The sequence below is a fragment of the Eumetopias jubatus genome, unplaced genomic scaffold, assembly GCF_037043125.1.
Source record: "Eumetopias jubatus isolate StellerSeaLion01/CBP00866 unplaced genomic scaffold, mEumJub1_p1.0 scaffold_1, whole genome shotgun sequence".
Lineage (NCBI taxonomy): Eukaryota > Metazoa > Chordata > Mammalia > Carnivora > Otariidae > Eumetopias > Eumetopias jubatus.
In genome coordinates, this window is record NW_028274807.1 from 161,521,878 (window position 1) to 161,734,433 (window position 212,556).

Consider the following 212,556-nt stretch of genomic DNA (forward strand, 5'->3'; position numbering starts at 1 on the left):
TATAATATCTTTGTCTAGTTTTGGCATTTGGGTAATGCTGGCCTCAGAATGAGTTAGGGAGTATACTCTCTGCTTCTATCTTCTGGAAGAGATTGTAGAAAATTGGAAGAATTTCTTCCTTAAATGTTTGATAGAATTAACCAGTGAACCTATCTGGGCCTGGTGCTTTCTCTTTGGGACGGTTATTGATTATTGATATAGTTTCTTTAATAGATGCAGGCCTATTCATATTTCTTCTTGTGCGAGTTTTGGCAGATTGTGTCATTCAAGGAATTGATCCATTTCATCTAGATTATCAGATTTGAGGGCTTAGAGTTAGTAATAATATTCATTTATTATCCATATAATGTTCATTTATAGTGATATCTCCTCATTCATTTCTGTTATTAGCAATGTGTATCTTCTCCCTCTTTTTCTCAATTAGCCTGATGAGAGGCTTATTGAGTCTATCGATCTTTTCAAAAAATCAGCTTTTTAGTTTGTTTTTCTCTACTGTTTTTCTATTTCTAATTTCATTGATTTTTGCTCTAATTTTTAAAAATTATTTCTTTTCTTCTGCTTACTTTGTATTAAATTTGCTCTTCTTTTTCTAGTTTCCTAAGGTAGAAGCTTAGATTTTTGATTTTAGATCTGCTTTTCCAATATATGCATCTGATGCTATAAACTTCCCTTTAACCACTGCATCCCACAAATTTTGATAGATTGTATTTCATTTTCATTTAGTTCAAAGTATTTTTAAGTCTCCCTTGAGATTTATTCTTTCACCTGTGTGTTATTTAGGAGTGTGTTGTTTAACTTCCACATATTCTGGGATTTTCCACCTATTTCTGTTGATTGATTTCTAGTTTAATTTTATTTTGGTCTGAGAGCATACAGAATATGTTGAAATTTGTGAGGGTATGTTTTATGACCCAGAATGTGGTCTATCTTGGTGAATATTCCATGTGAGCTTGAAAAAAAAATGTATGTTCTGCAATTGCTAGATGAAGTCGTCTATAGATGCAAATTCAATCCATTTGGTTGATGGTACTGCTGAGTTCACCTATGTTCTTACTGATTTTCTTCCTGCTGGATCTGTCTATTTCTGTTAGAGGGGAGTTGAAGTCTCCAAATATAATAGTGGATTCATCTATTTCAACTCACAGTTCTACTGGTTTTTGCCTTATATATTTTGACACTGTTGTCAGGTGCATACACATTAAGGATTGTTATATCTTCCTCAAGAAATGACCTTTTATCATGTAGTGCCTCTCTTTGTCCCTCAAAATTTTTCCTTGCTCTGAAGTCTGCTCTATCTGAAATTAATATAGACTCTGATAAAACCCCAATAGGTTAGGCTTTGGTAAAATAGTTTCTCTTAAGGGCAGGCCTTGTTAAGGAAAACAGAATGTTCTGGCATATTTCAAAATGATTACTTCCCTTCCCACTGTGAGGAGCATGAGGGTTTTTTCCCTCTGCTTTTCACTGTGAGGACCTTGTAGAGCTTTAGAAGGTAAAACTCACAAAGGTGTGGGACCCCACCCCCCCATGACTGGGTCCCCCTAGGGTTTTTAACTCTATATACTTGTCCACACTGAGCCTCCACCAATTTGTTGATTACAGTTCAGCTTGTCCTATTCTGGTACTGCTTCCTGAGAAGGTGGGTTCTTCTTTGGCAAGTTGTGATTCTCGCATTCACCAGTCTGTCTTTCCAATTTCGGGGAGGGCCGTTTGTCCTGCAACCTCACTTCTCTCGTGGATCTAAGAGGAGTTGTTGAATTTTCAGCTTGTTCACCTTTTTACTTGTCATTGGATGCACTGGTGACTTCCAAGCTCCTTACATGCTGGACTGGAAACTGGGCATATTGGGCACCTGGGTGGCTCAGTTGGTTAAGCGACTGCCTTCGGCTCAGGTCATGATCCTGGAGTTTGGGATCAAGTCCCACATCGGGCTCCCTGCTCAGCAGGGAGTCTGCTTCTCCCTCTGACCCTCCTCCCTCTCATGCTCTCTGTCTCTCATTCTCTCTCTCGCAAATAAATAAAATCTTAAAAAAAAAAAAAGAAAGAAACTGGGCACATTGTTGCTCAGCCACAGACTACATCTCCCAGCCTCCCTTGCAGCTAGGCATGGCCAGTGGGTTGTGAGTAGAAGCCTTGTGAGCCAGAATGCCTTTCCTTCCCTTTCCCTCTCCTCCTTCCTGTGGGTTGGAAGGCAGATGCAGTGCTGATGAATTGGCTTCCACTGTGCAAGGGAGGATATGACTCCAGGGAATGCCGAAGCAACAAAGTGGAATGGATCCCTGGATCCCTGGGTGACCACATAGAGCAGAGCTGTTCTGCCAACCGGGACCACTGACCTCTGGACTCTTACAGCAGGGACATTAAGTTATATCTTATTTGACCCAGAGTATTTTGGGGTCTCTTTATCAAGGCAGTTTAACCTGTACCATAACTAGTCCAGACCCCAAACCCTTAGCGAGCCCAGAGCTTCCTAGCCAGAGACAGCTGGCTGTGGTAGAAAACTGCAAGAGATGTGGGCAGAAAACAGGCCCCTCTCCAGGCTTGGATGCTGATTTGCTGTGTGATGCTGGGTATTCCCATATCCTAATCTACCTCAACTTGCTTCCAATGAGATGAGGGGCCTACAAGTATGGTGATGAACCACTGATGGTTGAACAGTTGCTAAGAAAAGATTTTAGTTAGGGAAATCTTGAGGATGAAGCTTAGTGTAGTTGTAACCTACAGGAGCCCTCTTTGCCTGTCTGAAGATTCCAGGTGCCTAGAGCTGGAGGAACTCCAGGAATATCTCTTCTGGTCCCTCTTATTTTTTATTAACATACAGTGAAGTTGGCTTTTTTTGAGGGGAGTTTCCAGGTTTATGAATCTTTTTCTATTTTCATTAAAAATTTTAAAAAAATTTATTTTTTTGAGTGAGAGAGAGAGAGAGAGCAGGTGGAGAGGGGCAGAGGGAGAGAGAATCTCAAGCAGACTCCCCGCTGAGTGTGGAGCTCTATGTGGGGCTCCATCCCACGACCCTGAAATCATGACCCGAGTGGAATTCAAGAGTCGGATGCTCAACCAGCTGAGCCACCCAGGTGCCCCATAGGTCTATGAATCTTTTTTTTTTTTTAAACTTATTTGAGCGATAGTGAGAGAGAGAGAGAGAGAGAGAGAGAGAGAGCATAGAGGGAGAAGGAGAAGCAGACTCCTCACTGAGCAGGGAGTCCTGATGCAGGGCTCGATCCCAGGACCCTGGGATCACAACCTGAGCCAAAGGCAGTCGTTTAACCGACTGAGCCACCCAGGCGCCCCTCTATGAATCTTAACACATGTGTAGATTCCCATGACTGACACCATGGTCAGGATATGGAACAGCTGACCCTTCTTACTGGGCAGGGACACAGGTGGGCCTCACCTGGGTCATGCAGTCATTAGCAGCACAGCCAGAGGAGGAGGGCCTGGTGGGCTCAGGCTGAGCTGAGAGGAGCAAGCTGGGGCAGCCCTCTCTGCTCAGACCAGCCTCCTCAGTGCCCAGCCCTGTCCACTGGCCCATGAGGAGTCCTGGGGACCTTCTCAAAAAAGTCTGGCCCATCTGACAGGACCAAGGGTAGCGTGGCCCCTCTGGAATGGCCACTGGCCTTGGTCTCTTTCATTCCATTCCCAGAGGAACCATAGGGAGACTGGGTAGGGGCCTGTGTCACTCTATTCAGGAGCATGCAGTGGCTCCCTGATGCCTCCTGCCCCCATCCAAGCTGCTGAGTGTTTGAGGCCAGACAAGTCAGGAATGCCAGTCAGGTATTGTCTGTCCCCAGTCCCTGCTGCCCTGCCCTGGAGTGCCCACTGCTCCCAGACTCCCCACTGGGTACCCCATGATCCCCTTCTGTGTCCCCTAGCTCTGGTTCCAGGCTCCTAGTGCCCCCTTCCTCCTACAGTCCTGCAGCTGCCTCTTCTTCACTCCCCTCCATGAGGCAGCTCAGAATCCTCCAATGGCTCCCAATTGCCTGTGGGAGCAAGTCCCAGATCCTCGTCTGCCATCGAGTCCCTCCATGACCTGCTGCTGTCCCTCCAGGCACCTGCCCTCATCCCTTCAGTTCCCCTCTGTGGTGCATCCATCCTCCTTGGCTCAGATGAACTCCTCTTGGCTGGACTCTTGCAAATATTTTACCTTGATTTGGCACTGATTTCACCCATGTCACACTATTTGCCAGTGTATCTTTCTCTCCTACGAGATGTTAAGGTAGGTGAGACCAGGCAGCTTATCTTAGTCCTTCCTGTGACCCCATGAAATCCAGTACCCACTTTATGCTTGGGAAAGAGGTGTCCCAGGTACTGTACTAATGGGGGCTCTTTCTGGCACCACACTTTGCTCTTGCTGTTTCCTCACATTAAATGCCCTTCCCTCCTCTCTCTCTCTAAATTCTACCACTCTTCTAGAGCTAGTTCAAGGGCAGCTTCCATCCAGAAGTTTGCAGTAATCACCCCCGCCTTGGGTTCCCCCAGCCCTGCCTGGTCTTCAACACTTCTGGGGGTGTGGGAATTCCCCAGTGGGCCAGGTGTGGCCTGGAGGTTGGGTACAGCAGTGAGAAGAAGGGGACAGTGCTGGGAGGGGAAAAGACCCCAGAAGACCACGGAAGGGATTCTGGGCTGGGCTGTGTGAGAAAGTGGGCAGGGGAGGCAACAGCAGGTATGGGCTGATCCAGCAGCCCGGGGGTTGAATGTGAACTGAATGTGCAGCAGGAATGCAGGGGCTGCTGGGAGGAAGTCAAGGAAAGGATGTTTGCCAGGCTCTGTTGTGGGAGGCTCTGGGATTGAGCCCAGTCTCAGGAGCAGTCAGGGTCTCCAGGGTTCTAAGGATGTGATGGTGGTTGCGCTAGCCATGGAAGCTCATCTGATGGTGGTCAGGCTGGTTATGGAACCTGGTCTGGTGGTGGTCAGGGTAATCTGGAGGCTGGTCTGATGGAGGTCAGGCTGACCAAGGTGCCCATAGGCTGGGCCAGTGACCTCAGCAGGGGATGAGGAGGGGGTTGGTGAGTGCAGGAGCTGTGGAGGCTGGTGCAGAGAGCTCTCTCCGCAGGAGTTCACAGCCAGCCAAAGCTTGGTGCAGGGCATCCAGGATGGCCGAGGGTCCAGATATCCCCTCTGGAAGGAAAGAATGGACAGTGAGGGCAGTTCAGTTTGCTCACTGTGGCCCACATAGCCACTCTGCCCCCTTTCTGGGGCCCTCCCCAGTCCTGCCCAGCTACCTCCTCTTGTCTCTCTCTCTCATTGAGGACACCAGAGAAGGTGTTTCTGACCTCCCTCTCAATTCCAGGGACCATTCAGGGCACTCGACCTACCTGAGCCTTGCCCAGCAATGCCCTGTGAGGCCAGAGAGCAAAGGCTCATCACCAGTTGGTTGCCCCATTAGCCTGTGAGGCCCTTTGAGGAGAAAGCTTGGTCTGGCTCCTCTTGATTTCACCAGCCACAATCTGGCACTGATGAAATCCTACTGCCCTCAACTTTGTCTGAACAATGGGGGCCATGTAACTTAGTGCTTAAGGGAGAGACCCAAGGCTCTGGTTACAGCTGGCACTTGGCCTTTCTCTGCTTCAGTCTCTCCATCTGTGGAATGGGTACAATCACAGATCCTTCTCCAGTGGGCTGTTGTCATGACTCAGGGGGTTAAAACCACATGAGGCACCTCCACAGAGCCTGGCCCACACTCAGCCCAGGGTCTGAACTGACAGCAGAGAACCTTGCCTACCTCCCTTGGGGGTTTGACCACACTGGCTTCTGCTTAGCTCTTCTCCCTGGGACATTGAATAGCATTTTTAACTTTCTGAAGCCTGTTCCTGACTGCACTTTGCGGGTGGTCAGGGCAGTCATGACAGTGGCATTTTGCAATCAAGGCACTCAGGACAGAGAGTGCTGGGCAGGCTGCTCTCCAGATGCTTTCCAGGCTCTAAAAGATGGAGGAGTTCTCCTACCGTGTGTGGGGTCCTTGCAAGCATCCAGTGTGTTCAGCAAAATCTTCCCCAGGGCTCTTTTCGATATGTTCTTAAAAAGAAATGGAGACAGGGCTGGACTGTACTGTGGCCGCCACGTCCCCGTTCAGCAGGTGGGACTTGGTGGCCCCTAAAGGCTTCTTCTGTAAGGCTCTCTGGGGGCACACAGAGTTATTACCTCCCATCCCTTCCTGGGCCCCTACTCTTAGCCTGGCCGCACTGCTTGGTGGTCTTCCCAAAGACTTTTGGTGGGTGGATAGTGTGGGGTGCAGCATCCTTTCCACCAAAGATCACATATTTATGGATTACCATTTATGTGCCAAAGTAGAAGTTGGCACTTGGGAAATAAACATGAATAAGAGCATTTTTATGCATTAGCTCATTTAATCTTTGCAACAACTGATATTATTAGGCTCAGTTTAACCAGCGAAGAAAAGCAGTGCTGAGAAAGAATGAGAAATTTGCCTAAAGCCACCCAGTTAGGAGGTGGAAGAACCAGCTTTTACCCCCAGGTTGCATGGCCTGGAGTTGTGGTGGTAACCACCACCTTTGCTATCTGCTGGCACTGGCTGCCACTCTGCCATTCTCTCAGGCTGTGCTGCCCTGGCTTTGGCCTTGGTAGTTCTGTGTCCTAGGCAGTCTGGTGCATAGGCAAGAGCCCACTTAAAACCCAGGCAACCTGGGTTCAAATCCTACTTCCACCTTATAGGAGCTGTAATCCTAAGTTAATGGTTGCTCAAAAAAATATTCTTTTAATGGTTTGCTGATGTTATTTAGGAACACAATTTACTTCTGTGTTCTGATATTTTATTATTTACCTTGCCAAGAAGTTACAATAATTTGCCTCTGGATTCTCTTGGGTATTCTATGTAGATGATATATAATCACTGATAGCTTTGTGTCTTCCTGTCTAATCCTTTTCTTTCTTTTTCTTGTCTTACTGCATTGGCTAGAACCTCTAGTTGGCATACATTGATGACATGCATGCTTGTCTTGATTCTCACTTTAGAAGCATTCCTTCTAACATTTCACCAGTAAGTGTGAGGTTTGTGAGAGGTAGTTGGCTGAGACTCCTTACCTGGTAAAGGAAGGTCCTTACTGTTCTTAATTTGCTGAAGGGTTTTATGATAAAAGGAGGCTGACTGACTTTTTTATATCTATTGAGATAAATATATGGTTTTTGTCCTTTAATCTGCAATGTGGCATATGATGTTAATAGATTTTTTTTTATCTTGATTTATCTTCGGATTACTGGGATTGAATCCAAGTTGGTCGTGTTGCATTTCTTTAAACACTGCTGGATTTGGTTTGCTAATATCTTATTTAATATTTTGTATCCATGTTTCAATGTGACATTAGCTTATAATTTTCCTTTCTTATATTTATCCTTCTCTGGTTTTGAAATCAAAGTTATATCAGCTTTATAAAATGAATAATAGCACCTTGGGCAGGACAGAGAAGGCTTTCCTTCTTTTTAATTAACTTCCCTGAGCCTCCTTTTCTGCATCTAGAAAGTGGAGTTGACACCTGCCTAATGTGAGGAGAGCTCCGAGCCAGGTGCCTGATGCAGGCCAGTGCTCCCTCCTGAGAGCCCCTCCCCTTGCCTGGGTGTGCCAGTGCCCATGAGCCTACCAGGTCCCGGAGCCTCTGCAGGAGCTGCAGCACGTCTACCAGCTTCTCCTCCAGCAGGGACAGCCGCACCCTCTCTGTCTCCACCATCTGCAGCTCCAGCCTCAGGTGCTCATTCTCTTCCACCTTCTGCTGTAGCTCTGCCTGCGGGGACCAATGGGGACTCAGCACCCACCCTGCTGCCCTCTGCCCAGCACTCACTGCGCCATCTCCAGGCAGGGCCCATGACTTGCCTTGACCCTTTCATAGAGGTCATCTCATCTGACACCCACCCCCCCCCCCCGGCCTGCCAGGTGACTGGGCAGGTAAAGTCCCCCATCTTCCAGTGCTGGCACCAAGGCCCAGAGAGGCTGCATGTGTGGCCTAAGGTCACACAGCGAATTGCGTTAATGTACGAATATGCATATTTTGTTTTCTAGTTGAGGACTCCATTTTCCCTTCTCCATCCATCTGCTTTCTTTTCTTTTTAATACATTTTTTGGGGGGTTGCAAGCAAGAGAAACCTATCTGGCTAGTTAAACACAGAATTCACTGGCAGGCTCTGGGTCATTCCCAGAACAGAATGGCAGCTGGAGAAACTCAGGGATGGGGCAGCAATGGGGATTGAGATGGTAGGACAGTCTCAAGCCACCTGTCCAGGGGTCAGAGCTAAGGACACTCTGCAGACACTCTCCCACTTCCCTCAAGATGGAGAGCCCCAGGAGGGGGCCCAATTGGGCCAGCGTGAGTCATGACCCACCCTTGGCCAGGGGAGCACTGAGACCGTGAGTCCTACCAGGATACCCACCACGGGGCAGATGCCAGGCAGTCACAAAGCATCACATGGCTACTTGCCTTCTAAAGCAGGGATGCTGGGAGTAAGGCAGTCCCTATTCTTGGCATCGATGGAGGGAAAGAGGAGCAGCTGAAGGTGGACACTCTGGGCCTTGGGCAGGACAGAGAAGGCATGGTGCCAGTGCCCACTGCAGATGGGACTGGAAGGGGGGCTTGGGGACACCACTCACGTGCCTCAGTAACTCCTCTAACCCCCCACTTCCTTGGAATTCACTTAGAAAAGGGGTGATGGCCATGCCCTTTGGAACCACATCAGACCACAGATATGTCAAAAACAGTATGGATTTAGAATTTCAGGTGTATAAATAGAAAACTATCTTAGATCAAAACCATAGTTTTCAAAAGCGCAGTGGGCTAGGGCTTATTGAAATGGTAACTCTCAATAGCACTCCGCATTTGATTATTGTGCAATGGAGTCGAGAGATGAGAAAAACATGCAAAGTGGTCTTATTGAAACGGGGACACCCCGCTATTGGTGCTGCCTTCCAGCTCCCTCCCATTACCCTCAGTAACCTTCCTGGGGAGAAGTGTCCTTCCTCCCCCTTGTCTGACTTTGATGGAGTTGCTAATCCCTAAACCCTGCCTGCCTACCACAGGGATTGGCTCAGGGACAGGCACAGGACCGAGGCTGGGCCAGTTGGGAGTTCTTCCAACTGGATGTAATATATTGGGCTCTTATCCCCCTGGGCTTTCTTAGGTGGGGCAATGGGAGCCTAGAGCTGTCTGTGGTCTTGCCTTTCCTTTCATCACCACATGGAGGAAGCCCTTCTGAAGTAGGGGGAATGAGGCCAGCATCCGAGAAACCCAGAGCAGATAGAGGTAGGTGGAGACAATCTCATCTGAGCCACTGGATCCAGCTGTTCCTGAAGCTCATCTCCTTGGCTGTTCTTCTGAAGCTGTTCTTGCCGGCTCCATATTCTAATAAATACCTGTTTATAATTCCGTTAACTTGCAACCCAAATATTCTTCATTAAATCTAAATCAAAGCAAGTCGCATCTCCTCTCTGAGTCTTGGTTTGCTCATCTGTGAACAAGGGCCCAGGACTTGGCTGACATGCCTCGAGGGTTCTTCCAGCTATGAGAGAGACTCTAGCATTGGTCCAGACCTCGACCTCTGGGGCTCAGCTGACCTCCTCCCCAGGTGTCCCCAGGGCCTTCCTACGGCAGCTGTGGGTCCCCAGCTGCTCCACCAGCATGGCGATGTGGGCCTCCAGCTGTCCCAGGGTGCAGGCATGGTCACCACTGCCAAAGTGGCTGAAGTAAGTCATGAGCGTCTTGGCTGTCTGGTCATCACACCTGCAGCAAAGGAGAGCACCAGCACTGTGGAGCGGCTCTGCAGAGTCTGCTTCAGCCTCACAAGGTGGGTGTTGCCACTGAGTCTGTCTCCTGAAAGTTAAGCCAGGCCATGGCAGCCCCTGCTCAGTACCCTCCCATGGCTCCCTGTCTTACTCCAAGGAAAAGCCAAAGGCCTCCCGCAATCTGCCCCTGCGATCTCTCTGACCTCCCTCCCATTCCTCTTCACTCACTGTGCTCCAGCCCCAGTAGCCCCCTCACTGCCCCTCCAACATGCCTCAGGGCCTTTGCACTTGCTGTTCCCTCTTCCTGGAATGCACTTCCTTCGTGTCCTTCAGGTCTTTGCTCACATGGCACCTTCTTAGAGTGGCCTTCCCAGCATCTCCCTTCACCCCCCTGTCCCCTTCCCCTGCTTCACCTTTCTTCCTCACACTTGTCACCACTCACTAGAATAGGAGCTCCAGGAGGTGGGGGTGCTGTCTTGCTTACTGCTGTTCTCTCAGTGCCTCCAGGCACATAGTAGGTGCTTATTAAATGCTTGTTGACTTAAGGATCGGTGATAACAATAACCCGGGAAAATTGACAGCACTGTACAATATAATGAAAGTCAATGCCACCCCCCCGACGGTGAACCTACGGGGATCAGGCACCTGTTAGGCATCTTATAGCCTCGTTAGCAAGTCTTCAGAAAACCTCTGGTAGACAAGTGTTACTGGCCCATCTTAGAGACGAGAAGGCTGAGGGTCAGAGAAGTCAGGCGACTTGTCTGAGGTGCCCCAGGCATCTGGGTCTTTCTTCCCTCCAGGGTGGTCGTGAGGATTAAATAAGCCAGGGTGTCAGCTGGAGGGGGCCCTGTAAGCGCTGTTTCTCGCAGGAGCAATGGGGCAAGGAAGGGTCTGATACGTCCTGGAGTAACACTAGAGCTTTGGGCCATGTCTTGGCATAGCGGCCCGGGGAGTGGGAGGAAACCAATGGGAATTAAAGCTCCCCACTAGGGGTGACTTTGTCAGTCACATTATCCCTGCACATGCTGGGGGGCTATCTTCTCACTTCCCTCCCGTGGGCTAGGGGCCAGAGTGTCCAGGGAGCTGGGGGTGACCCAGCCTGGATTTGAATCAGGTCCCCAAGGCCAAGCTCTGGGAAGGGGCTCTGGGCCTCCAGCACTGATCCCAGCCCCGCGCCCTGCCCCCGCCGTCCAGCGCACATACCCACTTCTGCAGCTGGAGAGGCTTGCCAGCAACGTCTTGACCTCTGCCAGTGACCTCTGCTCTTCCTGCCACTTCTCCTCACCCTCCTCTTCTTCATCGGAGGCGGCCTGGCCCTCCACTGAGCGGAACAGCTGCCCGTCCACTGCCGGAGAAGCACGGGATGCCGGCACCAGGGCCAAAGGGAGGGAACCAGGCAGCCCTCCCCAGGGGGACATGCGGTGGGCCCCGCAGAGGGGACAGGCTCTGGCACCATCACCCCTTTTTCCAGATAGCTGCTCTCCCACACTCCCCGTCCCTGCAAGGTGAGGCCACCGAGGCTGCTGGGTCCTCTCCCCAGTGCCTGGCCCAGACTGGCCAACTGGAGCCCCTCCCTGGGCCCCTGGGAACAAAAAGCCCTTTCTCTTCTCTGCTTTCCAAGACTACACAACTAGCCAGGGCCTGTCTGTGCTCTCAGAGGGTCGTATTATTTCCATTTTAGGATATGACAGTCCCAGCCAGGGGAGCCACAGGGCAGGGGTCGGGGCTCTGCAGGGCATGGGCACCAGGTTGAACAGATTTTCAGCTCTCAGGGAGCTGCATGCCTCTCCTGCAAGGGAAGGGTTGTCACGCGTGTGACTCTGTGTGTTCCCCAACGTGGCCATGTCTGGTTGGGGTACTCTGGTCTGGTTGCGCATTGGAAACCCCTGGGGGCTGGCCGCCCAGCGTCGGCCTCCGTCTCGGGTGTGTGTGTGTGGGGGGCAGCCCCTTACCATCTCTTCAGAGGAAGCCCTCCCTCTCCTCCCCGCTCCACCCCAGCCCAGGGCACACGCGAGTCCAGCCTGGCCAGGCAGAGTGCACACAGCCTGGCCACATGACGAGTTCAGCCACGGCGGGGGACCCAGCGTGAGCCAAAGAAAGCCAGGCCAAAATCGGAGTCAAACTTCCAGGGAAGAGAAGAGCCGCCATTCCTCTGGCCTGGGAGTTGGAGGGTGTGGGTCTGCAGCTCGTGGGGGCTGTCTGGTCAGTCTGAGGGGAGCACCTTCTGCACAAGGCAGCAAGAGATGAAGTTCCATGACACCCTGGCTGTGTCTGAAGCCTACGTGGACTTTTTCATTAATTCGAGCCAGTCTGACAGTGACAATGGCCTGATCCTCACGGACAGATAGTGTTCTGAGCAACAAAGCTGTGTCTTCCTCCCCTGCAGAGGGAGAGGAGAATCATAAGCAGCAGAGCTGGGGTGGGCCTGGGCCTCTGCATTTTTAAAAGGCTCCTGGGTGATCCTGACCACCTGGTAGGTTTGGGAACCACTGACTCAGGTCTCCTGACTTGGGACACCCATCTCTCCAGCCTGACTGTCCCAGCTGGGTGGGCTCAGGGCCCTTCTGTTTTGTTCAGTAGAAACTGTCCCAGACCAAACAGAACCAGGGGTGAGGGGACTGGTCCCTGACTTTTTGGTTGTGTGAATTGCATTCCCAGTATTGACCATTTGTTTTTCACCCTGGCAGTTTCCTGACGCTGTGTGTGTACACGTGTGTGTATGTACATGTATGTGTGTGGCATCATTGTCGTCACGGTCATTAATACTGTCCTGGTGCCCCAGGCAGGGGCAGGCGAGGAGCTCTGAAAAGGAACGGGAAGGATGGTGCCCAGCAGCCCCCACACCTGCCCATGACTGAGCCTGGGGAGCACTGGGCACCCCTCAGCCAGCGTTGCTCCTCTTTCCACATGACAGTTCCACACCCACCAGGCCCCGATTCTTGAGCCGATGGGCCTCTCTGAGGTCTTCTTGAGGGGTGTCCATCCAGTCCCTGCTTACACACCTCTGATGATGGGGTGCTCACTCCACCTCAGTTCCGTGGGCACCCAACCCTTCCCTGCGTGGGACCCACACTGAGCTGGAACCTATCCCTGGGAACCGCCTTCTCCCACCGGGTGTCTGTACTCCCTGGCCTGAGGACGGAGCCCTTGTTACTCGGGAAGGCCCGCCTCAGCACACAGCGGGAGTGGGGTTCTGTTTGGAGGCTGGATGGCAGCATCGGTGTGGACAGCTGGGGGAATGGGGCCTGGCACAGCCGGCCAATCGTGAGCCTGGCAGCAGCCTGAGTGTGGCAGGGACAAACCTTCGTCCAGGGGTCCGCTCCTGGAACCGCTGTCTGACTGCCAGGCGCCCTCTGGAGGGCTGTCTGGGCTTCTGGTCCCACTGTCTGCAGGGTCACCACTCTTGGCTTCTGGCTCTGGGCTGGCTTGTGACGAGATTGGGGGCTGGGTGCCCTCTGACCTGTGGGCAGGGGAGAAGACACAGGTGTTGAGAGGGAGGAGGGGGCTCGGCCGGCTTCCTGCAGGAGAGTGTGGGATGTGGGCCCACTCTCTTCCACTGCTTACTCTGCACAGGTAAGCTGTGTAGGATGTGCCCGAAGAAGACCCTGGATTGTCTCTGCGGTTGACCCTACTGACTCCCTACCCAGCGGCCAGAATGTTAAAGCCAAGCTTCCATGACAGACACTCACTCTCTCAGCACCTCTTGTAGCGAAGGCACCGGCTGTAACCCAATTTTAGGCGATGAGACTAAAGGCAAAATCTGAGGAGCTCTGGAATGGATTTGTATCCCTTATAAAGAGAAGATTGGGAAAGGAAATGTCCTTCCTTCCTGGCTTTGGACATTAGCATGTGGATATGATGTTTGCAGCTATGGCAGCCATCTTGTGACCAAGAGGAAATGCCTGAGAGAATTGTAGAGTAGTTAAACAAGAGCCCTGACATCTTTCAGCTGCTGAGTTAACTAGTCTTGGAGTTACCCACCTCTGGGCTTCTTATTATGGGTGAGCTTTTTTTAAAAAAGTCTTAATTGTTTCAGTTACTTTTAACTGCATTAAAATCGAAAGTATCTCTCCTCTTTGGGCTTTGGAGGACCTACTTCAGCCTCATCAATCAATTTTCTTGATAATATAAGGTCCTCACTTTTTGAATATTCATTTTCCATGTCACCGCAGTTACAAGGTCAAGGAAAACATGAGCACGAATCTATCATAACATGAAGATATTCACTAATGAACTACTGCTTGTTAAAACCGGTCCTTCCCTTCTCCCTCATTGTACACCAACATCTGTCTCTCCTCTCTTCAGGAACTGTCATTCCTCATCTCTCTCTGACTATCAGACATAACAACCCAGTGCAAAGGGTCTGTAAAATAAAATGCACATCCTGGAAAAGGAGAGGCTTTGGGATATCAGCGAAGGGAATAGTGGAGAACCGTGGGATTCGAGCAGAACCGCTGACTGTGGGGATGTGGCGGAGCCGGACCAGTCTCCACCTGAATAAGACAAAACCAACAGGATTACGAAGGGCCAGGAGCACCAAAAGAGGACTTGGAGGACTGGGAAAAGCCCTTAGAGAAACTAACAAAAGTTTCAAATATTTTTGCAAAAGGGACCCTCCTCATGATTAAGCTGCAAAAAATAAGAAAACATGAAGTTAAGGATGCACCATTGTATTTTCATGCAGTTTTGCTGGAAAAAAATTATTCCAAAAGGAATATGATCAACCCAGAAACAGTCTATGTCTAAGAATAAGTGCGCTGTGCTGCAGTCACGAAGATTACTTTAAAAAATGAGTGAAAAATGAAAATGAAAATTACCATGTGATCTGGCAAAATGCCTCTGGGTATATACCCAAAAGATTTGAAAGCAGAGACTCAAGCAGATGTTTACACCCGTGTTTGAAGCAGCATTATTCACAAGAGCCAAAAGGCACAAGCAACCCAAGTGTCCACTGATGGATGAATGGAGAGAGTGTGGTCTCTACACACAATGGAATATTATCCAGTCTTAAAAAGGGAGAAAATTCTGACACACGCTACAACATGGATGAAACTTGAGAACATTATGCTCAGTGACATAAACCAGTCACAAAAGGACAAACACTGTACGAGGTCTCTAGAGCAGTCAAATTCCCGGAGATAGTAGGACGGTGGCCGCCAGGGGCTGGGGGAGGCGGGAGTGGGGAGTTAGTGTTTACTGGGGACGAAGTTTCCGTTTGGGAAGATGAAAAGTTTCTGTGGATGGATGGTGGGGCTGGTCGCACAACAGTGTGAATGTGCTTAGTGCCCCTGAACTGCACACTAAAAAAATAGCTAAAATGGTAACTTTTATGTTATGTATAAATTTTACAATTAAAAAGAAAAAAGAATGAGTAGTTGAAAACATGACCTGGATTTATTAATGAAATAGTACAATAAACTCACTTTCATACAGTTTGGTTTTATTTTTCAAGTTAAAGCCTCAGTCAAATCTGACACATGTTACTCTCTTTGGTCCTATTTTATGCAGATTCATTTCAGTGGATTTCCCAGGACCAGATATTACTGGAAAACAAGGACCCTTCCGCTCAGTTCAGGAGTCGCTATTTGGAGTCACCGGCCAGTCTTCGCCCACACAGACTACTGTAAAGGTAGAAGCCGTACAACACGGTGGATGAAACAGGATCCTTGGTTCCAACCCCAGCCTTACCAATGAGGAACTGAGAGTGGGACTTGGCCCCCATTTTGCAGGTGGGCCACTGGAGCCAATGACCTCGGAGGTCCTCCCGTCTCTGCTTGGGTTCTCTTGATCAGGCCTCTGTGAGTATTCAGAGGAGCCAGCTTGGCCAGGATTGGTGTTGGCCGCATGCATGTCAGGGAAACCAAGTTGCTGTTCCAGAGGGATTGGGACACGGGGACGAGGCACTGCAGCGGGTCCTAGCACGGGTTTGTCCGGTGGATTCAGTGTCCCAAAGACTGCTGAGCCGAGCAAGAGGGGATCTGCAGGAGAGCACTCGGCGGGGGCATCGGCCACCTGTGGCCACCCAGCACCTCCCCTCCCCATGGGTAACAGCGCCCCCAACTGCCACCCAGGTACTTCACCGGCTCACCTACCCCTATGAAAAGCAGCGCATCTGCTCAGAGGAGGGCGGGACACATGGCCCCTCCCCACACTAATTAGCATGATCCCGCCCCTGGCCACCGTGATTCACTGAGGCCTGCACAGGTAGCCAATGAGACGCACCGACGCGCTTGTTCCCTGCGTGGCGAGGTGTGAGGATGAGGTGGGGAGCTGTGACAGTCATTGGTGACTCCCAGGAGACCGCTTAGAGATGCTGGGGGCTACAGACAGAGCCTAAAGAAGGCAATAGAAACGAGGTCCTTGATAACATTATTTGAGTTCTGGATCAGACTCTGCCTGAAGCCAGGGCGAACCCCGAACTTTTGTGTTTTCTGAGCCAGTAACTGACTGATTAAGTCTTGCACTCAAGCTCCTCTAATGCAAACTGGGAATGGAGATATGGTTTGGCAGCCGGCAATGTTAAAACCCCATGGGTGGGTATTCTTGTTTAAGCGTGAAACCATGTGAGGTTTCCAGAGGCTTGGGCCACAGCCTGAAGAAGAAAAGACACAACGGTATAGGGCCACGGTATAGGGTGGAGGCAAGTAGCCTTTATATGGCCCCAGAGAGTGGTGCTTGATCAGGATGAGGGGGAAGCAAAGGTGAGACTTGGAGAATCATAAGGAGGCAGTTTTAGCTCACTGTGAGGGAAAACTTTCTCAAAGGGATTGCTGACCAAGAATGGAATGGGCTGTCTTGTGGAGGTAATGAGCTTCATGGCAGAGGAGGTATGTAAGGAGGTAAGGACTGCAATGGCTGGAATTTTTTTTTTTAAAGATTTTATTTATTTATTTGAGAGACAGAGAGAATGAGAGAGAAAGCACATGAGATGGGGGGAGGGTCAGAGGGAGAAGCAGACTCCCTGCTGAGCAGGGAGCCCGATGCGGGACTCGATCCAGGGACTCCAGGATCATGACCTGAGCCGAAGGCAGTCGCTTAACCAACTGAGCCACCCAGGCGCCCTGGAATTTTTTTTTTTTAAAGATTTTATTTATTTATCAGAAGGAGAGAGAGAGAGTGAGTGAGCAGAAGCAGGGGGAGTGGCAGGCAGAGGGAGAAGCAGGCTCCCTGCTGAGCAAGGAGCCCGACATGGGGCTTGATCCCAGGACGCCGGGATCATGACCTAAGCCGAAGGCAGACGCTTAACTGACTGAGCCACCCAGGCATCCCCAATGGCTGGAATTTTGAATAGAGTTGGAGGTTGAACTCGACAATATCTACATCTTCCCAATATGAGATGTCGCTTCCCCCCCAACCTCCCACTAAATTATTTAAGGGCTTCAACAAGCAAAATGAGATGGAGGGGATAGCCCTTATTTAGAAGTTTCCTAGCATAGGCTAGCTCTGGCACACTGGTCCCTACACTTCCCACAGCCCCACAGCCACTGGAGTCTTAGAAGCCCTGCTCCAAGTGCAACCTTCTGCATTAACAACAACTAAATCTTTCACAGAGCGCGTAGTAGGTGCCAGGCACTGCTCTCAGTGCTTTAAACATTTTCCTCACAACGATGAGGTCGGTAGGTACTGCCATTATCCCCGTTTTGCAGATGAGGGAATGGAAGCATAGAGGGCCCGAGCAATCTGTTCAAGCCACACAACTCAGGTCTGGAGGAGCTGGGATTCCCACTCAGGCCATTGGCTCCAGGCCCACACCTCAGTGGCCCTGCCGGGTGGGAGGGAAGCTTGGAAGACTAGGTCTGGAATGACCCAGCCCAGCTGCCGTTCTCATTAGGTGACTACGGGTCACATGCAATGAAATCAGGAAGAGGAAGCTACTGAGAAGAGTGTGGAGAGTGGGACAGATGAGGACACACTTCGGAATTTTCCAAGAAATAAAATGTGGCTGCAGAGAAACAGAGTTTCCCTAGGGAGACGGAGGGTGTGCTACTCTTATCTAGTAATTGGTATTTAACTGAGTCTGTCATTACCCTGCTGATTCAATCTGTAGGATCATTCACATAATCACATAAATGTGCTGTAATATCTCCACCTTAAAATAAAAAACAAAAACCGACCAAACAAAATAACCCTCCCTACCATATGGCTTCCCCCAGCTACCACCCCTTTCTCTGTCTACTGTAGAGCAGAGCTTCCTGAAGAGTTGCCTCTGCTGTTCCGAACTCAGCTTGTCACCCATCACTGCTGTGCTGCTAGAGCCAATGGCTGCTTCTCAGTGCTCATCTCGTTTGGCCAGTGACATGAAGACTACATTTCACAGGGCACACTTCACAGGGCACACTTCACAGGGCACATTTCACAGTGCACACTTCACAGGGCACACATCACAGGGCACACTTCACAGGGCACATTTCATAGTATATATTTCACAGGGCACATTTCATAGTGCACATTTCATAGTATCTATTTCACAGGGCACACATCACAGTGCACACTTCACAGTGCACATTTCATAGTATATATTTCACAGGGCACATTTCATAGTGCACATTTCATAGTATCTATTTCACAGGGCACACATCACAGGGCACACTTCACAGGGCACACATCACAGTGCACACTTCACAGGGCACATTTCATAGTATATATTTCACAGGGCACACTTCACAGTGCACACTTTACAGGGCACACTTCACAGTACACACTTCACAGGGCACACTTCACAGGGCACATTTCATAGTATATATTTCACAGGGCACACTTCACAGGGCACACTTCACAGTACACATTTCACAGTGCACATTTCATAGTATATATTTCACAGTGCACACTTCACAGGGCACATTTCATAGTATATATTTCACAGTGCACATTTCATAGTATATATTTCACAGGGCACATTTCATAGTGCACATTTCATAGTATATATTTCACAGGGCACACTTCACAGTGTACATTTCATAGTATATATTTCACAGGGCACACTTCACAGTGTACATTTCATAGTATATATTTCCCAGGGCACACTTCACAGTGCACATTTCATAGTATATATTTCCCAGGGCACACTTCACAGTGTACATTTCATAGTATATATTTCACAGGGCACACTTCACAGGGCACACTTCATAGAGCACATTTCATGAACACTACTACACAGAAAGCAATGAACTCTACATGACTCCCTCACCTGGTCACTTTCTTCCCGTGGCTTCCAGGAGACAGCTCCTCCCTCCCTGGCACGTCTCCTTGTCTACTTTGCCAGTTCCTCCTCCTCACCCCTCATCCCTACCCCTCTATGTTGGCTGCTGTGCCCTCAGACTCCACCTGAGAACTTCTTTATATCCATTCATTCTATAAAGGGTCTCAGCCAGTGCTGTGGCCTTTCGCACTGATGACTTCTAAATGTATCTCCAGCTCTGGCCTCTGGGGTCCAGTTTTCCGACAACCTTACCCAGGCTGCCCTGGCATCTCCACCTGGGTGTCCCGCAGGCATTGCAGATGCCTCGTGGTGTCCTTGTCCCTCTCTGTCTGCTTCTCCTGCTTCCCCTCAGTGAAAAGCGCCATCGCCCACCGGGCCACCCGAAGCGGAGGTCATACCTGAGGACAGAGAGTCGGACCCTTCACTCAGTGCCCAGGCCAGGGGTGCTGCAGGGAGGCTGCTCAGCAAGGGGCCATCGTATCATGCTGTTTTGTGGCCACTCCCTTGCCTGGGTTTGTGCAGGTGGGGACAGAAGCGGGAAGGAGGAGGAGGGGAGAGGAGCGCAGCCCCTGCCCTCAGGGGACCTCGAGGTGACAGGGAGCCCAGAGCCTTCACTCTTCAGGGCCACACCCACCGGACTCAGGGCCAGACCCTCACCTAGACAAGGAGGGTGCTGGGTCTGCAGAGCAGGGAAGATGTCCTAGAGGACTTGGGGACTTGGAGTTGAGTAGAATGAAAGAGGCTCGAGTGGAAAGGCAGCAGGTGCGTTTGGGGACGGATGGGGGCCAGCGGGGCTAGAGAAGAGGACTTACAGCAGATCAGAAGGGGCTGATCAGACCCTGACCGGGCACCCCAACTTTGGGCTGGGCGTTATGTGTGCTGTTTTGGGTACTGCTCATCCCCTGGATTTATGAGACTGATACCCCTCAGAGGAAGAAAAGGTTAAGTCACAGAGGTGGTTGGGGGCCAGCAGGGATCTGGACCTAAGTGCATCCCTCCAAAGCCTGGTCTTGTTCTCTTGCCCCATCCCTTATGTCACCAGGCCTTGGAAAATCCCACATATTATAGATGGTGGAAGCCTGTGGAGCTTTGCAGGTATTAGGTTGAACCATATGGAATTACTGGGTTTTGCTGCTTTTGACCCGCAAAAGGGCAATTTAAAATGGTTCGATCTGATAGGACACGTTTTTATAATGTTTCTTGATTGACTGGCTGCAAATCTGTCACTTCAGTAGTGAGTAAGTATCCTGGGTTGTGAAAGGCTTTGTTAGGATTTTCTGGGCCTAAGGGCGGCCTGGCTGGCTTAGTCAGTGGAACATGTGACTCTTGGTCTTGGGGCTGTGAGTTTGAGCCCCATGTTGGATGTAGAGATTACTTAGAAATAAAAATCTTTTTAAAAAATAAAAAGAGAAAAAGATTTTCTGGGCCTAGAAATCTGACAGCCATCCACCCTAGGACTGGACCATGTGGCCCAGTGGCTTAAGTAGGGTTTCCCACAAGAATGGGTCCCTGAGGTTGGCTCTGGGGAGGAGATGGAACTGCCTGGGGACAGGGCAGAGTGTCACCTTGGCCTTGCTGAATGATCTGGGGGCTACGGCCCCTCGTGACCTGCAGGTCCAGCCTCCTTAAAAACGCCAGCTCCAAGGTCACAGAGCTGGTGCTGCATCGTGTTATACCTCTCCTCTCCCCCACTCCTGGGCCATCAGCACTTGCTGTCACGGTCATTTTTGGAAGACAGCTCTGACCCTGCTCCAAAGCCCTCTGTGGCTTCCCAGGGCCAACCAGAGAAGTCCAGATCCCCTGATATTCCAGCCCCTCCAGGGAAGAGTTTCTGAAGTTGCAAAGCAAAGATCCCAAGGAAGAAAGAAGACATTTTGCTCAGGAGGGCCCCCTGGGGGGAGAGGCGTCCCTCTGCTCCCTTCTCACCCCCAGTCCCCTCTGTACTGCCAAAGGGAGCAGAGGTGAGCTCTGGCCCTGTCTCTCTTCCCTTCAAAATGCTCTCAGTGGACATTCGAAAGAACTCCAATGTCCTAACACAACACTGAGGGTCCTCCAAGAGCTGACCCAACCCTCCAGCCTCATTGCTGGTGATGACCCCTGGGCACAGCACAGCCAGACCCACTGGACCTCCTGTGTGTCACCCTTGGGCCCCTCGCATGTGACAAGCACAGCTAACACCTAAATGGCCTTTCCTGTGTGCCAGACACTGTACTGTTCTGGGCAATTTTGTGCTAACTCATCTACCCTCCCCAGCAACTCTAAGAAGGGATGATTCTTCTTGCTGCCATTCTACAGATGAGGAAACTGAGGTGCAGAGAACCAGAGTAATTTGCCCAAGATCACACAGATTCCTCCATCTTCAATGTGCACCCCCAGTCTAGCAAGCTCTGTCTGGAAAATCCTACTGGCCCTTTGCTCTCCCCTCTCCAGTGCAAATGCCACTTCCTCTCAGAACTCCCCTGTCTCTTGATTGGACTCCCAGAGCTCACATGCTCCCAGGTGTCCTGTTAGGATCTGTGTCCCTCATCAGACTGGGATTTCCTGTGGGCATACAGCACAGGGACAGAGGGGCCCAGTAAAAGTTGGTTGAATGGATCAATGAATGAAACCACTGGCAGTAGTGGGGGTGAGGAAGAAGAAGGGCAGGTCAGGCTCTGACAAATCCAGAGCCTGGATGGGGATCCCAGGTTCCCCCAACACCTTCTACTCTCAGACTGTTCCCGAAAGGACAGAGAGAAGAGCATTCACTTTGAAGCCACAAGATCCCGGTGGCGTCTCAGCTCCAAAGCTTCCCAGCTCCCATCAGCTTTTCCTGTGGATCAGGGGCTAACCTCCCTGCCCACCTCACTGAGGGGCGGGCCCTCAAAGTGGGAGGATGCCGTAGAGTTTCCTAAACTGCAGACATTTGTGGTCACCGACCCTATTGCTTACTAATACAGATTTCCTTTAATAGGAAACATTATTACCAGTAGTGAAAAGCCAGTGTCTTGTCATACATAGAAAGTAACCAGGAAAGTACATAAAACAACAAAACAAAGTGAGTCATTTCTAGCTAGGCCTTCTTTTCTGTCTGCTCCCAACCTCGACGCTGTTCTTTCTTCCTTAAAATGGGAAGATTTGCCAGTTCCAAACCAGGACTGAGAAGGCCCAGCATCCTTGCTCCATGTCTCCCTGGCCTGTGAGCCTTCCTGCACCTCTGTGCCACTCTCCTTTGGGAGCCATGGAGGAATTGGGGGGAGGGGGCTCCTGGGACTGCAGAGGTGCCTGTCACTCAGCAGGCATTGGAGAAGGACCTCCCTCTCAGCTCCAGGCAGTTCCGGGGAGAAAGGTGGGCCCTGGAGGCTGCCCACTGTCCCCTTACGCCCTCACGCCCAGACAGACCTGAGTCCTTGTGTGCGGTTGGGCGTTGCCTCCAGCTGGCCACATCTGTGCACTGCCCGGAGCCTGGGGTGAACCTCTAATGTCTCCCTCCTGTCAGAGGCTGACGGCCACATCTGGCCAGCAGCCCAGCTTACACAATCTGACAAAGGCCAGATGTTGCTCTTCCTCCCTTCCTCCAGTTCTGTAGCTCCTGGCCCTTGGCTTCCAGGTCTCCAACAGCCAGACCCCCCCCTTCTTGGGATCTGTGACACAGAGAGGGGTCTGGGGAGTGGCCAAAGCTGGGTTGCGCCCCACAGGACTGTGGCTTTGCAGTGTGACCCCCCGCAAGCCTTCATTTCATTCCCCCACTCACTCATCAGTAAACACAGAGGGGTCTTGGGTCCCATGAAGATGAAACAAAATAGCCAGTTGATAAGGAATGCCCGTGTCCACTGGCCTTCATTATGCTGTGTCCCAGTGGGTCTGCATATCTACCTATCCAACTACCTGCGCATCTATTCACCTAGCCGGCCGGCCGGCCATCCATCCATCCATCCATCCATCTGTTTGAATACATTTTCTTAGCCCTTATCTCACAACAGAGTTTTATAATATATATTTCAGTATGTCTGCTAACCATGGGGAGCTCCTGCCTTCACCAGCATTCAGGGCCATTTGAGATGGCGCTCAGATGAACAGGTACGTGTGCGTGTTTTAAAACAGCTAAGCATTTATTTTTAACACGTATTAAAAAACAATTAGCAAGCACACCAAACAGTTTTAGTTTTACCTGTATGACAGCGATATACCCTTCTTTTATTTTTGTTTTTTATTTTTTAAAGATTTGATTCATTTATTTGAGAGAGAGGGAGAGGGAGAAGCAGGCTCCCCACTGAGCAGGGAGCTGGACATGGGGCTCGATCCCAGGACTCTGAGATCACGACCTGAGCCAAAGGGAGACGTTTAACCGACTGAGCCACCCAGGTGCCCTGATATATCATTCTTTTAAATAAATTTATTTAAGTAAAAAGAGTGAGATGATTTAAGGAAAAATGTTAATCAAATAATAATAATACGGATGCTGTGCAGATACGGTAAAAAATGACACAGACCCTAGGAGAATGTCTGCAGCTTGGCAAACCCTCAGACACCAGCACACAGTGAGCTCCGGGTGCTTCGAGAGCTATGCTCTTACCACCTCCGCCACTCATTTTGCTCCCCACTGGAGAGGACCCCCAACTCTAAGTACGGGCACCCTCTTTTTATAATGGATATTTTGGAATGTCCCTGTGTGATCCCAAAATGAGCTGGATAAATAATATGCCCAATCTTCACAAATATTTTGAAACAATTAATGTGATGCTCTAACACGTGCGGAGGAGACAGGATGGTTGTGATCTAAAGGAAAGAGGGATTTTATGATATATATTTCAATATGTAAATATTCAGACACAATGACATTTTTAGATACTTAAACTTACTTTTAATGGCTAAGATTTTTTTTTTAAATTGAAGTATAATTGACATGCAATGTTATAGTAGTTTCAGGTGTCCAACATGGTGATTATACATTACGCTCTGCTCAGCCACAGTGTAGCGGGCGTCTGTCACCACACAACCCTGTCACAGTGCCGCTGACTATATTCCCTCTGCTGTGCCATTCATCCGCTTGACTCACTCATTCCATAACTGGAAGCCTGTATCTCCCGCTGCCCTTCACCCATTTTGCCCATCCCCCCACCCCTTCCCCTCTGGCAACTATCAGTTTGTCCTCTGTATTTATGGGCCTGTTTCTGCTTTTGTTGTTGTTGTTGTTAAAATGGCCAAGTTTGAGTTTGAGACTAGTAAGGTAATATTCAATTGCATATTGTTGACATTCTTTTCCTATATTTGACATTCTGAAATAAGGGCTAAGAAAATATATTCAGATGGCTAGATGGCTAGATAGGCGAATGGATGGGCGGATAGATGGATAGATATGTAGAATCCCTGGGACACAGCATAATGAACGTCAGTGGACACAGGCAATTCCTTATCAGCTGGTTAAGTGTTGTCAGCATCTATGATGTGGCTCTGAAATGATGAGCAACTCTTGGAAAATTCCAAAGTATAACCTTCCCACTACTCACACAGCATTGCATTCTTGGAAAATCCATTGTACATTAAAGCTATGCAAAAAAATTATATTTCATAGGTAAAGCAGAGTTAGATTCTAGTCTTAGATCATTGTAGTGAAAGCAAGTTTTTCACACAATGAATGTACATGGACATCTGGAAGTTGTGGGGGTACAGGGCAGTCCTGGGTTACACAGGACCCGTGGAGAGGCTTGTATCCCAAGTGTCAGGAACATTGTCCCCCTAGTCATTGAGACAAACACTCCCTCCACACAAGTTCCCAGAACGTCCCTGGGGGAGATGTTGCTTCCAGAGACATGCCCTGTTGTAGACGCTGTCCCTGATCCTCTGTTCTAGCTTCATGTCCCACTGGCTAAGGCAGCCTCCACCCAAACCTAGCTTTAGGCTGCCTCGGGGGGTGGGGGTGGGGGTGGGGGAGGACTGTGAGGTGCCCAGCCGATGGATTTGGACTTTGAAGCTGCCAGGGCAGCCACCTGGGCCACGCCCATGCCCTGGGGAGGCACCCAGGGTTTGTATCTGCCGGTGCCCACTGGCCTGCAACCATCCTTGTCTCCTCCGCACGTGGCCTCTGGGCTCGGAGAGCCACCAGGATTGGGGATTGGCTTGTACCCGTTTACTCCTGGGCCAGCCTCTCAATCAAGGGGTGCCCTCCTCAAGTCCCTTCCCCTCACTGAGACTCAGCCTCCCCAGCTTTTACATGGGGACATCGCCCCTGCTCATGGACGAGAGTTGGGGCTAAGTGAAGGATTCATGTGCCTGGCACACGGTAGGCACACAACTCTTGTTAGTTCCCATCGTCTGTTCACAACTGCCTCCTTCTCCAAGTCATTTTGTTTTCCAAAAACCTCAAATAAATGCTTGAGTGCAGGGATAGTCCCACAGTTTCTTAATCTGATCTGTGCCGTTGAATATGACAGCCACTAGTCACACTGGGCTCCTGAAATTTAAATTAATTGTAGTGAAATAAAACTAAAGATTCACTTCCTCAGCCATGCTAGCCACATGTCAAGTGCTCAGTAGCCACGTGTGGCTTACAGCTACCATATTGGACAGTGCAGAGGTAGGCCACTTCCATCATCACAGAAAGTTCTGTTGGACAGCTCTGAGATTATGCTAAAAGGGGAAGTAAGAGTTCATAGTCATTTTGTCTGGAACTATAATTCTCACTTGTAAGCCACCTATTCAATTCACTATTTATGTTCGTGCAGTGACAATTCTGCTTAAGTTGCAATTATCTGAATCTAGAACTTGACTCAGCTGCAGCATAAACACAAAATATATCACGAGTGAGGTTTCTGCCATAATCCCAGTACATCCCTCTCTACTTAAGAGAAAACTTAAGCTGGGTCCCTGTCTATACCACCTGAAGGGGTGGATTCTCAATAAAGACCTAAATGTGAAGGGCAGAATTAAAATAGAACATACAGCAGGATGAATAGCCTTGAAACCTAGGGGTAGGGGGACAGCTCAAATCAAAACTCAAAAGCAAAATCACAAGGCCCAAAGCATTTGGTGAGCTGTATTACATCAAAGAAGACATGGGAGGCAGCTGGTGTATCTTGGCTAAATTCTGTCTAAGCCTCCCACAACCCAGCAATTCCTCCCCGGGGTATATTTTCTGGGGGAAGTTTCCACACCCGTCTGCAAGGTGGCATGGCGGAGGATGCTCATCAGTGTCATGTGCAGATGCAGGAGCTGGGCGGCAGCTCTGGGGTTGGGTGGGTGTCTGCCTCTGGGATTGGTTGGGAAACTCACCAGAAGGAGAAGCAGAGGACAGACGTGCACATAACCAGTGCCCCTGAAACACGCAGCACTGAGCGAAGATTGCAAGAAACAGAGTGAGGCATAGAACGCAGTGCCATTATGGAAAGAGAACAGAGACACAAAACCACACATTTTGCAAGGACACAGCAACAAGAAGATATGCAGAACTCATACGAGAACAGTTGTCTGTAGCTCAGATAGGGAAAGGGGAAGAAAACGGGGAAAAAATCCATTCCTATCCCTGCTCCAATCCAAGTCTCCCACTCAGGATATGTAAGTTTCCAAATGTCGGAATAAATGTTCACCAGTGACCAGCACATTATCATTTCACATAGGGGCCGGCAAACTTTTCCCGAAGAGGGCCACGTAGTGAATATTTCGGGCTTAGCAGCCCATGTGGTCACTGTTGCAATGACTCAGTGCTGCCTCTCTAGAGCGAAAGCAGCTACAGATAATACAGAGAGGAATGAAAGTGGCTGTGTTCCAATAAAACTTGATTTACGGGTACTGAAATTGGAAGTTCATGAAATTCTTCTGTGTCAGGAATATTGTTCCTTTTTGAGTTTTCCTGACCATTTTAAAAGGTTAAAATCATAGTTTCTATCAGATACAAAAATAGGCCTGGGGCTAGATTTGGCCCGTGGGCCATAGTTTGCGAACCCCTGATTTAACTAACTTTTGTCCGCAGTGGATAGAATTTCGTCCAGGGAAAACATGTTTAATCAGTGTGGTCAACTGAGGTCTCACCTTTGCTCCTAAGGCCAGCCAGCCAGCACCTTCTGGATTTGCTAAGGGCACTGAATGAGGATATGGAGCAAAGCAACCATCTGGCAGGGGCCAGAAAGCCACACGGAGTAGAGTGCAGCATGCCTATCTGGGTCAGCAGGAGGGAGGGATGTTGTTTATAGCTGATACGCTAAGGAGGTGGGTGGCTAACAGTCTGTGGGATGCACGTTCACACACAGGTGCAGGCTCACGTGAGCTCACTGGTGGCGTCTAGATGGCATGGGGCATGAGCTGCGGGTGGCAGGAGGGCACCCCAGCAGCCTGTTCCCGGACTGGCTGGGTCTGCCCTGCCTTGCTTTTGGCCCGAGTCTGGCCCTTCAACCTGCCCGTTGACTGTGCTGACCCCTGACACCCTCCCAAAGAATTCCCTTCCTGCTTCAGTGAGCCGGTGTTATTTCCTGTTGTTTGTGACGTGGATCCCTGGCTGGTATGGCCTTGAGCAACTCGTGTCACCCTTCTAAACTTTACCTTCCTTTCCAAAAAAAAATGTCTTACTGTGGTACGCACCATGGTTACTGCAGGGTGGACAGAATTTCTAGGAATGACTCAAAGTTCCACACCCTAATTCCTGCAGTTCGTGAAGGGGGGGAGGTGTCACTCCCGTGATGGTGTTATGTTATATGGTACAGCTGATCTCAAGGGGGTTATTGTTCCCACCTAGTCACATGAGTCCCTTTAAAAACAGAGAGCTCTAGGGGCACCTGGGTGGCTCAGTCAGTTAAACGTCTGCCGTTGGCTCAGGTCATGATCCCAGAGTCCTGGGATCGAGTCCCACATTGGGCTCCCTGCTCAGCTTCTCAGCTTCTCCCTCTCCCTCTGTCCCACCCCCTGCTCAGGCTCTCTATGTCTCTTTCCCAAAGAAAGAAAGAAAGAATCTTAAAAAACATAAAAATAAATAAAAACAGAGAGCTCTCTTGGCTGGCACAAGAAAGGTCGTCAGGGAGATCTGAAGCATGAGAAGGACTGGGGTCCTTGCTGGCTGGAAGGTGAATGGGGCCATGTGAAGTGGAGTGTGGAGAGTGACCCCAGGGCCTGACAGCCAGCAAGGAAATGGGGATCTCAGTCCTACAACCGAAAGGAACCTAATTCTGCCAATGCCTGAGTTTGGAAACACACCCCAGAGCCTCTATACCTGGCCAATGACACCTTGATTTCAGCCTCGTGAGAGCCTAGGGAGAACCAAGCCAAGCCTTCCTGGACTTCTGGCCTACACAGTGTGAGATCATAAGTGGGTGTTGTTTTAAGCCACTAAGTTTGTGGTAAGTTGTTATAGTTGCATAGAAACCAAACACAACTGCACAAACAGACACACCCATCTGCCTTGATGGCACACACAACCTCAATTATTCTTTCAAGCATAGAGTGGCCATGTGCTTCTAGAGAAGAGATCTGATTGGTCTGTGCTGATCATGATGATTCCTTCCCTTTACCAAGGATTGGTTTAGGGATAGGCATGTGACGTGCTTCTGGCCAACGAGAGGGGAGGGGAAGTCTTCCAGGAGGATCTCTGGGAAAAGGGAAGTCCAAGAAGGAAGTTATGTTTCTGTCTGTGGATGTGGCAGTGATAACTGAGGCCATGGCAGCCAAATTATGACCATGAGGGGCATTTGCTGACAGGCCAAGATGACAAACTGAGGAAGACAGTGTGGGAAGATGAAGAACTGTATCCTCGCATGGGCACCTGGGTGGCTCAGTTGGTAAAGCCTCTGACTCTGGATTTTGGCTCATGAGGTCATGACCTCAGGGTCCTAAGATTGAGCGCTGCATCAGGCTCTGAGCTCAGCAGGGAGTCTGCTTGAGATTCTCTCCCTCTCCCTCTGCCCTTCCCCACCACTCTCTCTCTCTCGAATAAATAAATCTTAAAAAGAAAAAAAAAAGAAAAGAACATCACTGAGCTGCAAAGAAACTGTTTTCCCCTGGACTTCTCATGCATGATCATCAGTGTCCTTAAGATTTAAGCTGTTTGGAGTTGGGTTTTCTTTTTTTTTTTTTTTTAAGATTTTATTTATTTATTTGAGAGAGAGCACAAGAGGTGGGGAGGGGCAGAGGGAGAAACAGACTCCCCACTGAGCAAGGACCCCCATGTGGGGCTTGATCCCAGGACCTTGAGATCATGACCTGAGCCGAAGGCAGACGCTTAACCAACTGAGTCACCCAGGCGCCCCTGGACTTGGGTTTTCTGTTTCCTGCAGCCTAAAGAGTTATTACTGAAAATGGCTCACAGTGCTGCTTGGGGGTTAAATGAGGTTGTGTATGGGAAGTCCTTAGCACAGTGCCTCATGCCCAGCAGGTGCTCAGAAATGCTGGCCTGTGTCCTTAGTGCTGCTCCCCTCTGCCTCAGCCCTGGGGTGAGTCACTGTTCAGCTGGAGAAGTGGGGCCGGTGGGGAATATTGATCTGTGTCTTTGTCTGTAGGTATAGCCTTGTCTCAAGACCTTTATAGAAAGGAAGTGGCTTCTATGATTGGGGGGCTGGCTCAGCCAGGGTGAAATCCATAGGAGGGGGAGGTCACAGGCAGGCTGGGCACAGGCAGAACCCCTTCTCTTTTTCAGGGGAGTCCTCAGTCTTGTTTTAAAGGCCTTTCAAATGACAAAATCGGGCCCCCCAGATTATCCAGGATTCTCTCCCTTACTGCAAGTCAGTTGATTATGGACTTAGATAACATTGGCCAAATGCCTTCACAGCAAGTGTAGATTCATGTTTGGACAACTTGAAGCTGTCACCAAGCGACACACTGAGGTGACACATTAGAAGACCATCACCATTTCTCCCCACACACACACCTCCCCCCAAGCCCCCCGGCTCAGCATTTTCTAGAATGGATGGAAAGTGTCACTTGCGTTTGCTTCTCTTTCTGCTTTCAGCCGCCCAATCCACTCAGGCACTCTGTGAGCTTTGGGAAGCTGCAGGACAGACAGGACACCCAGAGCCTGGCCAGGGCCCGCTGAGAGGTGGCGGCTGCCAGGCAGCGGGCCAGGCCCCGGAGCCCGCCCCAGAGGACCTGGGGGCTTGTACACCATGCTTCCTTTGCCGCATGGCATTTCCTGAGTGAAGCCTCGCAGGAAAAGGAGACTAGCATGTGAAAACAAGAGAACAACAGTAGGAAGAAGAGCTTGAGAGGGGGCTGCGGAGGGTGAGCTGAAAATAAATCATCAAGAGGGGAGTGTGGGCCAGTCCTCAGGGGCCTCCAGGCCTGGGCAGTGCTCTCCATGGCCCCTCATCTCTGGCTCCCACCTGCCTTTACTGGGGTGGGGCACAGGTGCAAGGGGACCCATTGGGGTCTCAGTGCTGCTGCTGAGTGGTCTCCAGAAGCATCTGCCAGCCTGGCTGCTAGTTTCATTCTGTGACTCATCGGACAGATGCATTACTGAGCCTGTTGCTGCACTGGGTGCGAGAGACACTGCACTTAGCAGCAGAATAGCCCTTGACCTCATGGAATTTACGTTCCCCTGGGGGACGCAGACATGAATGAAGTCGTCACAAAAATACATTAAGGATGGAAAAGGCCAGGGGCTCTGAGAGATGGCAGGGGTGCAGACTGGATGGGGCTGGGTCCTCTGAAAAAGTGAGCCCTGGCGGAGGAGACTGGCAGTATGGACGTGAGTTAGGTGGGGCAGGCCCGACAGCGGGCAGGAACTGAAGGCCAGAGGAGCAGTGGGTCGCTGTGGCCAGAGTGGTGTGCACAGCGGGCAGAGTGGAAGACGCCGGGGCCGGATCCGTGGGCTGCGGCCAGATCACTCAGGGCCACGACGATATCTGTGAAGAGGCCAATGTTTATTCTAAGGGCAACAGGAAGCTACGAGGTTAGACGTGGGTTTAGAAAAGCTCCCTCCCACCCCCGGCCACTTTGTGGCCAGTGCACTGGTGGGGAGCTAGGGACAGCCATCACATCTGGGCTGGTGCTGGTGCCCAGCGGGTGGCGGGGGCAGCTGGAGGGGGGCAGGCAGGTTGGAGACTTGGCAGGGACTCAGAGGGGTTGGCTCTGAGATCCCAGCTCAAATGTTACCTCCTCAAGGAAGGCTCCTGCTGTGGACTGAATCCATATGGAGTCCTCACCCCCCCAGCACCTCAGAAAGTGACTGTATTTGGAGACAGGATCTTTACAAAGGTGATCAGGTTCAAATGAGGTCACTGGGGTGGCCCTAATTCAATCTGACTCGTGTCTTCCTAGGAAGAAGACATTCATTAGGACACAGACGCACAGCAGGAGGACTACGTGAGGACACAGGCAGCGGACAGGCATCTGCACTCCCAGGAGAGAGGCCGGAACGCAGTCTTCCACAGAGCCTCCAGAAGGATCCACCCCTCCTGACCCTGGCTCTGGGACTTCCGGCCTCGTGAACTGTGAGACAATCCATGTCTCTTTAAGCCAGCCAGCCCGTGGTATTCATCATGCAGCCAGGCTGACTGATACACTTAGTGCCACAATCAAGCAGCCTCCCCCACCTCGTCCATCCTTCATTGCTCCTGTTTACTGCCACCCATTGGTTGACTGTCTCCCCCAGCCAGGAGGTCAGTCCCATGAGGGCAGCAGAGACTTTGCCTTGGTCATGGTGGCCAGCATAGCATCAGCGCTCTCTGGGCATGCAACAAAATTTGGGTGAATGAAGAAAAGTCAGTAGTTGTTTCTGACAGAAATTGTGAAGAGACCAAGTGAAGAATCTCTGCTCCCACCCCTACTGGGTCTCTCACTGCTGTTGGCCCCAAGCTTCTCCAAGTCACCTCAGTCCTCTCAGGAGGAGTGTCCCCTCCATCCCTCATTCAGAGCAGACAATGGGAAACCGCACATGTTTCTGATGGTCCATGCACCTGCCGGTCAGGAGGAAACCCTCATCTTTCTGGGCTTGGCCCTCTGCTGGGCTCAGTGGCAGCAGGGACAGAAAAGCGGGGTACTGGGTGCCATCACTGCCCACAAGAAGCTCCCAGTCTACGGAGAGTCCACCCTCCTCCCTTACGCCATGTGACACAGGCCTGGTCAATCACAGAAATTGGTCCAGAGTAGTTACACGACCCCCACCTGGGCCAATCAGCACATTCCTTGTCCCTGGTGTCAATGATTGATTCAAGGATGGGCATAATCATATCAGGATAATCAAAGCTAATCTAAGGATTTTGTTGGAACTACTGGAAAAGAAAAGCTCTTTCTCTTGGGGATGATTGGGAGGATGGGAACTCATCCAGTGTTGGCAGCTGTCTGCTCCCATATAGGAAGAATGTCTGAATGTGAAGCCAACTAGAGGAAAGCAGAGATAAGAGATAGAGAGATTCCATGTGTCATTGTTTGGGCTCCTAGATCCAGCCATGCCTGAAGCCATACTCTCAAGCTTATGAGTAGATAATGCCCCCCCTTAAAGATTTATTTACTTATTTTGAGAAAGAGGTGAGAGGGGGAGGGGGAGAGGGAGGAAGAATCTCCAGCAGATTCCCCACAGAGCGCAGAGCCTGACACAGGGCTCTATCTCAGGACCCTGACTGAGATCATGACCTGAGCTGAAACCAAGAGTCAGATGCTCAACTGACTGAGCCACCCAGACGCACCAATGCTCCCCCACTTTAAAATTTAAGGCAGTTTGGGTTTAGCTTCAGTCATTAGCAACAAGTTCCCAATATAATACAGATCTCCCTCTACCTTGAAAAAAGCATGCATTTATTTCTCACCATTTCCCCTATACAAGAGCACCTTGATTATCTATACCCCAGGTCATCCCATCAGAACATTCTGGAGACCATGTGCCCACTCCCTCACGTGCTCCAGGGTTTCTCTGGCTTGGGTCTCAGGCAGAAGCCATCTCTACCACCCAAAACTCGAGGCCAGCCAATGTCAGAATCCTGGCTCTGGAGCAGCAAGGCATGGCAGGCCTCCACCCAGGCACTGGCCCCTTCTTCCAGTGTTTCCAGCACATTCTTATGTGGATGGGACCACCCTAGATGAGGGGAACCATCCACATGTACCAGGGCCTCTGACTCTCTGGAACATCACTACACTACACTACACAACAAACTTCCAAAAAATTTCCAACATCTGGCTCCGAGGTCCAAACATCCGCTTTTTTGTTTCCCCTTTGCTTGATGCCATGTTACAGCCTTTATACTTCTTTGGATTTTTGCTTCCAGAAAGGAAATTCATGGGCTGGACGTCTACTGGTTTTGTCTGACCTGTGTCCTTCTTTCCTCTCTTGGCAACAGCCCCCTTGTCGCTTTGAGGAGCGGCCCCGCCTCCATCTCTCCCAGACTGCAGGGTGGCGGTGTGCTCCGGCCCTGGCCAGATGGAGTATGCCAGCACCCTGGCCTCAGGCATCCCAGTGCTGGAGCTGTCACCCAGGTTGGGTCAGCCACGCTCTTCCCTGCGACTTTATGCACAGGTGCTGGAAAGCAGTAGGTTGGGTCACCGAATTTGAAAAGTGATGAATCTGGGGTCACTGGAGCCCTATTCCCCACCATGTGGAGCACGAGTGAGGAAAGCCAAGTGGGGACAAGCAGAGATATAGGATGCATGGAATGTGCCGGTGGCATGGGGCTTTCAGCCTGCTCCAGAGTGTGGAGCAGACACATGAATGCTCCTCACAGGTGAGAAGGCCCCCCCACACAAGAGGGCCAAACCCTGACAATGACATCCGTGAGTGCTAAGTATGTGCCAGGCACGATGTGAAGTGCTTTTTAGATCCTGTTTAATTCTTACCTCATGATCTAGGCACTAAAATTAACCCATTTTCCAGATGAGGAAACTAAGGCACAAACAGGTCAAATCAGAGTTTCCCAAGAAGTGTCAAGGCACCAAAGAAAAGAGACAGCATATCGAGGTAAGTGGACAAGGTGGGTCATGGCCAAAGGCAACTGGTCTGGCACCTCAGGCTGCCCTGGGTCCTATGTGGCTGGCTCTGACCTGGGGACCCTGGTCCACTTGGAACCCATCCGCATGCCTCAGGCCACCCACCCGGCGTGGAACTGGACAAGCCGGGACTTGAAAGCTGGGGATCTCAGAGCCCAGCCCCTAATCTAACCACAGAGACATGGGAACTTAAGCTTGTTCCAAACCACCCAAGGGAAGCAGCACAGACAGCCTTAGGCTCCGGTACTCTTGAGGGCTGTGCCCTCTCCTACTGGGTGACCTTGGGCAGATCACTGCCCCTCTGTGGGCTCCAACTTCCTCTCTGAAGGACACATCTGCAGCATGCGTTAGTTGGTACAGTCCAGATCCCTCTCCCTGGTAGGGGCACAAAGCCCCAGACCCTGGGCTGTCAGCCAAAAGTGTGGGCTCACCTCTGTTCTCAGAGAAATCCAGCTGGGGGCATGCATTTGAATGAAGGTAGACTTCCCTGGGAGATACTATTGATCAAAGAACGCCACAGTTCCTCTGCCTTGCTGTCTCCATTCTTGGGGCTGAAAAGGCCTCCCCCATTCTCCGGGCCCTTCTGCCTCTCTGTGACCCCGCTCTGGCCATGATGTTCACATAGACATCCACTAGTGGTTTCTGGGCAGGTTTCACTTTCTGGATAGAAAAGAACAAGATGTCCCCCTTCCTTCTGCCTTCAATAGGGTTGTGGAGGCCACATGTCTGAAGGAACACTGTGAAGACTCACGAGAGCCACTCCCGGACTTCTAGGCGAGGAGAGGGCAAGGAACCCCAATGTATTCAAACCACTGTTAGGTGAGTTCTCGGCAGCTTGCAGCTGAAAACATCCCTAACTGACAAATGCACCACTAGGGACAACTTCCTGGCTGCCCGCAGAATGGCATCCTTACACAGGTGTGGTGTGACGGCCCACCTGCAATGCCGGGCCAGAGTCTATCACCTGTGGACGATGTGGCAAGAGGCGTCAGGGAGGTAGTACGATTTTGTACCTGGAGCTTGAATCTAGATCCAGGTGGTGTAGCTTGCTAAGGACGGCTTTGCAAACTCTGGCTGCAATTTCAGGGGGATGTAGCTTGGGGAGAAAAGTTTCGGTGACCCCCCCTCCACCCCTGCCACCGACTCAAGGCTTCATGCGCTCTGGCAGGACCCCGACCAGTCCGGAGAATCCACACTCACGGGACACTGCCCAGCCACCTCGGGCTGTGCCCGGTGGTATCCTTTGCTGAGATGGGCTCCTTTGAGTTTGTCACTGTAAACGCAACCCATGTAAAATTCATGAGGCAGAATGCTCATGTCCTCTGACCTCTGAGCTCTCCATCTATTCCATGCTTTTCTAGCATGTCCACCATTATACTGGAGTGCCGTGTTAATACCCAATGTTAACACAGATGTGAAATTCAGATGTGTGTGCTCTACCCAGTTCCCTAACCCACTGTGAGGTGAGAATATCAAGACTTATTCTGGGTCCTCTTGCTGGCTCCTCTACCCAGAGGCAAGTCCTCCTTGCCAGTGCAACAACCGTATCTGGCTCTAAAGTCTGTTTCAGCCCGCAAATCCTAAGGTTCCATCCTTGCAGAAGGCTCTGTCTTGGAATAGAGAACAGCAGGCCCGAGGCTCCCCCCAGCTCCTGGCAAGGCCTCCAGGTATGGGGCTGCTGGTCTATCCCTTCTCAGGTGCTGGGGGTCAGGCCCTGCGTCTTCTCTCTCTGGGCCCAGATACAGCCTCCTCACCTGCCTCCTTGCCTCTAGTCGTCCCTCCTGCCTGATCTGTCCTCCACACGCAGCCAGAGGGGTCTCCGTGAAGCTCAAATCTGATTACTTTTCTCCTTGCATAGCCCTTCTCTGTCTCCCTTGTTACCTGGGGTAAAGGCCTCATGTTCAGCCTGGTGCTCAGATCCTTCGCCACCCCCTGCCTGCCTTCCAGCTTCCGCTCCTGCCACTTTCCACTTCAAACCCTCCACCACAGTAAGTCTTTCTGTTCCCAGGAGGCACCAGGGCCCTTCACATCTCTAAGCCCTTGTATTCACCGCAACCTGCATTTGCAATGCCTGAGAAAACTCCTACTCACCCTTCAACACCCAGCTCGGATGATGGCATTCCCCTAAGAGATGTCCTGACCCCGAGCCAGTCATTTATGCCTCCTCTGTGCTTGTCTACACTCTGCAACTTTGTTAGTGTCCTGTCTACAATCGGCTGAGACTGTCCATTGTTTGCTGGGGGGGTCTCCAGAGACAGAAGGCTCTCTAGGGGCCGGACTCTGTGAATAGTAACGATACCAACCACCACCACCGTTAGCGTTCATGAGGGATCAATAATAATAATTTCCAATATTTATTAAGCATTTTCTCAGTGCTAAGCACTATTCTAGGTGCTTTATATGTATTAGCATTCTGAATCTTTAAATACCCTAGGAAGTGGATAGTAGTAATAATATTTTTCCTCACCCCCATTTTACAGATGAGGAAACCAAAGCTCACAAAATGAGAGTAACTTGCTGCAGGTCACACTCCCGGAGCTGTACTTCCAGCTACTGCACCCCACCGTCTCTCCATGTCTCACTGGATATTCACCCCAGACCCAGAAGAACAGAACCCCATGCCTACTTTGTGAATGAGGAGACGGGGGCTCACGGAGAGAAAGGGAAGGGCTCAAAGCCCCACAGGAACTATGTGGAAAAACTGGGATTCAAACCCAGGTAAGGCTGGGCCTCCTGAGCCTGGGCCTCGACCCGCCACGCCCATCTCCATGGTCGGGGCGGGGGGGGGGGGTCCCAGGCCAGAGCGTGCAGCCGGTGCCTGGCCAGCACTGCCCCTTTGTGAGCCCCGGGTATGGTCCCTGAGAGAAAGGCCTCAGTTCCCACCAGCGGCCACCCACACACCTGCTTCCAAGACTAATGGAATCCGTGGCCAGACGCCTCCCAGCTCCAGATGGTGCTCCATGCCCCACTGCCCCGCCTCTGCCTGTCTGCTTCCCTCCCTCCCCTGACCTGCTGACTTTGCCCCCCCTTCCCCAAGGTCAGACTGCGCTGCTGCAATAGGGCAGAAGAAAGGAGGTGTCCCTCCGATGGCCTCATCTTTGTGTCCCCTCCATGGTGGCCTCCTTGGTGGCCGGCCAAATGAGCTGTCCTCCTACCCGCTCCCCCCCCCCCCCACCAAGCCTTTTCATCTTCTATCCCAGACAACAAAGCCACGGAGGCCAGGCGGAGGCCCCTCCTCCCTGCTCCAGCTGAGCTTGGTTTTTCAGTCTCCTTTTATGTGAATTTGAGCCCAGCCCCTGCCCAGGGGTATTGGCCTCAGGCTGCCTGCCCAGGTGTCCTGAAGGCCCAGCTGCCCCTCAGGGCAAAGCCAAGGCAGGCGCAGCAGGCAAATGGCTGAGACACCAGGGGCTTCAAGAGAAGGTGGAGATGCCCACAAACCCCCAGTCCCCGAGTCAAGGGCAGGTCCTCCAGGAGCACCACTCCTCTTGAAGCAGGATCTGTCCACTAGGCCACTCACTCAGGGCTCACCTTGTGCTGGAGTTCCATATGCCCACACCCTCCTCACCAAGACAGGTTTGGGGTCAGTGTCCACCTGCATGTTCAAGGGTCCATTCATTCGCCATCTTGTGAGCCCGGGGCTGGGTGCTGGCCTAAAGAAATGCCAACACGGGCTACCTTGGCGAGGGTGCAGAGTACCCCTAGCCACCCCAAGGCATTCAGCAACCTGGAAAAGCCAACTTTGAGACAAGCTTGTTCTGTGTCTAACCAGGCTTCCTCCTGGGGCCTCCACCATCCAGGGAGGCTCCAGCTGCCACAGGTGGCCTGTTTTTTGAGACAAGAAAAGGGATTTGGGCCACAAGCTCCAGAGAGAGGCAAAGGTGGGGGGCGTGTGTTGTTTAACACACATGGGCTATGCTCCTCCTTGATTCTCCTGTGAAGAGCTCAGTCCTAGAGTTTGATGGGGCTGGCTGTGGCTCCAGCAGGGAGTATGTGACCAAGGTTTCACCAATCAGAATATCAAATCGTCTTCACCCCCCTGATGTGTTCAGGGATGAACATGTGTCCAAGTTGGTTCAATAATTTCCAGTTCCAGGAATTCAGTGGGATGGCTCAGATGAGAGATGATCTTTCTACTGGACTTGAAGCTTTGAAGAGGTAAGCACCCCAAAGGCTACCAGGGGAGAGAACTTGCCTGAGAGCAAAGCAGAGCTTCTATATTCTGGTGACATTGTTTGAGTACCTGGATCCAGCCATGCCTGAAGCTGGCTGGCTACCCTTTCCAGGAGACACTTTCTTTTTTAACCCAAGTCAGTTAGAGGCAGGCTTTCAGGCACTCATCTAAGAGAGATGGCTAATAGAAAGAAAGAGAAAACAGAGAAGAGAAAGGTGGAGAGTGACTGGGTATAATTTGGGAGAAGTAACAGTAAAACACCCTTGTTAAATGTGGGGTCAAATGACATCTCATGAATCATGATGTCAAATATTCATATAAAACTATCATTGTAATGTAATCTGTACACTCCCCCCACCCTAAATCATCAGTAAGGTCTACTGTGCTCAAAAATATGTTGGGAGGAGAGACTATTTTGTGGGATTGGAAGAAGAATCTGAGTCTCTCCTCTGAGATGTGGTGTGACCAGCTGTGGGAAGTGAGAGCTTAGAGGCTGTGATGGAACAGGTAATCCTTCCTGGCTGATTGGGCTGGGTAGGTGAGCCCCTGGGTTTTGGCCTGAAGAGCGCTTTGGTTCCTGGAATACTTCTATATGATCTGGGACTCCCACAGCTGGGGCCCCTCTGCACCCAGCACATTTGTGTCCTAACATGCATGTTCATGACCTGCTCCCCTCAGGCCCCAGAAGAGCTTCTGAGGGCAATGGACACGTCTGTGCCATTCCTGGTTACCCGAGGCATCCACTTTCTCCATAGAAGCTGCATAGGAAATGTGGAACTAATAAGTGAGCATCCCCAATTGCTTAAATATTTACTCTCCATTCTCTTAGGTTCCTGGCCAGGATGGTGCATTGAGGTGCTAGGGGAGGTTCCCTTTCCGTGAACAAATACATAGAAGTACTGGATAAAATATAACCATTTAAAAGAATACAGAGCCAAGGGGTGCCTGGGCGGCTCAGCTGGTTAAGCATCTGCCTTCGGCTCAGGTCATGATCCCGGGGTCCTGGGATCGAGCCCCACATCGGGCTCCCTGCTCAGCAGGGAGTCTGCTTCTCCCTCTCCCGTTCCCCCTGTTTGTGCTCTCTCCTCTTACTCTCTTGCTTTCTCTCTCTCAAATAAATAAATAAAATCTTAAAAAAAAAAAAAAAAAAGAATGCAGAGGCAAGGTCAAGAACAAGGAGAGATCAGATCTCCAGCTTGCATGGGATGCAGAAGATGGACCTGAAATTCCCACAGAGGGGTCGGGACTGGGGTTCTAATGCCCAATGGGGAGAGCTACTGAAGGCCTCGCCTGATGAGTTCATACAAGGAGGCTCCTGCATGAAGCTAGGGGCCCTCCAGGGGCTGTCTCATCCAGGAGCAAAGGTGAGAAGAACCCTACTTACTGGCCTTGGGATGGTGTCCCCAGATATGGAGCTCAATTTCTCTCGACCTGTGCAGTTATGAAACTTCAAGCCAAGAAATGAAATTAGAAACTGGCCCAGAATCAGGCCCTGGTGGGACAGTTCTGGACGCAACTCCACAACCTTGGTGATGGGTGGATTCTCCAGGATCATGGCTTCTGCCAAAGAGGGGCTCACTGTCAACTATCACAATAGCACACCGAGAACTTGTCATTATCACAGCAAGAGCAGAGATAAAACACCAGGGAAAGCTCAGATGTTGTGGCAATCCCAAAGAGACTGGAAAAGAAGGATGTTTAAACGAGAAAGAGATGAAGGACTGGAGAGAACCCACAACACAAGGACTGAGCGGGATGGGAACGAATGTGCAGTTTTGAAAAAGAAATACATGGAAGTCCAGATGGTTACATGGATGTCATTTTAGGGCAACAGCAGAGAAGAGGAAAGGACATTTATTCAGAGTTGGGAGACTCACCAGGTGCTGAAACAGCCAAGTGTTGGTTAGGAGATCACCCCCATGGCTCTATTTCCTCATTTGAAAAAAGGTGGCATAATACCAGCCTCCAAGCGTTATGAGAAGATCAGAGTGGGTCATTTTCTGTGACAGCCCTGGAAAAGTGTGAGTCGGGTCATGCATGCTAACCAAATGGCTTCAAGGTGTCATTCCCAGGAGGGATTTCAGTCATTGCACTGTTTCCCCCCCCCCCCAGAGATACATCTGCAGAACACCTGGAGGCAGTCGAGAGTGACGTCACTTAAGAGGGGTGCTGGGGCTCTAGTCTTTGGGGTATGGTGCTCCTTCCATCCCCCAGCACCTCTACACTGCAGGCCCAATGGGTCTGGCCACGGAGGGAGGAGGTTCAGCTTAACAAGCAGGGGACATCTGAGTTCCAGCCCCCCTGCAGGCTATGAAAGGTCCTGCAGGTGTTTGGGGCGGGGCAGGGGGGTGGGGGGAGTCCAGGAGGACCTGTGCACGTTGCCAGGCTGGCCTGGGGTATGTGGCTTTGGGCTGTTCGGGCTGGGGTTTGGATCCTAGCTTGTCACTTGCTGTGCCACACCAGCAAGATGCTTCCTCTCTGGCCTCGGTCTTCTCATCTGTGAAGTGTAGATGATAATTAATACCTTTCTCTTAGGCCAGTTGAGGGGCTCATTTGAGCGAATGTGGGGCAAGTGTCCGGCATCACGCCTGGTACACAGGTGATGCTCAATGCATGTCCTTGGCAGTCCTATGCCCTCCCCTTTCCTTTCTTCAAAGGAGGAGAGCTTTGGGGCAAGTCAGCCCACAGACTCTGCCCATAGAAAGCAGGCAGAGGAGAGGTCGGCCTCCTGGGGCTGGGCATGGGTTAGGGGGCATGTTTGTATAGGGACAGGAAAACAAGCAGCAGAGCCATCTCCTAATCACCATGACCTCCACACCATGTCACTCGTTCTCTGGCCCTCAGTTTTCTCATTCACTCGACATCTCCTTGGAGACTGCAATAACTGCTCCTCTTTCTCCTCACCAAGAGAACCCAATTGTGTTTGGGGCATCAATATGGCCAGATCCTCCTGCAGATAGGAACAGCCATGTGACACGGTTCTGGCCCAGGAGATGGAGGTGCAAATTGTGATGGGGCGTAGGGGTATCTCTCCCTGAACACAAAGGCAAAGCCCACTTGAAGAAAATCTTCCCCACCCTCAACCTTGCCCGTCCTCGTCATGCCTGAATGGCAGACACGAGGCCTGCAGGTATGGCAGCCGTCTGGTAACTGTGCGTCAACAACAAAGGCTAAGGTGGAAAAAAAGAAAGGACACAGGCTGTGGGGGCAGGCCGACCTTACTCTTCCACTTCCTGGCTGTGTGGCCTCGGGTGTGTGACTTCACTTCTCAGAGCCTCACTTCCCACCGTCTGTCAAATGGGGATAATACCTCTACCTTGCACAGTTCTTGTGAGGATTAAATGGTGCCATGGATACAAATCCACCTTTTCTACTGTAAAGGGCAATCCAGATGTTCGTAGTGGCTCTTACATCATGCTATAGAGGACAGTTACTTTAGGGGAAAACAAAGAAGAGACCCTTTATTTCTCCTCTTGGAGAAGGCTCCAAGGCTGGACACGGGCCCCAAGCCAGCCAGCCCAGCCCTTGAGCCGATCAGCTATGCAAACAGGAAGTGGCTATCCAAACATTTGGAGCCGCAGGAGGCTGGCCCAGAATGGGCCTCTTCATGGAGGCCTCTCTCCACATTGTGCCTTCTCATCGCCCAGCCGTGAGCACCTCCAAAGTCAAGGAGGCGGTCCCCGCTCTCAGGGGCTGCGTTCAAAGCCTCCCCTTCTGGTTGCCCTGCCCACCAGCCTGGGCCAGGCCGCCTTCCTTTTCAGCTGGAGGAAGGCAACAGCCCCTCTGGGAGCTCCCCACCGTCTCTTGCTCTTCCCTCTCCTCCCACCTCTTTGTCACAACTGTAGCCAGGGTAATTTTTTTTGAAATGCAAATCAGTTCTTGTCACCCTCTTGCCAAAAACTTCTGTGTTCTCTTTGAGGGAAGGATTGAGGTTCCTGACAACCTGATGGCCCGGCCTCTGCCTGCCTCTCCAGTTTTCCTCCTCCAGCCAGCCTGGCCTCCTTTCGGTTTCTGGGATGTGCCACGGTCCCTGCTGTCTCAGGGCTTTGTCTGCAGTGGTCCCATTTTCTAGAACACTCTCACCTTCTCCCCTCCTCCTCTCCCTGGCCCGTCTTGCCACGTAACCACCTATTCTCAGCTCTCAGCCCAAGTGTCACTCAGGGTCTGGCTGAGGCTGCAGCAAGCATGACGAAGGTCCTGCTCTGCCCCCATCGCTTTCATCCAGCCTGTTGCCATTCATCTAGTCACATGCTGGTCTTACACGCTCAGTAGGGGCTACTCAGGGCAGGGATTTCGGGTTGCCGTGTTCCCAGTCACATCCCTGCTACCTGGCACGGCCTCTGTATGGAGCCGGTGCCCAGTAAATGTGGCAGTCAGGCAGGCAGGCGTGCTTTGTGATTCAAAACAGAGATGGAGCTGTTTACTGCGCACCTACTGTGTGCCAGGTGGGACCTCGCGGCCTCTTCACAGCTGTCCTGGCAGGCAGGGACTAGAGTCCCTGTGTTCTACCAAAAGGGGAAACAGAAGCTCCAAGAGGGGCAGTGACTTGCCCAAGGTCACACATCTGGCAGAGGCCCTGCTAGGATTTGACACTCCGTCCCACGCCCAGCTTCCTGCCTGGTGGAGCTAGCACCAGGGATCATTGCACATCTGTTTCCTCATCTGCAGAATGGGGATGAGGCGGGACCTACCTCACAGGGCTGTTGTGAGGATTCAGTCGGTTAGGCCACTCAAGAGCTTCGCTCAGAGCCTGGCACACATTAGGCGCTCAGTGACGGTGAGCTATCATCGCCATGGTTATCGTGTTGGTCAGAGAACAAATAAAAATAACTACATCCTCTTGGGACCCACGAAAGGGCCAGTGGAAGGTCTCTGTGGGTGAACAGGCACATGAATGGATGGGTGGGTGGAGAGCAAGCGAATGAGGGGATGAATGACTGAAGACATGGAAGAACAGCCGAGCCAACGGAGGGATGCACGCACGAACGTGTGAACGAACAGAGAAACACGAGAACGAGTGTATGTGCGGGGAGGTATGCACACCTGAGGTCTGGGAGACCCGGGGCTGACTTGGGGCACCCGGGCCGCATCCCGCCCCCCGCCCGGCTCACCTGTAGCGCCGCAGCTCGCCCTCCAGCCGCCGCACCCAGCGCTGCAGGCCGGGCACCTGTCGCGCCAGCGCCTCGAGCTCGCGCACGCGGCCCAGGCTGCGCAGCACCGCCTCCCGGGCCTCCTCGGCGCGCCGCCGCACCTCGGCCTGGCCCTGGCGCAGCCGCCCCGCGCGGGCCTCGGCTACCGCCAGAGCGCCCCGCGCCTGCCGCAGCTCCCGCGCCGCCGCCTCGGGCCCGTCGCGCCCCGACTCCTGCGCGCCCGCCTGGCTCTTCCAGAGGCCGACCTGCGGGGACAGGGCCGCGGCGACCGCGGTGAGCGCCTCGCGTCGGCCACCGGCCACGACCGCGGCCACCGTGCCCGCGCCCTCCCCCCGCCCCGAAGCTCCCACGGCGCACGTTTATTGCGCGCCCTGCCTACTGCTCCCAGGCTGGTCTGAACTCGTTTAATCCTCGCAACAACCCAAATGAGGCAGGAGCTCTAATTATCCCCTTTTTCCTGGGTTAGGGAAACTGAGCCACAGTGCCCAGTATTCCCATCTTTGCGCGGTACCAATAATTCCCGAACTTCACGACTCTTCTCTTCTTCTATGACTCCTCCGATCCCTAGACTCGAGGAACAATCTAAGCGTCTCAAAAAGGCGTTTCTGGACCTCCCTGTGTCTGGTCAATAGACTCTTCTTGAGGGTGGGGTTTTTGTCTGTCTTGTTTACCGCTGTGTCTCTGACGCCTTAACCAGGTCTGGCACACAGTAAGTGCTCAATATATACCTGGAGAATGAATGATCCTGGAACATCTTGCTCCGCACCCTGGGAGCCATTTCCCACTCCCACCCTTTGCTTCTCTTGTACTCCTAGGCCGCTAGCCCTTGCCTGTCCATAGCTGTGACCTCTGAAAGTGGCCCCCTGCCACCCCTCCGCATACACAGCCTGCCCTCTGCCGCTCAGGGCTGGTGACTGGGCAATGGGCAGAGTGGGGCTAATGCAAGTCAGCTCCCTCCTGATCTATGGTCCCTTGGGGCAGAGGCTCTTCTCTTCCTCCTCCCACCCCCATCGCCCTTGGCTGAGCACAGTGCTGAGCACAGTGCTGAAGTGTTTGTTGACTGAATCCCAGATGCTTGGGCTGGGTCCATATCTCACTCAGTGCTTCCTTCTCAACATCCCAGAGGTATGGCCCCGAACGGGTTCGGTGGCCAGTGACTGCCCGATGAACAGTGACACTATCTATTTAGCACCTGGGCCCTGGCCCTGAGGGAGGCCCATAAATACTTGCTGAATGACCCATAGAGCTGCCAGTCTACCCATTAGGCAGGAAGCTCCTTAAGGGTGGGGGCAGGGCCTTTTTCACCCCTTATCTCCTAAACCACCCTTCACCCCCCAGCCTGGCACCACAGAGAACTCAAGATGCCTGTTGAATGACTGAATGTGCCAGACGGCCCAGGTTTCCTGGGAGAGTTCAACTACCGGGTTAGAAGAGGCAAGACGACATAGTGAGGGTGGGGGGACGGCGTGGGATGGTGATCCGGGTGGGACAGGGGTTTTAGAGGTGGAATGGGTGGGGGGGGGCTGGAGTGGGTTGAATGCAATGGGGGTGGGATAGGGGGAGGACGCAAGTGAGCCGAAGTGGGGTGGGGCTGCCCTCTCTTCCCCCTTCCACTTCCTCAGCAGGTCCCGGGCTGCTCAAACGACCCCCGCCCGCCTCCAGTCACGCCGCCCGCCTCCAGTCACGCCGCCCCCCTCCCTCCGCGCCGGCGCGCACCTGCAGCGCTAGACAGCGCGCGTCGCTGCTCTGCAGCGCGGCCCGCAGGTCCTCCACCAGCTCGCGCAGGCTGCTGTTCTCCTCCTCCAACCGCGCCAGGCGCTCGCCGTCCCGGCCGCCCTCGGGGCCGCCGTCCGGGGCGGACGTGCGGGGCGGGCGGCGGCGGCGGCGCGGGCGGCGCAGGCGGATCTGCGTCTCGATGTGCTCGCTGAGAGCGCCGCGGGGCAGCCGGGGCCCCGCGCGGGTGCCGAAGTAGCCGCAGAGGCGCGCGTGGAACTGGCGGAAGGTGAGCTCGGGCGGCTCCGCGCGCAGCGCCAGGCGCGCCTCCTCTTCGGCATCCGCGTCCCTGTCGGTGGCCACCCCAGCGGCCGCGTCCCCGGCGGTCGCATCCCCCGGATTCGTGTCTCGGGCGGCCGCATCCCCGGAGGCCTCCCCGGCGGCGGCCCCCTCGGCGCGCAGCCCCAGCACGGCGCAGAGAGCGCGGAAGTCAGCGCGGGGCAGGCGGCCGGCGCCGCGGCAGTCCAGGTGATGGAAGACCTCTTGCAGGTACTGGTCCAGGCCGGTGGCCAGCACCACGATCTCGTTCTCCACGCCGCGGTCCAGCCCGTAGTGGTGCGCTAGGGCGCTCAGCAGCCACTGGGTGCGCCGCGCGGGTCGCCGGTACGGGTCACCCACCGCGCCCTCCATGCCGGCCTCCCGGAGGCCCGGGCCGCTCGCCTGCATCGCTGCGGCGCGTCTCTCCTCGGGTCCCTCCGCCCCGCCACTTCCAGGGGCGGCCCCAGAGTTCTTCGAAAGGAGGGGCTTAGCGGCCGCGGTCTGGTTGGAGCGGCGCGGAGGGCCGTGTCCAGCAGCTGCTCTGGCTTGGCCGGGCGTCTGTGTTTACTCGGGTTCGTTTGGAGGAGGCTGGGGTAGGGGGCCTGGTCCCTCTCTGTCTTGCTTCTCCGGGTGACCCCCGCTCTCTTCTCCCCTCATCACTCCAGGGGCGTCCCTGGCGTCTCCTTTTCCCTTCCCACTCCCGGCTCTGTGGGCTTTCAACTCCGGCACCCTCTGTCCCACCCACCGTGAGCTGAGAGTTGGCCCCGGGACCAGCGCGAGGCATGGGCGCAGGATAGGAAGCCGGGGAGAGAGGGAGGGTAGCTGCCTGGTCTTGTTGCTGGGGGTGTGTCCCCCAAGCCCACGTGTCATTCCACCCCTTCTCCAGAAAGTCTTCCGAGGGTAGCCCCGCGAGCTGGCTCTATCCGCCCTCTCTCCACGCAGGTGCGGAGAAGCCCCCTCCCCCTATATTCAGATACAGGGTTCCCAAACTCACGTGCCGCTCCACCATAGATGGTGCAGAGGCTCACGTGGTAACTAGAGCAGAGAGACAGGGTTGGAGAAGTAAGTGGACTGCTTTAGGGACATCCCGCTGGTAAGAAGTCGATCTGAGATGGACCCTCGTTCTCTAAGCTGTGTGTGTGTTTGATGGGGAGTTGGGAGGCGGGGATAGAAAAGTGGTTTCTAGCCCTCACCTTTGTGCCTGCGGATGCTGAGTTGGCGGTGCGATCTGAGTTCCGTCTCTGAGCTGGGGTTATGCTAACAGGGTTGTTGGGCCAACATTTTCTCTGGTGCCTTACAACGCATTTCTGGAAGGTGAAAGAAGATCTACCTTCTCAGGGGGAGACTTAGGCTGTTTTTCCTTTCTCTTTCACGAGATGTCATGCACCTGTTACCTGCACTGGGACCCGCTATCCAGCCACGTTGGAACAAGAGGCAGACTTTATTCAACTGTCCTTGGCTGTAAGATGGGCAGAATCTGGCTTTCTGTATAACTCTAGGAATTTAAATGCTAAATCTGAGGGGCGCCTGGGTGGCTCAGTTGGTTAAGCGACGGCCTTCGGCTCAGGTCATGATCCTGGAGTCCCTGGATCGAGTCCCTCATTGGGCTCCCTGCTCGGTGGGGAGTCTGCTTCACCCTCTGACCCTATCCCATCTCATGTGCTCTCTCTCTCTCTCATTCTCTCTCTCAAATAAATAAATAAAATCTTAAAAAAAAATAAATCCTGGAATTTGAAAAGGCACTAAAATTCTGTCTCCTGGGCTGCAGTATCCCAGAATCAGCACTTTTTGGGGGCAAATCCCTACTCATTCTTGAAGATTTAGCCCAAGGGATGGAGTTAGATGCTTCTCCCCAGCCATTTTGGACATAATTTTTTTTTTTAAATTATAAAAGTAATAGCATTTTGACAAAAAGTTTTTTTTATCAATTCCACTTCTTGAGCGCCTGGGTGGCTCAGTCGTTAGGCATCTGCCTTCGGCTTAGGTCATGATCCCAGGGTCCTGGGATTGAGCCCCGCATCGGGCTCCCTGCTCGGTGGGAAGCCTGCTTCTCCCTCTCGCACTCCCCCTGCTTGTGTTCCCTCTCTCGCTATCTCTGTCTCTGTCAAATAAATAAAATCTTCAAAACAAAACAAAACAAAACAAATTCCACTTCTTGGCTCCTGCCTTAGAAAAAGACACGTGCACAGGATGTTCACTGTATCATTGTTTATAGTATTGAGAAACTAGAGACAATCTGGTACTCATCAGCGCATCAGCCATGATGAATCACCAAAAAGGGTGAGTGAAATAAGCAAGTTGCGGCCTCTTATGTACAATGTTATGATTTCCATAACAATAACAAAACCACACCAAATGGTATTAAATATTTTCTATAAGGACATGTGTATGTAACTGCATAGAAAAAGATGGAAGTAGGGGCTCCTGGGTGGCTCAGTTGGTTAAGCCTCTGATTTGGCTCAGGTCATGATCTCAGGGTTCTGGGATCAAGTCCCACGTGGGGCTCCTTGCTCAGCGGGGAGTCTGCTTCTCCCTCTCCCTCCCCCCCATGTTCTCTCTCAAATAAATAAATAAAATCTTTAAAAAAATTAAAATAGAAAAAGATGGAAGGAGTCAAAACTGATGCAGTGCTTATTTCTGGGGAGCAAAGATGTTTTAGCCTTTGCTGTAACATTTCCCTTTTTGCCAAGACGATTTCTTTCTTTCTTTTGGGGAGGACACACCTTATTTGCCATTTACATACCATAAAATCCACCCACTGAAGGGTGTAAATAAGTGCTTTTATTTTTATTTTTTAAAAAAATTTATTTATTTATTTGACAGAGAGACACGGCGAGAGAGGGAACACAGCAGGGGGAGTGGGAGAGGGAGAAGCAGGCTTCCCGCCAAAAATAAATGCTTTTAGTACATTTGTAGAGTCTAGAGCCATCACAATCTAACTTCATAACATTCTCATCACTCATTTCCCAAAACCCTTGTACTGGTTAGCTCATTTTCTCCTTCACCTTCCACCCCCCCCACCTCCTGCACTAGACAACCACCATTTCCTGTTTCTATAGATTTGTCTATTCTGGACATTTCATATGAATGGAATCATACCGTATGTGACTGATTCCTTTTTGAAAACATGAACAGTCATGTTTTCAAGGTTCACCCACACTGTGGCATGTACCAGTATATCCTTCCTTTTTCTGGCACAGTAATATTCCATTGTGTGGCTAGACCATGTTTTTTGCTTCCCTGTTCATTGGTTGATGGACATTTGGGTTGTTCCCACCTTTTGGCTGTTCTAAATAGCGCTGCTGTGAACATTCATGTGCAAGTTTTTGCGTGGACATGTTTTCATTTGTCTTGTGTGTAGACCCAGGGGTGAGGCCTCTGCTTGGACGGTAGTTTTATGTTTAATTTGTGAGGAACTGCCAAACTGTTTTTCATGATGGCTGTACCATTTACCTTCCTAAAAGCCATGTTTTCGGGGGTTTCCTGACAGGTTAAGTAACACGGATGTTCTCAGTCCTCCATCTCACCACACGGGGCCCCAGGCCTTCCTCAGCAAGTTCCTGCCATCTTCCATTCCTCTCTGTGTTCACACCCTGCATCCAGTCTGTCAGGCTCTACCCTCACCACACATCCCGAATCCCGCTTCCTCGCCCCACTCCATGGGTACCACACAGAGCCAGCCCCCCAGCATCTCTCACCTGTATGCTTGCAGCAGGCTCCCCCGAGAACTGCCTGTGGACTCCTACAGTCTGTTCTCCAAGCCAGAGGATCCCCTTCTCTCTGCTCAGGAACCCCTACAGGGACTTAAGGCAAAGTGCTCACATTCCCCCTAGCCTCCCCCTCATCTCCTGCCATTGCCCTTCCCCCCTGACCTCCTTGCTGTTCTTCTAACTCACTTCAGGGTATTTGCAGCTGCTTCCCCCAGATGTTTACCTCCTCAGGCCATCACCTCCTCAGTGAGGCCTTTGGTGACCCTGAAGGCACTCTGCACCTCTGACAGACTCTGTCTCCCTGTGTTAAACTGTCAGTCAGCCATGAGGGTAGCAAAACACGTCTGTTCCCCTGGAACCGTGTCACTGAAAGGAGACAATCAGCCTCTAACTTCCTTCTCAGCTGCCTCCCTGGTTGCCCTCGGGAATGGTGGTGTGTATTGCCTTCCACATATTTTCTTTGCCTGTAGATGATATGTATATCTTTTATTTGTATTATTTATTATGTATATTTTTTCAAGGCAGCTATTACGCCGTGTTGCTGTTGATCTGTGGGCCTCACATGAGGTCTGAGCTTCAGGAAGCCAGGAACCTGGTGTCCCTCGTCCCAGCAGGGGCCTGGCACAGTGTAGGCACTGATAATGTCGGTTCGTATGAACACACATTTGTAGCAGTGAACGCACTGCATCATATGGGAAGACTGCCTCTGGTCGGCCTTGATGGGATTTGCTGTCCTTTGATCCAGCGATGTTGGAATCAGGGAGACTCCAGACGTTGGTAGTTGATTGGATCCCCAGCTGGACTGCAGAAGCTTCTAGGCCTGGAGCCCCATGGCCTGTGGGTTTGCCTTGTACATTTAGGACAGGACTCTGGAACTCGGCTCTGGACCTCTGAGTTGCATCTGTGCAGTTGAATCTGACTTGATTTCATGTTAGTGCTGAGAGCAGGCAATGAAGCAAGACTGCTGTGCTCCCCCCTGCCCCTGGCACTGCAGTGGGGGGCTGCTTTTGGCGAGGGAATCCTTTGAACAGTAACGTTCCTGGGCCAGTCAACATTGAAAAGAAAGCCTTTAAATATCTGGCCATGGAGCGGTGCCTGGGCCTCCGCCCCCCGCAGCTCAGCGGGGGCCAGGGAAGTCAGGGTTGATAATGGTGCACTGTCAGGCCTGTCTGTCTGCGGGGCAGTGTTACTAGGCGCCTCTGAAATCATTCCCGTCGGACCCACAAGGTTTTTGTTGAAGGTTTGAAGTGAGCAAACTCAGAGGTCTCCTGGGCTCTTTTGTCTGAGCTGGGGGATGGGTGTGTGTCTGCGTGGGGGAGCAGAGGCCCTGGCAAAGAGATGATTTTCTGAAGTCAGTTCACTATTGTTTGAGCCATTTCAAAAAGTATATTGTTTAAAGTGTCTTTAAACATCCCAGAAAAAATGCTTGTTAGCACAAATCACCACCAGAAGAGGGGATCCCAGATACTCTTAATGTATTTGTTTTGAGGCGTTTTCCATGCATTTGGGCATGAAAGAACTTCCCTGGGGTGGTTGTTACACGACTGTATACATCTGTCAAAGCCCTTAAAAAGGGTGAATTTTACAGGATGTGAACTGTAGCTCATTAAACTCAACATAAAGAAACACGGTTGAAATGCTGTTGCTGGGATCTTTGCACATCGACCATACTTCCCAAACAGCCTTGCCATCATTAATACTCCTTTGCAAATGTTCTCAAGCACCACTCATGTTCCCTCTCACGACTGAGCTGTGAGGTTCTCCATCGTCATCCCCCAGCGTTGCTCATCAAGGTGGTTTGCAGTTTTTCTCCATTAAAACCCTGTGAACTGTTGACTCTGTGTCCCGAGTGATTTACTACAGCGCCGGGGAGTTGGAACATTTTATGCGCTCTTGATACTGTCAAACCGTTTTTCAGAAAGCTTTTGTCATTCTGTGCAGCCCCCTGGAGTGTCTGGGAATGTCTGTGAGCCATCATTTTTAGTGACAAAGCTTTTATATTTTCAGGAGTCTTGGTTAGTAGATTTGCTTAGTGTTCAGACACCAAATTTTACTTCTACTAAAAATCGGACTGAATTAGGCAAAGATTTCTTAGATACAACACAAAGTGAATGGTCCAAAAATGAAAAAAAAATCAGTAAATTGGACCTCATCAAAATTCAAAACTTTTGCACTTCAAACAGTGGTGGTAAGGACGCCATTAAGAAAGAGAAAGGACAGGCAGGAGACCAGGAGAAAATATTTGCAAAACATAGATCCCATAAAGGACTTGTATTCAGACTCTACAAACAACTCCTGCAACTCAAGAAGAAGAACAACCCCATCAAAAAGGGGGCAAAAGACAGGAACAGACATTTTACCAAAGAGGATATATGGATGGCCAATAAGTCCATGAAAAGATCTCAGTATCATTAGTCATTAGGGAACTACAAAGTGAAACCACAGTGGAATCCTATTTCATACTCATGAGAATTCATAATTAGTTAGACTGACAATAAATGGTTTCTGGAGGGTGTGGAGAGATAGGAACGTTCATACTATGATGGCGGGAACGTGAAACGATGCAGCCACTTTGGTAAAAACAGTTTGGCAGTTTCCCAAAAAGAGAAAGCATGCAACTGCTGATGTGGAAATACTGGGGTTCGGGAGCGAATGGTCAGGAAAGAATTCTTGAGACATCTTTGGTGCAAAAAGGTGGTTTTATTAAAGCTCGGGGACAGGACCCAATGGCAGGAAGAGCTGCAACGGGGTCATGAGGAGCGGCCCATTATATACTTTCAAGTTGGGAGGGGGTTAGGGATAGCATAAGTCTCTAAGGAATTTTGGAAATAAGGTTTCCAGGACCTTGAGGGGCTAGCTGTTGGTAGGAAAAGGTCATTTATTACTGTCTAGTAAAACATTAGTCATGAGACCCTTCAGATATTTATCAGTGTGCCGTATGCTTGGGGGGTGATTGCCAACAGGTATCTTGGTTGGGGGAGGTAGAAATAAAGGAAGTTTCCAAAGGAATTTTTTAAATCTTTTTTAAAAATTAATATATATTGTATTATTTGTTTCAGGGGTACAGGTCTGTGATTCATCAGTCTTACACAACACCCAGCGCTCACCACAGCACATACCCTCCCCAGTGCCCATCACCCAGCCACCCCATCCCTCCCACCCCCCTCCCATCCCCAACCCTCGGTTGGTTTCCTATGATTAAGAGTCTCTTATGGTTTGTCTACCTCTCTGGTTTCAACTTGTTTCATTTTTTTCCTCTCTTCCTCTATGATCCTCTGTCTTGTTTCTCAAATTCCACATATCAGTGAGATCATACGATAATTGTCTTTCTCTGACTTATTTCGCTTAGCATAATACCCTCTAGTTCCACCCATGTCGTTGCAAATGGCAAGATTTCATTTTTTTGGTGGCTGCATTATATTTCATTGTGTGTATATATATATGTATATATATACACACACCACATCTTTATCCATTCATCTGTTGATGGACATCTGGGCTCTTTCCATAGTTTGGCTATTGTGGACATTGCTGCTATAAACATTGGGGTGCAGGTACCCCTTCGGATCACTACATTTTTATCTTTGTATCTACTATCCCTAGTAGTGCAATTGTTGGGTCATAGGGTAGCTCTACTTTCATTTTTTTAAAGATTTTATTTATTTACTTAATTGACAGAGAGAGAGAGAGACAGCAAGAGAGGGAACACAAGCAGGGGGAGGGTCAGAGGGAGAAGCAGGCTCCCTGCCAAGCAGGGAGCCCGATGCGGGGCTCGATCCCAGGACCCTGAGATCATGACCTGAGCTGAAGGCAGTTGCTTAACCAACTGAGCCACCCAGGCACCCCCTCTATTTTCAATTTTTTGAGGCATCTCCATACCGTTTTCCAGAGTGGCTGCACCAGTTTGCATGCCCACCAACAGTGTAGGAGGGTTCCCCTTTCTCCGCATCCTCGCCAACATCTGTTGTTTCCTGAGTTGTTAATTTTAACCATTCTGACCAGTGTGAGGTGGTATCTCATTGTGGTTTTGATTTGTATTTCCCTGATGCCAAGTGATGTTGAGCATTTTTTCATGTGTCTTTTGGCCATTTAGATGTCTTCTTTGTAGAAATGTCTGTTCATGTCTTCTGCCCATTTCTTGATTGGACTATTTGTTCCTCGGGTGTTGAATTTGGTAAGTTCTTTATGGATTTTGGATACTAGCCCTTTATGTGATAGGTCATTTGCAAATGTCTCCTCCCATTCTGTTGGTTGTCTTTTGGTTTTGTTGACTGCCAAAGGAATTTTTATATGTAAAACGAGAATTACAGGATCCTGGAGGTCTGGCCGATGTTAAGCTAAGGTTGCCTTTTGCCTCTAGCCAAGTATTAACAAGGAGGCAGTTGAGTTCCTAGAGGAAGGTCACTCTGCCTGTCTCAAGGACTTGTCAATGGGCTGTAAGTAGTAAGGGAATTTAATTCTTTTTCTTTTGCCTTTGTTCCCCACATCACTACCACATCACCCAACTATTTTACTCCAAGTGTCTACCCAAGAGAAATGGACACATCTGTCCACACAGAGAACTTTCATGGGTGTGTTCATGACAGCATTTTTCATAAATGTCTAAATGTTCAACCTCAATGTCTATTAACTGATGATCGGATGGAAAAAATGTAGTATATCGCACGATGGACCGTTATTCAGCCACAAAAAGGAATGAAGTATTGATTAATGCTACAGCGTGAATGAACTTAAAAAACATTCTGCTAAGCGAAAGAAGCCAGTCACAAAGCCGAGCCATGTATCATATGGCTCCATCTATACGAAATGTCCAGAAAGGTCACATTTTTTGAGATAGAAAGTAAATTAGTGGTGGCCTGGGCCTGGGGCTCAGAACAGAGATTAATCGTAAATGTGCGTGAAGGGTCTTATTAGGGAGATGAAAATGTTCTAACACTTATTTATGGTGATGATTTCATCACTTGGTAAAATTACTTAAAATCATTGAATTCTATACTTGAAACGGGTGAATTTTATGATAGAAAATATACCTCAACAGAGCTATTAAAAAGGGGGGCTAGAGATGGCAAGGAGAAGGTGGGTATAGCTGTTCCCCAAATATGCACCCAACTGCCGGAGGCTTGGGAGAACTCCAGAAAGCCCTCTGGGTGCCCATGGGAGCTCTGGGGTTTCTCTACCCTGAGAGGACAAAGGACGCAGTGAATGAATGCCTTCAAATTGCTCCCATCCAAGGGATGCCTCTCGGCACTGTGGCTTTGCCCTTCTTCCTATCCAGATGTGGAGTTAGTTCCTCATCCCCTTGAGTCTTGGCTGGTCCTTGTGACTTGCTCTGGTTAACGGATATGGCCGAAGTGACGCTGTGCCATTTTAAGCCTAGGTCTCAAGAGACCTTGTAGCTTGCACCTTTGCTTTCTTGGACCCCTGCCCTGAGAATGCCTTCTGAGGGAGGTAGTCCAGCCTGGTGGAGCATGAGGGGCCACATGGGGGGAAGAGGGGGAATTGAGGTCCCCCAGCCAAGGTCACCAACCGCCAGACATGTGAGGCCATCTTGGACCTTCCAGCCCTATTGATACAGATGATACAGCCCAGTGAGTGAGCCCCGGCCCCACCAGTGAAGAACCACCCAGCTGATCCAGAGAACTGTCACAAATAAAGGGCTGTTGTTTTATGCCATTAAGTTTTGGGATGCTTTCTTATGCAGCAATAGGCAACTGGGACACACACTTTGACTTTGCCTGTCCCGAAGCCATCTTTGTTGCGGTGAGGTTGTGGACCCACCTCTCACACCTGAGTACCAGGCGGCACACCTTTGCCCTCACTCCATCCCATGACCTCCGGGGCTTGACCTAGACACCATTTCTCTCAGGGCAGTGGTTATAAACCTTGGCTATGCAGTAGAATCTTCGGGGAGGTAACTTTTTAAAATTATGAGGTATGTTACAGTCATTTATTATTGTGCAATAAATCATCCTAAACCTCAGTGGCTTAAGACAACAATAATTTACTTTGGTCATAAATCTGCAATTTGGGGAGGGCCTGATGCTAACAGCTGGGTTCTGCTACATACAGTGTCAGTTGGGGTAGCTCAAAGGCTGGGAGCTGGGATCATCTGAAGCCTGGCACTCTTGCATGTCTGGTGGTTGAGGCTGGGAGTCAGCTGGGAACTGTTGGCCAGAACATCTACATGTGGACATAACATAGTGGCTGGATTCTTAGAATGAGCTCCCCAAGAGAACAAGGCAGACGTACATGGAGTTTGGATGAGCTGGCCTCAGAAGTCATAGCGTCACTTCTGCCATACTGTGTTGGCTGAGATGGTCACAGAGGTCTGTCTGGGTTCAAGGGGGAAGGGCCTAGACCCACCACTGGATGGGAGGAGTACCGACATCACTCTGTAAGAACTTCCGGAAGGAAATCTATTGAGGTGGCTAGCTTTGGAAAATACAATCTGTTTCTGGTTCCTAAGCCCCACCCTGGAGAATCAATGCTGAAGGTCTGGAGTGAAGCCTTAGGACTGCAGTTTTTACATGTTCCCAGGTGACTCTCTTGTATAACCAGGACCAGGCAATGGCCCTTTGTCTAAGACCCATGGCCCCTCAATCCTGAACTCAGAGCTGTCCCCACAGGAGGTGCAGCAGAGATTGGCTGCGGCCCGGCATGGTAGTGTGACCAAGGACCCTTTGGAGGGAAACCAGCCTCAGGCCAGCAGGGGCACCCAAGGAGCCAGAGGCCTGCTCTTGTGCAGGGGAGGGGGGTGTCCCTAACCGGCCCTTCTTGATGGAGGGGGGTGTCCCTAACCGGCCCTTCTTGACGGAGGGGGTGTCCCTAACCGGCCCTTCTTGACGGAGAGGGGTGTCCCTAACCGGCCCTTCTTGACGGAGGGGGTGTCCCTAACCGGCCCTTCTTGACGGAGGGGGGTGTCCCTAACCGGCCCTTCTTGACGGAGGGGGGTGTCCCTAACCGGCCCTTCTTGACAGAGGGGGGTGTCCCTAACCGGCCCTTCTTGACGGAGGGGGGTGTCCCTAACCGGCCCTTCTTGATGGAGGGGGGTGTCCCTAACCGGCCCTTATTGATGGAGGGGGGTGTCCCTAACCGGCCCTTCTTGATGGGACCTTTTGGGAGCCGGTGTATCCCAGTAGCCTTCTTCCGACCCCGTGTGTGTCTCACTGGCACTTCCTGGCTTGTAGACGGTAGTCTCCAGGCTGCTGGTGGTACAGTACGATAGGGTGGCAAGGCATTTGGTGGGCAGAGTTTCAGTCCTTCTCCCCAGGGTGCTCACTGCCATTTGGTGATTTCCCCTCACAGCTGTTCTCCAGCTTCAGTTTGTTTAGACTGATGCAAGCTGAGGAATGTTGGAGGACTGCAGTTGGTGGGCAGTATTCTAGGAGGGGCTGCCCGCAGCCCCTGGGGGTAGACTGGGAGGCAGGAGATGGGAGGAAGGGGACCTGGGTTTCAGCTCCAGCTCTGCTACAGTTTTGCTCTTTAGCCTTGGGTAGGTCATATCTCCCCTCAGAGCCTCAGTTTCCCCAACAGTCACATGTGGGGAGCCTCAGCTCCCGTTCTCTTAAATGACCTGTGTGGAGTGGAGCTGCACTCCCTTAACAGAAAACCTAATGTGGCTCCCCATTCCCTACAGTCTTGGAGCCCTGCCTGCCCTCCACACCTGTGTACCAGGGGCCCTGCCCACCACTCCAGCCTCATCATCCCTTCCCTGAACTTGCCATGCACCTTCACCCCTCTGGGCTTTTGTATATGTTGTTCCCTCTGCCTGGAATACTTTCTCTTGCTTTCACTGCCTGGCAAACCCCAAAGTTTGGCTTTTATCACCTCCTCCATGAAGCCTGCTCCCTCCTGCTAGTTACCTCTGTGGTGTGTCCCTGCACCCTACCCCTTGGTATTCTGTGATCTACATTGGGAGCAACAGCTAGCCTCCCAGCTGGGGGTGGGGCGCGGATTGAGAGAGGAGTGTTTGCAGACCAGCCCAGGCTTTGGAGTCAGTCTGGATTTCAGTCCAGCGCTGCTGCGACACACTCGCCTGTGTGACCTCAGGCAGGTCGCCCCACCAATCTAAGCCTCAGTTTCCCCATCCCTGAGTTGGGGCTCATTATCACTAAACAAAATTCTCATGATTTTTTAAGGACATCAGCGACAGAAGCAGAGAGTCTATGTGAAAGAGGTTTGGGGTGGGGTAGAGTTATCAGAGTTTTCAGAGCTCGTTGCTTCCCTTGCCTTTATCGAAGAATGTGGAGGTATAGGGGGAGCCGAGACCCCTGTTCCCTGTAGTGTAGGGAAGGGCGAGGCGTATAATAGGTGCTCACGTTCAGAGTAGGAATTCCTTAAAGATTGAATGAATGAGTGGATGAATGAATGAGTGAATGAAACGAGGCAACTAGTTTCTGAATTTGGATACACCTTTTTGCCAGACCTTGTCTGTGCACCTGGTCCGGGGACGGCGGCCGAGGCGGGAAGTCCCGCCCCCAGGAGCCCCGCCCCCGGAGGAGCCCCGCCCCGGGGCCGGAGCCCCGCCCGTCTCCTAGCAACTGTCAAACATAATTGCGCAGCGGCGTCCTGCTCCGGTGGGCAGATTGCGTCCTTGGAGCCTCCTCGCCTGGGGGCCGTGACGCCCAGGCTGTTAGCCAACGCCTTCCCTCGCAGGTACCGAAGGTCCCTCTCTACCTGCCGCTCCAGCTGGGCATCCCGTGCTAAACAAAACGTTAGCCCGGGTTCCTCCTCCATGGACCCTGAGCTTGTGCCCTGAACCCAGCACTCAGGGCCCATTCGTGCCTTGTCTCGCGGGGGGGGGGGGGGGGGGGGAGTGTCTCGCTCTCTTTGACCTCACCAGACTCTTGCACGTGCTGTCCCCTCGCCCGGTTCGCCTGTCCCCACATTGCAAACTCATCCTGGGCTTTGGCGCTGCCCTTACCCTGAGGCCTCCCCTAGTTGGAAGCACAGGGTTTTCTCCCAACTTTGCGGTTCTTGGGTAATTGCGCTTACCTGGAGCTGGCATTCCAGAGTGCCAATGATTGACTCGTGAAAGGAGGAGCAGCTGGGGCTGGGGGAGGATAGAGACTCAAGTTGGAGAAACGGGTTGCTTGTTATCATGATTACTGCAAGCCACCATTCTCTGTGGTTCATTGTTGAGTGCCTACTGCATGCCAGGCAGTGTCTGAGGCCTTGGCTGTTCAAACCAGGACGGGACAGGGGAAGGGAAGGAGGGGAAGGGTGGGTCATCCTGAAGGAGGCAGGGCTTACCTCTTGGGAACAGAGGCAGGTGACAGCAGCGCCTTTATTTTCTTGCAGCCAGGAGTGCCACGCCCGTGGGTGCTCTGCAGAATGTCGCTGCGTGCCTGGGAGTGGGAGGGTGAGGACAGGGTGAGCATGGGGCCCATGTCCTCCCTGGCCAGCTTTTACCAGTCTGGGAGTGAGTGTGATATGGAGGAGTACCTGAAGGTCAAAGCCCAAGCCCAGGAGTCAGACTCTAAGCACCCATGCAGCAGCGAGTCCTCATATGGGCCTGCCAGCACCTTCAACTCCGATGTGCCCCAGATTGTCCCCTGCAAATTCATCATCTCACTGGCCTTCCCAGTGAACACTGGTAAGTGCTGGAGCAGAATCCCAACACTCTCCGCAAAATGGGGTGCGCTAATGACCTTCTCCCAGAAGTTTGGGGCACCTGAGCTCCCTCCACTGGTTTCCCCAAGTGAGGTGGCCAGTGCTGGCAGCAGAGGTCAGGAAGGAAACTGCAATTTTAGGAAACTGCTACTGGGATACACCGGCTCCCAAAAGGTCCCATCAATAAGCGCCGGTTAGGGACACCCCCTCCCCTGCACAAGAGCAGGCCTCTGGCACCTTGGGTCCCCCTGCTGGCCTGAGGCTGGTTTCCCTCCAAAGGGTCCTTGGTCACACTACCATGCCGGGCAGTTTCCTTCTTTAAAATTTACAATTTTAGGCTCCAAAACTGCAAGGAAACCCCCACTGTGGGCCAAGCAAGGGAGTGATTAAATAGGCTTCACCTGCTTAATCCTCTCAACAACCCTAAAAAGCAGGTGGTATTATATCTGCTTTTTGTGGATGAGTAAATGAGAAAGAGGTTACAGCATGGGTTCTCATAATCTAGCTGTGCATCACCAAATTCCTTGTTTAAATTCTCAGATGTATTGAATGAAAATCTCTGAGTGTATAGGTATATCAATTACCTGTTGCCCCCCAAATTCTGTGTAACAAACCCAAACAGCTCCCCAAGTCAGGGGCTTCAAACTGGAATCCCTTGTTCTCCTGGATAAGCAGATCAGCGGCTCCAGGCTAGGGTCCCTGCGGTGGCTCTGCTCTGCTCCCCGTGTCCCTCATCCTCCTCCTGGACACGTGGGTCAGCCAGACACATTCTTGTTACAGAAAGGCAGAGACACATGAGAGGGCAAGCCCAGACAACGCAGAACTCTTCGAGTCTTTGGGCACCTCCCACCTGCTCACATTTTTTTGGCCAAAGGGAGTCACATGATTGAACCTCTAAGATTAGGGGCAGAGAAAAGAACTCCACTTTTGATATATATCTATTTTTGTCTACTTGCACTAACCCCCCTGAAGATTAATTTCAGCTTCTCCTTGTAGTTCTATCCATTCTTGCCTCAGATATTCTGGAGGCTCTTTGGTTAGATGTATATATACCATGTTTAGAATTAACCCGTCTTCTTGGTGACTTGAACTGTTTTTACCGCCAAGACCACGGGGAGGCAGGTGAAGCGCCACAGGTGAAAAATGTAAGGAGGCGCTCCCTCTCAGCATCATGCAGTGAATTTCTGCACCCTGTTACTCCACTGGCTAGGGGGCCTGGACCTGCATCTCAGCCCCAAGTGGGGCAGACAGCATGGGGGTGGGCGGCCTCCCACAGCATCAGGCTCTTTTTTGGTTCCAGGGAACTGTGGAGACGGGTGTGCTTTCCCATGCGAGACTCAAACAAGACTCATTAAATCCATGTCTTCTAGGTTATAAAGGAAAATATACAATTCTGATGGAAAAATATAGGAAACACCCTAAAATGGACAAACCTGCTGCAAAGGTTCGCCGTTACTACCACATTGAGTATTTCCTTCTGCCCGATGATGCGGAGCCTAAAAAAGTTGACATGGTGGTGTTTCCAATGGTGGCCAAAGTGTTCCTGGATTCAGGAGTAAAGGTGTGTGTGTGTGTGTGTACACCTCACATGCAGTCTAATACTACAGAAAGTGTGCTTGCTTCCCTTGGAGCTTGTTACCAAAGGGGTGTGTGTGTGTGTGTGTGTGTGTGTGTACGTGTGTACATACACCTCACATACAGTCTAATACTACAGAAAGTGTGCTTGCTTCCCTTGGAGCTTGTTACCAAAGGTGTGTGTGTGTGTGTGTGTGTGTGTGTGTGTGTGTGTGTGTGTACATACACCTCACATACAGTCTAATACTACAGAAAGTGTGCTTGCTTCCCTTGGAGCTTGTTACCAAAGGGGTGTGTGTGTGTGTGTGTGTGTGTGTGTGTGTGTGTATATGTATGTGTACATACACCTCACATACAGTCTAATACTACAGAAAGTGTGCTTGCTTCCCTTGGAGCTTGCTAGAAATGCAGGGTATTGGGTTCCACCCCAGACCTACCGAATGAGAATCCACACTGACCTCATAATACCCATTACCAGACTATATATCTTTATCTAGTCATTTCTTTGGTGTTTCAAAAGTTTTTGCCACTCTTGTGATTTCCTTCTTTGTGTGAGTACTTGTGTGTGTCCATGTGTGTGCACACCTGCCTGCCTGCACACACACCCACCCTCCTGCCTGTGGCCTGACTCTGGGTCAGTGCTTGGAAGTTACTGGAAAGGGCACGATTGGCAGGTAATTGCTTTGACTCTGTCTTTTCCGATGAACCCAGACATGTGACGGGGCCCCGGCCAGGACACCCATTTCCTGATGTGAGGTGGGGGCTGGGGGCGCGCCAGGCAGAGAAGGCAGACAGGTGGAGAGCAGCACCCTGGAGGACGAGGCTGGCGGGCGGAACCTCAGGCTGCTAAGCCTCCCAGGCCTGCACTTAGAGCCTCTTGGTGTTCTTTTACACAGACAGTGAGGCCATGGCACGAAGGGGACAAAGTCTGGGTGTCATGGACCCAAAATTTTAACATCAACGTGACGAAGGAATTACTAAAGAAAATTAATTTTCACAAAATAACCTTGAAGGTCTGGGACACTAAGGACAAGGTTTCGAGAAAAGTCAGGTATTATCGGTTAAAGAATACTGGGTATTCGGAAGATACAGGATCTTTCGGTAAGTCACGTATTTGTGTTTTGTTTGAAACGTTTCTCGAGGCGTGTGACTTCTCACCGCTAACAGAATCAAAACCAGTGTCCCCTCCTTTACTTCATCTCACTTTCCCAGGGCGCATGTGGCTTTGGGTGTCAGTGGTGCGTCATCCCTCCAGGACAAGCTTGAGCATCAGGAAGTACTGCCCCCTGGAGTTGTGTCTGAGGGTGGGCAGTGTCTGTGTGCATGTGCATTGGTCACCACCTCTACCTCCATCACATTTCTGGACTTCCTGTCCCCAGGCAGCACCCACATGTGCATTCCCCACCGGCCTGTCTCCTGGCTGAGTATTGGGTGTTCACTGACAAAAAAACACCAGGAAACAAGAGAAAACTTAGGAATCTCATGACCCTGAGACCACCATATGAGTCTTTTCATATAGATCCTCTAGATTCTTATTCTCACAAACGGGGGTTAGGGGCAGAGGGAGAGGGAGAAGCAGGTTCCCCACTGAGCAGGGAGCCCGACGCAGGGCTCTATCCCAGGACCCTGAGGCCATGACCAGAGCTGAAGGCAGATGCCAACTGACTGAACCACCCAGGCGCCCCTGGGTAAATATTTTATCAATGCCAGAAAGTCTCCTTTTGAGCTCACCTCCAAGGAGAGAGCTAGTAGGACTGGAAAGATCCAGGCTTTGAAGTCAGCCAGCTCAATTCAAACTGTCTCCTGTCTTGAACTAGCCAATGACCTTGGGCACCTTCCCACTTCCTCTGCTTATATGCCCCGAGGCAGGGTGATGGGAGTGCACCGCCCCCCCCCCTAGCAATAAAGAGAGTGTGTGTTGTCTATATTTAAAAACTAAAATGCTGCCAATTAAACTATGCTGTGGGGTTAATTGTAAGATGCATCCAGTTTTTTGAGATGTCAAAATGTCATGGGGATGTGCATCCGAGAATGGAAGGAGTATGTACTATTGTCACTGTTGTTGGTGGCTCCAGATAAGTATAGTTACCCCCATTTTACAGTGAGCAAAGGAGACTGACCACCTGCTTCAAGTGTGTGACAGCGCCAGAATCAGAACCCATTTTTTGGTGACTAGAAACCCTCTGCTTTCTCTGGCTTTCTAGCCTGCCTTCTTGGGGAGCCTTTCTGGCACCGGGGACTTGGCACTTCTGACTGTTCATCTTTCACTTACATCTGGGGTTTCTTAACCTAGGTGCTGTTGGCATTTTGGATCAGATCATTTCTTTTTGTGGGAGCTGTCCTGGGCACTGTAGGATGCTCAGCAGCATCCATGACCTCCACCTGCTGGATGCCTGTAGTAGCCTCCCAGTTGTGACAACCAAAATTTTCTTCAGACATTGCCAAAGGTCTCTTGGGGAGGGGAGCAGAATCACCCCTGGCTGAGAATCATTGATTTATATCTAAACTACTCATTGTAGGGTTTCTGTGTAAGAAAATGGGGTTCAAGGTGACTTTTCTTGCTTGGACCAAATGAAAGACCCACATCTTCAAAGCATGGGGTTCAAAACCACCTGCGTTAGATGCATTTGGAGGGCTGCCCAAATGCAGATTCCAGGGCCTGCCCCAGAGCTGTTGAGCCAGAATTTCTGGTAAACATCTGCCCTGAAGTGAGCTCGCATTGGAGCAGGGGTGCTGGGGCAGGTGTAGCAGGAAGGATTCCTGGAGAAGGGGCCATGGGAGGCAAGTGTGGAAGGGTAAATGGAGTCAGCTGGCCAGAAAAGGGAGGAGGAAGGGTGTTCTAGACCCTGCAGGGAGGGCCATGGGCCTTTGTGAGTGTTCTTGAAATGATAGCACTTGCCCCTCCCCAAGCCCCATCTCACGCCTGACATCACTGCCTCTTATGTTAAATCATTTCTTTCCATAAGCAGTGTATGTTCACTATGTAAAACAATTTAGAAATTAACTAGCATATGGGCACCTGGGTGGCTCAGTCGGTTGGGTGTCCAACTCGTGATTTCTGCTCCGGTCGGGATCTTGGAGTCGTGGGATGATGGTCTCAGTTGGGCAGTTGGCTTTTCTCCCTCTGCCCCTCCCCACGCACGTTCTCTCTCTCCTTCTGACATAAATAATCTAAAAAAAAAAATTGACTGGGACAAGGGAGAAAGAAATAAGATCACATGATGCTTGACCAGAGGTAGTCATTGCTATCATTTCCCTGTGCATTTTACATGTAAGTAGAAAGAATATTTTAATGAAAATGCATCTGGTGTACATGTTGTCTTAAGTCCTGCCTTTTTTCACCTTAAAAGCTATCTTCTTGAAACTCTTGTCTGTGGGAGGGCAGAAACAGCATGAGAGGTTTGGCTCATGTTCCAAAGAGGATGGGAAATGTATTTGGGTGAACCATAGGTCCCATGCCCAGAACTGGTTAGTTTTCAGCCTGCTGGTCTTGAATGGAACATCCCATCAAAAGTCAGCATTTTTCCTCTATTAAATCTGCTCGGCTTCTTGGTTTCTCAGTTACTGGACAAAGACTGCACCATTCATGAAGCCCTAAGTCATATGTGACCCCGGCTATGCCCTTAGCATAGCAACCAACACCTGGTTGGTGTCCCTGCCTGTGTGGTGTCCTTTGGGACTCTCTGCCCCTCAGCTGGCTCTTCCCTCTGCATCCAGGTCTCTTCCCCATCTCCTCTCTCCTACCACTGTTCCCTGACTGGTCTATAGCCCTGCTTTGACCTTGGCACTTCATTGCTCTGAACCTTTTTATGGCTGCCCAGCGGCTTAGGGAACCAGGTCCATTTTCTGAGTCTGGTCTTGAAGGCATCCTCTAATTTGTTCCCCAAGCCTCTTTTCTCACTGCTATTCTCACCTTCACTCCTGGTCCCTGAAAACACTAGGGTTTTCCCCATTGTGAGACCTGCCTTCAGCTATGGGGCCATACCTCGTGGGCCCTTAGCCTCATCTCTTTCTCCACAAATGGTACCTCTCCTTCAACGGTGAATCCAATTGCATCTCTTCTTTTCTTCACCTCTTTCTTGTAGCTTCCATTATCTGCATTCATTATTCCTCACATGTTGGTTGCTGCCACAAGCATACAGAGTCCCGTATTGATAGAAGTGAAAGATAGAGGGCTCATCTCCCTAGCTGGCTGCAAGGAGCCCTGGGGGGTGGTTCTGGCTTAATAAGTACCAGCTCTCTGACCACAGGAAAGTTATGTGTCATACTCCCCATCTGTAAACTAGGGGAAGTGGGAGTGCCTTCCTTCAAGTGAAGTGCGATGATTAAATGGAAGGACGCATGTCAAGTACGTAATGGTCTTAATCTGGAAGTAGCCATTGCCAGTTGAGGTTTGGATTTCCTGATATTTTGAAGCAGTGCCTAGACAACTGCTCCTGGAGGGCAGGGGCCCTGCCTGTCTTATCCACCTGCTCCATCTACAGCACTAGGAGAGTGCCGTACACATAGAAGGTGTTTGGTAAACATTTCTGATTGAGTCAATGGTTCTCCTACATTCTAGAGGAAGTGAAAAATTTGGTTTTAAATCAGAGAAGGTTATCTGCACAGGCCCCACACATCAAAGAGGAGTGGAACCAGGAGGATGCGCAAGAAAAAGCAGGAAAACACATCAAGTCTTTGCATGGTGAGTGGACATGACTTTGTGGACAAGCTGGGGGAAGTCAATGGCAGGGAAGGGGATGGATGGGTGTTGCTGGCATCGTGCATGGACACTGGGATCCTTTCTGTGTATCAGCAACTCCTGCTGGTGCCGGTTCACTCTAGAAGCCAGTGCTGTTTCAGTGCGGGAATCACTTTTTGTTGTTGATCCCTTTTTTTTGTTTAATTTTTATTTCATGATTTACAAAACTTTTCTAACTATAGAAGTTATATATGTGTGTTTTTTTTTTTTTTTTTAGAAAAGTCAGTGAATATAGAAAGTATAAAACAAGCAGGGAAATCGGTCTGTAGTTCTATCACCAGGAACAAGCATTGTAATTTTTTGGTTATCATGGCAAATTCCTTTGTTGTAAGATTTTTTTTTTTTTTTACATAGATAGGGTTGTTCTGGATACATAATTTTGTATTCTGAGATTAACGTGTCCCTACATGCACTTTCCTATTTACTTAAGAACTTTGCATAAACTCCATTTGTGGTGACTACATAAATTTTCATCTGCTGGTAGCACTGTAATGTTCCCTGTAGGTGGGGAATGTAAGGATCTTGGGAGTGTTACCAGTATCCTCTAAAGTAAACAGTGTTGAATTGGACAACTGAATAGATAATAGACTTTTTTTTCCCCTCTGTGGGATATTATATAAGAAATTGGAGGCTCCCTCTTGTCTCCATTTGTCCAAATAATCCTAATTAGTCTGTATATTCATTCATTTACTCGTTTATTATTAACCAGCCTTTTTTTTTTAAAGATTTTATTTATTTATTTGAGAGAGAGAATGAGATAGAGAGAGCATGAGAGGGGGGAGGGTCCGAGGGAGAAACAGGCTCCTCGCCGAGCAGGGAGCCCGATGCGGGACTCGATCATGGGACTCCAGGATCATGACCTGAGCCGAAGGCAGTCGCTTAACCAACTGAGCCACTCAGGCGCCCCATATTAACCAGCCTCTTTATGCTCACCACACACCCATCCCTCTGCTTGGTGACTGCCATTACAAAATGGGTAAAGGGCCCTCGTTTCTTAATGAACTAGAATGGAACAGGAAGTCCATTTGCTAATAAATATTATCAGATTCTCACCCAGCAGAGTCTGAAACTTTGCCCAAGATCTCCGAGGAATATGAAAAGATACCCAGAATGGAAGATCTTGCCACAGTTCGGTAAGGACGGACCCATGTTATTTTAGGGAGTGGGAGTGGAACCCCCTCTTGTACAAGCCGTACAGACTCACCAGGAGTCATGTGGATTTTTAGTAACTTAGAGCTCATGCAATCCAGGTGAAATTAAAGGATAGAGAAAGGAATGCTGTGTTTATGAGGGCAAACATGCACTGTGCTTTTGCACTTGTTGGTTTATCTCAATCCTCATCATGGTCAGTCTGTGAGGTGGTATTACTATCTGTTTTCTTCACAACATAACAGAGTGGTTAGTGATTTGCTCAAAGTTTTAAAATTGGAATTCTTGGGAATCTTGGGAGTGTTGGTAAAGCCAGGACTCCAGCCCATATCTTCAGATCACTGAGTCCACAGCATTTCCTGCTGTGAGTGCAGTTACTCTTAGAGCCTAAGAAGGGTCTGGAGATTCCTTGGATGCTGTGGGGACCTGAGGTAGAATGGAGACCCAGCTGGTGGCTTGGGAGAAGGGAGAATGGGATGGGGAGAACAAAGGGACCTATGTCATTAAAAAATCTTGACTTTTAAAAAATTTTTTGTGTTGAATTTATGCACTAATTTGAGAAGAATTGTCATTTTTACATTGTGAGCCTCTCGCATCCATGATTATGGTATATCTTTTCATCTAATTCAGCTCCTTTATGATTTTTAATAGAGTTAATTTTTTTTTCTTCCTATAGATGTTGGATAATTCCTGTAAATGAACTCCTGGATATTTTAGAGTTTTGACTGCTTTCATAAAAATATATTATTTTCCATAATATTTCTAGTCAGTTAGAAATTGATAGTAAAAATGTGGTTTGCCGAGCAACAGCATTGGCATTACTGGGAACTTGTTAGAAATGTGGAACATCAGATCCACCCCAGGCTTACTGAACCATACCTGCATTTTATTTAACAGCATTTCCAGGTGATTCATATGCACATTGAAATTTAAGAAGCATTGGTTAGAGGAATGCAATGTCATTTTTTTTTTTAAGATTTTATTTATTTATTTGAGACAGAGAGAATGCGAGAGAGAGAGAGAGAGCACATGAGAGGGGGGAGGGTCAGAGGGAGAAGCAGACTCCCCGCCGAGCAGGGAGCCCGATACGGGACTCGATCCCGGGACTCCAGGATCATGACCTGAGCCGAAGGCAGTCGCCCAACCAACTGAGCCACCCAGGCGCCCTGCAATGTCATTTTTAAAAAATCTGCTCACAGGACGCCTGAGTGGCACAAATCGGTTAAGCGTCTGCCTTCGGCTCAAGGCATGATCCCAGGGTCCTGGGATCGAGCCCCACATCAGGCTTCTTGCTCAGCGGGGAGTCTGCTTCTCCCTTTGCCTGTCATTCCCCCTGCTTGTGCTCTTTCTCTCTGACAAATAAATAAATAAAATCTAAAATAAATAAAAATCTCACATTTGGTGCAGTAAATAGATTCTTAGATTTGGTCCCCGATTTTTTTTCACCTTCATTTATTTTTCTCTCTGTGTATTTTCTAGATGGAGTATTTCAAGAGAAACAGCTCTTTCTTTGGGAGCAGCATCTGGGATAGGGATGAAGGAATTAACTGAGAGATCATCATTTAACAGCTTAACAAACATGTTAGAAAAGCAAAAATTTCAAAGTAAGTTAGGATGGGATTTTGGAATTTTATACTATAACTAGACTCAGAAGAATTATGAAATATTTCAAATTCAGAATACTTCAGAAAGATTCTTTGATATCTGGCCAAATGTTACTTGAAAGTAAAAGAACACTACATACACTTTCAGCTTACCCCTTCTGTCTCGCCTCACCCAGCTGTTCCATCCCACCTCATCCCATTCACTTACCCGCATCATCCCACCCATCCGCACAACATCCCTTCCCACTCCACCAGTGTTTCCGTGCTCCTGACTCACGATGTCGTGAACATGGGGGGCATGAAAATCCCTAATGTTGACTATAGACTTTCAAATAAATAACTACATTCCTATGTGATAGATGCTGTGGTAGGGTAGGTAGGTATGTTGGGGAAGCACAAAAGAGTCGGGTTTATGGAAGGACCCTCGGAAGATAAGAAGTTATTTGCTTCTCATGGTGGAATGGGGGAAATAGCATCCCAGGTCGCAGGAACCACTCATGCGGAAGCTTGTAGTCTTAGGGACAGACCGAGAGGCAAGGGTCCTCAGAAGCCACTACATTGACCTCTTCATTCTTGACCTTGTTCTCCTCACCAGTTTTTCAGCAAGCAGTTAGGTTTCCAGTATGAGGTGGAATATTCTAGAGCCCTTGCACTTGCTGCCTCCTGGGATGGTCCACTTCCTGTTTGTACAGCTGTAACTGCTACAAATCATTTCCTTAACTCTCTATCAGTTAATCTGCTTTTCCTGGTTCGAGTTCAACACTCCAAAGCTGCAGAGAGAAATGACTGCTTGAGGCGGGCTCTCTGCCAGGCGTCGGAAACACAGTTGCTCACATTCCTTTTTTAAGGCCCTAAAAGACTAGTCCACACTTTCATATCTGAACACCATCGACTTTTTCTGAGTTTTCTCTTTTCCAGATTAAATAGCCTCGCTTTTCAGAAATAGTCTTTAAGCATTTTAATGAGATTTTCAAACCATCTTTTTTATTTTGAAAAAAAAATAGAAGAGTACACACAAAAAATAAACAGTGTATGTACAATTTAGGTGTTAATATTTTGCCACATTTCCTTCATTTCTTTCTTGCTCTTTCCTTCTTTTTCCTTGCTCTGTCCTCTCCTTTCTTTCTTCCTTTCTTCCTTTGTTTCTTTCCCTCCTTCCTTCATCCCTCCCTCCCTCCATCCCTCTCATCCTCCCTTCTTTCTTTTTGAAAAGAAAAGCTTACATGGCGCCTGGGTGGCTCAGTTGGTTAAGTGACTGCCTTCGGCTCAGGTCATGATCCTAGAGTCCCAGGATCGAGTCCCACATCGGGCTCCCTGCTCAGCGGGGAGTCTGCTTCTCCAAACTCTGACCCTCTTCCCTCTTGTGCTCTCTATCTCTCATTCTCTCTCTCTCTCTCAAATAAATAAAATCTTTTAAAAAAAAAGAAGTTTACAGATACAGGGTGTCTCTTTTGCACACTGTGCTTTTAAGAAGCATACCCTAGGGGCGCCTGGGTGGCTCAGTCAGTTAAGCATCTGCCTTTGGTTCAGGTCAAGATCCCAGGGTCCTGGGATTGAGCCCCGAATCGGGCTCCCTGCTTAGGCCAAAATCTGCTTCTTCCTCCCCCCTACTTGTGTTCTCTCTCTTTTTCTCTCAAATAAATAAATCTTAAAAAAAAAAAAGCATACCCTATCCTACATAGAAATTGGTGTGACCCTTCCCTGCCATCCCGTTCTTTCTGACACATTCATACGATGTCATGTTGATTTTTGTTTTTATGAGTTACAGAAATGATTTCATACTGTACATATCTTCCTGCAACTTGCTCTTTGCATTCAGCTTGATTTTTAAAGTTCATTTGTGTCCATATATGTAAGTCCAGCTCCTTCCTTGTAACATAGCCCCATCAGATGGCTATGCCATCCTTCACCCGTGGACTCCCCACCGAGGGACATTTGAGTTGTCTCCAATTTCCCACTGTCACCAACACTGTGATAGCAAGCATTCTTGTGCAGGTCTCTGTGTGCCTGTGCCAGAGAGTCTAGGGCATTTGCCCAGTGGGGTCATAGGGCATGCGAAATGCACCTTGACCCCTCAGGAGGTATTGCTGGTTTTTACTCTCTGGATTGTACCTCTTTGCCCTCCTGACAGAAGTCCTGAGAATTCCAGCTTTTCCACATTATCAGCCATGCTTGACATGGTCAGGGGCTTACTTCCTAATTCCTCATGGGGTTGATATCGTCTCATATGCTTATTTGGTCACAGTCTTATCTGATTTACTTATTCCTGTTTCTTTGCTTATTTTTCTGTTGGGTCTTACGCTTTTTTTTATTTTTTTATTTTTTGAAAGATTTTACTTGTCAGAGAGAGAAACAGGGAGAGAGCGCAAGCAGGGGGAGCGGCAGGCAGAGGGAGCCCTATGCGGAACTAGGTCCCAGGACCCCGGGATCATGACCTGAGCTGAAGGCAGATGCTTAACCGACTAAGCCACCCAGGCACCCCTGAGTTTTACATTTTTTCTTACTGATCCATAAGCTTTATTCTTTAAATCTTCTGGATAATTATCATGGTTACTTACATGCACTGCAAACATCACAGGCCAGGGTCTGTAACTTACCCTTTTACTTTATTTGTGCTGTCTTGTTTTGCATACCAGTTATGTAACTATTCCTTTCTAGTTTGTATTTTTGGTAATGTTTAAGAAATCCTCCTCATCCGGACATCAGTAGAGTCTCCTATACTTCAATTATTTTGAAGTTTTTTTGTTTTGCACCATTAGTCTGCCTTCCGCTTTGCATATGGCACGAGGTACCCAATAATTTCATTTGCCTCCAAATGGATAGTCAGTATAATTAATTGACTAGTCCATCCTTTCCCACTGATCTGAGATGCCTGATATCTGTTAAGTCCCCTTATACATACAGTGTATTTCTGGGCTTTCTATAGTCTGTTCCATTGGTCTTTGTATCACAGAACAAATAGTTCATGGCTTCAATTACGTTAGATATATATGTCTCCTCTTTCCGCCCCCCTGGATCTGAGCTCAGCACAGAGCTGAATATTTTATGTACCTTTGCTCATTTACTCTTCTCAACACCCTACAAGGAAGGTGCTACTGCCCCCATTCTACAGATGAAGTGATTGAGGCTCAGGATGGTTAAGGATGGGGGAGACCTGGTTCTGGAACCTTGGTGGTTCAACTCCAAAGCCCAAACCTCAGCCCTACACTGTGGTTAAGAGCTGACTTGGGGGAGAAATTTGGTATGTGGCGGTGCTGATCATCATCCAACCTCAGCCCCCTCTGCCCGTGTTCTCGGGTCGGACTGGGTGGGGGATCAGGACGGCCCTCACGTTCTTCCTGCATGTAACTGACAGTCGGTCTGCTCTCTACACATCGACACATTTTCTGGTTGCAGGGGAAGGGCGGCAGCACAAAGGACAACCTCTGCCTTCAAGGATTTTCCAGAATCTTGTATGTATGCATGTATGCTTTCACATATGGTAGCTTGGATATGAGCTCCTTTGAACGCTTATGTCCTTCCTTTGATTTCACAGTTAAACAGAAAGACTCAGAGGGGAGAAAGAAGAGCCAGAAGAAAAGGAAGAAGTCTCGAGCAGAAGAGGAAACTGACCTCAAGGTGGAAGGAAATTGGAAGCATGGTACCTTCTCCACTGAGCTGGTGGTGACACCGCTCCTTGCAGGTGGCTATCCCTGGTCCCAACAGGTTCTGGTTGTCTTGTCCTATGTGGCTTGAATGTCCATAAACAGGATGCTCGCATTGACCAAGCCTCTGTTCTGCCACCGAGCTTCACACTCACAGTCACTTCAGCAAAAGTGCCGGTAAGCCTCTCTGTTGTACGGAGGAGGAGAAGGAGGCACAGGGAGCTCAGATGTATTGTTCCAGATCACACAGCAAGTAAGGGCGAGGCCAGGGTTTGAACTCGGGCCTGATTCCAAAGAAACCTGTGAGAATAGTTGTGCTGATTTTGTTTGCTAAATAAGATGCTGCTTTTTAGAAACCCCGTCCTACAGATTTTTACGAAAACATCTAGTAGAGGAAATGAGGGAAGGAGCCGGTATTTCTGTCCCGTCCTTTATTGCTCATGGCAAACTCTGAGCCTCCCATTGAGCTTGGAGGGGGGCTGAGGGGCGCCTGTCCTATGTCCTGTGAGGAATCAAAACTCGGAGAAGGCATAGCAACTCACTTGAGGTCACATAGCTCAGGGGCAGAACAGGGGTTTCATTCTCTTGCTTTGTAAGATCTATCACACTTTGGAAACTAGATTTTCTACGGTTTGACAAATAAGAAGGTATGCATGTTATATCCCTAGGTTTTGACAAGGGAAAGCTCAGAATGTATTTTGGGTAAAATTATATGACTTCATTTTTAAAATAGTAACATGGAGGGGAAACCCTCTTTCTTTTCAGAGAAAATCATTTCAAGCCTATTTCATTGTAGGCGGTTTTTTTTTTGCCATCAGGGTGAATGTGCGCCCTCTACTGGCCAATCTGCAGAAATCTAGGCTACGATCTTGAGCTGAAACGAGCCCTTGCAGCGGCTTGAGGTTTTACCCCAGGAAAGTCAGCATCAAGTTCCACAGGTGCCAGGAAAATCGAATTCTCACAAGCTCTTGTGTTGATGTTGATACATTCTGAGGAAATACTATTAATTTTTTAGTTTTCACTTTCTTTTTTTTTTTTTTTTTTTCAAGAATTTATTTATTTGACAGAGAGACACAGCGAGAGAGGGAACGCAAGCAGGCGGAGTGGGAGAGGGAGAAGCAGGCTTCCCGCGGAGCGGGGAGCCCGATGCGGGGCTCGATCCCAGGACCCTGAGATCATGACCTGAGCCAAAGGCAGATGCCTAATGACTGAGCCACCCAGGTGCCCCTAGTTTTCACTTTTAAATGGATTTTTGAAAACCCGCTCTCACCTAAAGTTGGGCCTTTCAGGCTGTCTTAGCTTTCCTGCGGCATTGGAGTCTTTTCTAGAAAAATGAATTTTCAGAGACGCATACCCACTCTCAGGCTGTGCTCCAGGAGGACCCAGCCTCCGCACAGCAGTTGCACACTCCTGCTCGGGGCACACATCTCTGGGGAACACCTTGTGGGCTGAATCCCCAAGAGAAACCTGGGCCTGTAGGTGGGTGAGCTCCGGGTGATCCGCTGACTTTGGGTCGAGGTTGATTTTGCTGCTTAATTTTGCTGTGGGAGGAAGGAAAAGCTCAGATGGTCTCAACCATCTCGACGTGACTTTTTCCAGCAGGGTGAAGCCCAGAAGTGTCTGGGTTTCCCCTCTCTCTAACCTGCACTGTCACGGCCCTGTAAGGAGACAGTGATTCCAAGAGCACCAGTGACAAACAGACTTTGAATCTTGGCTCAGCCACTGCCCAGCAAGTTGCCCACGTTCTCCAGGTCCTTCGACTCCATGTCCTCATCTGTAGAAGAGGGGTGAGAATTTTCACCCCGGGGGGGCTGCAGGAAGGATCACATGAGATAATGTGTACAAACTTGTACACAGTAGGACTCAGAGAGGTTACTGGTATGGAGGTGGCAGCTGCTTCTTCAGAACATTTGGGTGGGCTGGGTGCAGGGTGCTGGGCCTCTAGCAAGGAAGGTAGAAAGGTAAACCTCCTCCCTTACACCGATAGCATGGTTTAGGGTCCTAAGCTAAGAAGGGTCTTGGCAGGCCAGCTGGATGTTTGTTTTTGCCATAGAATAACACATAAGATCATTCCCAAAACCAGCACGATAATTTTTGGTAATCATCTTCGATTTCAAATTAGGCCCTAGGCTTTGCATCCCCTAGTGGTGAATATTTGTTGGCCAGTAACCCATTAAGGGTTTCGAAAGACTCTGGAATGAACTCTTATTTTTTGTTGCGTAGTGGAGGGGCCAAGTGTCACCAGGCAGGCCTGGTTTGGACATGGGTCCCACCACTTATTGGCCGAGAGACCTTGGATGACTTCTGAACATTTCCGACTTCAGTTTCTCTGTCTACGAAGCAGAGATGGTAGCAGCCACACAGGGCTGTTTTGAGGATCAAATGACGTTAAGGCAAGCTCAAGTCTGGCTGTTGGAGATGCACGCACCTTGTGGGGTCTGTTTCCGGGCGCCTTTTCTCTTACTCTGGAGCTGGGCTCCTCAGCCTGGGCACTTGTGCCCCTAGGGGGACATTGGGTCATATGAGGAGGTAGTTTTGGTTGTCACGGGTGGGGGCAGAGGGATGCTGCTGTCCCATGATGCACAGGACAGTCCCCGCAGCCGAGAATCTCTGTTCTCAAGTGTCTGTGGTTTTGAGATTGTGAAACCCTACCCTGGAATTATGGCTGATGCCTCCCTAAATTTCTGAATGATGATTTGAGTGCACGTTTGCCCTGGAGATTTCTTCTAAACGGGGCAGTCTTTTCCATGAAAAGGTTTACAGAGTTCTAGAATACAAATCATGATTAGTTATGGCCTTAACGAGTGAGCTTTGTTGAAGAGAAAGTCGTGGGAGCCCTGGGGGCTGCCCCCAGGGGCTGCACGTGGTCCCATGCTCAGGCCTGTGCACTCAGCTGCACACCCCGGGCCTGTGACTTGTTTTGGAAGGGAAGCTCATTCTGAGCATGAGTGACTGGGCCTTCGTGTGCACTATAAATACATTTACAAGCCTTGTGAAAGGAGCAGAGCTGATCTTTTTGAGCACCTGCTATGTGCTGGGCAGTGTTCCCAGCAACTTCTCCTACCGTAAACCCTCTTAATCCTTTACCCTAAGCATGGTGGGATCTCTGCCCATTTTGCACAGGAGGAAATTAAGCCCCACAGAGCCTCTAACTTGTGGTAGGCCACGTGATTACTAAGATAAGAGAGCCAGGATATGAGCCTAGGCCTCTCTGTACAACTGGAGGATTTGTTCTTCCCCCCAGTCCCCACACCAATATGTCTCCACCTGGTAAAATGTATGGACCCCTTTCATGAGAAAAATATTGTCCCAGCTATGTGTGTGCCACGCAGTGGCCTCCATTCACCCACCCTTTTCCCTACTTGCGCTATTGCAACACCGTCCTAGCCGGAGGTGGGCCATGTTTGATTTGGCTCCGATGTACCAGTTCTGTTCGGTATCAGTACCTATGCTTTTCTCATTGGACCACGCCTCTTAAAGCAGCACCACTGGCTGCCATAACAGAGACCCTGGCATTATGTGTTCTTGAATGTGTTCTGTTCTAAAGTAATTGCCTGGAGCAGCACTCTCCAAGAGAACTTTCTGCAGTGATGGAAATGTTCCAGATCTGTGCTGTCTGGTCCAGCAGCTCATAGCTATGCATGGCTATGGAGCATTTGAAATGTGACTCGTGTGATGAAGGAACTGCATTTTAAATTGTATTTAATTTTATTTATTTATTTATAATTTTTTTAAATTTATTTGTCAGAGAGAGAGTACAAGCTGAGGAAGAAGGCTCCCCACTGAGCAGGGAGTCTGATGCAGGACTCGATCCCAGGACCCTGGGATCCGAAGGCAGATGCTTAACCAACTGAGCCACACAGGCATCCCTAAATTGTATTTAATTTTAATTTAAATTTAAGTAACCACAAATGGCCAGTAGTTACTATACTAGAACGGTGGTTCTGAATCACCTGGGGAGCTTTTATAATGTTTTTTAAAAAAGATTTTATTTATTTGTTTGAGAGAGAGTGAGAAAGCACAAGCTTGGGGGAGAGGCAGAGGCAGAGGGAGAGGGAGAAACAGACTTCCCACTGAGCAGGGAGGCCAACGTGGGACCTGATCCCAGTACTCTGGGATCATGACTTGAGCAGAAGGCAGACACCCAACCGACTAAGCCACCCAGGCATCTCACCTGGGGAGCTTTTAAAAACCCTAGCATGGGGACGCCTGGGTGCTTCAGTCGGTTGGGCGTCTACCTTTGGCTCGGGCCATGATCGGGCTCCTTGCTCGGCAGGGAGTCTGCTTCTCCCTCTGCCTGCCTCTCTCCCTGCTTGTGCTCTCTCTCTGACAAATAAATAAATAAAATCTTAAAAAAAAAAAAAAAAAAACCTTAGCATGGAGGCTACATCTCAGACCAAGTAAATCAGACTGCTTGAGGGTACCACCTAAGCATCGATATCCCTATAGATGATTCAGGAAATGCTTATATTACAAGATGATCATCAAGATTAAATCACAATAATTAAATTCTCTTAGGGAACTTATGGGACCTCAGTTTGAGAAACTGGCATATAATATGCTGCCAGTAGGTGTTTGCCAATTCTTTTTTTTTTTTTTTAAGTTTTCTTCTTTTGGTTATAATTTAACATTGGCTTTTCTCAGGTTGCTTGAACCCTTTGTACTCGTGTTGGGCTGTCATGAGTAACGGTCTAATGCTGTGCGTATTTCCCTCCCTAACCCCCAGGATGGCAAACTGTTGTGAGTCGTGGCAGGGGGAAGTCTGCCAGCATTTTAGATTGTTTTTTGACTTTAGAAACAGAAGTTCCTATCATGACTGAGGAGCAAAAACAGGACTTAAATCCCCTGACCATAAAGATCAAGTGTGTTTCCTGCCTTCCATCACAACCTGTTCCCCTCCATGAACTAGAGGTAAGAATGAGCCAGAAAAACTGATTGGAGAGCTCTTTTTCCCATCCGGTTGCCCATTACATGTCATCTCTAATTCCCCCCCAGTGGCCTTCTGTGAGATGTATCATCATCCCCATTTCACCATTTAGGATCTCACAGCAAGACATGAGAGATTGGTTTCCTGGGTTTAGGAGCTACCAACTCTTGATGTCTCCCCACTACACCAAAGGTGTCCTTCAGATGCAGATAGTGATCCTCCCTTCAGAAGGAGCCCCCAGGCTTCATGGATACAGCAGCAATGCTCACATAGATGCCACTCATTTTGAACCAACTAGGTTTAGTACTGATGTTAATCCTGGGAGTTCCCTTTTTCCTATTGTAGTATCCTTGTTTCCTGGATTCTGTCTTCCTCTTGCTTGTTTGCTCTCTGGTTTTGCTGGAACACATCTTCCTGTAGCTTCTTGAGAAAAGGTTAATGAGAGATACTTGTTTTGAGGTCTCATGTGTTTGAAAATATCTTTAATTCTACCCTTACACTTGACTGATATTTTAGCTGGGTATAGAATTCTCATTTTCCTTCAGTTTTGAAGGCATTGTTCTATCCTCTTTTATGTTCCATATTGAACCTTTGTATTTGCTTTTTTTCTTCTCTCAAAGCTGTAGGATCTTTTTGTTTTCTGAAACTGCTTGATTATGTGTCTTGGTGTGGGCATACCATATATTATACTTCCATTTTGAAATAAAAATTCAGAGGAAGTTGCAAAGGTAGAGAGATCCTATGTACACTTTGCACAGTTTTTTTCAGTAGTTATGTCTTATATAACAATATATATAATATATTGTATATTATATATATTATATATATATATATGTATATATATACAATATATATATATATTATATATATATATTGTATATATATACATATATATATATATGTATAATATATTGTATAATATCAAAATCAGGTTATTGATAAATGTGTGTGTAGTTCTCTGCCATTTTATCACATGCATGGATTTATGTAACTGTCACTGTACTTAAGATACAGAACTATTCCACCACCACAAAGTTCTCTCATGCTACCCTTTTATAGTCACAACCACTACCTAACCTTGAACCATCCCTAACCACTAATATGTTTTCCATCTGTATAATTTTGTCAATTTGAGAATATTATTATTGTGGGTTGAATTGTGTTCCCTCAAAAAGGTATGTTGAACACTTAACTGCCAGCAACTCAGAATGTGACTTTATTTAGAAATTGGGTCTTTGCAGAGTTAATCAAGTTAAAATGAGGTCATCAGGGTAGGCCTTAATCCAATATGACTGATGTCCTTATGAAAAAGGGAAATTTGGATGTAGAGACCGACATAGACAGAAGGAAGAATATATGAAGAGATGTAGGGAGAATGCCATGTAGTGAGTAGTTATGTTGTCACAAGCCAGGAAATGTCTGGGGCTACCAGAAGCTGGAAGAGGCAAGGAAGGATGCTCCTTTAGCAAGTTCAGAGGGAGCATGGCCTTGCTGACACCATGATTTTGCACTTTTAGCCTCCCAGAACTGTGAGACAATGAAATTCTGTTGTACTAAGCCACCCAGTTTGTGGTAATTTATTATGGCAGTCCTAGGAAATGAACAGTTATATAAATGGAAACATCCAGTATGTGACCTTTTCAGATTGGCTCCCCTGCCCCATTCAGCATAATGCCCTTGCATTTAGCTGAGTCATTTTTTATTTACTTTTAATTGTTTTTAAGACCATTTACATTTAGTGTAATTATTTTTTTTTAAGATTTATTTATTTATTTTGAGAGAGTGAGAATGAGAGAGAGAGAGTACATGAGAGGTGGGAGGGTTAGAGGGAGAAGCAGGCTCCTCACTGAGCAGAGAGCCCGATGCGGGACTCGATCCCGGGACTCCAGGATCATGACCTGAGCCGAAGGTAGTCGCTTACCCAACTGAGCCACCCAGGCGCCCCATTTAGTGTAATTATTGATATTTTAGAGCTTAAGTCTGCCATTTCAATATTTTCTGTTTTCTCTGTTTTTTTGTTTCTTTGTTTTCTTTTTCCTGCCTTCCTGTGGGTTATTTGAAAACTTTTTAGAATTTTATTTTGATTTATCTATATTATTTTTATTTTTGAATGTATAGGTTTTTAGTGGTTACTCCAGAAATTACATTGTGCATACATAACTTATCACAGTCTACTGGTGTCAACATCTTTCCAGTTTGAGTGAAGTATAGAAATCTTACCTTCCTTCAAATCTGTTTACCCTATCTCATTTATAATTGTCTTAAATATTTCCTCTATATAGACTGAGAACCACATCAGATGATGTTATACTTTTTGCTTCGACTGTCAACTGTAATTTAGAAAACTCAAGAGGAGAAGAAAAGTGTATTGTATTTACCTATACATTTGCTCTTTCTAATGTTCATTTTTTCTTTCTGATGTTCCAAGATTTTGCTTTTTCTTTTTAAATTATTTCTGTTTCAAGAACTTCCTTTAGTCATTCTTTTAGGGTAGATGTGCTGACAACAAATTCTCTTAGTTTTTCTTTGTCTGAGGACGTCTTTATTTCTCCTCTATTCCTGAAGGCTAGCTTCATTTGATTTAGAATTTGGGGTTGACATTTCTTTTTATTCAGCATTTGAAAAAAGTTATGCCACTTCCTTTTGACCTCTATGGTTTTTTGATGAGAAATCAACTGTCATTTGTGTTGTTCTTTCCCAATACGCTGGGTGGCACTTACCTTTTGAAGCTTTCAAGTTTTTTTTCTCTTTGTCTCTGGTTTTCAGAAGTTTGTGATGTCTCAGTATAGATTTTTTGGGGGGTTTATCCTGTTGGGTTCACTCAGTTTTCTGAGACTTAGGCTTATGTCTTTTGACATAAAATCCCAAATTTGGGATATTTCAGCCATTCTTTTTAAAAAATATTTATTTTGAAGAAGGGGGGGCAGAGGAAGAGAAAGAGGGAGGGAAGCAGACTCCTCGCTGAGCATGGAGCCTGACGTAGGGCTTGATCACAGGACCCCAAGATCATGATCTGAGCCAAAATCAAGAGTCAGATACTTAACTGACTGAGCCACCCAGGCATCCCAGCCATTATTTCTTTAAATACCTTTTAGCACTACCTTTTTTCTGCTCTCCTTCCGGGACTCCAATGTCATGACTATTAGTTCATTTATTATAGTCTCACAGGTCCCTGAAGTTTTGTTCATTTGTCTTTAGTCTGTTTTCCTCTGTGTTCTTCAGATTGGATAATTTATATTGTTTTATCTTCAAGTTCACCAAGTCTTTTCTCTGTCCCTTGCATTGTTATTGAGCCCATCCACTGGGTGTTAAATTTTTAGTTATTGTATCTTTCAATTCTAAAATTTCCATTTGGTTCTTTATATCTTCTATTTCTTTGATAGGACTTTTAAGTTTTTTCATTTGATTCAATCATGTTCACACTTGCTTTAAAATTCCTGTCAGATAATTCCAAGGTGTATCATTTTGGTGTTAGCATCTGTTGATTGTCATTTCTTGTTTAAGATGGGATTTCCCTGGATCTTGGTATGATAAATGATTTTTAAATTGTATCTTCGACATATTAAATATTAAGTTATGAGACTCTGGATCCTATTTAAATCTTCTGTTTTAAATATTCTGCCAGTGGAAGAAGGGGAATGCTGTCTTATTTCTGTCAGGTGGAGGTGGCAGTCCAGGTTCCCCACTCAGCAACCATGCCCTAGGAGCAGGGATGCCTTGCTACTACATGCTTCCCACATGATCTTCACTAACCACCACAGTGGTGGGGAGGCCACATTACTGCTGGATGGTGGGGAAAGATTTTGGCTTCCACTCTGCCTCCCTCAATGCCTTGTTACTGCTGGGCAGGGATGAAAACCTTGACTCCCCACTTGATCTTTTCTCATGGCACTCAAGTGAGGGGAATTGTTACAGTCAGACAAGGGTGGAAATCTGGGTTTCCCATTTGACTTTTGCTTATGGGAGTGGGGTGGGCCTGGTTTTCTTCATGGTCCTTGCCTGGGGTAGGGCAGTTACTAGCCTAGAAGTTTTCTGGCTCGCTAAGCTGCCCCATTCTTGTTTCTTTGGCTGGAGAGAGAAGACTTTCGGATTTTTCCTACCTACTCCCATTAGCATTTCTGAATTTCTGTCTTCTCCAGCACCTAGTCTAGAATATGTGAGGCCAGTAGAAACCCCAGAGAACTCATCACTTGTTGTTCCTCAGGTCCCACAGTCCTTAACTTTCTTCTCTCCATCCTTCTGAGTCTCCTTATGTTTGTTTTACATATAAAGCCCCGAGTTTAAAGAATCTGTACTTAGCAGGAGAAATAGGAAAAAGTGTGTCTATTTCACTGTGGTCCAGAACAGGAAGCCTGTGGGTATAGAGATATAGATATACATTTAAGATTTTTAAAAAGATTTTGTTTTTAAGTAATTTCTACACCTAATGTGGAGCTTGAACTTACAACCCCAAGATTAAGAGTTGCATGCTCCACCTGAGCCAGCCAGGTGCCCCTAGAGATAGATATTTTTTGTTTTTATTTTAATCACCTGGTGCTCATCATGTCACATGCACTCCTTAATTCCCATTACCTATTTTCACCCATCTTCCTCACCTCCCCTTTAGGAACCATCAGTTTGTTCTTGGAAGTTAAGAGTGTTTCTTGCATTGTCTTTCTTTCTCTTTTTCCCTTTGCTCGTTTGTTTTGTTTCTTAAATTCCACATATGAGTGAAATCATATAGTATTTATCTTTCTCTCACTGACTTATTTCGCTTAGCATTATACTCTCTAGTCCTATCCATGTTGTTGCAAATGGCAAGATTTCATTTTTTATGGCTGAATAATATTCCATTGTATATATATACCACATCTTCTTTACCCATCCATCTATCAGTGGACACTTGGGCTGCTTCCATAATTTGGCTATTGTAGATAATGCTTCTATAAACATCAGAGTGTGTGTATCCCTTTGAATTAGGTTTGTTTTTTTTTTTTAATTCTTTGGATAATACCTAGTAGTGCGCTTGCTGGATCATAGGGTAGTTCTATTTTTAACTTTTTGAGGGAACTCTATGCTGTTTTCCAGAATGGCTGCACCAGTTTGCAAATTCTACCCACAGTGCAAGAGGGTTCTTCTTTCTCCACATCTTCACGTTATAACCCCTGTTCTTTCTTGTGTTTTTTATTTTAGTCATTCTTTTTCTGGGGGGGGGGGAGTGTGCGAGCATGGGGGGAAGGGCAGAGGGAGAGGGAGAGAGAATCTTAAGCAGAGTTCATGTTCAAGGTGGAGCCTGACATGGGATTCAATCTCACAACCCTGAGATCATGACCTGAACCGAAATCAAGAGTCAGACACTCAACTGACTGAGGCACCCAGGCGCCCCTGATTTTAGCGATTCTGACAGGTGGGAAGTGATATCTCATTGTAGTTTTGATTTGCATTTCACCAATGATAGGTGGTGATGAGCATCTTTTCTGTATCTGTTGGCTATCTGTATGTCTTCTTTGGAAAAATGTCTGTTCATGTCTTCTGCCCATTTTTAAACTGGATTATTTGGGGGGGGTTGTTGAGTTGTATAAGTTCTTTATATATTTTGGATAATTTTATCAGTTATATCATTTGCAAATATCTTCTCCCATTCCACAGGTTGCCTTTTAGTTTTGTTGATTGTTTTCCTTCGTCATGCAGAAGTTTTTTTTTTATGTAGTCCCAATAGTTAATTTTTGCTTTTGTTTCCCTTGCCTCAGGAGACATATCTAGAAAAAAGTTGCTACAACGAATGTTAAAAAAGTTACTGCCTTGTTCTCATCTAAGATTTTTATGGTTTCAACACTCACATTTAGGTCTTTAATCCATTTTGGATTTGTTTTTGTGGGTGGTGTAAGGAAGTGATCCAGTTTCATTCTTTTGCATGTAGCTGTCCAGTTTTCCCAACACCATTGGTTGAAGAGACTGTCTTTTTCCCATTGGATATTCTTTCATGTTTTGTCAGAGATTGACCATAAAATTGTAGGTTTACCTCTGGGTTTTCTCTCCTGTTCTATTGATCTGTCGTTCTATTTTTGTGCCAGTACCATACTGTTTTGATTACTACAGCTTTGTACCATAACTTGAAGTCTGGAATTGTGATTTTGGTGTTAGCATCTGTTGATTGTCATTTCTTGTTTAAGATGGGATTTCCCTGGATCTTGGTATGATAAATGATTTTTAAATTGTATCTTCGACATACTAAATATTAAGTTATGAGACTCGATCCTATTTAAATCTTCTGTTTTAAAGAAGATTTGCTTTTCTTTCTCAAGATTGCTTTGGCTATTTGGGGTCTTTTCTGGTTCCATACAAATTTTCGGATTGTTTGTTCTAGTTATGTGAAAAATGCTGTTGGTATTTTGATAGGGATTGCATTAAATGTGTGGATTCCTTTGGATAGTATAAACATTTTAACAGTATTTGTTCTTCCAATCCATGAGCATAGAATGTCTTTCCATGTCTTTGGGTCATCTTATCTTGAATTTCTTTCATCAATGTTTTTATAGTTTTCAGAGTACAAGTCTTTCATCTCTTTGGTTAAGTTTATTCTTAGATATTTTATTTTTGGTGTAATTGTAAATGGGATTGTTTTTTAATTTCACTTTCTGCTGCTTCATTATTAGTGTATGGAAATGCAATGGATTTCTTTACATTGGTTTTGTATCCTTTGTCTTTATCGAATTTGTTTATCAGTTCTAGCAGGGTTTTTTTGGTGGAGTCTTTCAGGTTCTCTATATATTGCATCATGTCATCTGCAGATAGTGAAAGTTTTACTTCTTCCTTATGGATTTCAATGCTTTTTATTTCTTTTTGTTGTCTGCTTGCTTAGCTAGGACTTCCAGGACTATGTTGAATAAAAGTGGTGAGAGTGGACATATTTGTCTCTTCCTGACCTTAGGGGAAAGACTCTCAGGTTTTCACCACTGAGAATGATATTAGCCATGGGTTTTTCATATTAAGGCCTTTATTATGTTGAGATATGTCCCCTGTAAACCTACTTCGTGGAGGATTTTTTTCGTGAATAATGTACTTTGTTAAATGATTTTTCTGTACTGAAATGATCATATGGTTCTTATCATTTCTCTTATTGTTGTGATGCATCACATTGATTGGTTTGCAAATACTGAACCACCCTTGCAACCCAGGAATAAATCCCACTTGATTGTGGTGAATGATTTTTTTAATGTATTGTTGGATTCAGTTTGCTATTTTTTTTTTTGAGGGATTTTGCATTCTATGTTCATCAGAGATAATGCCCTATAGTTCTCTTTTTCTCTGGTATCTTTATTGGGTTTTGGTATAAGGGTAATGCTGGCCTCATAGAACAAATTTGGAAGTTTCCCTTTCTTTTCCATTCTTTGAAATGGTTTGAGAAGAATAGGTATTAACTCTTCTTTAAATGTCTGGTAGAATTTTCCTGTGAAGCAAATGGTCCTGGACTTTTGTTTGTTGGGAGTTTTGTGATTACTGACTCAGTTTCTTTGCTGGTAACTGGTCTGTTCAAATTTTCGATTTCTTCTTGATTCAGTTTTGGTAGGTTATATGTTTCTAGGAATTTATCCGTTTCTTCTAGGTTGTCCAATTTGTTGGCATATAGTTTTCATAATATTCTCTTATACTTGTTTGTATTTCTGTGGTATTGGTTGTTATCTCCCCTCTCTTATATATGACTTTATTTAATTAGTCCTCTCTCTCTCTTTTTTGTTGAGAAGTCTGGCTAGGGGTTTATCAATTTTATTGATTATTTTTGATGAACTGGTTTCATTGATCTGTTTTATTGTTTTGTTTTTTGGGTTTTTTTTTTTTAGTTTCTATGTCATTTTTTTTCTCTGCTCTAATCTTTATCATATCCTTCCTTCTGGTGGCTTTAGGTTTTGTTTGTTGTTCTTTTTCTAGCTCCTTTAGGTGTAAGGTTAGGTTGTTTAGTTGAGATTTTTCTCACTTCTTCAGGTAGGTCTGTATTGCTATAAACATCCTCCCTAGAATAATTTTTGCTGTGTCACAAAGGCTTTGAACTTTGCGTTTTTGTTTTCATTTGTTTCCATGTTCTTTTTTATTTCTTCTTTTATTTCCCGGTTGACTCATTCATGTTTAGTAGCATGTTATTTAACCTCCATGTATTTGTGGTCTTTCCAGGTTTCTTCTTGTAATTGACTTCTAGTTTCTTAGCATTGTGTTCAGAAAAGATGCATGGTATGATTTCGATGTTCTTGAATTTGTTGAGTCTTATTTTGTGGCCTAATATGTGATCTATTCTAGAGAATGTTTCATGTGCACTTGAAAAAAATGTGTATTCTGTTTTAGAATGGAATGTTCTTTTTTTTTTTTTAAGATTTTATTTATCCATTTGAGAGAGAGAGCACAAGCTGGAGTTGAGGGGCAGAAGGAGAGGGAGAAGCATGCTCCCCACTGAGCAGAGAGCCCAATATAGGGCTCGATCCCAGGACCCTAGATCATGATCTGAGCTGAAGGCAGACACTTAACTGACTGAGCCACCCAGGTGCCCCTAGTATGGAATGTTCTAAATGTATCTGTTAGATCCATCTGGTACAATGTGTCATTCAAAGCCATTGTTTCCTTGTTGACTTTCTGTTTAGATGATCTCTACATTGATGTAAGTGGAAGTGTTAAAGCCCCCTACTATTAATTCATTATTATCAATTAGTTCCTTTATGCTTGTTATTAACTATTTTATGTGTTTGGGTGCTCTTATGTTAGGTGCATAAATATTTACAGCTGTTAGGTCTTCTTGTTGGGTTGTCTCCTTTATGATTATATAGTGCCCTTCTTTGTCTCTTGTTACAGTCTTTGTTTTAAAGTCTATTTTATCCGATGTAAATACTGCTACTTCAGCTTTCTTTTGACATCCATTTGCACGATAGATGTTTCTCCACCCCCTTACTTTTGATCTGTTGGTGCCTTTAGGTCTATAATGAGTCTTTTGTATTGATAGTTCTGTATTTATTGCTATTTTATTACTTGTTTTATGGTTGTTTCTGAAGATTTTCTCTGATTCTTTCTTGTCTTTCTCTCTTTCATGGTTTGATGATTTTCTTTAGTGATATATTTGGGTTTCTTTCTCTTTATTCTTTGCATATTTATTAATGGTTTTGATTTGTGCTTACCATTATGTTTGTATAGCAGTTTTGATGGTTGCTTAAGTTTGAACCCATTTTTTACTCCACTCCCCTCCATGTTTTAGTGCCCTATGATGTCATATTTTACATCCTTTTATTTTATAAAATCCCTTGACTGATATTTACAGAAATGCTTATTTTTAATCCTCTGGGTTTTTTTGTTTGTTTTTTACTCTTCATACTCACTTGTGTTGTTTCCATTCAAAGAGTTCCTTTTATTATTTTTTGCAGGGCTTATTCAGTGGTCATGAACTCCTTTAGTTTTTGTTTGAGAAACTCTATTTGTCCTTCTATTCTGAATGATAGCCTTGCTGGACAGAGTATTCTTGGCTGTAGACTTTTCCCTTTCAGCACTTTGAAGATATCTTGCTAGTCCCTTCTGGCCTGCAAAATTTCTGCTGAAAAATTTGCTGATAGCCTTGTGGAGTTTCCCTTGTATGTAACTGTCTCTTGCTGCTTTAAAAATTTTTTTCTTTATTGCTAATTTTTGCCATTTTAATTACTATGTGTCTTTGTATGGACCTCCTTGGGTTGATTTTTTTGGGGTGACTCTGTGCCTCCTGGATCTGGACATCTGTTTCCTTCTCCAGATTAGGGAAGTTTTTAGCTATTATTTCTTTTTTTTTTTTTTTTTAAAGATTTTATTTATTTATTTGAGAGAGAGAGAGCACGAGAGGGAAGAGTTAGCTATTATTTCTTCAAATAAATTTTCTGACCCCTTTTCTCTCTTCTTCTGGGATCCCTATAATGCGAATATTATTATGGAGTCACTGAGTTCCCTGAGACTATTCTCAATTTGCATATTTTTCATCTCATTTGCTCATCTTGGTTACTTTCGATTACTGTCTTCCAGGTCATGAATTCATTCCTCTGCTTCATCTAGTGTTTTATTTATTCCGTCAAATGTATTTTAAATTTATTGTGTTCTTCATCTCTGATTGATTCTTTTTTATCTCATTGTTAAGGATTTCACTGATGTCCTCCACTATTTTCTCAAATCCAGTGAGTATCTTTATGATCATTACTTTAAATTCTCTGTCAGGCATATTACTTTTGTCTGTTTCGCTTAGGTCTCTTGCTGTGGTTTGGTCCTATTCTTTAATTTGGACATATTTCTTGTCTCCTTATTTTGTCTAACTCTCTGTGTCTGTTTCTGTGTGTGAGGAAAGTCAGCTACTTCTGCTCTTGAAGGTCACGGCCTTATGAAGAAGAGGTCCTGTAGTGCCCTGCAGTGCAGTGTCCCCTGTTGCCCAGGACCTGGCACTTCCAGGGACTGTCTCCTGTGTGTGCTGCCTATGCCTTGCTGTTGAGTCCTGCCCCCCCACCTTTTTTTGCAGTCCAGTTGTCTGCAGAGGCTCTCTTTGCCTGTTATGGGCAGTATTTGGTCCCCAGCAAGGGTGCAGCGCATTTTAACTAGGTGTACACTGGCTGTTTCTGAAATGAGACCTGCCGACACAGCTGCTGCCACTGGAACTGAGGTCACGAGGTGAGGTGTTGGTGGAGTTTGCGCCCATTTTCTGGGGGAGGGGCCCTGCAGTGTGGGTGCTGAGGCAAGCATGAGTGGGAAGGGTGGACCTGCCGAAGTGCGGGGGGTGGGGCAGAGGGCTTGGTGTAAGCAAGTTAGATAGTGAGTGTCAGTGGTGCACTGGTTCCCACAGATGGCCTTGTGTTTATGCTGGGGGGCAGGGGGAGGAAATAGCACCTGCCAACTCCTTTGTTCCTGGAAGGGTCTCCCAGTGATCCCTGCCTCTCTGGGCCATGCTCTGAGATGAGTAAATTGCTCTGACTCTCATCTGTGCACCACCCCCCCGCCATGGCATTTTTTTTAAACTGCTGCTTCTAGGCTGTATCTGCATGAGTTGTTTGTCATGCTGTCTCTTTAAGGGCAAGGACTCTCCTTCCTAATGCCTTCCAGGCTCCCCCAGGACTGAGATTGCTGATTTTTAAAATTCCAGGCTTTAAGTCTCACTGGTTGTAAGAACTCATGAAATTCGGCCCCTCTTGCTTTCAGTGTCAAATGTTATGGGGATTTGTCTTCCCCTTGTGGGCTCCCCAATATGCAAGTCCATTTTTTACTCTTCTCTGCACCACTGGCTCCTTCCGCACCACAGATGGCCACAGTCCGTCTCGCTCCCAACTCTGTCTTTCTCCTTCTTACCTTCTTTGATGTGGTCTCTTCTCTACCTTTAGTTTTGGAGTTCTGTCCGTCTTCAGATCATTTTCTGGGCTATTTACACTGAAGTGAGTGTTATCTAGTTGTATCCACGGGAAGAGGCACACTTAGGGTCCTCCTATTCTGCCCCCTTCCCAGCCTCCTCAAATATCTTTTCTACACATTTCTTTTCTTCTGGAACTCTGATGATACAAATATTAGACCTTTTGATATTGTCCCATAGGTCCCTGAGGCTCAGCTTACTTTTACTTTTCAATCTTTTTTCTCTCTGTGTTCAGATTGCATACTTTCTTTTAAAAAAAAGATTGATTTATTTATTTTAGAGAGAGAGGTAGAGAGTGTGTGTGAGTTGGGGGGTGGAGGTAAAGGCAGAGGGAGAGAGTGTCCCTAGCAGACTCCGTGCTGAGCACAGAGCCTGACATGGGGCTCGATCTCATGACCCTGACATCATGACCTGAGCTGAAACCGAGAGTCAGACACTTAACCAACGGTGCTACCCAGGAGTCACTCAGATTGCATACTTTACATTGATCTATACTCAATTTCACTACTTATTCATTCCTCTGCCATCTCCATTTTGTTCTTTGGATCATCCAGCGAATTTTTAATTTTAGGTATTATATTTTTCAGTTATAGAATTTCCCTTTGGTTCTTATAGTTTCCATTTGCTGAGACTGGCTACCTTCCATTTGTTTCAAGAATGTTTGCAGTTACTTGGAGAATGTTTATAATTGTCTTGAAGTTTTCATCAGATAATTCCAGTATTCAAGTCATCTCAGAGTTCGCATCTGTTTGTTGTCTCTTCCCTTGATAATTGGTCAGCATTCCAGCTTCTTTGTATGTCAAGTAATTTTGAGTTATATGTTAGACATTTTAAATACTAGGTTGTGAGACCCTGGGTCTTGTTTAAATCCTATGGAGAATGTTGGCTTTTTGTTTTATTAGACAGTAACCTTAGGGTCAAGCTGTAATTTCCAATTTACCCTCTGTGGCTGTGGTTTTAAGGCCAGTTCAGTTTTCAAAGATTTTGTAGTGAAATCCAAGTCTGTCCTGCATGTGCGGTATTCAGGGGCCAGTCAGACCTGTGCCATGGTTTCTATGGTTCTCAAAACCCCGGGTATGCTGCTTAAGGCCAGATCCACACATGCACAGTTCAGGGATAAGCCCAAGTTTACACATAACTTTATGGGACCCCTTTCTTGATTTCCCCCCCTTTCTACACTCTCCAGGTCCTAATGAGTCCTCTTCCTGGTCTGCTGGCTTGAAAGGTGTACCTTTAGTGTTTCCACTCTGACATGCCCTTCCTTGGACCCAGTCTGCCTCTGAGGACAGGTGGTGGGAAGATACATAGAGTAAAGACAATACTGAGGGTTTACCACATACTTTTTGTATCACAGTTCCTCTGGTCAAAAAGGATTTCCCTCTCTCAGATTTTCAGGTCCCTGCCCAGCTGCTGCCACTGCCATCAGATTGTAGCTTTGGAACTTGAGCTTGCATGAGGGCAGGACCCGGAGAGAAAAACAACATAGATCCCTCCAAACTCCCACTCTTTCTATCCCATGGGGGTCCTTCCTCCCATTCCTTAGAACAGAAAGAGCTCCGACTGTCCATGCCTGGTGCACAATTCTGGGATTCAGGCTTCCTTCTGAGTCCAGTCTGTGACATACAGGAGGAAAATAAACCCAGGAAATTCATAGCCTCGTTGGTTGTACTTTGAGTTTGGTTTCCATTCCCAATTTGCCCATTACCTTTTACTTTTCAGGGGCCTCTGACAGCTGCTCCACACATTCTCTCTATGGTTTCTGGTTGCATTCACTGGGAGATTCAGGGTGGGGTGTGCTTATTCCACTTAACCAAATTTTAAAGTTCATCTTTTACCATTCTTAATTTTTTCTCTTTTACTATTGTTTTGTAGTTGTTCTTTTTATATTCTGTATACAAGTCCTTTGTTAGATATATGTATATATATATATACAGTACATATTTTATGCCAGTCTAGGGCTTGACTTTATTTGATAAAGTCCATTTTATCAGCTTTGGCTGTTATAATTAGTGTTTTTTGTGTCCTGTCAAAGAAGCATTTTCCCATGTTCATGAAGATTCTCTCCTATGTCGTCTTCTTGAAGATGTATAATCTTAGCTTTATATTTAGGTCTATGATTCATCTAGAATTAATTGCATTTTCCTATCCATGAAAATTTATATTTCTCTATTTAGATTTTCTTTAATATCTCTCTGCACTATTTTGTTCTTTTCAGTGTGCAGGTCTTACACATTTTTCATTGCATTTCTTTCAGGCATTTTGTTTTTATGCTATTGTAGGTGATATTTTAAAATTATTCATTGCTAGTAAATAGAAATACAGTAGATTTGACCTTGATGATATTCCTTTTTATACACATAACTAAACAAATATATTTATTTTATGTATCTGATCATTCTAATATGTTATGGCATTGTGCAACCAGTTTTACTAGTAGTACCTTTTACCTTAGGTATTTTGTAATTTTTACTGTGGTTTCACATTTAATTGAACTTTCTCCATGGGGATTCTTTGAAGCCTAGGTTGAAAGTAGATTTCTCTAGAAGGTTTTTTTTTTTAAAGATTTTATTTATTTATTTATTTATTTATTTATTTGACAGAGAGAGAGATAGCAAGAGAGGGAACACAAGCAGGGGGAGTGGGAGAGGGGGAGAGACAGGCTTCCCGCTGAGCAGAGAGCCCGATGCGGGGCTCCATCCCAGGACCCCGGGATCATGACCTGAGCCGAAGGCAGACGCTTAACAACTGAGCCACCCAGGCGCCCCTCTAGAAGGTTTTTTGATAACTTCACCAGGTACCTGGGAGCATATCAACCCAGGATTATTTAAAAGTTTCAGTGTAAAATAAATAGTACACTTGGAGTATGAATTCAGATCACAAACTTGCATAGGGGTGAACTTTTGATTACAAAATCTTAGCATCAAGGTTAAAATATGCAAGATACCCTATTTTCTGCCCCTCCTTTGTGTCTCATTTTCCATGCCCTGTTAAACCCCAGACCTCTGAGCCCTTCTTCACCTTGTTGTAGCTTTCCGCTTGGATACCTATTAATATGCCAGAGGTGAGCTTATGCCAATCCTCCAGATGTCTGGGAAATATGGATTACCTTTTCTAAAAACCACTTATCTCCACCTTTTCTGCACCTAGCCTTGGGCTTGGAGGTAAAAATACAGATGTGCAAAATGCACATGGCCTGTCTTCATGGCACTCAGTTTGGGAGGAGGCAATAGTGACTTAATACTTATTAAGCCCCTGTCTTGTGTCAGCCACCATCTTGGTGCTTTCATGTATGTCACTTAATCCTGGGGATGACCTAGCAGAGCAGGCTCTTTCATTGGTACTTTTGCGGGTGAGAAAATCCAGGCCACAGGGGCTGCAGGTGGCAAATGTGGCACTAGGATTTGAGCCCCCTGTGGGAGCCTGCCTTTAAAGGGGAGGCAGAGTGACCACAATTGCAGCCTGTTGATCTGTTGTCACTTCATTCTCTCCTAGAGGCTGTGCATCCCTGTGTACTGCAAGTACCAGTTCTTTAAGACTCCAGTTCACAGAACAGAGGGGCGGCCCCATGGAATCCACATCTACTTCCAGGACATCAATGTCATCTTTCTCGGGGCGATGCAGCCCAGTGACCTGAGGGAATATCTGGAGGGGCCCCCCATGGTGGTGCAAGTTCATGACAGGGACCGCAAGTTAGAGGAGTATTCCCGGAAGCCCACCTTGTTTGGGGATGACCCCTTGGATGCATACGTCAACCTCCAGTCCCTCATCTCTCCGGAAGAGACAGAGAGCAACCCCTTTGAATCCCACAACAAAATATGGGACCCTTATGGGGTTGCCCAGGTCAGTTTTGCCGACCTTCTCCTTGGCCACAAGTACTTGAACTTGGTCGTCCCCATCCACAGCTGTGAGCCCAAGCCCACACACCGTGGCCAGAATGGCAGGAGCAGGAAGGTTGTGGGGTTTCGGGTCCCCACAGATGGCTTCCAGCACAACTCAATGCCGATGGGTAATTACCTCGAGGCCAACTCTGTGCTCAAGCTGCGGGTGGACATCGCTGTGCCACTGCGGGCCAGGGCTGAAGCCCCTGACCCAGAATTTACAGGTGCCCAGTTTGGCCGCATCGTTTTCGTGTTTGACTCCAAGAAGATCTCCCTCCTCCATGACCTGCTGCAGGACATCACCATGATCAATGCCAAGGCCCTTGAATTGGAGGCGTACCCTGTCAGGAACATTCAGCAGATCCTGTCGGCCTTTAAGGTGCGGATGAAGATCCAGGAAAGGCAGGACCTGGATGTGCTCACTGGCTTCCACCTGCTGGATGGGAAGATCCACCTTCTCATTCTGGAGGGTTTAGCTGACCAAGGCTTGAAGCGGCTATGGGACAGCCATCAAAGCCGGTGGGTGCGTGGTTTTTTGTGTTTTATGTAAAAGTCATGATGCCGGGATGCTGAGTGTGTGGAGTGGGGAAATCTTTTGAAGCCAGGCTCAGGTTTAGTGTCCTCATCTTAAGGATGAGAGAAAGATACGTTGATCCAGTTCCTCTCGGGGTTTATTATAGAGCACTTCACAGGGCTCCATCATTGGCCTTGATCCCAGGAGGAATTGCTTGCCTTTAGATGAAGGGAAGACTTTAGGGGCATGTAGAAGAGAGGGTGGTTCAGGAAAATGGGCCCTCCCTTCAGACTTCTGAGGGGCCTACTTGGCTAACCGGGAGAAGAAAGTTCTGTATGGCCCTAAGATGGACACCACAGAGGAATAGATTTCCACCCAGTCTAAGGAGACCTATCTGATGATTTTGAGGCTGGAGAAGCTGCCTAGGCTGCAGAAAGTTCCCCTTCCCTGATGACCTTCAGGTGCACCTGATGATTGCTCAATGGGAATATTGTAGAGACGATTAAAGTTTCAGATTCTGGGCTGGAGCAGGTGGCCCCTTATGGTCCTTCCATTCTTTAGTTTTGGCTTCATGACAATTCTCTTTTCCTTTCGTTATTTGCAAGTATCCTAGTTTGGATTTAAAGGACCTCTTTTCTTTATTTTTATTTTTTAGATTTTATTTATTTGAGAGAGAGTGAAAGAATGAGGTGGGGGGGGAGGAGCAGAGGGAGAGGGAGAAACAGACTCCCCGCTGAGTGCAGAGCCAAACATGGGGCTCAGTCCCAGGACCCTGAGATCATGACCTGAGCCAAAGTCAGACGCTTAAACGACTGAACCACCCAGGCGCCCCAGGACCTCCCTTCTTTAGTCTGGGAACTCCCCCTCTCTGTCTTCGAAGTTCAGGTGCCTCAGGACCCAGATGTTGAAAACAGCAGGCAGTCCTGAGGTTGAGTCCATTCATCCAGGAGGGGAGAGCAGCCCTGTGGGGACCTGTCTTGATGTGTTGGTAAGCTGAGAGGCACGGTGCAGAAGCTGACACTGTGTCTAGTTACCTGCCTAAGAGAACTGAAAACAGGTCCACACAAAAAACTTGTATGTGAATGTTCACAGCAGCATTATTGATAATAGTCAAAAAAGTGGAAACAACTCAAATGTCCATTAATCAATGAACAAAATATATGTCCATATAATAGAATAATATTCAGCCCTGAAAAAGGAATGAAGTACTGATATACACACTTCAACATGGATGAACCTTGGAAACATACTGAGTAAAAGATGCCAGACATAAAAAGCCACGTGTTGTATGATTCTGTTTATGTGAAATGTCTAGAATAGTCAACTCTACAGAGATAGAAGATTAGTGGTTCCCAAGGTCTCAGGGGAGGGACGAAGAAGTTAATGGGTACAGTTTCTTCTTGGGATGATGAAAATTGTCTAGAATTGGTATTTATGATTGCACAACATTGTTAATATATTAAGAACCACTGAATTGTAAATTAAAAAGGGTGAATTACAACTAAAAAGAGTGTGCAGTGAAGAATCTGGCCTTGCCCCAAAAGGTCTGGCCTTTGCTTTTGGCTTCTGGGAGGTGATATGTCATACCTAATAGGAGTGTCTTTGCTTAGGTTGGGGGATGACTACACCAGAACTTAGGATAGGATGGGACCACCGCACCTGACAGTCATAGGATAGAGGTTGGCCATGCCAGAAAGACCACCAGTGTGATTTTGGGTTAGGGCTTTGTTCTTGCAGTGTCAGTTGATCTGGAGATTGGGATTGCCATGTGGGCAATCAAGCAATTAATCAGTCATGCCTCTGTAATGGAGCCCAAATAAGAACTCTATATACCAAGGCTCAGGGGAACTTCTCTGTGCATATTGTCCCTCAGCAATGTTACAAGGGCAACGCATCCTGATTCCATGAAGAAAGAGCAATGGAAACTTGGAGTTCAGAACCATCCTAGACTCTGCCCTATGTGTCTCTTCCTCTGGCTGATTTTAATCTGTATCCTTTCCCTGTAATAAGCTGTGAGTGTGAGTATAACAGCTTTCAATGAATTCTGTGAGTTCTTGTAGGAAATTGATGAGCCTGAGGGTGGTATTAGGAACACCTTGAACTTCAGTTGGTATCAGAAGTCAGGGCAGTTTGGGGAACTATGACCTAAACTTGGCAGTTTGGCTAAGTCAGGGGGTGTGGTATGTGAATGATATCTCAATGAACAATTTTGTCCCAGTGGAAGAAATAATATAAAATATGTTCACTGGCCCCAGTTCAGTTAAACTACAAATAAAAAATCATTAACCAGGAAAGAATTTCACATGCTTGGAAATTAACAAATACCTCCAAATAAGCCATGGGTCAAAAGTGAAACTGTAATAGAAATTAGACATTATTGAATTGAACAATAATGAAAATAGTATAATATCTAAATTTGTGGGGTGATGTTAAAATGTTAGAGAAAACTTTATAGACTCAAATGCTCATATTAGAAAAAAGGCTGAAAATTAATGATAGATGTTACATTGAAATAATTGTTTTATTATTTTTTTTAAGATTTTATTTATTTGAGAGAGAGAGAATGAGAGATAGAAAGCACGAGAGGGAAGAGGGTCAGAGGGAGAAGCAGACTCCCTGCTGAGCAGGAAGCCCAATGTGGGACTCGATCCCAGGACTCCAGGATCATGACCTGAGCCGAAGGCAGTCGCTTAACTAACTGAGCCACCCAGGCGCCCCGTGAAATAATTGTTTTAAACTGTCAATAAGTTTAAATATGTATAAGAAATTCCAAGAATATAAAAAACATTTTCAGATAAGATAGTTTAATGAGGTTTCTGGATACAAACATTAATGTAAAAATCTCTCGAATTTCTGAATACCATATACATACAAAAAATCATTTTTAAAAAAGTTAATGCTTTTAAAGAATTATAAACATATGAAATTCACATGAATAAATTCAAAAAAAAAAGGATTAGAACATCTCTATCATGCATATTATAGAACTTTTAGAAACATTAAAGAAACCTAAATAAGTGAAGAGACCTACCATGTTCGTGGATTGGAACACTCAGTATTATAGAGGTGTCAATTATCTGCAAACCAGATATATCGATTCAAAGCAATCCCAGTTTTAAAAGTATGGAGCTTGAAAAACTGATTTAAAAATTTACATCGTCATGTAAAAAAAAAAACACACTCTTGAATAACAACAAGATGGGAGAACTTGTTCTACAAGATATCAAGGCTTCTTATAAAACTCTAGTGATTAAGACAATTTGGATCAAGGATAGACAAGCAGACATATGGAATATAATAGAAAATCCAAATACAGACCTACATGTAAGCAGTCACTTGACATATGACGTGTGACATTGCAAGATCAGCAGCAAATGAATATACTAAAACCATTGAATTGTACACATTAAAAGGGTGAATTTAGATAATTTGATACCACTTCACACAGACCAGTTTGGCTGGAATTAAACATGTCAGATAATAGCAAATGTTGACAAGGATGTGGAGAAATCAGAATTGTCATTCACTGCTGGTAAGAATTAGATGAATTAGATGGTAAAGTCACTTTGGAAAACAGTCTGGCAGTTCCTCAAATGACTAGAAAGAGTTACCGTATGACCCAGCAGTCCCACTTCTAGGTAAATGCCCAAGATAACTGAGAACATATGTCCACACTAAGTAGTATATAACTGTTTATGAGAGCACTATAAGAGCCATTAGATGGAAACAATCCAAATGTCCATTAACTGCTGAATGGCTAAACAAAATGTGACATAGAAATACAATGAACTATTATTTGGACATAAAAAGTAATGAAATACTGACTCACACTACAGCATGGATAACCCTTGAAAACATTAAGTGAAGTGAAAGGAGCCAGTCACAGAAGACCACATATTGGACGAGTCATTTATATGAAATGTCCAAAATAGGCAAACCCTATAGAGATGGAAGGTCAGTGAATACTTAGGGCTGTGGGTCAGGGGGTGAGAGTATTAGGGGGTGATAGGTTTCCTTTTTAGGTGATAAGAAAGCTTGAAAATTGATTGTGAAGACGGTTGCATGTATCTGTGAATAGACTAAAAATGATTGAATTATACACATTAAATGGATGAATTATAGGGCACCTGAATTAAATCTCAATTGGAAAAATACCTCTGGCAGACAAAAAAAAAAAAAAATCTGTGAGGAAAGGAGAAACTTTTCGAAAAATGGTGTTGGCAAAATTGTTTGTCCATAAGAAAAAAGGAAAATAATTTCCTACATCAAACCATTCACAAAAGTCACTTCCAGCTGCATTAAAAATCTGTGTACATTTTCAACTTTTGAAAGAATTATAGACTCACGGGAAGTTTAAAGACTGTTGCAGAGATCCCACACACCATTTCCCCACACTGGTTACAACTTACTTATAACTATAGTGCCGGATCTAAGCCAGGAGACCAATGCCAGTACAATGTGCGGGTTGTTTGTGCCAGTTTATCGCATACAAATCTGTGTGACCACTACTCTAATGAAGACCTTGAACTAGTTATACCACCGCAGAGAACCCCCTCATGCTGTGTGTTCATAGCCATGCCCACCCTCTTTAACTGTCTTGTTTTCCATCTCCATAATTTTTTCATCTGTATGTGATCTTACATATTAGTGGAATCATATAGTGGATGACCTTAGGAGATTGTTTTTTCCCACTCAGCATAAAGTGCTAGAGGTCCACCTTCTTGCATGTATCCATAGTTTGCTCCCCTTTGTTGCTGGGTAGTGCTTCATGGAACGGATGTGCCACAGTTTCACCATCTACCTGTTGAGGGACGTTTTGTTTAGATTATTACAAATGAAGCTGCTGTGAACAATAATTTACAGGTTTTTTGGGTGGGCATGTTTTCTTTTCTTTTTAATTGGATTATAATTGACTTACAATATTCTATTAGTTTCAGGTGTACAAGACAGTGATTTGATACTCTTATACATTGCAAAATGATCACCATGGTAAATCCAGTTACCATCTGTCACTATACAAAGTTATTATAATATTGACTCTATTCCCTATGCTGCACATTACATCCCTGTGACTTATTTATTTTAAAACTGGAAGTTTGTACCTCTTAATCCCCATCAGCTGTTTCACCCATTCCTCCCCCACTCCCAGCCCCAGCAGCTACCAATTTGATCTCTATACCTGTGGAATGTTTTGTTTTGTTTGTTTGTGCTGGTTTTTAGATTTCACATGTAAGTGAAATCATACAGTATTTGTCTATCTCTGTCTGACTTATTTCACTGAGCATAACACCCTTTAGGTTCATTCATGTTGCAAATGGCAAGATCTCATTCTTTTATGTGGCTGAGTAATATTCCATCACACACGCACACCCCCCACATCTTTATCCATTCACCTATCCGTGGACACTTAGATTGCTTCTATATCCTGGTTATTGCAATAATGCTGCAATGAACATAGTGGTGCACAAATCTTTTTGAATTAGTGTTTTCATTTGCTTTTGGCCGAATAGCCAGTAGCGATTTGCTGGATGATAAAGTAGTTCTGTTTTTAAATTTTGAGGACTCTCTATGCTGTTTTCCACAGTGGCTGCACCAGTTTGCATTCCCACCCATAGTGCACAAGGGTTCCCTTTTCTCCACATCCTCCATCACCAACACTTGTTATTTCTTGTGCTTTTGATAATAGTCATCTGACAGGTGGGAGGTGGTATCCCATTGCGGTTGTGATTTGCATTTCCCTGATGTTCAGGGATGTTGAGGTCTTTTCATTGTGTCTGTTGGCCATCAGCTTCTGTTTAGCTGCTCTGCCCATTTTTTGATTGGGTTGTTTGTTTTTTTGTTGTTGTTTTTGAGTCATATGAGTTCTTTATGTATTGTGGATATCAATCCCTTAGTGGGTATATTGTTTGCGAGTAGCTTCTCCCATTCAATAGGTCACCTATTCTTTTTGTTCGTTTCCTTCACTGTGCAAAAGCTTTTTAGTTTGATGTAGTTCCATTTGTTTATTTTTGCTTTTGTTGCCCTCGCCTGAGGAGACATAACCAAAAAAATATTACTTAGACCAATGTCAAAGAGCTTATGGCCTGCGTTTTCTTCTAGAAGTTTTTTGGTTTTATTTAGGTCTTTAATCCATTTGAGTTGGTGTTTGGTGTAAGCAAGTGGTTCAGTTTCATTCTGTGCATGTAGCCGTCCAGTTTGCCCAGCACCAGTTGTTGAAGAGACTGTTTTCCCATTGAATGTTCTCTCCTCCTTTGTCATGCATTAATTGACATCTGAATCCTAAGTTTATTTCTGGGCTCCTTATTGTGTTCCGTCGATCTGCGTGTCTGTTTTTGTGCCACTGCCCTACTATTTTGATGACTACAGCTTTGTAGTATAACTTGAAATCTGGAATTGTGAGACCTCCAGTTTTGTTTTTCTTTTCAAGATGGGTGGTTCCATACAAATTTTAGGATTGTTCTAGCTCTGTGAAAAATGCTATTGGCATTTTGATAGGGATTGCATTGAATGTGTGGATTGCTTTGGGTAGTATAGACATTTTAACAATATTTGTTCTTCCAGTCCATGAGCATGGAGTGTCTTTCCATTTGTTTGTGTCATCTTCAGTGTCTTCCTTTCCAATCTGTATTTCCTTTGTGTGATGGAGAGGACCTGCAGTCCTGTTATACATATAAGAGTGGTGACATCCTTGCCTTGTTTCTGATCTTTGATGGAAGACATTAGTCTTTGCACATCACAAATATGATGTTAGGTGGGTGCCTAGGTGGCTCAGTTGGCTAAGCAACTGCCTTCGGCTCAGGTCATGATCCTGGAGTCCCGGGATCGAGTCTCGCATCAGGCTCCCTGCTCAGCAGGGAGTCTGCTTCTCCCTCTGACCCTCCCCCCTCTCAGGTGCTCTCTCTCTCTCATTCTCTCTCTCAAATAAATAAATAAAATCTTTAAAAAAATATGTTAGGTGTAGGTTTTTTGTAGATGTCCTTTATCTTTGAGGAGTTCCACTCTGTTCCTAATTCACTAAGAGTTTCCTAATTCGCTGGTTCACACAATTCACAAAAATAAATTCCAGATAGATTAAAACCCATTTGGAATAATTATAGATTCACAATCAGTTGCAAAAATGATACAGGGTAGTTCCATGCACCCACTACCTAATTTCCTCCAATGGTGACATCTGACAAAAATAGAATGCCTTATTGATGGACACAGTGCAGTCAACTAGACCACAATTACCTGATCTTATTCAGAGTTCGCCAGAAAAGAAAAATCCATTTCCGAAAAGCAAAATGAGAAAGCGTTTAGATGAGTAGGATAAAGAAAGATTTCTTGAACAAGACAGAAATACACAGGATAAAGGAAAAAGATGCTGGATCCAGCTACATTAAAGTGAATAACTTCTGTTCATTCAAAGATATCATAAAAATTATGAAAAGACAGACTGAGAAAAAAATTATTTGCAGTGTGTGGAGCTGGTATCCTGAATATGTAAAAACACCCATGAATCAATAAGAAAATGAAAACAGGCCAAGGGAAGAGTGGGCAAAAGACTTGAAGAGGTACTTCACCAAAGAGGAAACCCCATGACCAAACACAGAGTCACCGAGGGGATAGGCAGGGTCTCTGCTGCCTTCCCTCAGTTTCCACGAGGTGCAGGAGCGACATGTACCAACACAGGGGAGTGGCGTAGTGGGGTGGGCTTAGAAACTCTGCCAGGCTGGGAGTGCCAGCGAGCCAAGCGTGAGCAGGGACAGAGAATGGGAGCGGGGGCAGAGCAAGAGGAAAATGAGGCAGTGTTCAGGATTCTCACTGCCAAGCTTTGGAAAGATCATCTATCAGCTGTTTTACTATTTTTTTCGGATGATTTATTATTAATGCATTCCTTTTTTTTCGTGTGTTTTTAAACAAGCAAAAAGAGAAAGAAAAAGGAAAAGAAAAAAGTTCTGCCACAGGGCAAAACCGCAGAGCATTCCAGGAGCCCGCAGAGCAGTGCTAAAGCCCTGCCCCGTGGCCTCCTTGCAGAATCACCAAAGCGGAACAGGGCAAATACAAGGTGCTCTACAACTCCGCGCTGCGGTTCCGCCACCGCCTCTATGCCGACCTGGAGACCATCCTGTACCAAGTGCACCTCTTCAAGCCGCTGTCACAGCTCATGAAGCACTCGGCGCTCTACATCCGCAACAGCGTTCTACAGAAGGCCTTCCAGGCCCTGACCAGGTGCGCCAGGCTGCCACGGGGGTGAAGGCCACCTCCCTGGGGGTGCCCATGGGGGGGGTGCACCGGGGCGTGCAGGGGTGCCACCCGTGGTGGTGCAGGAGCCCCTCCAGGGGCCAGGGGCAGAGGCAGAGGGAGAAGCAGGCTCCCTGCTGAGCAGGCAGCCCGATGCCGGGCTCGATCCCAGGACCCCGGGATCATGACCTGAGCCGAAGGCAGACGTTTAACGACTGAGCCACCCAGGCGCCCCAGTTTTTATTATTCTTTATGCCCAAAGGAGCCGAGCCAGGAGTGGACCCCGAGCCTGTGTCATTCCCAGTGACACACGCTCTCCCAGGGGGGTTTTGGAAACACTGGGGAAAGAAGGGCAATTTACTCCAACACAGGTCACACGAAGTTATCTGCTGTTCTTGGGGAATAGCCTAGAACAGCCTGAGCAGTGAGTGATGAGGACCAGAACCAGATCCACCAGGCCTGCCACAGTTTTCTCTACCAACTGAATGTTTGCTTTTGTTTGCTTCTCCCCTAACCTCCTGTGCAGAAAGGCATCCCCCACAGATCTAGATCCTCCACTATGTGCATGCCTTTACCTGTGCTGTTCCTGTGCTGGGCACCACCCATCCCGCCCTGCCCCCAGGCCTTCTGCTGGTGACCCTGCGAAGCTGTGAGCTCCTCCCGCTGGATTGAGCGTGGCTCATTGTCTGGGAGGGCCTTCTCCATTCATGTAGGGAGCAGGAGGGCTGAGCGAGGCACCCCCAGTTTGGAGTGGAGATTGACAAAGCGTAGTGCACTGGGGTCCCTGGGACCATGGCCAGCCTGTGCTGGGCTTTGTGGGGGCAGCGAAGGACAGTGACTGGTTCTTTTAGGAAGTCACGAAGGGCTGACCTTGAGCGGCAGTGAGCAGGCCTTCATCAGGTAGACAGTCCACTCACTGTAGCCTGGGGCTGAGGGGGCAAACCATCTCTCTTTAGGCTTTAAAACCAGCAACAGCCCTGGTTGGGAGTTGGCTCCCAGCTTATCAAATGTGTTAATAAAGGAGAGGGTGGAGCCAGGAGGGAGAGGAAGGGAGAGAGCCCAGCGACGCGGAGGGGACTTAGTCCCATTATCCTGCAGCTCTGCCTGAGGGGCTAGGCAGGTGTGGGTTGGGAACCCCACAACAGTAGGCCGAAGCTGCAAGTCAAGAAGGGTGGACGGTGCAGTGGGCCTCAGCAGGTTCGTGTTGGGGAAGTGCTGGAGCATTTGGGTGTCCAGAGCCTGGGCGGTCAGTGAGGGGACGCTGGGCCCTGCCCTGCCTTAGGGAAAGAGAAGAAAACTGCTATTTATTAAGCATTCACAGCATCCCGGGCAGCTGCACATTCATCATGGCTTTATTCACATCTGAAAGGCCAAGGGGTGGGCCAGGGACCTCAGCTGGTGAAAGGCAGAGACGGTCCTCAGGCATATGCGCCTCACACTGGACCTCAGAAGTGCCAGAGACACTGAGCAGCGAATAACAACTCCTGACACGGATTCTGCAGAGCGTCAGCGTGAACCGAGTGCCCACAGCACAGCGGGCCCCTGGGAGAGGGCTCAGTCCTTGAGCTTTGCTGAGATACAAGGCTGAGTGTGAGGTGCCCTCTTCCTGTGGCGGGAGATCTACAGCCCCGATGGCTAGCTGGCTGGGCTGCTCCCTGGTGGGCTGTGGGGTTGGTGACAGGCATGGAATAAGGCCACAGTAGCAGAAAAATAATCAGAGTGGATTGTGGGAAGCCTTTAACTTCTGGGGGCTGGGAGGAGAGCAAAAAGGAGGCATTCTCTTTTGTGGGCTCGTCCAGGTGGAATCGAAGCTTTGCATCTCTGAGTTCTGTGACCTGGGATGAGCTAAACAACTCCTGAGCTTCATGTTCTCTTGAAAAATGGGACTGGTTTGATGGATCTTGAAAGGTAGGTGAGGCCATGTGGGTGGCCCTCTGCCTTGCAGGATCTACTGCATCTGCCATCACAGCACCAAGCTCAGGGAGGTGATCACCAGAGACCTGCTGCCATCCTCCGCCATGGTCAAAGACTTGAGCCAAGAGCTGGGGCTGCCCATTTCACAAGACGATCTCACAGATGGAAAAGTGATGGTCTTGCCATCTCAGCCGGCCCCCTGTCTTGAGCGCTTCCTAAGTCGGAAATCCACTCTCGCTTATGAGATCCAAGCCCACAGGGACAAGTACCTGCAGTGGCGGAACACCATGGTGCTAACTAACAAAGGCCGGGAGCCCAGCCTGATGCAGGTGGGTGCTCTCTCCTCCCCAGGTCAGGGGTCCCAGGCCTTGGCTCCACTTGGGGCTGTCCAGTCACCTGCAGGGAGATGCAGGCTAGATGACCCGTGCCTGTATCTGCTCTCCTGGGATCCTGGGCGGGGTGGGCAGGGAGTATAGGCCGCGGGGCTGAACCGGGCCCTCAGGGGAAAAGAAAGCTCTTTACCTTGGCCCTAGAGTTCATCTTAAGAACTGGTGTGTGTGTGTGTGTGTGTCTCTCTCTCTCTCTCTCTCTCTCTCTCTCTCTCTCTGGTGTGTTAAATGTGTTAGAAGAACAGAATAGGAGCTAAGGAGCTGCCGAGGTGTAAGAAGGCTGGGTGTGCTGTGGCTGAATGGCCAGGGAGAGCCTCCCTCATTCCACACCAACCAAAAAGCTGCGACTTGAAGTTGTCCATCCAGGGGCTCTGTGCAGTACCCCCACCCCAATCTCTAGGAAAAAGAAAGTCTCTCAGAAGTTTGTAAGCTTTCAAAGTGTATATTGTTTATGAAAACCAGTGAAGAGGCTTTTTCCCCATTAGTGTTCAGGTTTTTACGAAAGAACCAGTTCTTGGATCTGTCAATCTGCTTTTTCTGTTTTTCTATTTTCTAATTAACTTTAGCTTTTATTTTTTATAATATTTTAAAACTATTTTTTCCTTTTTTCTAGTTTCTTTAAATTTTTTTTATTATTGAAGTATAATTGGCATATAATGTTATGTTAGTTTCAGGTGTGCAACATAGTGATTAGATGATTCTATACATTACTCAGTGCTTATCACAATAAGTGTAGTCACCATACAACATTATTACAATATTGTTGACCATATTGAATCCCTGTGACTTATTTTGTAACTGGACGTTTGTACCTGTTAATGCCCTTTATCTATCTCACCCATCCCCCCACCCACTTCCCTTTGGCAACTATAAGTTCTCTGTATTTAAGAGTCTATTTGTTTTTGTTGTTCATTTTTATTTTTTAGATCCCACATATAAGTGAAATCATATGGTATTTGTCTTTCTCTGACTAATTTCACTTAGCATAACACCCTCTAGGTCCGTGCACCTTATTGCAAATGGCAAGATCTCATTCTTTTTTAAGGCTGAGTAATATTCCACACACACACACACACACACACACACACACACACACACACACACACACACACACACCACGTTTCCTTTATCCTTTCATCAGTCGATGGACACTTGGGCTGCTTCCATATCTTGGCTGTTGTAAATAATGCTGCTATAAACATAGAAGTGCATATTACCTTCTCAAATTAGTGTTTTCATTTTCTTTTTTTTTTTTAAGATTTTATTTATTTATTTGACAGAGACACAGCGAGAGAGGGAACACAAGCAGGAGGAATGGGAGAGGGAAACGCAGGCTTCCCGCTGAGCAGGGAACCTGACGTGGGGCTCGATCCCAGGACCCTGGGATCATGACCTGAGCTGAAGGCAGACGCTTACCGACTGAGCCACGCAGGCGTCCCTAGTGTTTTCATTTTCTTTGAGTAAATACCCAGTAGTGGAATTACTAGATCGTATGGTAGTTCTATTTTTAATTTTTTGAGGTACTTCCATATTGTCTTCCACAGTGGCTGCACCTTTCTAGCTTCTCTTTTTTAAAAAGATTTTATTTGTTTGAGAGAGACCATGAGCAGGGGCGGGGGTGGGGGCAGAGGCAGAGGCAGAGGAAGAAGCACATTCCCTACTGAGCAGGGAGCCCGATGTGGGGCTCTATCCCAGGACTATTTCATTCATTTTTATCTTTTCTTGTTTAATAAGAAAGGCTACAAATTTCCTCTGTATACATCCTTGGAGATATTCTGTAAAGTGTAATATGTACTGTATGTTCTGATTGTTATTTGCCTTAAATTCCTTATAAGTTACAAAACAAGACCAAGGTACAGGCTTGTAAAAAAGTCAAACAACTGAGAGTATTAGTAATCTTCCCTTACTCCCTTATTCTACCTTCTCAGTGTACTTACATATGTACACACACGGGCACACACACACAAGTACGTGAATATATCACATCCATATATGGATTAATACTGTTCTGCTCATGTTATTTAACAAAGGGTCTTGAAGATTTTACAATAATAGGGCTGTACAAAATGTTATAATATGTACAATTTACTTAATAGTTTCATATCACCTATATTTTGTTGAAACCACTTGGAAATAGTGTTCCAGAGTTTTGAAAAATTGTTTCTGTTGTTTTAGTTATTGCTAATTTCAAATGACCTTATCCATACTATAAGCAATAATTGAAACCCAACCATCATTTAATTTTGTTCTATTTTTACTCTGAGATGTAATTTACATACAATAAAATTTAATCATTGTAAGTATATATAAATCAATAATTTTTTTTAGAAATTTATTTTGGTTTGGCAGTTTAAGATTTTTTAAATTTACTTGTCAGAGAGAGGGAAGGAGCACAAGCAGGGGGAGCTGCAGGCAGAGGAGAAGCAGACTCCCCACTGAGCAGGGAGCCCAACGCAGTACTCAATCCCAGGACCCTGGGATCATGACCTGAGTCGAAGGCAGACGCTCAACCAACTCAACCATCCAGGCGTCCCTAAATCAATAATTTTTAAGTAAATTTACGGAATTGTACAACCATCACAATCCAGTTTTAGAACATTTCTATCCCCATAAAGTTTTTCCTTATGCCTGTTTGAAGTCAATCCCTGCACCCACCTCCAGCCACAGGTAACTACTGATCTGTTTTTTGTCTCTACAGATTTGCCATTCCTAGACATTTCATGTAAATATATGACCTTTTGTGTCTGACTTTTTTCACTGAGCATCACTTGAGGTTCATCCATGTTGCAGGATGTATCGATAGTTCCTTTTTAAAATTGCTGAATTTCCATTGATTGAATGTACCACATTTTTAATTTACTCATTCCCCACATGGTGAAATTTGTATTGTTTCTAGTTTGGGACTATTATGAATATCGCTGCTATGAACATTTGCAAACAGATCATTACAAGAAAATGTTTTCATTTCTCTTGGATACAAACCCAGCTATAGAATTGCTGGGTCCTGTGGTAAATTTAACATTTTAAGGAATTTTCAAGCAGTTTTACAATGAAGTTTACTGCATCATTTTACACCTCAGAATGCAGCACATGAGGGTTTTGGTTTCTCCACATCCTCACCAACGCTTGTTATTGCCAGTCTTTTTGATTAGAGCCATTCTATTGGGTGTGTGTAATGGTACCTGATTGTGGTTTTAACTTGCATGTTATAATTATTAATGATTTTGGATAGCTCTTAATGTACTTATTAATGATTTATCTCTGATAACTTCATATATTTACATGCATTTTAAAATCAGGTTGTCTTCTTGTTGAGTTGCAAGAGTTTTTTATTCTGGATATATTTGCTTAACCAGAACTATGATTTGCAAATATTTTCTCTGTAAGGAAAAACTCTTGAAGTGTGAAGGCTTTTAATTTTGATGAATTCCAGTTTATCAGTGTTTTACTCTTATTGATCATGCTTTTGGTGACATAGCTAGAGCTCTGCCTAACCCAAGGTCAGAAAGATTTTCTCCTATGCCTTCTTCATGGCGATTTAAAGTTAGCTTACATTTAGGCCTTTGAACCATTTTGATCAATTGTGTGTGTGTGTGTGTGTGTGTGTGTGTGTATGATGCAAGATAGGGGTCTAAATTCATCTTTTTGCATGTGGATAGCACCCCTTTTTTTAAAGATTTATTTATTTATTTGAGAGAGAGAGAGCATGCATGCATGGGAGGGGCAGAAGAAGAGGGAGAGAGAATCTCAGGCAGACTCCTTGCTGAGCACAGAGCCTGATGTGGGTCTTGATCCCACGACCCTGAGATCATGACCTGATCTGAAACCAAGAGTTGGACTCTTAACCAACTGTGCCACCCAGGTGCCCCTCTAGCACCATTTTTCAAAAAGATTATACCCCCCATTGAATTGCCTTGGCACCTGTGTCAAGAGTCAGTTAACCATAAATACAAGAGTTTATTTCTAGGCTCTGTTATTACATTCCATCGACTTAGATGTCTATCTTTATACTAGCCCCACATCATCTGGATTACTATAGCTTTACAGGCAGTTTTGAAATTGGGTTGTGTAAGTCCTTTAACTTCTTTTTCAAAATTGTTCAACTGTTTTGGGTCCTTCACATTTCTGTATAATTTGCCAATTTCTACAAAAAAAAACTAACAGGGATTTTCATAAGGCTTGTGTTGATTCTATAGATCAATTTTAGGGAGAATTGCCATACTGTCAATTTTGAAGCTGTTAATCCATAAACATGGACTATTTATACTTTTATTTGGGTCTTCTTTAGTATCCTTCAGTAAGTTTTGCAGTTGTCACGTACAAGTCTTAACACCTCATGAAATTAATGCTGTTATGAATGGAATCATTTAATTCTTAAATTGTTGTAAGAATATAGGAATCCAATTGGTTTTTGTATATTGCTTTCATATCCTGAAATTTTTTGAAGTTGGATCATGTCATCCGTGGGTAAAGACCGTTTTACTTCTTCCTTCCCAATCTGGATACTCTTCCTTCCTTCCTGAATTAGTCTGTGCAGATTGCCATACAGAACTTACCACAGGTTGGGTGGCTTAAACATCAAAATTATTTTTCTCACAGTTCTGGAGGTTGGGAAGTCAGGGTCAACATGCTGGTAGAGTTGGTCTCATTCTGATGCCTCTTCTCTTGGCTTGTAGGTAGCTGGATCTCGCTGTGTGCTCCTTGTGTGCAGGTGTGGGGAGAAAGACAGTTGGCTGCCTGGTTCCTCTTCTTATAAGGACATTAATCCTATTGGATCAGAGGCCCATCCCCCACACTCTTATGACTCATCTAACCTTAATTACTTTCTTATCCAAATACAGCCGCATTGGAGATTAGGGATTCAATGTATGAATAGGGTTGGGGAGCATTCATTCCATACCTCCCCCTTTTACTGTTAGAGCCTCTAGTATAAAGTACAGTGTCAAATAGGAAGTGGTAAGAGCAGACGTGCTTGTTTTCTTTCTGATCTTGAGGGGAAAGCAATCTTTGACCATTAAGTTGGATATTAACTGCCGGTTTGGGGTGCACTTTATCAAGTAGAGGAAGTTTCCTTGTAGTCTTAGTGTGTTGAGTTTTTATCATGAGTAAATGCTGGATTTTGTCAAATGCTTTTTTTCTCTGCATATATTGAGGTTCTCTCCTTTATTTATACAGTGTATTACATACGTGATGTTTGGATGTTAACACAATCTTGCATTCCTGGGATAATCCCACTTGGTCATGCACATGATCTTTTATCTGTATATTTCTGAATTTAGTTTGCTAATATTTTGTATTTTTCTTGTGATAGCTTTATCTGACCTTGGTACCCATGTAATATTGGCCCTGTAAAATGAGTTGGTGTGATACTCTGGTTTCTCTTCAGATCGCATAAACCTTTTGCCTTTTACTAAAATGAGTTAGTGTTTCCTCCCCTTCTATTTTCTGGAAATATGTGAAATGTTGGCATTCATTCTCTCAGTATTTGGTAGAACTAACCAGTGAAGCTATCTAAGCCTCAGCTTTTCTTGGTGGGTAAATTTTAAATGACTCATTTGATCTCTTTACTTGTTATAAGTCTATTCAGGTATCTCTTTCTTAAGACAGGTTTGATCATTTGTGTCTTTCTAGGAATTTGTCCATTTCATCTAAGTCACCTAGTTTGCTGACATATGGTTGTTTGTAGAATTCTCTTATAATCTTTTAATATCCATAAAGTCAGTAGAGTGTCTCCTCTTTCACTCCTGATTTTACTAATTTGTATCTTTTCTCTTTCTTTCTTGGTCAGTCTAGCTAAAGATTTGCCAATCTTGGTCTTTTTGAAGAACCGTTTTTGAAGTTTGTTCATTTTCTCTATGTTTCTATTTCATGTTTTTCTACTCTAAACTGTATTATAACAACTTCTTTCTGCTTATTTGGGTTCAATTTGTGACTCTAGTTTCCTAAGGAATGAAGTTAAGTTTTTGATTTGGATCTTTTTTTATACATGTATTTACAGCTACAAATTTCCCCCTAAACACTACTTTAGATGCATCCCATAAACTTGGTTTGTTGTATTTTCATTTTCACCCACCATAAAATATTTAATAATTTCCATTGTGGCTTTTAGAAATTTAGAATTTAATTTTGTTGTGATTGGAGAACATAATTTGTATGATTTCTGTCCTATGAAATTTATTACAATTTGTTTTATGGCCTAGATCCATCCTTAGGCTTGAAAGGAATATATATTCTTCCGACACTGGGAGGAATGTTATATAATGGCATGTAATATTCAGGTCTTCTGTGTCATTGATCTTCCTTCCAGTTCTATCAATTGTTGGGATTGAGGTATTAAAGTCTCTATTCATGGTTGAATGATCTATTTCTCCTTTCAATCCTGTCGATTTTTGCTTATTTTGGGCCTCTGTTAGGTATGTTTGTGTTTATAATTATATCTTCCTGATGAACTGACACTTTAAATCATTATGAAATGTCCCTTTTTGTTTCTAGTAACATTTCTTAAAAACCATTTTGTTTTATGTTAGTCTGCTCCCACCAGCTCTCTTTCAGTTTGCATACTACATATTTTTTTCACCCCTTCTTTGACCTTCAAACTGTTTGTGGCTTTGCATCTAATATGTGTCTACTTTAAACAGCAGATAACTGGATCTTTAAAAAAAAAAATCCAGCCTGACAATCTTTGCTATTTGACTGTCCATCTATGCATAATATAATTGATAAGGTTGGATTTATGTCTTCTGTTTTCTTAATATATTTAATATTTTGATCCTTTGTTCCTTTACTGCCTCCTTTTGTGAACAGATACTTTTAGTGCACCGTTTTAATTCCTTCATTGAATTTTTTCCTTAAAAAAGTTATTTCTTAGTGGTTTCTCTAGGAGTCTTCTGTAATATGCATCTTAATCACAATCTACTTTAGATTATTACTAGCTTTATTAGGGTAAAATGTAGAAACTTCTATAATATAATTCCATTTCCTCCCCCTCCTTTATGCTGTTGTTATATATATGTATATATATATATAAAAAACACATATACATTATTATGTTACTATATGTGTATATATATATATAAAACAATCCCCAAATACAGTGTAGTTATTGTTTTATGCAACCATGTCTTTTAAATTAGAAATTGAGAGGAAAAATATATTTATATAATATTTTGTATTTACCACATATTTATCTTTTCCAGTGATTTTGTTAATGTCTATTTTAGTTATCATCTGGTGTCATTTATTCTCAGCTTTAAAAGACCTCCTTTAGGGGCGCCTGGGTGGCTCAGTTGGTTAAGCGACTGCCTTCGGCTCAGGTCATGATCCTGGAGTCCCTGGATCGAGTCCCGCATTGGGCTCCCTGCTCAGCGGGGAGTCTGCTTCTCCCTCTGACCCTCCCCCCTCTCATGTGCTCTCTCTCTCTCATTCTCTCTGTCTCAAATAAATAAATAAAATCTTTAAAAAAAAAAAAGACCTCCTTTAGTGTATCTGTTAAAGCCGTTCACTACCAACAAATTCTACCTTTATCAGAGAATATTTCACTATCATTTTTGAAAGATATTTTTTGCTGGACATAGAATACTTGGTGTTTACTGAGAATTTTTTTTCTTTCAGCACTTTGAAAATATTATTACATTGTTTTTCTGTTGTTTCTGATGAATATTAAGTCATTAATCATATTGTTTCCTGATACATGATGAGTCATTTTTTTTTCTTGCTGTTTCCAAGATTTTCTCATTTTTACCCTACTTGGGGGTTCCTATATTTACCCTATATTTACCCTACTTGGGGTTCATTGAGCTTCCCTAGATCCATAGGTTAATGTTTTGGGCCTTAATTTCTTCAATACTTTTTTCTGCTCCTTCCTCCCTCCCCCTTCTCAGACCTCCATTATGTGCATGTTGGTTCACCAGGTCTTGAGGCACTATTAATATAAAAAAATTCTTCTGTTTCCAATCCTCAGACTGGATAATCTCTATCTTTAGGTTCAGATTCTTTGTCAGCTTAAATCTGTTATGTCCCCCTAGTGCATTTTTCATTTCAGTTACTGTACTTTACAACTTCAGAGTCTTCATTTAGCTTTTTTTGAAAATATCTCTTATTCAGGTTGTCTATTTCTTGAGTCATTGTATATTTCCTTAAATTTCTGAAATAATTTTCTTTAGTTTGTTTTTGTTTTCTTAAAGATTTTATTTATTTATTTGACAGAGAGAGACAGATAGAGAGGGAACACAAGCAGGGGGGGTGGGAGAGGGAGAAGCAGGCTTCCTGCCGAGTAGGGAACTCACTGCGGGGCTCGATCCCAGGACCCTGGGGCCACGATCAGAGCCGAAGGCAGACGCTTAACAACTGAGCCACCCAGGTGTCCTAGTTTGTTCGTTTTTATAACAGCTGCATTGAGGCCTTTTTTCTGTTAAGTCAACCAGCTGAATCCATTGGACAGTTTCTAATGACTGCTTTATCTTCCTGAATAAGGTTTACATCTTACTATTTCTTTTTGTGTCTCCTAATTTTTGATTGAGAACTGGACATTTAAAATGTATTGCAGCAACTCTGGATTCTGCTTTTTCTCCCTAGGGGTGGTGGTGGTGGCTGTCATTTAATAACTTGCCTGCACAAAATCTGGAATCTGTCTCCTCAGTGGTCTATAGCAAGCTCTGATATCTTTGCTGGTTTTGTTTTTATTTATTTTTATTTTTTAAGATTTTATTTATTTATCAGAGAGAGCACAAGCAGGGGGAGCAGCAGGCGGAGGGAGAAGCAGGCTCCCCACTGAGCAAGGACCCTGATGTGGGACTCAATCCCAGGACCCTGGGATCATTACCTGAGCCCGAGGCAGACGCTTAATAGACTGAGCCACCCAAGTGCCCCTGTTTTGTTTTTAGAGAGAGAGTGCATGCACATGAGTGTCCGGGGGAGGGGGACAGGGAGAGGGAGAGAGAGAATCTTAAGCAGGCTCCACACCATGGGGCTCGATCTCATGACCCAAACCGAAAGCAAGAGTCTGTCGTTTAACTGAGCTACCCAGGCACCCTTCTTTGCTGGTCTTTAAATTGTTTTTATTTTAAGCCTGGCTTCCTTGGGGACACCCCTGTGTCTGCATCAATCAGTCATCAGCCAGTAAATGGTTAGAAGTTTGCGCACCTCTAGCCAGCCAGGTTTCCAGTCTTTATCAGTGGATCTGTGTGTGGGTAGGGGCATGCATTTCAAAGCTGGCTCTGGCTTTGACTTTTCACTGGGCCCTCTCAGGTCTCCTCTGCATGTGCACGCAGGCAGTCAGCAAGGGATGTATGAAGAGCATGTCAAGGTCCTTTGTGGCTGTCTCATTTCCTGTATCTCCCTTTTGAATTTTGATTAATTTGCTTGCCTGTTGCTTGCCCCGTATAGAATTGCAACCTCAGGCCTGCTGAGCAGCTGGTCTGCTCTGTTTGTTTGCCGCTGAGATTGCTATTGTTGCTTATAATTAGCCAAGCACGTGGGGTTTTTCAAGCTGCAGTTCAAGTCAAGTAAATCTGCATTCAAGTGAGCAGGGCAGCCCCTGATTTTCCTGACTTGCACATTGTAGTAGAACTACTGCTGTAAATGCCCCGGGGTGGCAAGAATGACACCAACTCTTAGTGTTCTTTCCTGAAGTTCAGCACATTTTTATGAGTAAACACATCTAAGTTTTTTGTATGTCTTTGGACAATTTCCAGTTGTTGCTTTTGACAATTTTGTCCAGTTTTATTGTTTTTTGAGGAGAGGATTGAGCTCCTTACTCCACCATAATAGAAGTCCTATCTTCCTCCTTACTACCATTTTACTTATTTCTATTTGCTATAATGTGTGTGTGTGTTTGGGGGGGTGGGGTGGGGGGTTGTGTCTACTTCATCCTTTGTTTTATTTTTTTTAGATTTTTATTTGGGGGGGGCAGAGAGAGCACAGCAGGGGGAGCAGCAGAGGGAGAGGAAGAAGCAGGTTCCCTGCTGAGGAGGGAGCCCAGTGTGGGACTCGATCCCAGGACTCTGGGATCACGACCTGAGCCGAAGGCAGATGCTTAATCGACGGAGCCACCCAGGTGCCCCTGCTTTACAATTTCCTTTTTCTTTTAGGAAGTTTTTGTGGGAAATAAACTTTCAGGTGCTTGCAGGTGCATGGTTATCATTGTATCTTTGCTCTTGAATAGCAGCTGAGCTGTTTTTAAGATTATATTTTCAAACCCCTGCACACAACTCTCCTTACAACCCCCACCAAATCCATCGCTTTCTAAAATCAGTAATTACAGGTAGGTCTGATGCCCATCTGATCCCTTTTCCTTTTTATTTTTTATTTTTTTTTAAAGATTTTATTTATTTGTTTGAGAGAGAGAAAGAGAGAGAGAGCATGAGAGGGGGGAGGGTCAGAGGGAGAAGCAGACTCCCTGCTGAGCAGGGAGCCCGATGCGGGACTCGATCCGGGGACTCGATCCCGGGACTCCGGGATCATGACCTGAGCCGAAGGCAGTTGCTTAACCAACTGAGCCACCCAGGCGTCCTCCCTTTTCCTTTTTAAACTATCACTTCCTCTGGAGTCTTTTACAACTTTCTCTTAATCCTTAGTGTTCACTCTAGATGTCCAGGTGGCAGCTCGTTTTTCACCGAAACTTAAAGAGCTTTCCTCCATTTTGTTTTCCCTTTTAATTTGTACTTGGTATCTTACATTGAATTCTGCTCTACCTTCCAATTCTCTAATTTGATCTTCCCCTGTGACATCTATGTTAATTTATAATTTTAAATTGCCTCAGTCATGTTTTTACTTTACAGAAATTCTCATGAGTTCCTGTTTTATTTTCATGACCAAGTTAACTTTTATTAAATATACACATAAGAGCATATGTGTGTGTACTGTTAAAAATAATAAACCCATTATCCAGCTCAAGAAATCAAACATTATCAATACTTGTATAGTTTTTTGTGTGCACTTTCTTATCTCAGCACTTACCCAGAAGTTACCATTATCCTAAATTTCATCTTTCACTTGCTTTTCTCTTGAGGCCTACTGCCTATGTTTATGTTTTTGTGTGCTCATTTTTTTATTGCAGTATAGTTGAGACTGCATGCATATACATCCATAAACATTTTTAGATTTGCATTCTTTGAATGCTAAAAAATGGAATGATACTGGATATAATCTTACACAGTTTTAATTTTTGCTATTAATCAGATTCAACCACGTTTATGTGTCTAAGTGTAGGAATATACCACAATTTATTAATGGGCATTTGTATTCTTATGTTTTGTTATTTAAACATATTTTTAACATAGATATGCAAGACTTTTTTGAGATGTATACTTAGGATTAGAATTGCTAAGTTGTACTTCTGCTTGCCTGGGTAATACTTTATTTTCCAAAATGCTTATACCATTATATACCTGCCAACCATGCATGACTTTCTATTTTCCTACTTCCATGCTCACATCTCTTATAGTCAGACTTAAATTATTGTTAGTCTCTAATGCATAATAGTATCTATGAAGGTTTTAATTTGCATTTCATTGTTTACTAGTGCATATTTATGTTTTCATAAATTTGGTAATTTATTTATAAATGTGTTCCTTTGAACTTTAGGTGGTTTTATTTTAATGTTCTCAGTGTTCACAATGGCATTTTATAAACATTGCAAATCTCTTTTGGTGCTTGACTTCACTCTTACTGGTGTCTTTTAATGGACAAAAGTTATTTTGTAAAATTTCCATTTTTTCTTTTATGACTTAAATTTTTTGCCTTATTTAAAATTGTTTCCTATCCCAAAGTCATATGATTCTGTTTCCTTCTAAAAAGATTTAAATTTTTGTTCATCGTATTTAAATTTTATCTGGAATTCAGTTTTCTTTAAAGATTTGAGATAGAGTGAGAGTGAGCAAGAGAGACAGCATGAGCTGGGGGAGGAGGGCCACAGAGGGAGAGGGAGAAGCAGGCTCTCCACTGAGCGGGGAGCCCGACGAGGGCACTATCCCAGGACCCTGAGATCATGACCTGAGCCAAAGGCAGACTGAGCCACCTAGGCACCCCTGGAATTTACTTTTCGTATGAAGGTAGGAATCTAATTTCATTTCTTCCACATGATCAATGGTACCAGCCCTTTGCTTAAAAGCCCATCCCTTCCCCAATGATATATACTGCCAATTCGGTCAGATCAAGTTGTTCTTTATACATGAGTTTATGGGTATTTGAGATCTTTATTGAAATTGCACTTACAAATGCATTATTTTCTTTGAAAAATCAGTATCTCTGTTGCTTTATTGAATATTGTACACTTATTTTCTACTTAATTGATTTCTACTCTTATTCCTTCCTACTTTTGTTGGCTCAAATTTGCTCTGCCTTTTCTAATTTCTTCAGATGGATGTTTAGATAATTTTCAGACATGGATCATTTTATTTAACATATTCATTTTGGCTAAAAACTTCTTATGAACATTAAGTGCATCCTCCAAGTATCTTTTTTTTAAGATTTTATTTATTTATTTGACGGAGAGATAGGGAGAGCAGGAACACAAGCAGGGGGAGTGGGAGAGGGAGAAGCAGCCTTCCTGCTGAGCAGGGAGCCTGATGTGGGGCTCGATGCGGGGCTCAACCCCAGGACCCTGGAATCATGACCTGAGCTGAAGGCAGACACTTAATGACTGAGCCACACAGGTGCCCCAGTGCATCCCCCAAGTTTTTATACATCATATTTTCATGATGACTCAGTTAAAAATACTTTGTTTTCCATTTTCATTTGTTCTTCGATCCATAGGTTAGTTAATAGTATACAAAATTTCCAAATATTTTAGGATTTTTGTTACTTTTATTCAGTTCTACCTTGACTGCATCATCAGAGAATATATTCTGTATAATTTCTATCCTTTGTTGATATCTGATTTATGGTCCAAAATAGGTTAGTCCTAGAAAGTGTTCCAGAGTACTTGAAAAACAAAATATATCTTGTAGTTGTTGATAGTGTTCCAAATACATCAACTTTGGTGGTTTTTTTCCCCCCAAATCTATATCCTTATTTTTAAATTCTGTCTCTTCTCTCAGTTACTAGGGGAAGTCTGTTAAAATCTCCAAATATGATTACAGATTTCTTTATCCTTTACTGTTTTTGCTTTATATCTGTCAAGCTTATGTTGTAAGTATACACAAATTTCGGACTGCTTTATCCTGTTGATTTCTTTTATAAATATAGGTCTTTTTGTCTCTGGTACTACTTTTTAGATGTATACATTAAATACAGTAAAATTAATAAATCTTAGGTATACAGTCTCAATTCATTTTTATCTATGTACATATCTATGAAACCATCACACAGATCAGGGCATAGATTCTATCAATCCAGAAAGTACGATGCTTCTGACCAATTAACTCTTGAGACCTACTTTCTTAGCAAACTCCAAATATACAATACAGCACTATTAACTAGTTACCATGCTATACATGACATCCCTGTGATTTACTTATTGTATATCTGGGAGTTTGTCTCTTTTGACCACATTTATCCATCTCACCCACTCCCTACCTCCACCAATCTGTTGTGTATCTGAGTTCATAGTTTTTAGATTCCACGAGTTCACTCAGTATTTGTCTTATTTTAGCATAATGCCCTCAAGGCCCATCTATATTGTCACAGAAGGCAAGATTTCCTTCTGTTTTATGGCTGAGTAATATCGCATTGGGTATACACACATGCACGTTCTCTCTCTCTCTCTCTCTCCATCTTCTTTGTCCATTCACCCATTGATAGACACTTAGGTTTCTTCCATGTCTCGGCTGTTGTAAATAATGCTGCAATGAAGATGGGGGTGCATTTATCTTTTTGAGTTAGTGTTTTTGTTTCCTTCAGATAAATAACCAGAAGTGGAATTGCTGAATCACATGGTATTTCTAATTTTGAGGACCCTTCATACTATTTCCATAGTGGCTGCACCAATTTACATTCCTATCAGTGTTCCATTTTCTCCACATCCTTGTCAACACCTATTATTTCTTGTCTTTTTTTTTTAATTTTTTATTGTTATGTTTGTCACCATATATTACATCATTTGTTTTGGTGTAGTGTTCCATGATTCATTGTTTGTTCATAACACCCAGTGCTCCATGCAGAATGTGCCCTCTTTAATACCCATCACCAGGCTAACCCATCCCCCTACCCTCCTCCCCTATAGAAACCTCAGTTTGTTTTTCAGAGTCCATCATCTCTCCTGGTTCGTCTCCCCCTCTGACTTATTCCCCTTCATTCTTCCTCTCCTGCTATCTTCTTCTTTTTCTTTTTTCTTAAAATATGTTGTGTTATTAGTTTCAGAAGTACAGATCTGTGATTCAACAGTCTTACACAATTCACAGCGCTCACCGTGGCACATACCCTCCCCAATGTCTATCACCCAGCCACCCCATCCCTCCCACCCCCCACCACTCCAGCAACCCTCAGTTTGTTCCTGAGATTAAGAATTCCTCATATCAGTGAGGTCATATGATACATGTCTTCCTCTGATTATTTCACTAAGCATAACACCCTCCAGTTCCATCCACGTCGTTGCAAATGGCAAGATCTCATTCCTTTTGATGGCTGCATAATATTCCATTGTGTATATATACCACCTCTTCTTTATCCACTCATCTGTCGATGGGCATCTTGGCTCTTTCCACAGTTTGGCTATTGTGGACATTGCTGCTATAAACATTGGGGTGCACGTACCCCTTCGGGTCCCTACATTTGTATCTTTGGGGTAAATACCCAGTAGTGCAATTGCTGGATCGAATGGTAGCTCTAATTTCAACTGTTTGAGGAACCTCCATACTGTTTTCCAGAGGGGTTGCACCAGCTTGCATCCCCACCAACAGTGTAGGAGGGTTCCCCTTTCTCCACATCCCCGCCAACATCTGTCGTTCCCTGACTTGTTAATTTTAGCCATTCTGACGGGTGTGAGGTGGTATCTCATTGAGGTTTTGATTTGGATTTCCCTGATGCCAAGCGATGTTGAGCACTTTTTCAAGTGCTTGTTGGCCATTTGGATGTCTTCTTTGGAAAAATGTCTGTTCATGTCTTCTGCCCATTTCTTGATTGGATTATTTGTTCTTTGGGTGTTGAGTTTGATAAGTTCTTTATAGATTTTGGATACTAGCCCTTTATCTGATATGTCATTTGCAAATATTTTCTCCCATTCTGTCGGTTGTCTTTTGGTTTTGTGGACTGTTTCTTTTGCTGTGCAAAAACTTTTTATCTTGATGAAATCCCAATAGTTCATTTTTGCCCTGGCTTCCCGTGCCTTTGGTGATGTTTCTAGGAAGAAGTTGCTGTGGCTGAGGTCGAAGAGGTTGCTGCCTCTGTTCTCCTTTAGAATTTTGATGGACTCCTGTCTCACGTTTAGGTCTTTCAACCATTTGGAGTCTATTTTTGTGTGTGGTGTAAGGAAATGGTCCAGTTTCATTCTTCTGCATGTGGCTGTCCAATTTTCCCAACACCATTTGTTGAAGAGACTGTCTTTTTTCCTTTGGACATTCTTTCCTGCTTTGTCAAAGATAAGTTGACCATAGAGTTGAGGGTCCATTTCTGGGCTCTCGATTCTGTTCCATTGATCTATGTGTCTGTTTTTGTGCCAGTACCATACTGTCTTGATGATGACAGCTTTGTAATAGAGCTGGAAGTCTGGAATTGTGATGCCGCCAGCTTTGCTTTTCTTTTTCAATATTCCTCTGGCTATTCGGGGTCTCTTCTGGTTCCATACAAATTTTAGGATTATTTGTTCCATTTCTTTGAAAAAAGTGGATGGTATTTTGATGGGGATTGCATTGAATGTGTAGATTGCTCTAGGTAGCATTGACATCTTCACAATGTTGGTTCTCCCAATCCATGAGCATGGAACGTTTTTCCATTTCTTTGTGTCTTCTTCAATTTCTTTCCTGAGTATTTTATAGTTTTCTGAGTACAGATCCTTTGCCTCTTTGGTTAAATTTATTCCTAGGTATCTTATGGTTTTGGGTGCAATTGTGAATGGGATCGACTCCTTGATTTGTCTCTCTTCTGTCTTGTTGTTGGTGTATAGGAATGCCACTGATTTCTGTGCATTGATTTTATAGCCTGCTACTTGACTGAATTCCTGTATGAGTTCTAGCAGTTTTGGGGTGGAGTCTTTTGGGTTTTCCACATAAAGTATCATATCATCTGCAAAGAGTGAGAGTTTGACTTCCTCTTTGCCGATTTGGATGCCTTTGATTTCTTTTTGTTGTCTGATTGCTGTGGCTAGGACTTCTAATACTATGTTGAATAGCAGTGGTGAGAGTGGACATCCCTGCCGCGTTCTTGACCTTAGGGGAAAAGCTCTCAGCTTTTCCCCGTTGAGAATGATATTCGCTGTAGGTTTTTCGTAGATGGCTTTTATGATATTGAGGTATGTACCCTCTATCCCTATACTCTGAAGAGTTTTGATCAAGAAAGGATGCTGTACTTTGTCAAATGCTTTTTCTGCATCTATTGAGAGGATCATATGATTCTTGTTCTTTCTTTCGTTAATGTATTGTATCACGTTGATTGATTTGCGGATGTTGAACCAGCCTTGCAGCCCAGGGATAAATCCCACTTGGTCATGGTGAATAATCCTTTTAATGTACTGTTGGATCCTATTGGCTAGTATTTTGGTGAGAATTTTTGCATCCATGTTCATCAAAGATATTGGTCTGTAATTCTCCTTTTTGATGGGATTTTTGTCTGGTTTTGGGATCAAGGTAATGGTGGCCTCATAAAATGAATTTGGAAGTTTTCCTTCCATTTCTATTTTTTGGAACAGTTTCAGGAGAATAGGTATTAATTCTTCTTTAAATGTCTGATAGAATTCCCCTGGGAAGCCATCTGGCCCTGGGCTTTTGTTTGTTGGGAGATTTTTGATGACTGCTTCAATTTCCTTAGTGATTATAGGTCTGTTCAGGTTTTCTATTTCTTCCTGGTTGATACATCTCTAGGAATGCACCCATTTCTTCCAGGTTATCTAATTTGCTGGCATAGAGTTGCTCATAATATGTTCTTATAATTGTTTGTATTTCTTTGGTGTTGGTTGTGATCTCTCCTCTTTCATTCATGATTTTGTTGATTTGGGTCATTTCTCTTTTCTTTTTGATCAGTCTGGCCAGGGGTTTATCAATCTTGTTAATTCTTTCAAAGAACCAGCTCCTAGTTTCGTTGATCTGTTCTACTGTTCTTTTGGTTTCTATTTCATTGATTTCTGCTCTGATCTTTATTATTTCTCTTCTCCTGCTGGGTTTAGGCTTTATTTGCTGTTCTTTCTCCAGCTCCTTTAGGTGTAGGGTTAGGTTGTATTTGAGACCTTTCTTGTTTCTTGAGAAAGGCTTGTATTGCTATATACTTTCCTCTCAGGACTGCCTTTGCTGTATCCCAAAGATTTTGGACAGTTGTATTTTCATTTTCATTGGTTTCCATGAATTTTTTTAATTCTTCTTTAATTTCCTGGTTGACCCATTCATTCTTTAGTAGGATGCTCTTTAGCCTCCATGTATTTGAGTTCTTTCCGATTTTCCTCTTGTGATTGAGTTCTAGTTTCAAAGCATTGTGGTCTGAAAATATGCAGGGAATGATCCCAATCTTTTGGTACCGGTTGAGACCTGATTAGTGACCTAGGATGTGATCAATTCTGGAGAATGTTCCATGGGCACTAGAGAAGAATGTGTATTCCGTTGCTTTGGGATGGAATGTTCTGAATATGTCTGTGAAGTCCATTTGGTCCAGTGTGTCATTTAAAGTCTTTATTTCCTTGTTGATCTTTTGCTTAGATGATCTGTCCATTTCAGTCAGGGGTTTGTTAAAGTCCCCCACTATTATTGTATTGTTGTCAATGTGTTTCTTTGCTTTTGTTATTAATTGCCTTATATAATTGGCTGCTCCCATGTTCGGGGCATAGATATTTACAATTGTTAGATCTTCTTGTTGGATAGACCCTTTAAGTAGGATATAGTGTCCTTCCTCATCTCTTATTACAGTCTTTGTTTTAAAATCTAGTTTGTCTGATATAAGGATTGCCACCCCAGCTTTCTTTTGGTGTCCATTAGCATGGTAAATGGTTTTCCACCCCCTCACTTTCAACCTGGGGGTGTCTTTGGGTCTAAAATGAGTCTCTTGCAGACAGCATATTGATGGGTCTTGTTTTTTAATCCAATCTGATAGCCTGTGTCTTTTGATTGGGGCATTTAGCCCATTTACATTCAGGGTAACTATTGAAAGGTATGAATTTAGTGCCATTGTATTGCCTGTAAGGTGACTGTTACTGTATGTTGTCTGTGTTCCTTTCTGATCTTTGCTGCTTTTAGGCTCTCTCTTTGCTTAGAGGATCCCTTTCAATATTTCTTGGAGGGCTGGTTTCGTGTTTGCAAATTCCTTTAGTTTTTGTTTGTTCTGGAAGGTTTTTCTCTCTCCTTCTATTTTCAATGACAGCCTAGCTGGATATAGTATTCTTGGCTGCATATTTTTCTCGTTTAGTGCTCTGAAGATATCTTGCCAGTCCTTTCTGGCCTGCCAGGTCTCTGTGGATAGGTCTGTTGCCAATCTAATATTTTTACCATTGTAGGTTACGTATCTCTTCTCTTGAGCTGCTTTCAGGATTTCCTCTTTGTCTCTGAGACTCGTAAGTTTTACTATTAGATGTCGGGGTGTTGACCTATTATTATTGATTTTGAGAGGGGTTCTCTGTGCCTCCTGGATTTTGATGCCTGTTTCCTTCCTCACATTAGGGAAGTTCTCTGCTATTATTTGCTCCAATATACCTTCTGCCCCTCTCTCTCTTTCTTCTTCTTCTGGGATCCCAATTATTCTAATGTTGTTTTGTCTTATCGTATCGCTTATCTCTCGAATTCTGCCCTCGTGATCCTGTAGTTGTTTCTCCCTCTTTTTCTCAGCCTCTTTATTTTCCATCATTTGGTCTTCTATATCACTGATTCTCTCTTCTGCCTCATTTATCCTAGCAGTTAGTGCCCCCATTTTTGATTGCACCTCATCAATAGCCTTTTTGATTTCTACTTGGTTAGATTTTAGTTCTTTTATTTCTCCAGAAAGGGTTTCTCTAATAACTTCCACGCTTTTTTCAAGCCCAGCTAGTATCTTTAAAGTCATGATTCTGAACTCCAGGTCCGACATCGTACTAATGTCCGTATTGAGTAGGTCCCTGGCTGACGGTACTACCTCTTGTTCTTTTTGTTGAGGTGATTTTTTTCATCTTGTCATTTTGTCCAGAGGAGAATAGATGAATGAGAGAACAAAATGCTAACAGGTTTACAACGTCCCCAGCAAATATACTGTATACAAATCAGAAAAGACCTGAAACCAGGGGAAAAGAAAGGGAAAGAAAGAAAAAAGAAAGAGAAAAAAAAGAAAAAAGATAAAAACAAAAACAGAACAATACAAAAAAAGCAGAATATGATCAAATATGATCAGGCTAGTGCATAGATCAGTGCCACACACTAGATTTTGGGTGTATTTTGGTCTGTTAGAAAAAAGTGCCTCCTAAAATTTTAAAGGAAGAAAGACATATATGTACAAAATAAGGGTTGATACAATGAACGGATAGAAGATGACTGTAAAGATGAAAATTATAAAAGATTTTATAAAAGGACTTGATAAGTTGTTTGAAAAAAGAAAGAATAAAAAAAAAAAGAAAAAAAGGAGAGAATGTGATCAGGCAGGAGACTAAAACAGAGCCATACACTAGTGATTTAGGGTATATTTTGATCTGTTAGAAGAAACCGTATCTCAAAATTTTAAAGAGAGAAAAACTTATATATATATATATATATGCAAAAAATAAGGGTAACTACTATGAAGGGATAAAATATGACTCTAAAAATGAAAAATAAAAAATGTTTTTTTTTTTTTAAAGAGATTGATAAGATGTTGGTTGAAAAAGGGAAAAAGAAAAAAAAAACAGTTAACAAAAATTAACTTTGATGAACTAATGAATCACGGTAAAAAAGCCATGAATTCTATGTGCAGTATTCTCCTAGCGCTGGAGTTCTCCCGTTCTCCTTGATCGGTAAACTTGGTCTTGGCTTGCTGGCTGTTCCTGCTGATCTTCTGGGGGAGGGGCCTGTTGCTGTAGTTTCCAAACGTCTTTGCCGGAGGCTGAATTGCCCCGCCCTTGTCGGTCTGGGCTAAGCAAGCTGCTCGGGTTTGATCTCAGGAGCTTTTGTTCCCTGCAAGCTCTCCGTACAACCTTGGAGAACCAGGGCAAAAAATGGTGGCCTCCCAATCTCCACCTGGAGGAGCTGAGAACTCGGGGCCCCGCTCCTCAGTGCGCCCCCAGAGAAAAGCAGTCACTCCCTTGTCCCCGGTCTCCGGCCGCTCTCTGTGCTCACCCGGCCTGTGACCGAGCATTGCTATCTCTGGCCCCCGACCCCGTGTGGAGTCTCCAAACCCAGCAGATCCCTGCGGTGCGTTCCCGCGCCGCTCCTCCCCGGGAAGGAAGGGGAGTCTCCCCGGATCTGCTGCTTGTTGGGTCCCTGCTGGAGGAGCAGTGGCCCGACTGGGCCGCGGAGCAGTTTATGGCAACCCCGAGCTGAGAGCCCGCGCCTCAGCTCCGTCTCTGCAGCCAGCTTCCCCGCTCCGATACCTGGGAGCTCTGGCGCACTCAGGCTCCCCCAGTCTTTCTGTGACCCCAAGGGTCCTGAGACCACACCGTCCAGCGAGGGTTCCACCCCCTGCTTAGCCACTGGAGTGACGTCCCTCAGCGGAGCCAACTTCTAACAGTTCCGATTTTGTGCTCCGCGGCTCTAGCACTTGCCAGAAGTGGCCGGCGGAGGCCCCCTCCCCCGCCGTCTATCCTCCCAAATATCGCCTCGGATTCACTTCTCCGCACGTCCTACCTTCCAGTAAGTGGTCGCTTCTCTGTTCAGATAGTTGTTGCTACTCTCCTCTTTGATCTCCTGTTGAGTTCGTAGGTGTTCAGAATGGTTTGATCCCTATTCAGCTTAATTCCTGAGACCAGACGAAATCTAGGTCTCCTACTCCTCCGCCATCTTGCTCCCAACATTCTCTTGTCTTTTTTTTAAAAGAATTTATTTGAGAGAGAGAATGAGAGAGAGAGCATGAGAGGGGGGAGGGTCAGAGCTGAGTCAGAGCTGGGTCAGAGCTCCCTGCTGAGCAGGGAGCCCGATGAGGGACTCGATCCTGGGAACTCCAGGATCATGACCTGAGCTGAAGGCAGTCGCTTAACCAACTGAGCCACCCAGGCGCCCCACTTCTTGCCTTTTTAATAATAGTTCTAACAAGTGTGAGGTGAGGTGAAATCTCTTTGTGGTTTTGATTTCCACTTCCCTGATGATTAGTGATGTTAAGCACTTTTTCACTTACCTGTTGGCCATTTGTATATCTTCTCTGGAAAAATGTCTATTCAGATCCTCTGCCCATTTTTTAATCAGGTATGTTTTGCTATTGTTTGGTTTTTTGCTATTGCATTATAGTTCTTTATTTTGGATATTAACCCCTTACTGGTTGTATCACTTGTAAATGCCTTCTCCCATTCAGTAAGTTGCCTTTTCATTTTGTTGGTTTCTTTTGCTGTGCTGAAACTTTTTAGTTCGATGTCATCCCAGTTCTTTATTTTTGCTTTTGTTGTCAAATCCAAAAAAAAAAAAAAAAAAATCACTGCTAAGACTGATGTCAAGAGCTAACTACCTATTGTTTTCTTCTAGGAACTTCATTAGTTTCAGGTCTTAGGTTCGTCTTATGAGTTGATTTTTGTGTATGGCATAAGATAGTGATCCAATCTTTTTTTTTTTTTTTTTTTTGGGTATGTGACTGTCCTATTTTCCCAGAACCATTTATTGAAGACTGTCTTTTCTCCATTGTATATTGCTGGCTCCTTTGTTACAAACTGTATATATGTGGGTTTATTTCTGGGCTCTCTATTCTATTCCACTGACTTATGTGTCCGTTTTTATGGCAATACTGCACTTTTTTGAGTACTATAGCTTTGTAATACAGTTGAATCAGGAAATGATGCCTCCAGTTTTGTTCTTTCTCAAGATTGCTTTGGCTATTCAGGGTCTTTTGTGGTTCCATAAAAATTTTAGGATTGTTCTGTGAAAAATGCCATTGGAATTTGCACAGGGATTATATTCAATCAGTAGATTGCCTTGGGGTGTTTCCACTAAATGGTGAACACTGCATAGGAAAAATTGTAGAGGCTCTTCATGATATCTTCTTCCAGAGAGGATTTAATTTTCTCATAGCAGGCAAAGGACAAATTCTCTTAAACAGGTTTATCCCTTCTTTGCCCATATTTCTAAAGCATAGATTTTCTGAATTCTGAACTGTGCACTCTGAAATCCAAATTTCTGTTTCCCTAACATGGTGACATTTTCCAAAATATCTGCTTAACATTTGAACCTCTTAGCTGCTTTTTTCTGCTTGGGGTCTTTTTATCTGCTTCATTCATCTTATTCATGTACAATTTAGGAATCAGCAAATACTTTGAGAGCAAACTGTATAGGGGAGGAAAAAAGGATTCAATGTACTTCTCTCCAGATTCTTGGCCCCTCAAATCCTGAGTTCTTCGCTCACTCTACAGTTATGTCAAGCAGATGTCCAATTCTCTCCGCAATCCTGTCAGTTGTTGCTTAATATATTTTGAGACGACATCGTTAGGTGCAAAGGGATGTTCATAGTTATACCTTCTTGCTCTTTTTCTCACTATACAATGTCTTTTGTGGCCTCTTGATAGATTTTTACCTTGAATTATGGGGTCTGGTATTAAGAATGCCACTCCAGTTTTGCTTGTCTTGGCTTTGTGATTCCTTTTTGCCTAGTTTATATTCCAACCCTGTATTTTTTGTCTAAAGCAGTTTTTAAAAGATTTATTTGTAAGTAATCGCTACACCCAATTTGGTGCTTGAACTCATGACCCTGAGATCAAGAGTCCCATGTTCTACTGACTGAGCCAGCCACGCTCCCCTAAAGCAGTTTTTATAAACAGCATACTGTTAGGTTTTTTTAAAAAAATCTGAGATTAATTAATTGGCAAACAACCTGTTTACTGAGAATATTGTTAGGTTAGGCTTTTGAGGGACTGCCTCATTTTCTTTTAAATTTCTATTTGGTTCTTTTGACAAACCAGGTTTTTTTCTGATTTAAAAGTTTGCATTCTTTGTTTCTAAGGTGCTTGTCCTAAAGGCGACATTCATTTTGATATATTCCTACTGAATTGAGACTTTTTATATTAAATTTCTTTTTTAAGACAAATAGCACATTTAGACCCCCTTTTATCTTTTCCTACTCACACCCTACCATCCCTTTTATATATCAGTCTCCAGAATTTCAGTTCTAGGTTATTATACCTTCCTTGGTCCTTTTTAGACAAGAAAACTACTAGGATACTGCACACCATCACTTGCTACCTTTGTCCAAATACTCCTGGGTTTTCCTCCTCCCTTTTGAATCTTTTCTGAGTGTATTTTCAAAGGAAAGTCTCTGCATAAAATTCCCAAGTCTTGTACACCTGACACACTGCTGTCAGTGAATGGCCGTTTTGCCTGGGTGTAGTCTTAGCTTCAAGTTCTTCACCTTGTCCACAGCGCTGCTGCTGTTCACAGGTGGCCTGCTCGTTCTTCTGACAATTTTCAGAATCTGTCTTTGCCCTTGTGGTCTTACATGTCACTGTGTACCCAGGCCTGGAATTTTCCTTAGCTATTCTGAGGCTCCTTCTTTCTTAAAATCTCCTACTCCTGCTTTCTCCTTCCTTTTGGGGCTTCTGTTATTTGAATGTTTCCACTTCGGTTCCCAGTTTCTAAACTCAGGCTTTCTAATTTTATCTCAAGCTGGTTCCCAGTCCACTAATTTGTTCTACAGCTGCCCCACTTTCGCGGGGCGTCTCGCTCGCTTGTGCCCTTTATTTCAACTCTAATGTTTTACACCCACTATTTGCGTTTCTTTAATCAGCTGCTTTTAAGAATGATTATTACATTTGCCTTAAATTTTTATCCCATCTCTTCCAATAGCTTGGCTTCAGTTCAGTTTGTGTCTGTGGTCTTTTATGCTGGTTCTACTTCTCAGGCATCTAGTTCTTTGGCTGTGGATTCCAAATTTCCCTGCAGCCTTCAGCTCCAGGGCAGGGAACCCCAGGTGTCCAGAATAACTGCTGACCACTGTTCTCACCTCACCACATGATCTCTTTCGGCCAGAACTTCCATTTTAAACGCTAAGGAAGAAGTATCATGAAAGGAGAACTCTGTCTCCCCCGGTCGTAATCCACTCGCTCTAAGGTTTGGAAGGAGCAGGGGACCTGCACTTTAAGAAAGGAGGTCGACTCATTCAAACCAACCCTCCCACTGAAAACAACTAGAAAAACTGGACAGAATACTCAGTGCTCTGTGTGCCATTACAAGGTCCCAGCTTAGATGGCCCCTCTGGCATAGTCCTCTTGAAGGTGCTCAAAGGCAGGAATTTTGTCCCTCATCCAATGATCTGTGGCCTTTGCCTCCAGGCCCTATTGCTCCAAGCTGTAGGGGTCTTGTTGCCTTGACTTTTCACTCCTGTGTGTGAGTCATAGATTTATTGAAACTTTCCCTTGATTATTTTGCATTCTTTACAGAAACTCCTCAAAGATTCCAAAGCTAAGACACTGGGGCTTGGCCTAAAGAAGTGGTTAATGTGAGTCAAGGTCACCATCTTCAGCTTAAAGGTGATTTTGCTGAAGGTTAATAGGCAAGTGACGGGCAAGCTACACTACACAGTACTTAGAGTGCAACTCTTTCTTTTGGGGGTTCCAGCCACCTTTCCCTGCCACCTCCTGTTCTCTCTCCTCACTGCAGCTTTCATTCACAAAGGAAGCTGACAGACCATCTTGGGGGCTCTGGAGAGAAGGTGACACTCCTGATGTAGTCAGCAGTAAAAGGTGACCATGGGCAGGGATGGCAGTCCTTGCTGCCTGAGGTTATAATCTTCCCTGTATATGCCACAAAAGCTTCAAGCTTCTCCCTCTTCTGACCATCTGAGCCCCAAATGCTATCTGTGGCTGGGTGTTGTGTGTTCCAGTTACTTTGACCTTAGGCAAATCTCATTTCTGGCCCTGACTTCCACCACGGACAGTGCGGGGTTGGAGCAGATGGCCCTTTGGTAGGGTTCTGTGATGGAATGGCAGCTCCAGAATTCGAGAGGTAATACCTGCCCTGCGGCCATGTCCCACAGATCACCTTGCTCACCACAAGCTGGCAGCTGGTGTTGAGGGGCCTATGTGTAATGACTGGTGTTTCTTTCTTCAGAAAAATATTACTGGAGCCTACCAGGTTAGCAAGAAGCCTTCAAAGGCTGTGGTGAAGGTGATCAGAATTTCAGCCCCTGCCAGAGATGCTGTTTATAACTACAGTATCCAGACCCTGAACTCCACAGAGCTTGCTAAGAAGGAGCTGTATCGAGAGATGGCCAAGGTGAGTGAGAGGCCAAGAGAGGGAGGCAGGCAGGCAATGCTTATAACTCCAGACAGAAAAGTAATTGGCTAATCAATCCAGTGAGCTCTTTCTGCTTTTGACCATACTGCCTGGAGGTCAGCAGGGGATCTCTAGTGTGCACAAGAAAGCCAATCAGTGAGAGGAAGGAGACAAGGGACCAGGTACTGGGGGGAGAGGTGTTATGTTCCCACACTCTATGGGAATCCTCCACACACAAGGGTGAGCCGAGAGATCCTCAACATAGACTCTTATGTACCTGGCTGCAAACAACTGCAGGGTCCTCACCTCTAGAAAGCATTTCATTGCTGTCACCCCAAAGGAAAAGCCTTGGCAGGCTTCCAACATGTTACCTTTAGAGAAGGGATGCTCTGTCAAAGAGAACAGGAACGTGACCCTCACAGTTCAGTTATTCTGAATGGTCCAGCTATGTTGTCAGGAACTGTCATTATGCCCCAATGTGCCACTGTTTCCTACGCTTGCTTGGAGATCAGAGGGCCAGTCAGCCCCGTCCATGGCTGCTACCAGCCCTTCTATCCTCGTGTCTGCCCCTTGTCCAGGAGCCAAGGAAGAGATTCACGTACTCCCAGAAGTACCTCTCAGCCATGGTGGAGCCTCAGGACTCAGAGGAAGAGGAGAAGAAAGCCAAGAAGAAATCCTGCCAGGCCTGGCTCACAGCCAATGGATTCCAACTGACAGGTCTTCACAGAAGCCCTGAAAACAACCGTCACCTCAGACTGCCGCCCACTGGCACCGCCGCGGAGCTGAATGAGGTCCACAGGGTGGGGTGGGGTGGGGCCTCAGGTGGGGTGTCCGCAGGGCCCTCTGTCCTAACTTACTGGGGTGTTCGCCATGTAGGAGTGGAGGGAAAATGCCCGGTTTGCTACTGTGCTGGATCGAGAGAGGTGGAGCTGGGACCGGCGCCAGCAGGACTTTGACCTGTATAAAAAGCCACCGCTTTTCCTTGAGCTGCCCCCTCCTCCAGCACCAAGGCCTGCAACAGGTAACAGCGACCTCTGCAAGGCGGAGCCTCCTGACGCTGCGTGCAGTCAGGACTTCTACTGCTTCGCATCTCTGGCCTTTTTGTTTTACCTAAAGCTAGGAAGTTGAGTCAGAATAGGTCTGGCATTAATGTGCTGGGCCGGAACTCAGGAGCCCCGGATTCTAGCTCCAGCTGTAATACTAACTTGCTGTGTGACGTTGGGCAAGTCCCTTCACTGCTCCTGGTCCCTGGAACCCCACCAGATGGTTTGAGAGAGAGCACGTGCATGTGCGAGTGGGGGCAGGGCAGAAGGAATCCTCAAGCCGACTCCTTGCTGAGCGTGGAGCCTGACACAGGGCTTGAACCCACGACCCTGAGATCCTGGCCTAAGCCAAAATCAAGAGCTGCCTGCTTACCCGAATGAGCCACCCAGGCACCTCTCTGGGCCTGGTTTCTTAGCTATAAAACACCTAAGTTGGGAGATCAGTCTAAGGGCTTTCTGAGCCCCAACACACATTATGCATGTCTAGATGCCTGGCCAGCAGCTGGGGGCAGAGGCTCTGGGCACCTCTGGGACCTTCTAACTCCCTTCCTGCTCCATGATGTTGCCATTTCCATGTGGGGGAGGGAGGGAGTCTAGAAGCATGGGTCCCTCTCATCCTTCTGTTTATGAAGATGGGCCTCCAGATCATTTACAGGTTGACAGAGAACCCAAATTTGCTGGTTGCCAGGAACTTTGTTCAGGGAGAAAGAGAGAGGAGTTTATCTAGTGACAAGGTCTGCCAGAGAAACCTTTCTCAGAAAGCCAGAACAGATAAACAAAAATGCATTTCTTTCCTCCCCCAACCCCTGAGGGCAGCTGGTAACAGCTCCATGAAACAGGAGGAAGTGCCAACAAGCTGCTGAAATTTGTTTCCCCCACTGTCTGGCCCTTGCTGCCTCCCTTCAGAACAGGCTCCGGGCTCTGGGGTGGCGTGAAGGTCTCCTGCTACCTGTTGGCGTGGCCCGGCCCAGCAATGCCAGATTGCCTCCTTGGCCCAAGTGCCGCCGCTGGGCTCCACCGCAGGCCTTCCCAGCCTGTGCTCCCTGGACATGTCCGGCAGCCTGTACCCGCTGACAGCACACCACAGATGTGCGCTGGGGCCTCTCCTCCTCACCATGTTTAAAGAAAACTCGGAAATGGCAGCTAGGAAAGGGAGATTTGAACCAGGGGTGCCCATGCCACAGGGCCTACAGTGAAGCCCCCTTTCCCAAAGGGCATGGGGTCTGGACAGCTGCTTCCCAAGCTTCCCTGGCACTATACCAGATTCGTACTCTCCATTTTGTACACAGTACTTCCTTGCCGACAAAATACTTTAAGACCTTCAGGTTTCACTGGAAAGTTACCTCCAATGTCACAAGATTCGTCACCTTTTACCTTTTGAAGATTAGTTACCCAGTCCCTGGCAGAGTGCTCAGGCCAGCCCAGGTGTCTGCACAGCAGACCGACCAGTACTTGAAGGAAAAGGAAAGAGCCTGGCCTTCTCCTCCCACCTCAAGACAACAGCTGTAGTAGGTTTTCTGGAGCCCCAAACGGCCCAGAAAGGAGCCTAGAAAAACGCAAAGGCCTATTAGTGCCACCTTAAGATTCCGCATTGTCCCCCCTTCAGGAGTGGAGGCTAAGCTCTGTACAGACAGCAGAGAAAGGCCCCCGGCAGGAAAAGCGTGTGCTGTCATGTACCAGACTGTGCCGTTTTCACCCAGCACCTGAGAAGGACCAGAGACGGGCTTGATAATCCCCAGGGCACTGTGGCCTGGCCTGGGCACCGGCTCCTCAGCATGCAGGGCCCTCTTCCTGCAGGGAGAAGACAAAGCGCACTGGAGGCCATCCTCAGAGGGCGGATCTCAGGGTTCTGAGGAGGAACAGGATCAGTACAGCACAAACGCTAGAAGGGTAAACACAAACTTGTGCATTTTATATTTTTGGTTATTAAGTGCATCTGTTCCATGTACACAGTTTGTAGGCCGTTTCTTGGAGAACGCAGTCTACAAGAATGTGTGGTCTAGCAGAAGTGGCTATCCATGTCCCTGCCAGTCTCCTGCCACAGAGGCAGCAACATGAGCCCACTGCCACTGTGACATCTAAACTAGCGGAAGCCCCTCAAATCCCAGGTGTCACCAACTGCATTTTCTCGGTCTCTTCAGCACCTGGGACCAGGTCATGCAGCAGTGCCTGCAGGGCAAAGTGTGAGGAGGCACCCTCAGGCCAGGAAAAAGCCCCTCTGGTGTACAGGGGGAAGAAATGGCTCCACCTTCCGGAGAAAGTTGTCCATCGATGGGCCATGGCCTGGGGGCAGCAGGGAACACTGTCCCTTTACTTCAGGACGTCCTGTCCAGAGGGTGGGCACAGACGTAGGCTTGCTTCTCGAGGACCTGCTGGGACACTTTCTTAATCTGCTCATCTAGATTTTCTGGAGAATCTGGGAGGAAAAAAGAATAGGCTTGTGAGGACCGAGTACTGCTGGGGCTACTGTGTCTCTGTTTTGTTTCAAACAAAGTTGGCCCACCCACTGTGAAGGAACCCTAAAGGTAACTCTCCTCCTCCACACCCCTAGGAGGTGATTCTGGCTGCAGGGAGAAAGAGGGATGGGGCTTCATCCTGAAAAACAAAGGGCTCATCCTACTAATCCCTGAGAACTCTGGATCTTGTGGGAGCAGGGGCTGGAGAAGGACCCTCTTGCCAGTCAAGCCTACAAGAGGAGCAACCATGCCTTCCCGCCACAGCACGGAACAGACACGCCAGCACCCAGAGCCAGGAGCTGCACACAACTGTGTGTTCCTCTCCTCCATCACTTGACAACAGGGCTGGTCTCCACAGCAGGGGCAACATGACATGGAGCCCTGGAGCCAAATCGACTCTAAGGGTCAGAAGACGAATCTGAGCCAGGTGTTCTCAGACATGGCCAAGGGGCTAAGGTAGAGGAGGAGCATTCCAGACAAGCAGCCCTATGAGCCAAGCCCCTGCAGAGGCTAGGGCCAAAGCCTGGGACATATGCTAGGAGGGCAGCTGCCAGACTCAGGCCAGGCACGTTGGGCCACACCTGTGGGAGCTCTGACAGTCTTCACCTGCAGGTACATGCTCCTATCTGGCAGGCCTGCTGTAGGTGCACCCGACCCTACCAGCCATCACTCAAAGGAGAGCTTGGTGAGCAGCCAGCAGGCCCTGGGAGGCTGGCCCTCAACAGTCACCTGGACTCAGGCCCACACCTCCCTCCCAAGGCCACCCCTACTCACACTTATCCAGCTGGGACAGGGTGAAGAGATTCTGGTAGTAAGCTTCTGCACAGAAGATGTTGGCCAGCAGAACCTGCCACAACCAAGACATGTTATTAAGTGCCATCTGTTCCATGTACACAGTTTGTAGGCCGTTTCTTGGAGAATGCAGTCTACAAGAGGATGACGTAGGGCAACCCTCCACCTCCCCCGGTGTGTGAGTTTTAAGGAACCCAGCCAAACTCAGAATCTTGGCTGGGGTCAAAAGGCCTGGCTCAGGAATCAGACTCTTAGGTTCTAATTCCAGCCCTGACCCAATTAGCTCTGTCCCCAAGAGCAAATTACTCAACACTTCTGAGCCTCAGTTTCCTCTATGGCAGGAAGGCCATCATAATCCTAATGCCCACAGGCTGTTGTGGGACAATGCACGTAAAGACCCAGCACACAGTAGGCAGTCAGTGACTGCATCCAGCCCCTCAGGCAGGATAAGGAAGGCAGACGGGGTGAGGGCACAAGGTTTGGGACCCCATCACTCACCTACCCTCTTCCCTCAGGTAGAAAGACAAAAGAGAGTGGCCCCATGTCCTGAGCAGCCCAGACCTTCTCATCGGAGCTGACCACCAATGCTGGCCATGGCCACAACTCAGCCAACCTGCCTGCCTCCTCGGACCATGCCTGGGTCAAGGCCCTTGACTTGCCCATGCCACCCACTGACCCCCTCCCCCAACCACAGGCTTCATTAAAGTGCAGGGGATGAAGCCAGCAGAGAGGCTCACCTCGTGGTCGTGATTTCGGATCCCCACGCGGATCGAGCGGCTGGCCCTCGACAGCACGGCTGTCATGCCATACAGGTTAATGAGGATGTTGGCGACCCGCTTCAGGACCATCTGCTCCTCCACGATGGTCTGTGAACAGAGCCCAGGGTGGAGACTCGGAACCCAGGGCCTCCCTGCCTGGGCACATCTTCAGCCATCTCCAAGACTCATTTCATGCCTCAGTAAAGGGGGGCTGACACTGCCTCTCCTGTTGGCTCACTGGCTGCCTTGTTTTCCCTTCTGTCTAGATTTGGGCATGGGTCAAGCCAAGGCCAGGTCCCAGAAACCTGGCTGAGACCACTGGCTGTTGCTTACTGTGCTTCATGTCACCCTGAGCAGCAACAGCCTCACAGAGCAGGGCCCTAGATTTGGGCCCAGGCAGGGCGGCCCTCCCTACTCCAAAGAACCTCTCTTTACCGGGAAGGCACCCACCCAAGTGGCCCCCGGGAATAGGCAGCCCCACCCCACCCCTTCATGGTGACCAAGATTTCTTTCTAGGCCTGGTCCCAAAGGCAGACACTTGGGAAAATACCCCATCTCCCTGACCCTGAAGTCGGCCTGCCATCCCCAGATCTGGCAGGGGCCCGGGTACCTTGCCAAAGCGAAGTAGCAGCGTCTCCACAGTGCGGCCAAAGTAATACACGTTCTCCTCAAGCTTGCTGGCACTGTCCTAAGTATGCCAGGGGAAAGACCACTTAGTGACACTTCCCCACGGTGCCCATCCCACCCGGCTGGGGCTCTGGGGCCCAGGATCTGCCACCAGTCTGGGTCATCCTCCCCAACACCCTGGTCACAGCCCTCTGGAAGGGGATATCCATCAGGAGGGCCCCACATGGGGGAGTATGCCACGTGTGCCCACTCACTGCGACACTGGGGTGCACCGCTCCCAGCTTCCCTGTCAACCCCAGATCCACGGTTCGGCCCAGGGAGTCTCGCAGCCTCTGGCCGACGGTCTCAAGAATAGTGGTCACGTTGCCCCGTTTAAGCTCGCTGCAGAAAGCCCACGGCCCTGTGACCTCAGGCCCCAATGCTGGTTCCCATTGCCCAGCAACACCCGTTCCCTCTGACTATCCAAGGCATTCAAGGGACCAACTCAGGACCCAGGTGCTGCCCTGCCCCGGGCCTGCTGGATGCCCAAGACCTCCCCGCCTGTCAGAGAACAGCTGGTCTCTGAGGTAGAGCCACACAGAGCACTCAGTCACAGTCACAGCCAGCCCCCAGGGGGTGCCCTGGGGTGAAGGAGTCTGCAAAATGCTCTGAGCAGCCCATACTGGGCTCCAGCAGTGATTTCTAAGTGCTCCAGGCCCCTGATGGGGGGCAAGAGGAGCAAGAGAGTGAGAGAAGAGAATAGTCTCGTGTTAGCCTTTGAGCCCAGCGCCTGTTGGAGGGATGGCTCTCACCAGGTTCTGAAGGGAGCGCTCACTTCCCCCTGCAGCAGGGGGAGACGGGAGCTGCTGGGGGAGAACAGTGAGGCAGCTGGCCCCACTTATCACTAGCAGATGAAGGCCAAGCTCTAGAGCCTGGCTTTTAAGGCTCTGGTCCCCTTCCCTCCCTCCAGCCAGCCTCTGACTACATGGCTTCATGGCCCCCGTCCCAGGACAGGGATCCCCTTCTTGCCGCCCCAGGATGGACCTCTCATGGGCCCATGGGGTTGGCACCTACTTGATCCTTGCAGTCAGGATGCGGCCGGCATGCTGCAGGCCTGTCAGGGCAATGTACATCCGGAGAATCTCGTTGGTTCCCTGTGGCCAGATCGGTATGGAGGTCAAGCTGGCCCCATTGGGATGGCCCTGTTTGTGCTGTGCATGTAATTGGGTTGGCCACCCCACTGCCCACTTGCCAGTGCCACGGAAGCTGCCGCTTTGGAAGCAGCCTCACACTGGGAGCAGGGCTGTGACCCGAGGGTGAGGGCAACACGCTGGCTACCACCTCCACAGGGATGAGCAGGGGGCTGACCAGACAGCCGTGGCCTCCCTCAGGGTCTACCACCTCTCTATGACCAACCATACAGGACTCATTCCTTTTTCCAAGCCTCCAATTCGGCTTCTTTAAAATGGGAGAAACCACCTTCCCCAGGAGGGAGGGGTGCTGGTGCCCAGGAGCAGCAAATGCTGGGTGGGTGCCACCAGATTCCTCAGGGCAACAACTGGCCACTGAGGACGAGAGCTGGCAGCTCCCTAGTGCCAGGTATCCATACCCAGAGGGCCACCTCTCCCCTGCTGCTGTACCTGGCACACACTGCTCACCACCTGGGATTATGTCCGAGAGGTGGGCCACACCTCTGCCCGACATGCACAGTGGTGCTGCAGGTCACAGGGCCAGCACTGGGCACTGAAGCCTGCAGCCAGGCTGGGCTGTGGACAGGAGACTCCCATGGGAGAGAAGAAGAGCTTGGAGGCCTGCAGGCTAAGGTGTGCCCCATCCTGCACAGTCTCCAGACCGGGGCATTTGCTTCATACTGAGGGCTCCGTGGCCCTCCGTGCCCCACCCAGTCAGGACCAAATTCAACCAACCAAGGGGAAACGGCCTTAGAAGAAGCAGTCCTGGGGCAGCAGGAATGGGACATGTCCCCATGCCCTTGGGAAAGTGCCCCTTCTGCCCTCAGGCTGGTCACATCATATCCTGTCTGTCTCTAAGGAAGAGGACCAAGGGCTGGGATGCTGGGGGGCATACCAAGAACAAGAACAGCCATGAGTCCTTCCCCCTGGGTTGGGGCGCCCAGGAGCTGGGCCCCACCTACATGAGATCTGAAGGTGCCTTTCAGAAACCACACTGGTTGCTCAGGCTCTAAGCCTCGTCTACGGGCCTGCCTCCTACACACCCTACGACCATCCTAAAATTCCAACTGTCTCTCTCTACAGCCTCTGAAGTCAACCCTTCTCTTCTGCAGCATGCACCTAGCCTCTGCAAACCGCCCCCCCCAACCACGTCAGCCCCTGGGGAATTTCCCAGAATGGGAATGCATTCAAGTCATTCCCTGCTCAGAAACCTCTGATGGCTTCCAGTGCCTGCACAGTAAGATCCAAATTCTTCTGCTTATTGGTCAAGGTCCTCCATAGCCTGGCTACTTGTCTCCCCTTCTCATCTACCCTCTGCCCCCACCCCATCAACTTTTCTACCACCTGCCCCAGCTCCCCCCTACTAGGACTATTCACTGCTCTCACAAAGACTTGCTCATTCTACCCAGCGCTGGCAGGTAAGGCCCGATCGGGCCTGGCACATTCCATCTCCCTGTCCTTGGCCCAAACCACCCCCCGCTTGGCCAGGCCACAGTTGTTTCTGCCCCCAAAGGCCAAATGCACTTGCTTCCTGAGACTCCAGCCCACTGTAGGGGGAGGTGCCGCTCAGGCCCTCACTGTGAGGGTATTCCACAGTCCACCCCGGTCAGCCAGGCCATTCAGACCGCAAGCTCCCCAAAAGCTTCTCTGTGGTCCCAACCCCCCTTTTCTTACCCCACCCGGGGTCTCCCCCTCACTGAATTCCCTTTTTAGGCTTGTGAACCCATGGAGGGGGGCAGCAATTAGAGAGAGAGGTGTCAGGGCGGGGGAAGCCTGTAGAGAGGACGCTGCTGAGTTGCCTCCATATCCTGAGGAGGAAAGCCAGACCCAGAATGAGCCCTGGAGGCACAACCGGGCCTCCTGTGGGATCTCTGCTTGTCCCACCACCGCCAATGGAAGTGCAGACTCAGCAGAAAGGGCCCTCACTTGGCCCCTCAGCCTCCCCTCCACCCCTGGGAAATGGGGCTATGCAGAGGTGTGAGGAGGGACAGACGAGAGCCCTTGGGGTGGGTGGCGGGAATGTTGGGCGTTCACCTCGAAGATGAGCAGGATGCGGCTGTCACGCAGGAAGCGCTCGTACGGGTAGTCCTTCACGTAGCCCGAGCCCCCGAGGATCTGCAGTGCCTCGCTCACGCACTGCCAGGCGCCCTCTGAGCTGAACACCTGCCACAGAGGCAGGACCCGGTTAGCACAGGGGTGACAGTGCTGGGTGCCTTTCACAAGGGGGGGCTTCAGCCAGGGTAGGTTGCCTGGGGACGGAGTGGGAGGCTCGGCGTGGAGAACCTGGCTCTAGGACGAGACTGACCCAGGTAGCAGCCCTGTCACAGTCTCACTGGGTGGCCTCAGGCACGTCCTTTTCTTCCTGGACCACAGTGATCAGTCGTGGCTCCCCATCTACCGTGACTCTTCCTACCTCTTGAGGCTTCCTTGGGGTGGAAGGGCCCACTCCATACCTTCCACATGGAGAAAACTCCTGTCCTTTTAAAACCCATCTCAGACTCCCTCTCCAGGAGGCCTGACGCTGCCCACCCAGCCCCATTCACCCACAGCTCACTCCTCTGCATATGAACTGCTTGGCTTGACACCTGGCTGTGGGTGACACACAAAAGTGGAAGGCCGTCCACCCACAATAAAGTCCTTCTCAAGAAAGCTCAGCTGCTATTGCATACTGATGGGAAACTATAACATGGCCTATATTTTCTCCATCTGCTATCAACTAGTAACAACTTGGCACAAACTGTGCTGGGGAGACACTGTCCTGTCCCTATCAACACACTCGACTGGGCACTGTTCCTTGCTGTTTCTCCTGTGCCATGCTGGCCTCCCCAGCTGTGTCCTAGGGCCATGCCTGGCACATGGTGGGGATGTCATAAATACTGGATCAATGATAAAATGACCTATAAGCTTACAAGAAGAGGAAGATGGCAGGGAACACTGGGTCTGAAAGGCTGCAGCTAAGGAACTATTCTGGGTCTCTCAGGCTGGGCAGGGATTACCTTCACCATGGCAGCCTCGATGGAGCAGTCAGGAAACCCTGGTTGGTCCAGCATCCCCGCAGTGAGGTAGGCCATGCTTTCCATTACATAAGCCTTCTGAGCCATCAGGGCAAACTTCTCCTGGGGTGTTCAGAAAAAAACACAATCAAGAAACAATTTGCATGTGCTGAGACCCAGATGTGCCAGCCAGCAGAGAAGGTAATGAAGTCCAGAGCCTCAATGCCCAAGAGCACCAAGCCCCAGCATTCATGACAGCGAGCCACATTAAATAAAGCCTTATCCTGTCTTCTTCCCAATCACTGCACGGCAGTCACCAGCACAGACCACAAAGGCACATTTCTCATGCCCACACGTGAAACCAATATATGCGGCACCCGTAACCTTCAGTACCTGAATTAGTCCAAATTCACTGAGGTTCTTGTTGAACTGTTTCCTCGAGCAGGCATATGCAGCAGTCATTTCTGAAGAGCAGAGTCATTAAAAAGAACCATTTTCTGGCTATCCGAAAACAATTTCCTAAGGCTATCATCATTACTCTACCAATACTCAGGCAGGAACTATGAGAAACAGGTCTGCTGAGACCAAACACCCTGCAAGACAGCGCTGCCCCTTCCTAGCATATCTGGTCAGACAGGCCTGAACCTGACACTTTTCCTTACCAGATGATAGGCCGGGCCAACAACTACCATCCCTGAACATCACCACTGACCTCACAGCATTGCTGCCAAGGCTGCCAGAGCTGCAGGTGTAAGTAAGGCACCTAGCACGGAGCCAGGGCCCTGGAAGCACCCGAAAGGAGGAGCAGGCTCATGCCTGTCACAGCTGTCCATCACTAGAGCAGGAGGGCAGCCTGTCGTGTATAAAGCTGTACCAGGTGCCCAAGAGAATATGGCAGCCTCCCAGTGGTCAGCGGCAAATGCCAGCCCCTCCCCCTGCAGTCAGCCTTCTCAAGAGTCTACCTCCTTTGGGGGCAGGCCGACCATGAGAGCCCCCATTAAGCTCTGGCATGAAGGAGTTTTCCTGATGGGGAAGCAGAGGCCCAGGGCACTTAGGCCTGATGGGGAAGTTTTCCTGATGGGGAAGCCCAGGCTCAGCTTAGCAAAGTGAGCCGAGGCCTGAGTTTGGAGTCTGACAGGATCAGCTTTTAGGCCCAAATGAGTAGCCTTGGACAAATCACTTAGCCTCTCTGAGCCTCAGGCTCCTCATCTATGAAATGGAGATAAGAGATGAAAACAAAGCCTCCCTGTCCCCACCTGGCCCTGAACTCTGAGGAACTTCATAAGCACTAGACCAGCGGCCCCCCCCCCCAACCAGGGCCCCTTTCACTGCAGTCGCCTCCACAAAGCTAAGATGATAATGACATCCATGCCCAACAAAACCCCACAGGGCTGTTCTAAGTTCACTGACAAAACATTCTAGGTTTCAGGTATGCTAACAGAAAAAACAAAGGGAAGATCCTGAAGCTAAGTGATCGGAGTTCCACTCCTCACCCACCGAGTCTCCCACTGAATTAGCACTGATGTCTTGCTCACATCTGAATGTTTGTGAAGTAGCTCTGTTCTTAGTGGTCAGAGCAGCAACCCCTCTTGACCTCTGATGGTCCGCTCCCCCATTCCCTGACTCTGTGAGTAGGTAAAACAGGAGTGTGAAAAGGGAACATTAACCACTTGGGGGCAGATTGACCACATTTTTTGGTCTAAACCAAAGTCCGCATCTTAAACTGCAGCTGGGCTCTCTGTCCATCTGAAGGCCTGGCTCAGCAGCAGCCTGTGTAAGGACATCGTAGAGCCTCCGGGGTGGAGTGGGGGCTGCAGGGGCAAGACTGGGCCACAAAAGGCTCCTGTCCCTGACTTACCTACCAATCAATTTCTTGAGCATCCCGGCCACAGTGCTGCCCATGCTGAACCGCCCATTGTTGAGGATGTTCATGGCTACCTGTAGGGAGAGAGGGAGCGGCTCACTGCCACTGCACTCCCAAAGTGTCCTGCTCACCCCTGCTGTGCTGGGAAAAGCCCAAAGGACCTGGAGGTGACAGACCACAGCACTGCTTGTCTATTTTTACCAGATGGTTTCTTGAGGACAAAAGGTAAGTCTCTAGAGAATTCTGTGCCCACATCTGGGAAAGTTAATCATCCTGCCAATCCCCACCAGGCTGGGAGACAGTGTGGTCCCAACACATCACAATAAGGTGACTCAGTCACAAACATCCTTGGAGTCACCTCCTGATAAAGGAACTGGACAACATTATTCCAGTAGAACAGGCCAATTCTTAGTCCTCAGAGGAGGGGCAGAAACTAAGACCTACGGGGTACACCCTGCAAGCTACCAAGACTTTCCCACCAGCATGACCCTCCCGAAGGACAGCAGTGACCCGCCAAGCCCCTCCCACACCCGTGATGCCCAACTAGGAGGCCTCAATGACAGGCTGGGGCTGAGGGCAGAAAGGAGTCTGTGAACACCAGTTTTCCTAAAAGCGCAACTCCAAGCGTATTACAGCTTTTCACTGAATGCTTATGTGTGACTTGGATGAATAAATTATGCAACTGATTCTGAATTTATGATCACTTGTTAACCTGAACGGGAGAATCTCAAAGCAGACATTGTGAGGCTGGAAGCTGCTCCAACGACTGGTGGGGGGGAAGGTGAGTGCAGATTTCACCTACTGAGTCCTAGGGGACTGGGGAATGCAGGAACAAGGCCCGGCCTTGGGGGCTGAATGAGGGAGCAGGCACAGTTATATCCCACCACAGTGTGACACCCAGATCCTGGCCTGCCTCTTCTCGGGGCTGTGCCTCTGATCTCAGACTGCCTGAGTCTCAGGCCTCGGGTGTGCACTGGTCTCGGGACCTGCCAGGACTATGAGGAGCAAGTGAATTCTCCCACTTCATCCCCTCTGCCCACATGGGCTTGCAAAAGCCAGTTCATGGTTTTATGAAAGCAATCCATTTTACGGCCCCTTCAGAATTTCTTCTTACACTCATTAAAAAAAAAAGAGACAGAAAGAAAAAAGGATTTGAGACTAGATCTCATTCCCCAGAGGATCTTAATAGATTTTGCCCTTTTTCAAGACGGGCTCCTGAGCTCAAATATTAACCCTCCTCAACCATGGGGCCTCCCCTCCTGCCTATGAGGCACCTGCCCGCTTGACCAGCTTCTCTCCCACAGATGTCTCCTTACAACGGCATTCTACATCACACTTTGCCAGAAGTGACACACAATCCATGCTTCCAACAGCCCCTGCCCGGCAGTTCACTGACTGCCTCCATACCTCAAAGGTCTATCGATAAAACCTCTGACTGGGTGCCTGGGTGGCTCAGTCGTTAAGCGTCTGCCTTTGGCTCAGGTCATGATCCTGGGGTCCTGGGATCGAGCCCCGCATTGGGCTCCCTGCTCCGCAGGAAGCCTGCTTCTCCCTCTCCCACTCCCCCTGCTGCTGTTCCCTCTCTCGCTGTGTCTCTCTCTGTCAAATAAATAAATAAAATCTTTAAAAAAACAAAAACAAAAAACCTCTGACTACCCAGGAGTCTACCCTTTTTTTCCCACTTTAGCCAGGCGATTTTCACCTGGCCTCTGATCATTTTGTGGTCTCCGGGCACTCACTTTTTAGCATTTAGGTCAACGGGCAAGCAATCCTACTAGTAACAAAGAAAGGGCTTTGGAAATCTATTTTCTTTTGCATACTAAAATAATTGTTTTTACATCTAATACAATGGGGAAAATGTCTCAATGCAGTGTGGAAAGGACTAGGGCAAGGGCCACTCCCATATAGGAACAAGCCCAACTCTCCACAGGTAACCCGGCAGCAGCGGCCAACTGAAAATGTTTGTGCCCTCTGACCTGGAAAGCCTACTGCTGGGTGTTTAAGGTGTGGAAATAATCAGACAAGTGCGCACAGATACAAGCAAGGAGACAGCCCACGCAATACGGTTCAGTGTTAAATGCCCGACCCCAGGAACCTGGGAACATCAAATGTGCCACCACCAGAGAAATACTCTGCAGGGTTAAATATTAGCAACATACATTTACTAGCATGAGAGAGTACTAGGATTTCTTGATAAGTGAAAAAATACAGGCTATATTACACAAATAGTATTACCAAATGTTTAAGAGACATATGCTCTTTAAAAAGGTCTAGAAAAGGGCACCTGGGTGGCTCAGTCAGTTAAGTGTCCGACTCTTAATCTCAGCTCAGGTCGTGATCTCAGGGTTGTAGGTTCAAGCCCCATGCTGGACTCCATGCTGGAGTGGAGCCTACTTTAAATAGCTTAAATAAATAAATAAAGAGGTCTAGAAAGATGAGCACCCAAACTGAACGATGCATAGCAACTCTCTTAGAATCGAGCTTCAGCTAATTTCATTTTTTCCATCTATATTCTCATCTGTATATAACATCTGAGTTACACAAATAATAAACATACCACTGTGCACACACTGCTACCTTTTTGTCCTTTCACCTCTTAAGTCATTTGGTCCACATTCACCAAGCAGCCTCTAGCCAGGGGCTTTGGCTGAACGCATTTATCAGATTCTCATTAATACCCAGGAAGGGAGAAAGGTATTGCTGTGATCCCTGCTTCACAGCCAAGGTGGGTGGGGCTCCCCAGAGCGAAGATACTTGCCCAGGTCACCTGGTAAAGGCTGGGAAACAATAAAGACAGCCAGATGGCAAAGGAGGGGGGCCTGGGTGCCTCAGTGGGAGTGTGCGATTCTTGATTTCAGGGTCATGAGTTCAACCCCACATTGGGTGCAGAGATTACTAATAAATAAGCTTTAAAAAAAATGGGCAAAGGATCTGAAAATACATTTCTCTAAAGAAGATGTATCAATGGCCAATAAGCACATGAAAAGATGCTCAACCTGATCACTCATTAGGAAAATCTAAGTCAAACCACAATGAGATACCACTTCACACCCTCCGGGATGGCTATAATTTTAAAAATGCCTAATAACAAGTATTGGTAAGGATGTGGAGAAACTAGACCCTCCTACGCTGCTGCTGGCAAAGGTAAGTGGTGCAGCCACTATGGAAAACAGTCTGGCAGTTCCTCAAAAAGAACATACCGTCACCGTATGACCCAGCAATGCTCCTTCTAGGTATACATAACCAAAAGAACCGAAAACATACTGTTCACACAAAGACTTGTATATGGATGTTCATAGGAGCATTATTGATAAAAGTCCCAATGTGGAAACAGTCCAAATGTCCATGAGCTCACGAATGGACAAATGTGGTGTGTCCCTACAATGGAATATTATTCAGCTACAGAAAGGAATGACAAGTGCTACAGCATGGATAAACCTTGAAAACATTATGCTAAGTGAAAGAAGCCAGACACAAAAGGTCGTATATGGGTTCCATTTACATGGAATGTTCAAAATAGGCAAATCCATAGAAACAGAAGTAAAGTAGCGATTACCAAAGACTGGGAAAGGGGAAATGAGAAGATATGGCATTTCCTTCTGGGGTGATGAAAATGTTCCAGAATTAGACCACGGTGATGGTTGTACAACACAGCGAATATACTAACACCCACGTGTACATTTGAAAATTAGTAAGTTTATGTGATATGAGTTTTAGGTCAATTAAAAAATAATAAATCTGACTCCAAGACAGGACCCATGGCTGTGCACTCAGAGAGACTGAGCTTCCTCAGTGCCCACTGGCCTGCTTTCTTTCACTTGCTGGAGAGAGGAATCCTATCCCTACTTGACGCAAGGGAAGCCTCGCAGTACCACACACTCCCTCTTCTGGGACCCGCCTTCTCCATCTGCTGATTTCCTGTCGGAGGACTACACACAGTCACCTGGCAAGCACACGCTGGTTGGCTACAAGCAGGGATGGGATAGGGGGAGGGGGGCCAACAAGCTACTCCATGAACCCGCGCGGCCCTCATGGGGGCTGCTGTCATGACGCACCTTAAACCCGCCTCCGACTTCTCCAAGGACATTCTCGATGGGCACCTTGGTGTTTTCAAAATGCACCTCACAAGCTGAAAAAGATGAAATTGAAGGCCTTACCTGATGAATGCAGAGCACTCGCACTGGACCCATAGGCATGAAATATAATTCATTCATTCGTTCACTCATTCTCCAGCTACTGAAAGAATAGTACAGAAACAAGGTTCCTGTCCACGTGGAGCCCCTACTTTGCTAGGGACATGATGATGTTTAAGTACTACAGATGAAATAGAGTGGTGACAGAATCAGAGGTTGGAGAGGGGGCAGATAGTAACATTTTTGTTAGGGGCTTCCATCAGGCTTTTCTAAGGGGACGCTCGGCAGAAGTTTGGAGGAGCACGAGCCAGAGGCAGAACCATGGAAGTGGATGGCACAGGCCTTCTAAGGTGCCTGGATTCAATGGGAGTGTGGGTCCCACTTAATTCAGATGCAGTCGCAGCCTGCACTGTGGCTCTGCGGAAGCAGATGGCCTTGCCCTGCCTTGCCCGCCAGCTGTCGCCAGGGGCACGGAGCCCAGCCAATGCGAGCCCCGGCCGTCCCTGTGCTGGTGTGGTCCGGCTCGGGCCGCCAGGGGCTCCTGTGAGCTGCTGTGAGAACAAGCCCCAGCAGGGTACACAAGCGGCCAACCGGGCCCCACCCACAGCCTGGAGCTGGCTGCCCAGCACAGGCAAGCTGCGAGAAGGGCTCACTGGCAGCTGGCAGCTGAGCACTCGAATGGTTTCTCAGACAGGGGGACAGGGGCAGCCCCCAGTCAGGAAGCGCTTGGTGTGCAGAGGCAGGCAGAGAGGGGAAAGCGTGACCGCGGTGAGGACAGAGGTGGGAGGGAACAGGGGCTTTTGCACCATGTTTTCTGCAGCAGCATGTTTTTGCAGGCTGTCACATACAGCAGCTCCCAGCAACCTAACACCGGAAAAAAAGGGAGCCTCAGGACAAAGAAGGTCATGGCTCAAGAGTAGCCAAACAGCAAGCAACCAGGGCTGCTGACTTTTTATTCTACTATTCCAATGGCTTGGTTGTGAAATACAATGAAATCATCTCTCTGGCTGCTGGTCCTATTTTATAACAGATGGGCTATGGGGCCAGGCCCTCGTCCCAGTGGCTCTAATTCCTTCACAGGCTGCTGAGTGTGGGGAGGACGCTGCCTCCCTCTCTGACCTCACTTTGGGCCACTCTATCCACTCTTGTGGGGCCACTGATGATCCCAGGGACACTAACTACCCTGACTTCAGAGCGGACGCTGGCCCAGCAGTGGTGCAGGCTGCCACCCTGCTCTCTCCCTCACCCAGGTCACTCTGACCACCTTCTCCCCACCAGCACGTCATGCTCTTTATCTTGGGCCTTTGAGCATGCTCCTTCCTCTGCTGGAACGTCCTAAGTATCAATGGGCAGCATGAGTCTGGTGGTAGGTAACACCTGCTTCCATGTGCACGAAGCATTATACAGATGTCATAACACTCCCTTCCCAGGTCATGTCACCAGGTGCATTCTAGTATCACCCCTTTCCATTAGGTGAGGAAACGGAAGCATAGGAAAGTAAATGAGCTTGTTTGAGGTCACAGAGTTTCTAGGCAGTGGGGCCAGGTCAGAGCTCAGTGCCCTCTGACCCTGCTGAACCAGGCTACTATGGCAAATATTGCCATCCAGAACCCAGAATCCCTAAAGAAGAGGTGGCAGACAGAAGCGGGTCCGGAGGGGCCACCTGCAGTCCCCTGCAGCAGAGATACCCCGTGATCCGAACTAGGAGCCCCAAGAAGCAGTCTTGTAAGGACTTCATGGCAGTGCTGGTCGGGTCGGAAGCCACTTACAGGACACCAGCTTCATGGGGACCAAGTGCTGCTCAGGGAATGCAGGTGGCCCTGGGTGGGTATAAGGGACAGTGAGAGGAAGGAGGAGGGTCCAAGCAGGAAAGATGGGGTGTCCTGCAGTGGAATGTTTACCTAGGACACCCCTCTGCCTCCTTGGTGTCCATTACAGCCTTCCTCACAGGGCAAAGTGCTCACAGGGAGATCACTATGGCTTCCACATGGAGAGGGGCACACGCAACATGTATTAAAAGAATAAATTAGCTTCAAGGCGCTCCTTGGCACTGCCATGGAGTCACTGTGGCATTCTTAATGTGATTTTACGGACATGTTTATATGGAACCAAAACTATTTACATCTTTACAACTGCACGTACGCACGCACACATGCGTGCTACTTACTGTTGGAGCCGCGTATGCCTAACTTATCCTCAGGTTTCCCATTAGTGACTCCACCAAAGTCTCTCTCTACTATGAATGCTGTGATTTTGTCTTTTACTGAGCTGTCGGAATCAACAACCTGTGTCTTCGCAAACACAGTAAAAATATTGGCCAGTCCTCCATTGGTGATCCAGACCTGAGGGAAGAAAGAACAAGGGCTTTGGAGAAAACCGAACTTATTTACCCCCCATCACCTCCACCCTTTGCCACAAGACACCCCAGAGGCCTGTAAAACTTCAGGCCAGAAACATAAAGCTCCTGGCTCTGAGGAAGCCAAACCTGTGTGGACAGAAGACGGGGCTTCACCCCAGGCTCCCCAAGAGGCACAGGTGGCCGTGTAGGTGTGTCTGCACACAAAAGGGAAGCCAATGGTACTGAGACAGCTCAAGCTCCAGAACCAAGGAGCCAGGGTTCAAGAAAGCAGAGCAGGCAGGAAGGAAAGAGAGAGGGGAAGAAGGGAGCAGGGGAGGGAGAGAGATAAGGAGACTTCTCAACAAACTGCAATGTATGGAACTTTCTGGACCTTGATTCAAGCAAACTGTCAGAAAATAAAACGGTAAGAGACAATCAGGGAAACTGGAATTCTGACTAGACAAAGAAATCAATTTTTAAATGTGAGAATGGCATTTTGACTTTGTATCTTAGTCTCATCTTGTGGAGACACTCTGAAACTCTCAGAGACGTGACGCAGGCATGGCCGTGCTGACAGAGGAAACAAGGTGGGCTGGGGGTAGTAGATGCTGAAGCCAGTGCTGGTGGAGAGGAAGCTCATTATACTAAGCTTTTACATGTGTTTGAAATTTGGTCACTTCACCTCCCTGAGCCACAGTTTCTTTTTCCAGAAAGAGAGTTGCATCCACCCAAGAGCTGATGTGTACGTGCTTTACGACCCGCGGTGTGTGGGAGGTGGTCGGTGCGTGGTGAAGGCTGTGGCTGAGAGCCCGAGCAGGCCACAGAGCGCTACCTTGGAGCCATTGAGGATGTAGTGCTTCTTATCCTCACTCAGCGTGGCCCTGGACTTGATGGAGGCCACGTCACTCCCACTGTGGAAACAGAAACACGCAGCTGAGGTGAGCGACACTGGGGATGAGGAACAGTTCTAGGGGGTGACAAATGGAGGGTTTGGTACTTTAACACAGGAGTTGGCAAACTTTTAAAAATAAAGGGCCGGTTAATAAACGTATTCAGCTTTGCAGGCTACAGGATGTCTGTTCAGCTGCCCTACTCTGCCGCTGCGGCATGAGGGGGCCACAGACAACCTGTAAACAAAGGGCATGCTCCAGCAAAACCTTATTTACAAAGACAGGTGGCAGGCTGGATTTGGCCACCCCCGCTTCATCACACGAAAGAGCGGCAGTGAAAACCACCTAGCCTTAGGTTGAAATGTGGGGATGTGTACGTAGAACAAGCTCATCTGAGCTCCTGTGAGGAGGACTGCAGGGCACCCCTGGTTCCCAAGTGACGGGAAGCAGGATGGAGCGTGGTCCAAGTAATGGACTTGTCAGTATAAGTCCTGAGTCCTAAGTGGGCTGCGTGACCTTGGGCTGATGACACAACCTCACTGAACCTAACCTGTTCAGTGGGGACAGTACCGCCTGCCCTACACACTTGGAAAGTTGCTTAGGAGCCTGAATGCACTATCCTATGTAAGGGGTACTGCAGACCACAAAACAGTTATTTGATGGGTGCTGTCAGGTATGTCATCTCATTTCTAAGTCTCACTGGGCAGAGAAACAAGGTAAAGATAAGAGAATTTGAAAGAAAAGTTGCTGAGTCGACTCTCTGGAAGATTCAGGGACGGAAGAGAGAAAAGCCACCACCTATTCACCAAAACCCACAGCCCTCATCCTAGGGCACCCGGAAGATGCCCCGGGAGGCTGCCACGTGGCACCTCTTGCCAAAGGGCAGACCTGCTTGGCTCCGTCAGACAGAAGGCAGCGATGTGCTCCCCTGATGCCAGTTTGGGCAGGTATTTGGCCTTCTGCTCCTTGTTGCCAGCCAAGATGATCCCCTAAACCAAACACAAACAAGGCTGCTATCAGCTGTGGGGAGAAAATATGTGAAACATGCTTGTAGAACACAGCCCCTCCTGGAGCAAACAGCTCCTGCAGGAGGAAATACCCTGGGCTCAGAGCCGGCAGCTCCAAGGGAGAAATGGAGAGCTGTGCTGCCGAGGAGCGCCCTGAAGTGTGCGCTCCGGCGTGGCCTGGGCCTGCAGCACCAGCCACGGCTTTGGGTTGGACTCAGGGATCGTCATCACTGCTCCTCCACTTCCAGGCTGGGTGGCCGTGGGCCAGGGATGTCCTTCCTCTGAGCCTCCTTCCTCTCAACTCCACACTGGCGGTAATGCTACCCACCAGAGGGGTGTCTGGATGATAGCGTGTGTCTACAGGAGTGCTGGGGCCACACCTGGCAGAAAGAAGGTACAGAGGCAGTGTCCGAGCCTTCCCACACTCCTTCTCAGTGCCACGGGGAGAACTGTGCTCCTTCTACCGGAAGACTGCTCAGAATGTGAGTGCTCTTGGGGTGGGGGGGCCAAGCACACTGTTCACTTGGCTCCTTTCACTTTCTACAAAGTGAGCAGAGACAGCCTGAGTAGCGGGCCGGTCACTGAAAACTGTGTGTCCATGGCCCTGCCCTAAAATGCTCCAAGCCCGGGGATAAGGAAGACATGTGCACAAACAGCAGGGAGGACACACTCTGGGCCCTGGTGACTCCCGAGCTCAGCAGGGGAGGCTCGCTTCCAGCAGTGAGGTGAAGACAGGCTCCTCGGAGGCAGTGGCATCTGTTGTGGGCGTCAAAGGCGACGGGGACAGAAGGAAGATTCCAAGGGAAGGGACAGTGTGATCAAAGCAATGTGGCTTGTGTGGGGACCAAGTGCCATCCTGGGTGGCTAGAGAGAGGAGGATCACAGGGGAGTGCTGCAGGGCCCCCTTCCGAGACCCTGAGACAGCAAGCCCAAGTCACTTCATGGTCAAAGTGAGCAAGCCTCCTGCCTCCATACCCCCACGTGACTCCAGACCTTTACATAACATCAGAAGGAAACCCTAGACTTGACCTTGAGACCAATAGCCTGGTGTGCTGCCAGGGTCACAGCGATCGAGGCATCCAGGCCGACAATTTCTCCTAGACGTGCGTACATGGTGTTGGAGAGGCCCAGGCCACCTAGAGAAGAAACAGACGAGCTTTACTTATGGTCCAGACCCAAATTTCTCCCATTAAAGGCAAAGGGCTTGACTGCTTTTCCTGTTTATAAAGTAATACCACATTACCATTTTCAGAAACCACAGTACAGAAAGGTACAAAGAAAACAAAAATTACCCATAAACTTATCAGAGCATTTCTGAGTACATCCCTTCAGATTTTTGCTAGGCATATAAGCATATATAGATATATATGTTTTTATTATAAAAAGGTAACAATTAATACAAAAAGAGTACCTTCACATGCATTAAATCATTTAAAATGTTGTTGAGTATGTTCTGTCACAGATACAGATCTTTATAAACCTGACAGCTGTCTGGCAACCCATTCCCAGTATCCAGTGGGCTCTAGGACAGGTTTTCTCTGCCTCAGCACTGCTGACATTTTGGGATGGATTATTCTTTGCTGTGGGGAACTGTCCACTGCACTACAGGACATTTGGCAGCACCCTTGGCCTCCACCCAAGAGGTGCCAGTAACTCCCTTTCCCCTAGGTTTAACAGCCGAAAATGTCTCTAGACATTGCCAAACATTCCCTGGGGAGGTTAAGTCAACCTGGATAGAAATCACTCTTCTAGGGGTGCCTGGGTGACTCAGTCATTAAGCGTCTGCCTTTGGCTTAGGTCATGATCCCAGGGTCCTGGGATTGAGTCCCGCTTCAGGCTTCCTGCTCACCGGGAAGCCTGCTTCTTCCTCTCCCACTCCCCCTGCTTGTGTTCCCTCTCTCCCTGTCCCTCACTCTGTCAAAAAATAATCTTTAAAAAAAAAAAAAAAAAGGATATCACTCTTCAAGGAAGACAAAGATAAAAAAACAAAAACTCCACTGAGCTGATGTATTTTGCATTTCATCTTCAACTTCTAGAGGTGGCTGGGTGGCCTCTGTGTGTCTTAAAAATGATAGATTGGGGCGTAGGGTCATGTGGCCAACAAGAGCAGAGCTGGGCCTTCAATTTGGGTGGGGGTCCTAGCCCTGGAGCCACCGCACAGCCCAACTGCAGAGGGTGCCACTCACACATAAAGGGAAGGATGGTCCTGCCTGATGCATAGTCCCCCAGGGTTCCATACCCAGGGAAGGTCAGGGCTCCAGAGTATCCCATCCTCACTCCTGCCATTACACAAAACTGTAAAACAAAACACTTTTGTGCTTACTCATTTCATATCCTGAGGGTCAGTACTGTTTGTTTAAAAAAAAAAAACCCCAAAACCTTCTGATGTTTTTCCACTAACATAGGTATCACCACAATCATGGAGGAACAGCAATCACATGGAGACAGATGACAAGTAGGTGGAGACTGCTGGCTGGGGAGAAGCTGAGGGGCAGGAAGGAACCACACACTAGGCAGCATGCAGGAACTGAGGGAGAAAAATCCAGGCTGAGTTGCCAAAAGGGCCTCCATTTTCCAGGATGGTGGTTTCCAGCCAGTCTTTAGAATGCTCCAGACTGGGAACATTTCCCCCAAAATTTGGGGGCACAAACATAAGGTTGCTATTGTCTTAATTTCCCAAGAAAAGATAAAAAAAGAAAAAGAAAAAAAAAAAAAGCGAAAAAGCCCCAAACTCATCTTAGGAAAGAAAGAACACTTTCACACCAGTGAGGACAGGAAACAAGAAGAGGTGCAGACCTGTATCACCTCATGCCCACACACACACAACCACCCACACATGCTGGCACGAAACACACAGCTGGAGAAAGACACATCCCAAACGGACACAAAGTGTTTGCAGATAAAATTAAGTACTTCTCCCCAATCAAGAGGCAATTTAAAAATGCTCCTGAAGGGGAAATATATATTATCACTAACCTACGTGTCTAGAGGTTTTCTTCTGCCACTTCTGTTTTCTCTAAGCACTTACTTATTTTTTAGCTGACAGACCCACCACGGTTCCCTGGCTCTGCCCCCACCTTCATTCTGTTCTAATATTCACTGTGGACTGCACACTAGGGCAGGCGATTGCCCTGTGCCTTGTGAGCTGGGACACTGACGAGCCTCGGCTGTCTGCGCAGAGCTCAGTTTCCCCCCGCTGCACACGGAGGCTGCAGATTTGGGCCAGGAGACCAGGACGCACAGCTTCCTCCACATGTTCCGCCACCAGGGGAGGCGGCAGCAGTAATGGTTTCACATCTTCTTGCAGATGCGGCAGTGTTGTTTTTACACATTTAGAAATGTGAGGAGAGGTATGTCATAAATGACAGGTAAGATACATTGTTTAACAGCTCAAAATGCTGCAATAAACATCCATATGAACGAAGATGTAACCTAATTAAAATCTGCCTCCGAATCTAATCAGGCATGCACTAGTTGGTCCTAAATGTTCACATCTCGTCTCAGACCAGAGGACCAGCTCCAGGCTGGGTACCAGTGGGAACTTACTCCACAGACATCGAGGGCCCCCCAACCCTGGCTGCGGAGGTGATGAGGAACAACACGGGCCTAACTTTAGTCTCTGGAGATAAACCAGGCAGGGGGACAGAACGTCAAGAAAACCTCCTGACTTCTCTATCTTGCTCTGCAAAACCTAACTCACAACCTGGTTGGAAAAATGCCCAAAGTATTAAATGTCCAAATGACCAGCTCAGAGACAGGAAATAGGCCCAAGCCTTTAAAGCACCATAGACAGCTCTTTCCCCTAAAGAGGGCTCTTAGCTGATCCAAGGGGGAAACGACTCCAGAGAAAGCTCAGGCAGAGGGCTCAGCAATGGGCACAGCGTACAGGCTATGGAACCCAGAGCCACACTTTTATGTCAAAGGGGACTGAGAGTAAAATTAAATGGTGTGTGTGTGCCCACGGTGTGACTGTTACTCTGCTCCTGTTCTTCCTTCCCCTAACCCCCCACCCCACTTCTTGCTGTCCCCTTAATCCCTACAGAATTTAGATGACCAACTCTAGATTAGGCAGAAGAGACAGTGGTAGTGATTGGCCAAATCTAAGAAGGCAGAATCACACTGGGATCCTGGGGAGAAAGGCCGGGTCTTTCATCTGGGGGCTAAAAACATCACTACAATGACCCAGGAATTACAGGGACAACCCAGAGCACAATGGGCCCTGCTCGAATGTTCTCAGTGATCTAATCTCCCACCTCAATGCACCTGTGTCCTATAGCCACGCACCTTCTTCCTCTGTACCAGGATAGGAAGCAACTGGCAGACCCCGACACCTGAGCTCTCAGCCTGTGGTCATCCCTCCAACAAAAAGGGCTCGCAGCTCTGGGGCAATTCTTCTGTGGAGAGACCAAAGGGCCTCACGGTGCAGATGACACTGGAATCAGCCAATCCGGCTTTGAGGTTATACACACCTCCTTCTCTGCTGCCCACAAGGACCTGGAGAGCACAGACATCCTGCAGTGGTCCTTAAGCCACACCAAATGAACACAGTGCAGGCCTCAACAGTTCTTCCTGCTCCTAAGTCCCTTAGTCCACACACTCACCTGCCAGCAACCCCAGATTTGGTCCATGGTGGGTGTTTTTAATTCCAGCGGTTTTATAGTTTGATCCGGGACATACTGCATTTAAAGGCCACCTTTCCCAAACAGAACCCTTTCCTGGACAAATATGGGGTACTTTCTTTCTTTTTTTTTTTTTAAAGATTTTATTTATTTATTTGAGAGAGAGAGAATGAGAGATATAGAGCATGAGAGAGAAGAGGGTCAGAGGAAGAAGCAGACTCCCCATCGAGCAGGGAGCCCGATGTGGGACTCGATCCCAGGACCGTGGGATCATGACCTGAGCTGAAGGCAGTCGCTTAACCAACTGAGCCACCCAGGCGCCCTATGGGGTACTTTCTTAAGAGCCAAACCAGCAGGGTGGTGTTTTCCTTTACTTACCATATTCTTCTGGGACTTGTAGCCCAAAAAGCCCCAAGCTCTTCAATTTCTCTAACGTTTCTTTTGGGATTTTTCCCTCCCGGTCAATTCTTTCAGAGTCCACTGCCAAGAGGAAATATTTTGATTAAGCAAAATATAAGCTACGTCTACAAAGATGAACAGAACAATTTTTGTATCCCATACAATCCCAGGGTCAGAAACTTCAAAATTGACATGTCTAGTCAGTTATTCAGCATGTGTTCAATTTCACCTAATTAGCCCAGCCAGCATTGTATTTCGAAAAATGGGCTGTACCAGGTAGTGTTCTGTTTCTTGATCTGGGTGCCATTCACATGGGTGTATTCACTGTGTAAAACTGCAGCACATTATATAAACTTTTCTGAAGGCGCATATATACCTGAATTTTTTATTACTGTTACCGTCTAGAAAATTAGAAACTAAGTACACAACTTCCAGAAATGTCCTAAAAATGTCAGGCTAGATAGCCAAACTCTGGGTAATATCTGGACCCATGTCTAACTAGTTTTCAGAAACCACAACTCTTTCACCATAGCCTACAAATCCTGAGGACAGTTTAATCTGTTCGATGCCTACTTGTGTCCATTAGCACAGAATGGAGCAATCACTAGCATTAGGTCTATAATTATATACCTTGTACGTACACATTTTTGCCTGAATCAAGTTAATTAAAATCTTCTTTCAAATTGTCAGCATATTAAACTTCACTACTATTATAAGTTTTAAAAACCACCATAACCTACACTTGGGAATTTTTATGCACATGGATCACTAATGAGAAATATGGATTCCCCAAGAGTCCAAACCCCTCATTTTTTGTTTTTTTTTACTTTATTGACATATACAAGTGGCATATAATAAACCGCATATTTACAATATGTATTTTTTGAGTTCTGACATATTTGCCCATGAAACTACTCCCACCAAATAAATAAAAACTTCCTTTTCCACAAAGAGTTTCGTCATGCTCCTTTGTGATCAATCCCTCAGTCCATTTCCAACCCTAGGCAACCACTAATCATCTCCTTTTTGTCTACAGATTAGTTTGCATTTTTGAGGGTTTTTTTTTTTTAGTTTAATTGTTTTTTAAAGATTTTATTTATTTATTTGAGAGAGAGAATGAGAGAGAGAGAGCACATGAGAAGGGGGAGGGTCAGAGGGAGAAGCAGACTCCCTGCCGAGCAGGGAGCCCGATGCGGGACTCGATCCCGGGACTCCAGGATCATGACCCTAAGGTAGTCACTTAACCAACTGAGCCACCCAGGTGCCCGCATTTTTGAGTTTTAAATCACATAGCAGGTAGTCTTTTGATCTGGCTTCTTTGACTCAGGATGATTCTGAGATTCATCTACATTACTGCATCTATCAATACTTTATCATAATACTTTTTATTGTTCAATATTCTACTGTATGGGTATAAAACAGTTTATCCATTCACCTTTCGATGGGCATTTGGATGGTTCTTGGGTTTTGGTTCTTAGAAATAAAGTTTCTATGGGCATTCATATTCAAGTTTTTATGTAGCTCTGTTTCCATTTCCCTTGGGTCACTACTTTGGAGTGGAATGACTGGGCTGTGCAGTACAGTATGCACAATAAGAAACTGTCAGGATCTGGGGAGACTCCTGCTTCCAAGATGGAGTAACAGGGATTGGAATTATCACCTTGCCTCAACATACTAAACATACAAGGCAAGCATAAGAGCAACGAGCAACGTGTCACTAGTAGAGAATGAGGCCTAGACCACGAATTCCCAACAAGGGCAACAGCACCCCCAAAGGTAATAAAAATTGGTTTGGGAGTGGGGCAGCAAAAAATACTTTTTTAATGGATAAAGAACAGAAATACAAATAATACACAGAAATATGGTATAACTTGGAATTAAAATTTCATGAGTGGGGTGTAAACAGGAAAAAATGTCTAAAAAGGGTTGGGGGGGGAGGGTCAATAATGAAAAACAGGTTGAGAAGCCCTGCTCTACAGGCTGCTCTGCTCCCACCTAACAATGCTTACAAAGCAAGCCATGACCAAAACCAAAGACACCACCAAAATTAAGAGTTCCTGAGGGAACGCTGATACAAAAATCCTCAACAAAATACTGACAAACTGAATTCAGTAATACATTAATTGGATCATTCACTATGATCAAATGGGATTTATCTGGGCATTTAAGGATGGTTCAATATCTGCAAATCAATGTGCTACATCACATTAACAAAAAGAAGATTAAAAGTCATGGTCACCTCAACATATGCCAAAAAAGGCACTTAATAAAATTCAACATTCATTTCTGATAAAAACTCTCAACAAAGTAGGTATAGAGGGAATTTAACTCAACATAATAAAGGCCACATAGGACAAACCCATTGCTAACATCACACTCAACTGTGAAAAGGTGAGAGCTTTTCCTCTAAGATCAGGTATGACACAAGGATGCCCACACGTGCCACTTTTGTTCAACATAGTACTAGAAGTCCTAGCCACAGCAATCAGACAAGGAAAATAAATAAAAGGCATGAAAATTGGTAAGGAAGAACTAAAACTGTCACTATTTGCAGATGACAGGATACAATACCTAGAAAACCCTAAAGACGATTATGGAAGTTGCTTTCTGAGGTAGTGTGCAGTCTTTGTTGGCTTCCACCATGGCATACCATGGCCAGGGCCAAAAAGTGCAGAAGGTGATGGTTCAGCCCATCAACCTCATCTTCAGATACGCAAAATAGATCTCGAATTCAGGTGTGGCTTTATGAGCAAGTGAACATGCGAATAGAGGGCTGTATCCTTGGTTTTGATGAGTACATGAACCTCACATTAGATGCTACTGAAGAGATTCATTCTAAAACAAAGTCAAGAAAACAACTGGGTTGGATCATGCTAAAAGGAGATAATATTACCCTGCTCCAGAGTGTCTCCAGCTAGAAATCAGTGAGAAATTCTTGAGAAGGCCATGTAGTTTGTTTTTTTAGATGTCCTTTGTTGTGAGTGTAGTTCTAAAACATTTGTTCATATTGTTTTGATTACCTTTATGTTATTACCAGAGGACAATAAATCCTGTGGGATTGCTTTTATTTGACAACAACAACAAAAAAGGAAACCCTAAAGACTCCTCCAAAAAACTATTAGAAAAAAATGAATTCCGTACAGTTGAAGGATAGAAAATTTACATTAAAATGCTGCATTTCTATACACTAATAATGAATTACCAGAAAGAGAAATTAAGGGGCACCTGGGTGGCTCAGTCGCTTAGGCATCTGCATTCAGCGTAGGTCATGATCCCAGGGTCCTGGGATTGAGCCCCACCCCACGTCAGGCTCCCTGCTCAGGGGAGAGCCTGCCTCTCCTTCTCCCTCTGCCTGTCACTCCCCCTGCTTGTGCTTTCTCTCTCATTCTGTGAAATGAATAAATAAAATCTTTAAAAAGAGAGAGAGAGAGAAATTAAGAAAACAATCCCATTTACAACTGCATCGAAAAGAATAAAATACCTAGGGATAAATTTAACTAAGGAGGTAAAAGACCTGTATTCTGGAAACTATTAAAACAGTGAGCAAAGAAACTAAAGATGACAAAAATAAATGGAAAGACATAGAGGCATTCCTCATTTTAATGGCACTTCACAGATACTGCATTTTTTACAGATTGAGGGTTTGCGGCAACCCTATGACAAACAAGCCTACTGTGCCATTTTTCCAACAGCATTTGCTCATTTCATGTCTCTCTGTCACATTTTGTATTTCTCACAAAATTTCAAGCCTTTTCATTATTATTTTATTTGTTATGATGATCTGTGGTCAGTGATCTTTAATGTTCCTACTGTAATTGTTTTGGGGTACACGGAACTCAACCCATGTAAGACAGTGAGCTTAACTGATAAATGTACATTCTGACTGCTTCACCGACCAGCCATTCCCAGTCTCTCTCTCTCCTTTAGCCTCCCTCTTCCCTGAGACACAATAATAAACATAGGCTGATTAGTAAACCTACAATGGCCTCTAAGTATTCAAGTGAAAAGAAGAGTCGCATATTCTCTCACTTGCATTCAAAAGCTAGAAATGATTCAGCTTAGTGAGGAAGGCATGTCAAGGCCAAGAGCTAGGCCTCTGGTGCCAAACAGTTAGCCAAGTTGTGAATGCAAATGGAAAGCTTCTTCCATAAAAGTGCTACTCCAGTGAACACAAAAGATAAGTGAAACAGCCTTACTGCTGACGTGGGGAAGGCTGTAAGTGGTCTGGATAGATCAAACCAGCCACATTCCCTTAAGCCAAAAGCTAGAAAAAGGCCCTAAGTCTCTTCAATATATGAAGGTTGAGAGAAGCGAGCAACCTGCAGAAGAAAAGTCTGAAGCTAGCAGAGGCTGGTTCAGGAGGTTTAAGGAAAGAGGCTGTCTCCATAACGTAAAAGTACAAGGTGAAGCAGCAAGTCCTGATGTAGAAGCTACAGCAATATCCAGGCAGCACCCTCCACCAGCAAAAAGGCTACACCTTACTGAAAGCTCAAGGTCATGGTTAGCATATTTAACAATACAATGTTTGTTTTTTTTTTAAGATTTTTTATTTTTAAGTAACCTCTACACCCAATGTGGGGCTCAAACTTACAACCGCAAGATCAAGAGTCGCATGCTCTAACTAGAATTTAAATAAAAACATGGAAAAAAAAAGTCTCATGCCCTACTGACTGAGCCAGCCAGGTACCCCAACAATAAAGCATTTTTAAATTAAAGGTATGTACATTTTTGGGGTGCCTGGGAGGCTCAGTCAGTTAAGTGTCTGGCTTTGGCTCAGGTCATGATCCCAGGGTCCTGGGATTGAGTATCGTATTGGGCTCCGTGCTCAGCGGAGAGCCTGTTTCTCCCTCTCCCTCTGCTCCCCCTGCTCTCTGTCAAATAAATAAATAAAATCTTTAAAAAAAATGTACATTTTTAAAGACATAATGCTAGTATACACTATTTAATAGACTGCAATATAGTGTAAACATAACTTTTATATGCACTGAGAAAACAAAAAATTCATTTGACTCATTTTATTGTGATATTTGCTTTATTGTGGTCGTCTGGAACCAAACCTGCAGTATCTCTGAGGTATGCCTACACCATGCTCACAGATTGGAAGAATATCGTTAAAATGTCAACACTATCCAAAGAAATCTACAGATTCAATGCAATATGTATCAAAATAACAGTGGCATTTTTCACAGAAACTAGAACAAATAATCCTAAAATTTGCATGGAACCACAAAAGACCCCAAATAGCCAAAGCAACCTTGAGAAAGAGGAGTAAAGCTGGAGGTATCACAGTCTGTGTTCAAACTACACCACAAAGCTATAGTAATGAACACAGTATGGTACTGGCACAAGAACAGACATACAGGTCAATGAGAACAGAGTCCAGAAATAAACCCACACTTTTAAGGTCAATTAGTCTTTGACAAAAGGGGCAGGAATATACAAAGGGGGGAAAAGACAGTCTTCTCAAAAAACAGTGTTGGGAAAACTGGACAGCTATATTCAAAACAACATTAACTGGACTATTTTCTTATGCCATATACAAAAATAAACTCAAAATTGATTAAAGATTTAAATATAAGACCAGAAACCATAAATTTCTTAGAAGAAAACACAGGCAGTAAGCTCTTAGACCCTGGTCTGAGCAATAATTTTTTGGATCTGTCTCCTCAGGCAAGGGCAACAAAAGCAAAAATAAACAAATAGGACTACCAAACTAAAAAGCTTTTGCACAGCAAAGAAAACCATCAATAAAATGAAAAGGCAACCTACTGAATGGGAGAAGGCATTTGCAAGTGATATAACCAATTAAGGGTTAATATCCAAAATATATAAAGAACTCACAACTCCATGTCAAAAACCAAACAATCCAACTAAAAAAAGAGCAGAGGATGTGAACAGACCTTTCTGCAAAGACAACATACAGATGACCAATACACACAAGATGCTGAACATCACTAATCATCAGAGAAAAGCAATTCAAAGCCATAATGAAATATCATCTCAGACATGTCAGAATGGTTAGTATCAAAAAGAAAAGAGGGGCGCCTGGGTGGCTCAGTTGGTTAAGCGACTGCCTTCGGCTCAGGTCATGATCCTGGAGTTCCGGGATCGAGTCCCGCATCGGGCTCCCTGCTGAGCGGGGAGTCTGCTTCTCCCTCTGACCCTTCCCCCTCTAAATGCTCTCTCTCTCTCTCTCTCTCTCATTCTCTCTCTCACATAAATAAAATCTTAAAAAACAAAACAAAACAAAAACACCAGGAAAAAAAAAAGATAAGAAACAACAGGTGTTGGTAAGGATGTGGAGAAAAAGGAACCCTTGTGCACTGTTGGGTGGGAATGCAAACTGGTGCAGCCACTATGGAAAGTGGTATGGAAGTTCCTCAAAAAATTAAAAACAGAACTACCATACTATCCAGTAATTCGCTTCTGGGTATTTGTATGAAGAAAGCAAAAACACTAATTTGAAAAAATTCATACACCTCTATCTTTACTACAACATTATTAACAATAGCCAAAATACAGAAGCAACCTAAGTGCCCATCAATAGATGAATGGATGAAGAAGATGTAGTATACATAAACAACTCAGCCATAAAAGAAATGAAATCACGTCATTTGAGACAAGATGAATATGGAGGGTATCATACTAAGTGAAATGATGAGTAAGACAGAAAAAGACCATACAGGGGCGCCTGGGTGGCTCAGTCGTTAAGCGTCTGCCTTCGGCTCAGGTCATGATCCCAGGGTCCTGGGATCGAGCCCCGCATTGGACTCCCTGCTCCATGGGAAGCCTGCTTCCCCCTCTCCCACTCCCCCTGCTTGTGTTCCCTCTCTCACTATGTCTCTATCAAATAAATAAATAAAATCTTAAAAAAAAAGAAAAAGACCATACTATTTCACTTATATGTGGAATCTAAAAACCAAAACAACCAAAACAGAAACAGACTCACAGACACAGAGAACAATATGGTGGTTGCCAGAGGAGAGGGGGGATGGAGGGATAGGCAAAATAGGGGAAGGGAAATAAAAGACACAAACTTCCAGTTATGAAATAAATAAGACATGGGAATATAATGTATAGCATAAAGAATACAGTTAATAATATGTAACAACTTTGTATGACAACTGATAGTAGCTAGATTTATACTGGTGATCACTTTGTAAAGTCTATAAACGTATCACTATGCTGTACGCCTAAAACTAATATAATACTGTATGTCAATTACATTTCAATTAAAAATATAGTAACAAAATAAAATCATTTCACACTGAAAAACATAAAGGATAAACTGGTCCTCGGGTAGTAATACATAATCCAATTTAACTGTATTGTCATAAACAATATAGGACCCTAGCTTATATTCAAAATAGTTTGAAGTTTAACAGGCATTATCAGTTGTGTCTGGGGACAAGTTTTATTTGCAATAATTTTGGTATATAAATATGAATATTTCGTATTTCATTTCTTGTTAACTGGTATATAAAATCTCCACACTTCCTACTCTGCTGTCATTTCCACATAAAAGAACAGCCACAGACAACATATGAACAATCAATAAGAAAGCTAACTTACTCCTTGGGTAGTGGGGGAGAAAGAAACCCTTCAAAGGATCAAACTGTTCCCAAGTAATTTAATGTGCCCTAGAACAAAGCTTCATAACATACTAAACACACACACACACTCACATACACACATGCACACCTGGCACAAACGATGCAGAATCCACAATGACTGGCACCCAGGAGAAAACCAGCAGGCACATGAAGAAGCAGGGAAATACAACTGATAGTGAAAAGAAAAAGCAATCAGTTGAACGTGACTCATAAGTAACACAGATAACAAAGACATTAAAAGAGCGGTTATAACTATATTCCAAATGCTTGAGAAAGTAGAAGATACAAGCATATTAAGGGGCGCCTGGGTGGCTCAATCGTTAAGTGTCTGCCTTCGGCTCAGGTCATGATCCCAGGGTCCTTGGGTTCGAGCCCCACAGCGGGCTCCCTGCTCCGTGGGAAGCCTGCTTCTCCCTCTCCCACTCCCCCTGCTTGTGTTCCCTCTCTTCACTGTGTCTCTCACTGTCAGATAAATAAAATCTTAAAAAAAAAAAAAAAAAAAGGAGGCATGGAAGAAATAAAAAGACACAAGTTGAACTTCTAGAGATGAAAGCCATGGGGTGAGATCACCAGCAGAGGAAACGCTGTAGAAAAGGTTAGTGCACACGAAGATGTAACAACTACACAAAATACGAGACAAAATAACAGCCTCAGTGAGCCATGGGAAACTCTGAGTGTGCGCGTGCGCACACACACGCACGCGCGCACACACACACATACACACACACACACTTGGAGTCCCCAAAGGAGAGGAGGGGTGGGAGAGTGGGGAATGTGGTATGGGTAGTGATAAAAATATATTTAAAGAAATAATGGCCAAAAGCTAATCAAAGTTGATCAATATGATCAACACACAGACCAAAGATGTTCAAAGAATCCCAAGCAAAAGAAACAGGAAGAAAACTACACCAACATACATTATAATCAATATCCCTAGACCCACTCAAAAGCAACCAGAGAAAAAAGAAACACTATGTAAAAATGATAAGATGGTGGCAGACAACTCACTGGAATAAATGTTAATTCAGAAGACAGTGGAGCAACACTTATAAAGGGCTGAAAGAAAAATACTGTCAACACTGAAATCTTTTCTGATGACAGACTCTTCAGAAATATAAAAGCTGAAAATATTCATCCTGCAAAACTCCACAAGAAACATGAAGTCTTTTCCCACAGAAGAGGGATGGTACCAAAAAGAAATCTGGTTATACAAGAGAAAATGAAGATCATTAGAAATAGTAAGTAGATGAATAAACGTAAAATCATTTTTTCTCTTTTAAAAAAATTACACTGGAGGGGCACCTGGGTGGCTCAGTTGGTTAAGCATCTGCTTTCGGCTCAGGTTGTAATCCCAAGGTCTTGGGATCAAGTCCTGCATCAGGCTCCCTGCTCAATGGGGAGCCTACTTCTCCCTCTTTCTCTCAAATAAATAAAATCTTTAAAAAAATTTTTTTAAATAAAAAATTACACTGGGGCACCTGGCTGGCTCAGTTGGAAGAGTATGCAACTCTTGATGTCAGGGTTGAGCCCCACGTGGGGTATGGAGATTACTTAAATAAACTTAAAAAAAAAAAAGCCTTTAAAAAAATGAAAAATTACAGTAAAAATAACAGCATCAGGAAAAAATTCTGAAAATAGTAGTGATCATGTACAAAATATGAAATACTTAATGCCACTCAATTGTATTCTTAACAAGGATTGAAATGGTAAATTTTATGTTATGTACACTTTACCATTAAAAAGAAGGAAAGAAAGAAAAACAGCAAGGTATTGTAGGGTTTATAATAAATATAGAAATAAAATATATGAAACAATAACAGGTGGGTTGTGAAAGCAAAAATGTTGTAAGGTTCCTATAGAAAATGTGAAGGGATATAATAATAGCTCAAAATAGACTTTGATAAGACTTATACACCATAGGCGCCTGGGTGGCTCAGTTGGTTAAGCAACTGCCTTCGGCTCAGGTCATGATCCTGGAGTCTCGGGATCGAGTCCCACATCGGGCTTCCTGCTCAGCAGGGAGTCTGCTTCTCCCTCTGACCCTCTTCCCTCTCATGTTTTCTATCTCTCATTCTCTCTCTCTCTCAAATAAATACATAAAATCTTTAAAAAAAAAAAAAAGACTTACATACCATAAACTCTAAAGCAACCACTTAAAATAACAAGAGGTATAATTAATAAATCAACAAAAGAGATGAAATGGAAATATAAAAATATTCCATTAATCCAAAAGAAAGCAAAAACAGAAGAAAAAGGGAAGAAAGAAGAGACTGGGCAAATAAACAACTAGATGATAGAGTTAAACCCAACTATATATATATATAATTTTAATGTGAATATTGATATATGTATGTATAATGCATATAATGTATATATCAACATTCACATTAAAACAATCACATATCAAAAACCAATTAAAAGGCATTGACTATCAGATTAGATTTTTAAAAAGACAACATTCGACTACGTTGCCTATAAGAAGTACATGTTATTTTTAAACTTTTATTTTGAAAAAAATTTCAGATTTAAAGAGAAGTTGCAAAATAATATAGACTTCCTGTACACTCTTCACCCTGCTTCTAACAGAACCTTGTAGAACCATGGTGAAATTCTCAAAATTAGGAAATTGACATTCATACAGTACTACTAAATTACAGAATTAATTTCACCTCTTGTCCATTAATGTCCTTTTTCTGTTCTAGGATTCAATCTGGGATCCTACATTGTGTTTAGTTGTGATATCTCCTTCCTACCCTTCAATCTGTGACAGTTCTTCAGTGTTTCCTTGTTTTTCATGACCCTGACACTTTTTTTAAAATTTGAGAGATGGAGGGGGGAGAAAGAGGGAGGGAGGGAGAGAGAGAGAGTGTAGAAGCTCGAGCACACAACTAGGGGGGAGGGGCAGAGGGAGAGGGAGAAGGAGACTCCCTGCTGAGCATGGAGCCCCATGAGGGACTCGATTCCAGGACCCTGGGATCATGACCTGAGTTGAAGGCAGATGCTTAACTGACTGAGCCACCCAGGCACCCCATGACCCTGATACTTTTGAAACACTGGTTACTTTGTACAGCGTCTTTCAATTTGGGTTTGCCTGATGTTTTGACCGTTAGACTGAGGTTGTATGTTTTGGCCAAGAATAACACAGGGGTTATGTGCTCCTCTCATGATCTGATAAATCCTATAGGGGTACATGAGGTCACTAAGTTTCATTACTTGGGGTGGGGGGGCACCTGGGTGGCTCAGTCAGTTGCTCGTCTGCCTTCGGCTCAGGTCATGATCCCAGGGTCCTGAGATCGAGCCTCCCCCATCAAGCGCCCTGCTCCTCGGGAAGCCTGCTTCTCCCTCTCCCACTCCCCCTGCTTGTGTTCCCTCTCTCACTGTGTCTGTCTCTCTGTCAAGTTTTATTACTGGGGATACTAAGCTTGAACACTTGCTTAAGGTCGTGTTTGCCAAGATTCTTCATATAAAGTTACTATTTTTCCCTTTGTAATTAGTAAATATCATAGGGAACTACTTTGAGATTATATAAACTGTTTCTTTCACCCATTAACACTAGCATCCATTAGTGGAACTTGCCTATACCAATTTTACTACAGCGTGTGCTTCATGATAATTTTGTATTTCTACAATCCCTTCTATGCTTATGAAGTCGATGAGAAACTCACTTTGAGTATAAAAGCACAAATCAGTTAAGAGGATAGAAAAGAATATAGCATACTAAGACCAATCAAAAGACAGCTGGAGTAGCATAGTAACACCAAAGTAGATTTCAACAAATGCTATTACCAGGGATTAAAGAGATCATTTCATAAGGAGTCAATTCATCACAAGGATATCATCATCCTGAATTTTCATGCACCTAATAATGGATCCTTAAAATATATTAAGAAAAAATTGATAGAAATGAAAAAAACCACACAACCATAGCTGGAAAAATCCCTCTTGTGGATAAAAAATTTGTAAGGATACATTTGAACAACACTGTCAGCCAATTTGTCCTAACTAACATTTATAGAGCATTCAACCAATGGGAGAATATTGTCTTCAAGTGCACATGGAAGAACATCTACAATGTAGACCATAATATGACCATAAAACAGATCTCAATAAATTTAAGAGGACTCAAATTATACAAAGTATATTCTCTGACCACAATGGACTACTTTTCAGAAATCTACAATGGGAATATCACTACAAATCCTACAGACTTTAAGAGGATAAAGAGATAAGAAAAGATTATAAACAACTTTAAGCCAGTAAGTCCAACAACTTGTTAAATAAACAAATTCCTTAATAGTTATGAATGATCAAAATTCACAGAAGAAATTATGTAACCTAAATAGCCTTATATCTATTAAAGCAAATGAATTAATTAGGGGCGCCAGGGTGACTCAGTCGGTTATGTGTCTGACTTTGGCTCAGGTCAAGATCTTAAGGTCTGAGTTCAAGCCCTGCGTCAGGCTCCACACTCAGCTGGGAGTCTGCTTGTCCCTCTTCCTCTGCCCCTGCTCGTGCTCTCTCTGTCAAATAAATAAATAGAATCTTAAAAAAGAAAAAGAATTAGTAAAAACTTTTCCATTAAGAAAACTCAAGGCTCAGGGCGCCTGGGTGGCTCAGTCGTTAAGCGTCTGCCTTTGGCTCAGGTCATGATCCCAGGGTCCTGGGATCAAGCCCCGCATCGGGCTCCCTGCTCAGCAGGAAGCCTGCTTCTCCCTCTCCCACTCCCCCTGCTTGTGTTCCTGCTCTCGCTGTGTCTCTCTCTCCATCAAATAAACAAATAAAATCTTTAAAAAAAAAAAAAGAAAACTCAAGGCTCAAATGGTTTCGCTGGTGAATTCTGCCAAATAATCATACCAATTTTACACAAAGGCTTACAGGAACTTGAAGAGGAGGAAACATTTTCTAACTTAGTCTATGCGGCATTATTCTAATTAAAAATTGGATTATCTTTTTTTTTTTGCTATTGAGTTGCAGGAGTTCTTTATATTAGATATTAACCCCGTTTCTGATATATGGTTTTTACAAATATTTTCTCCCATTCCTTAGGTGACAGTTTCCTTTGCTGTGCATAAGTTTCTAAGTTTGCTATAGTCCCACATGTTGATTTTTGCTTTTGTTGACTATACTTTTCATGTTTGTTTTGTTTTGTTTTGAATTGCTGTTGGCTGTGTCTGTGCCAAGGATCTGCCCCAGGTATAAACCTAAGGTCTTCTTAGGTCTTTCCTGAGTCTATGCCTTTCCCTGGGCATGTGTGGTGACTTTATAATTCCCCCTGTATATGTGGTTGCTTTGAATGTCCTCGTCTTCAATCTGGCTCCCAAAAGAGGAAAAAAAAATGAAGGGGGGGACAAAAAAAGGCACAGCATCTTAAATCCACTGGAAGTCACTTCGGCCACAGGGGTAAGGGCTTGCAACAATAAGAGAAGGTAGAAAAATGGCCTCTGCCTCTTGGTCTGTACCTCTGTGATCAGAAACAGTAATCAGAACACAGATCCCTAATATTTGATGGACAAGGTCTTTTTTTTTTTTTTGCTACTCTGGCTCCCACAAGCCATGTGCTAGCTGCTCCAGGAATGAGTGCACAGCTGCCTGCTTTCAGGCTGAAGGTGGAAGATGGTAGCTGCTACTGTGCTCAGAGCTTACTGGCCAAATTAACTGCAATTTACTATCCTCACTCCCCTGGAAACTGCAAGCCTTCAACAGACTTGAGATCCAAAAACAGTTACATTACATAGATTCTGCCATTGCAGTTGTTGTCCAGGTGGGGAGACAGATTCCTGGTGCTTCCTACTCTGCTACTGTCCCAGAACCTTCTGGTAAATTTATTTTTGGCAAAGGTACCAAGTGTATTAAATGGGGAAAGGATAATCTTTTCAACAAATGTTGCTGGAGCAATTGGATAGTTGTATGCAAAAAATCCTGAAATTTTACCTCATGTCATATGTAAAATTAACAGGAAAGGGGGTCATAAATCTGAATGTTAACAGTTAAAAATATGAACCTTCTAAAGGAAAATGAGACAAAAATCATCCTGACCTTAGGTTCAGCAGATTTCTTACATAAAATACAAAAAAAGAGAACCAGAAAAGAAAAAAATTGCACTTAACATTAAAAACTTTTGCTAATAAAATGAAAAAAAAAATCAAGCCACAGACTAGGAGAAAATTTTTGCTAAACATATACTGGAGAGGAGACTTGTATCTAGAATAAAGACTTCTTATAGCTCAACAATAGTAAGACAATCCAATTTTTTTAATGCATAAAATATTTGAAGGACATCTCACTAAAGATATACTGATGGCAAGTAAGCACATGATAAGATGCCCACATTATTAGTCATTAGGGAAATGAAAACTATAACCACAATGAGATACCACAACACACCCATTAGAATGAGACTGTGGAGCAACTGGAACTTTAATATCTGGTGGGAATGTAAAGTGGTAACCACTTTGGAAAACAGTTTGGCAGTTACTTAAAAAGTTAAATATGAACCTACCTTATAATCCAGATATTCCACTCCTTCATACATCCCCAAAAGAAATGTGAGTATATGTCTACACCAGACTCATAGAAAAATACTCCCAATATTTTAATGAGAAATAATATTTATTTACAAAAAAAATGAGTATGGTTTTATGGTTTTGCAGATCTTTTTAATATTTGGCTTATTATTATATGCAACAACAGATATCAGAATCTAGCCAGAACCAGGTAGAATCCAGCTGGGTTCTCATAACTTTCTGCATTTAATCTGTGATATATTTCTTACAGTTCCAGGAAAACCCCATTGGACACTCATGATAGAATTAGAATTAAAAAGGCAAAGAATATTTTACTATTATTAAAACAGCTTTGGCCCTGTGAACCCCCTTGAAGTATTTCTCTCCATGTGCACCCCCCCACACTAACTCTTGTTCTGTTGCTGGTTTTAAAAGTCCCCTTCTTGTATATAAATATCTTTTATTTAGAAATATTTCTGTTTTTGTTCTAGTGGTTATCTTCCTACTTATATCTTTTCTTAGTTCCTTGTTCTTTTACTTTAACTTTTACTCTGATTTGTCAGGGTTTTCATAAGCTTTACAGAAGTATAATTGATTATTGCACCTATTCAAAGTATAGTGTTTAATAAATTTTGGTATATATGTACCCCCAAGTTGATGAACACATTGTTATGCTAGTAGTCTTTTGGACCCATATATTAGGTACAAATTTTATAGGCAGTTACATGCTTTATATATGAATTATATACTCACAATATCTTTTCTGATAGGTAAAATCTGGATACATACTGAATGTCAATTAATAGGTAAGCGAATAAACAAACTGTGGTATATCCAGATAAAGATATACTACTCAGGGTTAAAAAGGAATGAACTAGGGGCCAGTAAATTATAAATTATTTTTAATTTCTCTGGCTAATTTGTTGAAATAGTCCTAGTATGTCCACCTTATTGGAATTAAGTATATCCAAAATTTGTATTCTGAGTCAAAAGTAGAAATTTTCCCCAAATGGTATAGATTGTCCTCATCAATCTTGTCTCCCAGTGTTTGTGTTCCCTCTCCTGCTATATCTGTCAAATAAATAAATAAAATCTTTAAAAAAAAAAAAAGAACCCTTGGGGTCCTCAGTGCTAGAGAAATACTACTGTCAATCAATCATCACTGAACTCCCCAGAGAGCTTCCTCAGCCAAGATGCAGCCCTGTCAAAGGGCTGGCTGAACTGTCTAAGGGAGGGATCTTCAGGCTAAACTGGTGCCCTCGACCTGCAGTCTGCAGGCTGCTAGACTATTCCTGGTTCATAACAAGCTCAGAGAGAGCAAACCTTTTTTATTTTTATAAGATTTTATTTATTTATTTATTTATTTGAGAGAGAGAGAGAGAATGAGAGATAGAGAGCACAAGAGGGAAGAGGGTCAGAGGGAGAAGCAGACTCCCTGCTGAGCAGGGAGCCCGATGTGGGACTCGATCCTGGAACTCCAGGATCATGACCTGAGCCGAAGGTAGTCGCTTAACCAACTGAGCCACCCAGGCGCCCGAGAGCAAACCTTTAAAAACACTTAACAGCAATTTTACATTGCCACACAACGAAGCCCATGATCAACGGATTTATATTTTGTAGGTCTTTTTTTTTCCTTCCATTTTTCTAGTTGTTCATTTTACTGTATTTTACAAAAGTGTTGGTTTGCAACAGTCTGGAAATGTTTAAAAGCAATCATTCACCACATATACGCTGAGAAGCACGAAACTAGGTGCCTTCTAATTAAATAGCAATTGGGATAATTTTTTTTTAAAGATTTTATTTATTTATTTGAGAGAGAATGAGAAATAGAGATCACGAGAGGGTAGAGGGTCAGAGGGAGAAGCAGACTCCCTGCTGAGCAGGGAGCCTGATGTGGGACTCGATCCCGGAACTCCAGGATCATGACCTGAGCTGAAGGCAGTTGCTTAACCAACTGAGCCACCCAGGCTCCCCGGGATGATTTTTTTTTTAATTCTTTATTTAAATTCACTTTAATAAACCTACAGTGTATTAGTTTCAGAGGTCGAATTCAGTGATTCATCAGTTGTACTTAACACCCAGCGCTCATGACATCAACTGCCCTCCTTAATGCCCATCACCCAGTTACCCCAAACCCCCACCTACCTCCCCTCCAGCAACCCTCAGTGTGCTTCCTAGGGTTAAGAGTCTCTTATGGTTTGTCTCCCTGATTTTGTCTGATTTTACTTTTTCTTCCCTCCCCCAATGTTCACCTGTTTTGTTTCTTAAATTTCAAAGCAAGTGGGATGATTCTTAAAGCAAAATATTTTCAATAGATATTATTTCTACATGATTAATGACATTCAAGAGAGCTTCTGTATACTGCTTCTAATGTAAATATCAAAGCAACCGTCCTTAAAATGGAAAATAAAGATCATACATACCCTCTTCAGTGAAGAATTTTTCTACAGGTCCCACAAACTGATTGATTTCATTAAGTTCATCTTGGCTAACTTCTGGAAACGGGAAAACTTCTTTCTAAAAATGATAAACATTTACTAAAAATTTAATTTTTAGCAACCTCCCATCATGGTAATATCAGTCAAAAGGGGAGGAAACAGAGTTGCTAGATTCCGTATCTGGCAGGCATTGACGGAAGTAGAATGCAGATCCTGGAACAGGAATTGTGCTTTAGACTCTACCACCGAGACAGATCTTCTGCCCAACTCAAGCAGGCTTATTCTTGCTTTTGAGCAGCTTTCCCTATCAGTAACAAGTTCCACTGAGTGTGCCATGAAACAAAGAGCCCTAACATTTCAAAGCCCTGGGTTCTGTTCCCTGATTTGCACTGCAGCCTGCTAACTGGGTGGCCTTAGCCAAACCCCTTCCCCTCTCCACGCTTCCACTGTCCTACCCATAACATGCAGGTAAATATTTACTCAAGGGTGTGGGGAGGATTGTGAAATCTATTTTCTATCACAAAATTCTATTGTGAAATCCCAATAGAATGGGAAAGCTCTCTACTGAAATGTAAGATTCTACGCTGGTTATTTTGGGAGTCTGAAGATGCTGCACTGACAAGAACACATGGTGGTGATGAGGCCTCTCATCTCACCAGGTTCTTACCTGGCTACGCACTGTACTCCTGCCTCCGTCCCTCCTGTTCCCAGGACATCTACTCGCAGGAGATCACTGCAGGAGACCCAGCTGTTGAGCCACATCAACCTGAATTCAACTCTGGCTCTACCACTTACTATGTGTGACTTGGCCTTTCTCAGGGTCAGCTTCCCTCTCCTCAGAAGGGGAGGCTCAAAAGAGATAAGGTGTGGCCTAGAATATGAAGAAGCTGTTAATTATTTGTATAAGACACTGGCTCTGCTCTCGTTTCTACCTCACAGCCTGGAAAATAGCTGAGCTTCAAGTCTGTCTCAAACTGTTAAATGGCCAATGTTTCTGGCTGACCTAGGATTCCTCACTAGGCCATCATTATATGCTGCCTAAAATCCTCCTGCTGTATCCTTAGCTCCTCTGGCTTTCTGGGTTCCTCCTACCCCTGCAGTTGCCAGAGCAGCACAAGGACTTAGATGAGTACTTGGATTTGGTCTCCTAACAGCTGAGAAGTGATGTCCCAGGCCACAGGCTGCCAGCCCCCAGGAGCCCTGCCTCTCCTCATGGCACCTTCCACCGAGTGTTCAAGAAAGGTCTTCAAAGCAGAGGAGTCCTCAGTCTTCCCCCTCTAGCCCCTTGTGTGTCTAGTAAGCCACCGAAGCCTGTCTACTCTAGTAACATGCTCCCAAGGCTGTTTTCTCCTCTCAGGACCCATGACTACAGGCTTGTGGTGGGTCCCTATCCAAAAGTGACAGCAGACTTAAAAGGAATTCCTGCCCCACACCCCGCCCCGGGCCATCCCTGACCCTGCCCTCAAGATGGTCTAGACAGAAAAATATGCTGAGACTTTCATCACTCTACACCCTCTCAGAACAAAGCCAGCTGCTTAGCTGAACATACAGAGGTTCAACCCAGGCCCTTCAGAGATTGACTGGTTCCCGTGGGCTTGTGCAATAGGTGGCGTTAGAGGAAGATGATTCCCTTCTGATACCAGTGAGCACACCAGGTGAGAAAAAAGAGCCTGGCAGCTAGTTGGCCTTCACCTACAACCAAAGGGTAACTGCTGCATGCAGGAAGAGAGAGCTCAAGTGCATATAAGAACAAATCTCTGACAGCAATGTTCAAAAACCCAATGGGGTGCCTCATGGGTGCTGGGCTTGATTTCTATCAGCAGTTTTTAAATTTTTTGAAGTAGTGGAACCGGTTTCTCAAATAAGTCTACTACAGAAACCAAATACGTAAAACAGGTAAAAGCCGAGCTTTTAAGGTTAAGGCTTCGGGTGGGAAGGTCACCCAAATGCCTCCCATTCAACTCCCCACTGGCCCCTGCAGTAACCCCTGGGGCATTTCCAGGAATAGCAAGGGGCCAACTGAGGGCAGTGTGACAGCTATAGGCCTAGACGACCTTGAAGGTTTTTTTCAGAAATTCTAAGCACGTCAGATGCCATGTTCCTGCTCAAACCGCAGTAATGCTATGAATGAGAGGATGTCAGCTTGAATCAGGGCAGTAGCACGGGAGGGGCTGAAAAGTGGTCAGATTCTAAATATATCCCAAAGGTAGAGAAAACAGGATTTGCTGTTGGCTTAGACCTGGATTACAAGAATAAGAGGCATCCAAGGGGACTCCAGGTGCTTGGCCTGAACAAGTGGGACAACAGAGCCACCACCATCGATGATAAAGATGACTGGGGGGAGGAGCAAAATTGGGTGGTAACACCACGAACTCAGTTTCAGATACGCTAAATCTGAGGTGCCTATTAGACATCTAAGTGGAGCTTTTGGGTAGAAAGGTAGACATCAGGAGCCTGAAGTTCATGGGAGAAATCTGAGCTGGAGAAATATATTAGAGTCGTCAGGATACTGATGATATTTAAAGCCACAATACTGTATTAGATTAAAGGAAGAGTTGTGGATAAAAAGAGAAGTCTATAGACTGAGCCTCAGAAAACCCCAACTTTGAAACACAGACCCATACATACAGAGAACAAACTAATGGGTGCAAGAGGAGGAGGTAGGAGGATGGGAAAAATGGGTGAAGACAAGTGGGAAGTACAGGCTTCCAGGGATGAAAAGGTACAGCGTAGGGAATCTAGTCAATGGTACTGTGATAGTGTTATATGGTGACAGGTGGCAGCTACACTTGAGATGAGCCTAAGTATAGACTTGTCAAATGACTATGTTGTACAGCTGCAACTAATGTTAACATTGTGTGTCAATGATACTTCAATCAAAAAAAAGAGAAAAGTTTCAACTGAAACTAATGTAACACTGTATGTTAACTATACTGGAGTGTATAATGCTAAGTGAAATAAGCCAGTCAGGGAAGACAAATACTGTATGATCGCACTAATATGTGGAATTTACAAAACAAATGAGGAAAGAGGAAAAAAGAGAGAGAGAGACAAACTAAGACTCTTTTTAAAGATTTTATTTAAGAGACAGAGGGAACTAGAGAGACAGAGAGAGAGCGAGCGCACAGAGAGGGAGAGTGGGAGGGAGAAGCAGACTCCCTGCTGAGCAGGGAGCCCGCCCCCTGGGATCATGACCTGAGCCAAAGGCAGAAGCTTAACCAACTGAGCCACCCAGGCGCCTCAAGAAAGAGACTCTTAACTGAAGAGAACAGATGGTTGCGGGAGCATAGGTGAGTGGAGGAATGGGAAATAGGTGAAGAGGAATTAGAGTACACCTACATGATAAGCACTGAGTAATGATTAGAATTGTTCAGTAACTATATTGTACACCTCAAACTAATGTAACACTGTATGCTAACTACACTGGAATTAAAAATTAAAAACAACTAAAAAAAAAAAAAGAAAATTCCCAACTCTGACTAGGCTAGTCAGACTGGCCAACGTTTATAGAGGTTAAGGAGCCAAGAAAGAACCAGCATAGGAGACTGAGAAGGATCAGCCAATGAAGTCAACAGAAAAGCCAGGAGAAAATGGTTTTTTTAGAAGCCAGGAATGATGAACTGTGTCAAGGAAGATGAGAATAGACCACTAGATTTGACAACATGGAGGTCACTGACCTCACAAGAGAGCAGCTTTAGCAGATTGTTAAGGACAAAAGCTGGAATGGTCTGAGTTCAAGATGCAGCAGAGAGGGAACACTGATGTAGATGACAAAGGAGAGAATTACTGATCAATGCCCTTGAGCAGGTGAGAAGGCACTGGGTCTAGCGATCAGGCTGGTCTCTGCTAAGAGTAGATAGATATTAATCGAGTGTAGACCCTACGGGCACACATGTGGGGAGAAGGGGTAAATTCGGTGGTGGACGTTCTCCTTTGACTGCGTGGGCTTTCTCAGTGAAACAAGAAGCCAAGAGGATGGGTGAGGATGGGGGAGGTGGTACATGAAGCTTGGAGAAAAAGCATGAAAGATTTGTTTTTCACCATTGTGCTGGAAGGCATGATGGACATTCCAGGATCGAGTGCCCCAATAGCCCCAGGTTCTGGGAAAAATGGTTTCTCAAACGTTAAAAACTGGCTTTGCACTTCCTAGTAGGGCAAGCCACTCTTGAGTTCCTACTTCTGCACCTGTATTGCCTGACTGATTATAGAGAAAGTCTAAGAAAAACCAGAGAATAACTCCTTAAACAACACAGTACCAGCCAACATTTCAGCCTACCTCAAAACATTTTATTTATTTTTTTAATAGATTTTATTTATTTATTTGACAGAGACATAGCGAGAGAGGGAACACAAGCAGGCGCAGTGGGAGAGGGAGAAGCAAGCTTCCCGGCTGAGCAGGGAGCCCGATGCGGGGCTCGATCCCAAGACCCTGGGATCACGACCCTAGCCGAAGGCAGACCCTTAACCCACCGAGCCACCCAGGCGCCTGCCTCAAAACATTTTACACACATTTTTTTTCTTTGCTTTGTATGGCACTTTTAGGAGAGGGCAAGTACCACTTTTACTATTTTGTAGATTAGCACACTCTGGCACAGGAAAGTGAAATGAGTAACTCAAGGTCACAGACTACTAAGTGGTGGCGCCGGCAAACATTACCTATTCTGTTGCCTCTTGCACCGACACAGTACCAGACAGTTTAAAAAGCATTTCCGCACACTACAAATCTCACTGTACAACACATCTGTGAGGCAGTACATATAACTAGCTTCATTTTAAGGCTGAAAGAACTGAGGCTGAAAGTAACAGAACCAAGTCAAATCCATTAACAAGAGGATGATGTGTGCTTGATAACGTAGCTGTTAACTATTGAGTAACAGCTAGGTTACTACTGGGTTCTACCACCTATGGAAGGGACCGGGTGTGGAAGGCACCTTGGAGCCAGCCCGCTGAGGCAAGGGGAGGCGCTGGAAGTCAAGCTGTGAAAGCTAAGGAGCCGCTGGAAACGGACAGGAGAGCGCTACGGTCACGGTCTGAGCTGTTTAGGAAACAAGAGAGGAAGCCCCGCACGTTTCGGAGGCAGAACGCTGAGTTGAGGGTTGCCCAGTGACCACCTCGCCTAGGGTTTCCCAAACTGACCTAACAAGAATTAGCCGTCAGAACTGTAGACTGATTGTCAGGGCCCCGTAAAGGACTCTCCCCTTTCCCTGGAAAGATTCCAGTGGGACTCGAGAACTTGGGAGTTTTAGCACACGCGGGCGTATTTGTCAGCCAGGTGTGGGGACTCTCACTTCGACCCCTCTTTCCTTGCTAAATGGCAAAAAGCGGGAGGAAAAAGCGAGGGTCGGCCAGGGCTCGGCGTTACCTTCTCGATTTTGCCCAGGAAGAGCTCCTTGGCGAAAGCTCGGCTCGGCGGACTAGTGCGCAGCAGGCGCCGGCTCGTGGCGAAAGCCACCAGAGCCCGGGAGGCACGCGCCGCTACCGCCCGCCGCAAGAGATCCGCGACACCCATGCAGCCCGATGTGGCCATCCCCGCGCCGACAAGTCTTCCTTAACGCCTCAGTCACACGCACCCTACAGGCGCCGCCCGATGACGCCACTGGCCTGAGCCACGTCCCTGGGCGGCACCACCCCTTCCGTCGCCATTGCGCTTGCGCGGCCTCCCACAAGGCGGGGGTCTGAGGGGGGAGGTCGAAGGGGCAGGCCGGCGCCATGTTGCCAGCTTCTAGCTGGGCTGTTAATGGCCGCGGGAAGGCCTTTGATTTCAAGCGCTGGTGGGTGGCTGCGTCAGTGCCAGCAGGGGGAAACTTCTCAGCGCTCGGGAGCCGAAGCGGAGGCCCAGCTGTCTCCACTTGCTTCCCTGCTGCCAGTTGGGGCAACGAGGACGTGGCAAATCTAAGGAAAAGGAAATGGGAGGGGGATTCATAATATTGGTTATCTCTGGAGGGGAACTCAGTACGCGTAATGTTGCGTTGCTTAAGTGGATTTGTGAGGATTCCTTTTGATTCATAGGTTTCATGTATGTTACATATACTTATTTTGGAAGGGGAAAATAAAAGGCTTTGTTCTGCCAGGAAGAGGTCTGGATATAATCCTGAGTCACAACTATGGGATATGTTGAGGGAGCAGAAGGCAAGTTGAGGACAAAACACAAGCTGATACCCCGCAACCCCCACAGACTGCCCCCCCACAGGTGGGATCTGTGTGACATTCCTCAGGCACTCCTGGCTGCCCTAAAGCTAAGGGAAGGAAAAACAAATGGTTAATTTACAGAGATTACAGTCCTATTAAGACCGGAGTCTCCCTCAGTTTACAAATGTCTTAGTGACTTACAAGAAAAAAAAGCATTCTAACCTAACTTCCTAATTTTAATGTAGATAAAATTAAGTGTCCTTATAACCTGCAGCCCACTGACAAATACTTGAGGCAGGCAGAGTACAACTTTGCTTCAGGAAGCTCCCAACGGTCTGAACGTTAGTGCCTCGCTAAAGGGAAAATCAACCTTGGTTTGATAATAGACAGGCCTCAGGTTTCCTGTGAGTCTTCTTTAGCATAGGAAAGTCCTTTTGAAACTTCCCTGATCTTTACTTCCCCCAGCCCCAAAGCATGTCATCAGTTCCTCCTCAGAAGCCCAGGGCAGCAGCTCTTTTCTGCCCATGGGTCCTGACCCTGTGCTTTAATAGAACCACGTTTTTGCACAAAAGACATCTCAAGAATTCTTTCTTGGCCATCCGCTCCAGACCTCACTTACATTCCAAAACTACATCAAGAAACACCAACTTAAAAGGCAGGCGGAAGAAGAGAGACCACGGAGGGGACCAAGAAGGGGTGTGTACACTGGGATGGGATGGGAAAGGCCATCGAGCCCAGGTAGGAGGGCCCCAGCAACCCCCCAGCGCTGCATGCCCAGGCCTGGCGATTACCTGACCGGGGGCAAGTGGGCGCTTTCTAATGGTCTTAAGTCGGCCTCTTCCAAGATTTCTTCTCGTTGTGCTTGTATTTACCACAATATTGGAAACAGCTTTCTGCCTCCGTCACGTTGGTGAGGTTCTGGAATATAAGTGAGGTTCAGTGGCGTGGAGTCTGGGGCCAACGACTAAGAAAGAATTCTTGAGACGTCTTTGGTGCAAAACGGTGGTTTATTAAAGCACAGGAACAGGACCCGTGGGCAGAAAGAGCCACCGCCCCGGGGTTGTGAGCGGTGGCTGATTATATACTACGGAGTTGGGGGAAAGTAAGTAAAAAGGGAGGTTTCCAAAGAACTTTCAGATGCTAAAGAGGACCTACTAGATACCAGAGGCCTTGCCATTGTCAAGTTAAGGTTGTTTACCCCTCGGGGCGTCTGGGTGGCTCCATCGTTAAGCGTCTGCCTTCGGCTCAGGTCATGATCCCGGGGTCCCGGGATCGAGCCCCGCATCGGACTCCCTGCTCCGCGGGAAGCCTGCTTCTCCCTCTTCCACTCCCCCTGCTTGTGTTCCCTCTCTCGCTGTGTCTCTCTGTCAAATAAATAAAATCTTAAAGAAAAAAAAAGGTTGTTTACCTGTCTAGTAAGGCATTAACATTAAGATAGTTGGGAACTTCCTGGAGGAACATTACACTCTGCCCACTTCAAGTATCTGTCGATGGGCTGGTTTATAAAGACATTTAATTGTATTTACATTTGCTTCTGGAAGCTATTGCTAAGGGTTTTGTAAGTAAACTGAGGCAGACTCGTGTCTTACTATTTGTTTTTCTTTTCCTTAGTTTTAGGGCAGCCAGGAGTGCCTGAGGAATGTCACATACATCCTATGGGGGTGGGGGGGTTGTGGGGTGTCAGCTTCTGCTTTGTCTTCAGCTTGCCTTCTGTTCCCTCATCATTCCCCCCCCCCCCCCCGAGCAATTTTGACCCTTAAATCTTTAAGGCTGTTGAAGGTGGAAGGTCTTATCTTCTGTAACGTCTTCCTGCTGTATAGGGGCGTAAAGAGGTCCCTACCTAAGGGTCAATATTGGTCAGGTGGGGAATGTGTAGGGGAGTTACAAAAGGGGGAGGCAGCTGAATCCAGCGCCGTCAACATATGTGAACCTCCTCGAGTAGAAGAGATCATCTGTTAGCTGGAAGTTACGGCAGTGAAGGAGCCTTGACACTAGGCGGGGAGACACCAGAAATGACAACAAAATAAGGCTAATATTATAATGAGAAAGAAATCTGAATGAAAGATCTTTGATATTGTTGATAATTTTCTTCCAGTCCAGGAGTTTAAAGCAATCCCTAAAGTATTCATGTCAGATAGAAACCCAGAAGTCTTTTATGGTAATCTGGACTGTACACACAGCATTCTGTCTTTGTAATAGCACACATTCCACCTTGTGTAGCCGTTAAAACATCTAATGTCATTCTATTGTGTAGAACTGCTTTCTGCATTTGAGTCATTTCAGTTTTTAGTAGAGAAACACTGTTTGGGGCGGCATTTAGGGCTTTGACCATGTACTTAGGAGTTTCCGTGTGTCTCCCATCCAAGTACTAACCAGGCCGACCCTGCTTAGCTTCCGAGGTCAAACAACATTCTCCAGTCTCAAAGAAGTAAAAAGGATGGATGCTAGGTGGCTATATCAATGAGACACAGAACATTGTCCACCATGGTTTTAAATTTCAAGGGTTAGCTGGGTTGGTAAAGGTTTTAATAATGCATCCATGCATCCAGGCAAAACCCAGAGTACAGTGGCCTATCCAGTCTGGGGGAAGCCATGGCCACAGGTTAGAGCTGCATAGCCACTCGGTCCCAGCCAGGAGCCAGCCGTTTAATACTGGGCCTCCTTGAACTGCAGTCAGGATATTAAGGGTTATTCAGTTTTGGAGGGCCATCCTTTGAATTTGTAATAATTTCAGGCCCATATTTGATTGGGGAATTATGGCTTGATAATAATCCCTTTTTCTTTAAATTGCTCCAAGGGCATATAAGACTAGAAAGACATTATTTGGAGTCAGTATAAAGATTTTTAAGGCTTTTGCCAATAGCAAAGCACAGGTGGGTGCTACTGATTCTGCTTTGGGGGCAGACATGTTTGCTGACAGGGTTTTGGCCTCAACAGTCTTGAGTTTGACTACAGCATACCCAGTTTTTCTTACTACCTTTTCCATGAAACTATTGTCATCAGTAAACCAGCTGTCATTTGCAATTTTAATAGGGGCATCTTAAATCTGGTCAACTCGATAACCTCTGAACAGTTATGCTCATAGAAGTACAATGGTCAGGTCCAGGCATAAGGGTACCTGTGTTTAAAGTGTGACAGGTTTCAAGTATTATTTCAGGCATATCTATAAGCATTGCCTGTTGTTTAATAAGTCAGCCTCCTATCATCTACCGGTGGCCTTTGGTCTCTAAGACATTCTGGACCTGATGTGAAGTCATTACAGACAGGGATTGTCCCATAGTGAGATTTGAGGCTCCTACCAAGAGGGCTGTTGTATGCTTGGTTAAAGCCTCTACTTGTAATTGTACATTTATAGAGGTGGCTTCTAGGATAAATGTAACTATGAGGTATGAAGCCATCAAGAAGCCCTCTTTGACTTTTTTTTACGTCTGGACTTGGGAGGCGCAACCCTGGTGGTAGATCAAAAATGGGCAGTCCCCGACCTTGTCTGAGACTGAGCAGTACTGTGCCCAGGTGGTGCTGTGTGCAAACCAGATTAGTGAAAGAGGCAGGGTTCTAGTACTGAAAATCTTCAACTACCATTCTGTGAAAATGCTTAGTTTTCAAAATATGGTCCCCTGCAGGAACAGTGGCTCTCAGTGGTGTAATGGAGCTGTTACCTGGAGATGTTGAGATGCAAAGGAAAATTCCGAAACACATGAGAAGATACTTGCTGGGGAATTACTTGGTTACCGAGCATCCGGGAGGTTGATGAATAATAATGGAGCTCTGAATGTCACTGACAAGCAACCTTGTATTAAATGAGGAGTCGCTGTCTGCCCATGGAAAGAGGCCAGTTTGCAATAACCTTCCTAAGGGCTAATGCTACGAGATTTACTTGTATGAAAAACATAAGGAAAAGCTCTTCATTTTACTGACATGGGAAGGAAACCTACAAATCAAGACAACATATTGATTATTTATTTATTTATTTATTTTTAAAAGATTTTATTTATTCATTTGAGATACAGAGAGAGAGCACACGTAGTGGGAGAGGCAGGGGGAGAGGGAGAGGGAGAGGGAGAAGCAGGCTTCCCACAGAGCAGGGAGCCCGACACGGGGCTGGATCCCAGAACCCTGGGATCATGACCTGAGCCGAAGGCAGATGCTTAATGACTGAGCCACCCAGGTGCCCCGATTTTTTATTTTTGTAAACAGATTATGAAGCAGCATCAAATCTAATGTATCTACAAGAATTAAGCCATTTCCTTTTACTTTTGTCACACTGCCCTAGTTACAACCTGTTAATCGGATTACTTTGTAGATCTAGTTCTATTTTACAGGAATGCATACAAAACTATGTATTTTATATAGAGAAGTCTTTGTTTTCAGTTAACCAGATTTGTAATCAGATCATTCAGAATGCTTCACCTCTGGTCACCTGTTTGAATTTAAAATGTGTGATTGTAATTAAAGCTGAGTGAAAATTAAAAAAAAAAAAAGAAGCCCTCTTTGAGGTCTAGCCTTAATATCTTAATTACAAGGAATCACTGGCAAGCGGGGGAGAAGACTTGTCAAGAGATAAGGGCATCCCCAAGTGCATCATACAATCCAATCATAAAGAAAGTGGGGCCATCCATTATCTCCACAAGTCCACAGTTAACCCTGTGGAGGGGGGTATGCTTCTGGCTTTTAGGGAATGATTTCATTATCCCAGCCACAGAGAATTGGTCAAGGTGATAGCTGAGTTATACAGTCATTGGGGAATCAATCCCATTCTCCCCTGTTTAAATAATCATGTGCCCATGGGATCCTGTTATTATCCCCAGAATAAAAAGCACAAAGAATGTCTATATGAACTACTGTGCAATTTCTCTGAAGTTTACCTCAAGTTGTCTAGCTTAGGTAAACAAACATTTAAAGACGATCAGATCTAGGATTTAACATCTGCAAAGGTGGGTTATTGAACCATAAATTTTTCTCTCTAAAATAACCCTCATTTCCAGAGATAGCCGAATCAGGACTAATTTATTTGAAAAACAAGTCCATTTTTAACAAACTTGGCTTAATTATTTACATAAGCTCAGCAAGAATAGCGAGTGACCATATAGATCTTTTAGAATCTGCTTTGTTGGAACTTTTATAAGGAATCTCTAGGTTGAACTTTTAGTAGCCTCTCCAGGCCAGAAGCCATGCCAAGTACTTGCCATCAGACATGCCCTCAATACCTGCAGATTTGGGTGAATTTCCCTTCATGAGGTCCCCAAAGTATCCTGAGGTTCCTGCACCTGCCAGGAAATGACATTCTTTACTCACCTAGTAAGGTGGCCTGGAACTCTGTAAGCAAGGTATCAGGCCAACAGTTCCAAGGGGCTTTATGGCTCCAGGTTTGATAAAGTCAACCTCAATTCCTTAAAGCTGTTTGGTTATATCTGAGTCTATGCATGTCTCTCTTAAATATGACATTCCAGTCAAAGCCTTGGTAAAATAACCAATGTTTCCAGTGGTGTCCTGTTATAAGGAGAACAGATTCTTATTGAACTTATGCAAATGACTGACTGCCATGGAAGAAAGAATACTTACTGAGACCTTTTTAATTTTAGAGGGTTCAGGTAGAGAGAAAAGGTAAATGCTTCCGTGTGTTTACAAATGAGTATTTTATCACATTTCTCTAAGTCATTGATACCTTAAGAGAAAGTCTCCTGAGTCTGGAAGAGTAAACATTAGAGAACCAGCAATGTTTCAAGCAAGAGTCACAAAACTATAATCATCTTTTTAGTTCATTTAGTCACAAGTTACTGTTTCTTACTTAGTTTGAGTGCAGCTTCAGTTAGTTCTGGAAATTCTTACCCATTTCAGTTTTAGGATTTTAAAGATATTGAACACCTGTATTTGTCCTAAAAGTCCTTTTTATGAATCTCTTTGAAGATGAAACTCATTTTGCAAGAGAATAAGAACGATTATAAATGACAAAAACTCAGAATGGTTAAAGATCTGATGAGATGAGAGTTTACAATATAGCTGACAAGGAAATCAGGTTATTTCTGTGACACTTAACACTTCAATAGCCAGAATGTCGAGTGATGATGACCTTATATCAAAACATTAAAACTTTAGGAATTGCATATAACCTCTAGAATAGTTATAGCATTTACCCAATGTAACCTAAGGCTTATCATTTGTTTAACAGTACTTCCCGGGTGCCTTAGCATACCAAATAAAAGGCCTAATGAGTTAAAGAGACTTCATTTACAATTTAAATCTTGGGAAGTTTGTTAAAACCTTAGAAAGTTATAGCACATGCCTGAATAGGATTATAGATCATTACAAAACAATTATTTTTATTTAACCAAGGTGACAATAATTTGAAAGGCAAACTGTATGGTTCTATAGTTGTTAGCAAAACTTAGTTCCTTTAAAATTGAGAAGTTTTAACCAAGTGATTGAAGACCTGATAATGACAAAACATAGAAACTGGTTTTCTGGACAGACAAGAGAAAAAACCTTTGTTTACATTTTCTTATCTAGAGCAGATGAACAATTCAAGAAACCTTGTCTTTTGAACAGAGAGAATTTCAGTATTATACCAGTGTACCTTCAAAATCCATTCATTTTAATCTTAGTCCGTCCTGACCACACCTAAAATTCCTTTCCAAAGATTTCCCATCAGTCTTAATTAACATTTAGCAGAATTTTGCACTCTTCGAAACCTTAGTCTCCAGTGAAGTAGAACCAATTGTGAACTGTTATACCAGAATTCTTTAGATGGTAAATTTGTGAATCAGTTAAGCACAAAACATGTTTACCAACAGATTTAAATATCCTTAGTTTTTTGCAATAAGCAGTCAAAAGCACAAACCTACATCCAGTAATCAATGATTTAGCATTTTATCCTATTTGGAAAAGATGTAGATGTCCAACGAATTAATGCCATTTATTATCCAAGCAAACTTTAAAGTTTCAGGTTACCAAAGACTTTGAAAGCTATTTTAGCAATTACCCATGAAAACTTTGATGAGATAGACAATTAACCATCATCTTAGTCATCTTTTTGCTAACAAATTGCAACAGAGATAACACAAGCTTATTTGGCCCTCAGCGAACCTCGATAGAGTAAGTTTTCCCGTTTACTGTTGATAACTTGGAAGACATGACTATCTTAATTAAACCAACAAACTTGGTTTAGTTCAAATACTGAATTATGTTCCACCTGGATCCTCCCCATTGTCAATTTTTACCTGAGACACTGGTGGGGAAATCTGGAGTGGGTGGTGTTAAGTCCAGGGGGTGCGCTTCTTGCTCCTTGACTGTGAAGGGAGAAGGAGCCATGGTGTCTGAGGCACTGGATGGTCTATAAGTCAGTTACGCAGGCCGCACCCAAGGTGGTGCAGAAACAGAAGAAGGGGGAGGGAGACCAAAGAGCCAAAGTGCTGCCAGAAGTCAGAGAAAGGGTTCCCGGTCTTAGAGCTCAGCATCTCCAACAGAGGAGCAGACGCCATGTTTTCCCGCTAACAAGGGGGAACAGGCAGTCCATGTCAGAGAAGACTGGGAATTTCCTCGAAACAAAGGGAGTTTCGGCAGCTGCTTGGGAATATTCCTTAAAGTCCCTGTCCTGAGATAGACTAACCACAGTTGGCTTCAGTTGTAGCCATTAACCCGGGAAATGAGTGAGGGAGAGGCCCCCACATCTGTTAGGAGGAACAGAGAGAAAGAGTCAGCGTCCCTTTTGCTAGGGAGGGCCTTTGTTACCTCCAGCAACCTTGGTTTATTCGGAGGAAGCTTACTTAGATAATTATCATCCACTACGTCATGAGGGGGTTTACTAGTGGACACATTCAGGCAATCACATTCTGCAAGAGGCCCTTAGGTTGGGGTCCTGGTGTAGAGCAATGAAGGCCTAGGTACAAGCAATGAAGGTACCCCAGGTCCATTTGCCCTGTTTTCCTGCAGAAGAGATCTAACTTGATAGATCCCACTGAAGCCATGCAGTGTTACAGATCAGAAATTTCCTAAATTTTGCAATCCTAATTGTTTCCAATGGGTTAAAAGGCATCCCAAAGGAGAATCCTTGGGGGCTGAAGAAGCTCCCATCCCATGTTAGATAGGGTGCTAGAGAGGGTCCATTACCAAAGAAAATCCCCTCCTGACTCCCAGGTAGTGTCCCACGCGCAGGATATGTCAGAGGTTCCTGGTGTCAAAGCGATCCAAGGCATCCCTTAACAAAATCGCTATGATCACTGCCGCCATTAAAGGCCCCTGTAGGAGGGAGGCCTGCCCTCCCCCCCGCTTCCCTATCGCCTTCTAGACTTCTAGATGGGTGCCGGTGAATGGACCGAAATACCTTGCCTTGGGCACCTGGGTGGCTCAGTGGTTAAGCGTCTGCCTTTGGCTCAAGTCATGATCCCAGGGTCCTGGAATCGAGCCCCGCATCTGGCTCCCTGCTTAGCGGGAAAACTGCTTCTCCCTCTCCCACTCCCCCTTGCTTTTGTTCCCTCTCTTGCTGTGTCTCTCTCTGTCAAATAAATAAAATCTTAAAAAAAAAAAAAAAAAAAGAAATACCTTGTCTTGAAGAACCCACTGTTTTAAACCATGGAGAACACTAGAAAAGTTTTACAAGGGGGAAATTATCCAATTTTGTAGCTTAAGTAGTTAGAGGACATTGACGAAAAACAGTAAAGATAGAAATCCATCATGATCTAAGTGACATTCCAACACATGTGGTCTTTACAGCCAACTTCCCTAGGAAACATCCCTGGTTGGGCTTTAATTCCATCGGGTTCTGGTTTTTGCCGGCTCCCAGTGGAGGTCCAGTGGCCAGAAGTGGCTAGACCAGGGTGTGAAGGGGATCACATTAGATCAATCAGGAGGAAACCTCACACGGGAGTCTTAAGATTGGCAGCCGTCCTGGTGACTTAGGTGGCTGTCCCGTGCCCAAGACAGATGACTTTGTGTAAAGACAGCAGTAAAGAGAGGGCATCAAGTTTCTGGGTCTTAATACCATCCCAGCCAGGGTACTAACTTCCAGCCAAAAGGCAGACTTTCTCAGCCCCCTAGAGTAGCCATGGAGGATTGCAGCCTGACCAATTGATAAGAAAGTGTTCCAGTAAGACCGTACTCCTTGAAGGGCCCCTGTAATGAGAGTAAAGGAAAAGGAGAGAAAGTGCTCACCAATTTTGTACCGAAGCTCAGAGCTCAGATGTAAAGACTCAAAGCTCCACATTGGGCTCCATACGGTGAAGTTTGGGAATATAGGTGAGGTTCAGTGGTGTGGAGTCCGGAGCCAACGACTAATTCTTGAGACGTCTTTGGTGCAAAACGGTGGTTTATTAAAGCATGGGACAGGACCCGTGGGCAGAAAGAGCCACTGCCCCGGGGTTGTGAGCTGTGGCTGATTATATACTACGGAGTTGGGGGAAGGTAAGGAAAAAGGGAGGTTTCCAAAGAAATTTCATATGCTAAAGAGGACCTACTAGATACCAGAAGCCTTGCCATTGTCAAGTTAAGGTTGTTTACCTGTCTAGTAAGGCATTAACATTAAGATAGTTGGGAACTTCCTGGAGGAACATTACACTCTGCCCACTTCAAGTATCTGTCGATGGGCTACAGGTTTATAAAGACATCTAATTGTATTTACATTCCCTTCTGGAAGCTATTGCTAAGGCTTTTGTAAGTAAACTGAGAGAGACTCATGTCTTTTAGGATTGTTATCTCTGTAAGTTAACTATTTGTTTTTCCTCTCCATAGCTTTAGGACAGCCAGGAGCACCCGAGGAATGTCACTTACATCCTATGGGAGGGGGGTGTCAGCTTCTGCTTTGTCCTCGGCTTGCCTTCTGTTCCCCCATCAATGTGAACTCCTGGAGAACAGTGGGAAATCTGTCATCTCATTGTGCTTTGCCAGCTCGGCCCAATGAAAGGTTAACTTGATGACAACATCAGGGGGAAAAGAGCTCAAAGACTTTTTTGGTTACGTAATATTTGCAAGCATCTTCTGCAATCTGTGCTCTGTCCATCTTTAACTTTGAAAGGTTTGACAGATTGTTTCTTCATCAGTGTCCAATTCTTGCTGATTTCAGCACTTGGCTTCACCAGAAGGCTTTTGGAAACAACTGCCTTTGAATTAACCCCACAGGCAAAACAAGAAGTGAGATTACAAAAACTGGATTTCAAGGCTGAGCTGGTGTATGTTTTTGCCAAACCTTGTAGTGCTATCATTCAACCAGATACTCTCTCAGGTCCTGTTTAGTGTACAGACGTCTCCCTATATTAAGCAAGTGAGAAATTTAGTGGCACACAGTTTCCAAAACAAAAATTGGGGAAAATTAAAGTCATAGGTACTCTAGTAGCATGTACAGTGGAGAAAGAGTTTTGGAGTTCTACTACTTTGCCAGTTTCTAAGTTCAGTTTTCTCACGGGTAAAAATGAGTATAATATCCCTTATCTCACAGGACTTGTGGGGATTAAAATAATAGGAAATCATCTAGCACAGCAAATGATCAATGGTTGTACTATGTGATTCTCATCTTACACTTGAGGATCAGCCTCTGAGAAAAAGGATGCTACTTTTAAACAGTTTGCTTGAGACGTAGAATTTCCTATATTCGGTGTTTGAAACACTCCGAGTAGCTCTGAATGTTCTTCTTGTATGATCACATCAACACAACTGATTCCCATATATGACTTAACCAGCAAATAAGCTGACACTCTTCTGTGGCTGTAATGTCAGTGTTAGCATATCAAGATGCTTGGCTTTAGCTCTCATGCACATTGAGTAAAAAACTATTCCTAGATCCTTCGGTGTTAAAGTTGCAAACCTAATGGAGAGATCTACTTACACAAATTGGGGAGCAGAAGGGGTAGAGTTGTCCCCTGTTCTAAGACTATAAGATCAATAATCAGTTATATGAAAAATGAGTTAGTCTGGTGAAGGTTCCTGCCTCATAGCAATCAATATCCTAATAAAAGGGCTCACAAATACGTTGTGCAAATTTTATCACCAGTTTATTTCCTGCTGAGAAGTTTCTGCCACCTTACTGTCTGGAGATCAAACTTCTGTACATAGACAGGTGTCCCTTAGAGAATACTTTTTTCTCCTACACTAAATTACGTCCTTTGACTACTCCCTTTTTGATGTATATTCATTCCCACTTGGGGTAAATTAGTTATTATAGAACATGGAAGTCACAGGTTTGTTGAAAGCCACAAAGATAATGGAGTATTATGGGTTGAATTGTGTACCCCCAGGATTCATTTGTTGAATTCCTACTGGTAGTATCTCAGAATATGACCTTATTCCATTCTGTTGACAATATAATTAGCTAAGTTAGGATGAGTCATACTACAGTAGTGTGAACCCCTATTCTAATATAAACTGGTGCCCTTTTAGGAAGGACCCTTAAAGGAAGGAGAATTTGAACATAAAAATGCACAAAGGGAGAACACCATGTGATTTAAACAGAGATCAAATGATACTTCTACAAGGCAAGAAACACCGAAGATAGCCAGGAAACCATAAGAAGCAGGGAAACAAGCCTGGGCAGATTTCTTCTCAACCCTCAGAAGGAACCAACTGTGCCAACATGTTGAGCTTGGATTTCTAGTCTCCAGAACTATGAGACAATGAATTCTTTAAGCCACACATTCTGTGGTTCTTTTCTTTCTCTCTCTCTCTTCCCCCATCTCTCTCTTTTTAATATACATTAAGAGGTTTATTTCAAAGAATTGACTTACATAATTGTAGGGACTGGTGAGTCTGAAATCTGTAGGCAGTCCAGCACACTGGAAACTCAAGCAGGAGCTAACCCTTGAGGCCCCTGTGGTTTTTATTAGAGCAGCCCTAGCAGAGTAATACAAGAGGTATGATTCTTGGCACACAGTGTTTTCAGAAATAAATAAGACCTAATAGTGACTGCAGGACTGAAGCTATGTTTTAGAACCTATATACCCAGGGGTGCCTGGGTGGCTCAGTTGGTTGAGCATCTGACTCTTGGTTTCAGCTTGGGTCATGATCTCATGGTCTTGGGTTCAAGCCTCACATTGGGGTCCACAGTCAACATGGAGTCTGCTTGAGTTTCTCTCCCTCTGTCCCTCCCCCTGTGTGCTCTCTCTTTCTCTCTCAAATAAATAAATCTTAAAAAAAAAAAAGAACCCATACACCAGGTGCCCAGCCCTCTTTCTTTGTTCTCTTTTCCCCATTATTGGCTGACCTGAAATATGGCCAAACTAGTCTAATAGATAAGGTCAGGAGCCCCATCGGTTCTTTCACTCACCACCTCTGCCAACTCATTGAGGGTAATAGTACTTTTAGGTCAAGATTGCATGAAGGGGTAAGCACAGCATCCATACACAGTGCTCATCATATGAGTGCTCTGTTTCTTCTTGGGTGTAATCAACAGTGTGAATATTTTGGGCTTGTCTAACAAGTCTCTCTGCCTAACGATGTATTTTCAGACAAGACACATTGTTCTGTTTTTCCCATTCCCTCACTGCCACCACGCCTGGGGCAAGACGTGACCCATCCCAGAGTCTCAGTTTCCTCATCCATAAAATGATGGAATCAATAAAAGTATGTATTTTTAAATAAGACTCAATGGACTAACATTGACTTATCCTCTCGTTTCAACCACTCTAGATTTCAGAGTCTAGCAATCCAGCTAAAAAGAAAAAAAAAAGTCTAAAAACAGGCACTTTTTTAAAAGATTTTTTTAACAAGTTGCTTTTATTTTTTATTTTTATTATTTTTTAAAGATTTTATTTATTTATTTGAGAGAGAGAGAGAGCACATGAGAGGAGGGAGGGTTAGAGGGAGAAGCAGACTCCCCGCCGAGCAGGGAACCCGATGCGGGACTCAATCCAGGGACTCCAGGATCACGACCCGAGCCGAAGGCAGCCGCTTAACCAACTGAGCCACCCAGGCGCCCCTTAAAGATTTTTTTTTAAAGATTTTATTTATTTATTTGAGAGAGAGAGAGAATGAGAGATAGAGAGCACGAGAGGGAAGAGGGTCAGAGGAAGAAGCAGACTCCCTGCTGAGCAGGGAGCCCGATGCGGGACTTGATCCCAAGACTCCAGAATCATGACCTGAGCCAAAGGCAGTCGCTTAACCAACTGAGTCACTCAGGCGCCCTAAAGATTTTATTTATTTGAGGGAGAGAGAATGAGAGATAGAGAGCACGAGAGGGAAGAGGGTCAGTGGGAGAAGCAGACTCCCTGCTGAGCAGGGAGCCTGATGTGGGACTCGATCCCGGGACTCTAGGATCATGACCTGAGCCAAAGGCAGTCACTTAACCAACTGAGCCACCCAGGTGCCCGCACTTTTTTTTTTTTTAAGATTTTATTTATTTATTTGGGAGAGAGAATGAGATAGAGCATGAGAGGGGGGAGGGTCAGAGGGAGAAGCAGACTCTCCGCCGAGCAGGGAGCCTGATGCAGGACTCGATCCCGGGACTCCAGGATCATGACCTGAGCCGAAGGCAGTCGCTTAACCAACTGAGCCACCCAGGTGCCCACTTTTTTTTTTTTTAAAGATTTTATTCATTTATTCGAGAGAGAGAATGAGAAATAGAGAGCACGAGAAGGAAGAGGGTCAGAGGGAGAGGCAGACTCCCTGCTGAGCAGGGAGCCCGACACGGGACTTGATCCCGGGACTCCAGGATCATGACCTGAGCCGAAGGCAGTCGCTTAACCAACTGAGCCACCCAGGCGCCCTTTTTTTTTTTTTAATTTGAGAAAGAGAGAGAGCATGAGTTGGGTGGAGGGGCAGAGGGAGAGGAAGAAGTAGACTCCCTGCTGAGCAAGGAGGCTGCCGTGGGTCTTGATCCCAGGACCCTGAGATCAGGACCCGAGCCAAAGGCAGATACTTAACTGACTGAGCCACCCAGGTGCCCCTAAAATAGATACTTTTAAGTTCAGATTTGGTCCTCATGATGACAGTCTTTCAAAATCTCAATAGATTGGAAATATTAAGAGCGTTAACAACAACAAAAACAAAATACTTTTGAATTTCTCTTATGTTTCAAAAGCCAAAATAGCCCAAGATCCAAGTTCTAGAACATGTAGCCCCCGCTACTACAGTATGAAAAGTGTGTGAAATAACACAAAGCTGTGTTGTTTAAACTCTTAGAATTCCTAAGGCAGTTGCTGTAAATAAGAGGCAGGTAATCACCTTAACTCTCTTGGGTCATCTGTACCTGCATGAAAGCCAGGAGAGCAAAATCTTATTTCAAGATGGCAAGGTGGCAGTACCAGCATGGCAAAACCTTAACTCGTGGGAAGTGGCACATCAAGAAGATGGAATGCCATTCCTTGCTAACGGGACTTATTACAGAGTACTACAGTCCCCCAGCACCCTTCATCTGCGGTTTCACTTCCTCTGGGTTCAGTTACCCCTGGTCAACTGCAGTCCAGAAGAGGATGGTCCTCCTTCTGATAAACGTTGGGAAGGTCGATAGTAACCTAATGCTAGGGCACAGCGCTGACATCATTCCTCTGACTTTGTCTTATCATGTGGGCATTTTATCATCTCACATCATCACAGTACAATGAGATATTTTGAGAGAGAGAGAGAAAGACAACATTCACATAACTTTTATTGCAGTATATGATTATAATTTTTCTGGTTATTGTTAATCTCTTAGTGTACCTGATTTATAAATTAAGCTTTATCATAGACATGTAGGTACAGGAAAAAACTATATGTATAGGGTTTGGTACAATCTATGCTTTCGGGCATCCACTGAGGGTCTTGGAACTTATCCCCCCCCCAACAGTGGATAAGGGATGACCACTGTATTCCTCTTCAACTCAAGTAAATAAATACTGGGGAGTATATTTGGGAAAGTGTAGCTCATCACCCTGGCGCCTGCAGGAGTGGAATCCTGACACACAGCGGGTCATTGTCAGGAAGGGTTGCCCAGCCTTTTCCCAGAAAACCCTTGGGGCTGTAGCAATGGCATTTAGCACTCAGCACTAACATTTCTTCGAAACTAATATTTTTTTGTAATGCTCTGAGCCAGTGACCGTGGGACGGCAAACCAGATAATGAAGCGCGATGTGGGGAATTCATTTTAATGGTTCACCCACTGAGAACAGAAGGTAGAGACAGTTCAGTCTCCCAAGTCATGCCTGCATTTCACAAATGCTCACTCAGCATGAGTTGATCAAGAATACAGTTTGCTCAACATTAGAGCTCAATAAAATACCTAGCAGATGACAATGTGATTTCCTATGCAGAGACTGATAATCTTCTCTGTTCTCCACGTTCTTTCATTTATCATTGCTACCCTGCCTGTCTCCAAGAAGGATCTGGAGTGTATATTCACATGCAATCAAAGGAATGAAGTGCATGAAAAACTCTTCTTGGTTGTTCCTGGAGGTTGTAAATGCGGATTACAGGACTGTGGAGATTGGGCATTAAGTAAAAAATTATTGATAATTGCTGCATCTGTTCCCTTTTAAAGACAATTACTCCTCTTAATCACTTAGTAGAACTTGGCATTCACTCAGATTCATTTTTCTTCTAGCTATAATTTATAGGAGAGGTAACTCAGTGAAACTGAACTAATTTTATGTTTTCCCCTGCAATACATTGTAATTAATAGGTTTTTCCTTTTTTCCTGAAGATCCAATATTCTATTGCTGGCCAGACTGTAGTTTGTAAATTCTTAAATGCCCAGGATTGCCGTATAAAAGGCATACAACTGATGAAGGAGCAGAAGGCAAGCTGAGGAAAAGCAGAAGCTGACACCCTGCAACTCCACCGCTCACAACTCCAGTGCAGTGGCTCTTTCTGCCCACGGGTCCTGTCTCCATGCTTTAATAAACCACCATTTTGCACCAAAGATGTCTCAAGAATTCTTCTTTGGTCATTGACCCCGGACCTCACCCCACCGAACTTCACAACAATGGGGTTTCACGATGTCCAGCCAAAGTTGTCAGACATATGGGTTGGGATTCCAGGTCACAGTGGAAGGGCCCTTTGGGGTGCCACAGACTAAGAAATAGTCCCTAGAATGAAGGCTTGTTTCTTCTCAGTGCCTGCCACATGTGAATGAGTAAGTACGTCCCTGACTTGAACACAAAATCCAGTAAATTGTATGGATTCAGCTGGTGAGATAAAGCAGTATATTCAGGCACCAACATTTTTTTTCTGGGGATACCAAATTTTTAAAAAATTTTTTTATTAAGTAAACCCTACCCCCAATAACCCCAAGATCAAGAGTTGCATGCTCCATCGCTTCTTGGCCTTTTGGCTAAGATCAAGTGAAGAGTTGCATGCTCCACTGACTGAGCCAGTCAGGCACCACTACCAAACTGTTTTTTAAGGGGATAAACAGTAATTGTAAATATACATGATAGGTTGTTGTAAAGTACGTCATCTCCATATGGGTGTTAAGGATAACGAGTTTAGTTTGAGTTCCAAATATATGAAATGGGTTTTAACTTGAGAAGCGAGAAGGACGACTATGGGGTAAAGATGGATTTTATTTTTTTTTAATATTGTATTCATTTATGAGAGAGCAGGGTGAGGGGCAGGAGGAGATGGAGAAGCAGACTCCCCGTTGAGCAGGGAGCCCAACACGGTTTGATCCCCGGACCCTGGGATCATGACCTGCGCTGAAGGCAGATGCTTAACTGACTGAGCCACCCAGGCGCCCCAAGGATGGATTTTAGATCCAAAGTTGACACAATGGTGTTTCTCCTTTACAACCTTTCCCTTGTTAATGGCTTTGATGCCAGACAAGGCTACAGGACCTAAGGGAATACTATGAAGAACTGAAAAGGATGGACATTTGGTTTATGACCAGCAAGAAATGCAAAAGCCTTGAAAAAGCTATTATGTCCTGGTCGGCGATGTGTTTCTTAGTACACGGAAACAAGTAGGTGCTTCACGGCATGCTCTAAAACTCAGCTTTTGGAGGAAAAGAACTACACAAATGTCTCTGATGGGTTCTAAGTTTACTAGCAATATACAATAATGGGGGCAGGAAATATTTTTGAGGAAGTAACGTCCAAAATAACATTCCCACCACAAAATCCTTTGTGGGAAAAGGCAAGGTATGAATATAATAAATACGTCTTAATAATCTTTTTCAATACACAAAATCAAAACTAAAAGTCTAGGAGTTCTAGGCAAGAGAGTGGGTTGCACACATCCATCTATTTTTTTCTCCCTTCCCAGTAAAACTGGAATAAAGGTTTTTACAAGAACAGCACAAAAGATAAAACCTTAAACTTGAAGAGAACGAGAGAGGAGACAACACAATAAAAATCTGGAAGTTAGAAAACAGATGCACAAGTCGTCATTGGCATGGCATGCAGCCAAACCCTAAGCTGGGTGTGGAAAAAGCTGAGAAGCGATCTTTACACCACAGATTTCTCAAAAGCTCAGGAACTGGAAAGGCCAGTATCTCCTGAAATCGGGGTAAGGACTGGCTAAAATACAGAGGATTGGGTGAAAGGCGTTTGAGATGAGCTAAATGGATCTTTTTCCAAGTCTGCTAGGCAGTCATCTGCAAGTTAATTTCTCAGTAAAGTGAGGGAAAAAAGGCATTTTTCAGACATGCAAAGGCTCAAATAGTTTATCTTCCATGTATGTATCCTTTCTAAGGAAGCCACTGGAGGATAATGCTCCATCAAAGGAAAGGAACAGACCGAGAAAAAGGCTATGACTCCCAGGAAAGAGGGGATCCAGTACAGGAAGGTATAAGGGGAACCTTGGGCAGGTTACAACTCACCAGTCCTAGAAGGTAAGCACCTGACATTTAAGAAGATTCAGACATGTGTAACTAAGGAAAGTGTAGGGCTCTGTATCTGTATCCACCCATGAGAATAACTGGAAGCTAAGTTCTATCGATAAGATCCACAAAGATGGTGAAATATGGCTGAGAGTGAATAATAAATCATGACGAGGATGTAAGCAACGCGGATGCTTGTGTTGAAGCTTGATGGCTCTCTCAATATTTTGGCAAGAACTTTCTGATCTTCATAGACTTTATATTGGAATAAAATATCAATTTACCTGAACAAGAAGAATTCTCAACCACACACGCATTCTATGCAAGAGTATCTCTGGAAGGAATCCCAATAAGCTGGTACCAATAGTTGTCTTGGGAGAGAGATTTGGCAGGCTGGGGAGAAGAAGGAGTACAGAAAGCCATTTTACTGTTTGATTTTTGTTGTCGTTGTTGTTCGTCTTGATATTTGTACCATGTGCATGAATTACGTATTCAAAATAACAAGATAAAATCTAAAAAAAAATCATGCTTGTTGCTATTCATCACTTTATTGGAATTTCTGCCAATAAGAATTCTTGAGGGCACGATTACAAAATCACCTGCCAGGTTACTTTAGTATTTCCCACAAATTCTAATACAAGCCTTTCATTCTAGCTGTGTCACCAAGGTGGGCGGGATATTCAATTCAATGAATTTGGTAAGTGGGCGACACTAAACAGAAAGAATTTTCTGCTGCTGGTTCTGCCCCTAGAGAAATCTGTGAATCTGGAGGTTCACAGAATTTCTGTTCCAGCTCCTTGGCTTGCTAATGTTGTAACCTTTCACAAGTGACAAGCTGTCCAAGCCACCAACCTCCTCTAGGGTAAGGGTGATCTGAGAACATGAAGCAATGACACGGATGAAAGCAGCCAGCACAGTGCCTGGGGCGGTGGGGAGACTCTTTTAAAGCAGCAGCAGGATCCAAAGGAGTACTTTTTTTTTTTTTAAGATTTTATTTATTTATTTGACAGAGAGAGAGAAAGTGAGAGAGGGAACACAAGCAGGGGGAGTGGGAGAGAGAGAGGCAGGCTTCCCGCTGAGCAGGGAGCCCGATGCGGGGCTCAATCCCAGGACCTGGAATCATGACCTGAGCCGAAGGCAGACGCTTAACGACTGAGCCACCCAGGCGCCCCCAAAGGAGTAATTTTAACAGGTGCCATGATCTTCCTCTCTGCCATTCTTTCCTTTAACTTGGAAAATTTGGAAAATAGGATCCTTCCCGTGCCTCAGGAATTTCCCTGGCAGTCTAATAAGCTTTACTACTAAGATGGAAATAACAATAACTCCATCCCATTTAAAGGTGGTTTTTAACTGATTAATGTTTGCCCCTCAAAGGAGAACAGAGTGAATGGGAGCGTGGCAGGAGCCTCCAAGGGTGGCCCCCTGTGATCCCCAAGTTCAGGGCAGTGCGTCACTCCCTCCTGCAGTATAGCACTCCTGGTCTGTGTGACCGATAGGATGTCACCTCTGAGATTAGGCTGGAGGCACTTCAGCTTCTAACTTGGGCTCTCTCCCCGTGGTATATCACACACTCTGGGGGAAGCCGGGTCACTGATGCTCTGCCCTATGGAAGCCCTCCCCTGGTGAGTGAGGGAGAGAAGCCTCCTCTGGCCAAGAGCCACTTAAGTGAGCTCAGGGGCAGATGCCCCCTCCCTACTCCAGGCTTCAGAACCTGCAGCTCCTGCTGACATCACTGAGCCCCAAAAATCCACCAAGATAAGGATGTTAACTTTAATGCATTACCATGAGCTAATCCTCAGACCTTCTTCAGGTTTTTCCCAATCATCCCAGACTTTTCCAACAAAAAAAATGAAGCCCCTGAAACTGTGTGTTGCATTCAGTTCTTTCGATCTAGGAAAGTGCCTCAGCCATTCCTTTACTTTCATCATTTTGATTGTTTTCCTTTCATGTTTTTGAAGCCTACAGGCTGGTTATTTGGTAGAATGTCCCTCAATGTGGGTTCATCTGATGCTTCGTCATTAGATTCAGAACACGCATTTTTGGCAAGAATATCACAGAAATAATGCTATGCCCTTCTCACTGCATTTTTGTGTGTGGTGCATGATTCGGGTGGTATCTGCCAGGCTTTTTTACCGAAAGGTTGGTCTTCTTCTCACTCTAATTCATGTCTGTTGTGGGAAAGTACTTTTCTTAGTATAATACCCTCTAGATCCATTCATCTTGTTGTAAACGGCAAAATTTCATTCTTTTTTATGGCTGAGTAATACTCCACTGTGTATATTTTGTGTGCGTGTTTGTGTGTGTATGCATATGCCATATTTTCTTTATCCATTAGTCTGTGGATGGACCCTTGGGTTGCTTCCTTATCTTGGCTACGGTAAATAATGTTGCAACAAACAAAAGTGTGGTAGGAAGATACATTTTTTTTAAAGTAGGCTCTACTCATGACCCTGAGATCAAGAGTCGCACGCTCCACTGACTGAGGCAGCTAGGCACCCGAGTACTTTGACACTATGTAAATATCCCAGTCCTTATCAGATGTTTAATTAATCCATTTTTAACTTGATTTATGGATTCCTATTTTATTCAATGATCACTATAATCACTACTATAATTACTTATTTTAAAACTCAAAATATCCATATTTGTGTAGTAGGAGCCCTTTCAAGCTGGCTTCTGTGCCACTTTGAGCATGTCCTTACTTTCTGGCACAACAAAGTGCTCCAGACTCATCTTGTACTTTCCCTGCCCTTGCCCTGGAATCAGCCATTACTCCTTGGAGACCTGGTTCCTGTTCATGGAGAATAGTGTTCAGAAGCCAAGATCTGGGCACTAGGTACACTCATGGCTACCAAGGTCTTCAGTGCTCCCAATTCCTCTTAACGAACACAGTTAGGGAATATATGTATTTCGACATATTTACTTCTCTGTTTATTTCTATATTGAAAAACTTGAGTTTACACCAACTGGTAGCCAGCCTCCAAGATGGTCCTCCATGACCCTGCCTCCTGGGATTCATGCCCTTGTCAGAAAGGCACAGGGAGTGTAAGAAATGAAAAGAGGTCAATGGACATCCAAAATTCTACTGGCAGAAAACAGGCTGAGAAAATCACACAGCTGCAAACACATACTACCTTTCATGAAAAAAGAAGGATGACCCAGAGGGAAGAGCCAAGAGCAATAGAGAGTCACTCCAGGGCAGGGATAGTCCCAGTCAATGAGCGTCCAACATTTTCTTGGCTGCATTTCAAACTGCCTGGACCACTGACTGCTGTGTACCTCCCATTTCCCCCTTTATGAATAGCTGTACAGCGGCTATCCTGTGCTTTACCTCACCACTGTACACCGGTGTGTGCGCTTCGGGGGTGGGAGTGCTGATAACTTGTTTCTTCAGTTCAGGAGACAAAGGAACTGTGTTTGAAGAGCCTTGTCTGCACCTGGATGACAAAAGCATGGACTTTGAGCTGGTGCTATAATGGGATGAAATTTGGGGAAGAGGGGTGAGCATATTTTGCATGTGGGATGGACATGAATCATTAGAGACTAGAGGGTAGATGATGACAGGGAGCCTCCAGGATGGTCCGCATTCTTACCCTAGTGTAATTCCCACCCATTGCATGTGGGCTGCACTTAGTGCCTGACTTCTAATGAACAGAATAAGTCAGCAGTGACCCTGTGTCACTGAGACTAGGTCATAGGAGACCATGTGGCACTGCTTTGGTTCTTAGATCCACTGTAGGGGGAAGCCAGCTGCCATGCTGGGAGCGGTGCTATGGAGAGGGCCACGTGATGAAGAGCGAATCCCCTGGCCAACAGCCACATAAGTGAGCTTGAAAGCTCCAGTCAGTCCTTGAGAGGACTGTGACCCTCGCTGACACTGTGACTGCAGCCTTGTGAGAACCCTGGGCCAGAACCACCAGCTAAGAGGTTCCCTGCATTTCTGACCCAAAGGAATTATGGGATAATAAATATGTATTGTTGGAAACTAAGTTTGGGGGTAATTTTTAGGCAACAATAAGTAACTAATACAGGGGTACCTGGCTGGCTGAGTCAGAAGAGCATGCGACTCTTGATCTTGGGGTCAGGAGTTTGAGCCCCATGGTGGGTGTAGAGATGACTTAAATAAATAAAACTTAAAAAAATAATGAATACACTCCAATGTATCCAATTTCAGTCCATCACTATGGGGTTCCTGCAATGGACAGATCTAGAAATGTCTATTTTTTAAAATCAGGAATTAATAATTCCAAATTAAATTTACATTATAGAATTTTTCTGAACACCTTTGATATATTTGTATCTTTCTACTTATTAAAATATCAGTTTTATTAAGATTCATATATTTACTTGCTTTATCTAACAATGTACATAAAGTAGTTTCGATTTACAATAACAATATTGTTAAACATAATAAAACCGAGCGAAGTTTAAGGTTTATTTGCAGTTCCCTTTGTTCTTGGACTATACCCACTGAGCATATACAGTCCAAATAATGGGTTCAAAAGTCACTTGAAATTGCCCTATGACCCAGCAATTCCACTCTTAGGTATATATCCAAAAGAAATGAAAACAGAAACTCAAACAGTGGTACATGAATGTTCACGGCAGCACTATTCACAATAGCCAAAAGATGCAAAGAACCCAAATGTCCATCAAGAGATGAATGGATAAACGAAACGTGATCTATCTCATAATTCGTTGGATGTGTAAGCAACGTCCTCCTGGGTCATGACATGTACTTTTGTCCCAGGAACAGGCTGAGATATGACCCTACTTATGGTAACAGGTGGTGGTTGTCTGGGGGAAAATAAGCATCTCTTTAATGTGCCCCAGATAGGGATCCAAGGGCTCTCTGGCAAAGGAAGGATAGTCTCCTCAGATATGGGAGCTGGGGAAGATAATTTCACTGGCATGGGAGGCTCAGAGTGATACAGGGATTCAAGTCTCCGTTTCATTTAGGTCCAACCACATGTCTCCATTCTAAGTTTCAGGATCCTATCCTTTCCCAATGAGTGTCCTAACCCTCACATAAGAAATTGCAAGACTGGGGGCGCCTGGATGGCTCAGTCATTAAGCGTCTGCCTTCAGCTCAGGTCATGATCCCAGGGTCCTGGGATCGAGCCCTGCATCGGGCTCCCTGCTCCATGGGAAGCCTGCTTCTCCCTCTCCTACTCCCCCTGCTTGTGTTCCCTCTCTCGCTGTGTCTCTCTCTGTCAAATAAATAAATAAAATCTTAAAAAAAAAAAAAAGAAATCGCAAGACTGTGGATCCAACTTGCTGTAAACCCAGCAATACATAGTTTCCTTTGCGCTTGCTTTTCAACAATGCCAGCCCTGTGGCTACGAGAAACGAGCGAGTTTTTGAGGGCTGTCATAAAAGCTGTCGAGTTCTCAGACCCTGAGCTGAGAGTTAAAGAATCCAGGCTTGCCATTTTCTCTCTAGATGATCCAGTGTTGCACACAGGAAAACCCACCCGCCCCACAGTCCTTGTGTTCACCGTTAGAGCCACACCCCTTACGTGGGTTCCCAAGGCACTTTTTTCAGTTGTCATTCCATCACAATCCACCATAGACAAAGCTTCACGATTGTGACAGCACTGCTGTCCCGTTTTCCATTGGCAAGGTGCTCAGCACGACACTCAAGGCCACGCTCCATCCAACCAGTTCCCAAATCCCATCATTGTGGCTCTACGTCCTGGTACTGCTTAAGGCACCAACTTGGTACCCTCAGAGTCCAGGGAGCAGAAGGCACAGAGTAATTTGGCCAGGGAAGGTTTAACAGAAAGAATTTGTAACTAGAGGTGATTACATACTAAGAAGAGACAGAAAACATACTCTCGACAAATGACGTGGGGCTGAAAGAGATGTCTGAGGAAGAAACAAACCTGGGGGTAGGAACAGACTCTTCCCAAGACTGTACTTGACATTTCACTGGAGGAGGTCTGGTTGCAGCCCACTGGGTTGCCCTGGACCAGAGCTGGACTACAGTTACCAACCTGAGCCGGGGAACCACGGGCTTGTAGTAGTAAGCAGGACACCTCCCGCCAAAGAGCAGATGGGCAGAACCTGGTGGGCAGCGAACCTTGGGCCAAGAATGGCAAGCAGGAAACTCCCCTCTAGGGTGCAGGTGTACTAAAGAGTGTACGCAGGGCATTGCCAGCTGCAACTTGTAAACAGGAAAAACTGAGTCACCTGCCATGCAAGTAAGGCAAACTCACCGGAACCTGGAAGAAATCCCCTTCCTCTGGCAGTGCCCCTCCAGTGCCCTCTATCAACAAAGCTTAACATCATGCCAGGTGGCAAATGGAGACTCCAGCTCCATTACCACAGAGCAAGGCAAGGAGGGTGGATTTGGAGCTGAGTCAGTAAATTGATCATAATGGAGTAATTGTAAGTGAAAACTCAAGATGCAGAACGGTGTGCACGATGTGCTATCTTTTGTGGAGGAAAGTCTGGGAAATTATGTATCTTTGCGTAATTTTGCACAACAAAACACTGAAATGATATACCTAGAAATTAGTAAAAATGGTTAACTAACTATGGAACAGCTCGGAGTGAAGTTAAGGACGGAGGGAATGGTGATGGAAGCAAGATTTTCTGAAAATTGATGTGGCTTTGACTTTTGAACCATGTATTTTATATGTCCAAAAATAGAACTAAACCAAAAAAGTAAACAAACAAACAAACAAAAACAGAGCAAACCCTAACTGGTTTTGCCATATAGCCACCATCACCAAGGAGCAGCTGACCTAATTCAGAGGTGGAATGGCTTCCTGAAAGTTACAGAGCCAGTCGGGGGGACACTACCTTGGAAAGACAGGTTCTGTGCTATAGGATGCAGGACATATTTTGAACCAGACTCCACGACATGGTGGCGTCTCCTCTGTGGTCAGAACACACAGGTGCGGACATGAAGGTGCAGAAGCGGGGGCGTGGCCCCTCTCACTGTTATACCTAGAACCCTTGCACAGAAATGTTACTTTCTGTCCCAGCAACTTTGAGCTCTGCTGATTTGGGGGTCTTCACTCCCAAGGAGGAAATGCTTCCATCAAAGGAAAGAGAGCAGATTCTGCTAAATAGCAAGATAGACTTTCACCCGGCCATTTGGGGCTCCTTATTGCCACGGAACCAACAGGAAGCAAAAGAGTTTATTCCGCTGCCTAGAGGGATTGTCCCCAATTACCGAGGGGGACTACTTCTGAGCTGCTGCTATACAATGGGGCAAGAAGGATTATGTGTGCAACCCAAGGGGTTCCTTGGGGCACCTCTTAGCAATGCTGAATCCAAAAAGGTAGGACACTTGAAGACTCAGGGCATCTGGGAAGGATGGCCTGTTATTCCACTCTGGCAGGCTGAAATTTTGCCTGAGGGCAGGGGAAACATGGAACGGGTAACAGAAGAAGGAAGCCATTGATACCAACTGCAGCCTCATGATCAATTTCAAAAATGAGGACTGCAGTAGCCTCCTGCATTTCCTTGTCCTTGTCCTGCGCAGGTGTTTGTTGGCTTACGCTGTTTCCGTCTTCTCTCTCCTCCTTCCCATTTTTTTTTAAAGATTTTATTTATTTATTTGACAGAGAGAGAGAGAGAGAGAGAGAGAGAGAGAACACAAGCAGGGGCAGTGGGAGAGGGAGAAGCAGGCTTCCCGCGGAGCAGGGAGCCCAATGCAGGGCTCGATCCTAGGACCCTGGAATCACAACCTGAGCCGAAGGCAGACGTTTAACGACAGAGCCACCCAGGTGCCCCTCCTCCTTCCCATTTTTTTCAATTTATATGCAAGTTGTTGGAGGTTAACTTTGCCATTTTGTCTTTAGGTAACATGCTCAGGGAGGCTTTGATGATCTGAGGGTCATTAGTACGGCCCACGATGGGTACAAGGACTGCTCAGGTGGTGCCGCTCCTCATTCTGGGGAGGTGACAAACTTCTTCCCTCCTCTGAAGTGTGGCTGTATCTTGATAGGCACAGACACAGAGCTGTTTTGTTGTGCAGAAGGCCAAATGTGTGTAGGAAGATGCACACGGAAGGTGAGTAGCCAAAGGGGGTGGACCCATGGTAGTTCTTGATTTCTTGTCTGTCAGCTCCGAATCTCCTCTTCATTCCTTATTCTGTGAGAATGGAGTTTGACTTTGTAACCGTTCTCCTTTGCTAGTTAGCAGTAGATGAGATGGGGCGGGGTGCTGCAGGAGGAAGAGGTGTACCCTCTTGAACGCACTGCGCATCCATCACTTTTTTGCACCTTGCCCTGTCTGAACCCCGGCAGGAGTGGGTTCCTTGGGTGTGCATTCCAGACCTCTAGCTCGCTGTCGTGGGCCAGCACCCTGGCAGGGGATCTCCTGCCTGCTGGCCTCAGCCGGGTGACTGGGTCCGCTCAGGCCTGGAGCAACCTACCATGCTTCACCATCATTTTGTGGGTGGCAACCACTTCTCCAGTGAGATGGAGCCATGGGACCACAAGAATTGCCCAGCCAACCCTTAGCCTCATGAGAAACATACATTGTTGTTGTTATTTTAAACCCCTACATTTTGGGGATTTTTTTTTTAAGATTTTATTTATTTATTTGACAGAGAGAGACACAGAAAGAGGGAACACAAGCAGGGGGAGTGGGAGAGGGAGAAGCAGGCTTCCCATGGAGCAGGGAGCCCGACGCGGGGCTCGATCCCAAGACCCTGGGATCATGACCTGAGCTGAAGGCAGACGCTTAACGACTGAGCCACCCAGGTGCCCCCATTTTGGGGATGTTTTGCAGCAAAAGCTAACTGACCCACCATTAAATTTTGAAGTCATTTCCCCAGCGATTTGTGATGCCATCTTTATTATATACTAAATTTCCACATAATTGGGTCTGCTTCTGGACTTTCCCTCCTGTTCAGCTTGTCTGATTATTCACATACCAATGCCATATATTTAATTATGGACATGTTACAGTAGTCTTTAAAACCTGGTTATACCACTAACGCTAAAAACAAAACAATGCAAATTATCCAGGACATTCTTGTCTTCTTAAAATATGAATTTTATTTATTTTTTAAAAGATTTTATTTATTTATTTGACACAGAGAGAGAGAGAGCACAAGCAGGAGGAGTGGCAGGCAGAGGGAGAGGGAGAAGCAGGCTCCCCACCGAGCAGGGAACCCCGATGTGGGGCTTGATCCCAAGACTCCAGGATCATGACCTGAGATGAAGGCAGACCTTTAACTAAGCCTAAAATATGAAGTTTAAAATAAATTTTCTAGCTCCACATTTTTTAAAGGAGTATTGACATCCTTATGTTAAATTGTGTTATTAAAGAATGTGGAATGGGGGCACCTGGGTGGCTCAGTCAGTTGAGCGTCAGATTCTTGGTTTTGGCTCAGGTCATGATCTCAGGGTCATGGGATCGAGCCGTGTCGGGCTCGAAGCTCAGCACAGTCTGCTTCAGATCCTCTGCCTCTCCCCTGCCCTTCCCCCCACTTTTGCATGTTCTTTCTCTCAGATAAATAAATAAAACCTTAAAAAAGAAGAATGTGGAATGTTTTCAATTTGTTTGACTCCAGATTTTTGTTTTTGATTATTTTAATCTTTTCCTCACATATATTGTGATTGTTTCTTAAGTTACTCCCATTTAAAAAATTACCCTGAACATGTATTTTCCCCCATTTGTTATTCTGATTTTTAATTTTTTTATTAAGTAAACTCTATGCCCAACATAAGGCTCAAACCCATGACCCCAAGATCAAGAGTTGCATGTTCCACTGACTGAGCCACCCAGGTGCCCCTTGTTCTGATTTTTAAAATATATTTGTGGCTCTTGATCCTATTATTAACTTTATATCCAATCATCTTGCTAAATTTCCTTATTTATAGGTTTTTCCTATAAATAGAAATAATTTAACTCTTTCTTTCCAATTCTCAGGCCTCTAACTGTATTTGATTGTGATGGCTAAAACCTTCACTACAACATTAAGCAGAAGTGAAGACAGTGGTCATCCACGTTTTCTAAAACCCTGATTTTCATGGAATGCATTCACTGTTTCTCTATTAAATGACGTGATGGCTTTTGGATAGAGGTACATACATCTTTTTTTTTTGTTACGATTTTATTTATTTATTTGACAGAGAGAGAGAGAGAGAGAGAGCAGGAGACCACAAGCAGGGGGAGCAGCAGAGGGAGAGGAAGAAGCAGGCTCCCAGCTGAGCAGGGAGCCTGATGTGGGGTTCCATCCCAGGACCCTGGGATAATGACCTGAGCCGAAGGCAGTAGCTTAACCAACTAAGCCACCCAGGGGCCCCGAGGTACATACATTTTATCAAGCTAACAAAGTATCCACTTAGTAAGTGTCTTACTTAGCAGGAATGGGTCTGGATTTTGATGAAGGCTTTTTGGCAACCATGGAGTTGATATGATTTTTTTCTCATTTCAATTAAAATGATTGATTATATTAGTGGATTTCCTAATATTCAACCATTCTTGCATTCCTGAAATAAACCCCTACTTGGTCATGAAGTGTATTAGTTTACATTTAATGTACCATTAGAGTTTTGCTATTATTTGATTCATAATTTTGCACTGATGGTCTTATATTTGTGCAAACTTTATCACGTTTAGAAGGCACTGCTATAGTAGCTTCTTAAAAGAATTTGGAAGGTTTCCTACTGTAATCTGAAATAGGTGGACTAGCGCTGAGATCATCTGATATGTGAAGGTTTGGAAGAATTCCCCTGTGAAGACTGATGGGCCTGGCAGGTTGTTAACTTTTTCATTTCTCTTATGGGAATTTGTCTGCTTAAGATTTCTCTCTCTCCTGAGGTCAGTTTTGGCTAATTATCAATTTCCTTTAATTCCTTTATTCATTTCCTTTAATAAGACACTTTTTTTTTAAAGGTCTGTCTTTTGATTCTTTGACAGCGTCTTGTCTTAGCTCCTTTTTTTCCCTTCACCACCAAGTCTCCAAAGGAAATCTATTGCCAAGGTGCCTCCTTTTCTCCAGCAGTGTCCTCTGCACCCCTGACTCCAGACCTTTCCGTATCTTTTCCTTTTGATTCCAGTGGGTCTCAGTTCTCCTCTCGGCATTTGTCCATGCAGGGTGGCTCTCTCTCCTTACGGGCATGAGCCCTAGATGTTACCTGTTCCTACTGCCATTAGCACCATACCATTTTCTCTTTTCCCTGCATCCCCCACCTGGATGTATATTCTGGTCTGCAACTTGATGTCAGCTCTGCTAGTCGAAGATCTTTATGTTCCCACTTACCTTTCATTGAAATGCACAGTTGTTGCTCTTTCCTGGTAAACTGTAGGTCTAAGCCACAGGGGACTTTATCTGTTCTTTTCCTGAACAATTCTTTCAATTTTTATTTTTTAATTTAAATTCAATTAATTAACATATAATGTATAGTTTCAGAGGTAGAGGTGATTCATCAGTCTTATATAATACAATCCCCAGTGCTCTTATATTGTTATATTATATAATATACTCAGTGCTATTATATTTTATATTATATAATTATATTGTATAATACATCATGTGCCTCCTTAATGCCCATCACCCAGTTACCCAATCCCCCCATCCTCTCCCCTCCAGCAACTCTTAGTTTGTTTCCTATGATTAAGAGTCCCTTATGGTTTGTCTCCCTCTCTGGGTTTGTCTTGTTTCATTTTCTCCTCTCCTCCCCTATGGTCCTCGGTTTCTTAAATTCCACATATGAGTGGGATGATAGGATAATTGTTTCTCTGATTGATTTATTTCGCTTAGCATAAAACCCTCTAGTTCCATCCACACTGTTGCAAATGGCAAGATTTTTTTTTTGATGGGTGAGTAGTATCCAATTGTATATATATATATATACACACACACACCACATCTGTGTCCATTCATCTGTCAACGGACATCTGGGCTCTTTCCATAGTTTGGCTATTGTGGACATTGCTGCTATAAACATTGGGGTGCAGGTGCCCCTTCGGATCACTACATTTGTATCTTTGGGGTAAATCCCTAGTAGTGCAATTGCTGGGTTGTAGGGTAGCTCTATTTTCAACTTTTTGAGGAACTTCCATACTGTTTTCCAGAGTGGCTGCACCAGCCTGCATTCCCACCAACAGTGTAGGAGGGTTCCCTTTTCTCCACATTCTTGCCAACATCTGTCGTTTCCTAAATGGTTAATTTTAGCCATTCTGACCAGTGTGAGGTGGTATCTCATTGTGGTTTTGATTTGTATTTCCCTGATGCAGAGTGACGTTGAGCGTTTTTTCATGTGTCTGTTGGCCATTTGGATGTCTTCTTTGAAGAAATATCTATTCATGTCTTTCGTCCATTTCTTTTTTTTTTTTAAGATTTTATTCATTTGACAGAGAGAGAGTGTGCACAAGCAGGGGGGTTGGCAGGCAGAGGGAGATGGAGAAGCAGGCTCTCCGTGAAAGGGGAGCCCAACATGGGGCTTGATCCTAGGACCCTGGGATCACAACCTGAGCCGAAGGCAGACACTTAACCGACTGAGCCACCCAGGCACCCCATTCTGCCCATTTCTTGATTGGATTATTTGTTCTTTGTGTGTTGAGTGTGACAAGTTCTTTATAGATTTTGGATACTAGCCTTCTATCTGATAAGACATTTGCAAATATCTTCTCCCATTCTGTCAGTTGTGTTTTGGTTTTGTTGACTGTTTCCTTTGCTGTGCAAAAGCTTTTTATCTTGATGCAGTGCCAATAGTTCATTTTTGCTTTTGTTTCCCTTGCCTTTGGAGACGTGTCTAGCAAGAAGTTGCTGCGGCTGAGGTCGAAGAGGTTGCTGCCTGTGTTCTCCTCTAGGATTTTGATGGATTTCTCTCTCACATTCAGGTCTTTCATCCATTTTGAGTCTGTTTTTGTGCATGGTGTAAGGAAATGGTCCAGTTTCATTCTTCTGCATGTGGCTGTCCAATTTTTCCAACACTGTTTGTTGAAGAGACTGTCTTTTTTCCATTGGATATGCTTTCCTGCTTTGTCCATTAGTTGATGACAGAGCTGAGGGTCCATTTCTGGGTTCTCTATTCTGTTCCATTGATCTATGTATCTGTTTTTGAGCCAGTACCATACTCTCTTGATGATTACAGCTTTGGAATAAGCTTGAAGTCTGGAATGATGATGCCACCAGCTTTGGTTTTCTTTTTCAACATTTCTTTGGTTATTTGAGATCTTTTCTGCTTCCATACAAATTTTAGGACTTTTTGTTCCCGCTCTGTGAAAAGGGGATGGTATTTTGATAGGGACTGCATTGAATGTAAACATTGCTCTAGGTAGCATAGACATTTTCACAATATTTGTTCTTCCAATCCATGAGCATGGAATGTTTTTCCATTTCTTTGTGTCTTCCTTGATTTCTTTCATGAGTGTTCTACAATTTTCTGAGTATGGATCCTTTGCTCCTTCGGTTAGGTTTATTCCTAGATATCTTATGGTTTTTGGTGCAATTGTAAATGGGATCGACTCCTCAATTTCTCTTTCTTCTGTCTCACTGTTAGTGTATAGAAATGCAACTGATTTCTGTGCATTGATTTTGTATCCTGCCATGTTGCTAAATCGTTCTATGAGTTCTAACAACTTGGGGGTGGAGTCTTTTGGGTTTTCCACATAGAGAATCATGTCATCTGTGAAGAGTGAGAGTTTGACTTCTTTGCCGATTTGGATGCCTTTTATTTCTTTTTGTTGTCTAATTGCTGAGGCTAGGACTAGTATTATGTTGAATAGTGGTGACAGTGAACATCCCTGCCATGTTCCTGACCTTAGGGGTAAAGCTCTCAGTTTTTCCCCATTGAGAATGATATTTGCTGTGGGCTTTTCATAGATGGCTTTTATGACATTGAGGTATGTTCCCTCTATCCCCACACTGTGAAGAGTTTTATTCAAGAAAGGATTACTGTACTTTGTCAAATGCTTTTTTTTTTTTTGCATCCATTGAGAGGATCATATGGTTGTTATTCTTTCTTTTTATTATGTAGTGTATCACACTGATTGATTTGCGGATGTTGAACCACTCTTGCAGCCCAGGAATAAATCCCACTTGGCTGTGGTGAATAATCCTTTTAATGTACTGTTGCATCCTCTTGGCTAGTATCTTGGTGAGAATTTTTGTATCCATGTTCATCATGAATGTTGGTCTTTAATTCTCCTTTTTTGGTGGGGCCTTTGTCCAGTGTTGGGATGAAGGTAATGCTGGACTCATAGAACGAGTTTGGAAGTTTTCCTTCCTTTCCTATTTTTTGAAACAGCTTCAGAAGAATAGGTATTCATTCTTCATTAAATGTTTGGTAGAATTCCCCTGGAAAGCCATCCGGCCCTGGACTCTTGTTTGTTGGGAGATTTTTGATTACTGCTTCAATTTCCTTGCTGGTTATAGGTCTGTTGAGGTTTTCTATTTCTTCCTGTTTCAGTTTTGATAGTTTATGTGTTTCCAGGAATGCATCCATTTCTTCCAGATTGCCTAATTTGTTGGCATATAGTTGCTCTTAATATGTTCTTATAATTGTTTGTAATCCTTCGGTGTTGGTCGTGATCTCTCTTCTTTCATTCATGATTTTATTTATTTGGGTCCTTTCTCTTTTCTTTTTGATAAGTCTGGCCAGGGGTTTATCAAACTTATTAAATTCAAAGAGCCAGCTCCTAGTTTTGTTGATCTGTTCTACTGTTCTTTGGTTTCTATTTCATTGATTTCTGCTCTAATCTTTTTTTTTTTAAAGATTTTATTTATTTGAGAGAGCGAGAATGAGAGATGGAGAGAGAGAGCACATGAAAGGGGGGAGGGTCAGAGAGAGAAGCAGACTCCCCCCTGAGCAGGGAACCTGATCCCGGGACTCGATCCCGGGACTCCGGGATCATGACCCGAGCCGAAGGCAGTCGCTCAACCAACTGAGCCACCGAGGCGCCCCGGTTTCTGCTCTAATCTTTATTTATTCTCTTCTCCTGCTGGGTTTAGGCTTTATTTGCTGTTCTTTCTCCAGCTCCTTTAGGTGTAAGGTTAGGTTGTGTATTTAAGAACCTTCTTGTTTCTTGAGAAAGGCTTGTATTGCTATATACTTCCCTCTTAGCCTTTGCTGCATCCCAAAGGTTTTTGAACAGTTGTGTTTTCATTTTCATTTGTTTCCATGAATTTTTAAAATTCTTCTTTAATTTTCTGGTTGACCCATTCATTTTTTTTTAAAGATTTTATTTATTTATTTGAGAGAGAGAATGAGATAGAGAGAGAGCATGAGAGGGGAAAGGGTCAGAGGGAGCAGACTCCCCACTGAGCAGGGAGCCCGATGCGGGACTCGATCCCGGGACTCCAGGATCATGACCTGAGCCGAAGGCAGTCGCTTGACCTGAGCCGAAGGCAGTCGCTTAACCAACTGAGCCACCCAGGCGCCCGACCCATTCATTTTTAGTAGGATGCTCTTTAGCCTCCATGTATTTGAGTTCTTTCCAAATTTCCTCTTATGATCGAGTTCATGTTTCAAAGCACTGTGGTCTGAAAATATGCAGGGAATGATCCCAATCTTTTGGTACTGGTTGAGACCTGATTTGTGACCCAGTATGTGATCTTTCTAGAAAATGTTCCGTGTGCACTCGAGAAGAATGTGTATTCTGTAGCTTTAGGATGCAATGCTCTGAATATACTTGTGAAGTCCATCTGGTCCAATGTGTCACTCAAAGCCCTTGTTTCCTTGTTGACCTTCTGCTTAGACGATCTGTCCATTGCAGTAAGTGGGGTGTTAAAAGTCCCCTAATATTATTATATTATTTTTTAAATTTAAATTAAATTAGCCAACATATAGTGTCAATGTGTTTCTTTAATACTGTTATTAATTGGTTTATATAATTGGCTGCTCCCATGTTAGGGGCATGAATATTTACAATTGTTAGATCTTCCTGTTGAATAGACACTTTAAGTATGATATAGTGTACTTCCTCATCTTCTATTACAGTCTTTGGTTTAAAATCTAATTTGTATGATATAAGGATTGCCACCCCAGCTTTCTTTTGATGTCCATTAACACAATAAATGGTTTTCCTCCTCCTCACTTTCAATCTGGAGGTGTCTCTGGGTCTAAAATGAGGCTCTTGTAGACAGCATATTGAAGGGTCTTGCTTTTTTATCCAATCTGATACCCTGTGTCTTTTGATTGTGGCATTTAGCCCATTTACATTCAGAGTAATGATTGAAAGATATGGATTTAGTGTCATTGTATTACCTGTAAAGTGACTGACTTTATGTATTATCTCTGTTCCTTTCTGGTCTATGTTACTTTTGGGCTCTCTCTTTGCTTAAAGGATCCCCTTTAGTACTTCTTGCAGGGCTGGTTTAGTGATCACAAATTCTTTTAGTTTATGTTTGTGTTGGAAGCGTTTTATCTCTCCTTCTATTTTGAATGACATCCTTGGTGGATAAGGTATTCTTGGCTGCATAGTTTTCTCACTTAGCACCCTGAATATATCATGCCAGTCCTTTCTGGCCTGCCAGGTTTCTGTGGATAGGTCTGCTGCCAGCCTATGTTTCTACCCCTGTAGGTTAGGGACCTCTTGTCCTGAGCTGCTTTCAGTATTTTGTCTTTGAGATTTGCAAGTTTCACTATCATATGTGAAGGTGTTGACCTATTTTTATTGATTTTGAGCTGGGGTTCTCTGTGCCTCCTGGACTTGAATGCTTGCTTCCCTCCCCAGATTAGGGAAGTTCTCCACTATAATTTGCTCCAATATACCTTCTGCCTCTCTCTCTCTCTCCTCTTCTTCTAGGATCCCAATTATTCTAATATTGTTTCATTTTATGGCATTACTTACCTCTTGAATGCTCCCCTCATAATCCAGTAGTTGTTCATGTCTCTTTTTCTCCATCATTTGGTCTTCTATATCACCGATTCTCTCTTCTGCCTCATTTATCGTAGCAGTTAGAGCCTCCTTTTTTTATTGCATCTCATTAATAGCCTTTTTGATTTCAAGTCGGTTAGATTTTAATTCTTTTATTTCTCCAGAAAGGGATTCTCTAGTGTCTTCTATGCTTTTTTCAAGCCCAGCTAGTATCTTTATAATCATTGTTCTGAACTCTAGTTCTGACATCTTACTTCTATCCATACTGATTCGGTCCCTGGCAGTTGGTACTGCCTCTTGTTCTCTTTTTTGAAGTGAGTTTTTCCGTCTTGTCATTCGTGCCAAAAGTGGTTGCTTTTTTATTTGTAGAGTTGCAGCTATTCTTTTCTTTGGTCTCTGGTTGAGTTCGCAGTTGTTCAGAATGATTTTGTAGCTCTCTAGCTGAATTCCTGGGACCAGACAAAACTAAGGTCTCCTACTCCTCTGCCATCTTGGACTATCTTCTCTCCTGAACAGTTCTTAAAGGATGTGGGGAGACATTCCAACTGAGGTGGCTGTGATTACCCTCAGGCATTTTTATTTTAGAATGGCTTCTTCCCTATTAACTCCATGGGAGATGAGAAGTATCAGTGGTCACGCTGGAGGTGAGGATGGAGCGTGTTATGAGTAACAGGAAGTGAAGAAAAGATTCCCCTAGAAATGCCTCAACAGTCATGAAGTTGCACATTAGAAATGGGGGAAATTAGCCTTCATGAAATCCCTGCCATCAGCCAGCCAATAAATCTTTATTACAGCCCACTCTGTGCTGAGAAGTGGGATGGGTTCCACTGGGAAGTGAGCACTGACTTGAATACACTGAATGAGTGGCATCTCAGCTGACACAAGGCTACCCAGAGTTGCCAAACTGGTGTCGATGTTCGTCCCAGGAACTCAGCACTAAAGTTAGATTCAGGGGTGTCCAACTTCTCCAGGACTCACATCCTTACCAGAATCACCAAACCCACTCAGAAACTCTAGGATTTCCTTCTGTGTCTTCCTTGTTCACCAAAATAACACTCTCTGTATGCCAAGTACATTGTGGAACATCCATATGATGGGCCATTTTGCAGACATTATAAACCATTGAGTCTTTCATTATAAAGGGAAAAAAAACCAAAATTTACACATACAAACTTGTACTAAACCGTATGCTGTCGAGTGCAAGAGTTCCATGGCTCAGTAAGTTTGGGAAACATGGCACAGACTGTCTTTCAGAGATTCATAATGCATATCATCCTTTCAAAGGCTCTGAGAAGTCCTGCAGTAAAAAACCAGTGTAACTTTGTCTAATCTGACATTTCCTACATCTTTTTTGCTTGTGAACTATTTGTTCACAATGGGCACCAAAGAACACTTACACAAGTTTTTGGGACATACATAGACGATCTGAACCAGGTAATTGAGAATATGTGTGAAGGGAAGATGCAAAGCAAGTAGACCTAATAATTATAACTGTTTTTGGGTGGTGGGATTGTAGGTGAGAGTTTTCCCCGCTTTGCATGAATCTATTCTTTCCAAATGCTCTAAATGTTAGAACACATTTGGTGAAAGCTAAAACAATGATTAAAAGCCTCCAACCACTGCCCCAAGTGTTCCTGGAAGTAGTGAGGAATGCCAGTAGGACTGGTTGGCCTCTCCCCAGCACCCTGGCTTCATGCTGCTTCCCTAGATCTCTGACCTCATTTTGAGCCACTAAATTACATCGTGCATTTCAGTGCTGAATTCCATCTTTGGTCCTAGGTGTTTGTTTATTCATTCAACAAACATTCATGGCAGTTCTGCTTGTGCTGCGTGTTGAGATGACAGCAGGGTACAAGAGCCACCACTGTCCCAACCTGGTGATGCCCGCTGTCACAAAGTGATCACACCGTTGAATATATAACTACAAGGGATGCATCTCAGAGGGAGTAATGGCTGAACTAAAGTTTGTTGGATGAACTAGGAGCTAACTAAATGAAGACAGGAGGAAAAGCATCCCACTGTTGGGGGAAGTGAGAGAACGCTTGCACAGGCCCAGCGGCAGGAGGAAACAGCTTGTCTGGGCATCTGAAAGGCTAGAGAGCAAGGGGAAAGTGAGGGTTATGTCAGATCACACGGGCCTCATGAAGACCTTGTTAAGGATCTTTTTAAAGATTTTATTTATTTGAGAGAGACAGAGTTAGCGAGCTAGAAAGAGAGAGCATGAGTGGTGGGGGAGAGTCAGAAGGAGAGGGAGAAGCAGGACCCCAGGACCCCAGCTGAAGGCAGACACTTAACCGACTGAGCCATCCAGGCGTCCCAAGGATCTTCTTATTTTTTTAATCATACAGTCAATAGGAAGCCAGTGACTTGGCTTTAAGCGGGTTGCCCCTTAAGAAGATTCCTCTGATGCCATGTGGAGAATGGGTTGAGGGGGATGCTGTGGCATCTAGGAGACCAGTCAGGGAGCTCC

General features: G+C 45.8%; 3 protein-coding genes and 1 pseudogene across 3 annotated transcripts; 2 read left to right on the top strand and 2 right to left on the bottom strand.

The window, feature by feature from the left end:
• Positions 1-4,981: 4,981 nt before the first annotated feature.
• EFCC1 (EF-hand and coiled-coil domain containing 1) lies at positions 4,982-45,557 on the bottom strand. Its single transcript, XM_028101571.1, has 8 exons — positions 44,835-45,557; positions 43,080-43,363; positions 13,027-13,184; positions 10,928-11,069; positions 9,557-9,722; positions 7,596-7,736; positions 5,946-6,015; positions 4,982-5,118 (listed from the first exon to the last, which is right to left on the bottom strand). The coding sequence occupies exons 1-8, from the start codon at positions 45,555-45,557 to the stop codon at positions 4,982-4,984; spliced, it is 1,821 nt and encodes a 606-aa protein (XP_027957372.1).
• A 12,635-nt stretch (positions 45,558-58,192) lies between these two features.
• CFAP92 (cilia and flagella associated protein 92 (putative)) lies at positions 58,193-128,937 on the top strand. Its single transcript, XM_088023211.1, has 14 exons — positions 58,193-58,454; positions 59,842-60,032; positions 60,943-61,147; positions 64,608-64,730; positions 65,833-65,920; positions 67,416-67,540; positions 71,076-71,222; positions 75,911-76,095; positions 90,969-91,873; positions 99,885-100,079; positions 102,037-102,334; positions 127,645-127,809; positions 128,388-128,600; positions 128,686-128,937. The coding sequence occupies exons 1-14, from the start codon at positions 58,193-58,195 to the stop codon at positions 128,935-128,937; spliced, it is 3,354 nt and encodes a 1,117-aa protein (XP_087879337.1).
• Positions 128,938-130,743: 1,806 nt separating this feature from the next.
• Positions 130,744-175,032, bottom strand: ACAD9 (acyl-CoA dehydrogenase family member 9). The gene is made up of 18 exons (XM_028101570.2): positions 174,814-175,032; positions 169,437-169,530; positions 152,877-152,978; positions 148,909-149,015; positions 147,761-147,861; positions 146,815-146,893; positions 145,812-145,986; positions 143,567-143,640; positions 139,510-139,585; positions 138,041-138,111; positions 137,651-137,770; positions 136,689-136,817; positions 134,539-134,618; positions 133,740-133,866; positions 133,469-133,546; positions 132,838-132,966; positions 132,083-132,155; positions 130,744-131,268 (listed from the first exon to the last, which is right to left on the bottom strand). Exons 1-18 carry the CDS (start codon positions 174,976-174,978, stop codon positions 131,168-131,170), a joined length of 1,881 nt encoding a protein of 626 aa, XP_027957371.1. The 5' UTR covers positions 174,979-175,032; the 3' UTR covers positions 130,744-131,167.
• LOC114207616 (small nuclear ribonucleoprotein E pseudogene) lies at positions 155,532-155,815 on the top strand (annotated as a pseudogene).
• Positions 175,033-212,556: the final 37,524 nt, after the last annotated feature.

Coding starts and splice junctions, on each gene's coding strand:
- EFCC1 (XM_028101571.1), bottom strand. CDS start 45,557: ATGCAGGCGAGCGGCCCGGGCCTCCGGGAGGCCGGCATGGAGGGCGCG. Junction 43,364..44,834: donor CGCGCTGTCTAGCGCTGCAG/GTGCGCGCCGGC, acceptor CTGTCCCCGCAG/GTCGGCCTCTGGAAGAGCCA. Junction 7,737..9,556: donor TGGGGACACCTGGGGAGGAG/GTCAGCTGAGCC, acceptor TGGTCCCCGCAG/GCAGAGCTACAGCAGAAGGT.
- ACAD9 (XM_028101570.2), bottom strand. CDS start 174,978: ATGGCCACATCGGGCTGCATGGGTGTCGCGGATCTCTTGCGGCGGGCG. Junction 132,156..132,837: donor TCCGAAATCACGACCACGAG/GTGAGCCTCTCT, acceptor TGGTTGTGGCAG/GTTCTGCTGGCCAACATCTT. Junction 131,269..132,082: donor CCTGTCCCAGCTGGATAAGT/GTGAGTAGGGGT, acceptor TTTTCCTCCCAG/ATTCTCCAGAAAATCTAGAT.
- CFAP92 (XM_088023211.1), top strand. CDS start 58,193: ATGTCGCTGCGTGCCTGGGAGTGGGAGGGTGAGGACAGGGTGAGCATG. Junction 58,455..59,841: donor GGCCTTCCCAGTGAACACTG/GTAAGTGCTGGA, acceptor CATGTCTTCTAG/GTTATAAAGGAAAATATACA. Junction 65,921..67,415: donor GAAGATCTTGCCACAGTTCG/GTAAGGACGGAC, acceptor TGTATTTTCTAG/ATGGAGTATTTCAAGAGAAA.